Here is a 259,626-nt window from a genome sequence, read left to right on the forward strand (position 1 = left end):
AGAGGTCCTTCTCCATTGCTGCTCCCAGACTCTGAAACTCTCTCCCATGTGGGGCTTGGCGGGGCCCATCTTTGCTGTTCTGCAAGCAAACAAAGAACTTTCGGTTCAGGCAGGCTTTCCCTTAGTGACTGGCTGTCTGAGAGGGGTTTCTAAATGAATTGTTGTGCCTTGTTGCTTTAAAATGTTCTTTTAGAATTAATTTTATTTATCCTTTTGAATATAATATTTAATTATTTGTAAATATGTATATACTTTAAAAATATTTATATACTTTTTTCCCAAAAAAGTTTTAAACACTTTAAAATATTGTATTTTTAATTATGCAAGCTGCCCTCGTCCTTTTAAAGGGGAAGGATGGAGCAAAACTATTTTATATTTCATTGCTTTAAAAATATAGATCTGAATGTGACACAAAACACAAATAAGTGACTTAACACAACATTAAAAATGAACATGTGAATACACAGAGGATTATTAGTAAGAAATTGGTGTAATGATATGCCTAGATTTAAGAATACAACTGAGCACAGAAAGACAATCAGACCAATCAAAATGATGAAGACATTCTGTCCAATGATTCAGCTTTAGAAAAACCTATGGAACAGGACAATAGCTATAGCATTTTTACATCCCAAAAATGGCCTCATAATTTGTGGAAAAATTATTTTCACAAATGCAAAAACTCTTATCAGGTACAACAGCTAGAATTTGAAGGCAAAGAAAAAGAAATAAGACCTTTCCCAAAATCCCTCATGGGGGGGGAGCAATGATTTCTCCCCTCTAGTACAGACTTACTGATAATCCCCAGAAATGACACAGAAAACTAATAAACAGAACTATTCATGAAATTTGAGAAATCCACATGAAATATTGCTTTTTAAAACTGCTAGGCTTTGTCTCAAATGGCCAAGTTGTTCAATGAGCGTCCTATTAGAGATGAGCATGAACAGAAAAAATGGCAATTCATTGTGATTCATCAAGGTTGACGAATCATGAATCATGAATTCACGATTTTTCCCACAAATCAGTGAATCAATTTGTCAATGCATCTTTACTTTAAACACCCTTTTAAATGCCCTCCAGACATATAACGACACCAAAATCGCAGAGAAGCTTCTCTTAACTCTCCTCTACAAGCCCTCTCAGTTTATTGAAGTTTGGGTTTCTGATGTCCAAGTAATAAACTCACAAAGAGTCACCCTCAGGAAAGTTCTCCACAGGAACCAGGAGGCACCAAACTGCAGAGAAGCTTTACTAGACTCTCCTCTACAATCCCGCCAAGTTTTGTGAATATTGGGTCTTGAACATCTGAGTTATACAGCCACAAATTGGGTCCCCTGGGAAAGTGCCCTTTAGCAGCTGGCTTATGGCAGTGCTGGAATTTTCCCCAAGCCATCTGCTGAAGGGCACTTTCCTGGAGGGACCCAATTTGTGGGTGTATAACTCAGATGTCTGAAATCCAGTCTTCACCAAACTTGGAAGGATTGTAGGAGAAGCTTATATTTGGTTTGGGTGTCTCTAAGTACCTGGGGGGGACTTTCCTGGGGGGGCATCTTTGTGGGTGTATATTTCAGGCATCCAAAACTCAAATTTCACCAAGCTTGTAGAGCTTGTAGAGAAGAGTCAGGAGAAGCTTCTCTGCAATTTGGGTGTCCGTAGGTGCCTGGAGGGACCATTTTATTGCCAAACTGATCGACAAATCAGAAATCACTAAAAATTCAGCAATTCATATTCATCGGGCCTTTTGCTTCTGATGAATATAAATTGACAAATTAGAATTTTTAAATTAATTTTGCAATTCGGTTTTACATTTGTGCCCATCTCTACTTGTTATAGAGAAACCACAGAATGCTGTTAAAAAGAAAGTATCCCATGTCTTCAGGATCAATCTTAGACAATCCTGAATAAGAAAAGTAGGAATACTGGCTGCTCAGAAACTTGTACTAATTAGGGTGGGTTGGCTGATAATTGTAGATTTCTCTGTCTTAGAAATTGCTTTTATAATTTTGATACTTCCATGTGTGACAGAATCACTCTGAGAAGCAGGTTTCCTCTGACTATACTATTTCAGTTTACCTTCCTCATTCAACCAATGCTGCTACAAGTGCTGACCAGGAAAGAAGCAATGACAATAGCTGATGGCAAGTAATTAATAGTAGAAATTCATCCTCCTCCTCAATATACACCATGTATGGTTGTGCCCTAACAACCGGAGACCTGTGCTGCCAAAAACTGCAAGCTGATGAACTATGGTTTGTAGAATAAAGCGAGCAAAGATCAACATACTGTACTTCAAATACTTTTGCTGGATACAACCACAATATCAAATTGACCCCCCCCATCCCTCTAAATAAGCTACTGTGTTCATACAACCCCAGCCAGCTTCCTAACTGTTATTTCAACACCATTGCATGAGACAAGCTGAAGATAAAGTTATCGGCACGTACAACTAAGAGCTTCCTCAGGATAGTCATCAGATCCTGAAAGAGATGATAAAAATGTTGTCTTCCTGCCAGACGTTGCTCTACCAAGTTGCTGCAAGGGTTGGATTAATAGGACTGGTTTCTTAGCAGAGCTGGAGAGACGTCTGGCTTCCTTATTTTCAGCCTCAATTCAATTGGATGCCAGCATATCTTGAGTTTTACCAAGTGTAATGTAGGCCACCAGACACATACTTTGCCAGGGACTTTAGAAATGAAAGGAAATATGAGAAAAGGTACAAATAAATGGAAAATGGAAGGATGAAATCTCAATGGTTCCACAAAAATAAAAAAAAATAAGATTTTGTTTGACTCAACATGTTTCAAAACAAATTCCTTCAACAGGGTTTAAGACGTTCATCAATGTACTCTAAATTAAATAGGTTTGAGTGGAATAAAAAACACAGTCTTTGTTCTCTCCAGATCAGACCAACAGCTCTTAGAACTCTCCAAGCCTAGCAGGCACAAATCCTGCTGACACATATCATGGCCTAGAACAGTGGTTCTTAACCTTTGTTACTCGGATGCTTTTGAACTGCAACTCCCAGAAACCCCAGTCAGGACAGCTGGTGGTGAAGGCTTCTGGGAATTGCAGTCCAAAACTCCTGAGTAACCCAAGGTTAAGAACCACTGGGCTAGAAGAACTTGATGGCCACCTGGTTTATACAACTTTCAAGTAGACAAGAAGGCAAGTGGCAACACCTGAGAGGAGTCTTTTTTTAAAAAAACACCTCTTTCTTGACTACTATACCATAGAAATGGGCTGTATTTGTCTTGCTGAGCCACAAATTGTTTAAAGTTCTATGTAATCCTAGTGATGAAACCAGGGATGTGCCATGTCTTCAGAAAAATGTATAAAATAAGCCTAATCAAGAATATCTGTGTATTTCCAGGGTGACCATGGAATGCAGCAAATAACCCAGCCGTTAACATGGTAGGGCAGTACACTGAAGGATCATGCATGTTAAATCCAGCAAGAATGATGAAACAGAATAAGCTTTTAATCCAAGAAATGAATATTCCTTGTCTTTTTTGCTGTGAAGATATTGACTAAAATCCTTAGTGTAGTGAATCACACTAGATTGTCGTGTTTAGTCTAGTAAATCTCATTAGAGTAGCCCATTGAATCAATGAGGATTTGCTGAATCGTTTCCTCCATAAATCCCATTGATACAAATGAGCCTACTCCAACTTCAACTTATTTTAGCATAGTAAGTTGCACTTACATTATAGCTGCATGGAACATTCTACAAGGCAATTCTAAAAATGGAGACAGTTCAAACAAAAAATGGCAACTTGGAAACTGGGTTTCAAACCAGCACCAAATTGACATGATAGGACCAAGTTTGCTAATTCTCAAGGGGAGAACTTTTAAACTCTTTTCTGGCCAAACAGGCATTGGTGTTGACAAAAGAATCCTGTGCCTGGTTGTAAAGATATTTTGAAAATAATACAGAACAAATATTCAGAAGCTCACTAATTTAAGCTGTGAAATTACTGTTTTTGCTTTGTGGATGGTCTCATTCAATATTACCACAGCTCTGGTGCCTACTGTATATCTTATCATATTTTTAGTCTTTCCACCCATCTTGTCCCTATACAATTGTCTGGCAATTAAGGGGGGGGCACTCCAGAGATGTTATGTGCTAACAAGTCACTTCTGATGTCTAGTGACTCTGAGTCAATGACCTCCAAAATGTCATTTCTTTAACAGGGGAAGTGTAACTCCATCCAGCACATGTTGCACCCCTGTTCCCACATCTCCCTTCGAATTGACCAGGAGCACCCCTGTCTTGTCTGGATAAAGTTTCAATTTGTTTGCCCTCATCCAGCCTATTACTGACACCAGCCACTGGTTTAGAACCAGGTTTTCTTGGATTTCAATGGAAAGGAATGGTAGAGTTGGATGTCATCAACATACTGCTGACACCAAACCCCCAAATTCCAAACAACTTCTCCCAGCAGTTTCATGAATATGTTAAATAGCATAAGGTACAAAACAAAACCCTGAGGGATACCATAGGCCATAAGCCAGGATGTCAGTCAGGACTCCCCTAGTACCTGAGTTCTCCACTTCAGGAAGGATTGCAGCCACTATAAAATAATGCCTCCAAGCCCCATCCCAGATAAATGGCCCAGAAGGATACAATGGTCAATGATATTAAAAGCCACTGAGCTGTTGAGGAGAACCAACAAGGGCACACACCCCTTACTGGTTCCTGGTGTCGGTAATCCACCAAAGGTGTCTCCATCCCATAGCCAGGCCTGGACCCAGACTGAAATGGATCTAAATATGATACCAGCAAGGATCCATAGACTATTTTTACCTTCAAGCATGCAATAGTAATGGGCAATTGTGCAGACCATTATTCTTCTGCGAGCCATCTGTCATACTCCATGGCATCATTCAGTTAAGAATACAGCGGCGTGCCTGGTCACATGCCTGGCCACTCAAGGTCCAGCTCTCCTTGCCTTGGAAGATTTTGTGGGATACAACCAAGTCAAGGAGCTAATGCCTCTTTAAATACGGGGTGACCAGGGGTTGCAGGTGACTCCTTGCACTATTCAATGAGGCCACCACCAGTCTAGGGACCACCTATCCCACTTCAATCGAGAAGTGACATTGGTGACAGAAGCATCCTTCATCAGGCTTTGTCAGTTTGAGCAAGTCCTTCAGGTATAGGAGATGAAGGCAACCCCAGCAAGGAAGCTGTTATTGAGCCCAGGACACACCAGTCATCGTTAAATCCTTGGAACCTCCTTAGAGACTGAGCTGAATCACCCTCAGCACTGGAAGCAAGAGAGTGAAAGACTTACTCATGTGGGTGACAGGAAGCACCTGTAAGGATGTACTCCAAAGACTGTGGTTGTGGTGGTCTAAGAGGTTAAGGAGCAGCACAGAAGTGACTGCAGTTCCACACAATGCAATAAATGTGTGTGTGTCAAGTGTCCCAAGTCTTTATGTCAGCCCCAATCAGGCCATTTGACTCCTCCCTGCCCATGGAAGACCTAGGCGCACACATGCTTCAATAGGATGTGTGCCTTTGGATGAGAATGTTCCCTCTAAAGGTATTTGCAGCCAGCACATGTGGAGGACATTAGGAAAGATTGTTCCAGATGGTGCTATCAGTCTATACTGAAATCTGAGATTTTTCCCTTAGGTTTTACACTTGTACCATATTGTAGTATGTTCTGGAAATTGTTTCACCGCCTATTTTGGTTTATTATTTATGTCTGAGATAGTTTATTGTTTGTATTATTATATAATGTAATTTGTTGTATATGGTGCAGAGTAGCAATTTGATAGATCAGCAAAATGAATGAATGAATGAATGAATGAATGAATGAATGAATCAATCAATCAATCAATCAATCAATCAATCAATCAATATTTCACATGGATTCATTTTGTACCCCAATTAAAACCTGTACGACAACAAAATTATTTCAGTGAACAGAATTTTCCTTACTTAGTAGTAATTAGCAGCAGCAACATCAAAATCTGCTCCATGACAAATTAAGTCTGTAGTTGTTTCTCACAATAAAGGAAAGCTAACACTCTCAAAAGGTGGGACACTGGGCAGAATACAGAATGGATCACAGAATGAATTTATAGAAGAAAGTGGGGAACAAGGGGAAGAAAGTAAAAGGGGATGGCATAAACTTTAATAGCCCACTTTTAAGTCTGAGGTATTTGAAAGAGAAAAATTCCTGCTTCTTGCCTCTTGCCTGAACTCTAGCTTCTGACCAACCTTTTTCAGAGCTTGCACACAAGAAGATCAAGTTAGAAGAACAGGGAGAGCAATTTCTATTCACAACTCTTGAACAATTGAGTTGAATAATTTTCTCCTGGAATCCAGCTATGGTCTTTCAACATCTGTTTGTCAACAAAATGTAGTGTGACTTGGTAAGGTAACCTCAACATTATTGGCTTGTCAGGAGAGAGGTCCAGAGGCTTGCTCACTTAAGATTTCTCCAGTCAGGCTCTTATAGTTTTCTTCTCATACAAATGGCACAGAACTAAGCTTAAATTATATAAACTAATTATAGTGTAATGGGGCAGTTGTGGCAAACATTTCTTTTCCTGACATTTACCCTCTGTATTTTAATAGACTCAATACCACATTAATCATTATCTGGAGTTGTTCTTTCTGTGACTAATTCCTCCTTCTGAGCACCCACCTCCATCTTAAGGTACAGATCAGACAAAGAGGATAATTGCAGGTACATAGCACTGGCAGAATAACAGAACAGCTCCCAGACCTTTTCTTTTTGGTGTAACAAGAGCCTTTCCAGACATTCATATCTCTTTGGCTTGGTTAAAGGGTAGCAGGCATATTTCTGCAGATTGTTTTTTCAGCATACCTTTTGCATCATTGTTTAAGAGTGAAGTCAGATGGCTTCAAAGGTGTTCACTTGATCACAGCAGAAAATGTTGCTTAAATGGGACCAATCTCCCCAAAAGTGATTTTTCTGTCTGTTGGAAATCATTCCAGTCCGGTCCCCAAAAGTGGAGACCCACCAAAAAGTTTCAGCTTGGGCACCAGTTGGGGTCAAGTTGGAACATATTTCCCTGCATCTTGTCTGATTACCAGGAAGCAGATCACAGGGGACTGCTGCACAAGCAGTCCAAGATTCTACTCAGTATAAATGTAAACAAAGTCAAATCTCCAGGAAGTAATATACAAGACCACAAAAGCAATTTGCCAATATGCCCAGTATAATTGAGGCTTTTATAAACAGAGGTCTCTAAAAACTGGGGGGGGGGGGAGGATTCATTTTCAATGTTTTGGAGAAGGCTAGCTTTCATCAGTGGAACATGGCAATTTGAGCAACTTCCTTATTCACCATAAGAAAAAAATATCTTATTTTCCAGCTTTGGAAAGACGTTTCACCTACACCTCACTAACATGCTAGTCCTTATTTCTATTGACAGTTGTTTGAAAAGTTTTCCAATATTAACACTAAATTCAGTAAAAAGGAATGAAATGTACTCAAATGTGAAATTGTTGTTGTTGTTTAGTCATCAAGACATGTGCGACTCTGTGACCCCATAGATCAGAGCACGCCAGGCCCTCCTGTCTTCCACTGCCTCCCAGAGTTGGGTCAAATTCATACTGGTAGCTTGGATGACACTGTCCAACCATCTCGTCCTCTGTCATCCCCTTCTCCTCTTGCCCTCACTCTTTTCCAACATCAGGGTCTTTTCCAGGTAGTCTTCTCTTCTCATGAGATGCCCAAAGTCATCTGTGAAATATATCAACAAAATTAAATGCTAGAAACATATTTTTTAAAAAAAAAGATATAAAAGCAAAATAAAAGCAAAGGTCATCATGTCCAAAAGAACAAAACACAAAAGCCATAAACAGGTATCACATTTATTAGAACCAGCTAATTGAGGCTGGTACTACACACTCAAATACCACAGGATTTACTCCAGTTATACAATGGATTAATATGATTATTTAACTGATCACATGACACAAAGGCCAGCTTTAATAGGTCCAGTCCTTTTTGCTCCCAAGGCAGAGTTTTTTTCTTTCTTTTGGTGGCTTCTACATTTTTCAACCCAGAACAATTCAAATGGACTTTTCTCTGTGTTAGTAGCTTTGTTCTGCAAAAGAATATGTCTGTGAGTGTTGTTCTGGTGATGTATTTATTTATTTTATTTATCTAAAATATTTTTACCCCACCTTTCTCCTTAAGAACGACCGAAAGTGGCTTACATCATTAAAATTCAGTATTTCAAGCTAAAACAATAAGTACACAATTACTGTGGTGCCTCGCTTGACAACGTTAATTCGTTCCAGCAAAATCGCTCTAGAGTGAAAACGTCGTAAAGCGAAATAAAAAAGCCCATTGAAATGCATTGAAAACCATTCAGTGCATTCCAATGGGCTGAATAACTCACCATCCAGTGAAGATCCTCCATGGGACGGCCATTTTCGGTGCCTGTAAAGTGAGGAATCTGTCCAAAAACACAGCAGGGAGCCATTTTGAGCAGCTGGTGGCCATTTTGAAAACCTGATGATCAGCTGACAGAATCTGTTCCCGAAGCAGGGAACCGATCGTCGCAAAGCAAAAAAACTCCATTAAAACATTGTTTTGCAATTGCAATTGCGATTGCAAAAACATTGTCGTGAAGTGGATTTGTCGTTATATGGGGTAAGCATTAAGAGGGGCATGACTGTATTAAAAAGAGTCAGACAAATGCCACATAAAAAGATGGTAAACAGAAGCAACATCAAAACACATTCAAAGCAGTAAGGCACAACACTGGAGGTGTCAATGGAGAGTAACTGCAGTAACTCCAGACAGTTTTCCCAGTGGTTTCATGTAGATGTTAAATAACATAGGAGACAAAACAGAACCCTGAGAAATCCCTCAGGCCAGCGACCAGGGTGTGGAACAAGAGTCCCTCAGCACCACCTTCTGAGTTCTCTCCTCCATTCCAGAGTTATTGGTCGAAAGAATAGCACAGCCAATGGTATTGAATGCCACTGAGAGGTCCCGCAGAACCAATAGGTTCCTGGCACAGGTTGACCACCAAGGCGACCAAAGCAGTCTCAGTCCCATAACCAGACCTGAAGCCAGATTGAAATGAATCTAGGTAATCCTTCTCATCAAGGAACCCCTGAAGCTGAGAAGCCATGACCCCCTCCAGCACTTTCCAAAGAATGGGATACTAGAGACTGGTTGATAATTATTCAATATTATGGGATCTAAGGAGAGCTCTTCCAACAACGGCCTTTCTATTGTCTTCTTTAAGCATGCTGGGATCCTACCGTTACAATGAGGCATTCGCCACTCCTACTGATTCCACCAGTCTCTTTCTGGCAACTTTTATAAGCTAGGAAGGGCAAGGATCCTGCAAAGATGTGATAGCCTTCACCTCTCCAAAATGTCCACATCATCCAGTTGCAGAAACTGAAATATTCCATCAGCACAGGGCAAACAGGGCCCATGGGTACATTCACAGGACCTGTATCAACAACAGCATCCAAGTCAGAGTGGATCTGAGCAATTTTACCTGCAAAGTATCATGCAAAGTCTTCACAGGGAGCTAGAGTATGGTCTGCATTCTCTGCCTTCAGGCTATGATGTAATAGGTCCTTGACCATTCAAAAGAGCTCAGCTGGGTGCCTCTATGCCATGGTAGAACAGAAAAATACCTTCTTTGCTGCTGGCATTGTCATAGAATAGGCCTCCCAATGGGCCTTATCCTGTGCTCACTCAGATTCATTCTGCGTTTTCCACCATTGTCATTCTAGTCTACATCACACACTTTTTTTTCATTATCACCAGCTCCCCAGTAAACCAGGCACCCAGTTTGTTTCTATTTTGTGGGAGATATTTAAGAGCAATCATGTCAATGGCTTTTGCCATGTCTTCATCCCAGAGATCAATAAGGGCTTCTACAGAATCACTTGCCATGGTGATAGGAAACTCCACAGAAGCCATCAGGAAACCCTTTGGATCCATCGCCTTCAGTGGCAGACCATATTTTTAGGGTGCCCTACCCCTGCATAAACCTCTGTGCTGCAAGGTCGGAAGACCAGCAGTTGTAAGATCGAATCCACGCGACGGAATGAGCTCCCATCGCTTGTCCCAGCTCCTGCCAACCTAGCAGTTGTGAGTTGTGAGTAGATAAATAGGTACCACCATGGTGGGAAGGTAACGGCATTCCATGTCTAGTTGCACTGGCCACGTGACCATAGAAACTGTCTACAGACAAACGCTGGCTCTACGGTTTGGCAACGGAGATGAGCACTGCCCCCTAGAGTTGGACACAGCTGGACTAAATGTCAAGGGGAACCTTTACCTTTACCTTACCCCTGCAAAGGCTCTGAGGTCCAATGAGTCTGAACCCCACCAGGCAATGGTCTGTCCATGACAGTGGAGCTGCAGAGAGTTCCTCCACACCCAGATCACCAGGATCTACCCCAGTACAGAAAACCAGGTCTAAAGTGTGCCCTGCGACATGGGTGGGAGCAGATATCATTTGGGAGAGACTCATGATCATCACGTTGGTCATGAAGTCTTGAGCCACTCCTGCCCAAACTATCTCAGCATGGACATTGAATTTCCCCAGAACAACATGTTGAGGGGCAGCTGGGGTGTGATTTTAGCCACTATGGGTACATCTACCCTAACATCTATCCCCTAAGTGTCCCAGAGGTTTTTTTAAAAAAGTAATACATTAGTTTAGCACTGTTGTCACATTGATATAGAAGTTTAGTGCTATAGCACCTTGACATAGGGGGAAAAAAAAGATTAGCCCAAAGTCTCATATTCCAAATCCATCCTTTTTCCTCTCCAAGAGACCCTTCTGATTTTAAAAAGACAAATCCTTCCACTTTCCCCAATGGAGAAAGGAAAGACCAACCCCTCCCCCACACACAGAGTGCTTTGGCAAAGCAATTTTCCCCTTGCTTCCTGCCTCACAAGACAGGATGAGAAGTAAAACACCTTTCCTAGGGAGAGTTCCTGTTTATTTCTTTTTACAGCTTAATTAGCTATCCAGCCAACAAGGCAAAATGAGGAAGTAGTCACTGAGGATGGAAAGCCTTCTTAAGGCAGTAGTTATAGTTAAGTAGTTCTTTGGGGTTCACTGAGCAAAGCAGCCTCTGAGATACAACCAGCCTCCAAGGTCCTCACACAGAAGGAAAACACTAGGCAACAGCTTCTTCCTTAAAGCTTATATATATTACATATGTACAATCTTCAGAAAATACTCCAACAGCATGTCCTCTAGCAACTCTACAACTCTCCACAACACATGTGTGTTCCTATGTACACTATATAGTACATATGATCAATCAGGTAACATTACCTCATCTAGGTGATCTCATAATAATTGCATCAGCATTTCTGCCTAGTCAGCATGAATCAGCTTTATATACAACTGTACTATATGGCTGATTAACAATTTTCTTTATACATTCAGTTTAAGATGTTGCTTACTTCTATTACAATCCTTGTAATTTCCTGAGACTTATACACCATGTCACCTACAGCCACTTCAAATGGAATTTCAATTAGAAGGATTCCCCCCCTCTTCCTATGTGAATCCTTATATCAAAGAGAACTGCACGCTCCAGTGCAAATTCATACAGTGAGGAAATATAGATTAATTCACATTTTTCTTGCTGTGTAGCTTCCTGATTTTCCAAAAAGTCTTCTTCAGTATAGGTTGTATGAAAAAGGGGAATATGGTAGGAGAAGAAGTACAGAGGCCTAATTGAGCCAGATATTGTAGCCATGAGATCTGCAATTTAGTTCAGATCCAAAAGGCACGCTAAAACTGATGATAATCTTAGCAAAACAACAACAACAACAACAACAACAACAACAACAACAACAACAACAACAACAACAACAACAACAACAACAACAACAACAACAACAACAACAACAACAACAACAACAACAACTAAGTACCATCCCTGACTTGGGCAAAAGACACAGATTCCAAGACATTGTAGACAAGAAGCAATAGTAACATAGTCCTTATATAAGCAAAGTTGGAGATTAAATGTTTGGTTGTGCAGTAGTAGGAAAGTCAAGTGATGCTATATTGTGAAATTATATAGCAGTTGAAAGAGTACAGTAATTCATAAGAAGATGGCTGGAGAAGAATTTATCCAAAGATACAACCTGAAGGAAAAAAGAGGGGTGAGGAGGGGAGATGATTTCCCAAGTTGCCAAAAATAGGAAGAAAATATATTCGTCTCTAGGAAATATGTTCTAAATAGAGATGGGAACAAATCAGAAAAATGGTGATTCGTTTTGATTCATGATTCATCAAGGTTTACATTTTTTTTTCTGATGAATCGATGAATTGATTTGTCAATTTGTTTTTATTTAAAACTCTATAACCCACCCACCCCACCCCCAGGACCCAGAGACACCAAAATTTCAGGGAAGCTGATGGAAAGAGTAGAAAACTGCTCTTTTGTAAGCAGTAGGCATAATTTCAGAAACATGGAGGTTTAGCTGAAGACACAAGACAACCTCCTATTGGGACACAAGGTCTACAGAAAACTCACCTAAACAGACCAGTAGCTACACAAAAACTCCCGCCACCACCTACAACGAAAAAAGCATAATCAAAACACTGGTAGACCATGTGAATCAGAATTGTGGAGCTCAATTTCTCAGCACCAAACTGACCAATCTGAATTGGGCCCTACAGGCAAATGGCTATTCCAAGAATGAAATCACAAGAGCCATTAAACTGAGAAAACAACATCAAACTGATGAAGAAAAACAGCCACCCACAAATGAAGTATTTTTGCCGTACATCAAAGGGGTCACGAACCGCATGGGGAAACTTTTGAAAAAACACAACCTACAAACAGTATTCAGGCCCCCCACAAAAATATAACAAATGTTACGGTCAGCAAAGGACAAAAGGGAATCCCTTGCCACTGCAGGAGTATACCAGATACCTTGCAGTTGTGCCCACGTATATATTGGGACCACAAAACACAGCATCCACACCAAAATCAAAGAACATGAAAGACACTGCAAACTAAAACAACCAGAAAAATCAGCAGTAGCTGAACATGCTCTGAAACAAGCTGGACATGAAATCCTATTTCAAAAGACAGAAGTACTGGACAACACCAGCAATCATTATGTTAGACTACATAGGGAAGCCATTGAAATCCACAAACATCAGCACAGCTTCAACAAAAAAGAAGAAAGTCTAAAACTCAACAAAGCCTGGCTCCTAGCACTGAAAAATACAGCCTGTAAAAAGGTCAACAAACTCTATTCAGCCACAAAAGACTAGCTAACAACACCCATCAATCACAGTGACAGATCATCTCAATAACAAAAAACAACAACACCTTGATCACCATAATCACCCAATCTCCTGAAAAGGTCAAAAAGCTGATCCCACAGCTACAAATTCTCAACTATCCCACACACTATCCCACACACTATACAGACAGAGTTCTAACTCCTGTCCTCTGAAGATGCCGGCCACAGAGACTGGCAAAGCGTTAGGAAGAGAAACCTCTAAAACATGGCCAAACAGCCCGAAAAACCTATAACAACCAACCTAAAAGAGTCAATTCACATTTGCCACAAAGTTTCATGATTCTTAATGCATGTTTTGTTTGACAGGTAAGTATCTTAAGGTGTAGGCTGTTTCCATAATACAGTGGGGTCTTGACTTGAGAACTTAATCTGTATTGGAAGGCGGTTCTCAAGTCAAAAAGTCTGTAAGTCAAGTCTCCATTGACCTACAGTGCATTGAAAACCGATTAATCCTGTAACAGGCCGTTTTTGTTCCATTTTGGTTTTTTTCTGGTCTGTAAGTCAAATCTCAGTCTGCAAGTCAAACCTAAATTTTGCGGCCAGAGAAGTCTGTAACTCAAAAAGTCTGTAAGTCAAGCCGTCTGTAAGTCAAGGGTCCACTGTACAAGACAAAAATCTCATAACATAACAAACTTGTTTGTGTTTTTGTCAGGTTTTGGTGTAACTGAACCTTTTTGACAAATAGGACAAGGAATCCATATTTGCATGCATTCAAGGCATTTTCATCACAAACTCTCCCACTGCCTGAGGCAAGAAGAGAGGCATCACCACTGACTCCACTCTCTGCCACCACGACCCACTCTCTGTTCTCATGTTGCCCTGCTGATGCTGCACAGGAACACTTACAGGGGAAAGGAGGAGGAGGAATAAGAGTAGAGTGGCAGATTGTTTTGGATCACCACTAGCTGCCTGGTTACCTTTGTAGTGTGGCTTCTGCGTGCCCCATTTTTTTACCTAAGACCTGGGTTTTTGGGGACAAGGCAAATAATGGGCTGCACAGCCTCTGTGCTCTGAAGGTGATCAGACAGCCAGATGTGATTTAAAACAACCTGCTGCTGCCTCTACTGCCACTGTTGTACTCTTCTTCCCCTCCCTTTCTCCCTTCCCATGGGCATGGGTGATGGGGGACCAAGTGGCAGTGAGCATCTGGCAGCAGCCCTGCTCTAAGCACTCCACCACTTGAGGTGATTGTTTCACTAATGGCCAGACCAGCTCTGATTCAAGACCAGACTTCTTCATGGCCACTTCTAGGCTATGAACTCTCTTCTAAGTGATGCTAGATTGACCACCTAGTCATTCAGCCAACAGCAAATATCTTTCTATTTCGGTAGGTCTTCTGCAACTGATTGGTTTTTGAGGTGAATTTTAACAAACTAGTACTGTGCTTTTGTGAAACAGAAGAGAAGACTGCTGATGCATTTTAAAATTGCCTTTTTAATCAATGAGTTTTAAATTCATAATTTTACCCTAATCCACTCAAATAAGAAAAGTCACTTGTATGAAGTGACTTCTAGGGTATTTCCTGACCTCATAGGAATTTCAGTGTATTGAGGCTTGGCAGAAAGGATAGGCTTAGGGTTAGCCCTCATCTGGACAGATGGGACAGTTTCCCACAATCTCCCCCCACCGCCACAAAATTCATGTAGAATAAGACCTAGCTGGAACATCTTATTCATATGGCAACATATGAAGAGTTAAAAAGAATATTTTCATGTTTCAGTCATCTGCTGCATACCGATTTTCAGATTTTCTGCAGATTAAAAAACAGCTCAGACAAACATCGGGCCCAACCAGACAAACTCTTGTTTTGAATCAACAGAAGTTGAAACTGTGGTCTCTTTCCTCTATTAATCCAGATTTACTCACATCAAAATTCCATATCTGTAGTCAGGTTTCTTTCAGTGTGATTCAAATACAGAGTTTCCATACCAGAAGACATCTCTTTTCTTCCCTCCCCTTTTCACCTCTTCACCTCTCATAACCATCCTATTCTCCTTCCTCTCTCCTCACCCTCCTCTTTTTCCACCCCTTGATGCTGCTTGATTTGGTTGTGATTTCCAATTTGTGAAGAACAAGCCCTTCCTTTCTTCCTAATACAGAGAAAGGAAATCTGCAGGATTGGAAGGAGAGCTTAAAACTATTCTCTCTCTTTTTGGGGGGGGGGAACAGCATGCTATATTGACTGTGTCAGTTATGAAGCAGGGAGTGAGAGGCAGCTGTGCAGGGGAACAAAAAATGTCCCCTCCTCTCCCCCATTTAGAAATTCAGTCAGAGACATGCTGAGAAGGATGCTCTCACAACTGACATCACAGCTGATATGAGGAAGAATTCAAATTGTGCTTTCCTCCCCATAACACCCACACTTGTTTGAGAGGAAGGAACAGACAGGGATAACAGATCTGGAAAAACACCAGCTGCAATAAAACAGCCAGTGCCCCAAGGCAAAATAACCCCTGAAATTAAAGGTAAATAGAAGAGATTCAAGAATCCACTAACACCACAGATGTGGATCTGTTAAACCAATCTGAATCAATGAGCAACTGAGCTCCCTCTTAAACTGAAGCAAATAGGACATGTGGATAGGAGTGTCTCAACAAATCAAAAGACTTTGCCATTAAGGTACTTTCTCCCTGCAAGCAATGTGCTGTGGTGTTGTCTCCATTTGTTCTGGGTCAATCTGGTATTTTTATTGCAGAATTCAATAAATTGTCCCAGCATTTGTGTCCACACATAAGGAGTGTATTTGTTCCAGAAGGTACTGGGATGCACTGGATCATTCCAGTACCACACATCTGATATTGCTCTCTGATGTCTCACCCTCAACACAGATTATTCTTCCCTTTTTCCTATCTTGTATACTCTCTATATATCTGTTTCACTCTTTCCTCCCTCCTCTCCTTATTTTACCTGTCCACAAAGTAAGGAGGAGTGGAAATTGACCTGTAGATAAATGTTCATAAAGGAACTTTATTAAATTACACATACCCACAAAATGCACAGAGCAGCACAGAACAGTGCACTACTTGAGTCCTCAGGGTCAGATTCTACACTGGAGCGAGAGGGAAGCAAAACAAAAAGAAACAACCATCCAGGGGTAGTGGAGGAAAAAAAAACACAAGGGTTGTGGTCAGTGGTGGGATTCAGCAGGCCAACAAACGGTTCTGCAGAACCAATAATACATTAGCTACCAGTTCTGTAGAACTGGTGAGAACCTGCTGAATCCCACCACTGGTTGTGGTGTTTTGTTTTGTTTGTCTTACTTTGATTCAGTCTACACTAGTTTCTTCTAGTTTCGGCCCTGCATTGTGTGGACACTGGGAGGCAGCTTCAGTGTCATGGATACAAGGAAAGTTGAACAAATGTTCGGTGTGGATGGGCTTGTAGTGTATTGGAATAAAAATGCCTCGTTCCTTTTTGGTGTAAGCATTATATTAATAATTATATTAATACAATAAGCATTATATTAATAATTATATTAATAATTATAATTAATGTAAGCATTATGAGCCGTACCCAGTGTGGTATAGTGGAGAGAGTAATGGACTAGGACGCAGGAGACCTAAGCTCAATTCCCTGGCTCTGCAATAGAAATTCACTGCTGGAGTGGAACTGGTAAAATCTCTCCTTACATATCCCACTTACCTTGAAAACTCTATTAGGGTTCCTGTAAGTCAGTTCTGATTTGATGGCACCTAACAATAATGCTAAGCAGCAGAAATGGCATATTCTGGTTATCAATAGATTAGCCTTATTCAGGTGGAAAGTGAAATTCTCAGCAGGGCTGGAAATTCAGATTCACTAATCTCATCCCTAATTGTGTTTTAACATGTTTTTTGTATTGTATTTTGTATTTCTTTAGCTGTTTCTGGTTTTTCAATCTACATCTGCTTTAATTTTTTCTCTAAGCCTTCTTGAACCCCAATTCTGGGAAAAGGTGCATCTGAAACAAAACAAGCATTAAAACAATATTAATGCCTTCTCCTCCAGCTTCTAACATTAATGCTCATATACTGGCATGGCTTATAGCACTGGACTCTGGGAAATGTAATTTGTAGCACTAACATGCTGGGCCACCTACCATCTTTCCAAAGCCTGGGAACAACAGATGAGAAAAAGCAACCCTACAGTAGTACCTTCCCATGAAACTATTAGCATTGACCAAATACTAACCCAAATTGCACTTTTTTATTATAAAAAATGCCTCACTTTTTCAATGAACTTGAGATCTCCTTCAGACTTTTTACTGTTTTTCATCCATGCTCTGCAGCAAAAGGCTTATGACTAATAATAGCTTTGACAGATCATACAAAAGCTGGAAATGATGGGAACTGTGCTACCTCATAGGTCATAGTCCAGGAAGCTCCCAAGCGTTGTGGTCAAGGGAGCCTTATAAACCTTGGGTCTCCTGTACTTGGGGTTGTGCATGGTGATGGAGCAAGGTTAGGGCTTAGCCATTCCCTAATCACATAGATAAGAGCTTATAGATAGAATATAATGCCACTGTTCCTGTATTTCAGCTAATTTGTGAGTGAAGGATTTTCTGAATTCCACAAAAAGCTTACTTGAACTGTGCCTCACAGGCTACATTAGGTGGGGTTCGACAAAATGTATGGTTTTTCCTGTAGTGATGTCTAGAAGTGAGAGCTGGACCATAAAGAATGCTGACCGCCGAAGAATTGATGCCTTTGAATCGTGGTGCTGGAGGAAGCTCTTGAGAGTCCCCTGGACTGCAAAGAAAACAAACCTATCCATTCTAAAGGAAATCAACCCTGAGTGCTCTCTGGAAGGACAGATCCTAAAGATGAGGCTCCAATACTTTGGCCATCTCATGAGAAGAGAAGACTCCCTGGAAAAGATCTTGATAGTGGGAAAGTGTGAAGGCAAGAGGAGACGGGGATGACAGAGGATGAGATGACTGGACAGTGTCATCGAATTTACCAACATGAAATTGACAGACCTCCGGGAGGCAGTGGAAGACAGGAGGGCCTGGCGTGCTCTGGTCCATGGGGTCATGAAGAGTCGGACACGACTAAACGACTAAACAACAACAACTATAAGATTATGCAAGGACTTTGAATAAGGTATTTATTTATTTATTTATTTATTTATTTATTTATTTATTTATTTATTTATTTATTTATTTATTTATTTATTTAACTTATATGCCACCCACACTGGGCGGCTGACAACAATTTAAATACAGTAAAATGATAAAAAGATAAAACAATTAAAATACAATTAAAAATACAGTACTCTAAAAATTGCCACCAGGACCCACAGTTCATTTTATTTCAGTTAAAAACCTTCTGGAACAGGAAGGTTTTGATCTGGCGCCAAAACGTCATCAATGTCAGCTCCAGATGAATCTGACTTGGGATGGTGTTCCATAGTATGGGGGCAGCTGCCGAAAAGGCCCTTTGTCTACTAGCCATCCCTCTTACTTCCTTGAGGGTTGGCTCTTTCAGGAAGCCCCCCCTGGCTAGATCTTAATTGCTGGGTAGGTTCATATGGAAGGAGGTGGTCCTTCAGGTATCCAGGGCCCAAGCCTTTTAGGGCTTTATACGTCAAAACAAGCACTTTGAATTGGGCCCAGGCAGCAAGTGGTAGCCAATGTAATTTAAACAGAATTGGCCTGATGCGTTCCCTAGCAGCCCCACCACTCACCAGCTGTACTGCTCAAGTCTGAACCAGTTGCAGCCACCAGACCATCTTCAAAGGCAGCCCTACATACAGCGCATTGCAGCAATCTATACAGGATGCTACCAGTGCATGCGTAACTGTCACAAGACTCTGCTCATTCAGATGGGGCCGTAGCTGGTATAATTTGTGCAGGTAAAGGAAGGTGCCCCTGGCCACCAAGTCCACCTGGGCTTCAAGAGTTAGACTGGGGTCCAGGAGCACCCCCAGGCTGCGGACCCTGTCCCTTAGGGGGAGTGCAACCCCATTCAGGGCAGGGAAATGGCCCTCCAGCCTGTCTGGCGAAGCACCGACTAACAGCATTTCCATCTTGTCTGGATTGAGTTTCAATTTATTAACCCTCATCCAGTCCATTATCAGGTCCAGACACGCGTTCAGCACAAAAACCACCTTATCTGGATTAGTGGAAAATGAGAGGTAGAATTGAGTGTTGTCAGCATATTGCTGACTCCTCAGCCGAAACCTCCTGATGACCTCTCCCAGTGGTTTCATGTACATGTTAAACAGCATTGGGGACAGTATCGAGCCCTGAGGAACCCCATGACATAAATGGCATGTGGCAGAGCAACTGTTCCCCAGCACCACCTTCTGGACACGGTCAGCCAGGAAAGAGTGGAACCACCATAAAGCAGTGCCCCTGACTCCCAACCCAGCTAGCCTATCCAGAAGGACACCATGGTCGATGGTTTTGAAAGTCACTGAGAGGTACAGGACTATCAACAGGATCACACTCCCCCTTTCTCTCTCCCAACAAAAGTCATTGTATAGGGCAACCAAGGCAGTCTCCGTACCAAAACTCAGCCTGAAACCCAATTGAAATGGATCTGGAAAATCTGTTTCATCCAGCAGCACGGGGAGTTGCTCAGTCACAACCTGCTCCACCCCTTGCCCAAATAAGGGAGGTTTGCTACTGATCGGTAGTTAACCACTAACATTGGGTCCAGGTTAGGCTTTTTAAGGAGTGGCCAAATTACTGCCTCTTTCAAGGTGGTAGAGACCTCTCTCTCTCTCTCTCTCTCTCTCTCTCAAAGAGGCATTCACGGCCTCCTGGACCCAGGTGCGACCTGCCCCGGCAGATCTTCCAATTAGCCAAAATGATCAAGGTTTGAGCGGAGTGGTGGTAGAATGGACAGATGCAAGCACTCTGTCTACATCCTCAGATCTCAACAATTGAAACTCATCCATTAATACTTGACCTAAGCACAGCACACTGGACGCTGTTACATACAGCACTGATGTTACCTGTCTGTCATGGGTTTGGAGGGAAAGTTCCATCCTATGGGGAGTGGAAGGCGGGACATCAGGAGGAGGGGCTGTACTGTATATATATGTGGAGCTTGTGTGAAGGAGAAGGAGAGCTGGAGAAGCTGGGGGAGAAGAGCTGAGAGAAGAAGCTTGAGTGGGAGTCTGTGTGTCAGACAGGGTACTACTGTGTGTCAGTCAGTACCAACCTGATAGGTTCAGGTGTCTGTATGGTTAGCCAGAACTGATAGGTTCAGGGTCTGTGCTTCAAGTTAAGTGTTCTGTGTGAACCAAACTGTGTGTATGCATGAGTGAGACTAAGCCACGTTACTGTATCTTATTCACTTGATCATTTTATTTTCCCTGTGTGTTATGTAAATAAACCTTGTTCTTTTATTTGTTTAAAAATCCATCCCTGGTCTGTGTGACTCCTTACAGGGAATGGTTGGTGGCAGCTTAGTGAAACTGTGGCATATCCCAGTAGGGCTGGGTTTGTCACATTGATTGGTGTCCAGCGTGTGGGATACGACTGGTCCAGTTGTCCAGTGGTCCAGCAAAGCCTTGGCAAGAGTGCCCAGAGCAAGGGGGGTCTAGTCAGGGACAATCTGAGAGCACGTAGGTAATCTTCTAGGTGTACCTCATGGGGAGGTGCGCTAGTAGAAGAACGTGTAACCTCAGATTGGGGACTAGATTAGGGAGCTCTGAGGCAGCCTGTTTTGGCGGGAAAAAAGCTGAGGCAAAACTGTGTAGTAGCAGTGATCTAGCCTGCCTGCTGCGAGGCCTAGCAGAGGGGGGTAGACTCTGGCTCGCAACTGTTGCAAGTTAGTGCTGAAGAACAGCAGTAATCTATAGAAAGCTGGTTCTGAGGCAAAAGAAAGAAAAAAAAGTGGTCGCTTTATTTTGAGGCTTGACTTTTGAAAGCAGCCTGTTCTGGGGGGGGGATTATGCCCTTGACTCGAAGCCAAATGGCAGAAATGGGTGAAGTGAAAGACCCCCAGGTTGACCAAGGTTCTGAGGATGAATTTGGCTCAGTGCAAGGTGACAGCACGGGAGAACAGAACCCAGAACTCAGGAAATTGCTCATAGCCCAACAGCATGAACTGAGGGTGAGGGAAATGGAGGAAAGGGAAAGAGAGAAACAAAGGCAATTTGAAATAGAGAAAATGGAAAGAGAAGAAAGAATGGAGAGGGAGAGAGAGAAAATTGCTCTGGAAAAAGAAAGAATGGCGTTTGAGTTAAGAAAATTGGAACTGATGAATCAGAACAATAATAACAATAGAGATTCTGAGGGGGGCCAATTGTCTAAGACTGACCTGAAGAAATTCCCTGTATACCACAAGGGAGATTGCCCTGAGGTGTTCTTTTCCTTAGTGGAAAGAGCGTTTGTGGACTTCTCAGTAAGGGAAACTGAGAAGATGACCATCATGCGATCTTTAATCAGTGGCAGCCTGGCAGAAGTCTATGCAGAGATGCCACAGGAACTGATGAAAGATTTTGCAGAGTTTAAAAAACTGGTGTTTGCCAGACATGGGATAAATGCGGAACAGCTGAGGCAAAGATTCAGGTCAATCACCAAGAAACCAGAGCAGACTTTTACCCAAGTGGGGGCCCAATTGGTGAGGCTGCTAGAGAAATGGCTATCTCAGGAGGGGACAGAGACCTTTCAGCAGCTCAAAGACTTGATAGCGCTGGAACAGTTCTATTCAGTCCTGCATGGGGAACTGAAATTCCAGGTGAGGGAAAGGAAACCTAGATCTGTGGCCGAAGCGGCAGAGATCGCAGATTTTATTTCCCAAATAAGAAAGCCCTTGGGTGAGGGGAAATCGATGGGGAAACCTAAAGAAACCTACAGCAAGTACTCTCAGGGACCAGGGAAAAGCCAGCAAGGGGGAGGGGCCCATGGTGAAGGGAAGCCCTCAGACATGAAACCAAGACCTCAGATTTTGGAGGGAAAACCAAAACAAGATGAGAAAGACTCAAAATATAGCAGAAAATGTTATTTCTGTCAGGGAAAGGGCCATCTAATCTCGGAGTGTGAGAAATTAAAGCGGCTAAAAGGAATTGTGCCTCAGGATTCGAGTGGAACCAAGCCAAAAGCTGTGTTCTGTGTCCAGAAAGAGCAAAGCCCCTTGTCACTGAGGGAGCCTGTTGCCATGGCTACTCAATCTGGAACAGTTACATCTGCTGATCAGGCTGAGGAAAATGGTCCTCTTGTGGAGGTCAAGCGCTGCTTGCTCGTGAGAACAGATTCTCAGTTGTTTGAAACAGCAGGGGTGGACGTAGGAATACTTGACCATCAGTATCGGGGGTTGAGGGACACTTGTTCCCAGGTGACCCTGTGCCATCCAGATATTATTCCTAGGGAATATATAATCCCAAATGAGAGCATGAAGGTGGCAGGGATTGAGGGGCAGGTGATCTCACTGCCAGTAGCGGAGGTACCTGTGAACTTTCAAGGCTGGAGGGGAGTTTGGCGGCTAGCGATTTCATCGACTCTGCCAGCAGCCGTGCTCGTGGGAAATGACCTGGCTGAACATGTGAAACGGGTGCTAGTGATTACACGTTCACAAGCCACCACGGGGACAGTTCAGGGGGGTAATGATGAGCCAGAGACGGAAGCAGAGGGGAGTTCAGAAGCTGTGGTGGAAACCTTAACCATAGACAGCCGATTTGGCCAAGAGCAAAAGGCAGACGCCACTCTCCAAAAGTGTTTTGAACAGGTGACAGACGCCCAGCTAACACCTGAAACCCCAGTGAGATTTCTAGAGAAAAAGGGGATTTTATATAGAGAGACCCTGAGGAATATCTCAAAAGGGGGAGATGGGATCCGAAGTCAGCTAGTGGTACCTGAAAAGTATCGCCCCATGATCTTACAAAGGGGGCACTCTGACATGTTTGCTGCGCACTTAGGGGTGAACAAAACACAGCAGAGAATCACACAGAATTTTTACTGGCCTGAAATAGGGAAGCAGATCAAAGAATTCTGTAAACAATGTGATGTGTGTCAAAGGCAGGGGAATAACCGCGACAGGACCAAAGCAAAGTTGTGCCCTTTGCCTGTGATTGACACTCCGTTCAAATGCATAGGGGTGGATATTGTGGGACCTTTGCCCAAGGCCACAAAGAGGGGGAACAGGTTCATTCTCACCATTGTGGACCATGCCACGAGGTACCCTGAAGCCATTCCCTTGACTAACATTGAAACTAACACAGTGGCAGATGCCTTGGTGGGGTATATGTCCAGGATGGGATTTGCCTCAGAAATAATCACAGATTTGGGCGCATCGTTCACATCGAAGCTCATGAAACGGTTATGGCAAATCTGTGGAATTAAGCACAAGGAAACCACTGCCTATCACCCTGAAAGTAATGGGTTAACTGAGAAGTTCAATGGGACTCTAATGCGCATGATTAGGGCTTACTTGGCAGAGAATCCAAACAATTGGGACCAGAAGCTGCAATCCCTTTTGTTTGCTTATCGATCAGTGCCACAAGCCAGTACCGGGTTCAGTCCGTTTGAACTTTTATTTGGGAGAAGGGTGAAAGGGCCCCTTGATCTGATCAAACAAAATTGGGAGCAGATCACCCAGGATGACCCACAAGACGTTGTGACATACATAGACACCTTGATGAATGACCTAAAGAGAAACCTAGAACTGGCAGCAGAAAACCTGCAAGCTCAGAAGGTCAGACAGAAAACATGGTATGACCACAAAGCTAGAGAGAGGCACTTTGACCCAGGGGAGGAAGTGCTTTGGCTTAGGCCCTGCAGAGAGAACAAACTGCAGCTCAAATGGGCAGGACCATATAGGGTCATTTCCAAGATGTCAGACCTGAACTACCTTATAGAGCAGGAGGAGGGTGGTTCATGTGAATGCCCTAAAACCCTACTACAGAGGGGAACAGAGGGTTTTATTTGTGATAAAAGCAGCTGAGAGTGAGGAAGCTGAATTACCCTTCTGGGAGGGTAGAGGGGAAGTAAAATACAACCCAGAGGAGGTAAAGATCAGTCCTGCACTCACCCAAGACCAGCAGCAAGAACTAAAAATGCTGCTCATTAAATATCAACAGGTGTTTTCCAACAAGCCGGGGATAGTGAAGGGAGTGATGCATCGGATCCACACAGGGGATGCACCCCCGCAGGCAGTATCCCCATACCGAGTGACGGGACCCTATAGGGACAAGGTGCGGAAGGAGCTGGACGAGATGCTTAGGGAGAACATAATCGTCCCCTCTTCTAGTCCTTGGTCCTCTCCGATAGTCCTAGTGGACAAGCCTGATGGGAGCATTAGGTTTTGTGTAGATTACAGGAAATTAAACCGCGTAACCACTCCTGATGCCTACCCAATGCCCAGGCTAGACAACCTGATTGAAACCATAGGGGGTTGTCGGTTCATCTCATCATTGGACCTGGTAAAGGGATATTGGCAATTAAGAATTGATCCCAGGGATCAAGAAAAGACCGCCTTTTGCAGCCCTTTTGGTCTCTATGAGTTTCGAGTCCTGAGCTTTGGTCTCAGAAATGCACCAGCCACATTCCAAAGGCTGATGGACCAGACCTTGGCAGGGCTCAGTGACTTTACTGTGGCCTACATTGACGACATAGGGATCTTCAGTAATACCTGGGAAGATCACCTGAAACACCTGGAGTTAGTGCTGCAGAGGTTAAGTGCAGCAGGGCTAACAGTAAAGGCGAGCAAGTGTCAGCTGGGTAGCCCAGAAATAAAATACTTGGGTCACATAGTAGGGGGAGGAGTGATAAAACCCCTCAAGGCCAAGATAGAAGCAGTTCGTGATTGGCCCAGACCCAACACCAAGAAAAAAGTCAAATCATTTCTTGGGTTGGTGGGCTACTACAGAAAGTTCATCCCGAGGTTTAGCGAGATTGCGGCTCCGCTGACCGATCTGACGAGGAAGAAGACTGATGACCGCATCCCGTGGACCAGCGACTGTGAGGAGGCGTTCCAGAGGTTGAAGCAGGCGCTCATCAACTATCCAGTGCTGCGTGCTCCAGACTTCGACCGGGAGTTCATCATCTACACCGATGCGTCTAACAACGGGGTAGGAGCAGTTCTTTGCCAGGAGGATGAGAATGGTGACCAGCATCCAGTGTCCTACCTGAGTAGGAAACTCCAGAAAGGTGAGAGACATTTGGCAACCGTGGAGAAGGAGTGCCTGGCCATAGTCTACGCGATCCAGAAGGCCAAGCCTTACATCTGGGGAAGACATTTTACTCTGTGCACTGACCATTCACCACTGCAATGGTTAAAGACAATGAAAACCCACAATAGTAAACTTATGAGGTGGGCTTTAAACCTGCAAGACTATGACTTTGAAGTGAAGGTGGTCAGAGGGTCAGTGAACTGTGTTGCTGACGCCTTGTCAAGAAGACCTGAAGAATGAAGACGGCGAAAGAAACATGGACTATGTATATATTTTGATGACAAAAAGTCAAATGTGTCTGTTTATTAAACATGTTGGTTTGTATGAATAAAGGTAACTTGATGTATTGTTAATGGTAAATGTTTAAATGCCTAATAGAGTGTAAGTATAAGTAAGTATGGTATTGTATGTTATTATATGACTGTTTTTGTTTGTTTTGGGTCCAGGTTGTTTTTTGGTGAAAAGCACCTTAGCTTTCCCCCTACAAAACAACTTATAAAGAGGGGAGGTGTTACATACAGCACTGATGTTACCTGTCTGTCATGGGTTTGGAGGGAAAGTTCCATCCTATGGGGAGTGGAAGGCGGGACATCAGGAGGAGGGGCTGTACTGTATATATATGTGGAGCTTGTGTGAAGGAGAAGGAGAGCTGGAGAAGCTGGGGGAGAAGAGCTGAGAGAAGAAGCTTGAGTGGGAGTCTGTGTGTCAGACAGGGTACTACTGTGTGTCAGTCAGTACCAACCTGATAGGTTCAGGTGTCTGTATGGTTAGCCAGAACTGATAGGTTCAGGGTCTGTGCTTCAAGTTAAGTGTTCTGTGTGAACCAAACTGTGTGTATGCATGAGTGAGACTAAGCCACGTTACTGTATCTTATTCACTTGATCATTTTATTTTCCCTGTGTGTTATGTAAATAAACCTTGTTCTTTTATTTGTTTAAAAATCCATCCCTGGTCTGTGTGACTCCTTACAGGGAATGGTTGGTGGCAGCTTAGTGAAACTGTGGCATATCCCAGTAGGGCTGGGTTTGTCACATTGATTGGTGTCCAGCGTGTGGGATACGACTGGTCCAGTTGTCCAGTGGTCCAGCAAAGCCTTGGCAAGAGTGCCCAGAGCAAGGGGGGTCTAGTCAGGGACAATCTGAGAGCACGTAGGTAATCTTCTAGGTGTACCTCACGGGGAGGTGCGCTAGTAGAAGAACGTGTAACCTCAGATTGGGGACTAGATTAGGGAGCTCTGAGGCAGCCTGTTTTGGCGGGAAAAAAGCTGAGGCAAAACTGTGTAGTAGCAGTGATCTAGCCTGCCTGCTGCGAGGCCTAGCAGAGGGGGGTAGACTCTGGCTCGCAACTGTTGCAAGTTAGTGCTGAAGAACAGCAGTAATCTATAGAAAGCTGGTTCTGAGGCAAAAGAAAGAAAAAAAAAGTGGTCGCTTTATTTTGAGGCTTGACTTTTGAAAGCAGCCTGTTCTGGGGGGGGGATTATGCCCTTGACTCAAAGCCAAATGGCAGAAATGGGTGAAGTGAAAGACCCCCAGGTTGACCAAGGTTCTGAGGATGAATTTGGCTCAGTGCAAGGTGACAGCACGGGAGAACAGAACCCAGAACTCAGGAAATTGCTCATAGCCCAACAGCATGAACTGAGGGTGAGGGAAATGGAGGAAAGGGAAAGAGAGAAACAAAGGCAATTTGAAATAGAGAAAATGGAAAGAGAAGAAAGAATGGAGAGGGAGAGAGAGAAAATTGCTCTGGAAAAAGAAAGAATGGCGTTTGAGTTAAGAAAATTGGAACTGATGAATCAGAACAATAATAACAATAGAGATTCTGAGGGGGGCCAATTGTCTAAGACTGACCTGAAGAAATTCCCTGTATACCACAAGGGAGATTGCCCTGAGGTGTTCTTTTCCTTAGTGGAAAGAGCGTTTGTGGACTTCTCAGTAAGGGAAACTGAGAAGATGACCATCATGCGATCTTTAATCAGTGGCAGCCTGGCAGAAGTCTATGCAGAGATGCCACAGGAACTGATGAAAGATTTTGCAGAGTTTAAAAAACTGGTGTTTGCCAGACATGGGATAAATGCGGAACAGCTGAGGCAAAGATTCAGGTCAATCACCAAGAAACCAGAGCAGACTTTTACCCAAGTGGGGGCCCAATTGGTGAGGCTGCTAGAGAAATGGCTATCTCAGGAGGGGACAGAGACCTTTCAGCAGCTCAAAGACTTGATAGCGCTGGAACAGTTCTATTCAGTCCTGCATGGGGAACTGAAATTCCAGGTGAGGGAAAGGAAACCTAGATCTGTGGCCGAAGCGGCAGAGATCGCAGATTTTATTTCCCAAATAAGAAAGCCCTTGGGTGAGGGGAAATCGATGGGGAAACCTAAAGAAACCTACAGCAAGTACTCTCAGGGACCAGGGAAAAGCCAGCAAGGGGGAGGGGCCCATGGTGAAGGGAAGCCCTCAGACATGAAACCAAGACCTCAGATTTTGGAGGGAAAACCAAAACAAGATGAGAAAGACTCAAAATATAGCAGAAAATGTTATTTCTGTCAGGGAAAGGGCCATCTAATCTCGGAGTGTGAGAAATTAAAGCGGCTAAAAGGAATTGTGCCTCAGGATTCGAGTGGAACCAAGCCAAAAGCTGTGTTCTGTGTCCAGAAAGAGCAAAGCCCCTTGTCACTGAGGGAGCCTGTTGCCATGGCTACTCAATCTGGAACAGTTACATCTGCTGATCAGGCTGAGGAAAATGGTCCTCTTGTGGAGGTCAAGCGCTGCTTGCTCGTGAGAACAGATTCTCAGTTGTTTGAAACAGCAGGGGTGGACGTAGGAATACTTGACCATCAGTATCGGGGGTTGAGGGACACTTGTTCCCAGGTGACCCTGTGCCATCCAGATATTATTCCTAGGGAATATATAATCCCAAATGAGAGCATGAAGGTGGCAGGGATTGAGGGGCAGGTGATCTCACTGCCAGTAGCGGAGGTACCTGTGAACTTTCAAGGCTGGAGGGGAGTTTGGCGGCTAGCGATTTCATCGACTCTGCCAGCAGCCGTGCTCGTGGGAAATGACCTGGCTGAACATGTGAAACGGGTGCTAGTGATTACACGTTCACAAGCCACCACGGGGACAGTTCAGGGGGGTAATGATGAGCCAGAGACGGAAGCAGAGGGGAGTTCAGAAGCTGTGGTGGAAACCTTAACCATAGACAGCCGATTTGGCCAAGAGCAAAAGGCAGACGCCACTCTCCAAAAGTGTTTTGAACAGGTGACAGACGCCCAGCTAACACCTGAAACCCCAGTGAGATTTCTAGAGAAAAAGGGGATTTTATATAGAGAGACCCTGAGGAATATCTCAAAAGGGGGAGATGGGATCCGAAGTCAGCTAGTGGTACCTGAAAAGTATCGCCCCATGATCTTACAAAGGGGGCACTCTGACATGTTTGCTGCGCACTTAGGGGTGAACAAAACACAGCAGAGAATCACACAGAATTTTTACTGGCCTGAAATAGGGAAGCAGATCAAAGAATTCTGTAAACAATGTGATGTGTGTCAAAGGCAGGGGAATAACCGCGACAGGACCAAAGCAAAGTTGTGCCCTTTGCCTGTGATTGACACTCCGTTCAAATGCATAGGGGTGGATATTGTGGGACCTTTGCCCAAGGCCACAAAGAGGGGGAACAGGTTCATTCTCACCATTGTGGACCATGCCACGAGGTACCCTGAAGCCATTCCCTTGACTAACATTGAAACTAACACAGTGGCAGATGCCTTGGTGGGGTATATGTCCAGGATGGGATTTGCCTCAGAAATAATCACAGATTTGGGCGCATCGTTCACATCGAAGCTCATGAAACGGTTATGGCAAATCTGTGGAATTAAGCACAAGGAAACCACTGCCTATCACCCTGAAAGTAATGGGTTAACTGAGAAGTTCAATGGGACTCTAATGCGCATGATTAGGGCTTACTTGGCAGAGAATCCAAACAATTGGGACCAGAAGCTGCAATCCCTTTTGTTTGCTTATCGATCAGTGCCACAAGCCAGTACCGGGTTCAGTCCGTTTGAACTTTTATTTGGGAGAAGGGTGAAAGGGCCCCTTGATCTGATCAAACAAAATTGGGAGCAGATCACCCAGGATGACCCACAAGACGTTGTGACATACATAGACACCTTGATGAATGACCTAAAGAGAAACCTAGAACTGGCAGCAGAAAACCTGCAAGCTCAGAAGGTCAGACAGAAAACATGGTATGACCACAAAGCTAGAGAGAGGCACTTTGACCCAGGGGAGGAAGTGCTTTGGCTTAGGCCCTGCAGAGAGAACAAACTGCAGCTCAAATGGGCAGGACCATATAGGGTCATTTCCAAGATGTCAGACCTGAACTACCTTATAGAGCAGGAGGAGAACCAAGCAAGGAGGGTGGTTCATGTGAATGCCCTAAAACCCTACTACAGAGGGGAACAGAGGGTTTTATTTGCGATAAAAGCAGCTGAGAGTGAGGAAGCTGAATTACCCTTCTGGGAGGGTAGAGGGGAAGTAAAATACAACCCAGAGGAGGTAAAGATCAGTCCTGCACTCACCCAAGACCAGCAGCAAGAACTAAAAATGCTGCTCATTAAATATCAACAGGTGTTTTCCAACAAGCCGGGGATAGTGAAGGGAGTGATGCATCGGATCCACACAGGGGATGCACCCCCGCAGGCAGTATCCCCATACCGAGTGACGGGACCCTATAGGGACAAGGTGCGGAAGGAGCTGGACGAGATGCATAGGGAGAACATAATCGTCCCCTCTTCTAGTCCTTGGTCCTCTCCGATAGTCCTAGTGGACAAGCCTGATGGGAGCATTAGGTTTTGTGTAGATTACAGGAAATTAAACCGCGTAACCACTCCTGATGCCTACCCAATGCCCAGGCTAGACAACCTGATTGAAACCATAGGGGGTTGTCGGTTCATCTCATCATTGGACCTGGTAAAGGGATATTGGCAATTAAGAATTGATCCCAGGGATCAAGAAAAGACCGCCTTTTGCAGCCCTTTTGGTCTCTATGAGTTTCGAGTCCTGAGCTTTGGTCTCAGAAATGCACCAGCCACATTCCAAAGGCTGATGGACCAGACCTTGGCAGGGCTCAGTGACTTTACTGTGGCCTACATTGACGACATAGGGATCTTCAGTAATACCTGGGAAGATCACCTGAAACACCTGGAGTTAGTGCTGCAGAGGTTAAGTGCAGCAGGGCTAACAGTAAAGGCGAGCAAGTGTCAGCTGGGTAGCCCAGAAATAAAATACTTGGGTCACATAGTAGGGGGAGGAGTGATAAAACCCCTCAAGGCCAAGATAGAAGCAGTTCGTGATTGGCCCAGACCCAACACCAAGAAAAAAGTCAAATCATTTCTTGGGTTGGTGGGCTACTACAGAAAGTTCATCCCGAGGTTTAGCGAGATTGCGGCTCCGCTGACCGATCTGACGAGGAAGAAGACTGATGACCGCATCCCGTGGACCAGCGACTGTGAGGAGGCGTTCCAGAGGTTGAAGCAGGCGCTCATCAACTATCCAGTGCTGCGTGCTCCAGACTTCGACCGGGAGTTCATCATCTACACCGATGCGTCTAACAACGGGGTAGGAGCAGTTCTTTGCCAGGAGGATGAGAATGGTGACCAGCATCCAGTGTCCTACCTGAGTAGGAAACTCCAGAAAGGTGAGAGACATTTGGCAACCGTGGAGAAGGAGTGCCTGGCCATAGTCTACGCGATCCAGAAGGCCAAGCCTTACATCTGGGGAAGACATTTTACTCTGTGCACTGACCATTCACCACTGCAATGGTTAAAGACAATGAAAACCCACAATAGTAAACTTATGAGGTGGGCTTTAAACCTGCAAGACTATGACTTTGAAGTGAAGGTGGTCAGAGGGTCAGTGAACTGTGTTGCTGACGCCTTGTCAAGAAGACCTGAAGAATGAAGACGGCGAAAGAAACATGGACTATATATATATTTTGATGACAAAAAGTCAAATGTGTCTGTTTATTAAACATGTTGGTTTGTATGAATAAAGGTAACTTGATGTATTGTTAATGGTAAATGTTTAAATGCCTAATAGAGTGTAAGTATAAGTAAGTATGGTATTGTATGTTATTATATGACTGTTTTTGTTTGTTTTGGGTCCAGGTTGTTTTTTGGTGAAAAGCACCTTAGCTTTCCCCCTACAAAACAACTTATAAAGAGGGGAGGTGTTACATACAGCACTGATGTTACCTGTCTGTCATGGGTTTGGAGGGAAAGTTCCATCCTATGGGGAGTGGAAGGCGGGACATCAGGAGGAGGGGCTGTACTGTATATATATGTGGAGCTTGTGTGAAGGAGAAGGAGAGCTGGAGAAGCTGGGGGAGAAGAGCTGAGAGAAGAAGCTTGAGTGGGAGTCTGTGTGTCAGACAGGGTACTACTGTGTGTCAGTCAGTACCAACCTGATAGGTTCAGGTGTCTGTATGGTTAGCCAGAACTGATAGGTTCAGGGTCTGTGCTTCAAGTTAAGTGTTCTGTGTGAACCAAACTGTGTGTATGCATGAGTGAGACTAAGCCACGTTACTGTATCTTATTCACTTGATCATTTTATTTTCCCTGTGTGTTATGTAAATAAACCTTGTTCTTTTATTTGTTTAAAAATCCATCCCTGGTCTGTGTGACTACTTACAGGGAATGGTTGGTGGCAGCTTAGTGAAACTGTGGCATATCCCAGTAGGGCTGGGTTTGTCACAGACGCATCCTCTGATTCTGCAATAATGGTGGAGTCCAACCCACTGAGAATCAGAGTGATTTTTCTCTCAAAATGAATGGCAAATTCATCACAGTGAGCTGATGTGCGGTCTGGGACCTCCACTAGATTTCTCAGTTGAAGAAGATCCTGGACCACCCAAAACAGCTCTGCTGGACAACATTCTGAGAAAGCAATACGGATGGCGAAATATTGCCATTTCACCAGCTATATTGCCATGAAATAGGCATGATAATGGACTCTAAGTCGTTTTCGATCAGATTCCCAGCAGGATTTTCTCCACATATGCTCCAGCCATTTCCCCTCGCTACATTGCCCTAGTTCAAATGTATACCAAGGAGCTGTCCGGACTCTGCATACAGGGAGAGGGCGCTTCGGCGCAATCGTGTCAATCGCCTGGGTGACTCCATAGGGTGACCTGAGCTTCGACAGGAGCACTGACCATATCAGACGGATAATCCCCCAGAGCATTCAGAAAACCATCCAGATCCATTAGTCTCCAGGGGCGGATCATCTTAATAGATCCCCCACCCTTGCAGAGGGGAAAAGAAGCTAATAGACTAAACTTGACCAGGAAGTGGTCTGACCATGATAATGGGGTCACAACCAGCCCCTCCACATCCAGACCACCATCTTCCAGTCCCATTGAGAAAACCAGGCCCAAGGTATGGCCCTTCTCATGTGTTGGGCCAATGACATAATGAGACAGCCCCATGATTGTCATGGCGGCCATGAAGTCCTGAGCTGCCTCAGTCAAGGCAGCCTCGGCATGGATGTTGAGGTCCCCCAGCACCAACAGCCTGGGAGTCCTCAACACCAGGTCCGGGACTACCTTCGTCAGCTCAGGCAGGGAGACTGTTGGTATGCAGCAGGGTGGGTGGTACACCAACAGAATCCCCAATCTGTCTCATAAGCCCAACATACAATACAGGCCCTCAAGACCTCCTATCGCTTTGATAGGAAGCCTGGTCAAGGAGATAGAACTCCTATAGACTATAGTAACTCCCTCTCCCTGACCCTCTGAGCGACACTGGTGCTGGACTGAGTACCCAGATGGACACAGTTGGGAGAAAAACTCTGAGAAGCTACTGGCAAAGAGGGATGGACGCCGGACATCCTAAATCACTTCCATGAGGAGTGTGAGGGCACTTAATTTTTTGTTGAATCTAATACATTTCTAAGATATCTTTCCTAAGTTCTGTTAATTGAGTTTGCTTATCATTCCTTGTTTTAAGAAAACTATGAATTTCTGTCCCCTGAGATTAAAGTTTCAAGCCTTCATCAATAAGGGCCTTTAAAATTGCAAGTAGAGAATCAAAATAGAACAGATTGACCTCAAATCCTGTTGCTTCTGAAACCTTGAATCAAGCTTTGGAAAATCTTTAACTTCTCTATCCTGTTTGAGAATTCTAGTAGCTCTGCTTCAAAAATATACGGTTTCCAAGTTTTGACTTGAACCTCCACTTGTATTTCCATCCCTTCATCCTTCCTCCTCCACAACAAAAAGCACAGGAATTCTGGATAAGGGAAAGTCTCCCAGCAGGGCATTTTGATGAGGAGCTGAGTATCTGACCCATAATTCTGTTATGCTCTAGAAAACTCAATTTTATTTTAAGCCTGCTCCTCACTCCATATGGATCTGGGGGAAAAATCAAGATTGTGTTTCTCCAAATGTTAACTACAGCCAAGTGGAAATAAAAGGGCACTTCGGAGAGCATTTGTTGGGGGAAATTCATGACTTACTTTATTGTTGATTTGACCACTTTGGTTATTCAGTCTCCACCAATATAAACATAAATACAAACAACAATATATAAATGAGCAAAGCACCAGCTTAACAAACACAATGCTAGCAGATTAAAAGTATGAATACAAACATGCACACTCACCAAATGCTGGGTTAAAACCTACAAATGAGTTTAAATGCACAAACACTTTGCACACACAGGGAAATTCATGACAGCAGGGGCAGAAAATTTATGTAATAGAATATGTGAAAAAATGCCTTGTCCCATATTACTAAAAGAACTCTCAGTCACCAGCAAAATTGATTTGCAGCATATTTATATCAGTTACCACACCAGACATGTTCTTCTGAATCTGCTATCACTCCAGGGTATATGTGTGTATCCTTCTTTCCTTCTTTTAGAAAGGCAGGTTCCTAAATTTCCATTGCCAACTCACTGTTTCTTGTAAATACTCTCCATCCCATCCACCCCAATATTCAACTTAATTCTTCCTTTCTTCCTACGTGTGAGTCCCATTTCCTAGCTGGCAAAGCATGAACGATTGAGTCACATCTTCTGAAAGTTGTTGACAAGTCTCTTCATAGTGTTGTCTTCCTGAGACTGTTTAAACCAATTCTTCAGTATCCTCTTTTATTACCTATGTTTCTCACTTAATATGAAGCTATCAGCTCTGAACATTCTTCATGTTACTATAATGTGGTAACAAGACCTGAACTTGCATAATTTTGCAGTTTTCCTCAGAAGATTCCAAATTGCTTTACTTCAAATGACTAAGCACATTTCAAAACGTCTGGGAGTGTCATTCCACTTCCTATCACAACAGAATTCACAATCTCTGTTTACTTCAGAGGCAGAGCTCAGAGTGTTACATTTTAAAAGAAACTTGTTTTGCCCAGGATCTTCCAGATGGGGCCTTTATTCTAACTCTTATGAGTTCTACACCAATCATACTGGATTCCCCCCCCCCAATATTCAATCAATATCTTTCCTATTTAACTTCATACTGTTTTTGCCTCACCTTCCCAAACCTTTCTCATCATACCGAAGTGCTTAGTCTAATTTTTAGTTCTGTTTTGCTCTTACTCATTATTTTCCATTTTCATTATTTGAATTGCATAGCTAAATTTTTGTCTTGCCATTATCAACCTGCTACCAACAGAAAAATGGTAAAGTCTTCTTTGCTAATTGGCAAAAACCAAAAAAAGTCTTCTTTTCTAATTGTCAAAGATGATGGCGTAAAGCCTAAAAATCCCTGTCAACATGTATCTAAAGATGCCATTGAATGTCTGTAGGCAGCAACGTTCGAAATTAACTACTAGATGTTACATATTATAGCTAAGTAACTTAGTTGTTACTCATTATATAAAAAATAACTTTGTAGCTATTAGTTGCACTGGTTTTTGCCCCAAAGCAAGTTATTACAGGTAACAATGTTATGTTTAACTGACTACTTTAAAGTTATACTCAGAGGACTTCAAAGTTTTACCTTTGTTTAGTTCTGAGGGTGCTAGGGGCTTTTCCTCTGTATTCAGGCTTCTTGTAACTCTTTTGGAAGTCATACAGCCCCAATGATAAGGAAATATCATGACCAGGCAGAAAGCATGAAGACTCATGGAACAGTCAAAACCTGGCAGGGTGAAGGAAGCCCCTGGGGTCTCCTCCAGTAAGTACAGAGAGAAAGCAGGAGACCTGTTTTTTTTTTAACTGTACTTTATTCGGAGGCACCAGACATCTCTTCTGTCACCTGATTCCCTCAGCCAGAAATATTTTGTTTTTCGCAGGATTTGAGGTGGCATGTGAGTGTTCCATTTTCTCAGGCAGAACCTGTGGTTGTGCAGGGAATTAAAAGCCACTGGCTGATCTACAGGATTGTTGTTGTTATGTGACATCAAGTTGAAACTGACTTATAGCAAACTTTACAGGGCTTTCAAGGTAGGTATGGCATAAAGAGTGGTTTTACCACTTCCACTTCCACTGTGAGTTTCCATGTCTGAGCAGAGAATCAAATCCTCTTCTCCAGAGTCCTAATCTATCAATTTGTCCACTACACCACACTGGGTACCTGCATCCAATTCTATGCATGAGAACCAAACTATATTGGGTCTTCCCGAATCAGTACATGACATAGGATCATAGAATAATGGAGTTGGAAGAGGCCTATAAGGCCATTGAGTCCAACCCCCTGCTCAATGCAGGAAACCCCCCCCCCCAAATTTTGACAGACAGTTGTCCAATTCTCTTTTAAACGCCTTCATCATTGGAGCCTTCACCATCTCCCCAGGTAATTTGTTCCATTGTTGTACTGTTCTGACAGTCAGGTTTTTTTTTACAGATGTTCAGCCAAAATCTAGTTTCCTGTAACTTGAACCCATTATTATATGTCCTGATCAATGTTCTCTCTAATTTCCACCTCCCCACACAAGACTCCACCCCACCCATCCCACAGAGTCCCATCACAACCAGAACCAAAGGGGCTGGAAACAATCACTGTGGGTGCACAGCTATCATATCTCCCCTCAGTCTTCTTTTCTCAAAGCTAAACATCTTTCCATCTTTCCTCATAGGGCTTGGTTTCCAGTCCCCTGATCATCCTTTTTGCCCTCCTCTGAACTTCTTCTAATTTGTTGGCATCCTTCTTCAGGTGTGGTGTCCAGAACTAAACACACTACTCTAGATTAGTCTTAACCAATGCTGAGTAGAGGGGGACTAGTACTTCATGAGAGTTGGAGACTACACTTCTATACTTCTATTAATGTAGTCTATAATAACATTTGTCCTTTTTCTTTTTCTTTTTTCTTTATTTTTTTGCAGCCATATTGAACTGTTGGTGCATATTCAGCTTGTGATCTACAATAATTCCAAGATCCTTCTTACATGTAATATTACTGAACCAGGTATCCCCCGTCTTCTAACTATGCATTTGTTCCCCCCACCCACCCAGATTTAAAACTTTGCAGCATGTATCCCTGTTGGATTTAATTCTGTTGTTTTAGCCCAGTGTTCAAGCCTATCAAGATATTTTTGAATTCTGTCTCTATCTTCTAGGGCAGTGGTCCCCAACCTTGGAACAAAATACACATATGGCTGGTCAAAATGCTTGGAAAATATATACACTTTAAACCAGATCTTATTAGGCATTTTACCAGAGGACTTTAATAGACCAAATGTACAGTATATCTAACACTGCATGTTTTGACTGCAGCTAGGATTATATTTGCACAATACTGGAAAAATGAAGAAGTACCAACAGAAGAAAAGATAACCAAAATTTTTTTAGAGTGCACAGAAATGGACAGACTTACAATGAGGATGAAGGAGAAATAAGATTCAGAATACTTCAAAACATGGAATTTGTTCTATAAATGGCTAGAAGAATAGAGAAGGGATTAAGGTACCAGAACAGAATAACATAATTATAAGCAAAACCCATGTAACATGGTGTTTATTAAGCACAAAGCAAATGTAGTAGTAATAGAAAACTAATAAAGTGTGTGTGTGTGTGTGTGTGTGTGTATCAGGGGTCTCAGTTTGTGGCCCTCACCTTACCTGCCCCCCCAAAGCGCCCACACATTCTCTGCTGTCAAGAGTAAAAAAAAAGCCTTGCCTCGCTCGCCGGCTCTCTCCCAAGACAGCACCTTTTGCACCCTCCATCCAGAACTGCAGCCTGCCAGCCAGCCCACCTGTCTGTCGGCTAAGGAAACTCCTGGGCGGCTTCCTCGGGCTCTTGCTCCGCTTGGCGGAAAATCTGATGCGGCCCAGCCTCACCCAGACTCTGCCTCTAGTGGCCCCCAGATAAATTGAGTTGAAAACCCCTGATATATATATTTCAGACCCGGTTAATATATATCAGACCCCAGTTATATATATATATAAAGACCCAGTTAAGTGAAGCCCTGCCCTCCACCATTGTGCAGTATTGTGCAGCAACCAGAAGAAGATGACACGACTGTATTTGAATAAATGTTGATTGTTGTACATGAAAAAAACATCCCCTGAAAATAAGCCCTAATGCGTTTTTTCGAGCAAAAGTTAATATAAGACTCTGTCTTATTTTTGAGGAAACACGATATATATATTCAAATACAGTCACTGGGGCTCATTTTTGGGGTAGGAGCATCCTGAAAAATCATACTAGGACTTATTTTCAGGTTAGGTCCTATTCTTACTATATCTACAAGACCCAAGGCTGAGCCCTGTGGTACTCCATTTGTTATCTTCTCCCAGTTTGAGAAAGAGCTATTGATAAGCATTCTCTATGATTCCGTAGCCAACTCTGTATCCATCTGACAGTTGTTCTATCCAGCCCATGCCTAGTTTGCTAATTAGAATATCATGAGAGACTTTGGAAAAAGCTCTGATTAACTCAAGATATATTACAGTACATCTGTAGCATGTCGAGATACAATCCTGTCTACTCCACTAGTACTTAACATTTCCTTGGAGGGTAACTATCATCATCATCATCTTGGAACTGCAGAGTTGGAAGGGACCCTATGAGTTATTTTCTATCATTTGGGAAAAAGCACAGTAAAGCAAGAATTGAGCACTTCTGCCATTTCTTTGTTGTCTGTTATCATTTTTCTATCTCCTTTGAGTAGGTGAGCTATTTTTTCTCTCTGCCTTTTGCTATACATGCACCTGAATAATGCTTTTCTGTTGCTTTAAGCACCTCTTGCTAACCTCAGCTCATTTTCAGCTTTTTCCTTTCTAAAGCTATATCTGCAATCCTTTGCTATCTGTCTGTACTATTTCTTTGTGTCCCGATCTTCCTTCCACTTCCTATATATGTCCCTTTTTTGTGTTTTCAGGTACTCTCTGAGCTGTCTTACACTGTTTTTTCTTGTTGTAATTGTTCATACTTATGTCTTTAGAATTTCCTCGTTTAGAAACTTCCACCCATCTTGGACTCCCTTTCTTGTTAGGATTTCCTGCCATGGGACCTTACTTATCATTGCCCTGAGTTTATTAAACTTAGCTTTCCTAAAATCCAGCATATATGTGTGGCTACAGTCTGTTTTTATTTTGTTTGAAATTAAGAACTCTGATAGAACATGGTCACTTTCATTGCAGAGTTCCCCTACTGCCACTTCATCTACCAAGTAATCTTTATTGGTTAGAATCAAGTTGAGGATAGCAGCTCCTCTAGTTTCTTCCTCCACTTTTTGTAGGAGAAAATATCTGCCACACAAGCCAGGAATTTGTTGGAAGGGGCATATTTGACAGAATTTGTCTATCAACATGAGTCAGGATAATGGAAATATCTGATTACTACCATATGGTGTCTCTTTGAAATCCTTGCAGTTTGTTTTTCAAAAGTTTCACCATCTTTTTCTTGATTGGACAGTTGGTGGTAGTCTCTAGCTACCACATTTCTTTTTTTTTAACCTCAAATATATTGATCCAATTAATATTATTCAGTTGTTGTATTTTGGTCATGTATTCCAGTCATGTTTCAGTTATCTCTATGAAGTTGTATTTACTCCAGTTCTAAAATGTCCAGTTCCTCCTGTTTGTTTCCCGTCCTCCTGGCATTTGTATATAAGCACCATGATTGTTTGATTTGTGGCCTGCTTTTCCTCATACATTTTTATGTAGACTATTACTGGGCCCCATAATAAGTGCTTGCTCTGTTCCTTATATATGTGCATATTCCTTCATTTGTCTTTACCTTCGAGTTTACATCTCTGTGAGACAGAGGTTACACAGCCACAGGGAGCAGAGCGTGGGCCATCCTGTACCATGGAAGAACTCACAAAGACACACTTTGGAGAAGGGCCTGGAAAATATAACCTTAGAAAAAGAAGAACAAAAAAGCCTAGGAACAGAACAGCCAATAGAAAGAGACTGGAGGGCAGGAAAAGAAGATTAAAAGGGGGAAGCAATGGGTGGGAAGCAGTTGTTGGAGACAGAAGGTGAGGAGACCTGTTGTTGGGGGATGGAGAAGGATGAAAAATATAGAGACAAGGAAGGGTGAGTTGCGCTAGTCCAGGACAGGGGAGCAGGGGGAGCTGAGTTCCCAGGGAATTTGTGGAGGAGGCAAGTGTATAGAAAGCCTCCCTATTGGTGCCAGACAGAGGGGAGAGAGAGAGAGAGAGAGAGAGAGAGAGAAGGAAGCAAAAGAAAGCTCAGAAAGAAAGGGAGGCCCAGAACCAGGAAAATTGATAATGGTCAAAATCCCCTGGGAAGTCCCTTCTTTCCCAGTTTATGACCAACCCTGTAACAGAATGTGTGGGAAACCCAAATAGGCTGGATCTTTCATCCACACTCAAAATGAGGGGACGTACACATGCTGGGAGGTTGAGCCAGTGGCCAGCCTGGAGACATAAACAGTTGGAGTTGACTCTTTCACCTGTAGTGAAGGACTTGTTGATGTTTTAGGAAAAGTTATCCCTAATGCCTTCTGAAGCAAGAGACGGGGTTGAGTACTGGAACAGACTCAGTTGGATTGTCTGAAAGTAAACATGATTTATTTTTAAACAACCAGGAGTACCCACATCATCTGTGGTGGAAAGGGCAGGAGGTGAGGCGCTAATGGCTGGCTCAAGTCACAGTCTCCTTCCCTCTCTTCCAATTCAGAAATGCAGTTATACTTCCAACACTTGTACTTCTCTGAATTTTGCAATTCAGAGTTTGGGCTAAGCCTGGAAGATTCAATTTACATGGATTTAGAAACTTGGTGATATCCAGGAGTGCTTGGAGGTGTACAACTACTATCTGTTCAGGCACCTTGTCCAGAGAATAATTTTCTAACGCCTTCCTGGTCAAACAAGCATTCATGCTGGGAAAGGGATTCTGTGTCTGATTGTAAAATATTTAATATTATATTTTTAAAAAGAATAAAGAACAAGCATTCAGAAGCTCACTCACTTAAGCTGTGAAATTACTGGGTCTTTTGTTTGTTTGTTTTGTGGCTGGGGGTGGTCTTACTTGATGAGCTTTGGTGCTCATATCCTGTCTTAGTTTCAACCATTCCACCTATCTTGTCACTATACAAATGTCTGATAATTAAGAAAAAACCTTCAAAGATGTTCTGTTCCATCAAGTAACTTCTGATGTGTGGTAACTAGATGTCCAAAATGTCATATCATTAACAGCTCTGCTCAGATCTTGCAAACCAACAGTATCTCATGTTAGGTTGTTCTCTCTTTCTACTGTCCCCACCCCTGCAATGTTATCTTTGACAGAAGAAAGACAGAAGATAGAGGGAGATATGGTGCTGGCACAGTGCCTACTTGTGTTAGGAAAACAGTGAACAGATGTTCACTGTTCTGGCACTGTGACCAATTGCCAATATCAAGGTAGGCAGCCTAGCTGGCCCTCTACTCTGAACCTTGTCCTTTTGAGCGCCAGGTCTGTATCCAACAAATCCCAGCTTATTTAAGATCTTATTCTGGAGGAAGATGCAGACCTGGCGTGCATAACCGAGACCTGGATGGGTGGGGAAGGAGGGGTTCCTCTGACCCTTCTCTGTCCTCCAGGTTATGCAGTCCAGTACCAGGGCAGACTGGAGGGGAGGGGGGAGTTGCCATTTTCTATAGAAAGTCTCTAGAGGTTACTAGGCGCTCCTCGGTCGTGAGGCCAGGTTTGGAGGCCCTTCGTGTGCGGATTGGGGCCAGGGATGGTATTGGGATTTTGCTGGGCTACTGCGCTCCCTGTGACTCAGCCACCTCCCTACCAGAGCTGGTGGACTTCGTCTCTGCAGCATCCTTGGAGTCCCCAAGACTTTTGGTCCTGGGTGACTTCAACATCCATGCGGAAGCGGAGGTATCTGGTCCAGCTCTTGAGTTCTTGGAAACCATGGCTTCCTTGAACTTATCCCAACATGTCAACGGCCCCACGCACATGGGTGGCCATATGCTCAACCTGGTTTTCTCCACCGAGTGTAGTGAGCATGGTCCGATGGTGACTGACCTCGTGTCAGTCCCCTTGTCATGGTCAGACCACCACCTAATAAAAATAAAATGTAACCTCGCAATGGCGCTCTCTCCTCGTAGGCAGCATGGACCTATTTTGATGGTCCACCCCTGAAGGTTACTGGATCCAATGGGTTTCCAGGATACCATGAGAGGGATTCCAGCAGAACTGTCTGGTGCTCCTGTCGAAGCTCTGGTCGATGGCTGGTTCTCCGCCGCTACTAGGGCCATAGACAGGATTGCTCCCAAACGCCCTCTCAGAAGCAGAGCTCGGCCAGGACCCTGGTATAATCAGGATCTACGAGCAATGAAGCGAATAAGGAGACGGCTAGAGTGCATTTAGAGAAAGAAACCGACGGATCATAATAAGATTGCTGTCAGGATCGCAACTAACCATTACCTAGATAAGGTAAAGGCTGCTAGAAGATCTTACATCGCTGACCGGATAAGCAAAGCTTCCAACCAGCAGGCGGAACTTTTCCGTATAGTTCACGATCTATCCAGAATTGGTCTGGGTGAAGGGCCTCCCACTAGCATCTCACCTGACCAATTTGCAGCATTTTTAAAATCCAAAGTGGAGGCCATCCGCCGTGACCTTTCTCCTTTTTTAAATACAATGGATCGAGCAGAAATGTCCAGCGCTCCACCTTGCCCGGTAATTCTTGACTCCTTTCAGCCTGTAACACCAGATCTCGTGGGCAAGGGGCTTGATCACTGTTGGTTCACCACCTTTTCTCTCGACCCTTGTCCAGCCTGGCTAATCAAAGCATCCAGGCCCATAACAACTGAATGAGCCACTGCAATAATTAATGGGTCACTTCAGGAGGGCAAGGTACCCCTTGCCCTCAAGGAGACACTCATTATGCCCATTAGGAAGAAACCAAATTTGGCGACGGCCGACATTGGCAATTATAGGCCCATCGCCAATGTTTCTTTCCTTAGCAAAGTGGTTGAGAGGGTGGTGGCAGATCAGCTTCAGGCGCTCTTGGACAAAACCAACACCCTGGACCTGTTCCAGTCAGGCTTCAGGCTGTGCTACGGTACAGAGATGGCACTGGTCACACTGATGGATGACCTGTTGAGGGAGGCCGATGGCGGCAATATGTCCTTGTTGGTCCTCCGCGACATCTCGGCGGCCTTTGATACCGTCGACCACGGTATCCTCCTGGGGTGGCTCTCTGAGTTGGGAATTGGTGGCCTGGTGCTTGCCTGGCTCCGTTCCTTCTTGGAGGACCGTCCCCAGAGAGTTCAGCTTGGAGAGAGTGTCTCGGTCCCGTGGAGTCTCAACTGCGGGGTTCCACAGGGATCAATCATCTCTCCAATGCTGTTTAACATCTATATGAGGCTGCTAGGTGGGGTCGTCAGGGGGTGTGGGGCATTGTGTCACCAGTATGCTGATGCCACACAGCTCTACATCTCCTTTTCATCTACCTCAGTGGATGCCATCCTATCCCTTCAGCGCTGCCTGGAGACTGTTGGAATGGATGCAGTCGAATGGGATAAGGCTGAATCCGGAAAAGACAGAGTTCTTGAGGGTGTGCGGTCCTTCCATCAGTGGTATAGGTAACTCCCTTTCTTTTGGGGGGACGACCCTTGCCGCAAAGAGTGAGGTCCTCAGCTGGGGGGGTACATCTGGACCCAGCGCTTACCATGGAAACCCAGGTGGCGTTCGTGGTCCGTTCCACCTATTTTCATCTATGGCGGATTGTCCAGCTGTGACCCTATCTTGATGGGGGGGGGCACTACTTTAGTCCACGCGCTCGTAATCTCGAGATTAGATCATTGTAATGCACTCTATGTGGAGCTACCTTTGAGGCTAATGTGAAAACTTCAGATGGTCCAGAATGCAGCAGCCAGGCTTCTTAGTGGGGTGAGAAAACACCAACATATCTCCCCCACTCTGGCTGCTCTGCACTGGTTGCCCATCCGTTTCCGCGTTGACTTCAAAGTGTTAATGATTACATATAAAGCCCTAAACGGTTTGGGACCTCACTATCTGGCAGATCGTCTTCTCCCATCCAGATCTACCCGAATCACTCGACATAGCCAGCAGGGACGGCTGAGGGGTCTGACGTCGAGGGAGGCCTGGAAGGAAAAAACAAGAAATGGGGCCTTCTTGGCGGTGGCCCCTCAGCTGCGGAACACCCTCCCTACTGAAATTCGGCTGGCACCCTCGTTGGGCATCTTCAAAAGCCAGTTGAAAACTTGGCTATTCAAGCAGGCCTTCCCTTCAGTCAGTTAAGTGACTCTTTTTTTTTCTTTTTTGATTTATGCCACCTGGAATTAACTATTTATCTTAAATTAACTGTTAAATATTTTATATTGTTTTTAGTATATGTTGTGAGCTGCCCAGAGTAGACTATGTCTAGATGGGCGGCATATAAATGCAAATAAATAAATAAAAATAAATAGATCTTTTCCAGTAAGTTATGCAAACCAACAGTATCTCAAGTTAGTTTGTTCTCTCTTTCTACTGTCCCCACCCCTGCAATGTTGTCTTTTCCAGTAAGTTCTGCTCAGATGCAGATTTCAAACTAAGAGCAATGGCTTGCTTTACTGATACAATTTGTCTCATGTTAAACATTCTTCTATTCCTACTGACCTCCCGTTTTCCCAGCAATATTGTCTTTTCTGGTCAGTTCTGTATTTTCTTATGGGCGTGGTAAGATAGCCTCAGTTTACTCAGTTTCACTCTAGTGAGAATTCAGGCTTGACTTGATTGAGCACCCAGATTTCTGCTTTTCTGGATGGCTTTTATATTTGTACAGCTCTCCTCCAACAACTCATTCCTGCATTCTGTGGAGTGAGCATAACAACATTCATGTACCCAAGAGGTTAAGGATTGTGTATGTTTCTCCATTGTATGTGTTGCACTCACTCACACTTATGCATCACTATTTCATTTAAGTCCAAAGCAGCCCTTCAAAATATTTTGGTTTAGAGAGTCTACAGCCATATCCTAGCTGTTCTTGCTTCTGTCATTTTCCAGCAACCAAGGTACAGATCAAGTGCTCATCTTCTGAAATCTTCTCACATGGGGTACATCAAGGAATTTGTGTGTAGTGTATCTATACTTAAACTTCCCTTTTAAAAAGCCAGGAAAGTCAGAGTCCACATTTAATCTGCAATAAATATATGTATGCTCTTAAGTATATATTAAAAAGTTGGGATCTTTTTTGTCCTTTGAAGATCTGACTTTCCTGGCTTTTTAAAAGGGAAGTTTAAGTGTAGATACACTACACACAAATTCCTTGATGTACCCCACGTTGGCTTAGACCAAACAGGTATCTAGCGTAGCGATGTTTCCACCCCTGACCACGGCAGAAACTTTTGCAAACGGGGCATAAAAGCAGCCCTCCGCCATCTGGCACCTCCAGGTGAACTATCGCTGAAAATGGAGTCTCCATTTAACTATCTCCTTGAGAGAGCCGTTTTCCTCAAACCTCCCCAAGGAAGAGCTGCACGGCGCTTTTCATCCCTTGACAGGTGTGTGTATGTGTGTGGGGGGGGGAAGGTATCTCTCTCCAGGTGTGGCCCGGCCCAGGCGAGGCTTGCTCTGACAGCGCAAGGGGGTGTTGCCTTCAGCATCTGACGGGCTCGGCGAGGAGTCTCCCGCGCGCTCTCCCTCCTGCCCACGAATGAAAAAGCGTCGCGCGCCCAGGCGCCGGGGCGAGATGCCCGCTGGAGCTGCCGCCCGCTGGCCGCGATGTTGCACTGGAATGAGGAAGTGGAGTGGAGAGGGGAGGGACTGAGAGCGGAGCTGCCTCCTGCCCTTTCTGCCGCCCTGCTTGGGCGAGGAGCGGCGGCGGCACAGGCACATGGAGCTAGTGCTGGCGAGGTCTGGGCGAGTTGTCGGCAGCCAGCTCCGGCCAGAGCAGGTACCGTATTTGCGCCCCAGAGTGCGCGCGTCGAAATTTTGCTTTCCCTTTGGTTTGGCATTTCGGACTGGCGCCGGCCGCTGTTTTTCTCTCTTTCTCTCACAACACCTGTTTGAGCTCTTGGCCAGCGAACTTTCTGGACGGGAAGCAAAAGTTTTGGTAAGAAGTGAGAGGAAGGCGGAGAGTAGCTTACCAAGAAGTTCTCGCGCTCGGAGCAAGTGGCAAGGAGTTCCTTCTTCTGTCCCGAGTTCTCCTCTATTATGTCACAGCTCATCGCGAATAAATGCTACGTTGAATTCGATTTAGTTTACAGTCGGAAACTACAAAATATTTGCATATAAAAAAGGGGGGGACGTTAGTAACTTTTAAAAGGATGGACTGGCTAAATGTAGGAGTTGGCTTTTCTGCTTTGGGAGGAAGGCGCTTGCACTTTTTTTGAAAAAACAATAATAATAGCAAAGTGATCTATTTCTGTCTGTCAACAAGAGATGAAGAGTTTGGGTTACTGATTTTAATTTCTAAAGTGATAATCTCAGCAAAGGGGCTATTTCAGTGTGTAAAAATCTAAACTTGAAGGGAAAACTACAAAAAAACTAAGTCAAAAGAAAAAGATATGATAAGCAGGCAATAAGTTTCAGAAGCCCTTGAGGAAAAATGCAGGTTTTTTTAATTGTTATGTAAACGCTAAAACTATTTCGTTATAAGTTTTTCAGAAATTATGGCTACATATGCCTACGAAAAGTGGTAAACATTACAAATCATCTTATCATTGTTCACAAATGGATGAAAAGAAGATAATGGATATTTTGTAAGGGGATGTTCATTCAGAGATCCAAAGAAGGTAATTGAAGGCTAATTCAAACCCAAGAGATGAGCCATGTTAGCTGTATCATGGCTAACATTCCAAATGGTAGCCGCTGGAAGCAAACTCAGCAATGTCCTGTGAAAGCCTAAACACATGCTTAGTCTTAGATGATGTAGGCAAGAGCCTATTTTATCAGATGCAGCTTAAACTATGGAAGCATTTCTCACAAGTAAACTCATATCCACAGACCATGTTCACTAAAATGCAGATTTATGCAATTTACACTGAAATCTTATTTATGTCTATTCAGTCCCATCGACTTAAATAAAGTTTGTTTTGCTTGTGAAAGGATGTAAGACAGCAATCATAAACAATCTTTATAGTTATGTATTAAAGAGTGGTGTTAAAGGGGTTGTAAAAAATAATTCAAGACTTACTGAAGCTAGTAGAACATTAGATATTAGAATGTGTGTTACCAGAAAATTGACATGCAAAAGAAGTTACGATTAAACATTTTCAGCAGGTATTTCAGAGTGAGTTTCCTTCATGTTCATGAAGAAAGAGTTTATATTTTTAATATTCTATATACTATTTTAATTTCTTGTTACTGGATTTTGAAGGAAAAAATGATAAGCTTCTGTGTTTTTGAATAAATACTCATGCTGTAGGCAGCATTTTAAACAAACAATTAGCACTGGGTTTTGATTATTGTATTAACAGTTTAGTTTAAGGGCCAAATTGTTGTTTCATGACGAAACTGTCATTTGGCTAATAGGTTGTCTAATAAACATTTTTGAAAACCAATATGATCTGTGAATTTTAAAAGGCAGACTGGATTGAATGTAGTTAGAAAAAGTGCTTTTAAAAAGTTTCTTAGAAGTTTATTTCTCGTCAATACTACGTTACTTATACTTTTGCAGATAATTTTTATCAGTAGAAAGTATGTGCACTTATAAAAATTGGAGTGGCTAACAATAGCAGTGTTTTAAAATTGTATGAACCACTGGAGCAATAAGAAAATTGGTTCTAAAGCTAAAACCAGACACATTTTTAAAAAGTAATATTATTGTACCAAAAATGTATTTGCTTTGTGCTACATAATGTAGGGCTCCAGATTATTTCTGATAAGTGTATATCAAGAAGTAAAAAAGAAAGAATGAGGAGGTCTACAGTGCTTGTCAAAAAGATAGGCAGCAAAAGATAGGTGTTGTTAGTTGCACGGTATGAAGCCAAAGCTAAACATTTTTAGGAAATTTAAAACTATATCATTTCCTACATTTATTGGCATATATAGCACATCCTCCAGTCAGGAAAAAAATGTGTTTTAGGGCAGGCATATTAGCGATTAGGATGTTTGAGAACATGAGCTTTTTTGCACAATGGAAATGTATATTTTATAACGTATCCAGGTATAGTGTAGTCAAAGTGAACAATTTAAATGATGCTTGAGTTCCTCCTTGAAATTACCTTCATGTAAAACTGCAGTCCTGAGCAAATATGGTTAGAGGTGAAAGGGATTATTTTCATTATGTATGAAAAAAATCCACAGCATCCAGGTTGTAGAATGGTTTTAGAAGTGTGTTTCAAATTATCAAAGTCGCAAAAATAGGTTGCACCCTACCTTCAGTTTAGGTTATTGGGCTGGGTGCACTACAAGTTTCCTCTTTCTGAAGAAGTGGAATTCTTTATGCAAAGCATTGAAACTAGGTTGAAGTGACTGATTTAACTCTGTTTCCTCAGATGTTCTTGCCAGACAAGTAAATTTGTTCCATTTTGTCCACTTACATTTTATATATTAATAATTAAATGAAAGAAACCATAGACCTGTATTTAATGGGGGAGGGAGATTAGGGTTGGTCTTCCGGGATGCAACATGGTCTGTTTCATAATGGGCAAAGTTTTTGCACTGGATTTAAAGACATCTGAGAAAAAAACTTCAGCGCTCCCTAGTACTTTTAAGGTCAGATTCCTGTCTTTAAGCAGAATCAGTTGTTTTATACTTAAGAGCATACATATATTTATTGCAGATTAAATGTGGACTCAAAATATAAAAAGTTATTTTCCAGGTCTAAGGGGTAGATCTTTTTATCAAAAAAAATCTTTTTATGATAATGTGTTTGATTATCCATGAGTAGAAAAAGCTCTCCAAAGAAACACTATGTTCCATGTTACTGTGGGTGGCTAAGGGATGCCATAAGCCTGCTGGCAGATGTTTGTACCTTCTTTGCAGTTAAAGAGCTACATCCAGTTTTAATACCAGCTAGAGTAGATCCTTTGAAATGGATGGGACTCGATACACATATAATGTAGGCCCCATCCCTTTCAGTGGGTTTAGCTGGGACTAAAGTTGTATTTATCACCATGAAACATTTCATATTAAATGTAGGTTGAATATTGATTTGGCTTGATTACTGAGACTATTGTTATTTTAATTTTTAATAAAAAGTTGTGTTCTCATCCAAATATTTCACATTCAGTCTTTTTAATATTTTAAAATTTAATGTATACTGTTAAGATTTTCAGCCCACCCATACCCATATTAGGAAGGGCAGCTTTCAGGTCTACTTGAAAATGTAGCATACAGATTAAAGGAAGGAGCAAATTTGGCAATCTACATGTTTGCCATGGAGGGCATACTTGTCAGTTTCTATGTCCAAAGTTTTATGATTCTAATTATCTGGCACATTGATGCTATGCCACTGTAGTGCTATATATCTGATCTTTCATTGATATGGTTAAACCTTTTTAGGGTTCTCATCTACTAGAATAGTTGTAAGCACTCATAGTTTTTTTGTTTTAAGGGTCCTGCATCGACGTTTTTGCATTATGTAGGTTGGCTTATATGTATTTGGTTGGTTGAATGTAAGTGATGATCAACTGAGTATTATTCTCGTAGGTAAAAACAAAATAAAATATATAGAAGTATACAAATGTGGTGACACCATAGAGACAGTTATATTTTAATGTGAGCTTTCGTGGACAAGCCCACTTCCTCAGACATATATCTGAGGAAGTGGACTTATCCAAAAAAGTTCACATTGGAATATAAGTCTCTAAGGTGCCACCATGTTTTTCTTTTTTATTTGTTCTCTTACTTATATATATTATTTTTATTTTGTTTTTACCTAGGAGAATAGTACTCAGTTAATCACAATCTACATTCAACCAACCAAATACATTTAAATAAACCTGCATAATGCAAAAACGTCAACACGGGTCCCTTTTAAAAATAAACTATGAGTGCTTAGTATTTATAATATTTACCATTCATAGTTAAAATGGACTATCTTTAATATTTATTTTTTCATTCACTCTTATTGTAATGGAGCAGAAAAAAAAAAGAAATGTGCCTTTAAATCTCAGTTGTGTGAATTTAAATATCCTCCCAATCAAATTGTTTAAAGTTTGCCCACCTAAATATTTATTATTTGTGCACCTTAATACCAGGATGTTTCCTTAAAGTTAGCTACTTTTAAAATAGAGATATTTGTTTGAGGCTCTGACAAAAAAGATTTTCTGAATTTTGTCCAAGTTTGTCAAAGAGTGCTATTATTTTTAGGAGGCCCAATGTGGAAACCCCTAAGTAAAGTTTTGCAGATTGTCTAATTAAGTAAGTAGAACAGAAGATGGATTAACCGTTTCTGAGTTGGTTTGGTTCCTTTCAAAATCACAGGGTTCCATTTCCCCCAAGGAAATACGTTTGGAACGCTGGCACCAAGACTGCAATAGCAGAGAGGTACTACCGAGCATGTTTCATATGCTGTCTTCAATTGTATGGTGGCTTTGACAACCATGGGATCCTACAGAGTTTTCACATGTCCTTAATATGCCATTTCTGAACATCAGGATAAGGACATGCATCAACTCCTTTCCTTTTTATTAACATTCACTGTTGGGTTTTTAAAAATTAATTTTCAAAACCCAGTTTTAATTTTCAAAATCCAATTATTCATTCATTAATTAAAAATTAATTTAGCTGAGACTATTTGCATACCAACAACTTTCCTGAAATTTATAGTAAGCAGAAAACCCATGATTCTGGATTCTGCAAGGAAAAAACACAACAGGATGCATGTGGAGGCATGCCTTTTTGTACCCTGAGAAACACAAGCGATTTACTTTAACCAGTCTCCGGTTTTATTAGCCAGGAATTGTGATGACCCTTTAGGGTACGAAGGGTAGAAAACTACAAAATATTTCCTTTCTGACATTTTCTTCATTCATGGTATTTGTGCAGAGAGCTCAGAGAAACTTTTTTGCTTGACAACAATCCTGTAAAGTGGAGAGTAAACTGATTTCGTGTGAGTAGCTCAAGATCACTTGTAAAAGAGTAAGAACAGCTCACCTGTAAGAAAGGCACATCTAGTTAGCATGTGTGTTTCCAGCAGTGGTTTGGCAGATGCCTGTCGGAAGCTTAAAATATTTCCCAGCTTGAATCAGAGCCCAGGTAGTGCCTTCTTATGAGGCCAATGCCTAAAAAAAGGTCTTTTCTACAACCTAGGTTCTTAACGTGGGCGATAATGCCCCCCAGGGGGCGATTTCATTTTTCATGGGGGCGGTAGAACGAAAAGGGGCGGCGTGGGGGCGCTGGAGCAGAAGGGAGCGGTAGGGGGGCGCTGGAGCAAGCCAAACCTGTGAAGATGGCTGCAGCCTTTTTACATTGTGCATGAATATATATTTTCCTCCAATTTTAATTTAGTTTCAGACTTTTTGTCTTGAAATTTTTAGTTCCTGAATTTGTTTTTATGCCCTTTTTATATTTCTTTTTGTGTCTTAAAATTCACTTGCAACTAAATCATTAAATGTTACTTTTTGGGGGGCATTTCATTTTCTTGGAATTTAATTTTGTTTTCAGGGGTCATTGGATTTAAGTGTCTTAAATAAATAAATAAATAAATAAATAAATAAATAAATAAATAAATAAATAAATAAATAAGATAAATAAATAAGATAACATCACCGCGGGGAGGGGGGCGATGATAACTTCCTCAATGGCTCAAGGGGGCGTTTCTTTCAAAAAGGTTAAGAACCACTGTTCTACAACATTCAGACATCACTTGAAGCCATCGTAACTCACTTCTTCACACTGTCACCTGAAGCAAATTGTTCATCATGTCGTACAGCTTTGCTTGTGTATATGTATTATGTACCATCAAATTCCTTGTGACTTACGATGACTTTAGAAAGGTATTGACAGCTGCAAGGAGTGGTTAACGATTGCAACTTTTCCCAGTAAGTTCCCCTGGTCAAGCTGGGATTTGAATCCAGATCTCCAAAGTCATAATCTACCACTCTATCCACTATACTGGACAGGCTCCCCAAAGTCTTTCACAGTAAAGAGGTTGAAGAGTTTTTGCTTGTGTGGGACTGAATCAATGGAGAGAACCCATTGTCTGCATCACTCAGCTTTGCTAAGTTTAGTATGTGACCTCAGCTAAAAAGCAATTGCTGATCAACGAGGAGAATAGATGTGATTGAAAAAAGAATATCAGAATACCCTTGCACATGCATTTGTGCATTCTCTCCAAATGGTTTTTAAAAAGAGAGGTAGAGAAACCCACCAGACAGGATCATTTTGGCTGTAGCAACTGAAAGTATTTTTTTCAACAAAATGGTTTAAATTGCCTCCTCTTTGTTATATAGAGGTATTATTTCTGTTTGCTTTTGGTCTCATTGTGAATTACCATTTTTTCATTAATACAATGTATGTCCTATTCTGGAAAACAGGTTGAAAATCCCAAGCACTCGTTGCCATCTATCCCAAGGCAGGTGCCCATAACTGTATAGACTCACTTTTCACAAGTTCAGGGATTGCTTGTCTCAAACGGATGATTTCAGTCTGCAGAGGAAAGCATAGGCCTCATTAAAGGCAAGCAAACCACCCAGATTTCTCTTGTTATGATGAGATGCTACAAACCTTCCTAAACTGTGTCTCAGCTTAGTGCATAAAGCAGCTTCTTTTGAGGCTTCCTCAGCCCAGCTATTCAGGCTACATGCGCATTTAAGGAATGTGATATTTGTAAGACATACCACACAGTAGTGATTGTTGCTTAGATGTGCCCAAGGAAGCCAATATGAAAATGGTATTCTTTGGCTGGTCAGCCCCATTCATTAATTGTCAAAATGAAAAAAGCTGTGTTAGATCAGATCTAGTAAGCTGTTCCCCCATTCCTGATCCCTGTGATCAGTCTGAGAGTCCTGAGTTAGGTGGCAACACGCAGGCAAGAGTAACTGTCATTGTTGAGTAATTAGAGTAACTCTCCTTTGTATCATGAAGACCATCTATCAACATCGTGTTCAATGTACGTATGCTTGGGCTATAGGACCTAGGATGTTCCCTAAAACTGCTGGGAGGAGGAAACGGGCAAAAAGCTTATTCCTCCATTTCTGAAATTGTAACGTACAACTACTATTCAGAGAAATCTCTACCCTTAGGTGAAAAATACAGATTCCTGGGTCAGTGGGAAGCAGATGTACAGAGAAACTACATAAACATTGCAATTTTTCAATAATACAATAGAGATAATTTTAGATGATGAATAGGTTTAAAAGCCAGTAGAAGTCAAATTGATCAGTTTTATTTGGAGGTAAAGATGAACTGGAGTTTAGAAGAGTTACTGTTTGTTTGTTTGTTCATTTGTTCATTAATGGGGGAGGCAGTCTCCAATTCTGAGTCAAAAATAGCTTTTCTAACCCATAGGAAGAACCAATGGACAACAAAGTCACAACTTCATATAAAAATCCTTTTCCCTCTAGAATAGAATTCCACTGCCAAATGGCCAAATTTAATGTTCTCTAGTGTTTTGGAAGCTTTCAAATTCTCTAGAGCAGTAGTTCCCAACCTTGGATCCCAGATGTTCTTGGACCAAAACTCCCGGACATCTTCCTCACTAGCTGTGCTGTCCAGGATTTCTGGGAGATGCAGTCCAAGAACATCTGGGGACCTGAGGTTGGGAACAACTACTCTAGAGGTCTTCATTATACAAGATAGGAAATAAAAGCTATGGATAATGTTGAAACAGAATCCCCTCTGCAGATAATGATTCCAAAAAAACCCCCCTGAATTTACCATTAAAGCACCAGGCAGAGCCTAAGATACATGCTTGTGGCCTCTTCCTGTCTTAAATCTGGACTCCACCACTGCAACATCAGCTCAGCCCAGATTTCCTCTTTGCTTGCTATTTTTGCATGGGTAGCTCATGACCAGGGTAGCGAGCATCCCCTCTTAAATTTGGGGGTAATATGCCCCTCCATTTTATCTTTTGAAGAGTGGTGAAAATGACAAGGTTTGTATCATACTGTCTGATCTCTGAATTGGCTTAATTATGGCAGTGCCCTAATACAGATTTTTGTTTTGGTGCGTGCTCTTTTAGTTTTAAAGATATCACATAAACAAACTATACTGTGTTGGTCCACATGCAAACATTCAAGATCCAAATCAGGAAATATGTGTACGATTCTGCACTGTGCGATAGATGGTTGTACAGTTTTAGCCTGTTTTCCTTCTGGGTCATCTATTGGAGATTCTTAACTGCCGCATGCGATCAGCTCTTTACAAACTTTGTGTGGAGGCAGATTCTGTTCACTTGTGCTTTTAATCTGAGTGGTTTGAGCTTTTAAAATGGTAGTGATATTTGTAGTATCTCTTCAAGATCAGCCACTTGGTTGGGTTTTAATCTAAATACAAGTAGCTCTAACTTTTTGCCACTTGAACAGAAGTGAATAGGGCAGTAGAAGTGGAAGAGAAATTATGTGCAGCAGACCAAATATAGCAAGCAAAAGTTTAAGTAGCTTACGTTAGGGGAGGTGGGAATAAAAATGACAGTGGCTTTTGCCTTCCCACATCAATAGTGAATCCATTAACTTGAGTGGAAAAAGAAAAGTGACCGTGGCAGCCATTCTAGACATACCTGGAAGTGAGCTCCATTGAAAACAAGGAGACTGACTTTTGGGCAGAAACATCCAGAGGTGTGCTGTAATTGAAGTGGTGAAAAGGACTGTCTGTGTAACGCTGGGTCAGAGACAACTGCATTAATCATTTTAACCCACCCCACTGAAATTAATGGGATGTCACTCGTTTAAAACTAGAGTCGGCAAACATAGTAGAAGTGCTGTCAGATACTGAAGTAAGAAAACGGAAACAAGTTTAAGATTAGGATTCCTTTTGCCTGCTTGAGGTGAAAAAATGTATCTAGGATTTCAAGTTGATAGATTCCTTTTTTTATTTAAAATGTTTCAAACAGCTCTGAAGATATTAGGAAGCAGTGTCAGAACTACCGAAAACATCCAACAACTGAACAGATTAAACAGACTGGATTTTTGTGCTTATTACATTTTGTGTGTTGCATTTTGCATGCTCTGGCAAAATATTGGTTTTTATTTGTAATTCAGTTTTGGCTTATTTTAGGGTAGCACATTATGTACAAGCAGGTGGATATCCCGGTTCACTTAATATCTTGTTTCCCTCGGTCATAGTTTATTAAGGCTTTATTTAAGGATAACAAAATGCAGAATAGAATGGAGTACTTCAGTTCATTGCATAAAAGAGGAAAATTTGGCAGATACAGATTATTATAACGGTGTGAGAAAAGCTGCATTTACAGAAACTCCATCTTCTGTTGACTGTTCAAGATATATGGACCCTAACTGTGTTTGCATTGGTCACCTGTTTTTTTTCTCTCAGGTCAAAATAAATCAGAAATTTTGGGCACTCCGTGGGCTTAATAAAATACTTTCCTGATTCCAGATCTTTGCAATGTAAAAAAAAAATTACAAAATGAACAGGAAGTTGAATGTTGAGAAGATTGTCAAGGTTGCAAAGTTGTCCAGAGACGGCCATGGCTAAACTCATTAGTTTCATTGTGTTTAAGCACAGTTAGTTCTCCACACAAAAATGTTTTTTTAAATATAATTTCATATGATTTCTAGTATTTCCCAAATATGGATATTTTTGTCTACTACTCTGAACACAGATGTATAAAATCAAAGAGAATTTTAAAAATTGCAAAAAGAAGATGAACCCTTTATTATCACATATTGTTAGTGTTATGTGCCATCAAGTCATCTCCAACTAATAGTGACCCTATGAATGAGTGGTTTCCAAAATATCCTGTCCTCAACTGCCTCAGCTGTAGTTAACTAAAACCTGTGGCTTCCTTTAGTGAGTCAGGTCATCTTGTGTTTGGTCTTCCTCTTTTCCTTCTGCCTTCTACCTTTCCCCGCATTATTGTATTTTCCAGAGAATCCTGCCTTCTCATGATATGCCCAAAATATTACGTATATTGGTGTAAATCAAGTTAAACAGAAGGAGAGTCTGGTATACATTTTTACAAGCAGTAATCATTTGTTTACAACAGATCATTTTGTTGGATTTTGTGGAAATCTTTGTTTCAGTTCACTGCATGCATGAGATTGTGGTTTCTATTCAGAACCAATATTTCACATTTAAATTCCTTTCTTTTCTTTAACCGAAGATCAAGACACTTTGAATGTGCAGGCCATTCCTGCTAACGTTTCCTTCAAAGCAACTTCCTCTGAATTCAATAGGATTTATTCCAGAACATTGTACATTATCCTCATGGTGATTTGTATGAAATGTTGCCTACATGCTTTTAATTTGAACCATTTATTCCAATAACTAGCTAGCATAAAAAACAGAAAAAAACAGTATTTTTTCTATAGAAAAGTTTCAAATAGGTGCTAAGAGGGAAAAGGAGGAAATTATCTTAATTATAAACTTTTTTCTTACACATCTCAGTACTCGTAAGGAGGAAAAACTTAACTGGAAATGAGAGAAAGCCTGGTATGTTTCTTAGTTTTTGTTGCTAGAAGAGGCTTTTTTGTTAGTTATTATTTGTAGTGTGCTGCAGAGGAAATTAAAAATAGAATTAAAATGGTTCTAAAGTCGAATCTTTCATAGGGATTGAGAGGTCTACTTTATTAAATTCCAGTAATAAAGTTAATTATCAGCTGCTGGTAGATATTGAACACTTTTAATTAAAATTGGTATGCAGTTTTGGGCAATGATTTTCAACACATACATCCAGAAGATACTACATTTTTAGTCTAGTGAAAACTCTGGTCTGAGAAATTCTAATTGTTGGGCAGTCTAAGCAAACAATGAAGTCAATGAGTCAATCCATCAACCAGTTATTTTTTAAAAAGAAAGTATATAAGAAATGCCTTGCAGGGTCAAGGTGTGGATGTGCCCACTCTGTCTTTCTGTAGTAAACCATAGTCATTCAGATTGTTTCTGAAAACTCGGAGCAAGGAATGATGGTAACAGGCCAGATACGGGGGTGGGGAAGATTAGCAGTAGTATTTAAAATGCATGGGCATAGTGCCTTTGCAATGGTAGATTCATTTCCCTCATGGATTTTTCTGAATCCATTTAAAACCATTTAAGCTTGTTGCTGTTACTACATCTAATAATAGAATACTATAATGTTAATAATGTGATGCATGGAATAAGTATCTTATGCATATCCTGATGTCACTATTATTAATTTAACTGTATGACCATATGTTTTAATGACCCTTTGATCAGATAGGGCACAAGAGGAGAGGCTCCTTGTTTGCCTTGAGGCTCACAACTACCTGATAAAAGTAACCTAAAGTCAAGTCCAAAATTCTACAGTTGAAAAACAGGGCAAAATTTGATTTCTTCTGAAATCATATAAATAAAACTGCAGGCTACCAGGTGTGTGTTAAATACACATTTTCCCACTGGGAGTCCTGCTTTTTCCTGATGGCATATGTCTAAAATATGTGATTGTTAAGCATACAGTTAACATATGCTGTTGAGACACTAGAAATGGAGAATGGGTTGCAAGCATCTTTGGGGTTGGCAGTGTCTACAGATCATGGCTGAAGGGACAAGCACAGGAATGTGAACTCTGTGAATTGAACACAGTCTCTCTACAGTCCTTTCTCGACCATAAATCCTCTTTTGCACAAAATCACAGAGCTGATCAAAATTGATGACTTAAAAAAAAACTTTAAAATCTCATTTTTAAAACTTTAAACCTGATTATAACGTTTCTTAAACTGATTTCTAAGTTTTTCAAATGTTCATATCCCTTTGAAATTTTTTAAAATGTAATTTAAAATACTTTACAGCTCAAAAATCCCATTATGGGATAGAAATTATAAATTCTGATCTCATATTGTGAGACAATGCAGTTATATCTTATAAGAAATTTATACAGGGCCTAGCACTTCTAAGTTTTCAGAGTAGCAGAACTTCAGAGTCCAAATTCCTGCCAGAACAAAACAAGCCACAGCTAAGGGCATGTCTAGAGAGGCATTTGTTTTGTGTGTAGCTGAGACAGATTGGTCAAACTCTTTTTTTTCCCTTTGGTGTTCACATGAGGAGCAGACCAATTTGCCCCCAGGTCACCCCGACCCACACTTTTTTGGCTCAAATGCAGTATGAATTTTTATCACAAGGAGAACCTTAAAGAAGCAAGGTCAGATACAAATGCTTTCTGGACTGCTGCATGACAAAGCAGTAAACCTGGCCTTAGTCTTACACTCTGCCTTTTGTAAGATCCACATGTTTCCAAACACACTCCTCTCAGTTCCACTCAAAATTTATACGCAATGCTCCAAATTTATTTTACTTTAGCATAGGAAGTTGCAACTAGAATAAGCCCATTGGAATCAATGGAGGTTATGGAGCAGTTAGCTTATCATATCCCCATGGTTTCAGTGGGCCTATTGCAAAATCATTTACTGTGCGAAGCAGCAGGATTTGAGCCAATATGTTTCTTGAAGAAAAAAAAAACACCTTGGACATACTTTGTCATCCTACAGCCCAAGGTAAGCCCCATTTTGAAGTCCCATACTTTTGGTGGGAAACATAAATGTACTTGAATCAAAAGGCATTTTTTTTAAAAAAGGACTTTTTTAATATAAGTTGGATCAGAGTCATAATAAATGATGGAATTGTACTGAAAATATGTTGGGGTTTCTGTTCCATGCAATGGAATATTATTTCCCACAAATTGCTGGCCTGGAAAAACCAACTGCCAATGCAGAGTGTGGACCAGAAATGAACTATGTTGCTTTATCACATAGGTTCTTAACCTGTGGTCCACAGACCCCTGTGATCCACAGGGAATCTGCAAAGGGTTGAAGAAAGGTTTTGATCTTTTGCAGTTAAAATAGAAAGCAAGCAAGCAAGCAAGCAAGAATGAATGGAAGCAAGAAAGAAACAACACCTTTCTTGTCTGCGTAAAACTAGTGTAAAACCTGCAGCCTCCATTAAAAACAATAAAAAGTAAAAATCAGTTATGAAAATAACTGTTTGATAGCAAATAACTGTTTGATATTTTTGCACACAGTGAGACCATGCAAGTGAATGACACTGAGTGGCTGAGAGACAACATGTGATATTTCTTGCTACTGTGCAGAGTAGCAAGGGTTTCAAAGTGCAGAAGCCGCGGGAAGTGAGACTCGGAGTCAGTCGGTGTCAGTGTGAATGAGTGTTCAGATGGACTTCATGACTGTGTTTCTTCTGCAGTTTTTGCTAATAAAACTGTTTGGTTATTGTCAGGTAAAGTGACTTTTCAATATCATCACTGTGAATTTCGTAACAATACATTTTAGCTGAGCCTCCAAATGGATCGCTAGCTGAATTTGAAATGTTGAAGAACTGACACTGTTGATGAAGGTGCATCCTTTTCAAATCAAAATGAAGTTTCCTCTAGTCATCTTAAAAAGTGTTGCCATTATACCTAGGAATATCTGTCAATGAGACCCTTCACAAGAAAATTTAAATCAATATTTGATGCATTTTAGGGTTTTAAATTTTGAGTTAAGTCTTGGTGGTCCAAAGCAACAAAGTACAGTATATTTAAAGAGGGTTTGTAGTAAAGGTGAAGAACCTCTGCTTTATCTAATTACTATGTAGGGCCAGCAAGGCTGAGCAAGGGAGGCACCTCACTCCTAAATTTCACTTGGCTCTCCTCACTCACAAGCTATTTTTGCTCTGTGTGATTAAAATATTTCACACAAAGAGACAATTTGGTAGTATATATTCAGGCTCATCTCTACAGCTTTGCGTGGGTTGATACCACATAGAACTGTTTAAGCACAGATTTTACTGTGATTTCTATCGATATATTCTCATGAAAAATTAGAATTTTTTAAAGAAATGGATCAAAAAATCTTTCAGAAGTTTTTACTTAATTATTGTATTAACCACAAAGCATTTGTTACCCTCAAAATCCCTTAAAAACTATCTTATCTTCTGGATCTTTATTTCCTTTGCTGTAGTTGATTAGTATTAATCTGAAAGTTTTAGATGGGAGAGGAACTCTGGTACTAATGTGCCTTGGACATCAGCTGACTTCAAAAACTACAGTGTTCAAAATTTAAAGGAAACTTTAGAAATGATCTCCTGCTGGATTTAGGAGGAATCTTTTGTTTGTTTGTTTAACTGGAATAATGCTAAATAGAAAACTATGAACTGGAAAAACCTCTTCTTGTCTGAACTCTGCCACTTTTACAAAGTGAGACAAAGTAACAAATAAACAAAACAAAGCTATCTTGTAGAGATTGTTTTTAAAAATATGGAGACATGGAGGGGGATTTACACTAAATCACAGTTGGTACCAGTTTAAGCCTTGCATCATTTGAATGGTGGGAAAACGCAGGTATCATCAGAACATCTGAAGTGCATCAAATACTAGCATAGGTTCCCAAACGTTTTTGCCCCATACACCACTTGCCGACTTATATGTTTTCCGTAGACCCCCTGCCCCCTGCAAAGCTTTGATACAAGTCTAAACTTACACCCCCATTTTTTCTCTCTCTGACGTGGCCCCCCTGCAAGTTGAAATCGACCCCTGGGGGTCCATATAGACCACTTTGGGATCCTATGAGAGGAACTCCTAGCCAGCAGAAAGGCAAAACAAGCCATTGTAGCAATTAAAGTTGCAGAAGGGGTTTTCCACCATAGTAGGGTGAACTGGTGAGGATCTGGGCCTAAAACATTTTTTTTGTCATAAATTTCCATAACAATGGTCAGAAAGACAGGTTAATATGCACAAACAAAATCTCTGTTCATGCATCCTGCTCTGACAGAAAGGGAAGAGATGTGTAGGCTAGACAGTAAAGAAGTTTAGCCTAAACACTTCTAAGCTCTAATTTTAAGGAACCCCAAGTTTCAGTTTAACACACATGTTTAGCTCTCCTGTCCAGATCATCTAGACATACCCAGTGGCATGTCAGCTACTTGTCTGACAGCACGCTCTTCATGATATCCATATGAGCACAGCAGCAACCATGTGGGCAAATTCAGTCATATGGCTTTTTTCCTGCACTTGGCTGGCCCTACCTATAAGCAGAATGAGGTAATACCTTGATTCCCATATACTTCGGGGAGAAAGGCCATAATGATTCTCCTTCCCAAACAGCATTTAAAAAACTATGTCTTTGTATCTCATAAGGAGAATCTGGGCATGCTTCTTTACACTATTAAGGATCTGGTTAGTGATGATGATGGAGGAGGAGGAGGAGGACGATCTAGGGGCCTCGTGGAAACAAAAAGCTCAACTTTGTTATTCAACTTTTATTAGGACCAAAACAAAAAATTGTATTTGACAGTAGATTACTAGTGAATTTCCAGCAGCTTTTGTTCTCCATCTGTGACCTGAGAATCTAAGGGAATGAAAGGGATTATAATTATATTATAATTGCTCACATATTAAGAAAAAAAAGTTAATCTAAATGGGTGAAATTAGTGGGAATATTTTGCACATGCAATTATAAATGCTTGAGGAAGTTGAACTTGCATCAGGAGGAAGTGTGAACTACAGTGCTGAGACTTGGGTAGCTGGCGTCCAGTTGCATTACAAAGTCTTCTTAAAATTCCCAGTGAGGTTAAAGTTAATAGATATTTCACCACTGTAAAATTGTTAGGTATGAGATAACTTTGCCAGGTCTTCTAAGGTCAGACTTTGAGGGTTCAGGAACACGTAATGCTAAATGCAGTTTAGCACTGAAGGGGAGCTCAAAAGAGTTTTGATTTGCAAGGAGGAGACATTTAACTTTGCTCCCCAATAGCCATAAGGATGATTGACTATGCCCCCAGCAGCATTACAAGGAGCAAAAGCAAAATATTCTCGCTGATGCCAGTGGGAGATGATTATGATGATTTTAGGTTATGCTGGCAGCAATTTTTAATCAGTAATACTACTGGGGACGTAGAGTGTAAGAAAGTGACTTACACTCTGGCTGGTCTGCTCACTGCTGCTTCCTGTTACTGCTCTGTTAAGGAATAAAGCATCATTTTCTTCTTAGGCACTGGGGTGCTGTTCTCACCTCCCATCTTGCTACTTTTTTTTCCTCCTTGGAAATAAAGTAACCCACAACAGGGAGGAGGCAGAGATGAAAGACCCACGGCTGGCCAGCTGCAGCATGGAGAATTAGACTTTTTTAAACTTGTCTTTTTCTCCCACCCCTTTTTATTTCTATGCACCCTTAGCTAAATTCTGAGATGTGGCAACACTAGTGTGAAACAGTGGCACCAAGACCTTAAGGACTGAGACAGAAAAAAAATTGCTTTTGAAGGACAAGTTTTTAGCTACCTACATTAAGACAGATGTGTATATTTCAGAAGGAAATTGCGTTCTTCCTTTTTTCCAAGCAAAGGTGACTAAAACAGATGACAGATAGAGTGAGCCTTTCAGGCAATAATACAAACCACTTCCTTCTTCCCTCTTCTGAAATATGTGTTTATTAACAAACTCACGTATGTATGTGTTTGTGGCTGGATATCTCGGTGAATAGAGTTTGGGAGGTTGATTCCTCGCTGTGCCTTGCAAGAGAAGAGGCACGCTACACAAGCCCTTAAGACAGGGGTTCCCAGCCTTGGATCTCCAGGTGTTCTTGGACTACAACTCCCAGAAATGGTGAAGGCTTCTGGGAGTTTTGATCCAAGAACATTTGGGGACCCAAGGTTGGCAACCATTGCTCTAGAAGAAAGAGGAGATAAGCTGTTTTTGAGTTCTCTATACCAAGAAAACATTGAGAAGGATCCCCAGGAGCTGGAGTCAGCTTGATGGCATGTACTTTTTATTAATACAGCTCATTTTTTTAAAAAAAAAAATTAGAGCTGCCAAATAGTTGTTGAACTGCCCAGATATGCCTGGTATCTAAAGATTCAATTTATTGAAGAAGAGAGAAAAGAACATGCACCCTGAAATGGATCATCTATGCTGGAGCCAGACCAAATTGTGCCAGCAGGGGCAAGAAAGTAGAGGGAAGCCATAGGAGAAAAATCACTCCTGCTTCTAAAGAAGGGTATTTCTGTATGGTACTTGCATGAATGATTCATTTATTTATCATTTAATGCTTCTTGAAACAAATAGTTCAGAAGCACCCTTCAGCCTCACAGCAGATGTTCAGGCTAAGAACCAGCAAGCCAACAGCACTTAATAGGGGAGCAGGAATTGAATATTTGATTCTCATATCCAGAGAAATAAGCCCACACCAGACTTATTTATTTGCAGTAGTTCTACAACTGCATAAAGTTAAGCTGTGGGAAGGAGGTCTCCTCCTGCATGAAGGCAGCGGGAGGCCTCTGTCACTAAATGAAGGTCTGCAAGTTAGTTTTTCTTGAAGAGAGGGTACCCGAGTTGCCAGCACCGTGCTGAGAGGGTGTGCTGAGAATACCTGCTCTAGCAAAGCATTTGTTATCCACAGAGCCAGCAGATGTCCACCCCAGACTCGGGAGACCCCGGACCTCTAGTCTTACTGTCCAAGGAAAGACTTTGCCTTTTCTTTCTACTTCACTAACCCCGGACATGCTTCTCCCTGGTGTTTGTGGTCACTTTGCAGCTCTCTTCTTTGGAACATTATGTGTTGCAACAGAAGGGCAAGCAGCTTCCCAGTATTTGTTACAAATCTGTGGAGCCAGGCCATCTGTTAGCAAAACAGGAAGGCCCGGGTTCCCTTTCTCTCCAGGGCTTGGTTTGCTATTTTGGGGAGCGCCTCTTCTCCCCATGTAGAAGAAAGCTGATGTGGTTTGAAGCAACGTACTGCCGAGCATGCGAAGGCCAAAAGACTGAAGCTGCTGTTTTGCCCATCTGCCACTGCTTGAGGTGTATTCATTATTAATGGAGGTAGTGGCGGTTGCTGTTCAGATATGCAGGCCTGCCTGGGTAAATGAGACATTCTTCAGCAAATTGCTTCGTTTTTTGATTGCTGATTGTACGCGTGTCACCAAGCTGACTCAAGGTTCATCGATGCATGCTCAGTAAATTAGAAAGAACATAACTATGGATCAGCCAAGAGAATGAATTCTTTGCCTACAATGACCCAGGGCCATTTAATTTTCTGCTTAATTTTGTTGCAGTCAGTTTGCATTTTGGGTTATTATGCAGTAGGAAATTAACAATAAATAACAAATTTGGTCCTCCTGTGCTTGTAATGATATTTTTATAAATCTTTGTAATGCTCTTTTTAAAAGGATCAAGGTCTGTGCCAGCCTGATACCCCCACAAGTATGCAGGATGGGAAAGAAAGGGGGGAAAATACATTAGTCCTGCCAGATAATCTCATAGTTAAATAGGAAATATATTTTTCCCTTTCTCCCTCTCTTCTGTCTCCCTCTCCCCCCCCCCCCCCCAGTTTCTTCTGTGATTTTGTGCTTCACATTAAACTTAAGGCTTTTCTTTTTCTCTTTCTTTCAGACAACTTGAGGAAAATGGAAACAGATGGGACTCAAGATATGTCCCAAGTTTCAGGTGAGAGCACCGAAGAACATGATTTAGGAAGAGTCAGAAGCCTCTCTGGCCTGAAATCCAATTGATTCCCTATGAAAACACAGTGTTGTTATTGCCAATACTTTGGGTATTTTGTATTGCCAGACTGGAAATCAGATATAATTAATGTTTATTACTTCTATCAAACCCAGTAGTGCATGGATTCTTTTTAAGCAAAAGAAAAGAGGCAGAGAAGAAGGATTGGGGAAGAGATCAGTTGCTCCTCTGTTCATCTTCCTTGCTCTTTCAACCCATCAGTAGTTGGGGGACATTTTGATTCATGGCTAGATTTACATATATATTTTTTCAGATCCCCAAAATTACAAAACATAGCATGTATAAATTGGTTTGAGAAGAAGGATATGCTTTGTTTTTAAAAGAACTTACCTGCTGAATTATTGTTATTTCTTAAGGCTCCTGTGATCTTAAGGTCAAAATCTAAGCTATATTGCTTAGGTACCCCTCCAGGTTCAGGTCTTAACTTTTCCTGGAAACAGTTGTGAAGATAATGTTGTTGTTTAAATTTATATACCACCCTGTAGCGCTAGAGCACTCTCTGAGTGGTTTGCAACATAATTATACAAGGAACACTTTGCCCTCCAGTGAGTTGGGTACTCATTTTACTGATCTTGGAAGGATGGAAGGCTGAGTCGGGTGTGAACCAGCTACCTGAATCTGTTGGGATTCAACTCAAGTCATGAGCAGAGATTGCCTATAGTACTGACTATAGTTTAACCACTGCAGTACAGGTCTCTGTATCTGTCTTGGTACTTGACTATGCAGGTTTCTGTGTGTCAAAACAGAATTAGCCCCTTTGGGCTTCAAACATGTTTTTGAGACCTGGAAGCTTTATTATATTCCCAGTATACCTGCAATATATGCGTCTGAGGATTTGGAGGGTTAGCAGGCAGATAGAACCTGTGGAAGATAGGCCAGTTTAGCCAGCGATGTCTCTCAATCTAGTGCAGATGACAAATTCAAGGACTTCTTCATGCTTCTGTAAGAACAAATGTGAAGTGCAGCAACCTGATCTTGGAAGTGCCAACAAGTATATGTGAGCTTCTCAGAAGATGTCCCCATGTGAGCCCCACCCCACGCCCTAGATATTTTTGAAGACTTCTCATGTGACATGGGATGGTATCTGGATATCTGGGAGCTCCACAGGACAAAGCCACCACCACACTCTTATTTGTTGATTGTAAATTACAGATTGAAGAAGGATGGATGTTTGAAGTAACAGGCTAAACAGTGAACAGAGTGAGACCTCCTAAGCTGCCTTGTTAAACTTGTAACAACAAATATAATCTAACCACCAATCACAGCTAATTTGTTTCAAAATCTTGTTCATTTGAAGTAGATTTGCTTTAGGAGTTTGCATATAGAGCTGTTCACAATGTTTATTTTTAAAAAGAATCCACATACAATTCTTTCTTCATTTGGTAAAGCTTATTTATTTATTTATTTATTTATTTATTTATTTATTTATTTATTTATTTATTTATTTATTTATTTATTTATTTATTTATTTATCTGCATAGTTGTACCACTTACTAAAATATCCCCCAAATAATGTATATACAAAATATAATATAAACATTTCTTTCTTTCTTTCTTTCTTTCTTTCTTTCTTTCTTTCTTTCTGAGCATTGTGCAGTTAAAATTATGGATATATATGAAATGTGGGTAAAATTAAAAACAAATTAGAATGTTAATTAGACTTTTTAAAAACCAAAAACAAACTATTTCAATAGAATTATCTCAGCCATTTGTTAAATATTCTTTCTATTTTCATATTTAGAGCTTGAGATGTGTGCAAAAAACCATAAAATCACGAGTAGAGTATGTAATACAATATTAAAGATAAAACCATAGAACAGCAAGATAAGCAAGCTTACAAGGCAAAGGAGGCTTATGTAAAGGGAGGATGATCTAGATGGTGGATGCTGTTATGGAGGATGTCCAGTTTTGTGAAGGTACATGACAACTCTGCATCAATAGTGAAACAGCCAATGAGACCTTTTAGAAAATCCGAGTTCAAATAGAGGAAGGTGGTCTGTTAGGTTTCTTGTCCACAAATTATTTAGGCCTTCATATGCCAGCAAAATAATTTTCTTCCTTTGAAAAATACGGGAATAACACGATCTGCCCATTTTTCTAAATGTCAGTATGTACATTCACAAATCTATGTACCCATTATTAAATTCCTGCCTGTGGAATCGTCCAAAACTTACCCATGGCTCCATTTCTATAATTTGGGCATGGCTCCGTTTTTATAATTTGGGCTTGCACAATCTGCAGTTGCAACCATTATGAACTAATGGAGTGTACCAATATGTTTGGGACAACACCAAGACCAAATAACCATCTGTTTTTTCTGTTTGACTGAGAATGTGAAACATACTGTGCGGCCACCTGCTCAACTAGCTACACAATATGTAACAAAATGAACTGCATTCACCTTGTTCCATGCATTGTGTAGACCTATCTTAAGTTGCATGTAGAGCGAAAAAGACAGAGATCTTTGAAGTTAAAGTTGAAGTTCTGCATCTTCTTTGTGAGTGGCAGATCTTGCTAAAACCAAGCAAAGGAGATGTGGCATCATTTTTGCTGTATTTCCTTTTTCTGTGGTTTCTGTAGAGACACCTGCATGAGAAGGAGAAAGTGGGGATTAGGGTGGGGTGAGAAATAGGTTATGAAGGGCTCCAGCATGCTGGATATTAAGAAAGGAAGAACTTTCTTTGCACTTTCCATAGTACTGGAGACACACTCAGGCACCTGTAATAGTCCCATCTCTCCCCTCTAACAATGAATCCCTTTGTAACAAGCATCTCCATGAAGATAAACCAGTTATAGCAATAATTAGATCCATTCATAGAGCAAGAGCCTTACAGATGTGTTGGTCTATAGCCCTGCCCCCAAATCCTTTCCAGTGACCAAATTGGCTGGGATCTGAATTATGAGAACTGAATTCCAAACAATTGGAGGCCCGATGTTTCTTCATCTTTCTCAGAAAAAGTATTTCAACAATCAGTGAGCGTCTAGTGTTGAAAAAAAAAAGTCCTCGTTCCTGAAACAAGAGGATACACAAAATGGCTGTTTGGTAACCAGAAAAGAATTGGTGTTGTAAAATAGGGGGCACAGTGGAGGGTTTGGGTCTAAATGAATATATGGCTAGATGAATGCAAGTTGCTGGCAACAGAGGTTCTTATATACTGTAGAATAAAAACAAATAGCCAGGATTGAAAAAGTAAAGATGCAGCAAGAGCATGTGTGAGGATTATGGATGATGTCTATTAAGGGTTAAACTAGACAGTATAGTTCATATGCCACTAGAAGCAGAGCTTCTTAAGAATTAAAGAGAGTGGCTTCACCTAGTGCTAGTTTTTCTAACATTACTCTACATAGCAAATGAACCTGCTTTTGTTCTGTGTTCAGGAGATAAACATGCTTGATTTGCAAATTAGATTTGCTCAGGCATGGAGCTTGAAAGGCATCGCATACTTGCAAGAAAAACATGCTATGAATTTACTGGAAAGCTGTGGCCCATTGTGATCCAAAACTGTAGGGTAGCCATGGGTGGAAAAGGAAGGAATAAGTAATCATCTATATTCCATTTTCAACAAGACCCCAGCACAGAGCTTGAAAAGAAGTAGCTGTAGATAACGAGCTATTTGCAGTTAAGTCCTCTTTCAGTAATCAAGATACAGCTAAGTCACATCATGATTGTGACTTGACAAGAGTTCTCTAATTTTTATTCTTATTTGCAATATGACTGCAAATTTTAAATTATTTTCACTGTTAAGGAGCATTGTGTGGTGGAGGAACAACGTAACATGGTATGAGTGCTGCATTTGGATGTTTCTACTTAGAAAACCTTTTGTAAAGCATCTGTTTTGAGAATGACAATTAAACAACTACTTTTTTAAAAAAATCACAATTGTATTGGTAGCTAACGAAAGGTGGTATCAGGATTGTAACTATAATAAATTCCTTTTTAAAACTAACTTACCAAGTTCCTCCTCAGACCTGAAAAACTTGATTTTTATGTTGTTTGGGGGCATAGATAAATGTTATTTAAAAAGCCAGGTTTCACCAAATACTGGAAAAAAGAGGAGATTCCAACAACCCAGGAGTTAATAGAAAATTTTTTTGAGGCAACAGAGATGGATATTTTAACTGAAGCGTTAAAAGACAAAGAAACTGCTGAGTTTAGAAAAAAGTGGGAACCTTTGTATAGTTGGATGTGAAATGAGAACATGAATGAGTTAAAATTATGAGAAAGAAAATCTAAGATATAATTTTACATGGTAAAGACTTAGAAAAATATGGTAAGGTGTGAAGTAAGCTTAGTAAGAAAACAGCAACAAATATAATAATGATATATACTGTCCTCTATCACATTCTGTATTTTTAATTTACCCCAGTACCCTGATCCAAATCCCCTTCCCTACGATCTTCTCTTACATAATTGAAAATTAATAATAATAATAATAATAATAATAATAATAATAATAATAATAATAATAATAATAATAATAATAATGATAATAATAATAATAATAATAATAATAATAATAATACAGCCAGGTTTGGGAATCCTTGGCTCACAATATGCAATGAGGATAGAAATGGTTGCAGGGGAGATGGCACAGGTTAGGGGTGCCTTATCAGCTCCCTTTTTATTTGTAGTAGTTTTTTTTTCTTCAAATGGCTTTTCATCTGCTCGGGGAATAACAGTTGTCAGAAAACCAAGGGGTGCATGGGGGAGGTGTTAGGCATTCTTCCTTTCTGCCCACTGTTTCCCCCAGATTTCCCTCATCTCTGTTCACATACTTCTACCAATGTAAGTCATGTGCACTTTCATGTTTCACTGATTTATTTCACACACACACACACACACACACACACACCCCACACACACACACACACCACACACACAACACACACACACACACACACACACACACACACACACACACACACACACACACACACACACACACCATAAGATCCACCTCTGCCTGAAGTCTATGTTAAATAAGTTAACTCTCTGACCAGGTTAAAAAAAATTACCTCTTCCACCTGGATGTAACCACAAGGGGAAATGGATCAGGGAAGAGAGAAATGGCCCTTCCTTAATTTGAGAATAGGATGGGTGGGGTTAACTTAGCTGCTCCATTTAGTTCTCCATCCCCGTGTCTGCATTCTCTCTCTTCCCGTAGCTGAAGCCTAAAAGGATTTTTTGTCTTTCTTCCTCATGTGGTCTTTCTTCCGATGGTACATGTGGCCCAGGTTTCTCATAGAAAATGAAACTGCCATGGCCCCAGTTCCTCTTCCATTTCTTAGGCAGCATAAAGGGGCGTAACTTATAGCCAGCTGCCTTTTACCTTCCCTGAATCCCTTGTGTGAGGGAAGGAGAAAAGAGAGAAGATCCCATTCTGGAACCTGTGAGAGAGGCATGCATGTGAAGTACATTAATCAGGAAGAATAGGGCTATCGTTTTGCATTTTAGTAGTGAGAGGAGGACACTGGGAGGGATTCATACTAAAGTTCTGCTCTTAGGTACATTCAAGGTAAAGTTGCAGAACAAACCAATGAAAGCAGCTTCCATACATTTTCAGTACATTCTCTGTGGTGGTTTAGTTTTACTTAATGAGCACTATAGTGATGTGATGAACAAAGGCGATTCATTCCATTATCCCTTACCATCATTTTTTTCCATTTACTTTTAAAATGTATGCTAGTCCTTTAACCTCATTTAAGTTGGGAATGCTTATAGGCAGAAATGAAGACCAACTTGCAGATAAACTTGTACTATATTTTCCGTGTATAAGACCACTTTTGGCTAAAATCTTTAAACTAAAAATTGAGGATTGTCTTATACACGGAAGTAAGCTGAGGAGAAAAAAACAAGTGGAGAGGAAAGCAGGGATCAAAGTGATCCTGCAGGGCTTTGATCCCTGCTTCCCCCCCACTTGCTAAGCCTTAACAAAAGGAAAGCAGGGATCAAAGTGCTGCAGGATCGCTTTGATCCCTGCTTTCCCCTCTGCTTGCTAAGTCCCATTGGGCTTAGCAAAAGGAAGGGGGAAGGATCAAAGCAATCCCGTGGCTGTATAAGGGGGAAAGGGATCAAAATGATTGTGCAGTTGTGGAATTGCTTTGATCCCTTTCCCCCTCCTTTTGCTAAGCCACGCGGGGCTTAGCACAAAAGGAGAAAGCAGAGATCAAAGCCATCCTGCAGCACTTTGATCCTTTTTACCCTACATTTGCTAAGCCCCACTTAGATTTCTTAATTTTGGGTTAGAAAAGTGAGGGGGAGCATCTTATACATGGGGGCATCTTGTACATGGAAAAATATGATATTTTGTATCTCTGTGGCTGTTTAATCCTAAATGCATAATAGATAACAGGAATGGGGAGGACAGCAGATGTATGGAGGAAAACAAGTGGGTGGAGACTAACCTCTCCCACTGAACCACAGTTCTTCTCTTTCCAATAGGGCATTGATAGAATTGGTGCAATGTGTAAAACAGCTAACTGCTGCGCACATGCATTGCATCTCATTGAGAAACGGGCAGATAATCTGTCCATGATGAGACAGCTGTCCACATTTTCTGATCACTGTGTTACATTTCAGTACGACTGGACATGGATGATCATATCATATAATAATAAACATAGAGCTGCAGAGCTGAAAGGGCCCTTATGGTCAGCAAAGCATTAAGGTATCAGCTATGAACAGGAGAGAATCAATTCCTGACTAAAGGCAAATTCAGATTCAGGCTCACTTCAGGCAGCAGAAAAACAATCCAGGTTATGTAAATGAGCTCAGAATGGCACATCTGTTCCCACTTCTTGGAATATGTCCACTACAATGTTAGCTCCTAAAGGAACTCCCTAAGCTGCATGATTGACTCCAGCTTCACACTTCTGTCCCTCTCTGAAAGCAATATTTTATGAAGCAAGTCATTACCATGCTAAACTTGAGATGCAGCAGCACTGACATGTATTTAACTGAACCGTGTATGATTCCAGTGCTGAAAGCCCTGAGAACACAGATGATATTATCTGACTTGTGCAGCAAGTGTTTTTCTTCAGTTTCTTTCCATTCTTTCCCCTTTTTAATAGACTCTTTTCTAGTAAAACAAAACCCATGCAGCTGTATTGCAGTAAAAACCTCTCTCACTCACACACTACATAGACACCTCTTCTTAGTTGCCTTTGGGATAGTCTGGATCAGGATAGCTAAGGTTCTATAGGTAAGACCCAATTATTCTTCTGCTGTCCCAGACAGATCCTGCCCTCTGTTTTGTCTCTACTTCACCAGTCCCCTGGCAGCTCCCATCATTACATGGCTCAGTGGTAAGCTAAATGTGGATTTGAACCCAGGTCTCCTGGATCCTTGTTCAACCCCTGCCCCAAATGGAAATGGTTGCATATTGTTTGCCAGATAGTTATATTTGTCAAGTTGTTTCTGACTTGCAGAATTTTTAAATATCTCGCATACTTCAAGAACCCATTAAGTCAGAAGCACCCTGAGAACTAGAACTGGGCACGAACTACCAGTCTCGTGGTTTGTGCCAGTTCGTTTGTCAGTCGAACAGGTGTTTGATATTTCAAACCCCTGCCTCCTCTGGTGGGCACCCACTCAGAGGCAGTGGTCCAACTTCTCTGTTCCACTTCCTCTCAGTGCTGCCTCTGAGTGGGCAGCTGCCAGAGGAGGCAGGGCTTTGAAGCGCCAAGTACCTGTTCAGCCAATAAATGAACAGGCATAAACCACCAAACCTTTGGCTTGTGATCATCTCTGTCAGAACACATAAAAATGGTTTTCTTGTTTGTACAGCTGTGAATACCTGCCACAAAGTGAGGTGGGAAGCTGAAGAGCTGAACAGAAATTTCCTTAGGTTTTCCCTCTCAGCTGACATGACTCAAACATCCCAAATGTTTACTGCTCTGTTAGTAAGACAGAAAGAATGATTGAAAGGATGGCTAAGAAGTCATTTTAGGTTGATAGTGGTTGAAATCCTGTAGTAGCAGTAGTAGTAGTTTCTACTATATACCTCCCCATAGTGCTTAATGTAATAATTTTCAACTAGAGTAGACCCATTTGAATCAATGGAACTTACAAAGTAGTTGTCTCTCCAAATACCCACCGGTTTGACGGGCCTACACTATTTATTTATTTATTTATTTATTTATTTATTTATTTATTTATTTATTTATTTATTTATTTATTTATTTATTTGATTTGATTTTTATCCTGTCCTTCTAGATATATGTCTACTCAGGGCGGCTCACAATAAAATTATTCATAAAAACAATTAAAACAACTATTTATATTGACAATATTAGTATTAAGATGGAAAATATGAAACAAAAGATTGGGTAGAAAGTAAAAGTCAAGAGGGAAGGCCTGCCTAAAGAGCCAAGTCTTTAATTGGCTCTTAAAAACACCCAGCGAGGCTGCCAGGCAGATCTGTGATGGCAGGCTATTCCAAAGTCGAGGGGCCACTGCTGAGAAGGCCCGGTTTCTTGTTCTTTCTTTCCGGGCCTCTCTCAGTGTTAGGCCCCTCAGACGTCTTTCCTGGCTATAATGAGTGACTCAAGTGGATCTAGGTGGGAGAAGGCGTTCTGCTAGGTATCGAGGTCCTAAACCGTTTAGGGCTTTATATGTTATCATTAACACTTTCAAATCAATGCAGAAATGAATGGGCAGCCAATGCAAGGCAGCCAGAGTGGGAGAGATATGCTGGTGTTTTCTCGTTCCACTAAGTAGTCTGGCTGCCGCATTCTGCACCATCTGAAGCTTCCGCATCAGTCTGAAAGTTAGCCCCACGTAGAGCGCATTACAGTGATCTAAACTCGAGATTACAAGCACATGGACCAGGGTGGTGAGGGCCCCGCCATCAAGATAGGGACGCAACTGGGTAATCCACCACAAATGGCAATAGGCAGAACGGACCACTGATGCCACCTGGGTTTCCATGGTAAACACTGGGTCTAGATGTATTCCCAAGCTGCGAACCTCACTCTTCGTGGTGAGAGTCACCCCTCCAAAAGAGAGGGAGTTTACCAAGCCGCCGATGGAGAGGCCACCGACCCTCAGGACCTCCGTCTTGTCCGGGTTCAGCCTCAACCCATTCTCCTGTATCCATTGCAGTACAGCCTCCAGAGAGCGCTGAAGGGACAGAACAGCATCCACTGAAGTAGGTGGAAAGGAGATTTAGAGCTGCGTGTCATCACACGATGCCCCACACCCCCTAATGACCCCACCCAGCGGCCTCATATAGATATTAAACAGCATTGGGGAGATGATCGAGCCCTGGAGGACCCCACAATTGAGGCTCCATGGGGCCAAAACCCTCTCCCCAAGGTGAACTCTCTGAAGGCGGTCCTCCAAGAAGGATCAGAGTCAGGCAAGCGCCTGGCCACCGATTCCCAACTTGGAGTGCCTCCCCAGGAGGATACTGTGGTCGACAGTATCAAAGGTGGCTGAGATATCGAGGAGGACCAACAAGGACATTTTTCCCGTCAGCCTCCCTCAATATGTCATCCAACAGTGCGGCCAGTGCCGTTTCTGTGCCATGGTGTGGCCTGAAGCCTGACTGAAACGGATCCAGGGCATTGGTTATGACTTAGTATCCTAAGCAGCCACTATCAACTTGAATTAACCAGTACCAGTCCTTTCAATCATTCAGTCATATGCTCATTCTTATTAACAGAGCATTAAAACATTTGAGATGCCTGAGTCTTGTCAGCTAAGAGGGAAGATTGGCAGGGTTTGGCAGTGGTGGGGATAGTAACTCCCAGAAATCTTGCCTCAAAGTATTGTTCAAGAAAGGAGTTGTCCAAATTAAATTAACTTTACAGATTATTTAAAGCATTTATTTTGTGTTAGTCCTTACTGAGGAGGGGGGAAAAGCATTTATTTTGTTTTAGCCCTATTGAGGAGCAAAAATGTATTTTGGATTGAGAATTTTAACTGGCATGTAAATATTTTGAACCAATATTCACTTCATTTTGCAATTGCATACTCTAGCTCCAGTTAATATTCTGGACATGCCTCTTAGAAATTAAATGGAGAATGGCTATTTCCCCTCATCTTTCCACTTTGAAAATCATCTGCTAGAAAATGTTAGCGTGATTACCTATCTATAAAATTGCCACGCAGTAGTGAACTTATCAAGGTATAACAACACAGATGAAGTTAAGGCATGAAATATGAAATATCATGCTTTAGAGAGAAACCAACATGTATCCCTTTGAATTATTTTCTCAAAAGAAAAGTTGTGCTGAGAGGTGAAGAAACAAACCCTGTTTATCTGGCAAGATATGTTGAGATAGAGTTTCAGAAAACCCAGCAGTTCAAAACTGTTTTTTACCTTTGGCGTGGGGACTAGTTCATTCAAGTAATATGCACAGTTTCCATGGAATATGCAGTTAGAGACTGTTTATTTCCTCTGTAGCTGTTATCGTTTATATTCTGCAAAGAACTATAGATAAACATTTAGCAAACTGCTTTTTTGACCCATCATATGAACTGGCTGGAATTCCATGATGGAAAATGTAACCTCCTTCCTTGGTGCTTTTAAATCAAGATACTCCACTATCTCATCTTTTTTTTTCAATGGAAGAGAAGTAGGTCCATAAACATAGAACAACAGAATAGTTATTAATTGGAGAATTAATTAGCTATTTATAGGAAACAGTGTGTGAGCAAAATAACTATTTATGAAGAGCTTTCAAATTTCCAGTAGTGTGAATCTTCCTGCACTGTGAATAGAACACAACTCTTCAGCAAGCTGAACCCACACTACGATAGATAGTTGCCCTTTCAGTTGAAATCAATATGGAAGGTTAGTTGCTGGATCATAGTAAATGCCTATCTAGTCCATAATAGCCAACCATACACTGCGGTGGTTAAGCAAGAATATAGGGGAATGTATATATTAACACCCACCCAGCGCTTGGTCTCTACCAACTAACATTCAAAGGCCTACCAATGAAGTTGGTTCTAACTCTTTCTGTTGAATGCAAAACCAATGTCAAATTCCTCTTCATTGCTGTTGGATGAGCACAAGAGAAAGACTGAGGTAATATTAGGTACCCTTTATTTCAGTCCAGTGTTTCCTATTTAGAAAAGAATTGCTGGCTCAGAAGCTAACATTATGGTTCATTATGTTTGGTTACGATGAGATTATCCACATGATATTTGGAAACAAAATAAGGGATGACAGATGTCTTTCTTGACTTTCTGTTGCTACTCCCTTTATTATCAGGGAAAGAAAGTCCTGCAGGAAGTGACATCCCAGATGATGCTGATGAGCCCATGCCTGTGCCAGAAGATCTTTCAGCCAGCACAGGAGGACAGCAGAATTCCAGAAATGAGAGAATATTAGGTAAGAGTGTTTACATGGGTAGTCAACTGCCATGTACTCCTGATATGCTTAAAAGATACCCGACAGCCTGACATCTTGGCCTCAGTTCTTATGAAGGATTTCTTGTTTTGATGCTTTTGGGTGCTAATGATTACAAAGCATATTGCTTTGTAATCATTTTAAGGTTCAGTGTGTGAGATTCCATGGAAGCTTTCCTCCTTCTCATTCTGCACTAACATGGTTTCATGATATAGAGATAAATGTGTGAATCTACATATGGGGAATGCCTGGGAGACACTGGTGCTTTCAGACAAGGCTTTTATTTTTAGTCCTGCTTCATTCTTGATTTTTATGAGGAGTTCAGGCTGTGTCATCTTGCTTTCCATACTGTATTTTCCTACCACTTCTGTTTTCAAGTTGCTAAAACAAAAAACAGGTTAAGGAAGGAAGAGGAAATGGGGACATGATTCCTTTTGATCAGTAGCAGTACGAAACTTCGAACTGGAAAGACTCAGTATGTAACATGTTTTCCTCCTTTCCTTTAGATTTCCTAGATTTAGGAAATTCTTAATCTTTAATAGGACAACACTGCTCGAAAGCTTGAATAGTAATTGTGTGGAATAAGCTAACCACAAGGCCCATTATTCAAATGTTGGTTGTCCATAATTCCCAATCATTAAAGCTCTGGTTTTCATATGATGGTATGAAACTCACAGTTAGTCATGTTGTAATCCAGGGTGGGTTGTTTTTCTATTGTGTTCACGCTGTATAAAACCACACACACACACACACACCACAGAGAGAGAGAGAGAGAGGAGTAAGACAGACATTTAAATTATAGCTTATGTTAGACATTGGTGTTAAAGGTGGTTCCGAGGCCTGTGCATATGGGAGACTACTGATGTAAATCCATACTGTAGGTTGATGTCTGTACCATGTAATTTGCAAATATGTTCTTTGGAGTAAGGAGAGCTTCTCTATAAATACAAGAGTGCTTAAGAAGAGGTTTGTGAGGATTCTCCAGCAATATTTGTCAGAAATAAGGACAGAATTAGATTCAGGAAAAGTTCAGAGGAGGGCAACAAGCATGGTCAGGGGGCTGGAAACCAAGCCGTATAAGGAAAAACTGAAAGAACTGGGCATGTTTAGCCTTGAGAAAAGAAGACAGAAGGGTGATATGATAACACTTCTCAAATACTTGCAAGGCTATCATACAGATGAGGGGCAGGATCTGTTCATGGTCATCCCAGAGTGCAGGACATGCAACAGTGGGCTCAAGTTACAGGAAGCCAGACTTTGATTGAATATCAACAAAAACGTCCTAACAGTTAAGTAGTAAGGCAATGGAATCAATTGCCTTGAGAGGTGGTGAGTGCTACAACGTTGGAGGCATTCAAGAAAAAAAAATTAGACAACCACTGGCAGAAATCCTTTGATTTGTATTCCTGTATTGAGCAGGGTATTGGACATGATGGCCTTATAGGCTCCTTCCAACTTATTATTATTATTATTATTATTATTATTATTATTATTATTATTATTATTATTATTATTATTATTATTATTATTATTATTATTATTATTATTATTATTATTATTATTATTATTATTATTATTATTATTATTATTATTATTATTATTATTAATAGGCCTACCCCCCAGTCAATTAAGTCATTTTTCTTTTCTCTTTCTCTATCTTTTTTTCCTTTCTTTCCTTTTTTTGTATACCACCATCTTGGAAACCTTTTGTTTAGAACTAATTAGTATAAATGCGCCTCGTGGCGCAGTGGTTAAAACGCTGTACTAAAAAACTGTGCTCACGACCTGGGGTTCAAATCCCAGGTAGCCGGCTCAAGGTTGACTCAGCCTTCCATCCTTCCGAGGTCGGTAAAATGAGTACCCAGCTTGCTGGGGGGGCAATGTGTAGCCTGTATAATTAAAAATTGTAAACCGCCCGGAGAGTGCTTGTAGCGCTATGGGGTGGTATATAAGTCCAATAAATAAATAAATAAATTTATATGTTTTTTAACTTGTTTTAACTGATGTAAGCCGCCCCGAGTAGACATTGTCTAGAGGGGCGGGGTAAAAATCGAATAAATAAATAAATAAATAAATAAATAAATAAATAAATAAATAAATAAATAAATAAATAAATTTTATTATTATTATTATTATTATTATTATTATTATTATTATTATTATTATTATTATTATTATTATTATTATTATTATTATTATTATTATTATTATTATTATTATTATTATTATTATTATTATTAATTTGATTTATACCCCGCCTATCTGGACCGATGGACCACTCCAGGCGGCTAAACTTCACTATTCTATGATCCTATGATCATTGATTCTTAAATGGGTGAGCCTGAAGGATGTGCTTTAAATCAGTGAACCTTACAAATGCTTAGGTTTGGTCTGACTTTGTGCACAGGAGCAGTAAGTGATCTCTTAAATGGCTTCTGTAATAATCATCCATACCAGAGATAGTAAATCTCTGTACACTAGTTGTTTGGGGACATGAATGAAAGAGTACTGTTGCCCTTGTGGTTTGCTTGTGAGCTTGCCGGTGAGATGTCTGGTTGGCCACTCAGGGAAACAGAGTAAAGGCTAGTGAGGCCTTTTGTTTGATCCACTATAGCTCTTCATAGTTTTTTTTTCTGTTTATTTTCAACATACATTATTCTAGAAAGTCAAAACTGGGTATAGATAAAACTGTGGCAGTAAAAATGGCGTGTGTATGGGTTAAGAGTAGATATGAGTTTAGAGGTTTGTGTGGATTTGTACACCCAGCACCACAGGTATTCTCTTCTCTACCACACCAGCCAATGGCCCATTCACCAGTTGGAGTGTGCTCCTCTCCACCTCCTCTTCGCCTGTTTGACCAGTCCCTGGCAGGAGCATGGCTTTACCTGTCCTGCCTTCTTGTGGTCAATCAGCCAAGGAGACTGTTCAAACAACTGAAGAGGAGGAGGAGTGGGGGATACAGTCAGGGAGATGGGGGAAGGGAATGTGCGGCACTGTGGTGCCATACATACGAATGGCATGGCCATACCCATCTCTAGTTAAACGTCTAAATCTTGTTTGACAGGCAACTTCTTTGGCCACATTCATGTAGAATTTTGTGAGAACAAGTACCCTCTATTGAGCCAATGGGATTCCCTCCTCTGCATCTAAGTGCTTCATCTACTATATTTCTATGCTCAGCTTTAATTCCTGAGTTTGGCTATTGAGTGGGTCACAGAGAAGGGAATAACGGATGGGGAAAATAAGGACAATGTCTAGCAGGGCAGAGAATTCACAGTTTTTCTGTTAAATAATATGCTCCTTTCCCAGGAAAAATAGTGAGTACCCTTCAGATCATTTGGCACACATGTAAGCCATTGCTCAATGCTGCAGTCATCAGGTGATAAACATTCATATGTGAAGAAAAACACTGCTGGAATCTGCTCTCTAGAAATCTAGAAATGTTTGCTTGGGTAAGGCACTCCCATAATGCTCCATCACCACAGAATGCTGGGACAGGATTTTCTTCTTTACTCTGTGTATGTGTGTGCTAATTGACTGTTGTGGTCTCTTTCCAGTTTATGATTCTGTTTATTCTAAGCTAAATAACAATGCAAATTAGGTAAGTCTCCCATATCATGGTACTGGCAGCACAGTTATGAGGAAACATTCTTACATGGCAGATGGATGAAGCCCTGTCACTATATTATTATCAGCATCGCCATAGTCCCTCCCCTCCTTTGCTTCTTCCCTCACTGTCTGAGTGCTGAGTGGGTTTGTATATAGCAAGGTTCATAAATTCCTTGATCAGTGGGGCATGCTGCTGTTAGATCTCTGATCTGTGTTTGGAATAGAGATTCTCTCAGGTTCTGTGAATAAAGTTGGTGTTACCAACTGTAAGGATTGGGTCTTGGATAGTGTGATGTCACAAACAGAGCCAGAACCATCCTTGGCAGGTAAGGCTGCCCGTATCAGATGGCAGGTGTTGAGTATTGTGCAAAGACGGCCATTTGTTTAGTATTTAGTTTATAGGTAAAAGTAAAGATTCCCCTTGACATTTAGTCCAGTCGTGTCCGACTCTAGGGCATAGTGCTCATCCCCGTTTCCAAGCCATAGAGCCAGAGTTTGTCCAAAGACAGTTTCCATGGTCACGTGGCCAGCGCAACTAGACATGGAACGCTGTTACCTTCCCACCGTGGTGGTACAGTGGGGTCTCTACTTAAGAACTTAATCCGTATTGGAAGGTGGTTCTCAAGTTGAAAAGTTCTTATGTTGAATCTGCATTTCCCATAGGAATGCATTGAAAACCATTTAATCCGTATCTGCTCTTTTCCGTCCATAGAAACTACAGTGGAACCTCTACTTAAGAACTTAATCCGTTTTGGAATGGTGTTTTTAAGTTGAAACGTTCTTAAGTTGAAGCAAAATTTCCCATAGGAATGGACTGAAAACCAATTAATCCGTTCTGGCTGTTTTTTTGTTATGTAGAGGTGCGTTCGTACATTGAAGCATTAGTTCCCATAGGAACTAATGCAAAGCTGGTTAATACGTACTCTACCACTAGGGGGAGAATTTTTTTTTAACCTAAGATGACCTAAGGTTAAAAAAAGAGCAGGAAAGGTTTTTTTTTCCTGTTCTTATCTTGGATTTCTGTTCTCAAGTGGAAGCAAAATTTAGCAAATGGAGCTGTTCTTAAGTTGGATTGTTCTTAAGTAGGGACGTTCTTAAGTAGAGACCCCACTGTACCTATTTATCTACTCACATTTTTACATGCTTTCGAACTGCTAGGTTGGCAGGAGCTGGGACAAGCGATGGGTGCTCACTCTGTCATGTGGATTCCATCTTACGATTGCTGGTCATCTGACCCTGCAGCACAGAGGCTTCTGCGGTTTAACCCGCAGTGCCACCATGTCCCCTATTTAGTTTATAATTAGTAAATTATAATTTATTTTATAAATTATTATAATTTATAAATAATTTATAAATTTACAAATACAGTAATTTATAATAATTATGTTATAATTTAGTTTCTACGTTATTATAATTTATAATTTAAATTATAATTTAGACCATTTCGTTTATAATTTTATTTTTAACCACCATAGAAGGCAGCATTTGGATTTTCTGAAACAACTTTAACCAGCTCTAGTTTTTGTCGGAAGAGAGAGTGTTTGGTTTTAAAAGGTACTTCAGTAAGGAAGACTTACTGGTTCCTTGTGAGAAATTACATTATAAAAAGAGGTAGGTGAAATATAGATGATATCTTATGTATTTTTCTTATAAAAGTTAAACAATAACCAAATTGCTCTTCAGCACATCCTGAATCAAATTTGGAAGTGCTAGCCAGAGCTACTTGAACCAGTTGTTTTAGGACCTAGATGTGGCCTGTTGATTACAAATTGGCAATTTTTGGTGTAATGTATTATTTCCATGATCTATTGAAAAATAAACAACAGAAGCGGTATGTGTCATTTATTGCACCAGAAGTGTGGACTAAGTACATTTGTTTTTTTTTAATTATACCAAAGAGAGAGTTATAAGGAAGATGAACAGAAATAGCATGGGGCAATCTGAGTAGTAAGCTGAGTTGTGTTTCAGGAACTACCGTGTTTCCCCAAAAATAAGACAGGGTCTTATATTAATTTTTGCTCCAAAAATGCATTCGGGCTTATTTTCAGGGGATATTTTTTTTCATGTACAAAAATCTACATTTATTTAAATACAGTCATGTCCTCTTCTGGTTGCTGCCCAAGGGTGGAGGGCAGGGTTTCACTGAACTGGGGCTTATTTTTGGGGTAGGGCATACAGTGGGGTCTCTACTTAAGAACTTAATCCGTATTGGAAGGTGATTCTCAAGTTGAAAAGTTCTTATGTTGAATCTGCATTTCCCATAGGAATGCATTGAAAACCATTTAATCCGTATCTGCTCTTTTCCGTCCATAGACACTACAGTGGAACCTCTACTTAAGAACTTAATCCGTTTTGGAATGGTGTTCTTAAGTTGAAACGTTCTTAAGTTGAAGCAAAATTTCCCATAGGAATGGACTGAAAACCAATTAATCCGTTCTGGCTGTTTTTTTGTTATGTAGAGGTGTGTTCGTACATTGAAGCATTAGTTCCCATAGGAACTAATGCAAAGCTGGTTAATACGTACTCTACCACTAGGGGGAGAATTTTTTTTAAACTAAGATGACCTAAGGTTAAAAAAAGAGCAGGAAAGGTTTTTTTTTCCTGTTCTTATCTTGGATTTCTGTTCTCAAGTAGAAGCAAAATTTAGCAAATGGAGCTGTTCTTAAGTTGGATTGTTCTTAAGTAGGGACGTTCTTAAGTAGAGACCCCACTGTATATTGTGAGCATCCTGAAAAATCATACTACAGATTATTTTCAGGTTAGTTCTTATTTTCAGGGAAACAAGGTACTGTATGATTAGGAGTTACAATAGCTATATGCAGCTTTCTGTTTCAGCATCATTATGACACTAAATCCCATGTTTGCAAGCAGTGCATCCATGGCATCTTTGTTTTCAAAGTAGCTTAGGGACTTCCTAGAAGCATCTAGTTGCCTATTTTGGGAAACAGATTCCTAGACTGGATTGACCTCTGTCTTGATCCACTTGTTTTATTATTTTCTTAAGAGTTTTCGTGCATGTTCTGGTGGTCACCCGCAGAATATTTAAATGCAGCAACCTGTCACATAGTTCAGTCATTTAGACAGTGGTTCTTAACCTTGGGTTACTCGGGTGTTTTTGAACTGCAACTCCCAGAAACCCCAGCTAACACAGCTGGTGGTGAAGGCTTCCGGGAATTGCAGTCCAAAAACACCCGAGTAACCCAAGGTTAAGAACCACTGATTTAGGATATTCTGATTTGCAGGAGTTAATTTAAAAAACAAAAACATAACAGAGTGATGGGACCAAGGTTTAGGATTCTTAGTTACATCCTGGCTGGATTACTAACTATAACATGCTTTATGTGGGGCTGCGTTTAGAAAGTGTTCGGAAACAACAGTGAGTCCAAAATGCTGCATTCAAATTGGGGCTGGTCTCAGTGATCACATAACTCCCCCGTTATAGCAATTCCACTGGCTGTTGCTCTGGTTTGAGGCACACTACAATGTGCTGTTTTTAACCTAAAAAGCCCTAAATAGCATGGTTTTAAGCTATTTCAAGGATTGTGTCTCCAATTATGTGCCTGCTCATAATCCGGGAATGCCTTTCTCTTGGTCCCACCACCATCACAGGTGCTTTTGATGGAGACAGGGAGAGAGGCTTTTCTGTCCCTGCTTCCAGACTCTGGAAATCCCTCCCACAGGAGGCCAGGCTGGTCCAATCTTTGCTGTTCATCCAGAAGCAGGCAAAGGCCTTTCTCTTCAGACAGGCTTTCCCTGTTTGACAGAGTATTTTTAAATGGGTTGTTGTGCTTTATTGCTTTTAAAATGAGTTTCAGTGCTGATTTTGCTTACTATTTGAAATTTTATATTTGTTTAATTCTTTTAAAATCTTTGTATACTTACTGTTTTTAGCTTTTAAATATTGTCATTTTAATTATATAGGCCACCTTAAGGAGAAAGGTGGGGTAAAATATTTTTAAATAAATAAATAGGTCCAACTGATTCTATCAGGGAGAGAACTAAGTGCTATATTAGTTCTCCCACTGAAATCAACAGGATGTAAAAGGCATTTGACATTGGTGCTTGACTTTGACTGGATGATACCCAAATATCTTCAAAATAAAAAGAATTTAGGGATATGGGTCCTGCTTCTGAAGGGGCACTTCTTTTTGCTCCTTGTTTTTCTAGAGCACCAAATATGGGGCCTGCTTACATGTGTGTGTCATAGGATGTCATGAGAGCTAAGTGGAACCTCCATTTTTAAAAAAGTAGCATGGTGAGCTACATGGATCACGCTGTCTCCTTCGAGGCAAATCTAACATTTGTAGTGCAATTTGGTTCTCTATCATTTTCTGAAGTACAGTTCAACACTTTTAGATGAGAGAAGACCCTTAAAGTAGGGCTGCCTTGTGCATAAGGAGAAGCATAAAGAAAAATTCTCTGTAAAGCAGCGGAACAGAAGGCAAAGCTGCTTAAAGAAGAAGAAGAAGAAGAAGAAGAAGAAGAAGAAGAAGAAGAAGAAGAAGAAGAAGAAGAAGAAGAAGAAGAAGAAGAAGAAGAAGAAGAAGAAGAAAGAGGAAGTGCTCCACCCCAGGTTAAGAAAAACAGTCAATCCACTTTTTGGTGACAGGATGTTGTTGCTCTAGTAGCTTCAGACTCAGTGAAAGTATTAACTGCTCTGAACTGTTTACCAGCTGATAGAACTAGGGAGCTGCTTTCTAATGGCTAACCTGTAATGTGTTTGCTTTTTGAAATACAACAGAGCCCACCAATACTGTACCACATCAAAATGAGGATGAGAGGGATCTTTTGAAATAGATGCTTTCACGCATCAGAAAGTCCCTGTCTGGAAATGGGGGCATGCCAAGAATAGTAGTGTAGCCTTGTTTTCTGTCTCATCAGTTAGTTGCCTTTGGGGTGGGAATTTTCCAGGAGGGTCTACCTTAGCTCTTTTGATTTTGCATTCTTGTTCTGTACTAGCCCATCCCAAAGTGAGCTATACCATGTGTCTTTTTTTTTATGAACATGCTAATCTGTTTTACAGCTTGGAGTGTTCTTTGAATGATAAAATAAAAAAACAGGGACGGGAGTCAAAGCCTTGGTAATGAGAAGCTTATTAGAATATTTGTGTTGGTGCAAAATGACAAAGCTGCAGGCCAGTTTGAAGTACCAAGTACCTCATAAATGATGAAACTCACTAAATTTGAATATCAGAATTTATTCCACAAGTTTATTATTATATACAGTATATTGCACCCTTGATGCGCACAGCACATTGCAGCATATGCACTGTCTGCCCCAGAGGCATTACAATTAAGATGTGAACATTGAGGAAAAATTGGGGAGGCTGTTGAGAGGAGCAAAAGAAAGTGAGCATATGCAATTCAGCTGTAGATAGGCCTTGTTGCATTTAGGAGACAAATGAGAATGGTTTCTCAAATTCTCACTAGTTGGTGACAAGTAATTCTTTAGTATGTTGGCTCTTTAGTAAGCCTGTACATGTCTAATCTAAGGCAGACCATGTTGCAATACTGTACTCAAGAATTCCCACTCAGACTCAAACTAGATGGCAAAACATATTGTATCACAAGAACAAGAGTTTCATTAAGAAGTTAAAAGACATCACTTTATTTTGTAAGCTGCCCCGAGCAGACGCTGTCTGGGGGGGGGGGGGGTATAAATCGAATGAATAAAATAAATAAAATAAATAAAATTCATCCTAGCACAAACTTTCCTCCGTGTTCTCTCTCTCTCTCTCTCTCTCTCTCTCTCTCTCTCTCTCTCTCTCTCTCTCTCTCTCTCTCTGTGTGTGTGTGTGTGTGTGTGTGTGTGTGTGACTGGGCATTAGGAAGTAAATAGTGGCTAAATTTGCAAGTCTGATTGCTTAGGTATGGAGCTTTGAAGAACTTGAGGCCTGGAGGAAAAAATGTAGTAGGAAAGATATCTTTAGTTACTGAGCTTAGCAACAGGAAAGTGAGTAGAGCAGGGATGTTGAACCTGCAGTTCATGAAATGCTAGGAGGTCAGCGAATAGGCTACAAGAGGATAAATGAACAGAATGCAATAAAGGAGATTTTTCCTTTGGTTTCCTTCCTGTTACTTTGCAAACTCACATGGGGGAGGGGGAATCTTTTCTGCTTTTATGTTATTAATGTATTATTACAGTCTGTCCAAGGTGTAGGTTGGCATGGAATGATACTGAACATGGTCAGGCAGTATATATTTGTTATCATTTGCATATTAGGACACCTTTAAAAAGTTCCTATAGATGTGAATGAAAGAAAATATAACTTGCCCTTATGATCAAAAGAAAGAGATTCATTGCCAGATTCTCAAGGGGGTCTCTGACCCACAAAAGTTTAAAAATTATTGGGACAGAGTTTTAATCCAGCTTCTACATATGTGTGCTTGAATTTCAGCCTTACATATTTGGTATTGCAAAACAGGGTGATATTTTGAAAACAAATCCCCACCCTAATATTCGTTATGTACACAGAACAGAGTAGCCAGAGTAGCACTGCAGGCTATGAAGAGGTTTGCCGACTATTATCATTCATCATGTGGAAAGAAAGACACATTTTAGCCATATGTGGTAGGGAGAGAGTAGAAGAGGGCTTTGGCAAAATTGAGGACGGGAACATATGCTTAGTTGTGCGGCTTTTCTTCAGTTCGGATAGTGAGCCTGCTGATCTTATCTGCGGTGGGAGGAAGTCATCTTTATCTTAGAAGCACATCTCTCCCGTTCTGATAAGTCCCTCTTTAGTTGAGGAGTTATAATTATCTGGTGGGATCTCTGGCTCAGCAGCTGGGTATACAGGGCCGTTAACATGTAGAGCCTAGTTTTATCTTGGCAGGATCCTCTGAAGAATAACACATTGTATAATCCTAGCATCTTTAAGGAGACTTGGGAGGGTAGTAAAGCCCTTTACAAACTTGTCAACTTCTGTTGCAATTTATTGAAGAGAAAATTTTCATCATTTAAAAGCATCCTGTGTTTGCAACACCTCTATTTTGTATGGACATGAACTTCCTGTATGAAAGCAAGGTTTACATGGCAGTGAATCTTGAAACAAACAAAGAAGCTTTGGGTGGCAGTGTGTTTCTGACGGTGTGGACAAGAGAGACATTTGAAAGAAGAAAACCTTTACAAAATGATACTAAAGATACAGTGGTGCCCCGCATAGCGACAATAATTCATTCCGAAAAAATCGTCACTATGTGGATTCGTCGCTATGCAGGGCAAAAAAGCCCATAGGAACACATTAAAACACATTTAATGCGTTCCTATGGGCAAAAAACTCACCGTTCTGTGAAAATCCTCCATACGGCCACCATTTTCGCTGCCCGGTAAGCGAGGAAAGGGCGCAAGAACAATGCAGGTGGCCATTTTCTTTACCCAGCAGCGCTCGTTAAGCAAGGCACCACTGTAGTACTGCTAAGACTACAGCCAGAAGACACCTGTATGCTACAGGGAGTTTTAGTAGGTACAGGCTTCTTCTGAACTGGGTGTGTGTGGGATGGGATACTTTGAATCTCCTGCATTTTAAAAAAAATCCCATGTAATCCAGAGGTGGTAGATTTTGAGCAGGACCTTTCTTAACCCTTTTTCCGCTGCCATTTCCCAATCTGATCTTCCCACCAAACCCAAAACAGATGTTACTTTTGCCATAAGAAACTGCAGCCTTGCTTTCTCCTAGCAGAACCACCACACTGCATCTGTACATTCTTGCAACAATGCTTCCACCCAAGTAATCACATCAGTTTTGCTCTGGTCTAAGCAGCACCTTGCCCTGAAAGAAGACGACCTTAAGTTCTAGGGCATGAGGTAGAAAATTCAAGACTGTGGATCTTTTTCCTCTTCAAGGCTGCCAGCTTCTCCTACCATAGCAGAGAGAACAAAATGAAGCCCATGAAAATGAATTGAGATTGAGAAAATGTGTAGCAGCTTTAGATAATTCCTTATTATATTGCTATCCTTTTCTTTCCATATATGATGGCCTCCCTGCTTCTTCAAAGCACTTTATGTATGTTAGTCATACTTAAAGCAACAGCGCAGTGCTGGCCATATTATCATGATAGTGAACAAAAGGGTTGCAAATGTTTTTTTTTTCTAGTCCTGTTTTTTCTGCCTCTATGCCTGGTAGGCAGAAATTTTGCCATCAGTTCTCCTCTTATTAAGAAAACCTTCAAGTGCTTAATTATACTGTGGGCTTGTCCAGACTGGCCCTTTTGAGTGTGGGGTGGATTGAGCTACAAAGAGACTATTGAGGTTGGGGGAAGGGGTGATGTACCATTTGGCATGCTCCTCCCGTCCAACCAGCAAACGTAAATGACAACTTGTAGTCTGATCAGCTGTCAATTAAGTGCTTCCCTGATCATCTGTGGAGGCTCGGAGGAACTGATTTTTCTTTCCATCACTGGCTCTGTCGCTGCTGTTCTGTTTTCTGCTTTCCCCCTCTCTGCATCCTTTCCCTCTCTCTTCCCCTCTCCTTTCTCTTTCACTCTCTCCTTGCAGCCACAATGACAGCTGGAAGGCTGCTGGAGACTGCTATCTCCCAGCAAAATAACTAGTGTGCCCAAAAGAATGCACGTCCTACCATTGGGCCAGAAAGGTGTGTGACAGCTCTTAAATGGGGAAGATGGATCATTTTACATAGAAACACCTGCAGATGAGTTCTTCTTTTTAAATCCAAACTAGAGATGGGGATGAATATAAAAATGGATCGGCTTTTTCGAGGAAAAACAGCTGATCAGGGGCCGGTAGGCACAATGGTGTATTTTGTTTTTGTTTTTTAATAGGAAAGGATGATAGATATCTGTCACAGTGCAAGCTTTTCTCACCACCCTTAGCTTGCGAAGTAGCTTTCTTTGTTTTGTGATTGGCCATCATCACACAATCACAGGCTTTACTAGCCTGACTGTGTAGGCATGAATTCTGGAAGTCATGATTCAAGGGGGAAAAACATTATTGTAGTCAAAGTGCTGTATTAAATGTAACTTTCTGAGGAATCTATAGAGTGTCACAGAATGCCTAGTCATCAGTCTCCCACAAACCAATGGATATTGTCAAAGCCCCAGTGTGGTCCAGAGCACAGAGCCAGATGGACAATAGAAAAGGTTCTAACAGAACAAATAGATTCATACGACGTGAGCCCTGAACTCCTAAGAAACCAACTCTTCCTGTATAAATGCGGTTTTCGCTATGTGAAATTTATTCTTCCTCCCTTTTTCTAACATTTTCAGAAACTTACGCATTTCCTGAGAACAGAGTGATCCACTCATTTTGGGCTGTGGCTTTGCTTGGGTTATGTTTTTCATGTTGAGGTGCTGGATGGGAGAGATTGGCAGATAGATTTGGAGAGAGCTCTAGCAAATAACACACATATACATCAGCAGCAGTTGCAGAAGGTGTTCAGAGGTTTGCCACAATACCAACTGTGGTGCTGTAGAGACCCTGTACATTTGTTTGATGAGATCACTAGTGAGAAAAAATTCTTCCCCCTACATCTTGTTTTTCTGGAGCATCACTCACTAATATAGAAAAAGTTACATCAAGCAAAAGGTCATCTATGCTGTTATTTACCCCTGTGTGTTATGGGCCAGTTCATGCACTTATGATTCATGGGTCCTGTTCACCCAAAGGCTGGGGAGGGGAGGAATCACATGTGGAGGATACAGAGAAAGAGGATTTTAATGGCCATGAAAGCTAAATGGATCTTCATATCACACATCGGCATCTGTAGATGAAGAAGGTAGGCCGTTTCCAGATAAAAGGGATTAAAAGCCATGAGAGCAGAACTTGGAAATTTTAATTTTTGGCAAGTGGTCATGTCGGCTACAGGATTCCAGGAGTAATTTTTCTGAGTTATGCAAGACAATATATGAATAGCCAAGAGGAACAACAGCTGAGGAGGGGCAAATGCAGTCAAGCCCTACTTAAGATACTTGACCAAACCTTGATTTGTGGGCTTATTACTACCTGCTGTTTAGGGGAGAGCTGACCAAACTCAATGGAGCAGTAGTTTCACTGGTATAAGGCAGCATGGTAGCTTTTGTTTACTCCTTAAGTACTGAAAAAGAAGGGAAGAAAAAAAAACATTTATGCCTTGGTCATGGCCTTTTTAAAAAAATGAATTAGTCAGGCTTTTCTAGATGTCTGCATCAGAGCAATGTCCAAAATACGGTGAAATCTTTCAGAGGAAGAAAGCTGTTGGTATTGGTTATTTTAGGGGATGCAGCTGGGAGTGGTGGGGCAGCTGCAGGCCAACTGAGGAAATGTGTATGGAGCCTGAACCAGATGCTCCCGTGTCTTATAATATCTCCTAGTAGGGTAACATGAACACATAAACTACCTGGGTAGGTGTCAGTGAAAAGCTCTTTTGAGTAGGCGCTCTCTGAACTCTTGCCATTGTGAAGTTGCCTGCCTACAAACCAAACTGTTGAGGCCCTATGTGCAGGAAGGGGCCTCACCAGTATTCGTACGTACATTTCTGCTTTCACCTCAATGCCTCTGCATGGTTCACAGTTGACAGTGTGAATCGTCTTGCGTGAAAAGTACTGTGGAACATGAACATCCACTTTGCTATAGTTAATCTATAAGTGGCTGGTTCACTTTTCTGCAGGGCAGTAAGTGGGAGGCATACTTGTATGAGCAGGTTGTAAAGCAAAGTAGTTTGTGGTAAAAAAAAGAGTTCCCTCTTTTCCTAGGTATGGATCTAAGTAAATCATGGAGTTAAGGGGCAACTAAGGCTAGAACTGCCCTTTTGAATTAAAGCATAGAAAATATATTTGCTTTGGGTTAGGTGCAAACAGGCATGACCCTGCTTGTGACACGTGCCCGAGTTGCAGCATTTTTTTCTTTGTTTGAATCTGATGTCACTATCAGATCACACTGTCACTATGGGCATTTCAGGAGCTGAATATAATGTCACCTCACATTATGTGAATGTCATGCCCTGCTCCTGCCTTCCCCGTTGTTTTATTTTCAAAAAAGAATGTTTATGCACATCTTCAGATATGCAATTTTAATTGCAGGTTAAAGAAAAGAAATTGTACATCCACATGTGTGAACAGAGGCATAAAGGGTGGGGGGAATCAAAGTCAAGGGAGGACTGTGGGAAGGTGGGAAGGGGGCCAGCAGACAACTGGCCTGTAACTAGTGTATCTGTAAGTACTGGAGCAGAAACATATAGGACTGAGCATCATTTTGAACTGTAGTAGGGATTGGCATCATGTGCCACTTCAGGAGTCATTGTGGCTTCAATCTGGCTGTCCTGGAGCGTGTGGTTTCAGCCTAAGATAAAGAGACATATTTCATAGCTTGAAGGAGGACTGCATCTAGATGTGTTCTAGGCATATTGTCTAGTTTGACCCTTAGCCAGTTATTCAGCCCCTTCTTTGAGTTATCCACAAAATGGATTTGGAGCTCAACTGTACCAAATGACAGGGAGTCATAAAGAGATGGTTCAGATTTATTAAATTTGTACAAGTTGCTGCCTAGTCCTTTTGTGTCTGTTGTTGAACAAAGCACATAAAACATCTTATTGAGGTTGGTAGACAGTGAGGCTTATTCAGAGATTCCTTACAACAAGCTCTTGGGTCAGGCCTAAAATATTTGTTCTTCCTTTTCCACTATTTTAAAGTGGGTCATAGGAATTGCTTAGCAAAAGACCCCCTCCTACTAAATGCAGATTTTACTTTGATTGAACACAATGCATAATGTCTCGTGGGATCCATCTTCTCCACAATCGACTTCCATCCACTGCTAGCACTAGTGCAGAGTGTCCAATTAACCTTCAACAGGTCCCTGTGCACATTCACATGTTACACTTTTCAACCACCTAACTGAGGCAGCACTTACAATGTTCCTGAGATGGTGAGCTTTAGATGTATCATCCTGGATGCATGAGTTCACTGAGGTTTTTCATAACCTTTCTGTTCATTTGTGTGTAACAGGCAGTCAAAGTGCCCTTGTGCATAGTCATCTGTGGCAAAAGGACCCCATTGCCTAATCTGAATGGAAAATTTAAAGAGTAGCATTGCCTTCCTTATTTACCTTTTCCCATTCTTGCTCTCCTTTCTTGTTGAGCAATTGCTGTTGTCCGTTCAGTTTTCTCTTTAGAGCAGCTCATTATACCAGCTAGCTACCACCATCTCATTTTGCAATGATTTTTCATACTGGATGTGTGGGAAACATGGGTTCCTCGGATGATTATCAGAGCTTCCTGACGGGTGGTGACAGAGAGATTTCTCTGAAAGACAGCTTATCCTCCATTTCTAATCATCCCTCATGATTCCGTGAGAGTATGAGGTTGTTTCCAAGCATGTGGACTTGACATGACTGTGAAGGAACATGTATGACTGGAGGTTATGCTTTAGAAATTTAGAGAAACAGTGGTTCAGAAGTTTGTTTGCTTGTTTGCTTGCTTGTTTGTTTGTTTGATAGGCTGCCTTTCTCCTGAGAAGGCAACCTAAGCATGGCAGTATCTAAGAAAATGGGACATGTTCCTAGGGTTGAAAAACATAATGCTAAGATATAAGAGGGGTAGGGAAGGATTGTACTGATATCCAGAACTTTTGTACAGGACCTTGTAGTTAAAGTACATTGTAACATGGAAGTCTTGATTCAAAGCAGAGGAGGCATGATTTTTCTGCTGGCTTGGTGGTTGTTTTCCTTCTCAGCTAAGACACTAAGTACAATTCCTGGCCTGAGCTTCCCTTTCTGTCACTTCTCCATAACTCTTTACTTTTCAGTTGGGCTTTCGGCTGCCTGCTGCTTCCTCTTTTTCCTGCATCCCTATATTTCATTATTTGCAGCTTCCTCCTCACCACATAATTTTTTTTTTCAACTGCATGAGGAGGATGTGGAAACTCAGTTACATTATGAGCAGCAAAGTGAGAGATAAGTTGGCTTCCAACATCTCTGGCAGCGGCTGCTACTGAGTAAAATGCTGCATAAAGAAAGAGCATAATCTACTGCAAAAGCTTACTGGGCATGAGTAGGAACTTCAGCAACTAGGGAAGCAGGAAAATGAAGCCTAGCCTTTAATTCTCAGGCCTTGCCAGAAGACTTGAGAGATTCCCATGTCTAGTATCTCTAAGTCAGTGTGCTTGGTTGTTTTCAGCTCGGATAGCTCCATATCATTTCCCCTGCCTTTCCCAGTGCTTAAGTCAGTAGATAGGAGCAGACAGCTGAAAGTGCGTTGAGTTGATCCGCCCATCTCAGCCCAAAGTTCATCCTCCTCTCTGTAGAACATTTCCAGTAACCTGTAGAGCAAGTCAAAGCCTAAGGTGCTTGGACATTACTATTTCCACTGGACAGTTCTACCCATGAAGAGACCCTCCAAGGCAGCTCTTTAGATGCTATTTGAAAGAGCTAGGGCTGTCTTAACCAGGAGACATGTGAGGAAACACCCAGCATGTTATTTCTCCTGGAAACTGGAGTGCTTATCCATGAGAACATTCTGCTGCTTTTTGTTTTCATCTGCAGAAAACAGCTGAAGAACATTCTGGGAAGAGGAGATATAGTGTCTTTCTCTTTTTTTTGCTAGTATAGAAGTCCATTTTGCAAACAATATACCTGCTGCAGTTTTTTAAGTTCTTGTATTCATGCTGGTAGGAAAGATTAGGAAAAGGAGGGAAATGTGGGGAATTGGAGAAAGCAGTCACATGCCCAGAACTGTTGTGTCTGTGGATGGAACCGGAGAGGAACAGTCGATGGAGGTTTCCTGTCAAACCAGACAGGGGGAAGCTGCAATGTGCTGCCTCAGCTATATCGTTCCAGTTCCCTGGAGAACTTAAGGGTTCTTCACCTTTCACCTCAGAACAACTTTTTTTAGCTCCCAGAGTTTCATTGCTCACTCTAGAAATATCTTTCCACACAAATTTAGATTTACTAAAACAAATATTCAGAATTCATATGTTTTATTAGTAGTCAGCTGCTGCCTGCATGATTTCTACAACAAGTGGGAAGGAAGTATAAAATGAAGTAACGCAAAAGAGCAAGGTAGGCCACACATTAGTTATCTGTAGGATGGAATTGTGCAGAGAGCATCATGAAAACAGATTCACCACCACCACAGCTACCTCAGCTTTCTTCTCACATAAGGATGTGATCCAAAGGACTGCAATATAGGGATAGCAACTTCCGCTACACTCCTTTCTTGAGCTGAGTGGAGATGATGGGACTAAGAAGGATGCAGGGATGGGATTGCCACATGATGGTCATCTGGATCCACTGATGTATCTATTCATTGAGACAGGGATACATGGTCTCATCCCATAGGTAGGATGTCATAAGCCAATTGCAGTAGGGTCAATTGAATACATTCTATATTGCAAATTTGGGTTCACTGAATGTACATAAGTCTTAGTAGATGTTTAAGCTTCTTGAAATGATTGCTTTTTTTTAAAAAAAATATATGTTTTGGGGGTCTTATTCGAGTACCTCCTTATGAATCTCTTTGTTTTGTCATCTTATTTTGATTAAACGATGCCAATGGAAAGATGATGTCAATATGACAAACTTAAACTGGTCAGTCCCATAAGCCAGTCATCTCTGAGTGTGGGGTGCAGGAAATATGCATGCATGTCTGTGCACACACGCACATATTTACCATAGTGTGAACTGCTGAAGAATTTCATGCCAAGCCCAGGGTGCAAGCCAACAGGATTTCTTATATCTAGCGCCATTGAAATAAGCTACACGGAAGACTAAAATTGCTCCTGTACAACTCTAATCCATTTTGTGGAGGAGAAAATCTAAATGGATTGTGTTCCTGCTGTTTGTCTACATTGTTTTCGCATAATATTAACTGCTTACTCTGAATTTGTCATTAACACCAGAATTTAGGTGTTGGAAGACTGTGATTATAATTTCAGCTCTTCCAGCCCAATCAAGTAAAAGGCCCTTTTCTATCTTCCAGGTAGTTTGTCTTGTGTGGTTAAGGTTTCCAAACATGTACTGAGAAAGGAACCACCAAGTTCTGGCAGTGGGTGGGGCACGTTTCCCTGGTTGTTCAGCAGGAGATAACTTATCTATGGGAGACGGCTTTGCAGAAATCATTTACTTGGAAGTCTAACTCCCAAGGCAGAAGAGGAATTAAAATGAGAAAGCTGTTTGGTTCTTTAACTTGTAGGGGGGGAAATGGTAGGAAGATTAACCAGAATTTTGTTGTTATCCTTTAAAACAAGCTCCTTGCATACACAGAGTCTCTAGTCTGGAAACTTATCTGCATATCTGCATCACAAACTTAAATAGTCTTTTTCCCCTCTCTTGATATTTCCTGGCAACTGTGGAGAATAAAGCATCAGGCGGATAATTCTTTGTACCACTATGAAACTACTCTTTGTAACAGGTGGGAAATCCCAGTTAAACTGCAATTAAAGTGATCTACGTTTGTATGGTAGATATGCCTCCTTGGGTCCTTTTTAAGGAGAAAGGTGGGATAAATAAATAAATGCATTCTATGTACTGTATTGCTCCTGCACTGGCTGTAAGTGCTGAGTGCTAGTTATGCATGTTTAAATGGGTTTAATAATAACCTTTATTGTCAATGCACAACATGTGTGCAGTCAAATTGAATGAGCCTCCACTGGTACAACCACACAAAGCACAAAACACAGAATACATTCAGACACAGAATACATCTCCAACCTTATAAACAAATCACTTTTACACACACACACACACACACACACACACACACACACACACACACACACACACACACACACACACACACACACACACACACACACACACACACACACAAATATGCATGTATATATTATTCCACCGGTATGTACATATTGCATGTTACACTGGCACTGTAAGTCTGTTATATTAAGTCTAGTCATGGTATTATGTGACATTTAGAAGTCTGACAGCCCATAAGACTTTTCCATAAGACTCTTAGGAAATGGAGTCTGTTGGACCTTCCTGACCACCTGGAACGTGTTACTTTTCCAGGTGAGATCCTGGTTGAGGTGCACTCCCAGAAATTTGAAGAAGGAAACCCTCTCCACACTGCCCCCCCTTGATATAGAGGGGTGGTGGTTCCTATCTCTGTTTCCAGAAGTCCAACACTATCTCCTTAGTCTTGCTGGTATTTAGGTGCCGATTGTTTTCTAAGCACCATGTAGCTAGCTTCAGGATTTCTCTCTTGTACACTGTTTCATCCCCACCTGTGATAAGACCCAGCACAGTGGTATTGTCTGCAAACTTTATTATCATGCTAGATGGGTCTGAAGGTAGGCAGTCATATATGTACAGCGAGTACAGGTAGGGACTAAGCACACAGCCCTGAGGGGAGCCTGGGCTGAGCTTCAGGGAGAAGGATGTAAAGGACCCAGCCCTTATTGTTTGTGGGCAGTCTGTCAGGAAGCCTCTAATCCAGTCTCAGTTGAGGGAAGGAAAATTTAAATCAGTCAGCTACTCAAAGAGGATGCCTGGCAGAATGGTGTTGAAGGCCGAGCTGTAGTCTATGCAAAGCATCCTGACATAGTTCCTAGGTGTCTCCAGGTGTCTCAATGCCGTGTGTAGGACCATCGCTATGGCATCGCCTGCTGACCTGTTTCCTCTGTAGGCGAATTGGTATTCGTCAAAATTTGATGGAAGGCATGACCTGAGGTGTTGGAGAACCAGTTTCTCAAAGCACTTCATCACTACAGATGTCAATGTGATGAGTCTATAATCGTTCAGGCCATTTATGGCCATTTTCTTTGGAACCGGGATGATGGTGGCTATTTTCAAACATGGTAGTACACTGGCTGTTTGCAGGGAGATGTTGAAAATCCTTGTTAGGACCCTTGTTAGTTGGTCAGAGCAGGTTTTTATCACTTTCTCCAGCACTCCATCTGGACTTGTGGCTTTGTTAGGATTCACGGCCTTCAATGCAGCTTTCACCTGATATTCATGCAGAATGAGTGGCTGGAGGTTGGAGGGCTGGCAGGCTGGTGCTACAGGGTCAGGTCTCTTCACCTCATAGCAGGCGAGTGTGCATGCTAAAAGCACATTTCTGTCCTTTAAAACAACATACCTATACCATTATTGTCATGTGACCCCCAAAAGAGTTTTGTTGTTCTTTGTTTTTAAATTAAACACTCTCAAGTAGAGTTTTCAAACTCTGGTGAAAAGATTTCCCACATTAAAACCAAAAACAATTGGGAAGGAAAGAATTCTTGTTAAATTCCTCATTGTGAAATATAGAGGCTGCCTGGAGAGAGACCTAGACAAGGAATTCAAGCCCCATGAGATTCCTTGCCTGCATTCTTACTGAAACCTGAAATTGTGTTCTTGTACAGAGTCTGCATGCACCAAGGATTGCTTTGATACAAAGGGCTTGCTTGTCTACTGTACATTTTCTTCTGTATTTCATCTCTCTGTGTAGGGCACTTGTGTCTTTCATTGAAACAGTGTCTTTTACTGTTTGTTGACTTGTGCTGCTGGACACCTTACAACCTATTGTCCTGTTTGCCTTCTTTATTACAGCTGCATATGGGGCTGAAGGCTTTAGGGATTTTCACGCCATAATCCCCAAATCATTTTCTCGTAAGTATATGGTACATGTGTCACTGGTATATGACCAAGCTTGTCCATCTTGTATGTACTTCTGATTCCTGTCACTCATGTGTTTTTATTTGTTTGTGTTTTCTTGTACTTGTTGTACTTGAATGGGCTTGTATTTATTTCACCTCCTATTGTTCTTTTGGCAACTTGCATATATGTTTAGTGTCACATGTGGGTACATCTGTCCAACAGAAAACTCTCTTGTCTAGTAGTGTTGGCTCATGAGTGTCTGGAAATATTCTCATACAACGAAACCATCAATTATGAACAATCAATGCCTATAGATAGTTAGCAACATGAATTCACAGAACCATGCACAATTATGATTAAGTACTTTTACTTCCCACGGGGATGAATGTAAGAAATGTTTCATTTTCTTCCAGTCCAATATGGAAATGCTTAGCTGTGACTGGATTGTGGCCTAAGTGTCTTCATCTAGGTTTCTTAGCTTAATGCAATCAAAGAACATTTTTTGGTTGCTTGGTTGACAGGTTGTTGATTTTTTTAATTTCTTATTTTGATTTTAGAATAAACAATTAAGAAGAAAATTGGTTCAGCTATGACATGCAGTGTTCCCAGATGCTTGTGCATAGTTGAGACTCTTCTCCACTTTTCTTTTTAACTAGCTTAACCCATTCCCAAGGCAACTGTGTTTAAACTAAGCAGGTCTGTATCTGATCAGCTACTTGGAGATTTTTGTCTCCCATTTTCAGTTTGAAGGAAGAAAGGCAATTACATTTAATAAATGAAATTAAATAAATGCATTCAATGCATTCAAACTACTTCTTAAACAGCAGTAGTGGCTTCCCATACTGCTTCAGTAAATTTGAACCTGAATGTGTGTGTGTGTGATCAGTGCGTATGCGTATGCGAAGGAATTAGTTCCCCACTAAGATTAAGCACGGATTAGTGTGGTTATGTAGATGGTAGCTGTTGTCCTTTTTTAAAAAAAGTGCCTTTTTCCCAAATCAGAGTGATGCTATTTTAAAATTTACTACAGAGTTGGATTAATCTAGGATCAGTAAAGAGCAGTTCTGTACATGCTTCTTCAAAAGAAAGTTTTATAGCATTGAATGGTGTTTATTCTCCCCTACATCCTAGTCTTCATCTGGAAATTAAAGAAGATGGCAAATTAGAGCAATGAGCAAATATTTTTGTTCCCTTCCAAATGGATGTGGTAGACTGAAGTTTAGATTGTTGTGATTTACCCGTACAATTGATTTCACTTGTTGTTTAGTCCTTTAGTCATGTCTGACTCTTCGTGACCCCATGGACCAGAGCACACCAGGTCCCCCTGTCCTCCACTGCCTCCCAGATTTGGGTCAAATTCATGTTGGTAGCTTCAATGACACTGTCCAACCATCTCATCCTCTGTCGTCCCCTTCTCCTCTTGCCCTCACACTTTCCTAACATCAGGGTCTTTTTCCAGGAAGTCTTCTCTTCTCATGAGATGGCCAAAGTATTGGAGCCTCCGCTTCAGGATCTGTCCTTCCAGTGAACACTCAAAATGGATAGGTTTGCTCTCATTGCAATCTAGGGGACTCTCAAGAATCTCCTCCAGCACCACAATTCAAAAGCATCAATTCTTTGGTGGTCCGCTTTCTTTATGGTCCAGATCTCACTTCCATACATCACTACAGGAAAAACCATAGCTTTGACTATTCGGACTTTTGTTGGCAAGGTGATGTCTCTGCTTTTTAAGATGCTGTCGAGGTTTGTCATCACTTTCCTCCCAAGAAGCAGATGTCTTTTAATTTTGTGGCTGCTGGCACCATCTACAGTGATCATGGAGCCCAAGAAAGTAAAATCAATCACTGCCTCCATATCTTCCCCTTCTATTTGCCAGGAGGTGATGGGACCAGTGGCCATGATCTTAGTTTTTTTGATGTTGAGCTTCAGACCATTTTTTGCGCTCTCCTCTTTCACCCTCATTAAGAGGTTCTTTAAGTCCTCACTTTCTGCCCTCAGAGTGGTATCATCTGCATATCTGAAGTTGTTGATATTTCTTCCGGCAATCTTAATTCCGGTTTGGGATTCCTCCAGTCTGGCTTTTCGCATGATGTATTCTGCATATAAATTAAATAACCCAGGGGACAGTATACAGCCTTGTTGTACACCTTTCCCAATTTTGAACCAATCAGTTGTTCCATATCCAGTTCTAACTGTTGCTTCCTGTCCCACATATAGGTTTCTCAGTAGATAGATGAGGTGGTGAGGCACTCCCATATCTTTAAGAACTTGACATCGTTTGATGTGGTCCACACAGTCAAAGGCTTTTTGCATAGTCAATGAAGCAGAAGTAGATGTTTTTTTTTGAACTCTCTGGCTTTCTCCATAATCCAGCGCATGTTAGCAATTTGGTCTCGAATTCCTCTGCCCCTTTGAAATCCATCTTGTACTTCTGGGAGTTCTCAGTCCACATACAGTGGTGCCTTGCATTATGATGTTAATTCGTTCCAGTGAAATCACTGTAGAATGAAAACATCGTAAAGCAAAATTAAAAAGCCCATGGAAACACATTAAAACCTGTTTAATGCTTTCCGATGGGCTTAAAACTCACCGTCCAGCGAAGATCCTCCATACGGCGGCCATTTTCGCTTCCTGTCTTGCAAGGAATCCATCCCTAAACACAGCGGGGAGCCATTTTATTTACCCGGTGGCCATTTTGAAACCACCGATCAGCTGTTGGAAAATCGTTGTTTTGCGAAGAATCAGTTCCCGAAGCAGGGAACCCGATCATCGCAAAGCGAAATTCCCCCATAGGAAACATCGTTTTGCGATCGCATGCGATTTTGTCATTAAACGAAGCTATCGTAATGCGAGGCATCACTGTACTGCTGAAGCCTACCTTGTAGGATTTTGAGCATAACCTTGCTAGTGTGTGAAATGCGTGCAATTGTACGGTAGTTGGAGCATTCTTTGGCACTGCCTTTCTTAGGGATTGGGATGTAGACTGATCTTTTCCAGTCCTCTGGCCACTGCTGAGTTTTCCAAACTTGCTGGCATATTGAGTGTAGCACCTTAACAGTGTTATATTTTAAGATTTTAAATAGTTCAACTGGAATGCCATCACCTCCACTGGCCTTGTTATTAACCATGCTTTCTAAGGCCCACTTGACTTCACTCTCCAGGATGTCTGACTCAAGGTCAGCAACCACACTATCTGGGTTGTCCAAGACATCCAGATCTTTCTGGTATAATTCCTCTGTGTATTCTTGCCACCTCTTCTTGATGTCTTCTGCTTCTGTGAGGTCCCTCGCATTTTTGTCCTTTATCATGTCCATCTTTGCACAAAATGTTCCTTTAATATCTCCAATTTTCCTGAACACATCTCTGATTTTTCCCTTTTCCATTCTTTTCCTCTATTTCTTTGCATTGTTCATTTAAGAAGGTCCTCTTGTCTTTCCTTGCTATTCTTTGGAAGTCTAAATTCAATTTTTTGTAACTTTCCCTATCTCCCTTGCACAACCTACAAACATTATTCAAGCCCACCACAAATATACAACAAATGTTACGGTCAGCAAAGGACAGAAGGGACCCCTTACCACTGCAGGAGTATACCGGATACCTTGCAGTTGTGCATAGATATATATTGGAACCACAAAACGCAGCATTCACACCAGAATCAAAGAACATGAGAGACACTGCAGACTAAAACAACCAGAAAAATCAGCAGTAGCTGAACATGCCCTAAAACAAGCTGGGCATGAAATTCTATTTGAAAATAGTGAAGTACTGGACAACACCAGCAATCTGTATATTAGACTGCACAGGGAAGCCATTGAAATCCATAAACATAAACAGAACTTCAACAGAAAGGAAGAAGGCCTGAAACTACACATGGCCTGGCTTCCAATTCTGAAAAATACAGCCTGCAAAAGGTCAATGAACTCTACCCAGCCACAAGGGCCAGGAGGCCAGGGATCACTGCACAAAAAAAAGACCAGCTAATGACACCCATCAATCACAGTGACAGATAATCTCCCCCCTTATCACAACAAAAACATCCTGATCGCCTTATCTCCTGAAAAAAGACAAAAGCTGTTCCCAGAGCCATAAATACTCAACTATCCAACAAACAGCAACAGAGCATGCACAGAGTTCCTACTCCAATCCTCTGAAGATGCCGGCCACAGAGACTGGTGAAACGTCAGGAAGAACAACCTTCAGAACACGGCCAAAGAGCCCGAAAAACCCACAACAACCATCCCTTGCATTTTGTTTCCCTTCTCTTCTCTGCTATTTGTAAGGCCTCATTGGACAGCCACTTTGCTTTCTTGCATTTCCTATTCTTTGGGATGGTTTTTGTTGTTGCCTCCTGTACAATGCTACGAGTCTCTATCCAAAGTTCTTCAGGCACTCTGTCCACCAAGTCTAGTTCCTTAAATCTGTTCTTCACTTCCACTGTGTATTCATAAGGGTTTTGGTTTAGATTATACAGTGGGGTCTTGACTTGAGAACTTAATCCGTATTGGAAGGCGGTTCTCAAGTCCAAAAGTTTGCAGGTCAAATCTGCATTTCCCATAGGAATGCATTGAGAACCATTTGATCCGTATCTGCTCTTTTCCGTCCATAGAAACTAATGGGAAGCTGCTATTCCGCCTTTGACCACTAGAGGGGGATATTTTGTTTCTTTTTTTCTTAGGTCAAGAAAGGTTCAGGGAAGGCAGGGAAAATACAGTCAAGGCAGTACAGTACCAGGCAGTCTGAAGACTGTCTCCCAATCCACTCTCTAAACGCTGGGAGGAGTGAGGAAGCAGACAGGCACCCTTTTCACTGGCCAACAGTTAACTGAAAGTTCAAATTTTTGCACTTTCCCTGCCTCCCACGTAGGTTTTTTTCAGTTTGTAACTCAAATCTATGTACTGTATGTAAGTCAAGTCAATATTTTCCTATGAGAGTGGTTTGTAAGTCAAAATGTTCTTAACTCGGGCCGTTCTTAAGTCAAGACCCCACTGTACCTGACTAGCCCAGTGATTTTTCCTACTTTCTTCAGTTTAAGCTTGAATTTTGCTATGAGAAGCTGATGTTCAGAGCCACAATCAGCTCCAGGTCTTGTTTTTGCTGACTGTATACAGCTTCTCCATCTTTGGCTGCAGAGAATATAATCAATCTGATTTCGGTATTGCCCATCTGGTGATGTCCATATGTAGAGTCGCCTCTTGTGTTGTTGGAAAAGAGTATATGCTCTAAGCCAGAGCCCACACCCCATCCAAAGTCTGATCAGATATTTAAAAAAGAAAAAAATACAATTTACTTTCATGTTTCAACATATATTTCAAATTTTGATTTTTGTTTCTGTTTTTTAAGTTTCTCTGGCCTTGATAAAATGATATACATCAGGGGTCACAGAACCTATAGGCTTTTTTCCTTCTCAAATTCCTTCTTGTTCCTGAGGGAGAGAGGTAGGATAACAAATGAACCATAAAATGTTTGATTCCTTTTCTATCACGATATGAATAGTGGAATTTCAGGGAGAGTGTGTTTGGGGTCTCTCAAACATGACGAGAAGAACAGAGAGGATATAACTTTATCCACTGTTAAACAGGAGGGGAGGAATTTGTTCTGTAATCGCTATAAGGTCATTCTTATGTCACACGTTTCATCACTCCCCACATCATATTCTTATTTTTAACCTTCACATTGTAATCACAAAAAAGTGCCTGTACCATGTCTGTGTGTGCATACATGCACATTTATGTATAAACCTTGTAGATCTTTTGCAAATAGATTGTATTAAAATATTAGATGTGAAAAAAACATTTTATTTCAGTTTGGAAGCCACAATAGTGTTGTAGAAGGAATAACAACCGACAGCAGAACAGTATGACATAGCTTGTGCCTTGCAAATACAGAATATCAAGTTTTTTTCTGATAATTAAAAAGAAAAAAGGTTCTGAACGTAGAAAGTTAGTTAGCATGTCAGAAAGAAAGGGACTAGCATCGTTTCTTTTGTTCAAAAAGTAAGATCATTCCAATATGTGTTCAATGAGGCCTCGTCTCTGAAGTGCATTTGCCCAACAAGAGTTGAACCACATGCTTCTCCTGACCATGTAGATTGGTTTTGCCTGATGTAGTTATTGTAACTGACTGCAAATCATTTATCCTGTTCATTCTGTGAATTTCCACATCCGTAATGCATGTGCATAAAGATAATAATCACCTATCAGGAGCAGTTATTATATTGTATGTAACAAAATGCTTTACTTCTAGTGTATTCAAATTTGTGAGATAAAACATTTCCATTTATGACTTTTGACTTGTAACACCTTTTCTGTGTGCACAATTAAAGTCTTCACAATTGCTTGTGCACTGAAAAGAGAAAGGGACAGAAGGACCAAAAACCCCAAAACACCATTTTGGAATCAGTCCTCTTATGCCAGATCTCCACAGCCTTTGACACCCCACCTCTTGCTGAATCTTCAGTTATGTGTGGTTCCAATGACATTACGATTTTGTTGTCTGCCCTGAACTACTGAAACAGGCTAGGCTGTATCAAGCTCTTGGCAGGCCACAATTCATGGTAGATGAGCTGTGATGGGTCAGGATGCATATGCTTTTTAAAATCCTGTCACATTACTGAGAAGCTATACTGGCTGTGCATTAAAGAAACCTTAAAGCCTGCCAGGTACCTGCCACCCTCACAGTTTTGCAGCTAATATTAATTTGGGACTTACTAAAAATGGCGTTCCCTAGTCATGCTGGCCACGTGACAACGGAAACTGTCTTCGGACAAGCGCTGGCTCTATGGCTTGAAAAACGGGATGAGCACCGCCCCCTAGAGTCGGACACGACTGGACAAAAAAAAATGTCAGAGGGAACCTTTACTTTTACCTAATAATGATACGAAACTTATAAAGATCCACATGTGAATAAGCTTAAGCTTATTATGGGCTCATGCTTCCTCTCAAGCTCTATTACATTTAGCATTTCTAGTACCGTCAGATATAATTAAACAATGAATTTCACATACAGCCTTCCAAGGCAACAGAGCTCAAGTTCATTGTTACCCAGCAGTTGGGAATCATGTTCAAAACTTCTTATCCTGGCAAGCTCTCTGTATGAGCTAGAATTTCTTAAATACCAAATAATCTATACTCCTGACCATTATAAAACCTCACCATCAGCCCTTCCAGAAGGGAAATACCTGCATATTCTCTCATGCCTGCCCTTACCAATCAGGCATAGTTTAAACATTTGAATATGTGTGTATTGCCCGCAATACAAGGATATTCAGTCACTATATAATAACCCAGTTTTTTTAAAAAAAATTCAAAGCAGCTCTGATAAATTTTATAGTTCCCATCTCCTTTCAGATTCTTCAACAAAGCCTTAAAGGTGGCAAAATTTTGCATGCTGCCATGTTCTGAAGGGAAGCAGTTTAGTTGAATTTTGTCACTGATAAAGTTAACAACATCAGATGTTTAACCTGCAGTATAGTTACAGACCCTTTTCTGTATGTATGTATCTTAGTTTTTTTCTTGAACTGCCAATCACATCCATCTTTCCTATCCTTTTAGTAGCTAATCTATTATTATTATCATAAAACTGGTTGATTGATATCCTTGTAATAATATTGCGTACTTGCACTTGAAAGAATTGCATTGCATGGACAGAAATGTAAGTAAAATAGTCATTTGACACTCAAGTGTACTGTAAATTCTGCTGGAAAATGCTTTCCTATGTGTTTTTTTTTTAAAAAAAATTCGCCACAATGTTTTGGATTGTTTAAAACCACTGAGTGGCATCCTTCTATTGTTTCTTTCAGCCAGTAATATTAAAATAGAGACACAAAGTGATGAAGAGAATGGGCGTGCCTGTGAAATGAATGGGGAAGAATGTGCAGAGGATTTACGAATGCTTGATGCCTCTCGAGAAAAAATGAATGGCTCACACAATGGCAGCAAAGCCATGTCAGGAGTTGGAGGCATTCGACTCCCTAACGGAAAACTAAAGTGTGATGTCTGTGGGATAATTTGCATCGGTCCCAATGTTCTTATGGTTCACAAGAGAAGTCATACTGGTAAGGCCTAGCAGAGTTTTTTTTTCCTTTAGCCATTGAAAAGGCTGGCACATCATAGGTGATATTTTTGTAATTCTTGTGGATACGTGTTCTCTAATGTGTAGAATATCTCAAGTATTTACAGTTTCTTCATCTCACACGAGGAGGGGGGGCTTCCTCTCAAGATTAAAACCTTTTGATTCCATAAAATTATGAGTCAGTCAAGAGAGGGAGAAATGAGAGTAGCTTCCAGCTTCCATACACAGATTTGCTTGTTGAATCAGAAGCATGTGTATGTGTGTGCACACATGCGCACTAACAGGACAAAGATGTTTATTATAATTTCAGCACAATCTGGAAAAAAAGCATTTTTAGAGGTCCCTAGTCACATCAAATATTCCACTCATGGGGTAAACTATAATCCAAAAAAACCAAAATTCAGACTGTGTGTACACTTTCAGTAGGAAGTCATATTGTTTACATATAGATAAGACATAGATACTTTTTAATTATTCTGCCAATGTCATTTTATTAAAAACCTCTGTTTCTTTATCTTCCATGCTATTCTACTTTTCAGTCATATTCCAAAAGCTATATAAAATTAACTTTATTTCATTTGCACAGACTTTGCTGTCAGTGTTTTCATTTCTTCTTCATTGAAAAAGAACAACAGTGATTCTCAATTTTTATTATTTTGAAAATAAATGTCCTTTTGTGAGCTCCATAGTACAGACAGGCAATCCACATTATCCTAATTATTTATAGATGAACTGAAGTGGGATACTTTAGTTAATAAATACTTAGGAAAACCTCTATGGTCCTGCTGAAATCAGTGTTACTCTGATAATAGATTACTAAATATCAAAAATTCTGAACTTTTTATTTTATTCCTCTCTCTTTTTGTTTCCTTTTCATGAAATCAACAGAAATGTTGTCAATTTAGTGAACCAAAAGTAAAGGTAAAGGTAAAGGTTCCCCTTGACAATTTTTGTCCAGTCGTGTTCAACTCTAGGGGGCGGTGTTCATCCCTATCTCCAAGCCATAGAGCCAGCGTTTTTTCCTAAGGCAATCTTCCGTGGTCACATGGCCAGTGCGACTTAGACACGGAACGCTGTTACCTTCCCACCGAAGTGGTCCCTATTTATCTACTTGCATTTTGCATGCTTTCGAACCGCTAGGTTGGCGGGAGCTGGGACAAGAGATGGGAGCTCACTCCGTCGCGTGGATTCGATCTTACGACTGCTTGGTCTTCTGACCCTGCAGCACAGGCTTCTGCGGTTTAGCCCACAACGCCACCACATCCCTTGCACTACACAAAATGAAATGGACATTTTGTATGTAATTGGCAAGTTCGCGTATATCCTTTAACAAGTATTCTTAAATAAAAAGTTCACTTAAATCATAAATATTTCAAACATATGCAGCATGAGTGAATCATACCAGGAATGGTTATGAAAAAAAGTATCCTAAAAAAAGCAGCAGCATTCTGCTAAGACTTGTGGAAACTCTTGATAGTGTCACAGCAAAAGCCATATTAGACTGTCCTAAAGACAAAGAACACATGGGTTATCACAGCCATTATGCATAGTAACATAAGTTTCAGGAGGGTTTGCCAATGATTTTTCTTTGTGCATATTTTTGAAGTATTGTACCTTTATTTTGAGAGATGAAGTATTTTTCTTTTTCTTTTAGAGCAAATTAGCCCCCTTGTGCAAAATGAGGCATGATATGACATTTGCAATGAGGCGATCAGATGAAAGAGAACTTCCCAAAACAGACATATCTTTAAAATATATAGGATGTATAGAAAAGCTAATTGATTGACATTGACATCAAGAGAATAGTTTCTGAAATTGTCAGTTTTTACTACGTAATGAAAAGACTGATATATCGTCAGAAAATTGAAGATACATTGGGAAAATTTGGAAAGAAACTATGTATTCCAGAAATAAACACAAATAAAATGTCACTTTTTAAAAATTCTAATAGCAAGTTGTTTTGTAAAACAATGAAAGGAACTGGATGGGTGATATATGAGCTTAGGAGCAATTACTAAACAATTTTTCAGTACTAGGTGAAAACTTTTTAAATTCTGCATTAAAATAATTTAATAAAAGTAAATAAAATTATTTTTTATATTTTTTCCTGAAAGAATGGCAAAGGAATAGCATTTTTGCTAAATGTGTAAGCAGAAGAATATATGCACTGGTTAATATTCCTGCTAAAATCTAATAATCCCAATGCATTTTAAAAACTTAATATTTATAGTAGATGATAACAGCACACTATAAAGAAAAATCGCAGCTAGATAATTCATCCAGTTATTGTCAGACTTAATAACAAAAACTTTAGGAAAGCCTGGTGTGAAGGGTTTGCCTAATTTCTTGTTCTCTTTCAAAGTATACAGTGGTAACCCGCTTGACGACGATAATGCATTCCAGCAAAATTGCTATACAGCGAAATCGTCATCAAGCAAAAAAACAACAACATTGGAATGCATTGAAAATTGGTCAATATGTTCCAATGGGGGAAATACCTGATCGTCCTGCAAAGATCCTCCATAGGGCGGCCATTTTACAATGCCTGTAAAGCATAGGTCAGCAAAACAGCGGAGAGCCATTTTGCGAACCGCCAATCATCTGTTTTTAGATCATCGTTAAGCGAAAAATGGGTTCCCAAAGCAGGGAACTGATTGTTGTGAAGCAAAAAAAAACAACAACATTGAATCATCATTTTGCGATCGCTATAGCGATAGCAAAAAACTCATTGTTAAGCGATTTTGTTGTCAAGCGGGGTAATCGTCAAGCAGGGCACCACTGTATGCATCTATCTACAGTCATGGCCAAAAATATTGGCACCCTTGCAGTTCTGTCAGAAAATGCAGCCCTTTTCTCAGAAAATTGTTGCAGTTGAAAATGTTTTGGTAATCATATGTTCGTTTCTTTGGTTTGCATTGGAACAACTAAAAAAAAGAGAAGAAAAGTCAAATCTGATACAATCCCACACAGAAACCCAAAAATGCACTGCCCAAAATTATTGGCATCCTTAACTAGATGTTTTGTAGCACCCCCTCTGGAAAATTTAACTGAAATCCATCGCTCCCTGTAATGGTGAATGAGTTTCTTACACCTCTCTACTGGAATTTTAGACCACTATTCTTTTGCAAACTGCTCCAAGGCCTTCAGATTTAAAGGATGCCTTCTCCCAACTGATGTTTTGAGATCTCTCCACAAGTATTCTATGGGATTCAGATCTGGACTCATTCCTGGCCATTTGAGAACTCATCAGCACTTTGTTTGTAACTATTTCTGAGAGCTTTTTCAAGTGTGTTTCGGGTCATTGTCCTGCTGGAAGACCCATGACCTCTGGTGGAGACGCAGCTTTCTGACCCAGGCCATCATGTTGTGCACCAAAATTCATTGGTAATCATCAGATTTCATGATACCGTTCACACAGTCAGGGCATCCAGTGCCAGAAGCAGCAAAGCAACCCCAAAACATCTTTGAACCTCCACCATGTTTAACCGTAGGAACTGTGTTCTTTTCTTTGAATGCCTCATTTCTTTTTCTGTAAATAGTGCCATGATGTCCTTGACCAAAAAGCTCTACTTTTCTCTCATCTGTTCACAGTACATTCTCCCAGAAGGATTGTGGTTTTGTCACATAGGTTTTGGAATACTCCAGTCTTGCTTTTTTATGGCTTTGAGTCAGCAGTGGTGTCCTCCTGAGTCTCCTACCATAGCATCCATCTTCATTCAGATGGTGATAGATAGTGCAAGCTGACACTGTTGTACCCTGTGTCTTCAGATCAGGTTGAATTTGTTGGGAAGTTAATCTGGCTTCTGTATCCACCATTTAAACAACTCTTTGTTGTAATTTTTTGATAATTTTGCTCTTCCGTCCACATCCAGGGAGGTTAGCTACAGTGCCATGGGCTGTAAACCTCTTGATGATATTTCACACAGTGGGCACCTGGAGAGGACTTGTATCCTTGAGATTATTGATGTTTTTCCACAATTTTTTGTCTCAAATTCACAGACAACTCTTTACACTTCATTCTTTTCTCCATGCTCAATGTCATACACAACGCAAAGGTTGAGTCAACTTTTATCCATCTTTACTGGTTGCAAGTGTGATTACTATATTGCCCACACCTTTTAATTGTGACAGGTGTGTCTAAATACAAATTAAAGGAGTATCACATGCTGGTTTGTGTGTGTGTGTGTTTTGTTCCAATGCAAACCAAAAAAAATGAATGTGCAGTTGGAAGGATGAGCGGGGCCATTGCTGCCAGTGGACATGTGAGTGGATGGTCCGGCCCCAGGAGCCAGACCCTTGTTAAGCCCAGGGGGATATTCGTATTCGTATATGAATACCCCCATCTCTACCCCTAACCCATGCCTCCCTCCCTCCCTCTCTCCTTCCTTCCCTCTGCTAGCAAAGACTGGGTGTACCCACTGCTGCCCCTGTACTGAGCCTCACAGGTCAAGCATGCTTCTTCAAGGTGGTGCCTTGATCCTGGCCACTCTTCCTTCTCCATTTCCCTCCATTCCTCTCCTGGCAAAGACCAGGCATTACCCACCCACCCATAGGGCGGGCATACGTCTTTGAGGCAGCACCTTGATCCTAGCCCTTCCTCCACTGGGAAAGGCTGGGTGTACCTGCCACCGCCTCGCACTGAGCCCTGCATTGTGGGCATGCTTCTTTGAGGTGGAGCCTTGGTCCTGGCCACACCCTCTTCTCCATTTTTCATTAGTGGGATTCACATTCACACATGCAATACTGATAAGGAACATTCCGATACATCAATGGAACAAAATAGTACAACTCTCCTGGCAAGAGGGAAATAATCCACAGTTACACTGCTGGCCAGGAAAATGAGACAATAACGGCCATGCATCGTGTGACCAGAAATTTATACAATGATCTAACTGGAGTATAACTAGGGAATATTTGCCTTGTGTGATCAGTGAAAAAAGACATTCCACTAACTGTCAATTTCTTCTTGCCAGCCAATTACAATTCTTTTATGTTGGCTTCTTTGCCTACCTGCCCACCCCTTTCATGACATAAAAAAAATCTGTTGCTAGTTCTAGGTTTTGTGTACTCTTGGCAAAACACACCATATGGTCCACCTCTCTCTTCCCACTGTTCCCCTTGCCCAGTTGCCTGTCCTTTTTTTCCGGACCTAATTTGCTTCTCTCCCCAAAGGGAAAAAGAAAGGCAGAGAAAGGATGCTGCCACAGTTTTTCCTCAGTCTGGCCACAGTTCACATGCAGTGGGGTGGCAAACGTGAGGTGCAGCAGGGCCCTGAGATTCGGCAATTTGTTCTCTTCAAAGGTATCAGTGATGCTGACTCTTGGTGCTAGTGTTCAGTCATGCACACAGTTCACATGGAGACATATTTCCCTCTTTTCATTTATACAACTCATGCCAGTACATTTCACAATCATGCTAGAAAGAGAGACTAGGAATAAGCCCAGCTCTTTCTAAATGAATGGAATGGAAGGAGAGAGTATCTGTAACACACACACACACCCAGTTCTTAGCAGCACTCTGAAAACTGGCAGTAGAAAATCATTCAGTATTGGTGGTACTTTAGTATATGTCTCATGAAGGTATTAGGCTTACAAAACTGGGCCTCTAATTCTTGTAAATCCTGCATATCACATAGACTGTTGTTCTGTTAAATACAAATTTGATAAAGTAATAAAGCTGTAGCATAGCAAGTGCCAAACGCAATGAATGACTGCCCTCAGTTAAAAGACATAAGTATGGTTAATAGACATGTCTGCCAGGTGTAGATATGCAAAATTAGTATAGGATATATTTCATTAAAAGCAAAGTTCTAAAACTAACTGGACTGTCTGATACTTTGTCTCGCTCTTAAAGAACAGAATTCAATTCACACTACTGACTGATGTTCACAGCTAGTCTTCTAAACGTTTTCAAACACGCTGCTGTTACTCTGAGTAATAGCATAATCCAATGATGTGCCTTTTCCCGGAAGTCCCATAGAGCACAGGTGTCCTGCTTTGAAATCAGGTGCTTAACTCATGTCTGGCTTCTGTGCACGTCAGTCAGGAATGCATTGAACAATGAATACTAGTGGACATGGTCCAGCTGCTCCCATCTGAAACAACAGACAAATGAAGGAGGCACCACTGAAATGGCTTCTCACCACTTATGCCTGTCTATTCTTGAGCTATAGAAACATACTTGAAATTGACCTTTTGGGATGACTGAGAAAACTATGAATTCCAAATGTTTTACAAAGTACGTAATTCCCACTTCCAAAACAGTAAGCAAACCAAAACGCACTTGCATTCACAATTGTGCATGCATTAATTTTTTTTTGCAATGCAGTACAAATGCATATAAAAAGGGTCCATGTAGACAAAGTGCAGACAGAAATGCCTATATTCCTGAAAATTACATAAAAATGCATTATAAAAAGGTAAATTGCTTGCAAAATGACATACATTAGGATAACTGTTCACTGAAGCGTCCATTGACATGTACACTAGAAAGTGAATCTGAGAATGTGTTTGATTTTTTCTTCAGATTTTTAAAAAATAAGGATGGGAAAAATAAGCTCAGAAATATGAGAAACTCTTCTTGCTGTACTTGCATGAAAATTTTAGCTGAATGAAAAATGTATATTTCTTTATTTAATTTCGGACTAGGGATGGCCTGCTGCTCATGGTGTACTCTTTAAAACTTCTCTTTAAAAATGACAAAGCTGACAAGGACAAACTAGCAACAGGTTGTCCCATTATTTCATCAGACCTCCTGGGCTTTCCTGTCCCCTGCCTATTGCAGCAAATAGCATCTTAATTCTGCTGCACTGTACGTTGTGGAAGGGACTAATATACGAATAGGTGCAGAGAAATCACAACTGCATTGTCATCTTACAGCCATGTGGCTTATAAGTGGAAACAGAACATATTTGAGCTGCAACTTAGTGTTCCTAATTTCAGCTGAAAAGCCCTGCATAATTTACTCTCCTCATTGCCTTTTACTATTACCCTATAATGAAACTATATGGAATCCAATTCAGGTTGAGGGAGAGAGTACTGTGAAACATTGCATGTTTATGATGAGTTTCTGAGAACCTTTAACTGTAAAATGATTAGTAAATGTTAGAAAGAAATGAATAGAATTTCTATTCATTTCTATTCTATTCAACAGAATCCTGTTGTGGATTTACACCATTGTAAGTGTTGTGTAAATCACAGCAGTGAGTTGTGGTTAATTAACAGCCTGCTCACATTCCTTGTCATGTACGTAACTGATGCACAAATACGTGAACAGGAACTTATTAGTTGGTGGCAGTTCATTGCCACAATGTACACAACTACAAGTCCACCGATGTAAAATAGGATTCTGGCCAATATTTTGGCCAAACAATTTGCTAAATTTCATTTTGCCTATTTCTTTGTGTAATAATTCATTTTATCCCTTGATGATACTTAAAAAAAACACCCCTCTTTCTTTGTTATATTTCTAAGGCACAGATTTATCCAATCATTTAAAAAATTTCTGTTAACTTTTTCTATTTTTCTTTCACTTTTGAAAGTTCATTATCTCTTTTCTCTCTTTCATGCCTTTAATATATGTATCTACGTTCACTAATTTAACATATTCTGGGAACTCCTATGTCCATATATTAGCCAGACCTCACCAGTTTCTCAAAGTCAAAGCAATAACATATGCATACATAGTAATCTTGAGTACATCATACTCTGTCTTTGTTTCCTTGATTACAGTTTTTTCTAATTGCAAAAGCAAATGCTTCTAAACAAAATACAGACAACAATGTCAGTAGCAGACACATTTGCCTGCTCTTTCATTTGCTGAAAATATTTTGATAACTCGTCACTGGCTATTGTTTTACTTTTGTATGTTTGATATATAGCTTTGTTACAACATATAAAATTGTTTCCAAACTTGAAAGATTTTTGTACTTGAAAAAGAAAGTCTGTTCAATATTGTCAAATGCTTTAACTAAAGGTACTTAAGGAGCCTCGTGGCGCAGTGGTTAAAACGCTGTACTGCAGCTAAAACTGTGCTCACGACCTGGGGTTCAAATCCCAGGTAGCCGGCTCAAGGTTGACTCAGCCTTCCATCCTTCCGAGGTCGGTAAAATGAGTACCCAGCTTGCTGGGGGGGCAATGTATAGCCTGTAGAATTAAAATTGTAAACCGCCCGGAGAGTGCTTGTAGCGCTATGGGGCGGTATATAAGTCCAATAAATAAATAAATAAATAAATAAATAAATAAATAAATAAATAAATAAATAAATAAATAAATACAGCTAGGAACATACTATATTTGTTGTCGTTATAACATTTGCAGTACGTTTCTACTACCTGGGCTCTTGCAGTTTCCTTTAAAGTTTTAAAAAGTGCGGCATGAAATAGTTCATCTTTGTAGACATCATTCATTGCAATTTTAGCATTGGCTTGCTAAGCTTTTTCACTAGAATTGCAAACGGATTTCTTTTGCCCCTTTCTCCTGTTCAGCATGTGTCTTTGCTCTTTCAGAATGACAGTTCTTGGTTAAACAGCTATTCCCTTTGCTCATTACTGCTCAAAGGACAGCTTTCTAAGGTGTCTCTGGAGAAGCAAGGAGTTTGAATTTGGGGACACTTTCAGATATATGAAAGATATATTCACTTTCCTTGAGAATTGTAGCTCACAGTTTTATTAAATCAAGCTGGGATTTGTACTAAATGTAGGGCTACAACTAAGCCCTAACAGCGCAGTCAGCAATAATTTACTTAGTTTTTGTTGTATTTTCTATATTTTTTTTCGTAGACCTACTCCTGTAGCTTTGATTGCAGCCAGAGTTGTAAGTATTTAGCTAGTGAAGCTTTTCCTGATTGGGAGACAGGTAGTGAAGAAACTCTTCTTTAGGGGTAGGTGCTTTTACCCAGAACTGACACAATTATTTCATTCATTACTGAGAATCTAGATGATAATCAAACTGTTGCATTACTGCGTAAGTGGCAGAAATATCTTGTGTTCCCACCTCTAATGAACCCCCTTTACAACATTTTTTCCACAAGTGGCAATGAAAAAAATTTCCTCCCACGTACCTCACCCCTCTCAGTTAGCAGGAAGTCTCCAAATGCACAGTGCACTGGTCAGAGTCTGAGTAAAGTACTCTTTCAGATAACAGCTATTAGAAGCCCTTCATCTGAATGGCCACCAGATACATTGTATGTGGAGCTCTGGGAGTGGTTCAAAGAGTACCTTTTTTGCAAGCTCAGGAACTGACAAGAATGACACCATGGCAAAGCAAAAACTGGTCAACTGTGAGAGAGTGAGGTTTATAGTTCAGCAAAAGAGAGGTTAAATGCTTGGTAAAACAGCAAGGCAGGTAGGGAAGGAGCTTGATGATCTTGGCCATGAAATGAGTTGTGTGGTGATTGGCTAGGGAAGCAGCCAATTAAGTTTTATTTTGAGATGTTTGATCAGGCAGGTCTAACTTCTCTGTGTCCCTTGGGCTGAGGAGAAGTCCTAGAAGGGGCTCAGAATACTTTTGAGAGTATACTTCAGGGGACAGGAGTGAGAACTCTCTCTGTGCTCTGCCTGCCCGATCCAGACAGCCCGAAAAACCTACAACAACCAAAAGCAGGCAGCCTTTCTGGAAAAGACTGGCTTTTTAGTGAACAATTGATTTGTCAAAAGTTCCATTGGGTCACTTCTGACTTTGAAAAAAGGTATGAGGATCACAGCATATATTCTGTCCCATTTCTATTGCAGTGTTATCTTCACAAAACCCCTAACATATAGGTTAGGCTCTGATACAGATTGCAATGGTGTGAAGGTACTATGTCAGAGTATACATTCCTGGTGAAAGACCTGTACAATTATAATTGTTGGTTATATATATATATATATATATATATATAGATAGAGATAGATAGATAGATAGATAGATAGATAGATAGATAGATAGATAGATAGATAGATAGATAGATAGATAGATAGATAGATAGATAGATAGATAGATAGATAGATAGATAGATAGATAGATAGATAGATAGATAGATAGATATTTTCAATAATTTTTTTACAAGTAAAACAAACAACAAAAACAAGTAGGTTAGACTGAGAGACACAAGGCTTCAAATTACCCTTTCCAGTCAAGAAGGGTTTGCAACTGGGTTTTCCATCTCTACACCAAATACTGTGACCCTTGTAGCACACTGGGCCTCATGATGAAACTACCTCATTTTATCAGGATTAGAATTCACAGCTTTTCAGCTATTCTATAACTGCTGTGTCATGAATTAGATAATTAAGATTATAGAAAAAGGGAATGATGACCCTAATTGGTTCTTGTAAAATGTTTAGATTGAATTCTTTATTTGAGAGGGGGGGGAAAAGCATGTTTCTTCTTTTCATCTCAAGCATAAGAGAAACTATTAGTTTAGTAAGGCCAACATGTCTAATGTGGGGCAGCAAATAGTGTTAGAAGCTTCACTTCAGTGTCAGAAGACAGTTGTTGAATAGCAGTTGGCAGTGGTTTGAGAGGATTGTTCTTAATTTTTCTCCACTCCACACACTTTTTGGAGACGTTCTGAAGAGTCTTAATAGAAAACATAAAGTAGGAATAGCAAAATAGAAAACATAAAGTAGGGATACCACAGGCTACATATAGCCCTCCAAGGTTTTTTCAGGAGTTCCTACAACATTTATTCTTTCTAAATTTATTCTATTTTATTTCTCATTGTGACATTTTTGTATAAAGGAGGGCCATTTCCAGCCTTCTTTAGACCTTCCATCTTTGTGCAGGAGCAACTAGAGGAGCAAGGGGAACGTCCTTAGTAGGGAAAGCAGCCTTTTTTTCCTACATTACTGGAGAGCTATGTTCTATGTATAATGAAGGAGGGAGAAGAGAGGGTTCACTGCAGCCTTAGAGCAACCCTTCCAAAAACACAGGAGCACTTGTAAAAAGAAGAAAAAAGGACTTATGTTATCCTATTGACAGTTTTCCTTTTTAAAAATTCATATTAGGTATTGGATATTCATATCCCTGGGGATACAGATACAAATCACAGCATCACAGGTGCCACAAAGTCCTGTTCCCTCCTCCCAGAACTGGCTGGTCCACCTACTAGTCACCATGCAGTGCTGGGGTCCTTTGTCGTCAATGTCACACTACTCCAACAAGGAGCTCCCCACCTCCCTGCATAGCTGAGTGAATACGCTCACCAGCTGAGCAAGGAAACTCTGTCCCACCGTCGTGGTCAACTGCACAGGGAGGCAAAGAATTGCCATCCGGCTCCTTCCCAAATGGGTGCAATGATGACGATGAAGGACCCCAGCACCGCTGGGATTCAAATATGAATGGCTCATATTTAATTGGTACAGTAATTATGTAAAGATTGGATTGATTCATCACTAAAGAAGAACATAGATGGATGCTGAAAATTAAGGGTGTACATTATTGTTATTCAAAAATACCAGGCACAGTCAATCAAAATTATGAAAACATTGACTGATATTACATAACAGATAATGATGATGATGATGATTACAAAATACCAGGCACAGTCAATCAAAGTTAGAAAAACATTGGCTGGTATTTTATAACAGATTAAAGTTTTAACCAAAAACCTAAGTATCTGTTAAATATTGATGCAGTATGTATGCTGTTCCTAACATTGCCATTTTTGTAGCTCTGATTGTGTGATTTCTCAGATCTGCAACTACTTATAGTACTGTGTGAATAATAATAATAATAATAATAATAATAATAATAACAATAATAACAATAATAACAATAATAATAATAATAATAATAATAATAATAATAATAATAATAATAATAATAATAATAATAATAATAATAATAATAATAATAATAATAATAATAATAATAATAATAATACCCTGCCTTTGTCCTTAAAAGGAGGCGTTAGGATGCAAATACTAAAAAGTATCATATACTGTATTTTTCGCTCCATAAGACGCACCTTTCCATAAGATGCACCAATTTTTTAGGAGAAGAAAACAGGAAAATATAATCTGTTTTCTTCACTCCATAAGATGCACAGACTTTCCACCCCTGTGTTTTGTGGGGGAAAAGTGCGTCTTATGGTGCGAAAAATACGGTAAATACCATGCTAAAAAAACACAAACAACACCAAAACACATTCAAAACAGTAAGGTGCAACAATCCATTTAAAAATCCCACTCAGGCAGCCAGTCACTCAGGGAAAGCTTGCCTGAAGAAAAAAGCCTTTGTCTGCATGCAGAAGGACAGCAAAGATGGGTCCAGCCTGGCCTCCTGTGGAAAGGAGTTCCAAAGTCTGGGACCAGACACTTTTGTTTTGAAGGTTGTTTTAACTCTTGTTTCCACCCTGTGACCCCAACTGCTGCATTGCCTTTGTTAGCTGTGGTATAGCAGCAATCTGGGCAGGGTTGGTGCTGCCATTGTTGTTGTTTTTTCTGCAGCAATGGCTGGAGGTCCTGTGGTGGAGCATAGGGGGTGCACTCCTGTTCTAACCAAAATAGGCTACTTTCCTCAAAGGGCAACCATAATAATAAAATCACTACATTTATACATTTCTAGTATTGCTGGTGAGGATAAGTAATGTCTGTTAATGTACCCCAATTACTCTGGACCGCAGAGAGAGAGAGAGAGAGAAAGAGAGAGAGAGAGAGAAGCGAAACCAACCCAGAAAGCAACTCCTATGCATTATGCCCCCCCCCACTTCTTTACAGGAAATAGCAGTTTGCTTTGCTCTGTCTTAACTTCTCAGGTTTTAGTTCTCCCACCCCACCCACCCCCTCGCTTTTCTCTGTCTCTTTCCTGATTTGGCTGCTTAGGGACAGCCAGGTAATGGAGAAGAAATTGAAAGGGAAAATACAGGGAAAATGTAAATGAAAAGAAGTTATTATAACTGTTATAATGAAGTGCCTTTCATTTAAATATAAGAATGTAACGCTGAAATGAACTTGTGATCCTGAAATGCATTTTTAATGAGTTTCCTTTTTATTTTGCTGCTTCAGTGGCATATTTTAAAGACCCTTTGAAAAAAGCCACATTAAAAAACCCCACCAAATGCCACAACATGCAAAATTGGATATTGGTTTATTCCAAAACTGCTGATCAGGAAGAGTGGCTCTTCAACACAAAATGTTGCAGTCACTTTATTTAAATGAGTTTGAATTTGCATTGTGATGTGCCATTCTGATTTAGAAAAAAAAATTAGATTTTCAGATCAAATTGACCCAGCCAGTGAAGCGTTAAGGAACTGGCAGGTTTAGTCTGAAAGGCTCATGTTATATCAAACCTGCAGCCGGTGGAAGTCATAGAGCGCCAGTTGGAAAACAACTTTCTCACTGAAATCTTCCTCCTGTTACGATGTAAGAGTTTTGTTCTCACATATTTTTCCCTCTCATTCTCCCTGTAGGCGAACGCCCCTTCCAGTGTAATCAGTGTGGGGCATCCTTTACTCAAAAAGGCAACCTTCTCCGTCACATAAAGTTACACTCTGGCGAAAAGCCGTTCAAGTGCCACTTGTGTAACTATGCTTGTCGCCGTAGAGATGCACTTACAGGCCACCTGAGGACCCATTCTGGTAGGTGTCCACATTAGAATATTGTAGAAAAGGTTTACTTGCTGCATGGCCAGACCAGAAACCAAAGACCTATTGGGAGTTTTAGGTGTCTGAAACTATTATGCTTAGTTTGGATTCCAAGGTAGACTTGAACAACCTGAGAGGCATGACACTGATAACAGCTCACCAGCCATATAAGGCTGAGAAATGAGCTGTGTTCTGCCCAGTGGGTTTCGCAGGCTTGATTTACAGTTAGAAGGGCATCATAAAACTGTACATAAGAATTAAGTTATTCAAGACCTGCTTAATATATTCATGATCTTAAGTAGCACGGAGCAGAAGAGATGATGATGAGTTCTGAAGAACTATTGAAAACAGGGGAAATCATCCTCATTAGTGAATTATAAGGAAGAACTTATGATGCATAGTTTCAGAAGCAAATTCTGTAGTTGAACACCAGTAAAGACTTGATCTGAATTTAAGTTATGAAACAGGCTATATGTGAACCATTCATATGTACACCTAACTGAAAGATGTTTTAGGTTTTCCTGTTAGATAGGAGCTAGCAATGAAAGTCCTAAATTGATACGCCTTCTCGTGCTTAATAAGAAAGTACAAAAAAGATTATAATCTTGGAAGGAATTTGTGCACATGGGAACCTAATTATTGCACATTCCTGTACATGCACAAAATTTCAAAACTCTACCAATTGTTTCATGAACTATTAAAAACAGAAGCATACAATAGTTTGTGCCTTAGTATTTAGCCTATGCTTTTGTTCTTTATCTGTATGTGTATATTTCTGTACTTAGCTTCAAAAAAGGAAAATAAACTTGACAGGCTATTTTGCCAGGAGAAAAAACATTTGTTTCAGTCTCTCACTCAAGATATCTTGTAGGAGACTGAAAATCCTTGAAAGTCTGACCAAAAAAAAAAAAAAAAAGATAACTTCTTCAAATCTGTGGTACAGGCCACTGTTGTGTACCATCAAGTAATGTGAAATGTTTAAGGAGTGGTTTTACCAGTGCATCCCTGCACAAGTGAGTTTCCATTTCCGAGTAGGAATTTGGAACCAAGTCCCTTGAATCCTAGACTGACAATCTATGTACTACCTCACCGACCTTTTTGTAGCTGCAAGTATTTCTGGAAACTTGAGTTTGGCAAATTTAATAGCAGAAGCTCCCTCACTGTTGGAAATCCATGTAAAGATGTTAGATTAAAGCCATTGTTTGTCCCAGATACAATAAAAACATTGAAACAAATGGTGATTGTTAGTCACCACTTATTTGTTGTTGATTTCATTAGCTCTACTTTAGTAGAGACCAAAACTTGTTTTAACCTATTATTCTACTGTGAAGATTGTGGAATTGAGTCAGGAAAATTATTACTTTTCAAGCAGTATAGGAAATCTACTAGATTTAGGTGTGCATCCTTTTCTTTTTTCTTTCTTTGCTTTCATTTTTTTTCATTTTCTTCTTTTATATATATATATATTAGACCTAGTCTTTGTACCCAGAGTGAAGAATATTCTCTTGTGTCGGTATTACTTTGTCTATCGTTAATAGCCAAAACCACCGTTCCTGGAAGCTATAAGAGAAGACAGTAATTAATCTGATGTAGAATGGAAATGTTCCTTACAATAAATAGCTGAAATAGAGACACCAAGAATATAAGGAAGTTTGTCCATCATCTGTTTCCAAATGGATGGTTGATTCTAGGTGTTTGCATTTGCTTTACTCCGTTATTTGATTCAGTTGTTATACAGATTACGTTGCCCCAGGTGTTATTAGCTTAAACAGCAATTTCCATTTCCACCCCCTGCAGTTGGCAAGCCCCACAAATGTGGATATTGTGGTCGGAGCTATAAGCAGCGCAGCTCTTTGGAAGAACACAAGGAGCGCTGCCACAACTATTTGCAAACCATGAATCTCGCAGGCGGCCTCTATCCCGGTAAGATGCTAAGCAGATAGGCAACATAAAGTGTTTTCCTGTAACTTCTCTCACTGCAAAATGCCATTACAAGCAGAGCTGGCACAACACTGTATGCAAGTGGCTATTTGGGGAACCATTATTGTAGACCACTGAGATGCATGCCAAAGACATTATTTGCAGTGTCACGCAGAGAAAGCCTGGAATTGATCTTTACATCATTGCTTAATTGGAGGGATAGGAAGGACTGGCAGATATTATACCAGAGGGTTGAGTGTTTGGTCATATTTTTTGCTCTTAAGTTTTCTGACTGTGTATTTTGTTCGGAGCAGTGCTGCAAGGGTTTCCTCTTTGCCTTGACCCTTCTCCTTTTTAATCAGTAGATCTCTTAGGGCTCGATCAAACCTGCCAAAAGAACCCCAGTTCTGGCTGTTACTTGAATCATTTCAAAATTTTCTTTCATATGACACACAGCTAACATTAATTCATTTGCCCCAGCAATCGGTTTATTTCCTCCTTGCTGCGAGGGTAGTTTTAAAATGTACCATCCATCCATCCATCCATCCATCCATCCATCCATCCATCCATCCATCCATCCATCCATCCATTCATTCATTCATTCAAAATATTTTACCCTGTCTTTCTCTTTAAAAAGGACCGAAGGCAGTTTGAAAGACAATATTTAAAGATGAAAACAATGAGTATACAAAGATAGTTTACATCATTAAAACACAACATTTAAAGCTAAGAACAATGAATTTAAAGAGGCAGTTTAAATCATTAAAAGACAATATTAAAATTAAAACAATAAGTATGCAAATATTAAAAAGGAACAAACAATGCCACTCTGAGAGATGGTTAACACAAGTAGTACTGAAGACCAATTAAAGAGCAGTAATATGTAACAATCCATCTAAAAGTCACTCACGTAGCCAGCCACTGAGAGAAAGCTTATTCGAAGAGAAAGGTCTTTGCTTCCCCGCAGAAGGTGAGTCTGGCCTTCTGTGGCAGTGAGTTCCAAAGTTTGCAAGCAGCAACATAGAAGGCCCTCTCCTGTTTCTCCATCAGATGCACCTGTGATCATGTATCACAGGAAGAAAAACAGGAAGAAGTTAAGGATCTCCTCTTCTCTGACTCTAGCCTTCTCCTCAAAAGGCATTTTATAAGACACAAATGGGAAAAATCATGGAGCAAAAAGTGAAGTAAAGAGTATGCATTATATATATACACATGCACTGAAGGCAAGGATTAAGACGAAGCCCCTCTGTGCTTCTGATACTGGTCTTTTCTTTATGGAGCATATAATTCATTCTTGTTTATGAGCAGCAAAGACATGAGCTATGATCCAAAGTTCTATGTTGCTGTAAAATGAGTATACAAGTCTGGTGTCAATGTACTAAGGTTACCACATTGCCTTGAGCTCTAGGTAATAGTGCCTGAATGTAGCTGTCCAAGATGTAGAAAAGTCAGCAGGACAGCTCCAGCTTCCACAGATTTTTATGGGTGCCCAGGTCAATTCATGCCCACACACATACATCTACACGCAGGGACAGACAGAGTCAGGAAGTAGTTTGGAACTTAAGAACTGATCCACACTTCCAAGATAATAATGTGGTGGAAATGCTGCAGGCTGCATAATGCAAATGAGTAAGAAGACTAGACTGCATCATGTTCTTTGTAATGTTCTGGGTACAGGGAAGTTTCTTTGTGATCCTTTTGCAGAGGAGAAAGTAAAGATGCCATTTAAAGGCATGTTTTGTATTATACAACCCGGTTCTTTGAGAGCACAGATCTAAAACTATATCCACACTTCTTGCAGCATTTAACCTCTTTCGGTCAAAGATGCAAATTGTATACATGCAGCAAACTGCATGTAAAATGGGCTGTACATATCACTGTCAGTTCAGGAAAATGCAATGAAGTGGAACTGGGATTTAAGGTTATAATTTGTGTGATCAGCTACATTCCCTGCACACCTTTTTGATCCTGGCAGTACCTATTACACAGCTTGTCAAGAGAAAGTTGCTAATACCACCTCTCTGGGCAATGCCTGGGTAGGTTTTTGTCTTGCTTTTAATATTACCAGATAATATCAATCATATGTATATAATAATGATTCTGAAAAGCAACCAGGAGGCTTTTGACAGACAAGGATGTTCAAGATGTGGTACCCCTTCCCCTTTTTCTGACTATGTAGGGAATGACTTAATAGGGCATGGGAGATGGACAGATTATACTTTCTGAATTAAATCATCACTAGTATTGCAGATGATACTGACAAGCTTTAGGAGCCTTGGAAATGTAATGGTTGTTGTCTTCTCGTGGGAGACATTGTGGGGTAGGAATCCGTCTTCTCTGACCTTGTTGTATAGGTTTACTTAGGCATCTGTCCCACTGCATTAAGTAGGGTCTTTTCTTTGGTTGTGTGTTAAGGATTGCAAATTATCTTTTCTTCTGGAAAAAAAAAAACTCAGTTGTTTCAAAACCATTTGGTTTCTGTCTGTGCTACAAACAGCTAATTGTTTGATGCCAGTTGATGTGTCATGGCTAGAAATGGGGACAAACCAGGAAAATGGCAGTTCATGACGGTTTGTCGTTATTCATGAACTATTAACAATAAGGTTTCAGACAAAACAAAGTGCGGTGGTGCCTCGCTTAATGATTACCTCGTTAAACGATGAATCCGCTTTACGATGAAGTTTTTATGATCGCTATTGCGATCGCAAAACAATGTTCCTATGGGGGAAATTCACTTGACGATGATCGGTTCCCTGCTTCGGGAACTGATTTTTCGCTAGACAACGATTATAAAACAGCTGATCGGCGGCTCTAAAAATGGCCGCCCGCTGTGCAAAATGGCTCCCTGCTGTTTTTAGCATGGATTCCTCGCTTTACAGGCACTGGAAAATGGCTGCCCTATGGAGGATCTTTGCAAAACGAGCAGGTATTCTGCCCATTGGAACACATTGAAGGGTTTTCAATGCATTTCAATGGGTTTTTAAAATTCGCTTGACGACAATTTCGCTTAACAGCGATTTGAACAGAACGGATTATCGTTGTCAAGCGAGGCACCACTGTGTTTTGTGGTTCATTCCATTCAAGACTTCTGGGAGCAGTGGAATGGCCTCCATGTGAGTTCAAGATGCCAGTGAGTCTTCAGCTGACTCTCCTTTCCACCTTCTCCAAGTCTGGGGAAGACTAAATTTGGAACATCTTAGTTATTATAGCCTCTCGAAGCAGGTCCTCTGCTAAAGAGTTGGGTAGCTAAAGAGCACTTTCCTGGGACACCTGCTTGGGGGTGGGGGGCTATAACTTGGCTGTCCCAAATCCAAACTTCACCAAATTTGAAGGGCATGAGGAGGAGAGTCAGCCCAATGGCCAATCTATGTTTAATGAAGATTGGATTTCAGATGTCCAAATCATAGCCCATTTTCAAATCGCCACATTGATAATAGTTTAGAATTTTGTTTTGTTTTGGAGAGGCATGTTTCCCCAAAGTGAACCACAAAACAGCTTGCTTTGTGTGGTTTGTGCTTCATGGTTTGTTTTGTGCTCATCTATAATTATGAGGGACGTGGTGGCGCTGTAGGCTAAACTGCAGAAGCCTGTGCTGCAGGGTCAGAAGACCAGCAGTCGTAAGATCGAATCCACACGACGCAGTGAGCTCCCGTTGCTTGTTCCAGCTCCCGCCAACCTAGTGGTTCGAAAGCATGCAAATGCAAGTAGATAAATAGGGACCACCTTGGTGGGAAGGTAACAGCGTTCCGTGTCTAAGTCGCACTGGCCATGTGACCACGGAAGATTGTCTTTCAGACAAAACGCTGGCTCTATGGCTTGGAAATGGGGATGAGCACCGCCCCCTAGAGTCGAACACAACTGGACAAAAATTGTCAAGGGGAACCTTTACCTTTACCTATAGTTATGGCCTTGTGTAAATTGTAGTTGCATATTTTGGTTAGTCCAACGCAGTTCATTGCAAAGAAGAACTGATCTATGAATATAATTCTGCTATCTATTTGTTTAAGATATTTCTATTCCATGATTTTGTTGAATTGTGTACCAAAGGACTTACAAGATTAGAAGTTTCAGCATCACTATAAAAACACATTATAAATAAAAGTCACAAAACCATAAAAACAGTTTAAACAGTAAGCAAGAATAAACTGTAACTGAGAAGCTGTTCAAAAAAAAGATCTTTGCTTGGCTATCAAAGCACAATAAGATGGTTGTCAAGCCAACTTCCACAACTGGCCTTGACATGTCCTATGTTCAATATGTTCACTCTGGATGCTTCCAAAAACTGTTTTCAGTTAAATCCAAGATTTCATGAGGGCCTCAGAAAATATTACCTTCCATTTGTAACCTTCACATTGCCTGTTTTGTCACCACATACAAAAAGTCACTTAAAGAGGAAAGGCTGAATAAATACACAACGTCCTTTGGCTGGTAGCAGTTGGAGCTGCTCATATGGAAACATCTTCTGTTTCACTCAGATCACTTTTTACTGTAAACCTTTCCTGAGATTCAAACACTCATCCGGTTCCACCACCAAATATACGTTAATGAGAAAGAAAGATACCATTTTCTAACCTTCCCTGTGAATCCTGAGATAAGTCAAGCAATGATGTCATTTCACCACCCACAGCTAGGAGTTGTGCTATGACTACCTAGTTCTTGGCCCACCTTGGCCAAAATAATCAGCTCACAAGTATTCTGCACAGTAGGCCCAAAGCGGAGCATATAATGGTTGTCTATATTTATTGAAATCATAGAAAGAACTGTTGGACAGATATGCCAAGATGCCAGGCCTCTTGCAGAAAGAGACCTCATATATTATTTTTATCTTATTCTTTCCATGTCATTTGAAGGAGAGGGATCTTGATTTTCACGGCAAGGGTACAAAAATATTCTAAGCGTTTTGGATGGGGAGGAAGAAACTTACTGCAGCAGGAAAACATGGCTCAATACCTCCTTGTTTATTTGAGATGTTTTGGTCCCGGGGAAGAAAAGTAAATTTCTGTCATTCTTCTAAGCAATCACCTCCCCCCCACCTCCCATGGTGGTTAAACAGTCTGTGTCACTTCATTTCATGGGCATTCAAAGCATGAGGGTAGCTGTCTAGAGGAGCTACAGAGGGCAGGTTTAGGGAAGGAGGAGTCACCACAGGCCAGATTCTCACTTATCTTCTGTTCAGTACAGAGGGTTATACTGTTGTTTCATTGCAGTTGTATATGAGTGCATTTGCCCATGCTTCCCCCACAGATACGTATAATTTTCATCAACCTCTTTTCATTTCATCTGTTATACAAATTCAAACTTTTTAAACTTTTGACTTTTAAAAATACCTCAGTATTTCTACATAGGCACTGGGTTTCCATGTGTAATAGTGTTCTTGTACAATTTGGGGGATTGGGTTCAGCACACATCCTTTTATAAGGATGATGGGATGAAGAGAGTTATTCTCCCCATTTAGCATGCAGTATATGTCTTGCTGTGGAAAAAATGATTATTTTCTGATGAGCTTTGGTTTTTAAGTTCAGCCATAACAACTCAGAAAGTCACCACCATCATAAGATCTCTTGTGGCTTTCTCTAGGGGAGGGCAAGTCTTCCTCAGACATATTTGTGAGGCTTTTCTGTTGTTGTTGTTGTTGTTGTTGTTGTTGTTGTTGTTGTTGTTGTTGTTGTTGTTGTTGTTGTTGTTGTTGTTGTTGTTGTTGTTGTTGTTTTACAACAAAAAGAAGCATTGGTTAAATTGCAGAGCATCGGACCATACCCTTGATACCTTTTCCACTGAGATCTCTAGGCTTTATTTACCTAATGAACTAGGACCTCTGTAGGTGTCTTCTTTCTAATAAAATTCTGGTCTCATTACCTGCTTTGTATATAGGCTTTTTAGCTAGAGAGTAGTTTAGAGAGGGAGAGGGAGAGATTGATACGATAAATACAGATTTGTATATGTCTCCATTTGAGTCATACTGTCTGATGCCCTTTAAGAGAGTTATAGACTGGATATCCCAAGCTTCTTTTCTCTTTTCACTGTTTTAGATTGTAGTGAGGAGAAAGGCGAGGACAAATATTTTAAATAAATACATAAATAATAAGTGCATGTTATATACTATATCTTGACAAATTCTGGAAGTACGTGTCTCTAAGGCATCGGGTTTTCTTTTACTTTTTTTTCCAGTCATGAAAGAGGAAACCAGCCAGGGGGAAATGGCTGAAGACCTGTGCAAGGTGGGGTCAGAACGATCCCTTATGCTGGACAGACTAGCAAGTAACGTCGCCAAACGTAAGAGTTCTCTGCCTCAGAAATTTGTTGGTAAGAGTTAAATGTTTGCTGCCACCTTTACATGGTTGGGTTTTTCCATGTTTTCATCTCTCCGTTTTCCATTGTGCACAAGAGCATATTGCAAATTTGGGACTGTTATCCACCACCACCCTCTTCCTATTTCCCCGTTCCTCAGCAGAGCTGAGAGTAATTCATATGGGAATCCTGGCTGGCCTCTAATGTAGGCATTGATCAAGTACCTCTAGGTTCAGCAGTGCTACTACCTCTGATACTCTTAGATCACTTGCAAAATTATTCACTCTTCCTCTATCAGCAAATTTTCCATTTTCCGCCCTTAGAGAACTTTTAATGGCATAGTGCCTCTTTTCTTTGGCTCATCACTGTCAGAAATGTCTGCTAAAAGAAAACTAAAGGGGAGGGGGGATAGTTACATGTTACATGTTTGCCACTAGGCATACAAATTACATTAATTTTCATAAGCATATTTATTCTTATAATGTCCCTTAGAAAACAAAATTAACAGAGTGGAATTTGTTTCACCCAGCTGCTCTCCTGGGTATTTTCATCATGGCAGACTTCAGAACTGGGGGCCTCCTGTCCATTAAAGTATTAATTTTATGTTTTTGTATCTGGTGTTAAACAGGGACTAGAGATTGGGCTTGTGTATTGTCCAACTCAATGCCTATGAGTCTGCCTATCTAAGCTAATCACTTTTGGGGGGGGGGGGGGAGGAAAGGTCAAGTTTCATGCTGAGCTGCCCAATAAGATGTGTCTCAGGACTTCACAGATTCCCTGGCCACCGAGGTAGTATACCAAAGTATCCCAGGTGCCGAACACTTTTATGATGTACGTTTACCCTTTTGATATAGTTCATTACTTTTTGAAATTATGACTAGCTGTACTCTGTGGCAGTAAGGATGGCAAAGAAGATGCTCTTTACAATCTCTATTGCATGTTAACCGTGTCATCCATTGCTGCTATTTGGAGTAATGAAGTTCCTTCTAGAACAAAATAAGTTGTACCTTTGATAGCATGCTCTGAGAAATTTTTACAACCTGAGGTGAAATCACCAGAATTTAACGTGACTTTGGTGGCATGTTTACTGCATTACCTCTTATTCCAGTAGCAGAGGTATTCTGAGCACTATCTAGACTAGTTGTATTTAAATGAGTTTCAGTGGTGGAGGATGGAGAATGCAGATAGGGTGTTTGAGTGAGTTAGACCAACCCTTCCTTCCTTCCTTCCTTCCTTCCTTCCTTCCTTCCTTCCTTCCTTCCTTCCTTCCTTCTTCCTAATTTCAATTATATTTGACATTTCTACCAATTTAGGGACCCAAGATGGCTTATGAATTAATTTTAAAAAACAGTTACAACTAAAATCACAAAAAGCTGCAGTGTTGAAATTTGATTGTATGCAATAATATTAAAATCATTTAAAACACATCAAAAAAGAAAAATGTTAATGCATTAACGACCAAAAGTTCTGTTCTTAGCAGCCCATTCTGCAGCATGCCTGAAGAGAAAGATATTTGCCTACTCGCAGAAGGATAGGAGGAAGAGGCCAACCCAGCCTCCTGAAAGAAGGAGTTCCATAGCTTAGAGCTTGCCATAAAAAAGTCCCCCTCTCATGTCCTTGCTAGACATGCCTGCAAGAGTAGTGAGAGTCAGAGAAAGGCTTCCCCTGAAGATCTAAAATCCAGCAAGACTCAGTCACTGCCTGCCTGAAGAGAAGATAGATTCAAGAGGTTATACACTATAACTTAAGAGAAGGAGGGGAACCATCCTTTCCCTGTCTGTCTCTCACTTTCTTTCTCTCTTTCAAGGACTACATTGAACTCTGGGCATGAGGGCAAACCCACATTTCATGCTCTCACTTCCTTACCTTCATGGTAAGAAATCCTGTTAATTGCTAGATGAGTAGCATTTCCCATCAGAGTGTGATGTAAGAAGATACCATATTGAAAATACAGTTTAGCGAGAGCCAGACTACAAAAGGTGGGGTGGGGGGTTTATCAGAATGACATTGAGGTAGCCCACACTTCTTTTCCATCCAGCCTCAATTCCGCTTTTCCCACACATCAAAGTCTTTCTGCCATTCAGGTTATTTTTGACTCGCTTGTATTTTTGGAAGATCTTAATGTTTCATTACAGTTCAGTGTAATCCATGCTTAATTTCTGGAAAAGAAGTTTCAATTCTTCAAAAACCCTCCAATTTATAAATGTGGGATTTTGTGCCTCTGTATCCACAATTCAAAATGCCAGGAAATGATACAATATTGCTGCATAATATCATGCCCATGTTGCTAGAAAGAAAAGGATGCCAGGCTTTCCACAGCAACAGGGAGCCTGAATGTTGCCAACATTAATGGGAGCAGTCAAGATGGTCTACAGCAGGGGTCCCCAACCCCTGGTCCGTGGCCCGGTGCTGGTCCGTGGGCTTCCTGGAACTGGGCTGTGGAGACAGATCTCCGTCCCCCCCCCCGCATGCACCATGGTGGGCGTGTTTGCCCTTGTGGGTTGGGTGTGTCGTGCTTGCTGGTGAGTGTGACACACCCCTCTGTGAGCTCGACACGCCCCTCCGCAAGCATGACACACCCACCCATGAGTGTGCCATGCCCCTCCACGAGCACAACATGCCCACCCTCAAGTGTGGGGGTGCCCCTGCCCCCCAGTGCACGGAGGTCGCACTCCCAACCGGTCTGTGGTCCCAAAAAGGTTGGGGACCGCTGGTCTACAGGATGCCCTCTTCTGCTCAGGACCATTCACAAAGAACCACCAAGAAGGAGAAAATCACAGACTGTGACTCCTTTTTTTTCATAAGTCAACCACCTCTCACCCAAACACAAAAAAACTGCCATAGATGTTCTTAGACAAGTGTCAATATTGTGCTGCCATATCAGGCTATTTCCTGGCATTTTTAGTCATGGATACAAAAAGTATAATATCCCACATATATAAATTGGATATGTTTTGAAGAATTGAATTCCCTGGCTTTTTAAAACAGGAGTTTAAATATACATATGCTACATGCAAATTCAATCAGAAGTTTCCCTCACGTAGAATTGCCTAGTGCTACAGGATCCTAGAAGATGAATACATGATCTGTACTGTGGTTGCTGGAGGAGGGAAGAACCAGAAATGGTTGGGATATGGCTGCAGTCCCTCTGTGCCAAAATATTTTGAAGGTCCATTTTGGATTTCATGAGAAGCAAAAGTATAAGTAAGTGGAACACATGCAACAGAGAAATATACACATCTTTTAATCACTCAAGTAAATTAAAGTTGCTATGCCTGCTCCACAGTATGCAGACTAGAAAGCTATCTCTCAACTTCCACATCTTTTCTTTGGAGTAGGAAACCTAAGGGAAAAAAATCTATAGAGGACCAAAAGCTCTGTGAACATGTTGTGTACATATTTTCCAAAAGGTGACCCGTTGCCTTTTGAAATTAAAAAAAGAGCAGGCTAAGAGTTAGCAAAGACTGACACTGGAAACCAAGATCAAAATTCTCCAATCTATAGAAAAGAAAGACAGTAAAAAAGACAAGGACAAAGATCAACTTATTTAAAGTGTGATGTTGGACAAAATCCTTACAGATACCACAGACATCCAGAAAGGCAGAGAAGAGGGTACTCAGTCACATCAAGGCTGAACTTCCACTAGAGCAAATATGCATAAATGAAGGCTATCCTACGATACACATATAATGATAATACAGAACTGACCAGAAAAGATATTATTGCAAGGAAAGGGGGCGGGGGAGTAGTAGGAAGAGAGGAAGACCTAAAATGAGACAGATTGTCTTAATAAAGGAAGCCATGGTTGTTAGTTTGCAAGATCTGAGCATAGCATCCTGGAAAAGACAATTTTGCTGTGGGGGGGCAGTAGGAAGAGAAAACAACATAACATGAGATGCTATTGGTCTGCAAGATTTGTGCAGAGCTATTAATGATATGACATTTGGGAGGTAGTTTACTCATTTATTCACCACACATTGGAAGTGACTTGATGGCACATAAAATCACTGGAGTTTCTTTTTTATTGCCAGATAATTGTGTAGTGACATGGCAGGTGGAATGGTTGAAACTCACAAGATACAGGCACCAAAGCTGTGCTAGCATCAAGTAAGACCATCCCCAGCCACAAAGCAAAAAGCTGTAATTTCACAGATTAGATGAGTGAGCTTGTGAATATTTTGTTCTCTACTCTTTTTCTTTTTGATACCTTTTAAAATATTTTTACAACCAGACACAGAATTCCTATTTGGCTAGGAAGGAGTTGAAAAATTCTCTTCCTTACCATCAGGTGATTGAGTCCTGGCTGTCAGGGTTAAAAATTCAATTGCCCTAGACCTGGAGTTTATTTCTTCTTTGAATCCTTGTGTCAGGAGCCTGGTCTCAGAAATCCTGAGAGAATGTTTACTGAAAGCAGTTAGGTCTGGCACAAATGTAAGTGCTCTGTGGTTTTGTAATGCAGAAATACTTTGAATATGCCTTACAAAATTGTATGGTAATTCTCTGGAGATACAGTGGGGTCTCTACTTAAGAACTTAATCCGTATTGGAAGGTGGTTCTCAAGTTGAAAAGTTCTTATGTTGAATCTGCATTTCCCATAGGAATGCATTGAAAACCATTTAATCCGTATCTGCTCTTTTCCGTCCATAGAAACTACAGTGGAACCTCTGCTTAAGAATCTAATCCATTTTGGAATGGTGTTCTTAAGTTGAAACGTTCTTAAGTTGAAGCAAAATTTCCCATAGGAATGGACTGAAAACCGATTAATCCGTTCTGGCTGTTTTTTTGTTATGTAGAGGTGCGTTCGTACATTGAAGCATTAGTTCCCATAGGAACTAATGCAAAGCTGGTTAATACGTACTCTACCACTAGGGGCAGATTTTTTTTTAACCTAAGATGACCTAAGGTTAAAAAAAGAGCAGAAAAGGTTTTTTTCCTGTTCTTATCTTGGATTTCTGTTCTCAAGTAGAAGCAAAATTTAGCAAATTGAACTGTTCTTAAGTTGGATTGTTCTTAAGTAGGGACGTTCTTAAGTAGAGACCCCACTGTATGTGGCAGAATGTCCCTTCCTTGAGAACTGCACTCGGTTACCTTCTATAACAAAAGTCTGGTTTTTTGCTCTTTAATGAAACCCTGGCTTTTGACCTCCAATTTTCCTGAGTTCTCCAAATATATCCCTTGCCCATGAAGCTCAATAATGTATCTACTTTGTAAAGGTCTTGCTGGGTAACCTATTCCACACATGAGTAGTGTGATAAGAAATCACTGTTTCTCCCCTTTTAAAGGCCTTTTTTGAGGAAAATATTTTAGCCTATGCAGCCTGGATTCTTTCCAAATAAAAAAAGCAGGTGGGACCAACCACTCTCTTTCAAGATAAGCAAGATTGGCCCTTTCAATTTCTATGAGCTATTTAAAATCTGGGAATGTTTAGCATTGCCTGTTTCTGAATGGAGGAAACAGTTATACATTTAAAAAATTATTAACTCAAACATCCTTTGCCCAAAGTTCCCCATATTTGGCATAGTGCAAGAGTAGACTATTTGCTACAACTGTACTAAATGTGAAGTCCAGTTTAAAAGTTATAATTTATTGTTTAGGCTGCCCCCATTTCTAGAATTTCCTTGTAGAATGTTGATTTGTTCTGCCAGCAAAATATCATTGCTCTGCTGCAGCAATAATGCAGAAACTCCAAATCTGAAACATCACTGCCTAATGCCTGGCATGGGTGAAAAGTGGTTTTAATGGGAAGTCAACAGCCGAGAAACAGATCTGGAAGTGAAGTTTATAAGTAAAGTTTAATCTGGTTCTAGCACCCTGTCTCTTTGGGGACAGGATTGGACAGACAATAGATATGTTAGGCTAAGACAAAAAGAAAAGTCTGATGTCCTCCATGAAACCATCTTAATCTATGACTTTCATGCACCATGTTTTCTAAGTAAAGGCTGGATTGTCACTAATCCTCTACTGGGAGGGAGAGTGTATAAAAGAACTCTCTCAGCTCTGCTCCCCTCTTCTCTTTGTAGAATCAGCAAACAATGTTAGGGTTCAGTCCCAGTGGCAACTTGAACAGATTCCTGTTCCAGCTTTTTATATCGGGTTCAAGAAACATGGTATATAAATCGGTAGCCGCATTCACTTTGACTGAAATAAATTCAGTGTATTTCTGGTAATTTCAGTGGCTACACTGATGAAATCAACTAATTTCCTTTCTGTTTTAGGTGCATGCTTTTCACAGACTTTTTGCCTTTTTTAGAAAAAAAAGTGGTGCAGCAATAAATTGATGGCTGCATTCATCTGAAAAAATGTTTGTTATGACAGTGCACTAAGCGATGCATTGCTAAACATTTCTATAAGAAAATTTTAAAAATAGGTGAGGTAAAAGAGCAGTGCTAGTGCCACTGACATTCAGCATTAGCACAAAGTAAATCAAGAGCACCATCCACAGCCACCAAAGTGAAATGAATTAAATAATTTGCTTTGCAGTCCAAATAAATTGATTACACTGGTGCATCGTGTAATTCAGATTTTATAAATTGATCTAAACAACACTTAAATTGATTTAACTGTGGTTCTTATTGTCAATAGAACTGCACCCTTAGTTTCTTAATCAAGTAAGATGATTTATGCTCATGCCCATCAACCAAACAGTCTGCCTAAAAGGGTGAAAAAAGCCCTCACTTCTCCAAAACACATACACACACATACACATTGCAAAACTGGAAGAAGGAGCTGTTGTATAATTGAAATATTTGAGAAATTAGTAAAATGTGGATTTCAAAATAACTTACTAAAACTGAACTTCTAGAACTTTAATACGAATCAGACAAGTTTACCATCAAAATCCATACATTTCCAAAATTTATGTTACAGTTCACACAAAAAATGCACACAAACAGGTAATCATTCTAGACAATGTACACAAAATGTAGTTTTAAAAACAAATAATATAAAATATATTATTCACTGGGGCACTTCTTTTAAAATTGGTATTTTAAAATGCATACATTTTTAAATGCATAAAATATAAACAGATTTCCATGTAGATTGCAAAAAATGTTCATAATTAATGAGGAATCAAAGTGAACTACGCATAGCTTGGAGAAAATAAGATCAAAACAAAATCAGGCTTTACATTGCATATATTCCTTCTGAAGCACATAACTGAATTCACAATCACTGCCTATATTAGCTAGATCTAGACTTGATCTTGTTACCTTTTTGAAAAATGACTCAAAATTATAAAGTTTGGATTGCAGAATTACACAGGAAAGTTCAACTGCCCTAGACCACATACTGCTTTCTGCAGTTCATTTCAAATGCCAGTTTACAGGACTGGAGATTCACCCTCAAACTGATGTTTGAATCTTGAATATCTGATGTAGGACTTTCAAAAAAGGCTTCTTAATTTGGAATAAAATTGTTAATTGTTACTTGTGGTATGAAATCAGCATTTTGTGGTCTCAGTGTAACAGTTCCATGTCATTTGTCATATGAATGAAATATTTATTTAATTTGCTTGATCACATTCCATGTACAGTGGGGTCTTGACTTGAGAACTTAATCCGTATTGGAAGGCGGTTCTCAAGTCAAAAAGTTCTCAGGTCAAATCTGCATTTCCCATAGGAATGCATTGAAAACCATTTGATCCGTATCTGCTCTTTTCCGACCATAGAAACTAATGGGAAGCTGCTATTCTGCCTTCGACCACTAGAGGGGGATATTTTGTTTCTTTTTTTCTTAGGTCAAGAAAGGTTCAGAGAAGGCAGGGAAAATACAGTCCAGGCAGTACAGTACCAGGCAGTCCGAAGACTGTCTCCCAATCCACTCTCTAAACGCTGGGAGGAGTGAGGAAGCAGACAGGCACCCTTTTCACTGGCCAACAGTTAACTGAAAGTTCAAATTTTGCACTTTCTCTGCCTCCCACGTGGTTTTTTTTAGTTCTTAACTCAAATCTAAGTATGTAAGTCAAGTCAATATTTTCCTATGAGAGTGGTTCTTAAGTCAAAATGTTCTTAACTCGAGCCGTTCTTAAGTCAAGACCCCACTGTAGTGATGCTGCTCCAATTATTAACTCATACAGTGGTGCCTCTCATAGCAAGGTTAATCCATTCCGGATTAACCTTCGCTATAGCGAAACATCGCTAAACGGAATTTTAAAAAGCCATAGAAACGCATTGAACTTTGTTCAATGCGTTCCTATGGCTTTAAAACTCACCGTTAAGCGATGTTCCTCCATAGCGCCGCCATTTTCGCGCCCTCGGTAAGCGAGGGCAGGGCAAGAAAATACGGCGCGGACCTTCCGGCGGCCATTTTGGAACCGCCGATCAGCTGTTCTCCCCCGCTTCGTTATGCGATATTCGCTAAGCGAATCGCTTAGCGAATATCGCAAAGCGAAAAAACGCCATGGGGCCATTGCTGAGCGAATGCTCCAGCGATGGCCCAGAGCCCCTCGTTAAGCGATTTCATTGCTCAGCGAGGTGCTCGTTAAGCGAGGCACCGCTGTATTACAAAATATTTTTACTTAGATATTCTGTCATATAAGAACATAGATGACAGCCCTAGTAACTGAGAGCCATCAATACAATTATAGATTCCTATATAGATTTATCTTGTGCTGCCTCTGGTTCAGATTTTTTGATGGAGAGAATTGTAACTTTCATCCTAATATTTCACTGTTTTGGATTGCAGGTGAGAAATGTGTACCTGATGTTCCTTATGATGGTGCCAACAGCTATGAGAAGGAAAATGATATGATGCAGACTCATGTCATAGACCAGGCGATTAACAATGCCATCAGCTACTTAGGGGCAGAATCATTGCGCCCCTTGGTGCAGACTCCACCAAGTAGCTCTGAAGTAGCACCTGTGATCAGCCCAATGTATCAGCTTCACAAGCCCCTTGGGGACAATCATGTTCGATCCAATCATGCCGCTCAGGACAGTGCAGTTGAAAACTTGCTGCTACTTTCCAAAGCCAAGTCTATCTCTTCAGAAAGGGACCCTTCCCCCAGCAACAGCTGCCAGGACTCCACCGATACAGAGAGCAATAATGAGGAACGCAGCGGCTTGATTTATCTAACAAATCACATAGCACCTCATGCAAGGAATGGCCTTTCTATAAAGGAAGAACACAAGCAATATGATGTCCTGAGGGCAAACAGTGACAACTCCCAAGATGCTTTCAAAGTAATCAATGGCAATGGGGAGCAAGTGAAAGTTTACAGATGTGAACATTGTAGAGTCATGTTCTTAGATCATGTGATGTACACCATTCACATGGGCTGCCATGGCTTCCGTGATCCTTTTGAGTGTAACATGTGTGGCTACCGCAGCCAGGACAGGTATGAGTTCTCTTCTCACATAACACGAGGAGAACATCGGTTCCACATGGCTTAAAACTCTTGCTGTACAGAAGATGTCCTTACAACTGGATCTCCATGAACAGTCACAACAGAATAATACAAGACAAACGACTACATAACAGCATCCAGTAAAAACAAACATCAGAAAGCCTGGTCACCAGAAAAAAATTGCCATGTCTTGTAGCATGACACATAATTCAGTTTTATACTATTAACATTGATGTTTTTATTGCACACATAAGTAATCAAGAAAGTTAGTATAGTTATTAGGAGCTTTTGTAGCAGATAGAAGAAATCTTTTCCTGCTTGTAATTATTTCCTGCCCCCTAAAAAACAAAGAAACCCTGTTCCTCCTATTTTCTTTCCATTCAAGGCACACAAACTAGAAAAATAGAATTAATTTTAACTATTTTTTGTTGATACCCTAAAAATACACTTTTTATATCAAAGATAATTTCTCACTTTCTGTAATGTTTTAATGAATTTACTAACTGATAGCAATAACTCACATGTAGAATAGGCTAAAAGAATCTTAGATAAATCTTCTGGTAATCTTAACCATATTAAGTCCCCTCCTGGCCACAGCTTGCTTGAGTTAAGCAGTCTGAAAGGCAGGAACACCCTTACCAGAGTTGGAACTGAGCAGAATCAGAAGATTCCAAACTAGTGTTACCCATGACAACAATATGGGTAGCATGGCTGCCATTTTGTTTTTTACGGATTCATGGATAAGTGTGATTCAGAAGATCCTGAGAAATTAATCTGGGTTACTTTATTTGCTCTAGTTAACTTGTAGAAGTGTGGAGTGTTTTGGTCAAATTTAAATCCAAACCATGAAAGTCAAAACTGCAAGGACTTAGGACTCCGGTTCAATAAAAACATAACCTAATGTAAACTGAATAATTTCATGTCCCTGGGAAGCTCAATTTAGAGAAGCTGAGGGAAGACCTACATAGGGCCAAGGTACTGCACACGCAGAGCAGAGCTGTGTGCTTTTTTTGTTAGTAGCACCCTATGCATCATCTCAAAACTATTGTTTAACTTCCTCCAGGTTTATAAAGCAACTTGCAATATTGTAAAAGGAAGAGTGGGATCTAGTCTACAACAAATGTGTGCTCTTAAAACTCCAACAGCATAGCTGTATGATCAATACGTTGTGGGCTAGAACTGTTTGGTTTAACTCATTGTGGAGCTCTACTTCACTCAAGAATGCTGCTGCACATTATCTCTAGTTTAATACTTGTGAGTTGAATAAAACTGCATAAAATAAGACAAATATGGTATATACATTTGCAAAGAGATCAGCTGTCCTGTTCTGTCTCAGCATGTTAGCAAAATTAATTCCCTCATAGTCTCCCATCCAAGTACTGACAAGGTCCAACTCTACTTAGCTTTTGAAATCAGATGAGATCATATATGCTCAAGGAGATATGGTGACATTCCTAAAGATCAGTCTAGTGCATGGTTTGTAAATATTCTACCTGCATCAGACCTCTAATAATAATAATGTGCTCTCAGGTCAATTCTGACTTATGGTGACCCTTTCCAGGGTCTTCTAGGTAGAAAGTACTCAGATGTGGTTTACTGTACCCTTCTTCTAAGGTATCCTGGGTCTAAACAGCTTACCTAAACCACCTGTATTTTTTAAAAATCCTTTTCATTTTTAAAATGCAGCAAATATTTGAAAGAGGAGGAGGAGAAAGTTTGCCTGAAGCAAATCTGAAAAATCCACGCTTTGCCTACTTTGCATTAGGACGTGCATCTTCTGCATATAGAAACAGTTCTCCCACGATTGCTTCAGTTTTACTACACAGTGGCTAATGACCATCTGCTTCCTAGAAGTGTGTTGAACAGGGAACCAGAGCAGTGTCTGATCTCTGACATGTACACATCTGTGAAACACATTTTATCAAACATGTTTTTTGCCATGTTCACATACACTCCATTTTTAGGTAGACACTTACAAAAGGTATGTGTTTAAAAATGTAATAGGTGGAGAGAGAAAAATATAATATTGGATACTACAGAAGAACCACAGGATTTTGCAAAGCCATAATGGGGTAGACCTTCCAATTCCTTATTTGAAAGCTGTGGACCAAAACCTTTTTAATATCAGCATTCAATCTGACCATATTAACTCAAAAACCGGTCGTTTCTAAATTTATAATTTCTGGCTTTGTTAGTTGTTGCTGAAATTTCCCTGCTGCTACTCCACATGTTCCTTAGGCACTCTAGTGCAGCGATCCTCAACCTTTTTGGGACCACAGACCAGCTGAGCCTCTGAGGAAGACAGGGCACCCCCATACTCGCGCGGAGCACTCTTGGGCGTGCATGTGTGAAGCAGTGGGGAGTGCAAATGCCCACCAACATGAGCGCTCCCCCACCCCTTTGCACATGCGCAGGAGCGCCTCCCCACCCACGTGCCTGCCCACCCCTTTGTGCGAGTGCTCAGGTGCATGGGTGAAGGGGTGGGGGAGTGCTCATGTTGGCACTGGCACGCGCATGCAAAGCAGCTGTGGGGAGGGGAGTGCGTGCAGGGGGCAGGAGGTCTGTCTCTGCGGCCCGGTTCAGCTCAGGCCATGGACCGGACTGGGCCGGGGACCGGGGGTTGACGACCTCTGCTCTAGTGGACTGCACCAAAAAAGACCTTCTCTATTTTTCAAGGATTGCTCCATTTCAGTGGAGAAAACTGATCCATATTCACATTCCCAAAGGGGGGGAGGGGCTCTTCCTCCTGTGTTAAAATGATATGCAAATGTTGTATACAAAAGACCTTTATGTGGAGTTGCCGTGGTGTGCTGGATAATCTAGATGCAAGTTCAGGTAATTTCTGATGTCTAAAATATACCAGTGTGTGTGCATAAAGGTCTGTGTTTGTATGTATTGTAGCTATACTTGTATAGATATCAACTAACACATTACCAGCATGGGTGTGTTTTTTGGTTCTTGGTTTTCCTATTTATGTTGTAATTGAGTACATTGATACTGAAAACACACACAGTTCAGTGAGACAGCAAGCAGATTGGTAAACTACATGGTATCGGACGTCATAGCTCATTGCTTGAACTCTCCTATCTGCCTCTCCTCCTCACATTACCATGAATGAGTCTTGTTTATTTGAAAATATAGAATAACTGGATAATCTTTTTTAAAATGTATGGTTTTGAAAATCAGCTTTGTTCTGGATTATTTATACACTGAAAAGAGTCAGCTAGATGGATTCCATTACATTGATGCTTGTTATTCTAAAATGTCCCACATTTGTAAATAGGAATAGATAAAGAAATGCTTTCCAAAATTCACACTCCATTCCTGTTTTGGCACTTCCTTTTTATACTTGTACTTAACACATTTTGCTGTGATTTTATACTGTAATCCCAGTTATCTTTTCAGATCAATGTATTTAAAACAAAATGAAGCAGATTTCATAAAAAAAATTAAGAATGTGAGTAGAATTTTGTCTGAGAGCGTAAACCTCCTTTTGCAAGCAGCTACGTGGAATTTCTGTTACAATGAATAGAATATGTGAACAGTTTGGGGATTCTCGTTCACTGTTTCTGGGTTAATGTAATGTACATATGTGTGGGAGAGACAAGGGCAGTATTCAGTAGAAATGACTAAAACACAGTAAGGCCATAGTAATCTCTCAAAGGAACAATGGTCACTTCCTCCAACCTTGTTTCTCTTTCATGCTGATTTTCCCTAAGGAAAAACTGAAATGGAAATTCGGCATGATGCTTAAAATAGCACTGTTTTATCCAAGAATGCCCAAGAAAAATTAATCAAGTATCTGACTAAGGATAGTTGGGAGTTCAGTTCCCCACTGTACCTCCTGGGAGAAAAGCCAGCCTGTGTAGTCATGGACAAGCTGTGGAGTCCCAGGGAGCCCCCAGAAGAAGGGAACAGTAAACTATTTCTAGGTATCCACTACCTAGAAAACTCCGGAAAGGATCGCCATAAGCCATAAATAACTTGATGGCACATTACTATTATTAATCAAATATTACTTCTACTTAGCAGTAGTCTTGCAAGATTCATTATAAGCATCTTCTTTGTGACTCTGACTTGTTTCTGTCACTTCCTGTTGAGCTCAGAGCAGAATTCTTTATCAGTGTTCTCCAGCGTTTCTTTCTTTTGCATATAGCCATTCTCCTTTCTTTTTCCTCTTTTTTTTAATGAAATAGCACTACAGTATTTTGCCATAGAAGCAAAATGAGCCCTCTGTCTAAATCATTGGTTCTTAACCTTGGGTTACTCAGGAGTTTTGGACTGCAACTCCCAGAAGCCTTCACCACCAGCTGTGCTGGCTGGGGTTTCTGGGAATTGCAGTTCAAAAACATCCGAGTAACAAAGGTCAAGAACCACTGGTCTAAATGAAAGTGACACTAGGGACAATTAAATGTAGGCACACAAGGCAAGGAAAATAATGCCACTGCACTGCTTAAAAAGGAGCAGTATAAGAGACATTGCTTGCCCAGCCCAGAATAAGAGTTGAGACACAGGAGTTGGATAAAACTAGGGCCACAACTTTATTAAACTATTTAAACATTGATTTCCCCTTACCGCAAGAGGGCTTACTGTAGTGCGAAAAAACTTCATGCAAGGCTCTAAGAGACAGTGGTGTTTGGTCCATTTCATACCCCTGGTCCATGCCCCAGTACCGGTCCATGGCCTGAGCTGGACTGGGCCGCCAAGACAGACCTCCCGCCTCCCCCTGCACGCACTCACCCCCATACAGCCTGTTTATGCCTGCGCACGTGTTCCAATGTGCCCTTACGAGCGCCGCACCGCCGTTTGTGCATGTGCTCGAGGGAGAGCACACCTGCACAAGTGCCACACTACCATTTCCACATGTGCACACACATGCAAGAGAGAGCACTCATTCGCGCATGCTCATGGGCACGGGGGATGCCCCTCCTTCCCCAGCTGGTCCACGGGGTTAAAAAGGTTGGGGACCCCTGCTCTAGACCTTCCAATAAGAAATAAAAAGCAAAAGCAAAAAAAGAGGTGTTGCAGCATTTTTAAGACTAGATATCAGCATTGATCATATTACTGCTTACAGTTAGTCTTTAAAGTGCCACCGTGCCTTTTTTCCTCTTTGTTTTGTGCTTCTTGTTAAAATGTTTGTACATATTTACACGGCTACAATTCCAAAAATTCGTCTATCTCAAATATCAGTGTAATGGGACTGACCCTCCTTGAGATGGCAAGTAAATAATGTAGCCACAGGACCCTTAGGTTTTACCCTTTTGTGTCATATTAGCATAACTTTAGAACATGAAGGAAATAATTTTTCAGACGCCAGATTGTTATCTCTCTCTCTCTTTTTATTTTTATTTATTTATTTATTTATTTTTGACACAGGATTTTGGCTTTTTTGTTTTACAGTTTGAACATATACAACCAGAAGTAAATACCACTCATGTTGCTGCCAAATAATTATGGATAGGATGCCCATAAACCTGGAAAGGAGATTTTATTTTGGATGCCTACATTTAGCCAGAGCATAATAGCATATAGAAAAGCAAGCTATAAGATTTGCAGTGAAATGTATAACTATCCTATAGGCATGACCATGAGTTTTTCTTGGATAATGTGATAAGGGGTACTGCCATGGTGAGCTCTTCCACTACAAGGGCCCAGTCTGTGATTTATTCACATTCTTGCAGAAATTATGCCAAGTTTAAAGTCAATTCAATTCCAAGGTATTACTGGTTTATGTTCAGCGCTCACAGCACTGTCCTTTCTCTAACTTCACTGTTTCTAATATGTTTGGTTAACAAATCAAAGATACTACATATGCTTTCCACTGTTTGACTTTTTCAAAGATCCTGGAATAAGATTTCATGTTTCTATTATGTGACTGCGCACAAGAGTGTCTTTTGGTTGACTCCAGAAAATCATGTTTCTTGTACATCTTATTCTTACCTAATAGTCCTGTTCTATACAATATAGTATAATACTATAAGTCCATAGCAACTACGGGGACAGAATGCAGGAGCTTAGCAAGATACATAAAATATTGACATCCAAGAAATAACATGGCTTGATTTCCAGTGTGTCTTTCTGAGGCTCAGGCATACCTGAATATTCATTAACACTTTATGACCTTCCACTGAGTTGTGATGGTTCAGAAGGGGGCTGGGAGTTTTGCATATTCTCCAAGACACTTTCCTGTTGTAAATGTACACATTTCTTTATTTTGTATCATTTGTAGACCACCTTTCTCCAAATTAGAAAATATGCCTTTGCACATATCAAATAATGAATGTACAGGGAAAACATCCGTCCATGTTTTCTGAAGCCCAGATTACCTAATCTCTGCACCAACTGATCTCACAACAGTTATGTCTTTTTGTTTATATAGCTCTTATGTACTCCACATATACTAGAATTTATACATAAAATAAATAACTCTTTACATGAGATGTCACGTTTTAACACAGGAAATGCAAACAGACCTTTTTTTAGAATACTTTCTCTTATGAATTCTTGAGGCCCAGTTACACCAACATGGATAGAGATGAATGTACAAATGCAGGCCTCTGTTCAGAAGAGATAACAAACCAGAAGAATACATGGATGGATTCATGTCACACCTACATTACAAGGCATACCCAGGTTGAGAAACTTGACATTCCATAGATTTTGTGCTGCCCCCAGTCTATAAAATGTACCTTCTGAAGGAAGGATAGATGAGGTGAGAGAGGGACTGAGCTGTTGTTCATAAGAAACATAAAAATATATTTTAGAAGATTGCCTAAGACTGGGTTACTGTTTTCTGATTCTCACAGAAGTCCTCCTAAACTAAGGGAGGTTTCCTAGTTTTTATCTCTCTCAGACACGCGCAAAGCACATGGAGAGCAGAGGTAGCTGCCAATATAGTCCCTTCAGCAGACATCAACCAACGCCTTCCTGTCCCTTGGGAGAAAAGTAAAGGCTTTGGTTTGCAAGCAATTCAGAAAGAAAAAAAACCCACATCTACACCTTGCAGCAGATAGCAGGCCTTGGGCTGGTTGGGTGAGGAAGTTAATCAGCACTGCACAGACTGTTCGGGATGAGGCCAAACAGATGGTTAGTCTCTGAAATGGCAAAACGGGAAGCAGATGTAGCCACTGCTTCTCCCCATGCATAACTGGGAACCAACCAATTGGGGAGAAAATTTGCATAACAGGGATAATTTGGTATCAAAACTGTACTCTTGAAGTGGTCTGCATGGATCTGGGTGCAGTCGACTGTTTTCACTTCTTGTTTCCAAGTCTCTCAAGTCTGGCCAGATTGAATTTTTATTTTCAGTCTTCTCTCCCTCAAACAACTAGTTTAGGGATTCTTGCACTGCATATGAACTGCCCACCCTAGGAGAACCAGTGAACCATGTCAGAACCAGATAAACTAAAGTTCAGAATGGCAGCTTGGGGACCGTTTCCCCCTCTTCCCATGTTTAACAGAAGAGGAGGGAGAAGGAGATGAAGCAGGGAAGGCCACACAGCACACATTAAGGCAAAAATATCAAGCCTTACTGAAATTGTGCCTGTTCAGAGTTCTAGTGAGGATATACAGCCTCACAGAAAACAGACTCCTCAAAATAAGCCTCAAACACCATTGAAGCACTCACAAAGGGGAGTGCTTTTTAAGCATTCTATGGCTTCAAAAGGGAACACACTTTCTACTAATCCTCTACACCCAAGGTTTCTAAAGATGCCCCATTTTGTTCTAGAAATTGTTTAAAGCAAGACTCTGATACAGAAAACTGAAAGGGCTCTGTGGCTGTGATAAATTGTGTTAGTCCCTTACATGAAACGCACTAATTCAGCTTATAACTTGCAGTAATTGTAAAGCCATTGCACTGATGTTTGAAGACAGTGATTTCCAACCTTGGGTAACCCAGGTGTTCTTGCACTAAAAAGTCCCAGAAGCCTTCATCATTAGCTGTGCTTGCCAGGGTTTCTGGGAGTTTCTGGGCTACCCAAGGCTGGGAACCATTGTTCTAAGACATAGCTAAGGGCTCTGTGACCATTCTGATGTCGGACTCCAACTTCCATCTTCAGGAGTCTAGCAGGGAAGGGTGACTCCAAAGAAAATCAGAAAAATGGGGATGAGGTATGGCCCTTGTACAGTAACTACAGTAGTTAAAAAGCTATCAACCCTAGTGACGATCGGGATATTTCAGTTCCCAGTTTTCTTCAACAATCTAGGTAGCATGAAATTTATGATGACTCCTGTGTTTCCTTCAGCATCCTTCTGCAGCCTTCTTGAAGTGACCATGTTCCAGTCAGATATCTAGCTGTTAATGCTGTGCTCAGTGCCATCCCAGCCTTGACCTAAAATTACAAGTTACACCACAATGGAATTACCTCCTGTAACAGTACTTAAAGTAACCTTTGCAGTGGGCTGAACCTTTGCAAGAATTACATTGTGGCAAAAATACTTCATCATCTACAGGAAAGAGCAGTAAGCATGACCATGGCAGTTTTCTGAGGGGAAGACCATACTGACTGTTGAGATGCAGATACAGAAGCCATAATGAATATATGGATGGCCACATTTCCACTGGCAGTAGAAATATAGCACAAGTTGGGTACAGTTCTGCTTGAATAATGTTGGCGTCTTTCCAAACAGAACAAGAAGAAACTGAAACACAGGTGCCCATGTCACGTTGGCGGAACTATTTCAAAGCAAGACAAAGCGAAGCAAGGTGTGTGACTTCAAGGAGCATTCTCACTGTTATCCATAGCACGTGTGTTTTGAAATACCTAAGAAATTCCACACAACCATGTGTACCTCATGAACTCTGCCTCTCATGACTAGGGTTGCATTAAAAAAAAAAATAGCTTGGCTGTGCTATCTTTAACAGCACCTGAAATGCAGATATATGGTAAATTAAGCATTTTGTGGCATGAAGCAGTTTTACAAAATCTTGTTGGTGTTAAGGATACATCAATAGAGGGTTTTGTTTTGTTTTGTTAAACGAATAACCCTATTCTTGACGTATTAGTTCTTGTGCTATATTTTACAGACACTTACTAGAAAGAAACATTTTAGAATCCAATCAACTGATTCTACAGAATCTTAAATGGCAATAGTACTTTTAAGTGAAGTGGAGGATGATCTGTTAGCAATCTGCCACTGAACTAACTACCAATGCTCAGAGTTCCTTGAGAAAGAAGGAAATGACTGTGAAGAGAATTCATTCTATGATTGCAAAGGTGACTTGAAAGAATAATTTTCTCTAAAAATACCTATAACTCAGTAACACCACTAATGGTTAATTAACTAGTGGCGGTTCTTAAAGCAAGCTATCTCAAATGCTTATATAGAAAGAGAGAGAGAGAGAGACTATAAGACTTCTGTTAGGTTTTATGGCCTGGCTCTCAAATGACTGAGCAGTAGTTCTGATGCCTATTCAAAGCAGAAGAAATGTACTGGAAGTATAGAGAATGCAAGGGAAATACACAACAGCAGAAAATTGAGTGGAAAATTAACATCTCACATGAGGCAACAGTGGCCTTATAATGCCTCGTCTCACGGCAAAGTGCCTCTTTCTACCACAATCCACTGAGCTCAAGAGAAGGCACCATGCTTAACATTGAAAAGATATTCTATCTAAACAAGTGTATTCTTGAAGTGACACGGAGGCCCCCACTAGGACACAAGTGGCAGATTTGGAACTTTTTCACCTGGAGAAATGCCCACGTGGTTCCGTTTTTGGACCTGCTGCCTAGCATACCGCCATTGCAAGCTTTTAACTAGATTCAAGAACAGGTCTTAGTCTGGAACACATTCATTTTGAATTGTGTTGATTCTTATACTAAATAAGAAATTGAAGAAATGAATTTTGAAATAAAGTAATTCCTATTTCTGATAATGTTGTTTTCAGCTTCTTGTGCTATAAAAATACAGGTTACCATTTGTTCTGAAAAACAAACCACTTTCAGTACTGCTGCCTTTTTTTAACTGAACTCTGGAAACTAATTTGCAAAACACTATTCAAGCTCTGATCTTTACCCTTTAAAAAAAAAAGCAATATTCCAGTGAAGGCTGGGGATTGTACTAGGGATGTGTTTTAGATTTGAATTTATTTAGAATGCCAAGCAAAGCAGGTATATTTGTCAGTTTCTAAACCAATCCAGAGAGAAATGAGGAAGCCTAGAACACCACTCGGCTTGTACTGAGGTTGTTCTAAGCACTGAATATCACTTCAGAAATTTAAAAGGCTGATTTTTCAACAAAAAAACTCTTGTAGCCAGCAAGTCTCACGTAGAAAATGAAAACAGTGTTTCAACAGAACAAAGCAGTCCAAAGCCAAAAGAGACTGATAGCTGAAAATATGAAGCTCTCTTGACAACCCTAATCATAGAACCTTTGTGGTCTGAGGTGGGGCTCAGATAGACCAGATAAATTCCCCTTTATCCATGATTGGTAGCCATTTTGCATCTTAGGAGGGTAAAGGAAGAGTGAGAATTTGTCAGAGATTGTTCTTCACGTGCTTTCATTTCCAGCAAGGTTGGTGGGCCCAGGGAAACTTTTTTTTTATTCTTTTCTTCCATGCATCTGCAAATCTTATTTGGCATTTCATTTTAGAATCCAATCAACTGAATCTCTCTGTGTGTGAACGTTTTGAGTCTTTTGCACTGGATTTGAGTGGGACCTGTCACGTTTACATTAGAAATAGGACCTAAACTATATCCCCACCGACTCCTGGCTTTGTAATTTGTTACAAAGCACATATATGCTTGTTTCTGGCTTTTATTTTTGTAGTACTTAGAATGTTTCTATTTTTGCTGTGTATGCCTCTGTTCCAGATGGGACAGGTTGTAGACTTTATGCAGACGACAACAATTAGGTATTCTACCCACTGCAGCAGCCAAGCTACTAATGGGGGTAGTATTCTTTCTCTTTTCAACAAATATTTTTGTTGAGTAAATATTCCAACATGTAACACTGCTATAAGTAAACATTTGTTGAACAAGTAACATTTTACTAATGTTGTATATATATTACAATGAAATGATGTAACTCATTTTCTAATGTGTGAATTCTTGTTTGCTTTAAAACAAAAGGGACACAGTAGTACAATAGCCTCAGTTTTAGAAATCTAGATATCCACCAACATTTTATCTGCTCACAAAACTCTTTTGTGACATTATCTAGTTTATGTATTTTCCACTTATTCTCAAACTCCATAACTGCAGATCTTAGTCTTGAAACAAGCCAGGATATTAAACTGTAGTTGGAATTTATTTTAATATCCTGGCTTGTTCCAAAGTGATAGTTGTAGTTCCACTGTTAAAAATGGAAAATGAATGTTTTATTAGCAACTTCCTAACTTGATTACTTTCACAAAGGAGTCCTGGGCACACTCATCCATATCTTGGCTTACGAAACTGGGTTAAAGTAGCCTAAAAGGAGACACTGACACACAGCATGTCTTTTCTTTTATTTATTTCTCTAAGGGTATTGGTCAAGATAAAACAAAAAACAAAAGGTCAGAAACAGATCAAGTGCATGTTGCTATTTAATGGAATTGGGTTGGAGGTGGGAATAACTCCAAAGCAAAAGATTTGGTAAACTGACTGGCTTGCCACAGAAAAATACATGTTGAAAAGGAAATTTGTACAAAATGTCAACAGGAAAAAAAACAACAACCCTGGAGATAAGCTGTGGGGAAGGGGTGGGATTTCCAAAAAAAGAGGAAAAAAACAGGGAAAGAATTGCAACACTCTGCTTGTCAAGTTCTGCAGGATTTGGAGAAGAAAGAGACGGAAAGACAAAATAACGTAATAGCTTTCCCTCTGCTTCTGCTTCTCCTAAAGAAACTGCTTGCCTAATTTCCTTTGCAATTAAAGAAAGGTTCCTTTTTAAAACCATGATTTCTACACACTTACAGTGACATGCATATTTTGGAAGCATGCCTGGTTTGGAATAAATACACTAAATATCAGGTATTTTCATATCTGTCTCTTTACTAGGCGACATGCAGTTTGAACAGCTACTTTATACTGTAAACATTTACTGTAATCAATATTGTCAAAATTAACAGCAAATTATTTTTGTGGGCAAGGTTTGTGCATGTGTGTCAATGTCCAGAGAAATGTGACAAAAAACTTGGATGGCTCAGTTTCTCTAGGACACTGTGAGGCCTGACTGGATGGTGGGAGAATACCATGTTCCCAGGATCCTTGAAAGCTTGGCTGAAGGGTGATTGGGCAAGAAAGATTAAAATTCAACCAATCAGAAGAGGAAATGGTTGTTTGAAACCTTTGCAAATCAGGGAGACCAGAGGGAGGGGGGTCTTCAAGCTGGTCTGTCAGGAAAGCATATAAATCCCAGCTTCTCTCCAGTCTTCCTATGGACTCCAGCTACCCACCCGCCCTTTTTAATGAGTGCATATTGTTTATATAATTGTATAAGGTTTAGCAAGATTGCAAGAAAGGGTGTGGGGCAAATGGTTTGGATTAGGCCTGTAAATGTGGATGCTATGAGGGAGATAGACATTTGCCCTATCCCTGGTTTAGGAACCCCTCCAAAGAGGATCAAGGTTTGGGGTGCGTGGCTTGGAACGGCCATCATAGTCCCACACCACAGTGGGTACCATTGGGTTCTCTTAGTGGCCCTGCATCTAGAACTTTGGTTGCCAATCTTTGGTTACTCACCAAGTATGTGGTATTGGGTGCATTGACTGTCAGGTGATCCACTCCTCATGCTGTGCCAACAGTATTTTGTTGTAACTGTTAGAAGCTCTGGCCTTTTCACTTGTCCATACTTTACCTTCAATAAGTTTTTTAATGATGGCAAAGGTGTGTCAAGGCACACCAGGGACTCTCTAGCCTAGATCCACAACATTATTTGTATTTTAAAAAAGTGTGTTTCCCTGGTCTGCATCAAACAAAATTACTCAAAACAGTTTACATCATCTCAAAACTCTAAGATACACTTTAAGCAACAACAAATATCCATTATTTAGAACCAATTATTTCAAAGATGGTGAACATCTAGCCCTCCAGACATTGTTGGGTGGTAATTCCCATCACTTTTTGCCATATTAGGTATGAAGGCTGGTAAGAATTGGAAGAGAAATATACATTCTGCAGTCCTGGAATTGATTGGAAATTTAGGATTTGAATTGGAATTGAATTTGTTGTTAACATTTGCAGAAATTTAGGATACTATGAGTATTCTACTGCTATGGTGTTATCAGGAAAAGTGGCTTTCTTTCTTTCTTTCTTTCTTTCTTTCTTTCTTTCTTTCTTTCTTTCTTTCTTTCTTTCTTTCTTTCTTTCTTTCTTTCTTTCTTTCTTTCTTTCTTCAGCAATGTTAGATGCTATGAGATCCAAAACTGGTAGGGACAAGTTGGAGAGAGTGAAACTGTACCATGTTAGAAATGTTTCTTGCAAAGACAGGCAACAACATACCATCAGTGCAGGCCACTAATTACTTTTTCAAGACTCTACCAGGAACACAGTTCCAATACCTTCTAGTTCTTTAGCAGAGTATTTTAGCAGGCCCTGCTTTCTCCTTCAGTTGAAGATCTCACTACAGAAGATGATGACTCAGTAGCCAGAAGAATTGCTCCCTTCAGTGGCAACAGGAATATAAGTGTGAATATAGATGAAAAGGACACTGTGGATGTCCTTGAGATTACCTCTGGAACATAAACAACTTCCTTTGCATGTCTTATTGCAGAGGCTGTCATAACAAAGGTGATAATGTTGCTGTGGAAAAACCATAACCCCACTGAATGAATGTTTTGGTTCTGAAATACAGTACTAAGACCAAAAAGGCTATGGCAGTCCAGATTTTTCCTTCTTGCCTTTTTCTTTCATATACTTTTCAAAAATGTAAGTTCACGCCGCCCTTTGACATGTTACAATCCTCGGATGACCTGTTATTAAAAAAAAGAACAAAAAACAGGAACACTGTTGAGTAAGTCTTTTCCTGTGAATCCGCATGTGGCTGATTTTGTACAGCTTTTAACCAATACTCCCTTCCTACCCATCAGTCAAACAATTTTCTCCTAGGCTTAGTTATGCAAAGACTTTCTCCCTCTGCAGTAGCTCCTGGATTCAGTAACACTATACTACTTCAGAATGTTAACCAAGTAAGTGTCTGTAACCTCATATAAAGGTTAAATTTTTGTGTTTAAATTTCAAAATACATGAAAATGCATTCACCAGTTCAAACTTCTGTGTTGACCTTTGTAGCTCTGAAAGGTCCAAATGATTGTACAAGGTGTCTGCAGACCTGCCAGCTCACCAGAAGAAAAATAAAAATGGTTAGCTGTTCTCCTATGTAACAGGTATATGCACAGCATTCCACTATTCTGCATACAATAACCTCCCCAATGAGACATAGCTGCAAAACAAACCACATGGTGCATTTGCACCCCTTGTTTACCAGCCTCTAAGAAAGAAATGTTTTGCTATGCTTTGTAGAGCTTCTCTCTGCAGTGCAATCTGCTCAAATTTAATTTCAAAGACATTATTCCTGACAATACCCTGAGGTCAACATCTGAGGCTCTCTTCTGTGTACCCTCTTCAAGACACCCGGAATGTAGTGTGAAGGAGACAACACTCTCAAATGCAGCTCTGTGCACTGAATGTAGGCACCCTTCAGTCTCGAAAGACTATGGTAGCGTGCTCTGTATGGAGGACTTGGAACAGCGTCTAGTGTGGCGGAGGAGGCCAATTCGAGAGTTACAATCTCTTCCACACTGAAGACAAATCCAATCTGTCCCCTGTCCAGCTCCCTGGTTTTGCTTCCTTTGTGACTTCCTCTTTGCCTCGGCCTGCTGGACAAGGGTCTCTTCAAATTGGGAGAGGCCGTGATGTACCGCCTGCCTCCAGGCTGAACGATCAGATGTCAGAGTTTCCCATCTGTTGAGGTCTATTCCTAAGGCCTTCAGATCCCGCTTGCAGATATCGTTGTATCGCAGCTGTGGTCTCCCTCTGGGGCGATTTCCCTGCACTAATTCTCCATATAGGAGATCCTTTGGAATCCGACCATCAGCCATTCTCACAACGTGCCCAAGCCAGCGTAGACGTCGCTGTTTCAGTAATGTATGCATGCTGAAAATTCCAGCTCATTCTAAGACTACTCTATTTGGAACTCTGTCCTGCCAGGTGATACCAAAAATCCGTCATAGGCAACGCATATGGAACGTGTTCAGCTTCCTCTCCTGCCGTGCACAAAGGGTCCATGACTCACTGCAGTACAGGAGTGTGCTCAGGACACAGGCTCTATAGACCTGGATCTTGGTATGTGTTGTCAGTTTCTTATTGAGCCATACTCTCTTTGTGAGTCTAGAGAACACTCTCAAATGCACTCTGTGCACTGAAGGGTCTTTCCGTTAAGGACCACCAAGCCCCAATTATTATCATTTGTTCAATGTCAGGTTAAGATATTTCACCACACCTGGGCATTTCATGGGATACAGATGGTTGGTTTTGTAAAGATCAGCTGATTTTCCTTCTGATTTGCTGCTGTGGGTATGGGGAGAGGGAGGGAGGTATTGTTCTATAAACATTTTTAAAATTCTTGATTTTAAGTTTTGTTTATTATAATATATATGTAGGTGCCTCGAGTCTTTTCTAGAAGGGAGCATTTTAAAAGTGAATTCCTTGGATTATGAAGACAGTCAAATCAGTTAAGATGATGTTTCTGGTGTCACGTATTTGTTTCCACTCTGTAGGGATCATTTCTATTGTTATAGCAAAGATGTCTAGTTATTGGAGTCTTGGAGCAGATAAAGTATTATTCGTTGTCAAGGCAAGGGAGCACATACATCTGACACTTAACCTCCCCTCATGTCAACAGATATTTGTACATTCAGTTTGAAGGTTGAAGGGATGCTGGAGAGCACATTCAGGGCATGTCCAGATGGTGGGAAATGGAGCCGTCTGGTTCACCCTTAAAAGATTCTTAACTTTAGTGAATTTATTTTATCTCACACTTGAGCAATCCTTCTGTTCACACTTATTAATGTTTCTTCTCCCATCCTCTCCATTCAGGTCTTTAGACTGTTCCAATTTGTTCCCCTTTCATTTAATGACATTCTCTTTCCTACACCCTTCCCTGCCTTTCCTCCAGCCACAGTGGGCCACAGTGATTTTTCCCTTTGTTGTTGTTGTTGTTGTTGTTGTTGTTGTTGTTGTTGTTGTTGTTGTTGTTGTTGTTGTTGTTGTTGTTGTTGTTGTTGTTGTTGTTGTTGTTGTTGTTGTTTTTAAATAAAGTGAGATAGTGCAACAGCAATGCATCTACCTAACATGGTACACATAATAGTGCCAATGTATCTCATTTATCTAGAATAGTGTTGCATTAACAGGAAAATACATTTTAAACATTTTTAAATGGTAGAGTAGATGAAAATAGAGTAGGGGGATTCTCTGTCATCTGCTTCAGTGTCACGACCCACTAAATATATCACAGCGTTGCCACCCCATATAACACTGCCTACAACTCTATTCGAGTGCAAACTAACCATCCGCACTGACTATAGCACAAGATAATCAAGAGCACTCTGAATCATGCCAAAACCCCCAAAACCTGTAGCCCTAGCGCTGTGCCAAAAAGGTGTGGCACGGCTCTAAAAAGAGGTGGAATAGATTGCTCTGAATCAAAATACATATAGACACTATAATTTGTTTTGAACCAAATAGCACCAAAAGTGAGATATATGCCCATTTGGATGTGCCTTCATTAGAACACACCTAAAATGCTCCTTACAAGCACCATTTTAGACTGTAAAGCTAAATCCTGAAAATGATATCCCACTGGGCATCTCCACATCCTCATCACAGTTACAGCCTTACCCGCTTTCAAGCTATAGCATCTGAATATCTGATTATTCAGTTATCACTTCACAACCAGAAGCCAGTCTGTACTTTCATGGTTTGTAAGACATGGATTTCCTTTCACATTAGAAGGAATGATAACTGCCAGATAGAAAGAGCTCAGAAGTGTTGCATCAGCTTCTGTAGCTAAAGACTCACTTTTAAATTTTCTGGGATGGCTCTTTGTTTGTGCAGGTGTTCGAGGGAACATAACTATTCTCCCTCCCCCCTCCCTCCACCTGTATCTATTTTGAGTTTCGAAAACGGAAAATATAAAATCACGTGTTTCCCCTTTTAGGCAGTTTGAATATATGTAAAAGCATTTATTTGAGAAAACACCTCCACCTGCTGGCCGACTGTTCAGAACACTTACAGTGATGCTTAAATACGACGAATGTCTGATACAAAACAATATTTAACTTATATGCCACCCACTCTACCCAAAGGTCTCTGGGCGGCTTACAACAATTAAAATGCAATTAAAATACAATAAAAGATAAAATGATTAAAATGCAATTAAAATAGATGCTCTAAAAATTGCCAAGAGGACCCACAGTTGATGTCATTTCAATTAAAAGCCTTCTGGAACAGGAAGGTTTTGACCTGGCACCGAAATGTCATCAGCGTCGGCGCCAGATGAATCTCATTTGGGAGGGCATTCCATAGTCTGGGGGTAGCTGCTGAAAAAGCCCTTTGTCTACAAGCCGTCCCTCTTACCTCCTTGAGGGACGGCTCTTTCAAAAGGGCCCCCTGGCTATAAATATGTATGAATTTCTACCTGAAGACTAAAAAAAAAAAAGGGGGGGGAATTACTTATAGGAAAATACTTCCTGCATGCCAGGTCTAATGGCTACCATCAGCACACTAGGACACCTGGTTCAAATCCCTGCTCAGCCATAGAAATTGGGGGTGGGCAGCAATGGTAAAGCCATTCCTTAAATATCTCACACTTATTGAAGCCCTTCTAGGGTTTCCATAAGTCAGATGCATTATGACAGCACATAACAAACAAACCTATTATTCAAAAGGCACATCAGGCAATGAAAAGGAAGAAGATGAGAATAATCTTCTTGTCCAAGTAGGAGTCTGAAAATCAAATTGTTTTGAAATTGAGCCCCAAACACTAGTCTGATGAACCAGAAAATACCGGGATCTTTCCCAGAAGTGTGGCATATGAACAGACTGTGTGTTGTCTTCCAATAAATGGAGAAGCAGGTAGTTCAAATGGGAGAAAATGGCAAAGACTAAATTTCAATTGTCTAAGCTTCATTTACTACAATTTTTAATAGAAAATAAGAATGTATAGTTAGTACACTAAATCTCTAGCTCATGGACTGGTGCACTATTTCTAATCACAGTGAAAGAGACAGAGAAGACAGAAACCAGGGCATGAGTGTTTGTCATGTAAGAAGTGGGAAAGAATCCAGGTGAAAAATAATGCAGGACATAAGAGTTTGTAGACAGGGAAGTGGTGCTTGGATATGGTGGGACACCCAAGGAGCCAAACAGATGGATTTTTAGCAATTTCAAGAAAAAGTGAAATAAAAAGTGCTAAAGTGAGTATTACTAACAAGGAACAGGCTTAAGATCCAAACAGTTAAGGCTGATCTTGGAGCTACGCAAAGGGGTGAAAAGGCATCTCAATTGGTTCCAAAGATGCAAGAGAAATTGAGCATTAGATGGCCACAATGCATAGTACAACAACAACAAAAAAGATGAATAGTTTAGCAGGATGTAGAATCTTTGGCCTGCAGTCAGGATGGGGTAGAACAAAAAGGATCAGAAGCTAGGCACTGCGAAATGAAAGAGAATCTCAATGAGAATTCTGACTGTCAGGAATGAGATCATGGAGCATTACATGAACCATGTATCCTGGAAATAATTATCCAGACCTACGGTATATGGGACAAAAGGAGATATATATTTTTTTACTCCAAACCCCAGAATTCTCCATTCTGAAAATTCTGCCTTCCAGACTACATGTAAATGGTGCTCACCAGGAGATAGGGTAGACCAAAAGAATTAATGACCTAGGATAGGCCAACCTCTGGCTCTAGCTTTGGGTTCATTTGTTTCAGCCAAAACACAAACAAAATTAACACAAAAACAAGAATATCATAGTATCACAGATAATTATCATAAATCAAAAATTCTATGCATATGAGCTTTTATGGATTACACTCTGTTTCTTTAGATACATCACAGATAAAATAGAGTGCTTTGGGTGATGGTTTTCTAAGTTTAGACATTCCACCTCAGTAAGAGAATTCATATCGAAAGGTACGGTCTAAACTCTGACTCTAAAAAATGTAGCCTCTTGGTAAGTCAGATATGGAGATGAGGGGAGCCAAAATGAATATTGTTTCTACAACTACAACTAAACAAATTCCTTATCTAAATATTTAAGCTTCCTTCAAAACTTGTCCATACCGTCTTTTAGTTTTCACACAGGCTGGTTTTTTTTTTTTTTACTAGAATGGTGACCATTACTGTCTCTATCAATTTCTATGTCATGATTGCTGCAAGTTTCAAAATGTGCCACTGTAATTTAGCTAACTTAGACATGGGAAATGCAGGGAGAAAATGAAAATATTTTTATCGGCCTTAATTGTCAATGAATCTTCACCTTTCAAATTGCAGAAATTGTTTACTACATTTGGGAGAAATGTGAAGGGGACGGAAGAGCACTTAATGTTACTGAACCATGTAGGAAAAGGGGGTTCTGCATTTCTTCTCACTAAGTTCAACCAGCCAACCAACCAACCAACCAAACAACCAACAAACAAACAAACAAACAAACAAACAAACAAACAAATTTTGCATCCACTGAACATATCCATTAAAGTGGATTTATCTGCATCATTTGCTTTAAATTGCAATCATGCCCTGCTTTGTTGCAATTGTCTGTATTTTTTGAAATTACATTCTTTCTCACTTGGGAGAGCATTTTAATAGAACATTGGGGAATACATATCAATCAACTATCCCCATTCTCTTCAATGGATCCAGTTCTGGTAGCTCACAGTTTCTATAATACGGTGCAATAAATATAATACTGCATGCATACTAATGAAAGAAAAATAATAATCACAGAACACAATTTCATTCTAACCATAACCTTTTAAAAAAAAACTTTGTGTGCAAAATATCTATACCCTCTCACACAATACTACAACCAGGGGACATCCACTCAAACTGAGTGTTGAAATAGTGAGAAGAGACAAAAGAAAATATTTCTTTACCCAGAGTGTTGTTAGTCTGTGGAACACCTTGCCACAGGATGTGGTGATGACATCTGGCCTAGATGTTTATAAAAGGGGATTGGACAGATTCCTGGAGGAAAAGTCCATCACAGGTTACAAGCCATGATGGGGAAGTATAATCTCCAGGCTTAAAAGGAAGTTACTTCCAAATGCCAGATGCAGGGGAGGGGTATCAGGAGACCGTTATCTAGTTGTCTCGTGTGCTCCAAGAGGCATCTGGTGGGGCCACTGTGAGATACAGGAAGTTGGACTAGATGGGCTCTCGACCTGATCCAGCAGGGCTCTTCTTATGTCATTATATTAATTGTTTGTAATAGGGAAAATTGGATATTGAGGTTCCTGTATCAAGGGAGATGCATAGCAATTGAGAGAAAGCAGTTTCCCTACCCATATTTTCTCTCTCCCCCTCTTTTGGTTTTTTGTTTGTTTGTTTGTTTGTTTTGTGCTTCTGGTCTGATACACTGGTTCTCAGCACCAACAAGAATGAGCCTCCTTAGAAGGCATAGCCAGAGGCAGAGTTCTTCCTTCTTTGGCCAGATGTAAATCATATTTTGCCATGCCTTCGTTGGAGGAGAGCAGGGAAGCCTTGTGTCCTCCATTATGCCTATGAGAATACTCACATCTAAAACATGATAGACAATAGCAAAGTATTAATAGCAAAATATTTTGTATCTTAATGTATACAACTAAATATTAAATAAGGTGAGAAGGCTAACATACCGTATGTTCACTCTTATTTTCTTTTGTCTGACAAGGATTGGTGTTTTTGTTTCAATGGTTTTTCTTCATTTGATGGGACTTATTTGTTATACCTGTGACTGCTGCTGACCCATATTTGTTGTTGTTTAGTCATTAAGTCGTGTCTGACTCTTCGTGACCCCAAGGACCAGAGCATGCCAGGCCCTCCTGTCTTCCACTGCCTCCCAGAGTTGGGTCAAATTCATGTTGGTAGCTTCAATGACACTGTCCAACTATCTCATCCTTTGTTGTCCCCTTCTCCCCCTGCCTTCACACTTTCCTAACATCAGCATCTTTTCCAGGGAGTCTTCTCTTCTCATGAGATCGCCAAAGTATTGGAGCCTCAGCTTCAGGATCTGTCCTTCCAGTGAGCACTCAGGGTTAATTTCCTTAAGAATGGATAGGTTTGTTCTCTTTGCAGTCCAACTTATGCAATGGCATCTCAAGTGAGAGCCACCTGGCATCCTCACTAGCATTTAGATGCATGACCACGTTCTCCTTTTAGCACTCATTCAGTCTTTTATTTTTGTGTTTCGTTTAATGTTAAAAATTTCCTTGCTATGTAGCTCTTAATCTTTTAATATCTTAACAGTTTAACATCTTGATTCCATTCTGCCTGAATTGTTGCCCCCAAAAACTTTGTTATAAACATTTTAAACATACAAAACATAACATTATCTATTCATTAATAATATGAACAAATAAACATCAATAAATCAAATTAGTAATTGGGGAAAGAACAAGGCAAAAAACTGACTAATAAGTAAAGAATAAATGTTGAGAGCACATTTTCATCAATCTCTGATATACACAGAAGGCAGATCACTGACAGAGAAAAGGTTCACTGTTGTGTTGTTACCAGGAGGGACCCTTTTGGGTGTGGCACAGACAACATGGCCTTCACAGAATGTCAGTGGGGTCTAATGATCAGAAAAGGCTACATAACCTAGACTTAATTTGCTTTATACTGTTTGAACAGAACTGGAAAAGGCACAATCTTTGAGAAAAGAAATTTTGAGGAAAATATTAATTAATTGAAATTATTACTTATTTTTAGAGCAATGTTGTTTTATATAAGGAATGTCCTGTTTGTTTGTTTGTTTTTCATTGTTAAGCTAGCACACATTTCCCTTTCTGTATAGCCATTGTATTAAAAATAAAACCAGAAGATATATTGCTATTTTCTTCACAGGACACATCAAATGAGCTGTTTTTCTTTTGTCAAGATTTCCTATTTCTGGAACGGAAATCATCTGAATGGAAATTGATTAATTTTGACCACAACTAAAATTCCTTGTGGGTGTCAGAGAAATCTTTCATGCTGATTATTTCTAAACACTGGTGTCACACAAAAAGTAACATTATAAATGGAACTTGTAAGTGAAGATAAAGCAGAAAATGCAACTCCTGCTTTGGTCGAGAAAAGCATACCACTTTGATGAACTTTCAAAGCTAAGAGTCCTGCTTTGTGTATTTGGTCTCTGACTGGTGCAATTTGATGAGCCAGATCCAAGGGGAGATTGCCCCCTCACCACTGCAGGTGGGGACTTGGAAAGATCTGTAGAAACAAACAAAAAGTTTGTAACCTCTTTCTCAAAGCTTACATCTGCTTGTGTCATCAGAGAGCTCAATAAGTTTTTGCCAGCCTGCCTCATCTCTTGCACACACTTCAATTCCACCACCTTGTCAGAGTGGATTGTCACTTGTCACTGTCATTTCACTGACATCTTGCCAAAATTAAAATGTTTTCAGTGTACTTGTTTACGCTGGTCTCTGCACTGTCAGAGTCAATGACTGCAGAGTATTTTTCTGCGTGTGTTTTTGAACAGGTTGGCAGCTCAAACCTGGGAGATCTGTAAATGTGCTCATGCATACAGAATGTGTAAAACCTGTGCACAATATGCATATGCCTTCTGTCCTGAGTATAGGTGCCAGAGGTAACCACAAAGTAATTCTTCTGCCACTCACTCAAGTGAATGTCACTGGGGTTGGTGGTCGGTGTAATCTACTGGACCAAGTAATAATCTGGTGATGAAAAGAAGAGTACTTATATCTAACATCATTTCAAAAGAAGGAGCCAGAGTACAGTACTTTATTGTTGATTGCCTCTTATTGACCACCATGACGCCATCACATACTGCACAAATATTTCCAATGGCCAGGAAAATAATTTCCCATTTCTTAACCCAATCAGTAACCTATAATTAAAATGAAGGCATGAAAGTCTGCTTTCACCCATGGCAAACACAACATGTTGTGCATATTTTTTCATTCCCCATGTGTTCAGGCACACCTTTTTAACTGCTTTCCAGGCAAGTAGCTTGCATGTTTTTTCTCTCTCTTGGAGGAAAACTCACTTGTGCTGCGAAATCTGGGCTGCGAGTACTGCTCTGTTGCTGGCAGGAAAACATATGTGGGAATACATACTCTGACACATGAGAAAAAGGAGCTGAGGAATAGTATTCTCAGCCCTTATCTTCTGAGCTGTCTGGGCACAACCTGGTTTCTAGATACCAATTTAAAAGTTCGTCAATTCAATACTCTTGAATTTATCCAAGGATTAAAATATATTGGCCCAAATCCACTTACTTGTCTTGCTGGCAAAACTTAAGCAACATAACTCTTAGAGGCATATTGCCCTAAATTAAGAAATCACTATAGACATTATCATTTGCATATTGAGTTGTATTCCTCAGCATGCAGTGGATAATATCTACAGTAGTATCTTAACTTGGGACAATTTGCCTCCTAAAGTTCTGCCATGTGCATTGCTATGCAAGATGATTTGGGCCATTATGTAGTTATTGGCCAGCATCCTTTTGCATGTCCATCAGCACCAGTTACATTACCAGCTGTGGCACATTGCTGTTAATTAAAGAGTTTGTTTTTCAGTTTTGAGGTGTACACAACTTAGTATCATTGTACACAAGTCACACGAATTGGAAGAAGAAGAAAAGAAAAGTGTTCTGCTTACACTGATCAACCACAACATTAAAACCATCTGCCTAATACCATGTAAGTTCCCCTTATGCTACCAAAACAGCTCCAATGTGTTGAGGCATGGACTCCACAAGACCTCTGAACATGTCATGTGGTATCTTGCACCAAGATATTAGCAGTAGATCCTTTAAGTCCTGCAAGTTGTAAAGTGGGGCCTCCATGGATCAGATCTGGTGTTTCAGCACATCCCATAGATGCACAATCAGATTTATATCTGGGAAATGTGGAGGCCAAGGCAACACACTGAGCTCTTTGTCTTGTTCCTCAAACTATTCCTGAACAATTTTTGCAGTGTGGCAGGCTGCATTATCCTGCTAAAAGAGGACACTGCCATCAGGGAACACCATTGCCATGAAGGGGTGTATATGATCTGCAGCAACCTCTAGGTAGGTGGTATGTGTCAAAGTAACATCCACATAAATGCCAGGACTCAAGGTTCGTCATCAGAACATTGCCTAGATCATAACACTGCCTCTGTGGGCCTGCCTTGTTCCCATAGTGCATCCTTCTGCCGTCTCTTCCCCAGGTAAACAATGCACATGCATCCAGCCATCCACCTAATCTAAAAGGAAATGTGATTCAGCAGACCAGGTAACTCTCTTCCATTGCTCCATGGTCCAGTTTTGATGCTCACAACCCCTTTGTAGGCACTTCAGGCAGTGAACATGGGTCATTATGGGCACGCTGACCAGACTGCGGCTACACAGCCCCATACATAGCAAACTGAAACCTTTCTATCATGGTCAGCATTATGTTTTTCAGCAATTTGAGCTACAGTAGCTCTTCTGTGTGATCGGACCAGATAACCACCTTTGAACTGCAGAGCTGAAAGGGATCCAATGGATCATTGAGTCCAGCCCCTGTCAAGGAAGCACAGTTGGGGACTGAACTCCCAACCTCTGGCTCTGCAGCCAGAGACCTAAGCCACTGAGCTATCCAGCAGTGATTCATAGGCTAATCTTCACTCCTCACATGCATCAATGAACCTTGAGTGCCCACAGCCCTGATGCCAGTTTACCTGTTGTAACTTCCTTGCACCACTTTTGTTAGGTACTAGCCACTGCATACTATGAACACCCCACAAGACTTGCCATTTTGAAGATATTCCCACCCAGTCATCTAGCCATCACTATTTGCCCCTTGTCCCTGGGTCAAAGTCACCCAGATCTTTTTGTTTCCCCATGTTTCCTGCTTCCAACACATGAAATCCAAGAACTGTTGTTCACTTGCTGACTAATTTATCCCACTTCTTGACTGCTGCCATTGTAATGATATAATCAATTCTATTCACCTCACCAATGTCAGAGGTTTTAATATTGTGGCTGATCAGTGTACAGTATATACCATCCCATAGGCAGTTTAAGATTTTATTATGCAGGCTACACATTGCCCTTTGCCCACGTGAGCTGAGTATCCAGTTTACAAATACCAACATTGGAAGGTTGGAAGGCTGAGTCAACCTTCAGCCAACTACCTGAATCTGCTGGGATCAAAAACAGTACTGCAGTTTAACCACCATGCCATGAGCCTCAGGAGAACTGTTTAATTAGTAGTCATCTGCCATGTCTGATGATATAAGTCCCATTGCACGCTCTTCCTCTTCATGTGTTTAATGCATTGCTAACTCCATGCTTCATATCAATTTCTGATTCTGATAAATTCTTCACATTTTGCTTTCAGTTCTCAAATGGCTTCAGACAAACTATTGCAGAGTGCTGCCCTACTAGTCAGGGTTGACCCTACTACTAGACTCAATAAGGTGGGCCTCAGATGGCAAAGTACAAGGGCAGATAAATCCATTGCTTCCCTGTCACCATCGTCAGGTCTCCTGCTCTGAGTGTAGAGAGTGAAGAAAAAAAGTAGTGGGGGCTGTGGTGACAGCACTAGAGACTGCTATAAGAAGGAGAATCAGTTGCATGTCTTCCAGAAGTCATTTCTATGAAGAACCATCTATTTCTGGAGTACCTGGGTCCAAAGTTCCCCATAAGAGATGAGGGGGTTGGCCACAGAAATAGCCTGTGCCAGGATTTCTCTGGTCCTTCCTTCCATTGCACCTTTACTCAGAGAACTTTAACAGCTAGCATTCATGTGATTGCTAGCTCTAATCCCCCACAAACATACACATTTTTTCCAGCAATATTGTCCTTCCTGGTTAGTTCTGCATTCTCATTATATGTATGTGGTAGGATAGCCTCAGTTTATGCATTTTTGCTCTAATGAGAGTTCAGGCTTGACCGCAGTCAGTACCCACTTTTCTTCCTTTCTGGCTGTCTGTGGTATCTGTAAGGCTCTCCTCCAACACCACATTTCAAATGAGTTGATTTTTTGCCCCTGTCTCTCCTCATTGTCTTTCTTTAAAATAGTATGGATGATTTTGACCTTCGTTTCCAGTGACAACCTTTGCTAATTCTCAATTCTTTTCTTTCAAATGGTGAGGGGGCATCCTGAGAAAACATGCAGGCAATATGTATGTCAAGCATTTCATTAAGCCCAAAACAGCCCTTTAAAATATTTTGGCACAGAGGAACTCGAGCCATATCCAAGCTTCTTTGTGGTTCTGCATTCCCCCAGCATCCATAGTACATATCATGTACTTATCTTCTGGGGTCTTCTACTACTGAGCAATTCTACGTGAGGGAAGTTGCTCTTGGAACTTTTGTATAGAGTACATATACCAAAATCTCAATTCTTCAAAAAGTCCTCTGGTTTATGAATGTGGGATATCATGCTTCTGTATCCATGACTTAGAATACTAAGAAATGGCTTGATGTCACTACACAATATTTTGCCCATGTTGCCAGCAGGAAAAAGGATGCCAGACTTTACAGAGCAAAGAGCAGCCTGAATCCTGATGACACTCATGTCAGATGTCAAATTGGTCTATAGCATTCCCAATTGTGCTAACTACTATTCACACAGTCACTAAGCAAGGGAAAATCCCAGGCCCTGACTCCTTTTTTCATCACTTAACCACTTTTCACTCAAACACATGCAATTATCAGGGCTGTTTTTCAACAGTAAATTCATTGGGGATTGATAATCCAATACCTTCTGGGTCCACAGACATGTTCTCGAAAACACACGGTTAATCTAAAAGACTAATTTCCTCTAGGCATTTAGATTACTTTTTGGCTTCAACCAATTGAAGTATGTACAGTATTTACTTGTGCTCCAAATTGTGAGCAATTGACAGAGTAGAGTTTAGGCCAACCTAGTCTGAAGGAAATGCTGTTCACAGCTTTTTGGTTGACAAAAATTATTTGTATTATTAGAAATAATAATACTTAATAATACCTCATACCTAAGGACCATTTAATTTAAGAACACTTGTATAATCCCACCTTATTATTTGAAAAGTAACACTTTATTTGTGTGTGTGTGTGTGTAAATAACTCCCTTAATAAACTTGTTACACTCATCTTATCTCTAGTGATGATGTCAGTCCAAAGTCTATGCTGTAGGAATCATGTCAGTTGGTTTCTAAAAGGAACAATGTGTTGATTAGTGATGGTAGTTGCCAAAAGTTTCATAGCTGGGAGAGCCCCGTGGCAGGGAATTCCATGAATCAAAGTCTCCAGATCTCGATAATAGAAACACAGGTGGCAAACTAACATTTTTTTTTCATATTTAGTAACAGTAGTGAGATTGCTTGCATGGATTATGTAGGATTTTGCACAAATAGTCTCTCAACCAATTACTGACAAGTGTATTAGAATCCATTTTTGAGTCTCTTGGTAAACTTGTTATACTTAATAAAAGTTTGTTGTTTAAAATGGCCAGAAAAACTCTTTACAGCATACTGAAGGAAAGAATGGGACCTTAAACAATGAAAAAACTTATAGAGCTGCTACATCAATTTCAATGCAGTCATGTGTGCAACCATAATTTTTTTTATAGAAAGGCACAGTGGATCTTAGCTCACTGATTAACCAGATAGACAATATACAGTAGATTTATGAATGAACTGGGATATCTGGGAAAATATGCTGATTAATAGTTTTTCTTCATGCTATATGCATTTTTCTTTTTTAGCAGGTTAAAATAGCATAAACATGTTCGAGTAGCAGTTTTAAATATCCACTAAACTATGTTAAATGTAAAAACTTTTAGTACCTCAAATCACTCTTCATACGGCTGTTATCTGGCTTTTTCCCCCCTGAGGACTACTGTTCAGAAACACAACAGGTGCTTGAATAAGAAATGATGGCAACACATAGGTGGCGATAACCCAAACAGGAAATCTAATTCTCCCCATCCCTGCTATGATACTGAGGGGAAAAAATCATCCACCCTGTCTGAGATGTATATAATTAACAATTATGTGCTGTCATGTAATTCCAACATATGGCTACCCTTGCCAGGGTTTTTCTAGGCATAAAGTACCCGGAAGCAATTTACCAGTTCGTCTTCTTATGGGTGAGCTCTGGGATTGTGTAGCCTGCCCAGGCCAGCTGTTTTTCCCAGGAGGCACAGCAGGGAATCAGATTCCCAGCCTCTGGCTCCACAGCCATGTACTCCAATTCACTGAGCTACCAGGCAGTAAGTACAGTAATAGGGATGGCACGAATATTTCTGGCAAAATTTTCTATCAAGATCTTAGCCTAGTCAGTCCCCCCCCCAAAAAAAAGGATTGCTGTGGGAAAGAGAAAACACTCGCCCTGTAATTTGTGCTTTCCACACATTCTTAATTTAAAGAAAAACATTTATTTCACTACAAGCAATATATTTAACATCACATGAAACTATGCCCCCAAAATTGTGGGAAGCAGAGTGACATTTAATTATAGCATTCACCGCACCAAACAAGCCAGATTCAGGTACACAGAGCACACACACAACTTTCAGAAGTTCACATTGCCATGTTACAAAATATAATCCACGATAAAGAATCTAAAGGTATTGGATTTTCCGGCTCTGTGTGTGTGTGTGTGTGTGTGTGTGCGCGCGCGCATGCATGCACCTGTGCATGTGTGTGCGTCCGTGTGTACAGAAACAGAAAAGGATTGTAAAGAAGTTTTAAATCTTTTTAGATGTTATCTCAGTTATGATCAAAGGAAATCTTCGTAATGATTATGCCGTCACTTTTATTGTAACTGAAACTCTGTTGCTACATTAATAAAGCAAAATAAATCAGACAAGACCTCAACGATCGTTTACGATTTGTCCTGGGTTTAAAGGAATCCTAGCCAGAGAAAACCTGTACAAAATAGCTGCTTTTTTCATGTTATGAGCATTTATAAATTACTAAATGAGACTACCATCAGTGAAATAAGAATCCTAAGAAATCAGCAGCTCAGATATTGTACAAATGCTACAGTCTTTATTGTGGATTATATTTTACAAGATAGAATATAGTTTCTATTCTAACATTCCTTCAACAAGCTAAAGATGGAATACTTACTTTCCCCCTCTGTACCTCACCCTTTTACATTCATGACAGTGCTGTTAGAGAAATCGTGACTGACAATATATATATTTTTTGTTCACCACGCATTTTTGTTCACCACGCATACACACATCAGTGATACACGGACACACACAGACACACACACACACACACACCACAAAATGGTTCCTAGAGCAGTGATAAGCCAGTTTCATGTGCAACAGAAACACTGGACTTATTTGTGCATTCAAAAGGATGAACTCCATTGTCTCCCGAAGGGGAAAGTGCTCTGCACAAACTCAGATATATTCTATATTTTTCCCCTCTAAGAGGCAAAGGCACTCTACAAACAATGAAATAAACATAAATAAATTTTGAAAACTGCCAAGCAACCCTGAACATAAATCTTTAATAACACTCAAGCATCTGGAAATGGGAATTGGACTGTAATATAAATTTATGATTTTTCTTTGATACAAATTTCCTCTGAGTTTGAATATTTGGGGTAAGCCATAATTGTTGAATGTACATTTTGCCATGCAGAAAATCAAAGGGACAGCAACAGTGCCCTGTAATAATTTTGGTCATAACAGCTTAAAGCAAAGTCTCCATTATCACATGTATTCCTTGGTCTAACCAGAGTTTTGTTCTCACTGCAGTGGTAACTACGTTATTGGGCTGTCGAATATCCAAATCCAGACAGGGTGCCACAAGGACTCTTATTTGCACAAGGAAAATGTGTGACTAAATCAGACTGTCAGTTTCAGCTAGAGCAGAGTAGAATTAAGTCAATGAGAGTTACAGTGTATAGATGTTGACTTACTAAGTCCCTGTTTATTCGATCAGTCTACTCTCGGGAATAACAATTGGAATTATCCCTAAATATTAAAGAGAGAAATTCTAGTTAAGCCTTATCCCTGACATCTGGTTTCTATATAGAAAACTAGTCCGTATGACACAGCATTCAAAAAACCTCTGTCTGCAGTTTGAAATGATGCTGTCAGTACATAAGAAAAAGTAGCTCAGTTTCCTGAAAGACACTCCTGAAGATTCCCATTCTATGTGGGCAGCACTGAGTCCTGGAGAGATATGCATCTATCCAGATCATGAATTATGAATCAACATTTCACTGTACAAAATAGAGTACATCTGATAATCTAGCAATGGGAATTTAGATCAAACCTTGTAACATTAAGGATATGGTCCAAGGCACAGGTACTTCAGTGAAAGTTACGTATATAAACATGCTCCTCAATAATGTAATTACAATCAGGCTGTTACAATATCTAAATTGTAATTACTATTTTCATAATTCCAGCTTCACGTGTGGCATCAATAGCTTGTCCTAATTACTATATGGCCATTTCAACAAGGAAAGCTGTCACAGGACAAGATTATGTAATTTCCTCTCAAATGGCCATTTTTATTTGGCCTTCTTTTCTAGGTACAATATAATCCAAAAAGATTAGTTGACCCCAGAATGTTCCAAAGATACCTACTCTGTAATTTCCATCTCATTTCCATTTAGTTATGAAATAATGGAATTTGAAAATGTAAAGTGGATTGAGACTTCAGAAAATAATTAAGAATGCTTTACTAGAGAAGCAAAAAATATAGTTTTCTTAATCATCATTAGTCTCTAGAATCAACAGAGGAAATATCACTATTGGCAATATGATGACGTATAATGTATTTTGTTCTTATTAATAACACCTTGTAAAAATTTCTCAGAATGTTTGCTAACGAGCAGTGTTTATTTACTTTCTTCAAGTTAAGATTTGTTTTGTCTGGTGATGGCCATTAACTTAGGTGGGCTAAAGAAAACCTTGAGAAAATTAAGTGAGTTGGGTTGATTCGTGAAGACGTTGTATATGATTGTTAAATGAAACTGCCATGTTATCTCTAGAACATCACTGCGTACCAGATGCTAGGACTGACTGAGAGCTATCAAAAGCATCTGGTTGGCTGCTCTTAGAGAAAGCCATATTGTAAGAGTCTTGGCCTGTTCTAGGCAGGAACTACACATTTCAGATAGCCTACAGTAAGTTTTACTATGGGTTATCTGAAAAAAGGTGTGACATTTCTTTCACATGTCCTGATTTAATGTGAATCCTTGCATTAAGACAGGCTATGGAACAGTCTCCAGCCCCCACACATTGGTGAGCACTGGGAAGTTTCTGGATGCTATGAAAACCACCAGGGTTGGGGCAGCCTCACCTGCTTGCCATTGAGGGGGAAAGGAGCTACAGGAGTTGCCTCCCTGACAAAAACACCCTCACCAGCCAGCTGTAAAGCCTCCATGACACTGGATGGGCAGTGATGCTGTCTTGTATGAGAGGAAACTTCAATGGTTCCAATTTTTGCCACATTACAAGCCCTGACCCTAGAGCTGTCAAAAGCCACCCAGCACTATCCGTCTGGAACAGGAGCCCCAGTGCAGTTTAAAAATAGCAGCAATGCATACTTTTCAAAACTGCATCAGGGCATTGTGTGAAATGACCAAAGTCACATGAAGTGAGTTCAGTCCTTTCTGAAAATGTAGTTGTGGCCCCAGCAAAGCACAAATAATTACCTATATACCATTTTTGTTACAGCTTTAGAAGTATTTGGGTAGCGTATGTTGTTGATGATAAATTTGCAAAAATATCAGGGATGCCACAAGACACAATATTACTACAATTTGCCTGTTGCCTTTGCTTCAATCTTCAGGTAAATTAAGTCTTCTGCTGTTAGCCATTACTATTGCAGTTTCTGTGATTGCAAAAGTTCATTTGCTAACATTGTGATGTGCTTCCAAGCAAACTGGATATGGGTGGACTCCACGGTGCGGGCACAAATAGCGAAACGCAGCACAAATTTTCCTCTCATGTCACATGGAACAAGATGAATCTTCCTTGCACTGTTTATGCTTTTAAGAAGTGCTTCATTGAGTTCATTACTGCCCTAGAACGAGAAACATGCAAGCAGAGCTGTTAAGATAATACATGCATTTGTATTAGAACCTACTGTAGAACCTCTGCTAGCAAGCGTTTCAGTGAATGAAGGTGTAGATAATCCAGTGAACAAAAATGTGGTTAATCTACACAATGGGCAAGGATGGCTATACACTGTTAAATATACTAGGTATCATCATATACTGTGTATTTATGCAAGAGGTTCAAGTCCCTTTTCTTTAAAAGGAATACTGGGTTCTGTTGACAGCATTATTACATTTTCAAAATATAGAAAATAACCACAACAAAAGTTTGTCAACATGTTTTCTAGCTTGTACAATTGTATATGAATGCAATTAAGCCTGGATTTTAAATTTTGGGCATAACTACATGTTGGAGGGAAATTGTGTGGAATTTGCAGTGACTACTGTCACTGTGCATGATGCAAACTCTACTGTGATTTAAACATTGAGTCAATGTTCACTTTTCAAACTGTATTAGGACTTCCATTCCAACTGGCCAGTGCTGAGAGGCTTCAAGCTACTGACAACACTGGGACTGGAAACCAGAGTCCTTGCCCGTTCAACATGCAGCAGAAATGAAGCTACTGGAGCTGCCCCTTTGGCAACAACAGTGTTGCTGCCTGGCCAGTTTGTGGAGGGCTCCTGGCTACCTCAGCACTGGCCAGCTGGCAGTATTGTTCTTGCTCTCGCTGGGGTGGAGAGCAAACCCCCGCAGCTCCATTTTCACCAAGAGTCAAGCAAGCAAGGTATTTCCACTGCTGCCCTGACCTCCTAGCACTCGCTGGCTGGCAACACAGGATGTGTGTTGTAAGTAGGCTCATGGCTGTTTGCAAAGAACCTGCAGTTAAAAGCTTTATTGTGGATTATGGCAGATGGGCCGTTCTTGACTTTGTGGTGCATCTGTTTTTCTCCCATGCTGCCATTACCACCCCCCCAAACACACACATACACAATTATTTTGTCCAGTCATTTATTCCTATGAGTCAAATGTCAATATGCACTGTGACATATGTATCTGTTCACTGACGCAGGATAGTAGGCAAATCAAAGGCTCTGAAGGAACTGATGATTTGCTTGGAACATTGCTACTGAAAAACAACTAATTTCAATGCTACTCCCATCTGAGGTAGGATAGCCTCAAAATAAGTCAGTTGTTGTTTGCATTGAAAGGACTTGAGGACTATTAGCAGAGCACACTGGCTAAGGACCCCCCCCCTCCAGCTAGGTTGCTGCTGATGAAAATGCTGAATTGGGTTTTCCTTGTTTGGTAAATAAATAAAAAACATGAATGAATGTTTCCGTAAGAAAGGGTTTCCTCCCCTCATCTTTCTATAGATTAGTGACAGCTGTTAGCTACTGCTCTGAGTGTAGTGGAAGAGCATTTCTGATGAACTAAAGCACAGCAACACAAGAACTGTCATATTGGATCTGACCACTGGCCCAGTACTCTTTGTTTCCTCCCAGAGGAAAGTTCTTCCTAACCTAAAGGGCTGATTGGTTTATACTGCTTTGTAGACATTGGCTTGTATCCTGTTGGGAATCTTAACAAAATTAGACCTAATAGGATTTATAAAACCCTTGACCCACCAATTCAGCAACTGAGACTTCCAGTTAGGTTTAGTCCATTGTATTCACGTATCTTAACGACAAATGCACTGTCATCAGATTGGGTGGTTTATTAGAGTAGAACAAGTTACAAAGGACATAGGATAGCCCCCAAAATGGCCTGTCAAATCCCTCCTAATCTAACTTTAAGTTTCAAGTATCTAAGTTTCAATGCCATGACACTATTATTTTCCCCATGCCACCCAAGTGCCAGCAAATGCACATACAGGGGTGGGGAAATGTACCGTACCATAGGATCCTTCCTAGAAATTAGGAAGAAGGAAAATGCACATAGAAGTGGTACTACAGCTTTTGGCATCAGCCCTTTATTAATTGTGCTGTTCCACATTTGCAATCTACATAATTTATTATGTGGAGGATTTTATTTCTTTTTTAAGATTTAACTGTATCTATTTTTAAGTAATAAAAAATCTCTTTTCCTTGAAATTAGATGGAAAACCTAAAAGGGAAGAGGACCTGGATGATGCCAGAAAGAGAAATGGCAGCTTTGCTTGGTAATGAAGAGCAGTCAAAGGTTAATTTTCTCAATTTCTTTGCTTTTTGTAAACTATTTTCACCTTGCTTAATCACCTCTCTTAAATCTTTGCATATCACTTCAGGCATCTGTTCAAGCAAGCGGTAAGGTAATGATAGCCTAATATCACACAATATAATCTCTCCAAATGTCAAAGCCAGCAATGTGGAGGGTTAATGTGGTTAAGGGTTAATTTTTGTCCTCCTTGTCAGATGATCAGTATTAAGAAAGCTGATGATTTTTTTATGGGAGTTGAAAGAATGGTATTAAAACTAGCAGATTCAACCACTGTCTGCTATTTATTTCCCAAAGCAAGATGATAATTTTTGAGGCTTACATGGGTGTTTAACTCACTGTTTGGTCTGCTGCATGGAGGGAGTGGTTCACTCCTAAAAATGGTGATCAGACAATGTCTTTGCTGGGGAGAACCAGGTTGCCCCAGAGCAGTCCTATCCACACATTTCTGAGCCCCTGTCAGAGGCTTCTATTCTGGGGTTATAGGTAGGATCAGTCTATTTTGATCCATTTCTAGTGCATGTAATCACTGGATATGGACCAAAATTATCCTCTCTCAAATTTGCCAATATTGTGAAGTGGCTTAATTAGGCAGCCATTTCATGATGTTGGCACATTAATCACTTATTTAGCTCTGTGGAGGGCAGCAAATTTTCACTGCATCATTAAAAAAAAGAAAATAAAATTCCTCCTGAAACTTTTATGTGCTTTCATTTAAATGTCTGGTTGAGAACCTGGCCAATTTGGTTGCAGTGAACATTCATTCCCCATATAAACATATAAAAAACTATTTTGACTACCTTTGCCCTTCCATGGAGACAAGGGAGTGATTAATTTGCTAATATCTTTAACAACATTGGGAAAAGGTACAGACCAAATACGGTCATTTGAGGTCTATATGCCATTTGGATGTGAGGATAACTCCAGATGGCATACCGAACCCCCTAGTGATCCTATTTAGCCCAATCCAGTGTCAATAAGTCACTTCACAATATTGGCAAATTAAAGGAAGCTCACTTTTGGTCCCTTTCTAGCAATCACACACAGAGGAAACGGACCAAAATGAAGTGATCCTGTCCAAACCAAAAAAAGCAGAAGCTCCTAACAGAGGCTCAGGAAGGTGCAGGTAGGACCGCCCCAGAACCAGGCTGGTTTGCTTTACCAAAGGCATCATCTGATCACTGTCTTTGAAGCAAACCATCCCATCCCTGCAGTGGACCAACAGAAGGCTAAATGCCCATGCAGTCAGCCTCTTAGTTCTTGTCACTAGGATTAATTTCATGTGATTATTAGATGCTACAAATGCTCAAAATGTTGCTAACACATTTCACCTTAAAAAGGTTATGTAATGTATGATTAAACTGCAAAGATCAGTTAAGGAGAAACAAGCAAAATAAACTTCATTGTAGGAATGCCATCTAAGGGTTTGACTATATTGACAAATAATTCAGGAAATATTTCAGGATTGAGATGGTCTGGATTTGTATTATTTTCTCTTGAATATATGATATAAAAGTCAGCATGAATCAGACCAAAGTTTGTGCCCTCTAATTTTTATTTATTTATTTATTTATTTATTTATTTATTTATTTATTTATTTATTTATTTATTTATTTATTTATTTATTTATTTATTTATTTATTATTCTGCCAGAGCTTCCACTTTCTTGGAATGAAATGCATTTTCTTCACTTCAGATGGTGTTATTGCTCAAGCCAATGTGGAGGGGTTTGTAGCCATTCTATCTGAAGCCATTAGAGACAGCTATAGCAGTGAAAGAGGCAGGGCAGTGGAGAAACTGGCTGCTGTTTGAATCCTCTCCTTCCCACACCAGGTGCCTGGGCTTGCTTTGATCTGCTTTCATGTTCCCTCATCTTCCTTTTCTATTTAGTTTCTTTATCTGCAGTATTTCTTTTTTCTCCTTTTAAAGACTTGTTAATCTTGTGGTAGGGCAGGTAAGTGACCAAAAGGGGGCAGTGAGGATTTAGCAGACAGAGGCGGAGGAAGTTTTAAGGTATCTCTGTTGTAACTGTGTCTCTTGTGAATCTGGACAATCAGAAAGTGGTCTCCTTTCTCTGTCATATGAACTGATCTGGGAAAACCTGACTCCATTGGTGTGAGTTCACAATGCATCCATTCACATTTTTCCTGCTTTGTAGTCACATCCAGATAGGAAAGTTACTGAGTGCACTTCTATACTTGCTATATAGCTGGGATAGACCATTGGAGGAGATCTGACCTAAGAAGGGAAGGGAAGTCATTCCTGAGAGTTATTCATATACATCACTGAGGGAACAAAACAGATCAACAAGAAGGGAACACTTTCTGCCTACACCAGTGCAGCCCCTCGTAGGCACCTGATTCATAGTTCCAGAACCAGGCCAACTTTCCTGAAGTATAGCAACCACGATTCTGAGCTGAATTTTGAGATTTCTGTTCCACCAACACCTGCAAGTTATTTCAAGGGAAGCAAAAAGGATTTTGAAAAGCCTAGCAAAGTTTTCAATTATGCTGTTGGGGAAAGAAAAAGTAAGGTAAGAATAAGTCTAGGGCAGGAGTGGGGGAGGAAAGGGAAGAAAGTTCTAGCCACATGGAAAGTATCCCAAACCCTCTAAATATTGGATTAATGACCAAATACCAATATGAATTCATTGAACTGAGTTATCTTTACATTCTGCTAACACATCAATATATATTTTTGTTGTCGGACAACTAGATACTAGGAAATATTTATAATCAAGCATCAGTTTTTAAAAAGTCAGACTTTCCCATAATTTAGTATCAAATATTGGCCATAATAAAAGGTTGTAAAGTACAACAAATAATATGTGAATTGAAAATAACTGCTTACCTTTAGTCGGAAGCAAACCAGTCCTAGTATGACATCAGCACAGATTTCAAATCTGTCATCCTGAAGCACTAGGTCCTTAAACTCATGTGCTAACTTGACATGCTAAAAGTACAAAGAGAAGCTGTGTAATATATGGAATCAAAGTTCACCCAAAAAACATAAACAAATTGCTGGAAGAAAAGACTACCTGCTGCCTTGAAGTCTTATTGCCATCCTGTGCTAACATCAATGTAGCAGTTGTAGAAGGGGTAGCTGTGTTAGTCTTTAAGGTGCCGCCACATTTTTATCAATGTAGCAGCAGCTCATCTAACAGACAAATAGCTAATGTGGTGGTCTAGAACAGTGGTTCTTAACGTGGGCAATAATGCCCCCCAGGGGGCGATTTCATTTTTCAGGGGGGCGGTGGAACGAAAAAGGGCGGTGTGGGGGCGCTGGAGCAGAAGGGGGCGGTAGGGGGGTGCTGGAGCAAGCCAAACCTGTGAAGATGGCTGCAGCCTTTTTACAGTGTGCATGAATATGTTTTCCTCCAATCTTAATTTAGTTTCAGACTTTTTGTCTTGAAATTTTTAGTTCCTGCATTTGTTTTTATGCCCTTTTTATATTTCTTTTTGCGTCCTAAAATTCACTTGCAAATAAATCAGTAAATGTTACTTCATTTTCTTGGAATTTAATTTTGTTTTCAGGGGTCATTGGATTTAAGTGTCTTAAATGAATAAATGAATAAATGAATAAATGAATAAATGAATAAATGAATAAATAAATAAATAAATAAATAAATAAATAAATAAATAAATAAATAAATAAATAAATAAATAAATAAATCATCACTGTGGGGAGGGGGGCAATGATAACTTCCTCAGTGGCTCAAGGGGGCGTTTCTTTCAAAAAGGTTAAGAACCACTGGTCTAGAACCACAAGGCTCACCTACATATATTTTCTTGCCTACATATGAACCTACATAAGTTTTTTTGCTCACAAAAATTGTTATTAGTCACTTGCTCACATTTTCTGGTAACGGTAAAGTGTGGTACATCAACACCTTCACATGCAAAAAGAATTAATTCCTTTTTATGTTCACTTGAAAGTGATTTTTGCTCTATATGTTCAACCAGGCAACTGACTAGCAATATATCCTCTCTCCGTTCTTATTCCATAAAAGAATCCTAAAATTCTGTTTCCATTCTGACAGGAAAAATACACTCACATATCATTTGATCTCAATAATTCCCAAACATTGTGATCCTTTGAGTATTAAAAATACTGTTTTATTTAAAAGGTTGGATAATTAGTTTTAGGTTGCTGAGCTAGAGACTAGGTGTTGATCATGAAAGCAATGTCACTGGTGGATCTTCTTGTTCAGGCATTTTGCAGTCTTGGATTATGTTCACACACCATGCTTTCAAGCTAAACTGATGGGGAGCCATGTTCATGAACCATGAGATTGACTGGACGCCTCTTTCCATGTTTAGACAAATGTGCTCCTTCTGGCAGTACTTACAAGCAAGAAATTCATTATAATACTCTACAGAAAATGCCACATGGCCTTTAGGCTTGGGGTATGCCATGATAATCGAGAGGCTTACATTTAATATATGACTTTGGTTAAAAAAGTGAATGCCTCCATCCACATTAGCCTGTCATTAAGACCATCTTCTTCAGTGAAGGCCCTGCATGACTCCTAAAGTGAGATGTAGTGCCCTATGGGGCATTTTCAGGATGAGGAACAATGTTCACTGTGTTTGCAAGTAGGTATATTGATGTGTGCATGTATGAGTGCGTATTACCCAGTGTTATTACCCAATGAAAAGCATCCAGGCAATCAGGGGCACAAATGCTAGAAATTACTTTAACAGTTTGAGTATGTGTCCCCAGTGTACATTTCTGGCACACGTCCCCTATGTGCTTTCCTGGAACCAGTTTATTCTACAAGGAAAGCAGCTCTGATAGTCTCCATATCAAAGAAAGAATAAATAATTTACAATTTGTCAGAAAACTGTGTATGCTAAGAAAAATAGCTATAGATACTGTTGCTTTCAATCTGTTTTACAGAACACCTTAGCATTCACTGCAAGAAGATTAATAATGGCCAGCTCACTGCTCTCAGGACAGCTTGCCCACCAGGACAGATCGTCTCTTTTAAAAAATGTAGGACATCCTCAAAGACAATTTCTAGGGGTCCACAAAAGTGAGGATCACTTAAAAGCTTTTGTAACATATTTTGCAGCTTATTTATTGCACATTTAAGAGGCACTAGACACCCTCTGAGTTTATGTTGGCTATGTGATACATTAGAGATATTGGAAAAATTTAAGGAGAGGAAACCTCCACTCATACTTTGACCAGCATGGCTGTAATCCTATAGCCAGTCATGAAAAGAGTGGTTTTACATAAGATGATGTCTATGTTCAAGTGATCTGATTGGAAATTGGCAAGAACTGAATGTAAACAGAGAAAATGGGCATGGTTCCATGGCAGACAGATCAAAGTAGAGAGGATTCCAAGAACTTAGAAGCTTTGAAGACAACCATTTGAGGCATCAAGGGTCACGTGATATTAATATCAAAACGCATGGAAGGTATGAAATAAACTGTATTATACCATAACACAGTAAATATATTATGCATATTTAACATGGTTGTTAGTATATATCCAGTAGGATAAATCTTGAAGCTCAGTTCTAAGACAGTATGACAACATTGTTCCATGACCAGAATGCTACTGTTGATTTGGGTGTGCATAAATTAAGTAGAGCTTACGTCATAGTGGTGAATTGCTTAAGTCCCAGCAGCAGGTTGCTGCTAATTAATGAAATGCCAGTCATATTTCTGTTACATAACTGGGTGCACAACCTGGAAGCCACTGTTAAGACTTAAAAGCAATTTCACTTACACATGTATAAATCATCAATAGGATTTTGGCCAGCAGTTAATTTCACTTTTTTCCCAATAACTTATTTTTGCTCTTGAAATTAATTTACTTGGAAAATCCCACATCACTGCTTAAAACCTCTAATTGCCAGTGCTAAGTATTTCTGTTCCAATTACTGTTGTCCTACATTTAAAACTTCAAAAAAAAAAAAAAAACAGATGCAATGCTTGAATTTTCTTCTAAAGAAATTGTAGTAGCTGTTCTAGTTTTAATTGTAATTATTTATAATGGCTTGTAGTCGTTTAAAATTGTAATGAGCAGTAATTAATAAAGCCACTGGAGGGCACTAAGGTCTTTGGGTTTTTCAGTGTTGTAAAGACTTAGGTGATGCCGTATCTATAACAAGACATTTTATAGCTCAATCTTGTTCATACTGATTTAAAGAAAAATTAGTTCCTCACATGTTTATTACAGTGGTGCCTCGCATTACGACGTTAATTCGTTCCAGCGAAATTGCTATAGAACGAAAATGTCGTAATGCGAAATTTAAAAGCCCATAGAAACGCATTAAAACCCGATTAATGCATTCCTAGGGGCTTGAAACTCACCGTCCAGCGAAGATCCTCCATAGCGTGGCCATTTTCGCTGCCTGTGCAGCAAGGAATCCATCCCAGAAAAGAGCGGGGAGCCATGTTTTTTTACCTGGTGGCCATTTTGAAACCGCCGATCAGCTGGCCCGAAATCGTCGCTTTGCAATGATCGGTTCCCGAAGCAGGGAAACAATCATCGCAAAGTGAAATTCCCCCATAGGAAACATCATTTTGCGATTGCAAAACCTTCAACCTAAAGCGATTTCATCATAAAACAGAGCGCTCGTAATGCAAGGCACCACTGTACTTCCAAGTAAGTATATACATTGAAAAATTGCATTTTAAAAACTAATTACAACGATTATTTTCTGAAAATCAAATCTTACTACAAAAGTGCTTGTTGTGTGAGACACTTTACATGCTATAATCAACCTTTAATCTCTACAATAGAATAAGGATGTAATCAGATGGCTGGAAAATTGTATGTCCACAAAGGGTCACTTCAGCAGAAGTGTTCTCTCTTAAAATGACCCCTTCCACCTGCCAGGGAACTGCTCTGGCTGGGTCCCAAGTAGTAGCCCTACAGATGGACTAAAAAGATTCACCTTGGTCACATATCATGATCAGGCTGGTATGCAGTGCCAACAGTGGTCCAAAATGTGACTGATTTCTCCATGTTCAAGTTCAAGTTTATTGTATTAGCTAAAAGCCATCACAATTGTTTAAAATACATATAATCAGACTCTAACACAACTACCCTCCCAAGGTTTTTGTTATACTGCTGCTGTTGCAAAGAAAGATTTTTAGAGGCCACAAAAAGATTTTGTGCAGGGGGGTAATTGGCTATGTTAGAGAAATGTTTTTAAATGAATGTAGACACCATTTTCTATCTATGAATAAAATGCCTCATGTCCATAGTGCAATACTTGCCTGTTTGGCATAATTCAGGATATTTCCCCAAAAGATAAACACTCACTTGAGAAAATAGTATTAAGTAAATGTTTAAACATTTAGGGTGAAAGCCCTATTTGCATCAGCAGTCAGTAAAATCACACATGCTTTTCCTGTTTCCAAACCCAACTCACCCTATAAACTGAGCCTAATGTGTCAGTGATGTATATATAACCATAAGATATAATATACATAAAACCAAAAGCCCATAATCTTTATACAGAAGAATTTGGAGGGGTAAAGAAAGACTAGAAAATGGGTTGATAAACATTAGGTTCATTCTTGGGTGATTTACATCATATATTCTTTCCTATGTGCATGGGATATGCTGTCAAGTTAATTCTGACCTATGATGACTCTAGCAGAGTTCCTGATGTATGTGAGCTTTTTAAGGGGTGGTTTTGCCAGGGCCACCTCCCTATAAGTGTTCATGGCTGAATGCGGAGTTAGTGAATCGTGTTTCCCTGAAAATAAGACAGGATCTTATATTAACTTTTTGCTCCAAAAAACACATTAGGGCTTATTTTCAGGGGATGTTCTCTTTTTTTCATGTACAACATTCTAAATTTATTCAAATACAGTCATGTCATCTTCTTCTGGTTACTGCACAACGGTGGAGAGTGGGGTTTCACTTAACTGGGGCTTATTTTGGGGGTAGGGCTTATATTACGAGCATCCTGAAAAATCATACTAGGGCTTATTTTCAGGTTAGGTCTTATTTTAGGGGAAACAGGGTAATTGCAGGTCTCCTTCCAACACTTTGTCTACTACATTACACTGGTTCCAACTTGTAGGGATGAGGCGAGATGGAGATGCAGTAGCAGATACCATGAATGCATGCAAATACATGCAATTTTCATAGTAGAACAGTCTTCTACATAATGTGCACTGCCTTGAGGCAACTGGACTCATACTAGTGGGCAATAAATGTAACAAACAAATAAGTAAGACAAAGTAGGGGATATTTGTATCCCAACTTCCAATAATGCTTCTTGAAAGACTACTTAGAGATAACTAAATCAGAAACTAAAGAAGAAGAAAAAGAACAATGAAGCCTTAGTCCCAAAGTAGAGTTTATCCAAGGATGTTTACCCTATTACAAAGCAAACACTATGGGATAAACAATCTTTATTCAAATATGAGCCTTCCACACCAAGGTTTTATTGTGCTTCAACTACCTTAAATCCTACCTTCAGTTCAGAATGAAGAAATTATGGCAGCATGATCAAAATATGGACTAGAAATAAAGAGAGTAAAAACTACAAATCCTCTCTACCTTTGCCTTCTGTTGCAGGAAATATCAAGTGGAAGAATTAACTACCAAAGGAAAATACTAATACTGTAATGGAAGCAGCTGTGATCAGTTTTTTCGTGAGCTTCCAGTGAACCACTCAGCAATGCAATATATGTCCATAATGCAGAAGGAAAGCCCAGAAAGCTCAATGGAATGTTGTCATTTTCCTTTTCTAGTCTGTCAAAAAACAACAGGTAAGTAGCATCACAAAAAGAACTCTCAAGAAATAACTTCCATCTTTCCACTTAAGAAAGCAGAAAGCTGTCTTGTAGAATCTTCTCCCTCCCCGTCTTTCAGGTCAACATTCTAAGAATAGAAGACATGGGCTGAAATTCTATCGCAGCAGGGAACTACACCCAGACAGTCTGCATTGTGTGCCTATGCAACCGATTGAGTGACTAGTTACACAACTACATCTGAAGAACAGTTTGCTAGATAGGGTTCCTCCTTGTTGTGAATTTTGCAACCACTTGTGCAACTTTGAGTTATGCAGGCATAGCTACGCAACATGATTTTGGTCATAACCATCCACATCAATAGATTCATATTAAAAAGTATGTAAGTTAGAGAAAGGGGGGGGGGAGCTCTTTCTGGGTACCATTCTACTACAGATACAGAAATTTCCCACAATATTCAGGAAAGTGTGGGTATTAGTTTGTGAACTGATTTAAAAGGTTTGAATTAAATATGCTCTCACAAAGGGCAGTCAAATGTCTCTTTCATCTCATTGTGCTCCCTAAGTATTCAGTGGTAAAATAAAACACATTTACCTTCCGAATGTGTTCTTGTAGTCCTTTCACACCATACATTCGAAATACAAACCACAGTTTCAAGGAACGGAATCGTCGGCCCAGAGGGATCTGCCAGTGCTGCAGTTAAGACCATGACATGTTACTTTTGATACAGTGAGGAATTTGAATCAAGAAAAGAAACTGCTTATTATATTCAGGCTTTTCAGCAACCATGAGGATTGTGTCTATTTTTTAGAAAATACTGAATGAATAAATGTGTTCACTTCTGTATTTCTTTGGATAGAGATATGTGGCTAATGCACATGGCTGAAAATTAATATTTTGCTTTTTAAACAGACAACTGAATTATTCTGATAAAAATGAAAACAGAAATAAAAAGAGATATCCGTACTAATGTTCTGGTTTGATCATGTCTTCTACTTACCCTGTAATCTGTTATAAGTCCTGTGCATAAAGAAGGGAAAAAAGATAATGTAAAAACAGGTAAAGACACATTCACTAATGATATACTACATAGAACAGTTCAATCCTTGAAACATTTCAGTTGACAGAAAGCTGAATTTAGCTGAATGGGCTTCCAGTCAGAAAATGGCCTTTCACAATAACAAATCTTGGAAATATCCAGGTTGATGCTGTGCTAAATGTTGAAAAATTTCTACTATTTACAATATTGAAATGCTTTCTGTATTGGAAATTCTGTGCATTTTTGTTTGCGCCTGCTGTATGTGATGATCAATGCCTCGGATACATTTGCTGACTGGTAGAATGGAAGAACTAAGTTGTAGCTTTCTCTAAGCATAAATATCACTATGTGTTCACACAGAATAAAAGATGCACATCTGTTCCATGTGTGTTGAAGACAGGTATTTTCCATGCAAAATACTGCACTTCACTTAAGTTTGTTACAAGATAATGTAGACCTACTTTTCCACTTTCTGGAAATCCTGAACTTTCTAGCCCATTGATTATTTCTCCCCTTTATTTAAGAACTATAGTTAGTTATGTGCTGTCAAGTCAGAACCAACTTATAGCAACCCTACTAGGGCTTTCAAGATAAATGAGGTAATTTTAAGCAGTGGCTTTACCAGATCCACTCCCCCAGTGAGTTTTCATGAGTGAGCAGGGAATTAAGCAAAGGTCTCCAGAATCCTGGCCCATCACGCTATCCACTATATACTGGATACCAAGAAGTAGAGATCCTACTTGCAAAAAGTTTCCATTACAAAGCAATGTTTTTGCAAGAAGGGTTCAGTTATGGAATTTACATGAAACATGGGGCTAACCAACATTGTATCATTTATATCTCAAGAAAGAGTGGCATTTGTTTTCCTTGATACCCACTACGTGACATAATTAAAGAGCCAGTTCTGACAATCCATATGTCACATTCACTGAGAGAGCTAAGGAGAGGAGATCCTATGGTGTGTCTACCACCCTGCTGCTACTACTTCAGGTGTTTTCCTCCAAATTGATCAATCAATCAATCGATTTGGATGAAAACACCTAAAGTTTTCAATTGATTGATTCATGGAACGATAGACAGATCAATTAATCAATTAATTATTTAATCAAATTTTATCTTTACCCTGCCTAACTAGTGACAGAGCCACTACTCTGGGTGAAAAAGTACAGAACACACACACACCTGCAAAAATTAATTATTGTAAGCCGCCCAGAGACCTCTGGGTAGAGTGGGCGGCATATAAAGTAAATAAATAAATAAATAAATAAATAAATAAATCACATAAACAGCAGGCAAGGAACAAAATAACCAAAAATAAAATAACTAATAAAGAATAGTAACTATAAAATAGTTATAAATATCAAATACAATATTATTAGGTGGCAAAAACAGAACAAGTTCATAAGTACAAAAAAGTCCAACGATTCAAGTGAGATTACTCTAGAGTAAGGCCATAAAAGGTTTGTGAAAACAGCCAGGTTTTAATTTGTCTCCTAAAACCAAGGAGAGATGGGCTAAGCATACCTCAGGTGGGAGCAAGTGGGATGGGTAGACATTTTGAGAGAGAGGCTTTCAGACAGGTGGAAAGATCCCAAACCATTGAGGGCGTTAAATGTTAATAGAAGCACCATATTCTAAAGTATGCTGGGCTAATCTAGCTGTAGTGAAGTTTCTCATGAATATTGTCAGAAGCATAACATCCTATAAACTGCTATAGAATAGCTTACAGCTATAAACTGTTAGCTAAATGCAACTGCTTGCCAAAACAACTAAACCACTGAATAAATTGTCAAACTGTAAGTCAACACATACTTACATTCGACTGATTCAGTGGCCAAAATCATACTGCAAAATATTGCACACGTAAGGGCAATCACACAAGTGATTATATTTTTCCAGTCATCTGTCATGAGACCAGGTACATAACCAAATGTGCAACAAGTTGTGCAATGTGGACATGCCAGAATACAAGTGACAACAGCAAGATTGTGCACACTGCTTGCATGATTTCCAGTTGTTTGTTGTTGTTTTTGTTCCTGCTGCTGTTGTTATGTGTTGTCAAGTCACTTCTGACTCATGGCAACCCTACGAATAAACAATCTCCAAAATATCCTGTCCTGAATAGCCCTGATCAGCTCTTGGAAACTCAAGCCTGTGGTTTCCTTTATGGAATAAATCAATCTCATATTTAGTCTTCCTCTTTTCCTGCTTTTCCCAGCATTCTCCGTCTTTTGCAGAGAATTTTACCTTCCCATGATGTGCCCAAAGTATGACAGCCACAGTTTCAGCTTGATTTGCTCTGGGACCCACTTGTTTATCTTTCTGACAGTCCAGGGTATCTGCAAAACTCTCCCCCGGCACCATATTTCAAATGAACCAATTTTTTCCTGTTAGCTTTCTTTACTGCCCTGCTTTCATACCAGTGCATGGTGATCAGGAATACCAGAGTGTGGATAATCTTGGGCTTAGTCTCCAGTGATACATCCTTACACTTGATGATGTTTTCTAATTCCTTCATTGCTGCTCTTACAAGTCTCAGCCTTTTTCTGATTTCTTGGCTTCACTCTCCATTTCAACTGAGATTGAATCAAGGTACAGTGGGGTCTTGACTTGAGAACTTAATCCGTATTGGAAGGCGGTTCTCAAGTCAAAAAGTTCTCAGGTCAAATCTGCATTTTCCATAGGAATGCATTGAAAACCATTTGATCCGTATCTGCTCTTTTCCGTCCATAGAAACTAATGGGAAGCTGCTATTCCACCTTCGGCCACTAGAGGGGGATATTTTGTTTCTTTTTTTCTTAGGTCAAGAAAGGTTCAGGGAAGGCAGGGAAAATACAGTCCAGGCAGTACAGTACCAGGCAGTCCGAAGACTGTCTCCCAATCCACAGGCACCCTTTTCACTGGCCAACAGTTAACTGAAAGTTCAAATTTTGCACTTTCCCTGCCTCCCACGTGGATTTTTTCAGTTCTTAACTCAAATCTAAGTACTTAAGTCAAGTCAATATTTTCCTATGAGAGCGGTTCTTAAGTCAAAATGTTCTTAACTCAAGCCGTTCTTAAGTCAAGACCCCACTGTATACAAAATCTTCCACCAATTCAGTTTCTTCATTGTCAGTGTTAAAGTTGTGTAGTTCTTCTGTAGTCATACTCTTAATGTTCAACTGCAGTGCCATATTTGCATGTTGTTGCACTTTCACTAAGTCATTTCAAGTCATGCCTGGCTGACAAATTTATCATCCAAAAGGTGGAGGAGGGAACTAGAGGGTCAGCCATACTGGACAATACTTACTAATAGGGAGGAAAAAGTCAAGGGAGTGGAAACTGTAGGAACTTTACAAGAAAGTAACCATATTAGAATTCACCATGATGCATGCAAGGGTAACTGTAGCAAGTCAGACTAACGTTCTAGATTTTAAGAGAGCTGACTTTAACAAACTAACAGATGTAACAGGAAGGATTCCATGGATGGAAATCCTAAAACAGTTCGGGATGCTTGGGAATCCCTGAAAGGCAAGATAATAAAGGCCCAAACAAAAACAATACCACAGAGAAATAACAAGAGACATCTGACAACACCGGCATGGATGCACACAGAGCTCTTTGACAAGCTAAGGGAGATATATATATAAATATAAACCAAAAAAGGGGGCTCATAACTAGAACAGAATACCAGCAAACAGATCGAATCTGCAAAGATGGAGAGGAAGTTAAGGCTCAGAATAAGCTAAGACTTGCAACAAATGCCAAAAATAACCCAAAAAAGTTTCTTTCAACATGTAAGGAGCAAGAGGAACGTCAAGGAAATGGTTGGTCCACTAGTGGGAGAAGATGACAAGAGGGTGACAGGCAACAGGGAGAAAGTAGAACTACTTAATTCTCTTTCTGTATCTGTATTTACCCAAAAGGGAAAATTGGTCCACCCTCTCAAAAGCAGCAATGTGGGAGACAGGAGAGGGGAGCAGGTCAAAATAGGTAAGGAGCTGGTAAGAGAACACCTAGCTGCTTTGAATGAGTTCAAGTCTCATGGACTGGATGGTTTACATCCCAGGGTGCTGAAAGAACTGGCAGATGTGATCTTGGAACCACTGAATGAAATCTTTGAGAGACCCTGGAGCATGGGCAAACTGCCCGAAGACTGGAAAAAAGCTGATGTGGTTCCAGTCTTCCTAAAGGGAAAAAAAATGGATCCAGGAAACTACAGACCAATCAGGTTGACATCAGTACCTAGGAAAATCCTGGAAAAAATAATCAAGCAGATTGGGGAGCACCTAGAAAAATAACAAGGTCATTACTAGAAGCCAGCATAGGTTTGTTAACAACAGGTCATGCCAAACAAATCTTCACTGATAAAGTGACTAAATTAGTGGACCAAGGAAACACAGTGGATATAATATACTTAGACTTCAGTAAAATATTTGATAAGGCAGACCACAACCTATTTCTGTGTAAGATAGACAGCACAACTACCATATGGATTTGCAGCTGGCTGACCAACTGCACTCAATGTGTGGTCCTCAATGGAACCACATCTACATGGAGGGAAGCCTGCTGTGGGGTCCCTCAAGGTTCTGTCTTGAGCCCAGTGCTCTTCCACATCTTCATAAGTGACCTGGATGAGGGGATTGAAGGAGCATTCATCAAATTTGCTGATGACACAAAGCTGGGGGGGAATTGCTAATACTTTAGAAGATAGACTCAACATTCAGAAGGATCTAGACATACTTAACCATTGGGCCCTATCCAATAAGATGCAGTTCAGTGGCAGGAAAAGTAAGGTCCTGCACTTAGGCAGGAGAACCCAGATGCACAGGTACATTATGGGTGCTACCTGGCTCAACAGTAGGACCAGTGAGAGGGATTTAGGTGTCCTGGTGGACCACCACCAAAGGATGAGTCAGCAGTGTGCTGCAGCTGCCAAGAAAGCCAACAGTCCTAGGCTGCATCAACAGGGGGATAGCATCAAGATCATGGGAAGTGATAGTACCACTCTGTACCGCCGAGGTGAGGCCACACTTGGAGTGCTGTGTCCAGTTCTGGTCACCACAATACAAAAAAAGATGCTGAGGTCCTGGAAGTGGTGCAAAGAAGAGCAACAAAGATGATAAAGGGACTGGAGTCTAAATTCTATGAAGAACGACTAAAAGAACTACGGTAGGTATTTTTAGTTTAACAAAGAGAAGACTGAGGAGAGACATGATAGCAGTCTCCCAATATCTGAAGGGTTGCCACAGGGAAGAAGGCATCGATTTATTCTCCATTGTGCCTGAGGGTAGGCCAACAAGCAATGGGTAGAAACTCATCAGAGGGAGATCCAACCTGGAAATAAGGAGGAATTTCCTGACGGTGAGAACCATTAAGCAGTGGAACAGCTTGCCTCCCGATGTTGTGGGTGCCCATTGTTGGAGGTTTTCAAGAGAAGATCAGACAGCCATCTGTCCTGGATGTTACGAGGTCTGGGATGGTATGAGGTCTCCTGCCTTGGGGGGGGGTGGACTAGAAGAGCCCCAAGGTCCCTTCCAACCCTATGATGATTCTATGATAAGTCATTGCTGCTTTTTGCCACTCATTGCATATCTTTAATTATATATGATTTACAGTATTCCTCATCTGAATCTAGTCTGGCTTTCTGTATAATATGATTTGTGTACAACTGAACAGGTATGGAGATAAAATGCACCCTTGTCTAACACCCTTGCCTATAGAAAATCATTCTGTCTCTCCCTGTTGTGGTCTAATGATAGCTTCAAGTGCTGAGACACATCCATTTCTTTCATAAGAACACATAACTTCTCATGATTTATACAGTTAAGGGCTTTGCTGTATATAAAGCATAGACTGATCTTCTACTGAAACTCTTTGGTGTGCTCCAGTAGCTAGTGGATATATGCAATATGATCTGGAGTACCTCTTCCTTTTCAGAATCCAGCTTGAACCTCAGGCATTTCTCACTCCGTATAAAGTAAAAACCTTAAGCATCACTTTGCTTGCAGGAAAAATAAAAGCAATGATCCTATAAATAATGCACTCCTTGGCACCTCCTTCCTCAAAGATTGGAATGAAAATTGAACATTTCCAGTCTGTAAACTATTGTTTTGTTTTCCATATTTTTTGGCATCTTGTTTGAATTTTGACAGATTCAGTTTCTGTAGCTTGAAATGTCAATGATTTTACTTGTAACAGCAAGATATCGTTAATTTTTTTCCATGCTCAACCTAGGGTTCTTCCAGGCAGAACATTTGTCCCATCTTAAAGATCAGCTTCTGCACTAGTCTTCCCAAGAATGCCACGGCATCCAGATAAGTCTTTGTATCTCATTTTGTACCTTTAAAAAAAATTGATTTCTTACACTTCTTTTCTGTCCCAAACTTTTTGGTCTATTTTTTTGCACTTTTTTCTTCCAGGATGGAGTCTAGCATTAAGCATGTCCCATGTGTCTTCCAATATTCCCAGTCCAAAATTTGCCTTATTCCTCCCCACAACACACACACATTTTTTAAAAAAGAACCCTAGGTCTACAGCTATTCTACTCTGCCTCAGTGTCACAAAATTCAATAACATCCTTTGCTGTCTGAGAATCTACTTTGTGGCCAAGAAGAGAGAACTGGCAGAGCCACAATATTTCCTTCAAATCATACCCAGTTCACACCCTGGAATAATTAACCAAAACCAACAATCTAACTCATGGCAACAAGTCTCTTCCAAAATCACACATTCAATGTAAGTGATGAAAAGGAAGTCAATCTTGTCTCTCTCCTTAGTATTGCTTGTTGTTGAACTGAATTGTTATGCCCCTTGCCCATGAGTAGGGGAAGTAGAAAAATATGTTTGGAAATGAATAGCTGTCCAACCACTCCCATTCTACCTCAAACCAAGCAGATTGATGACATTCTTGTGGCGCACTATGCCTACATTCCTTTACATGTTTCTTTAGGCACTGTGGGCTAAACCGCAGAAGCCTGTGCTGCAGGGTCAGAAGACCAAGCAGTCATAAGATCGAATCCACGCAACGGAGTGAGCGCCCATCACTTGTCCCAGCTCCCGCCAACCTAGCGGTTCGAAAGCATGCAAATGCGAGTAGATTAATAGGGACCACCTCGGTGGGAAGGTATCAGTGTTCCGTGTCTAAGTCACACTGGCCATATGACCACGGAAGATTGTCTTTGGACAAAATGCTGGCTCTATGGCTTGGAAACGGGGATGAGCACCGCCCCCTAGAGTCGAACACGACTGGACAAAAATTGTCAAGGGAAACCTTTACCTTTACCATGTTTCCTGATCTGTTATCTCTAGCTGACTTCCAAGTATTCTGCTAATTGCCATTGTCCCAGAACTCTACTGCTCAATCAGGCCTTTCATTATCAAACAAAACACTCCCAAACCAACTGAAAGTCACTAGTCCTATAGAGGTGTTTTAAAAACTTCACAACCAAAAGGAATGTGATGTTTTTAATTCATTATTTTCTCTCAGCTTTAATTTGTTTCTTTTATCCACAAATAATATTTCTCTTTGTACTAAGAAATCTGTATTTTATTTTTCTTCATTTATCAGTATTGATTTGTCACAACCTCAAGCACATAATACATGGGAAAATCATATCCAGTGGATCTATATTTCAGGTATTCTACAATTAACCCATATGTTTTAGGCATTTCTTTGAAATCTCTAGGTAATAAAGATACTCTTCAGTTCTCCAGATGCAAACAACTTTTTGAAATTTGTTATTAGGTATGGGGATATATCCATGGAGAAATATCTGGGCAGAATGAGAGAATATAAACCTATAAGGAAATCTGAACTTTTCCGCTGTCATATTAATTTTGCAATGCTAGGCACTTGCAATGGATAACTAGCAGGTGGGAGCTAGATAGATTCGCCTAGGGCTGTTTGCTGGGGAGAATATGACAGCCTAGGAGAGTTAAGCACTCTGCCTTCCAGTAGTGATCCTACAATTGCCTGTCATTTTATTTCCATTATCTTGGCACATATGGGGTTTGGACTACACATTTATGAAAATAATACATTGGTCTATCACTGCATAGATAATACTCCCATTTATCTATTTCTTAAAAATCTCTCAGGGGGTTAGCGGAAGCAAATTTGTAAAGAACTGAAATGATAAATACCTCAATAAAATAAACAGAGTTCAGTAGTTTGGAAGTGAACCAGAACCCAAAATGAGTAGCTGAAAAGCATACTTCCCTGTTTTGCTGGTAATGTTGATTTACTGCTTGCAGGGCAGGAGCAAAAAATTAAGGCAACTGGTGATGGGTAACTAATTTCATGTTGTCATCATGGCAATGTGTCTAATGATCCACTAGTAACCTCTTGGAAGCAAGCTGCACAATGTAATGCAATCAGCTATTAATCCTTGTCACCATGATTACAAGCCTTAGTCTTACATCTCTGTGTAGTCCGGATGGACTTAATTAAGGCTGCATATGTGGTATTTAGAATACGTATAAAGTGACATCCTTCCATCGCTGCCACAAAGCCAAACGCAATCCATGATGTGAAAATACAAATTGACATAAAATCATGGTATGAGACAAAATATGGATTTTTCTTTTCCTTGAGCACAGTTAATTGCTAGACAATTATGAAACTACATGGTACATCAGGCTGACGGGGGGGAAAACACCCATTTTCATTTACATTCTATAAAGAGGAATCATTTCCAAGCACAAACTTTGCCAATAATGACCTCCAAATTATTTAGTACCTGCTTTAGGGTTCCTGCTGGTGTTTTATGTTTCTCTTTTTTCAATAAAGAGTACATATTTTTCAGTGCAAATACAATTACCACTGAAGAGTCTAGGATCATTTCATTGTTGCAACACCATGAAGAGCTTTGCAGGGTCAGAAGACTGCTGGATATTTAAAAGTTGCTTTATTTTTTTTATTAAACCGATTAATAAATCAGTTTATTAATCCACCTGGCTTGTTTTGTTATATTTAGTTAGTTAGTTAGTTATTTAGTTATTTAGTTATTTACAGTTGTGACAAACCCAGACCTACTGGGATATGCCACAGTTTCACTAAGCTGCCACCAACCATTCCCTATAAGAAGTCACACAGACCAGGGATGGATTTTTAACAAATAAAAGAACAAGGTTTATTAAACAACACACAGGAAAAATAAAATGATCAGGTGAATAAGATACAGTAACGTGGCTTAGTCTCAATCATACATACACACAGTTTGGTTCACACAGAACCCTTAACTTGAAGCACAGACCCTGAACCTATCAGTTCTGGCTAACCATACAGACACCTGAACCTATCAGGTTGGTACTGACTGACACACAGTAGTACCCTGTCTGACACACAGACTCCCACTCAAGCTTCTTCTCTCAGCTCTTCTCCAGCTCCCCTTCAGCTCTCCACACACGCTCCACATATATATACAGTACAGCCCCTCCTCCTGATGTCCCGCCTTCCACTCCCCATAGGCTGGAACTTTCCCTCCAAACCCATGACAGACAGGTAACATCAGTGCTGTATGTAACACCTCCCCTCTTTATAAGTTGTTTTGTAGGGGGAAAGCTAAGGTGCTTTTCACCAAAAAACAACCTGGTTAAAACACACAAAAACAGTTATACATACAATATCATACTTACTTATACTTACACTCTAAGTTAAACATTTACCATTTACAATACATCAAGTTACCTTTATTCATACAAACCAACATGTTTAATAAACAGACACATTTGACTTTTTGTCATCAAAATATATACATAGTCCATGTTTCTTTCGCCGTCTTCATTCTTCAGGTCTTCTTGACAAGGCGTCAGCAACACAGTTCACTGACCCTCTGACCACCTTCACTTCAAAGTCATAGTCTTGCAGATTTAAAGCCCACCTCATAAGTTTACTATTGTGGGTTTTCATTGTCTTTAACCATTGCAGTGGTGAATGGTCAGTGCACAGAATAAAATGTCTTCCCCAGATGTAAGGCTTGGCCTTCTGGATCGCGTAGACTATGGCCAGGCACTCCTTCTCCACGGTTGCCAGATGTCTCTCACCTTTCTGGAGTTTCCTACTCAGGTAGGACACTGGATGCTGGTCACCATTCTCATCCTCCTGGCAAAGAAGTGCTCCTACCCCGCTGTTAGACGCATCGGTGTAGATGATGAACTCCCGGTCGAAGTCAGGAGCACGCAGCACTGGATACTGGACGAGCGCCTCCTTCAACCTCTGGAACGCCGCCTCACAGTCGCTGGTCCACGGGATGCGGTCATCAGTCTTCTTCCTCGTCAGATCGGTCAGCGGAGCTGCAATCTCGCTAAACCTCGGGATGAACTTTCTGTAGTAGCCCACCAACCCAAGAAATGATTTGACTTTTTTCTTGGTGTTGGGTCTGGGCCAATCACGAACTGCTTCTATCTTGGCCTCGAGGGGTTTTATCACTCCTCCCCCTACTATGTGACCCAAGTATTTTATTTCTGGGCTACCCAGCTGCAGTTTGTTCTCTTTGCAGAGCCTAGGCCAAAGCACTTCCTCCCCTGGGTTAAAGTGCCTCTCCCTGCCTTCCTGGTCATCCCAAGCTTTCTTTCTGACCTTTTGAGCTTGCAGGGTCTCTGCTGCTAGCTCTAGGTTTCTCTTTAGGTCATTCCTCAGGGTGTCTATGTATGTCACAACGTCTTGTGGGTCATCCTGGGTGATCTGCTCCCAATTTTGTTTGATCAAATCAAGGGGCCCTTTCACCCTTCTCCCAAATAAAAGTTCAAACGGACTGAACCCGGTACTGGCTTGTGGCACTGATCGATAAGCAAACAAAAGGGATTGCAGCTTCTGGTCCCAATTGTTTGGATTCTCTGCCAAGTAAGCCCTAATCATGCGCATTAGAGTCCCATTGAACTTCTCAGTTAACCCATTACTTTCAGGGTGATAGGCAGTGGTTTCCTTGTGCTTAATTCCACAGATTTGCCATAACCGTTTCATGAGCTTCGATGTGAACGATGCGCCCAAATCTGTGATTATTTCTGAGGCAAATCCCATCCTGGACATATACCCCACCAAGGCATCTGCCACTGTGTTAGTTTCAATGTTAGTCAAGGGAATGGCTTCAGGGTACCTCGTGGCATGGTCCACAATGGTGAGAATGAACCTGTTCCCCCTCTTTGTGGCCTTGGGCAAAGGTCCCACAATATCCACCCCTATGCATTTGAACGGAGTGTCAATCACAGGCAAAGGGCACAACTTTGCTTTGGTCCTGTCGTGGCTATTCCCCTGCCTTTGACACACATCACATTGTTTACAGAACTCCCTGATCTGCTTCCCTATGTCAGGCCAGTAAAAATTCTGTGTGATTCTCTGCTGTGTTTTGTTCACCCCTAAGTGCGCAGCAAACATGTCAGAGTGCCCCCTTTGTAAGATCATGGGGCGATACTTTTCAGGTACCACTAGCTGACTTCGGATCCCATCTCCCCCTTTTGAGATATTCCTCAGGGTCTCTCTATATAAAATCCCCTTTTTCTCTAGAAATCTCACTGGGGTTTCAGGTGTTAGCTGGGCGTCTGTCACCTGTTCAAAACACTTTTGGAGAGTGGCGTCTGCCTTCTGCTCCTGGCCAAATCGGCTGTCTGTGGTTAAGGTTTCCACCACAGCCTCTGAACTCCCCCCACCTGCCTCCGTCTCGGGCTCATCATTACCCCCCTGAACTGTCCCCGTGGTGGCTTGTGAACGTGTAATCACTAGCACCCGATTCACATGTTCAGCCAGGTCATTTCCCACGAGCACGGCTGCTGGCAGAGTCGATGAAATCGCTAGCCGCCAAACTCCCCTCCAGCCTTGAAAGTTCATAGGTACCTCAGCTACTGGCAGCGAGATCACCTGTCCCTCAATCCCTGCCACCTTTATGCTCTCATTCGGGATTATATATTCCCTAGGAATAATATCTGGATGGCACAGGGTCACCTGGGAACAAGTGTCCCTCAGCCCCCGATACTGATGGTCAAGTATTCCTACGTCCACCCCTGCTGTTTCAAACAACTGAGAATCTGTTCTCACCAGTAAGCAGCGCCTGACCTCCACAAGAGGACCATTTTCCTCAGCCTGATCAGCAGATGTCACTGTTCCAGATTGAGTAGCCATGGCAACAGGCTCCCTCAGTGACAAGGAGCTTTGCTCTTTCTGGACACAGTACACAGCTTTTGGCTTGGTTCCACTCAAATCCTGAGGCACAATTCCTTTTAGCTGCTTTAATTTCTCACACTCTGAGATTAGATGGCCCTTTCCCTGACAGAAATAACATTTTCTGCTATATTTTGAGTCTTTCTCATCTTGTTTTGGTTTTCCCTCCAAAATCTGAGGTCTTGGTTTCATGTCTGAGGGCTTCCCTTCACCATGGGTCCCTCCCCCTTGCTGGTTTCTTCCTGGTCCCTGGGAGTACTTGCTGTAGGTTTCTTTGGGTTTACCTATCGATTTCCCCTCACCCAAGGGCTTTCTTATTTGGGAAATAAAATCTGCGATCTCGGCTGCTTCTGCCACAGATTTCGGTTTCCTTTCCCTCACCTGGAATTTCAGTTCCCCATGCAGGACTGAATAGAACTGTTCCAGCGCTATCAAGTCTTTGAGCTGCTGAAAGGTCTCTGTCCCCTCCTGAGATAGCCATTTCTCTAGCAGCCTCACCAGTTGGGCCCCCACTTGGGTAAAAGTCTGCTCTGGTTTCTTGGTGATTGACCTGAATCTTTGCCTCAGCTGTTCCGCATTTATCCCATGTCTGGCAAACACCAGTTTTTTAAACTCTGCAAAATCTTTCATCAGTTCCTGTGGCATCTCTGCATAGACTTCTGCCAGGCTGCCACTGATTAAAGATCGCATAATGGTCATCTTCTCAGTTTCCCTTACTGAGAAGTCCACAAACGCTCTTTCCACGAGGGAAAAGAACACCTCAGGACAATCTCCCTTGTGGTACACAGGGAATTTCTTCAGGTCAGCTTTAGACAATTGGCCTCCCTCAGAATCCCTATTGTTATTATTGTTCTGATTCATCAGTTCCAATTTTCTTAACTCAAACGCCATTTTCTCTCTCTGCAATTCCAATTCAAATTGTCTTTGCCTCTCCCTTTCCCTTTCCTGTTTCTCTTCCTTTTCCATTTCAAATTGCCTTTCCCTTTCCTCCCTTCTTTCTCTCTCTAATCTTTCTTCTCTTTCCAATTGCCTCATCCTCAGTTCATGCTGTTGGGCTATGAGCAGTTTCCTGAGTTCTGGGTCCTGTTCTCCCGTGCTGTCACCCTGCACTGAGCCAAATTCATCCTCAGAACCTTGGTCTACCTGGGGGTCTTTCACTTCACCCATTTCTGCCATTTGGCTTCGAGTCAAGGGCATAATCCCCCCCCAGCACAGGCTGCTTTCAAAAGTCAAGCCTCAAAATAAAGTGACCACTTTTTTTTTCTTTTGCCTCAGAACCAGCCTTCTCTATAGATTGCTGCTGTTCTTCAGCACTAACTTGCAACAGTTGCGAGCCAGAGTCTACCCCCCTCTGCTAGGCCTCGCAGCAGGCAGGCTAGATCACTGCTACTACACAGTTTTGCCTCAGCTTTTTTCCCGCCAAAACAGGCTGCCTCAGAGCTCCCTAATCTAGTCCCCAATCTGAGGTTACACGTTCTTCTACTAGCGCACCTCCCCGTGAGGTACACCTAGAAGATTACCTACGTGCTCTCAGATTGTCCCTGACTAGACCCCCCTTGCTCTGGGCACACTTGCCAAGGCTTTGCTGTACCACTGGACAACTGGACCAGTCGTATCCCACACGCTGAACACCAATCAATGTGACAAACCCAGACCTACTGGGATATGCCACAGTTTCACTAAGCTGCCACCAACCATTCCCTATAAGAAGTCACACAGACCAGGGATGGATTTTTAACAAATAAAAGAACAAGGTTTATTAAACAACACACAGGAAAAATAAAATGATCAGGTGAATAAGATACAGTAACGTGGCTTAGTCTCAATCATACATACACACAGTTTGGTTCACACAGAACCCTTAACTTGAAGCACAGACCCTGAACCTATCAGTTCTGGCTAACCATACAGACACCTGAACCTATCAGGTTGGTACTGACTGACACACAGTAGTACCCTGTCTGACACACAGACTCCCACTCAAGCTTCTTCTCTCAGCTCTTCTCCAGCTCCCCTTCAGCTCTCCACACACGCTCCACATATATATACAGTACAGCCCCTCCTCCTGATGTCCCGCCTTCCACTCCCCATAGGCTGGAACTTTCCCTCCAAACCCATGACAGACAGGTAACATCAGTGCTGTATGTAACAACAGTATTTTTAGCCGTGCCATTACCAGTGGTCTCTGGGCGGCGTACAACAATATTAAAACTTCAAAAACATTAAAATAGACATTATTATAAATATATCCTATATTAAAACAATTATTAAAACATTAGTATTAATAGGTCCTGCTGCTCATGTGGCCAGCTAAAGTATATGTAGAGGAACATCTGAGTAAAAAACACTGTACATACTAAAATACAGAAACACTGCCCAAGGAATTTGTAATCTAAATTTAAACAATGTGAGGAGGGGAAAGGCATAAGAATAGATAAGATTTTAAATGTTAGCAAATGTAGCTACACATAATTGCATGAGATCTACACCACCATGTCTGTTATGGTCTATGAAGGACTACTTTATTTTGAAAACAGCAGTACAAATAATATAAACTCCCAACAGCTTATAATAAAGATTTAAAACACAGTTTTATTCCAACAAAGTGAGAGAATGATAGTCACTACAAGAGGATAAACCAAACTGAATTTGCCAGAGGGGACACACTACATTGTTTTTATTAGTTACAGACATTCAACATTTTACTTGTGTCAGATCAAGGCTAGGCAATGAGTGGCCTGCAAGCTGTCGGTGCTTAGAGGCACTTCCACCTCCCCTAAGGATTCCATTCCTATTTGCTACAGCCAGTGTGCCCCTTGAACATGGTGCACAGGCACAAAAAAGGTCACTGTGACGTTTGCCCCTCATGGCCCCTGTGTCTCCCCAGAACACAGAGCACAGGAAGGCAAACCAAAAAAACCCACCTTTTCACACCCTGCCACCAGTTGATTTCTTTATCAACATACTTTACTTAGGAAAGACAAAGGTGCATTCATCACTGTCTTTTGAATAAAACAGGTTTATTGATTACAGATGTTTCTATAATAATTCTTAAGTATCTTCTTCACATTCATAAAGCATCAATAACAATCTTCTATATTACCTTACAGGTTACTATTCACTCCTCAGACTAATCACTCCTCAGATCTCCCAACAAACCCTCTCTCCCTTCAAACTCAGATCCAGATTGTAAACTCTACTCTCCCTTCTCCTCTCAGGCTCCACCTCTCTCTCTCTCTCTCTCTCTCTCTCTCAGCTCCCCCTCTCCACCACATCAGCATAAAACATGAATAATGCATAACCTGTTCAGCCTAAGAAGGGTGAACGCCACCATCACACGTTACGTTTTAAAAGTTTATATTAACCAGGAAGTGCCTTGTTTGTCTCCCAGACACTCTCAGGAAGCAGCATGTAGCTCCTGAAAATGCCATGCAATTCTCACATTATATGTGTGAAATCAACAGTTGTGAAAATCTTACATGCTTTAAACATCAAGTATCAGTGGGATGGAACTCAAACTATTGTACTTGCTATTTATACTTAGCTTAGCTTTAATTGCTCAGTTTTTTTCCTGTCTCTAACCTTAGGATAGCCTCTTCTTGATTGTTTATAATCCTTTGTTCGCTGTTTGCTATCTTCTTCCCTGGACATCCTTTAAGGGGAAAGCATGAAGTCCTGTGCTAAGCAAGAAAATCAGTTTTTATTCTTCTGAGTGTAGCTACAAGCTGATAACCGTGAAAAAATTTCACTTTTTCTTCTAAAGATATATCCAGAAAGGTGACTTTGTACTACAGAAAGGACTAGAGCTTGTATATATCCAGGGAGGGCTGGTGAGGCAGGACTAAATTTCTCAACGTTTTTCTTGCTAACTAAAAGGAAAAACTAATTTCCTAATATAAAATCTATGTTATCAATTCCCCAATAAACATTTTAAAATATGAAAATTAGTGTTTTTTTTTTACCATGTCAATGAATTTTAATAGATTAGTGGGAGTGGTGGAGTTGCAGCCTCCGTACATAGTAGGGATAGAAATACCACCAGTGCAGTCACCAGTAGTTGTCTGCCTCTCTGTTAGATTGACAAGAAATCAAGGGAGGAAAAGTTAAAAATTAACTTCCTGTTTATTTTACTTAATAAAATAAGCAAAAGAGGTAGACTTATTACCAGACATTAGAGCATATACTCCAAGCCAAATTCTGTCCCTACTGTCAAAATCTCTTCTTGCAAGATTTTCTCCCCAGATTTGTTTACAGTATTTGGTTTCACGAATGACTCAATTTTTAAAGTTATCCCTCTCGAGGCAGTTCCTAACAGATTAAAACAATCTCTAAAAACCTACTTCAGATCGTAAGTAGAGAAGTTCATGAATTAAAAAACAAGAATTGACAAATTCATTCAAAAATGCAGATTCATCCATTTGTATTTGACAGAGAGGACTACCCTGACAAATACAAACTAACAATTCTTTTAGCATTTTTAATTTGTTAATTCATCTTAGTCTGTCTCCGTGCTGTTTCAGCCCCCCTCTGCCACTCCAGGAAATCAGTGTGCCTGCCTCTCTCCCACATACACTATCAAGGTCCACCACACTGCCTCTCTTCTCCCAGTCTGTGCCACCCAGGGATACAAAACCACCTCTCTGGCTGCAGGCTTTGACTCCTAGGCCCACCAGATCACCTCTCTCTGCAAGCAATCACTGCCATCCAGGCACACAAAACTACCTCTCTGTCAGCAATCTGTGCTACCCAGGGCCACAAGCCTACCTCTATTCCAGCTGCCTCTAAAACAGTAGGCAAACCGAACTACCTCTATGCCAGACACTTCTGAAACAGGGGGTTAAACCAAACTATGTCTTCCAGCCCCCTCTGAAACTGGGAGCAAACCAAACTACCTCTATGCCAGACATTTCTGAAACAGGGGGTTAAACCAAACTATGTCTTCCAGCCCCCTCTGAAACTGGGAGCAAACCAAACTACCTCTATGCCAGACACTTCTGAAACAGGGGGTTAAACCAAACTATGTCTTCCAGCCCCCTCTGAAACTAGGAGCAAACCAAACTACCTCTGTTCCTATGTGACCATCCTCCAGATCCCCCGCCTCCTTTTTCACTCGTTCTTCCCACAGAGGACAACGGCATGTCCTCTTGTAATAACAGAAAATATTTTATTTCTAACAACTTCACAGCAACCAGTTCTTTGTATGAAGGGTCCACTTTCTTCAGTCACCTCAACAGTATTAACTCTTCCAGTCAACAAGGCTTCCGTACAACTGGCTTGGAGTAGAACTGGGATTTTGACATTCCCACTTTAACTCCAGATCCGGCTTTTCTAGCTCAACTTTGATATCTAGGGCTGATGGGGGTGGTAGACACCCCCCCAAAGGGTTCCTATACTAGCTGGCCTGGGGAGGTTGTACTCTGGGTTGGAATGGACTTATCCCAGGTGATCTCCCAGGGTGCTCTTGACATGCTTTATTTTCTTTATTGCAGGCCTCTTTTGCCTACGACTCACATTTCTTCTTATGTCTCTCCTGTTCTTCAGTTTCTTCCCTGTAAGGGGGTTTCTTATAGGGTTGGCTCCTCCACTCCTGCTCTGCGACATCCCTGGGCATCTTGACTTTGATCCATTCACCCATCCAGATATCTTCCTTTACAATCACCGCCCAGTCACCCTCTAACACCCCCAAGGCCACATGTGTTGATTTCTGCCATTATGCCACCGGGGGAAGAAAGAAGCTTACCTCAATTTCCCTGCCAGTCACCCCACTAACACAGGAGGAGAACAAACCTGCCTTACTTCATGCACATGTCAAGGGACGCAAGGAGTGCAAACCTCCATGACAGCTATCTCCACAAAGTCAGGCAGAAATGGCCTGTCATCAGCACCTGAAACACCCCCAAAGGGCCACATCTTGGTTCCATGTGGCTGCTTTGTGCTGTTTTGCCCATGAGATTCAGCTCATGCCTGTCTATGCCTGCCAATATGTCACCTCTGTGACTCGGAGGAAAATGCCAATACATGGCTGTAGCGTTCACCCCTTGTTATGCAAAATAGGTCATGTTTCTAGCTGCCTAGAGTGGTCGCAATGACCAGATAGGTGGGGTATAAATAGAATAAATAAATGAATAAATATGTATTATTCATGTCTATGCAAATGTGGTGGAGAGGCAGAGCCGAGAGAGAGGTTAAAAGGCGGGGCCTGAGAGGAGCAGTTAGTCAGTCAAGAGTCAGGAGAGAGAGAGAGAGAGAGAGAGAGAGAGAGAGAGAGAGAGAGAGAGAGAGAGTGAGTGAGTGAGTGAGTGAGTGAGTGAGTGAGTGAGTGAGTGAGTGAGTTAGTTAGTTAGTTAGTTAGTTAGTTAGTTTAGTTAGTTAGTTAGTTAGTTTAGTTAGTTAGTTAGTTAGTCAGAGTCAGAGGCAAAAGAGATATTAATAGAGCTAAGCTGGTTAAGATAAATAGATAGAGAAGGTGGTAATTAATTATATGTCATGAATAAAGTATGTATAGAGAGACCTGTGAATGATTTGCTTGTGTACAATGAACAACTGAAGAACATTTGTGATTATTATTAACTTTGCTACACTTCAATGAATAAGTTCTGTTTGCATTCACATGTAGTATCTGATCAAACGTCTTTAATATTATGGATGGAGGTATATCCACTGGTGGCAGTGAGGGAAACAAAGACTGGAACCTTTGTGAGTGCACAAAAAGTATGTGCTTCATAGAGGTGAACGTCACAATGGCACTATGCCACTTCTGCATATCAGAGGAAAATGCCTATGCCAGGCTGTCATTACATCACCGGTGTCTCTGCAACCTCAGTCACTTTCCTGGGGGTATCTACTTTGTGGGTGTATAACTTGGATGTCAAAAATGTGGCTAACCAAACTTGCAAGGCTTGTAGAGGAGAGTCAGGTAAAGCTTCTCAGTTATTTTGATGCCTCAGGTGCTGGGGGGGGGATTTTATAGGGCTTTAAAAGGAAAATGAATCAACAAATTGATTCATTGATTTGTTGGGAAAAAAAATTGTACATTCATTATTTGTAATTCATCGACCTTGATGAATCATGAATCAAAATTAGTCACTGTTTTACTGATTCATGCCCATTTCTAAGGCATTAGAGATCCACTTCCTTAGAGAAAAAGAGTGCACAGGGGAGGGGATCAAATATGAAGATTTGTTTTGTTTTTATATAACTCAGAGCATACATGCAAAAATCTGAGAAAACACTTGTCAATTAGTAGCAAGAAGATGCCTCCAGTTATGCCATTTACTTTCAGGGGAGTAATGAAGTAACAGGGCTTTGGCCATATTGCTATTAGAGAGTGAAAGGGGAGTGTATTAGAACTGTGATTCATATGCTACATCTCACATCAACTGATTCGTCTCCTAACCAAGACTGGACTTGTCTTTGGAGTTGAAGAAGCTTTTTTTTTTTACTTCCAAAAATCACTTCACAAATGTTTTAACTTTTACTTGATTTATGCACAGAAATATGTTTGTAAAATACACACTAACTGTATAATAAATGTAGTGACAGACATTCTGATTTACTTCCCCTTCATAGATAAACGGGATTAGTAAATTCAATCATGCATATATCCTTAGCCTCAGTCCACCTTCATTGGCTCCCCGTCAGTTTCAGTGCTCAATTCAAGGTGATATTTGTTACCTATAAAGCCCATCAGGTGCCCATTCTGCCTGCTCCTCTCCATCCATAAAGCTAAAAGCAACCACACCAGGGAAAGCCAAAAAGGTGTTAACAAGGCCTTTTTGATGCTGACCCCAGTGTCTGGAACAAGTAACCAACTGAAATACACTAGTATTTTTCATCGCGTCTTTTTCATCTCAGGGTCACAAGATTTGTAAAACTGATAAAATCAAATGGAAATTATAATAATGGAGATTGACCAAATATAAATCTGCAAATCTCTAGAGTCATAAAGACTGTGAGTACAGTAGAATTTTCTATTTAAAAACTTTTGCTAGGGCCTTAGAATGTGCTAACTCTGCTGGTACGGATATTTAGAGAAAGGGAGAAAAGGAAAACAACTGAAAGAGTTATAAATATGTGCAATAGGACACAGACACATAGGGCATTCATCACATCATCACAGTGCTGCTTTGGGCACCAGAAAGCAAAGAACAACCAACATCATAGATTTTCCTCCATAGACTTTAATTGCTTTGGCTGGGGTGAACATTTAGAATTATTTTGTGTGTGTATTTAATAATATGCTTAGAGGCTAAGAAAATTATTTTCTTAAATATATTTTTAGTTTTATCATTTTTGGTATTTTAATAAGTCATTTGAAGTACAGCTAAATATTACATAAAGTTACTTTTTTTTTCACCAATGTGTTCTAGAGATCTTTTTTCAGCCTTTTAGGCTATAAGCTCTTGCATTTTTAGAATGTAACTTCAACCATTCTTTTTGATCTTTTATTATAATTTTTTTCTTGTGTTGTGGATGGAATTCTGACCAATATTTTCCTACAATATAACTGCAGTTTTCATACTATATTAAGTATTTATGCCTAGAAGTTTCATCATAGCTGTAAGACTGTCTTCAGTATATTTTGACTTGTAACTTTCTGAAATATTTTGTGCATATAGAACATTGAAGCAATGCAGAGAAATAAATTATGTAGAATTAGACAAGCTGATATTGACTGAAATTATTGAAAGAGTGAAAATATTTGATACTCAGATGAATATTTATATAATTGTCAATGTCTCTGGGTTCATTCTGGACTTAACCCTTTATTGGGATAAATGCCAGCTGTAATTAATATATGTTTTTTATTTTTTTCTTCAGGAGGTCTATGACATTTTGTAGGACTCCTGGTGTATGTGTGTCATGCATCAGTTCTCTGGTCTGTCAGATTAGCTTCGGGCAAAAAGAGTGAAGGGTAAATTACAGGGTAAGAATCAATAATTATATTTTGGAAAGCTGAGCATTTTGGCCTTAAATCTGTGTTACAGGCTTGTGTTTTTTAAAAACATTTTCACTAATGACTTGTTAAGAGGAAATGGACCATCAAATCTGCACAAGTGAGTTATTAAAGACCACTACTTTATGACTCATTTAGGACCTCCTGTCAAGAGAACAGTAAAATCTTTGGTCAGCACTCAAACCAAGCCAACATTTTTTAGATTTTTGGTTAACTGAACTGAAGTTGACTGTTTTGGATTTTCCATGGTCTACTTCATTTCCACTAGAAGTTGCAGCAGAGCAGCCTTTATTTTTACTGCATGAGATTACAGCAATGATCTTGTGCTGACAGAGTAAATCAGCATTCTACAAGGCAATTCCAAAATGGGGACAGCTCAAATAAAACCTATAACTTTTAAAATAGGCCTCAGATCAGCGCCAACTTTCGCGTAGTTACAGCAGGCAGTCTGCTCTTGCTCTGTGCCAAATTTGGGGAAGATTGAGAAAGGATCTTTGAAACCCCCCCATAGAGAAATAGAGGACCCTAAATCTCCCCAAATTTAAAACAAATTACATCATTTGAAAATATCATTCTTGCTTATTTGAAAGAGAATGGGTGGCCCTACATGCTCTTTTTTTTAAATCTGGAAAAAAATCCAGGCTGTAAGGGTTGAAATATTCATCCTCCAAAAAGGTCTTTCAAAAGGCAAAAACAGCCACTTTGTTTTAAACCTGAGTGTATGTGGTATAGGGCTGAGACTTCTTTTCTAATAGACATGGCTGGGTGTCCATTGCACCAGGATGCATGGGCCAGAAGCACTCCAAATTCCTGGAAAATCCTTGGGGATTAACAATCCAAGAGTTTCCAGCTGTACAAACATGTACTTGAGTGCATAGGCAGTTAATCTGAAGAAACATTTCTTCTAGGAATTTTGATTACTCCAGAGAACTTGTTGAAAAACAGCCATGATAATTGCTTTGTGTTTGGATGAGAAGTGGCTAATTGATTAAAAAGGAGTCCATTTCTGGGATTTCCCCCTGCTTGGCTTCTCTTTGTGAATGTTAGTGAGCACAAGAAGGTATCCTGTACACCATCTTAACTTCTGACATGGGTATTACCAACATTCAGACTGCCCTTTGCTATGTAAAGTTGGACATCCTTTTATCTGTTGGCAATGGTAGCACAATATTGTGCAACAACGCTGAGCCATCTCTTGGCATTTAGAATTGTAGATACATAAGCAGAATATCCCACTTTCATAAAATGGAGGGGTTTTGAAGAATTGAATATCAGGCAGCTCCACCAGATGGCAGAGCACCAGGTCTTCTGGGCGGCTGCTGCTGTGCACAAGGTTCCTCAGTTGGCTAGTTCCCAAACAGAAAACTTTGAGGGGTCTTTCCTCTAAGCTAAGCATTGAAGACAAGGAGCTCCATGAGATCCTTTGCAAGAACTCTCTGCAATCTGCACAGTGACTAATCTGACAGGTGCTCAGATCTGTCTTCAGGCTCAAGCATTGAGCTTGGATGATTCTAGAAGCATGTTGGATGTCTTACTGCTAGCTTTGTGTGAAAATCAATGAAGCACATGGAAATCTTTCCTGAAGGAAGATTGATTGTGTTCAGAGAAAGGGAAATAATAGAAACAGCATGGATAGTGTTAGAGATCATGTTGGCCCTCATTGCTGCTCTGGTCATTCTTCCTTATCCAGCAAATGGAGCTTGTTGCTGTAGGTGTCCATGAATGGGAGCAAGGAACTCTCCCATGCAATGCTAAATATTTTCATTCTTTTACAATAATGCTAACACAGTACAGCCCCACAACTTTTCACCATCTGCTGGGAATATCAGAGGGGAAAATTCCAGTCTTCTATTTCTTCCTGAAACAGCAATGGAACTGAACAGGGACTAGTGGGTCCAGTCAGTTTCTCTGTTAGACAAGAGTCTTTTGCATAGGTGCAAAAACACACACACACACACACAAAACCACACACACAAAACCACAAAAAACCCTACCATAATTGAAACAAAAAGCCCTCTTTTTCTGAGGGACCAATAGCTAAAGCCCTTAACAGCTGGGATCAAGAGCACTTCCCCTCTATGAAGAACTTATTGCCTGCTTCATAAGTTCTTCAGATAACTCTCACATCTTTTTTTTCTTTTTCTAAGAAAGCTATTATATTTTATTACTATCAGTTTATCATTTTGGAGGCATAAGAGTTATACATGGATTTTGAACTATACAGGGTCTGACACCCCTAATCCCAATGTGGTTAAAGAGATACATGTACATTGAAACAGGCAAGAATTGTTTTCATCCTAGGAACTAAATATATCATCATTAAAAGGCACCTTACCAGATTCCTGGTGGTCATGCTTCAGATAAACAGGATCTATTTTAAAGGCACATATTAAATCGGATCGCTTCTTTACCCTGCAGAAACATTGAAGACAAATGACCTGTTAGCATGTTGTCTTAAACTGAAGCTATTTCAAAAGTGGTGATTCAATGGATAGCTATTCTTTTGAGAATGAAATAAAGAAAATCACAGTTGAAACACTGTGATTAAAATTAGAGGGACAAGGTTCACTCACTTCTTCAATCAAATAGAATAGCAGATTAATAAACTACAAAATTTAGATTGTGAATAAAATTTGCTCAGTTGATTTATAGAGCTTCAAAAAGAAAGATCCATCTTTGTGTGAATCCTCTAGACATAGTAATTTATTTCTGTCACAAATCTGGTGATTGTCAAATTTAACCAACTTAAGCCTGATTTTTCACATTATTTTTTAACTCAAAGCAAGATGTACTTTGCTAGCTTTGTTCTTAAAGTTGTTTCTGGAAAGATAATACCTTGATAATATGTTGGCGCGTAACATGTAAACAGCACCTATATAATTTACAAGCTGTCTTTAGCAAGATACTGTACAATGACAGAACTGCCAGTTTCTCTACTTACCACATAACAGAACAGTCAAAGTTCACAAGGAGCCATTTGTGTGGGTTAAAGTTAAATGAATCTGCAAACTGAAAAGATCAATAAACAATTAGAGACAAATTTACAACAGGCAGATTAGCATTATAAAATGACAGCCCTGGAAGATAGCTGTATGCATATCATGATACCGTTGATTAAATATGGGAAATATTGAAAAACCCAACTTAACCAGAGAGTTTGTTTACTTGCTTACTTAGTGGGTTAGGTAAACATGTTTTCATTCTTTTTAAAATTTATTTAACATTGCATTGAACTGTCACAAAATAGTCACAGAAAGAAAGAAAGAAAGAAAGAAAGAAAGAAAGAAAGAAAGAAAGAAAGAAAGAAAGAAAGAAAGAAAGAAAGAAAGAAAGAAAGTTTTTTTTTTGTCACCAGATAGATTCTGGTGTCCAAATGGCATATTGAACTCAAATAATCCTCCACCTCTTTCTATTTTCAATTTTACACTTCCCCACTCCTCTGCAGAGGGGCAGGGGAAATGAAATTATTATTTGTGCATGTACTAGACCATAGCTGATGTACTGAATAGCTTAGATTAAATTTTTAAAAAGGATTATTTGCCTTGTGTGTAGCACTGATCAAGGAATTAGTCCATTCTAGTGATTATGTCATATGGCCACTGGAAACAAGAATGACCCAATCCATCCCCACAGCAAACAGTGGGACCAATGCCCATGTGAATGAGCCCAGAGCCTACAGTTTGCCCTGAGCAGCAAACCACCCAACCAACAAAGTCACAACTCTGTTTTTCTCCAACAAAAAAAGCATTTTCTGATGTCAAAAAGTACTGGAAGCACTGGCTATTTTGCAGCTTCATCATATGATGTAGTTTGATTTGGATAAAAGATTCAGAGTTTGGAATGAGTGTCTCTGCCTATGTACAACCCATTTCTGCCAGGTCTTTTATCTTTTAATCATCATCATCATCATCATCATCATCATCATCATCATCTTAGAACTGCAGAGTGGGAAGTGATCCTATGGATCATAGAGTCTAGCGCCTGTCAAGAAGGCAGAGTGAGGAATTGTTCACCGCAGGCCAAAGCTGCTCAGTTCTCCGTCGCAATCCTCTTCTTTTATTATAGAATACACTAGTAATAGTAGCTAAGTTAACAAATAAAGATAAAAACAAATAAAGATAAATGCAGAACAGCTTAGGGTCTACTGGAAGCAGACTATTTTTGTTTTGTCTTTTGTGAAAAGTCACAGACCAACCCTAAGGAGGGGGCCATCCCTTATGACTAGAGGCAGAAAATCTATTCAGACTTGTTGAATGGTTGCTATCCTGCAAGATGCTATGCCACACTGCAAGTGATGATTCATTTCCTTCAACAGCCAATAAAACCTACACAGGAAATTGCAGCAAGCTTTGTTTGCTGATAAAAATACGAAAGAGTGATGTTGTGCTAGATAGAGCTTTTATTCTTTTTCTTCATTAGCTCATATGCACTGACATTATTTAGTTATTGGCCTCCACCGAGCAGTAATATTCTCTTTATTCTACAGACATAGATGATGGGTTGATCTGACAGCCTGGAGGAAGACACAGGAAATTGAAGTACCTGTATCTAAAAGATCACATTCAGAGCAGGTCAGCATTGGGGGAAAGGGGGGGGTTGTATGAATAAACCAGTGCACATCGCATTTTCAATAGAATACCACTCTGTGGTTGTGTGTCCTTTATGATGATGATATTTGCCATCAAGTTGATTCTGACTTATAATTCCCTAGGCATATTGTGCCTAGAAGTGGTTTACCACACCCTCGTTCAGCTGGCACTCTGGGACTGTGCAGCTTGCCCACAACTGCACAGATGGCAACTGCATATGCTCTGTGTGATTTTGGCTTTCCCCTTTCCTGGGAGACACAGTCAACTCCCACATCCTGGCTTTGCAGCCTGGCACTTCAACCCACTGAGCTAGATCAACTCTTTCCAATCCAGCCTTTTTGTATCCTTAAGCATGAATTTAAAAATGCATATTCCTCCATGATCCTGGCAAAGACACTGGTCACTAATGAACTTTTTAATTTGAAGTAATATATGTGTCTTGCTCCTTTCCTACCAGAGGTTGAATTCTGTTATGGTCATAATAATTTTCAATATGGAAGCTCTAAAGTTTAAACTATGACATTCAGCTAGATAATAGGCAATATTAGCATTTCTGGCAATATTCCCCCTTTCCCCGTGTTAAGGAGAAGGACTATTGCTGACAGCCCTGCCCTTTGTGTGCCCAGTCTCCCACTATTTGTGAGATCAATCTCACGGCCAACTGTGTGAGAGCAGTCATGCACCAGGGAGCTTGAAAGAGAGAGTATATGTTTACAGGATCACCCTAAAGTTCTAAATAGGATACTGGCCATTATCTATGTTTATGTCCAAGCAGAAAAGCAACATTTCTTCTCTGTTTATTGTGGCTTTGTACTGTTTTGTTTTTCTCTGAGCAGAGGGTGTTATAGAGCAGGGGTCTCCAACCTTTTTCACCATGTGGACTGGCTGGGGAAGGTAGGATACCCCCTGTGCTCATGTGCCTGTGCAAACGAATGCCTGTGCGAACGAGCACCAGCACATGTTTGCAAACGGTGGTGCGGCACTCATGTGGGTGCACTGGAGCATGCATAGATGTGCAAATCAGCTGTGCGGGAGTGAAAGCTTGTGCGGGGGGAGGTCTGTCTCCGCGGTCCGGTTCAGTTCAGGCCACAGCCTGGCATGGGCCATGGACTGGGGGTTGGAGACCTCTGGTATAAAGGATATTCCAGCATTAATTCATGGAATGGCCCACCATAGTTCTTGACTATTCTTGTGCCAAAGTATTGTATACATTGCCATCTTTCACATTTGTGATTGAAAGCTAAGAGTCATCAGATAGTGAAAACAGCAAAAAGGCAGGAAAAGTACACAGAACTGAGTTTCAGAGATCACACGGATTCACCATCCACAATCAAGATTCTGTCCCAAATAAGCCAGCATGTGTATAACCAAAATAAACAGGCCTGAGCATATGCAAGAGCAATATTTATAGTCAGCTCACATTATCTAAGCTTCTCTTTCCTCACCTCCTTTTGGAGTTTATGTGCAGTCATTTCATTCAGTTTTCAAACCCCCCCAGAGGCCTGACAGGACAAGTGCACCCGATGAAGGTATGCTTTTGCCTCGCCATTATGTATAGACTGGATTAGGAGGGAGAAATTGTTGTTAAACCAAGTCTATTTTTAGGTGTTATTAAGGAAGAGAGGAAAACGTCAGCAGCTTATGCCATACCACTCAACTCCACTATACCAGGGGAAACACCTGTACATAGAATCACATAACAGTAGAGCTGGAAGAGATCCTATGGACTGTCGTGTTCGCTTCCCTCCCAATGCAAGGAATTCATACTTAAAGCATTCCTCACAGTTGTCCATCCAAGTTCTGCTTTAAAATCACCAATGAAGGAGATAGTACCACTGTCTGAGACAGTCAATTCCATTGTTGAATGCCTCTCATTGTTAGGAAGTTCTTTCTAATATTTAGTTGAAAACTCTTCATAAATTTAATTCATTATTTCTCGCCCTATCCTCTTGAGCTGTAAAGAAACAGGCACACTCCATCTTCCATGTGACAGCCCTTCAAATACTTGAAGATGACTATCAAATTGCCTCTCAACCTTCTCTTTTCCAGGCTGAACATATCAAGCTCTCTCAACCTTTGGTCATAAGGCTTGGCTTCCAAATGTCTTACCATTCTGGTTGCCCTCCTCTGAATGTTTCAGCTTCTCAGTATTCTTATTAGAACTGGACACATTACTCTAGCTAAAGTCAGACCAAAGCAATATACAATAGTACTTTTACTTCTCTTGATCTGGAGACTATACCTTTGTTGATACACCCTAGTATAGCATTTTTATGACTACAAGACTCACAACAATGGTCAACAGCTAAAAATTTTTAGGTGGAGTTCATCTAGCATTCTCAGGATTGTCACTTACCTCCACCCCATTGAGAAGGTAACGGAATTCAGGACAGATGAATGCACTCCCAGCATAGGCTGCATCAATATGCATCCAAATATTCTCCTGATTACCTACAAAGAGAAAAACCATATAAACAAGAAAGTTTTTATCTCTGACTTAGTGGGTGGGATTCGGTAGCAGTCGGTGTAATGTCTTTTAAAAAAGATATGTGCAAGTCAACTAAATTTCTGAAATCTCCTAAAACAGTGGAGTGTTGATTCTGAAGTCTAACCAAAGGATTAATGATTTCGTGTCCAATATGCACTTTGCCTTCTATTAAGACAAACAGCTCCTCAAGTTGCAGTTTCAAAGACAAAAGCCATTATGGGGGGAAATATTATGTGGCTTAAACTAGCAGCCATTTTGTACACAAGGACTTTCCTCCACCCAGCCTGACAGGCTTCAGGTGGGAACATGTTTACAGGCAGGCTAGGGCAGAGGCAGCTCAACACAAAGATTAGAGCTCCTAAAACTTGGCAATGCCCCTTGTAGTACTTGCCTCTAACCCAGGCATAAGAAATTATAGGAAGAAAACAGCCCTACGTTACTCCATTTTTCTGACTTTACTTTTTGTTAGTCTTTTTCCCTTGCTGATGGAAAAAATGACTAATAAAGTTAGAGTACATAGAGGAGAAATAAGCCATAGTAAATTCACGGAAAACTGGAAGCCATTATTAAAATATGCCGATAAAACAGACTTTGAGACATGTGGTTTGAAAAGAGACTTAGATTGTTGGTCAATATTTCTTTAAAAGGTGATGGGGAAAGGTATATATGTGATTTGGAGAACAGTGGGGAATAGTTTTGTATTTAATAGTTGTAATATGGTCGATTGTCTTTTCATTCTTTAGAAATAAACAAATTTTTTAAAAAATTGTTAGTCTTCGATCAGCTTTGAAGGCCTTGATGTACAAACACGATCTCTGGTAGAGATGGGGACGAATTCGTCCTACTTTGTGATCCGTCGAAGTGAAGCTTCCCCTCACAAACCGATAAAGTGTGGATTTATTCGTCAATTCATGGGAGGGGGGGTTAGATAGCCAGAGACTGTCTAAAAAAAAAAACACCTGACACCCCCGCGGCGGCTGCCGACTCGCAACTCGGAACCCACCCACCCCTCCCTTTTTTCTGGGGAAAAAGGCTTTTTTTTAATAGGGATTCAGACTTGAACTTGGGACTCAGACCCAAAGGCTTGCCAGCATTCCTGCCAGCATCTAAAAGCAAGAAGTACATATGCTGGTCAATCTATGCGCAAAGGCAGGAATCATTCTTTCTATCTCTTTTATTGCTAGTAACTACAGAATATCATTATACCCGGCGTGTTGTAGTGGATAGAATGACAGATTAAGACTCAGGAGGCCTGGGTTCAAATCCCCACTCAGTCATGGAAGCTCATTGGGAGTTGTGAAACTATAAAAGTCACTTGTTAAATATCTCACTTATCTTGAGAGCCCTATTAGGGTCACTTCATGTCACATAGCAACAGCAGCAGCAACAACCATGCTGGTTTTAACAGTAGAGCTGGGGGTTTTTTTTAAAAAAAAACCTAGACATGTTGTCACAACAGTGTTTAGCTACACGGTAGAAGCAGATTATCCTATTTTTCCTACCAGGACGTTTTCCTGTACAAGCCTTTTTCAGAGTATTTAATGATGTATTACAAGGTGAAATACCTTGGGAATTAAAAGACAGGTTGTGTATGACAGGTAAGCAATGGAGTTTCAGCTTTGAGATGAAACAAACACTTGTTCACTTACAGATTGGACCCAGTTCTAGTAGCTTGTCAAAGGAGCAGCAGGTTGTGGTTCCAAGCGTTGCACAAAACTGCAGAATGCAACACAAAATAAAAAATAAAGATATCAGTGAAGCCACAGATATAAATCCGCATGCTCTTGGACAACACAGGATTAGCTACAGAGGCCAGAAAGAGTTTATGAAGAAATCTAGAATTGATGCTAAGGGGAGAGAGGGAAGGAGATTGAGAGGAGGTACGAAAATGTTTTCAGTCAAAAGTGGCCTGCATTGGCTCCAGAAGCATGGTCGCAACAGATGCAGCTCAGTTTTGCAAAATATAAGATTCGTTTCTGAGCTACTGCAGTAGTGAAATTATTATCTAGGATTTCAGGATCTAAAAGACAAGAATGAAGAATTTGAGGCCCTTCACGTGTCTCTGAATGTCTCCCATTGTCTCCTGCCATTAATCATGCTTGGTGACACTCAGGGGAGTTAGGGCTATAGGAACATTTAGTTACTGCACATTCCTCTTTGTTGACCTGTTAGATCAAATCTAATAAGCCACTGATTAAAACTGTAGCCCACTGAACATGGCAACCTATTTTTATTGAATCCTTTTTAAAAACTGTATTAAATGAAAACATATTGTAAGAAACCAAAGAACAACAAACAAATAAACAAATAAAATACAATAATTACAAACACAAAAATTGAAACAGAGTGCTCCCCACCGCACCGGGACGAATAGAGGGCTAGACCTTTTCCTTTATTTCAAGGATCCCCCTTCCAAAATTGCAACGTTTCTTGCAATGGTGCTCTTCCGTTCCCCTTTATTAATGCATAATCAATAAAATCTCCTCAAATTTCTGCAAAAGTATGCCTTTTAAGCACTCCTTTTTAAAAAACTTGAATATTACATGTTGATTTGTCATTAATAGCTATATTCCATACCTCTGTATACCTTTGAAAATTATGTTTTATTTTCCAATTCTTGGCTATAATTAATCTAGCAGCTGTGACTAAATTAGAAATTAATTCTATAGTTGCCCAATTATATTCCACTGTATCAAATATTGACAGAAGTGCTATTTTAAGACATAGTTCTACATTTTGTTTGGTTATTTCTCTTACTTCTCCAAATACCATTTGCCAAAATTTCATCACACTGTCGCATTCCCACCACATATGAAAACATGTGCCAGTTTTCTGGTATTTTTAAAATAGTACACCATAAAAATCTTCAATTTCTCATACCTTATATAATAATTAATTATATAGTTAGTTATAAGTCTTTCTAGTACTTCCCCTGGTTCTTTTCACCACCTTAAAGTAACATATGCTCCATATAGGCTTCTGAAATAAAAGATCAATTTAAGATTTTTTCAAAGTAGGAGCAGGGATGTTTCAGAGTTATTCCTTTTGCATCCATTGCTGCGCTCCTAGACACTGTCAATTAGTCTTTGGAATGAAAAGTTTCAGTCTTTTTCAGAGTTTTGAAGGCACATCCCCTTACATCTTTAGCCTTCCTGCTGATCTCTTACAGAATAGGATTTGCAGCTTTCTGAAGTGCTTCAAAAACTACTTTCTTTGAGCAGAGATGACAATGCAAAAAAAAAAAAAGTGGTCCATATCATGCCATTTTCAATCCTTTTGACAAGTATTACTATCTAGAGATAGAGTATAGAGAAGAACTTTGGAGAGTGCAACAAATATATTGGTTTCAATTGGTTTCAAAGATTACATTGTAAATATGCCCATTCATTCCAAACTTGAACTTGTTTCCAGGCATGTTCCAAATCTAACAGCAGCATTGTGTAATAGCCCAGTCTGAGAGCTGGACTAGATAATGGGAGACACAGACAAAAAGCTCCCCTGGTGGGCTTAGGCAAGTTGTTGTCTTGCAAGATTGTTTTGCAGATGAAAATGAAGGAAGAGAACCACTTATGCTGTCAACAGCTGAGCATGGAGACTCTTAATCTGGCTTCCTCACTGGAGTGGTCGGCTACATGGGGAGTCGTGGAAGTACCGGCCAAACTACTTCCGCGATTGGCACAATGTCGGTGACAACAGATGTGCCCACTGCGCAGCAACTAGTGAGTGTACTGTCTGGTTCGGGGGGGGGGCGAATGCAGCTCCATGGCATCTGCAGTGTCGCACTTTGTATTTGTATCCCCAGGGATACGAATATGAAGTGCCCAAGTCTAGATCCTTGGAATGAAGGCAGGATAGAATCACTATGGAAAGAAAACAAATTACATCATGTGAGGTTTGTGTAGCTTGCTGTAGTTAATTGATGAGGTACTGGAGCACCTGATTGATCATCCATCTAATTACATAACTGAGATGTGCCCTGGCACCTCATCAGCCACAATTAGCTGATTCTGACCATTGAATTAAAATTGAAAGAAGGTTCCAATCTTTGGCCATTCTTTATCCACTAATGTGTAAATCCATGTGTACATGTTCATATAAAACTTTGCATATTTACTACTAGTGTAAGAATAGTTTTGAAAGTTCTGTTAATATCAATGGTTTTCTTTAGGCGATGACTTTTCAGAAAATGACAAATATGTATAGGAAGAAGAATAGATTTCCTTTGAGAAATGGCACGTTATGTTTAATTGCTGATATTTATTCAGATATGAATATTCTGCCTTTCAAACATAATTTCAAAAGTAGCCCATTAGCTTTTTTAAAAGCTAGTTCTTTTTTAAAAAAAGGCTAAGATACCAATGACGCTAAAAGGATATTGAAATGCAAATGGCAAAAAAGACTTTAAACAGCTGCAAAGATCAAATCAAAAGGTAAATCAAAGATTATGTTTTTTATGCACCACAGCCATACAGCTTAGAAACTGCTCAGTAAAAGTAACATACATTTGCAGTCTTCAATTGTCAGGTAATAAGACAAACAAATATATACCCCACAAGGAAAGCCTACAATAAGAACCTTTTTAATTAAAACTGTGCACACAGTTTTACTTTAGCTCTTTCCGAATGACTACACAATGACTAAGCTTATTAACTGTAACCAGGATGTGTCAGAGGTTGGAAAGAGGCATAGGCAAACACTGATTTTGGTGGAGGAGGGGAGAAATATCCATATTAAAGGGACAGCATCTTGGTGTCAGTGTCCTATTAGAGTTAAATATAGTTCATCACAAGCCCAAATACTCTACTCAGTTTTACACTGCTCTAAAAAGGCATGTTCACATGTGATGAAGCTCAGCTGTATTTCATTGTCCTGAATGTTTTTTTTTCTGGGAGCACAAGCGGCTCCAAAGGTCCTTGTATCAATTCCCAAACACCACTTAAGCTAACAGCATCTGTTGTCCCCGGGGGGGGGGTGTCTTGGGCTGCGTCACTGTAACCCAATTTGTAATCCATAATACAACAGTGTAATCACATTTGGAGGAGGGATAGCTTGCCTCTTGCAACCAGACCTGACAGCTTAGAAACACCCCTAGGCTTGATCCTTTTCAGATGGCACTGTAAAATATAGCACTGGTGTCCCCATTGTGTATACAGAACACTTAACTGTTTATGTCAGTCAGAACTTGGCTGACCACACAATTTGAAGCACAAACTCGTTAGCTTACATTTTGTAGTGAGAGGATTCTAAAGCTCTGTGTGTGTATGTGTGTGTGTGTGTGTGTGTGTGTGTGTGTGTGTGTGTGTGTGTGTGTGTGTGTGTGTGTGTGTGTGTGTGAGAGAGAGAGAGAGAGAGAGAGAGAGAGAGAGAGAGAGAGAGAGAATTACTGCAGAAAACTACAAATACATATTCTTTAAGGGTCCCATCATATCTTAAAGATATTTGTTTTGCCATATATATTTTCGTGGGCCAAACAACAGTTCTTGACAACCTGTCAAATGCCCTTTACATCTTAAGATAGTTATGCTTCTAATTGTAAAACTGCTATCTTGCCTGGTTTGATCCTGAGTCAATAGTGACTATGCATGACAAACTAGGACTCTGGAAAACAGGATTTATTTTCTCTCTCCCCCCTCCCCTTGACCATGGGGGAGTGGAACTGGTAAAACCACTCCTTAAATAATCCACTTGCCTTGAAGTTGCTAGAAATTGGTTCCGATTTGACAGCACAGAACACACCCATAGTCACTTTTGACTCAGGCCCAAAGGAGTGGTTTTTCCAGTTCCACTCCCCCATGGTCAAGGGGGGAATCAAATCCTGTTTTCCAGAGTCCTAGTTTGTCACTCTGTCCACTACACCACACTGGGAATCTGAGTGCACTACTTGCCCACAAAACATTTTGGTAAAACCAATGGGTATGAGTCAAGTTTCAGTGCATGCAGCTGGATTACTGAAAGCAGTCTCCTTTCCCTTTCCTGTCTCCTGTTCCATGTGGAACTCCTTTCTATCCCCCCCCCCAAAAGACTCCAGAGAACCCTGCTAAATGTGTGGGTGGACAACAAATGATAAATCAAGACAAGGTTGCTTCATTTTAAATTGTTCTGTAGACAAGATATCAGAAGGTGTAAACTGCATGGTGAGCTACATCTGCTGAAGTGCCCTCTTCTTTACTGCTACTAAAGATATCAGAGTCCCATCCTCTGTTGCATTTGGCCACCTGAGCTCAATGGAGTAGGCTGCAGCAAGTGGGAAGGTGAGGATCTCTCTAAATGAAATTAAGACATCTTCTCTGTGCGGAACTTGATCTGTTCCACCTTTGGGAACCCTCTCCTTCACTGTCTACCCCATTCACTAAGACACCCTGACCTTCTAGAAGCATCTTCACAGACTACTTTGGAGCAGCTTCCCCCCCCCCAAAGAAATGGCGAGACAGCATGGAAGAACAAACCATATTCAGGACCCTCAATAAAGAACATGGAGGAGCTTAATTCCAAGAAGTGGGAAGCTCTATCTCCATGAAAAAGCATGAGGCAAGACTGCTTCCTAGCCCAAGAGTCTGCCAGTGGTTGGGAACATGAGCAAATATGATAAACTAACAGAAGTGTTTCCTTAAAACAGATTAAACCCTTTTCCCCCACAAGGTCACATGGAATGATATCATTCTACATCTGAGGTGCCATGCTGCTCCAGAGGAAGCTTCAGTTGCAGAAAAGGTAAAGCTGCTAGAGTGGAAACATTTTCTATGGGTTCAAGCCCTTGTCACCACCTTCCTTGACCCACTAGTCCCAGCTCCTTTGCAGTCCTGTTGTGCTTAAGTGCCTTGTGACTCTGGATTGTCATTACCTAAAACACCTTCATCTTTGACTGGTTGAAACTGCCATACTAAGCATCTGCCTGGAATAGAACAGAGGGTGGAAAAGTCTGTCGTGACACAAAAGGCACAGGGAAATCTGCTTTCACCAGCCTTGCTGCTTGCACTTAAATCTGGCACCAACCCAATAGGTCCATCTGTAAGGGGCCACCCAACTCTCAGTTCTTGTTCTGCAAAAGACTAAGACCAATTCAGAGCAATCATGAATGTGTTTCTCCATGCCAGCAAAACTGCTGTCATGCAGCTGATCACACAAGCAGTTGCAGGACAGATCTGGCAGCCAGTGTGAAACCAAGCATGCAAAGAGGAGCTTGTCAGCACGAGGAAAACTCTTATGCAAATGCATAATTCAGCTGGGTACTGGGCTAAGGCCAAAACTGTAAATATGACAATCATTAACCATGGAAGATAGCATAACACATTTCCTTAACTTATTTGCAGAGCAGTTCTATACATCTCTATACATCTCATTCAATAAAGAATTAACTCACATGAAATACATCCATGATTGCAGTCCTCATTTATATGCTCATTTTAATTTTTAAAACATCAACTGCTTTGTATGCATACAGGCACCAGAAACGTATTTATCTCTTCTTGAGCAATTGGGTACAAGACTGCCTATATCTTCTTCTGTTTCCTCAAGAATAAGAGTGAGGGGGCTTAAGGGCAGTTGGCTCCTTACAGTTCCAGTCACTGCCCTTCACAACTAACCTACAGGTGGCATTGCAGCTCCCCACACACTTTGTGCAATTAAGAGTTTAAGCCTTTCGGTACACTTTGCCCGCATGACGGGAACACCAGCCATTTGTGCAGTGTTGTCCCCACCCAACTTCAGTAATCTTGCCCAGTGCCCAACCATTCTTAAAAAGAAAAAAATAAGAGTAGATGTGGTTTGATCATGCTATGGCCCTGTCTTCATTCACTGAATATTTTGAGCTCTATTATTGTTCCATTATTAATTTTCCTTTCTTATACTTGCAAAAAAATACTAAGAAGAAAAGACCAAACAACAAATTGTCTTCTAGCTACTAGCTAATAAAATCTTCATCTCAAAGTGTCTGAAAAGAAGCCACTGGCAATGGTGTGGCTAAAAAATATTGTAAATAAATAAATAAATAAATAAATAAATAAATAAATAAATAAATAAATAAATAAATAAATAAAAAAAATGTTTTTTGCAGTTGCGCTAGAAAACTATAAACATCCCAAGCAGCACCTGACTAAAATGTTGACAAGTTGGCCTGTGTAGTGTTTCTGCCCTCCATCCTCCATTTTTCTATTCATCTACAAAGGGCTTGATTGCTATTTTGTTCTTTTCTCCTTTAACAGATTTTGTGGTAAGAAAGAAAGCAGTGAAAGCAACAGACAAACCTGGAAAGATTACAGCTAAATGATGCCTGTGACTAGAACCTCCCTAAAAATGCACGAACAAAATGTAGGGACTGCCCGTTGAAAAAGAAGAAATGAATATTACAGCTGCAGATCATGTTGGTGTGGAAGGCACAGAACAACAGACTCGTTAGAAAGATGATCAGTTCAGGTTGTGTGTTTTTAATTGACCAAAAGAACCATTTCTTAAAATGGAAATGTTAATACTTACAAAGAATGGGATGAGACCAGCAGCTTTATCTTCATTTAGAACTTTCTTTAGGGCTGATCCACAAACAACAAATGTGTCATCTGTGGGGATCTGCTTAATTTTCACTCCAGCAATCACGCTATCCTTTTCCACTGATGAATGAGCCTGCCATGAAATGGTACAAAATGTCAAAAGGAAACAGAATTTAAACCGGAAATATTTTTGTTAGGATTACTACCAAATACTGTAGATATGCAAAGATATTGTTTGATACTACACGTTTTGACAGCAGCTCGGTTATTATGGGCACAGGTTTGGAAAGAGGAAAATCCACCAAATGATGATATGATCATAAAAAAAATTAGAAAGTGAAGAAATGGATAAATTAAGTAAGAGGCTAAAGGGACAAGAAGAATCATCTTTATATTTAAGCTGGAATTTATTTTATAATTTTTGTTTATTTGTTAAGTCGTGTCCAACTCTTCATGACCCCATGGACCAGGCACGCCAGGTCCTCCTGTCTTCCACTGCTTCCCGGAGTTGCGTCAAATTCATGTTGGTAGCTTCAGTGACACTATCCAACAATATCATCCTCTGTCATCCCCTTCTCCTCTTGCCTTCACACTTTCCCATCTTCAGGGTCTTTTCCAGGGAGTCTTCTCTTCTCATGAGATGGCCAAAGTATTGGAGCCTCAGCTTCAGGATCTGTCCTTCCAGTGAGCACTCAAGGTTAATTTCTTTCAAAATGGGTAGGTTTGAACTCTTTGCACTCCAGGGGATTTCTCAAGAGTCTTCTCCAGCACCACAATTCAAAAGCATCAATTCTTCAGTGGTCAGCCTTCTTTATGGTCCAGCTCTCACTTCCATACACCACTACTAGAAAACCATAGCTTTGACCATGAGGACTTTGTCAGCAATTATTGTCTCTGCTTTTTAAGATGCTGTCTAGGTTTGTCATCGCTTTCCTCCCAAGAAGCAGGTGTCTTTTAATTTTGTGGCTGCTGTCTCCATCTGCAGTGATCACGGAGCCCAATAAAGTATAATCTGTCACTGCCTCCATATCTTTCCCTTCTATTTGCCAGGAGGTGATGGGACCAGTGGCCATGATCTTAGTTTTTTTGATGTTGAGCTTCAGACCATTTTTTGCACTCCCCTCTTTCACCCTCATTAAAGAACCTCTTAAAGTCCTCCTCACTTTCTGACAACAGAGTGGTATCATCTGCATATCTGAGGTTGTTGATATTTCTTCTAGAAATCTTAATTACGGCTTGGGATTCATCCAGTCCGTCCTTTCGCATGATGTATTCTGCATATAACTTAAATAAGCAGGGAGACAATATACAGCCTTGTCTTACTCCTTTCCCAATTTTGAACCAATCAGTTGTTCCATATCCAGTTCTAACTGTTGCTTCCTGTCCCACGTACAGGTTTCTCAGGAGATAGATAAGGTGGTCAGGCACTCCCATTTCTTTAAGAACTTGACAGAGTTTGCTGTGGTCCACACAGTCAAAGGCTTTTCCATAGTCAATGAAGCAGAAGTAGATGTTTTTCTGGAACTCTCTGGCTTTCTCCATAATCCAGCGCATGTTAGCAATTTGGTCTCTAATTCCTTTGCCCCTATGAAATCCAGCTTGTACTTCTGGGAGTTCTCGGTCCACATTCTGCTGAAGCCTACCTTGAAGGATTTTGAGCATAACCTTGCTAGCATGTGAAATGAGTGCAATTGTACAGTAGTTGGAGCATTCTTTGGCACTGCCCTTCTTTGGGATAGGGATATAGACTGATCTTTTCCAATCCTCTGGCCACGGCTGAGTTTTCCAAACTTCCTGGCATATTGAATGTAGCACCTTAACAGGGTCATCTTTTAAGATTTTAAATAGTTCAACTTGAATGCCATCACTTCCACTGGCCTTGTTGTTAGCCGAGCCTTCTAAGCCCCAATTGACTTCACTCTCCAGGATGTCTGGATCAAGGTCAGCAACCACATTATCTGGGTTGTCCGGGATATCCAATCTTTCTGGTATAATTCCTCTGTGTATTCTTGCCACCCCTACTTGATGTCTTCTGCTTCTGTTAGGTCCCTACCATTTTTGTCCTTTATCATGTCCATCTTTGCACAAAATGTTCCTCTAATATCTCCAATTTTCCTGAACAGATCTCTGATTTTCCTTTTTTATTATTTTCCTCTATTTCTTTGCATTGTTCATTTAAGAAGGCCCTCTTGTCTCTCCTTGCTATTCTTTGGACGTCTAAATTCAGTTTTCTGCAACTTTCCCTATCTCCCTTGCATTTTGTTTCCCTTCTCCTCTCTGCTATTTCTAAGGCCTCGTTGGACAGCCACTTTGTTTTCTTACATTTCCTTATTTTTGGGATGGTTTTTGTTGCTGCCTCCTGTACAATGTTACAAGCCTCTATCCAAAGTTCTTCAGGCACTCTGTCCACCAAATCTAGTTCCTTAAATCTGTTCTTCACTTCCACTGTGTATTCATAAGCGATGTGGTTTAGATTATACCTGACTAGCCCAGTGTTTTTTCCTACTCTCTTCAGTTTAAGCTTGAATTTTGCTATGAGAAGCTGATGATCAGAGCCGCAATCAGCTCCAGGTCTTATTTTTGCCGACTCTATAGAGTTTCTCCATCTTTGGCTGCAGAAAATATAATCAATCTGGTTTCGATATTGCCCATCTGGTGATTTCCATGTATAGAGTTGCCTCTTGTGTTGTTGGAAAAGAATGTTTGTGATGACCACCTTGTTCTCTTGACAAAACTCTATTAGCCGTTGCCCTGCTTCATTTTGAACTCCCAAGCCAAACTTTCCTGTTGTTCCTTTTATCTCTTGACTCCTGACTGTAGCATTCCAATCCCCTAGAATGAGAAGAACATTTTTCTTTGGTGTCAGTTCTAGAAGATGTTGTAAATCTTCATAAACCTGGTCAATTTCAGTCTCCTCAGCATTGGTTGTTGTTGCATAAACTTGGATTACTGTGATGTTGAAAGGTCTGCCTTGGATTCGTATTGACATTATTCTATCATTTTTGAGATTATATCCCATTACAGCTTTCCCCACTCTTTTGTTGACTATGAGGGCTACTCCATTCCTTCTACGGGATTCTTGCCCACAATACTAGATATGATAATCATCTGAATTGAATTCACCCATTCCTGTCCATTTCATTCATGCCCAGGATGTCAATGTTTATTGTTTTCATCTCCTGTTTGACCACATCCAGCTTCCCAAGGTTCATAGATCTTACATTCCAGGTTCCTATTTTTCTTTGCAGTATTTTTCTTTGCAGCATCAGACTTTCCTTTCACTTCCAGGCATGTCCACCGCTGAGCGTCCTTTCGGCTTTGGCCCAGCCACTTAATTAGCTATGGAGCTACTTGTACTTGTCCTCCGCACTTCCTCAGTAACATGTTGGATGCCTTCCGACCTGAGGGGCCCATCTTCTAGCGTCATATCTTTTAGCCTTTTGTTTCTGATCATTGGGCAATCTTGGCAAAGATACTGGACTGGCTTGCCAATTCCTACTCCAGGTGGATTGCGTTTAATCGGAACTCTCCACTATGACCTGTCCGTCTTGGGTGTCCCTGCATGGCATAGCCCATAGCTTCCCTGAGTTACTCAAGCCCCTTCGCCACGACAAGGCAACAATCCGTGAAGGGGGCCAAGGACCTAGAGAAACCAAATTCACAAGAAAGCTTTTCCTGACTCTTTTCTACAAGCCATGCAAGTTTGGTGAAGTTTGGATTTCAGTCATCTGAGTAATACATTAACAAGTTGGTTCACACCAGGATGCATGTAGATGTACACTTCCTTATTATAATGATCCTACAACAATTACCTTTGGCGGGAAAGAAGGAAACAGTACAGTGTGCCTGGATTCTTTGCCATTTCTTATCCTAGCAACATGCCCACTTGCTCACTCTCTTGTGAAAATTCAAGATTATCCTTAGGTTTGACTTTCTGAGTCATTCCATTGTGAACTGAGGAACTAGCCAAACAGAAACTAAGGGAAGAGTGAGCATGAGCTCTAACAGGTGCTTTAAAAGGTCAGAAATGTCTTAAGGCAAATCCTTGTGCACTGAGAATGAGAGAGAGAGAGAGAGAGAGAAACACATGACCTTCGTGGAGGGTTTTCATTCCTCCTTGTGGATCAGACATTTACAATCCAAAGTGAGAAGGGGCAGCAAGGAGAGATGGAGAGAATTGAGTCAGAGGCATGTGGCTGTAACTGTACAGCAGGAGTTCAAAGTCTCCAAAGAAGAGAAGAAAAATTGCTCACATAAGTGTACAATTCCTTTGATCTTAAACTCTCCTCCCTCTTTTCTCACACCCCATGCTTTTTCATGTGTATGCTGGCTTATTTAGCCAAAATAAATGCATTGGGAAAGCATTTTTTTTGGCTTGGTGACAGAAAAAAAATCTTTCTTTCTTTCTTTCTTTCTTTCTTTCTTTCTTTCTTTCTTTCTTTCTTTCTTTCTTTCTTTCTTTTAGTGAAAGAAGTGCACACATTTATCCATGTTGTAATATTTATTTGCACTGATTGAACTGGAGTGCCTTCTGGAATAAATTTATTATCTGACAAACACAGATAGAGGAGATGAATGTGACAAATAAATTATCGTTTACAGGGTCTCTTATATTATATTTTCTTCTGCTGGTTTATAAGATTTTGTCTTGGAGCCCGCATTCAGTCTTTGCCTCGATATGTTGCTAATGGCAACAATTCATTCCACATCTAACACACAGTGATAGGTTCACTTCACATGCAAACAGATCAAGCCTGATAAATGTTGCCAGCTGAATCATGGTCAAGATGTTCTTTATAATTTTGAGATTTAGGATAAAGGAAAGAATCCCATAATGCTTGGACTAATAATGCCACTTGCTATTTAAGATGTGCTTATGATTTAAAACAAGACCTTTTAAAAACAAATAATAAAGGGAAGAGTACAGAACTGACCCTAATATTATAGTTTTTAAAATTCGAAATAGCAAAGAAAAGAAATAGTTCTCTGACATTTAGAAACGAAAATGTCATATTGGTTTTTTCTGGTAGCAGGGTCAATGTTTTCTTTCATTTAAGTTCAAACTTTCTCTGGTCTTAGGCAGAGCATCTCCCCACTGGGAACAGCTGGTAGATAGCTGCTAAATATTAGTCTCATTGAAAAAAAAAGAGATTGTTTGGGGACAAACATAAAAGCATTTTACAGTAATTGTTTCTGGACAGCCAGGGATGATCTGAAGATTAGTCACCTCCCTGGTTGGTCCTAAGAAGGTTTATCTTATCTGGAATAACATTTGAATACACTTGACTCTTTACTCAAACAAATGAACACATTCAGGTTATTGCTTTAGCACAGAAGCCTTTGAGGATGTCATAAGGAAAAACGCAACATGATACAAGGAAGGAAATTTGAATTAAACTTCTGTTCAGATCTAACAAATACATCATACATATTTAAACATAAAAATTAATACAGCTAGTAAACTTAATTATGAAAGAGTAAATCAATGACAAAGGACCCTTAGTAGCCATAATTAAACTGCTAGTTTGGTTAATGACAGAGGATGCAGACTTCATTTTTATAAGAATTGAAATAAATGGTTGTTGTGTTTTTTTCAGGCTCTTTGGCCATGTTCTGAAGGTTGTTCTTCCTAACGTTTCACCAGTCTCTGTGGCTGGCATCTTCAGAGGACAGCACTCTGTCCTCTGAAGATGCCGGCCACAGAGACTGGCGAAACGTTAGGAAGAACAACCTTCAGAACATGGCCAAAGAGCCTGAAAAACCCACAACAACCATTAGATCCCAGCCGTGAAAGCTTTCGCGAATACATTAAATTGAAATAAACCTTGCCATTTGAAGTGTGACAAACTTTTTTGTCCATGTAACATCCTAAGTTTCTCTTGGTCAGATTTTTCAGAAAATTGTCCCCAAATAGATCTCAGTTTCTCTGCTGTGAACATGGAATAATAAAGAATGACTTGTACCAAATTATCAATTTATTTTTAATCTCAGGAACAAACATGTTGATTATATAGAATTCCTTTGAATCTGCCTTCTGAGACAGCAAGTGGCAAAATATCTAGACATTAATTATAGTGAAGACTTTTCTGTGATCAAAGCTCATGAGATCAGCAAAATAAGGTGGAATGGTCAAAGGTGGAGAGATCTTTTTGTAAAGGGGTGCAGTTCTTGAGATGCCTAATAAATCTGCATCTGTTTGAACACTGAGATCTAATAGTCTTTGCTTTAACGTAAGTTTTGCTGTAGAGAAATCAGGGTGCCTAACATACTCTTCTGTTTAGCAACCAGATTCAGTACAAAGGTTTTCCATGAACCAAGTTTCATCTACCTGTATGATAATGTTAAAAAGTCTTAAGGAGCACAGAATAGAATTTTCAACCAATAGTTATTTGCTGCTTTAACAGCTAAGGTAATTACTGGTTTAAATGACAGCTACCGTTTGACTGGAGCTGTAGGAGTTAAAGGGGGCAATGCCAGCAGTAGCTGGGCAAACGTATTTCGAATTACTTCTAATGGATGTAAAGTCACAAATCCTCAAATTTCAGCTCCATACAATAGCCGAGGGAGTAATTTTGTTTTGAAAATTTCACAAATGGATGGAAGCCAATATCATCCTCTAGGTCTGTAAAATAAAATAAAAAAGTATGGCAAACATGGCCTTTTCAAATTTTGGCTCAGCGAACTCAGTCTGAGACGCCCAAGACCTTACTGGGGGAATATCACTCCTAAGTACTTGAAATGAGATGGCTCTTCTAATATCCTCCCATCCATTGTTCATTCATGACGGTTATATCTTCTGTTAGACCATAATTTTGGTTTTCTCATAATTCTCATAAGAAGATTCTTCTTATAGTAAATGCTGAATTGTTTCAGCAATCTTCTGAGACATATTTCAGTATGGAAACCAAGCCTTATGGGGAAAGACTGAAAGAACTGGGCCTGTTGATCTTTGAAAAAAGATTGAGGGGAGATATGATAGCACTTTTCAAAAACTTGAAAGGCCGTCATACAGAGAAGGAGCAATCATCCCAAAGTACAGGGCATGTAACAATGGGTTCAAGTTACAAGAAGCCAGATTTCGGTTGAATATCAGGAAAAACTTCTTAATTGTTAGAGCGGTGCGACAGTGTAACCAATTACCTCAAGAGGTGGTGGGTGCTCCAACACTGGAGGCATTCAAGAGAAACTTAGACAACCACCTGGCAGATATTCTTTGATTTGCATTCCTGCGCTGAGCAGGGGGTTGGACTTCATGGCCTCATAGGCCCCTTCCATCTTCATGATTCTATGATTCTATGAGATATTAGCAAAGTGTCATCTGAATAAAGTAGTATTGAAATGACTTTTCCACCCACTCTCACTGGGAAGAATTGTGATCCTGTTAACTGGTCAACCATATCATTTATATGTTAAAAAAAAAGTAATGGGCCAGGATATAACCTTGGCATATCCCTTTGGATGTTTTATCTGCATTAGACAATTGGCCTGAAATGCCACCTTTGACTTTTAAAGACGTATTAATGTGCAGATCTATAATTCTCTCTAGCAATATGAAGTTTATATTAAGATTTATCAGTTTTTCCCAAAGGTAATTTCTTGGAATAGAGTCAAACTTTGTTTTAAGATTGCTAAAAGCTCCAAATAATTGCCTCAGTAATCCTTCAGTGTGCAGTGGTGCCCCGCATGACGACGATAATCCGTTCCAGGAAAATCACTGTTAAGCGAAATCGTCATCATGCGAAAAAGAATTCCCCATTGGAATGCATTGAAACCCATTTAATGCATTCCAATGGGGAAATTACCTTGTCGTCCAGTGAAGATCACCCATAGGGGAAGCCATTTTCTGAGTGCCGATCAGCTGTTAAAATGGCTGCCCTGTGAAGCATAGGTCCAGAAAGCACAGGGCAGCCATTTTGTGGAGCCGGAAAATCGTCATTTTGCGAACAAACAGTTCGCGAAGCAAGAACCTAATCGATGTCCAGTGAAAAAAAACCCATAGGAAACATCATTTTGCGATCACTATAGCGATCGCAAAAAGTCATCGTAATGCAATTTCGTCATTCTGCTGGGTCATCGTCATGTGGGGCACCACTGTATTTGCTAATTAGATATTGTAACAGAAAGACATGGTGCAAAGTAGAATGCTAGTCAGTTGTTCAGGGGCTAACAGATTGTTTTCAGTTGCTCATCCTTCCAATTTCTGGAGGAGATATCTTGCATAGAGTTTACCTACATCAAGCTACATCTGACTTTGAGGCATCCTTTAATTTTAAAAAAAGTCTGAGATGTAATCTATTGTTTTTATTGAGTTCTGAGACGATTGTTTACAGAACAAAGGCTACACAATTCCAGTGCAAGTAAAGTTAATTTATTATCATAAGGGGGAAAGGTCAGAAAGACAACAATATCTTCACATTCTAAGAAACACATGTACTTCTGAAATTGTGGAGAATGAATTGACACAGAGAAAGCTCAAGAATCAAATTCGAGGAAAAATAGACAGATGACTGATGGTGACGGAGGTCTTCAGTTGTTGTTTGCCCTAAACTAACTTTTAATTATGCTTGCCATGATAGGATTTTTGAGTTATGTGAGACGTCTAAGGATCAATTTACCAGTGCCACTCCCTAGTACATTTTTATGGCCTAGCTTGGATTTTAACTTCAGTCTCCTGAGTCCCAGCCTGACACTGTGTTCACTATGAAACAGAAAGCAGTGTGAAAACTTTTTTGATTGGGGTGGCAGGGGAGCAGCCAGAAGGCTCTGATCCTCCTCAGCTTGAAACCAGGTTTCTTCCCATTATTGCCCCTTTGCAGCCATTCTCTCCCCAATAAGTGTTGTTGAGAAAAACATCAAGTCAAAACAGCAGTCAAGGGGGCAAACAGCCCCAGATCCTGAATACAAATTGGGAGCATATTGCGGATTAGGAGTGCGCAGCTGCTTTTTCTTTAGAATAGAAACAACCAACTTTTTAAAAGCATGCCATCATGTGGACTCTGGCTCTTAAAGATATGCCTCCTTGGGAGCACCTTGGAGAGCAAAGGGTTGGATGAAAGGCACATTGTTACCAAGCCTAAGTCTGTGTTTTATGCATTTTATACACCATAGTTTCCACAGAGCTAGCTGCATCAAAATAACAAGCAGACATGTGACACCTTTAAGGCTAACAGGATTCTTCTAAGATAAGCTTTTCTAAAAGCTCACACTCTGGTGTCTAGCAGTACTCACCTGGTCAGAGGTATAAGCCACCAGCCGGTCGATAATGTCCCCCTGAGTCAGGTTTTTGTTCTCTGACTGGGCTCGGTGGATGGCTTTCATTCGAGCTGCGAGCATTGCAACCAACGTTGCCTCACTGGCAGTGCCCTGGGGTGTAGAAGAAGAAGAAGAAGAAGAAGAGAGAGAGAGAGAGAGAGTCAGTCAGGGCACTCCAACCGAAAATGGTCCCTGTGGCAGAATGCCCATGTCACTCCTGTCCATCATATAGAGCTCAAGTGCAGGAGCCTATGATAGGACAGGAGGGGCGGAGTCAGAGTGACAGAGAGTTAGAGAGACAGAGAAGAGAGGGAATGGAAGTGGGAGAGTTAGGACCTCGAATTGAGAGAGTTAAGACAGAGATTGGAAAGTTGGAGTGTTATAGAGAATAGGAAAGAGTTAAAAGGAATAGAGAATAAATAGATGATTAAAGAATATTGTTAAAGAGGTTACATACTGTATAAGTAAACGTGTAATCAAATCCAATTTAATGAACAATCCTCAGCAACTGTGATTTACATACCAACTAAAAGATCAATAAACCTGTTATACTGGCAGCATGTGTCTGAGATATATTTGGTATACTGTGGACTAGATCCACTGGTGGCAGCGTAAACAGAGGCAATGCATCCTGAGGGTGGACCTGTGTTTGGGGGGAACAAACAAGGGACATTAGGGGGACGTGACAGTCCCTAATAGGAGGCAAATCCCAGGTAGGGAGAATGTGGTATGATAGCATGGTTTTCCGTACAGGGAAGGAGGAGGTGTAACAAGATAAGCAGGTACTCCTTGTGTTCTGACATAATCACAGCAAGCTGAGTGGCCAGGCAGGGAGGCAGTTTTATTCTGTTTAGGGGCCCAATCCAGGTGATATTAAATATTTGTAAGCCTCTTTTATTTAAAAGGACAGGTTAAGCTCCTTACCTAAGTATCTGCCACTGAAAATATGTGTGTGTTTGTTGTGACTCCCAAGTCTCATACAGTACTTTCTAATGGGTCTTCACAGATTTGGCCCTGAAGACTTGTGTATATGGCTGGAGTACATAAAAATAAAATGGAATGGGGCGGGCGAATAAAGTGTCTATCTTACAAGATCAGCTGATAAACTTATGGCTCTCATACTAAATAAGATTATTCTTCTGCTTGTTTTGTCACTGCCAGGAAATGGTGGTTTCCATGGTAAGCAGGCTCAAGAGGTGGCAGAACTATTGGTAAGAAGTGCCACTTATGTCACCAGAGCCCTGAAGCCAAAATTTTCTTTCATCTTTGATTTTTTTCAAGTGTCAGCCTCTGAGGCAAGAAGAATAGGCTACAGATTGATTTGGCCTTTCAGGGTAATTAGGCCCCCATTTCCAGAAGTCAACACAATAATATTCATCTGGCTTTAGAGCCTGAAATGACTGACACTCTAATATGAAGCACACCTTGGTCATGTCATTTCTTGTTTTCCTTATTGTTTTTATGAGCACAAGGGGGAAGGACCAGCAGCACAAATTGCCTCATTTTCAGCTGCAGCAGCGACTCTCACCATTGATCAGTGTCTTCCAAAATTATAGGCAATCAAGAGCTGCCAACTTAAAACTGAAGCATCTCCAATTTGCAAACAGACATGAATTCTTCATTGCTGCCAGAACTAAATATGGGTGACTACAAGATTAAGTAAAATGACACTTTTATAACACAAACAAAAGCAGGTCACAGATGTAAGAGCGTGTGAGGGGTTTAGAAAGGATCATTCAAGATGTAAAACTATGTGGGTAGTGGTCAAAATCTGGCAAGAAGTCTCAATAATATTCACTCATTATGATGCAATATTGCCTCTGGAAATCAACTAGCAACAGAAGAGTACAAAGATAAAAGACAACCTTATTTCTCAAAGTCAGAGGGTGGGAACCTAAAATATTTGGATATCTGGATGAGACAAAAGTGAGCTCTATTTAAGCAGGAAATTACACTGGTAAGGGTTTCACCTATGTGTAAAATGAATTTGAATAACTAAGAGTTCCAGGGCTGTTTCACACTTCCATAATATCTTGATCACTCAAACATCAACTGATTATTTGTATATATCTTGGCTTGTTGTAGATGCAACACTACAGGTAGAATATTACTATGATTTCAACACAATCATTTTCAACGGAGCCACTTCACACACTCAGCAGCTACCAATAAGTTGCACAGTAGCTTAGCACAGAAAAATCAAACAGTACCAGTACAGTCTATCAGATTCAATATAAAAAGCAGATGTCACAATAAGGGACAATCTGAAAATCATATGACTCTCATGGTCTATGCTAAACAGAATGTTTAGCACTTACAAATATCATTAGATATGGGAAGCAGTATAAAACTGATTAATTACCAGCAATACTAACACACAAACCATGTTTGGGATTTCAAACATATAGCAACCATGTTTTACAACAGCTTGACTGCTTTAATTTTCTGTTAATTTTCTTTCTTCTCCAGGTACTTTGGGCTCTGAAGGCAGAACAATTACCAATTTGTTGCTGTTATCCCAAGCAACAGCACAAACCAAGCTGCGATTTCTGACTCTGTTTCTTTTCTCTATTTGATGAGGTTGACATGATTCACTAACATAACACATAAGATGTCTATTTTAACACTTATTTCAATTGTTTGAATTTTTTGTTCAGCTGGCATATAAACCATTTGTAATAGTGTGTAGTTGGACAATCAGGTCTCAAGTTCATACCACAGTTCACATGATATAGTTCTACTATAACAAATGGAAGAGATCTCAGCAAAACATGCAGGACTAAGTAGAGGAGCCTTTCCTCCACAAATGCTACTTTGAAATTGACTATGACCAACTGGACCATCAGCTTGGCTACACATATGTTGTCTTCTTGAAAGTATGAGCTTTTCATGTCCCATTTTTTAGTTAAGTGCCATAAACACACATTTCTTGAAAGATTGTGAAACCATTAAAGAGGGGCCTATAACAAAATATTGTAGCATAGAGTTCTTGTCTTCAGAATGCTCCATCATTTCCTACACAGTTTCCTATTTCTTGACCAACAGTCAACTACCCTTCCTTGTCCACTGAGCATGAGCCACATTGGGTTGAACTTGTTTGGAGGCCTCCTCCTTGAGGCTGCCTCATTTATTTTATGGATTTCTGTAAATTGTTACCTTGTGTCTCCCTCTTGTAAGTGAGCAATGCTGTTTTGGCTGCTTAAGTTAAGTATTTGGAGAACTGAATTAGAAACTGGGTGAATGATTATGATATAGTTACATTTTTAAACATATATATTAGTATATATATTATATATTCTGTCTCATTTAGACAGGACATATAACTAACAATAACTAAGCCTACAAACATTCCAGATTACCTGGATCACCCCACCTCCTTCTCCTTCCTTCTCAGCCAAAAATTGTGGAGGCAAATTGATCATCTTTCCTAGCCAATCCAGCATGACTGTCTCCAGTTCTGTACAAACTGGGCTTGAAGCCTAGAATGGAGAAACATAGGAAAAAGGGAATTTAAAGATGTCTGGCTCCTCTTAAATGTGCATGTACTCTAGATACAATGAGGCATGGAAGGGGCTGCAGCTCATTCATGCCTACTGTATGTAGAATGTCATCTGTAAGCCAGTAAGAATAGATAACTTTTCAGCCACAAAATCAGGGGAAATTAATCACCCATTTGACAACCTGCATATGATATTTCACATGTCTATATGTGTTGGGGGGTTAGAAGTATGTGTGCATGTGTATTCAGGAGTCTAAAAGTCATTCTCATATTGTGCTCCATATTATGCCCAGCCACAGACAAATGCGCGAAACTATTTTGAGATCTCACCCTTAACAGAGCAATATTTGTTCACAAGAAAGATCCTGCAGCTTCAAAGGTAGACACGAGATTGCCACTTTCCACTAAATAGACATGAAATTGTCACCAGAATCTGGCAAGGCATTCAGATAAACCACATGGATCTGTTTGTTCCCCATTTGTAAAACATGGCTTTGGGGTGGGGCATTGTGCACCTCCAACTAACACCAGTTCTAAAGGGTGGGATAAAACTGGTAGGTTTTGGACATAGGAATAATTTTATTTTTTTAAAAACACATTGGACATAGTACTAATAAACATTTAGGAAAGTTTGTAACATATATATACAAGGCTTAGTTACTCTACATTTAAGAGAAACCTATTGCTTTAGCTGGGACTAAAGTTGGATTTAGCCCACAGACCTCAATGCTCCCTTACGTTCATAGTTAGGAGGGCTTCCAGAATGCAGGACACGTAATAATGGGCTAAAGTTACAGGAAACCAGATTTAGGCTGAATATCAGGGAAAACGTCTTAACTATTGGAGCAGTGATGAGCACTCCAACGCTGGAGGCATTTTCAAAAGAAAACTGAGCAACCATCTCACGTCTGCTTTGAGTTGGATTCCTGCCTTGAGCAGGGAGTTGGACTCAGTGGCCTTATAGGCCCTTTTTCCTGATCACTGACCATAATAAATTATTATTACTTATAAGTCCTTTCTAACTTCATTATTTTATGATTATAGGATTCTAAGATTAGTGCTGTATGTGTCTTCAAGTTGGAACCAACATATACTGTAGCTACCCTAAAGGGATTTTCAAGATGTAAGATATTTAAAGAGTGGTTTTACCAGTTCCACCCTCCAGTGAGTTTACATGACCAAGCAGGGAAAGGAGGGGTTCTCATATCTAACATTTACTTGATGGAATCATCTGATTGTCCACCATAAACTTACCCAAGAAAACCCAATACATCCAATTGCTCCAGACAGCATGTCAGCCAGAAGTGCTGGATAAGAGTTTGCAGTAGGGAAATAGGCAAAGAAGTAAGGACTGTGCCAGTGAGTCACCTGTTGAAAATAGAAGCAAGCATTGACCAGTATGAGAAGAATTCCATAAACAGGAGCTGAGAAGTCAAAGTGATAGGACAAATTGCTTAACTATAGATTAATATGAAGACTCCTGAGCATGAGTAGAAAGTGCATGTGGAACCACAGTGAAAGGTTCAGTCAAATATAAATCCAAACTTTCTCAGCTGTAATATATTATTTTACAATCTGGAAACAACAGGAGGGCCCTTGTAGCATCCTAACTACAACATTTATTCAACATATTATCAAAGCAGACATGGACATGTATGAGGAAAGTGAGGGGCTGTCAGCCTCCAATGAATCATAGTTCCCCAGTTCCTAGTTTTAATTTCTTTTTAGTGAAAGCAAACCTCTAGTCCCTGTAGAAACCAAACCGGAGGCAGAATATGCAACTGTTATTCTGCCTATTTATTTTGCAAACATCTAATCTACTCCTGCTATGTTTTTAGTCAATTAAAATCTAACTATGTTTTTATTTAGAATTCTTGTGTTTTCTCCACAGAACTATGAGCATTCAAAAATACCCTGCCAGTTCATGCATGCAAAATTCATCACTACTATACCTCTATTGCTGGAGGGAGAGCTGTGTCTGACGTACTGTTAGCTATACAAAATATTCCAGTGTTGTTACACCATTTTGAATGGGTGGGTGTAGAGCAGGGGTCCTCAAACTTTTTAAACAGGGGACCAGTTCAGCATCCCTCAGACTGTTGGGGGGCCGGACTATAGTTTGAAAAAAATTATGAAACAAGCTCCTAAGGACAGATCCCTTCCTCCCCCATGAACCCACCCCTGCCCCGACACCTAGCCAGGAAAGCCACACTTGCCCCATTTCATGGCGGGAAGCAGGAAAGGTGGCTTTCAGGAACCATTTGAAATCCCGCTATTCCAACATTTTCCCATATATCCACTACTTAGATATTATTACCCCAGGCATAATTATCTTTTCAACATCTTTAAGGATGTCTTCATATCTCTCAGGTTCCTCAGGAGCAGAATCAGGGATAAGAGGCCTCAGGTATCCAGGCTCCACATCAGGGTAGACCTGTCTGTTCTCTATCTTCTCAAGGTAGTCTGCAACATAGTCCACCATCTCCTTCCCTCTTCTTCGGAATTCTGTGGCATCCATATCAAGAATTTAATACAACCTAAAAGGGTTAAATTGGCAGTTTTTTTTAAAAAATGCACTACTGAAATTGTCTACTTTCCTTATAAATGAAGCATTCAAGGAAACAAGCTATAATTTTGCAAGTGGGATCAGAAAGTCATCATCACCCTGATGCTGGAGAATTATAAGTTGGGTTGGGTTGGGTTGGGTTGGGTGGTTGGTTGGTTATCTGCCCATCTAGTAACAGAGCACCACTATGAGGGACAAACAAAAATAAAGAGAATGGATTAAAAAAACTCATCTACAACATAATCCGCAATTAATAAAAACCAACTTAAAGAATTTCTAAGGCAATGGCAAACAAAATTGACATTGAAACACATGGGTCTATGAGAGTATCACAAGTGGAGTATGTTAAATACTGGTGGGCTCAAAATATAGGACATAGCATTGATATTGATCAATGATTGCAAATATGGCAAAATAATATAAAGCTCACAAAATCAGTTAATTTCAAGGAGAATATTTACAAGATGTTTTATAGGTGGCATATGACTCTGGAAAAATTGACAAAGATTTATACAGATGTGTCAAATGTTTGTTAGAAGTGTGAAGCACATGAGGGAAGCTTTCACCATATGTGGTGGACTTGCAGAGTAGCGAAACAATACTGGATAGGAGTACATACTCTGTTACAAAAAATATTGCTTTGTAAGGTTCCACTAACCCCAGAACTCTTTCTACTGGGTACTATACCAGACAATATAGATAAGACAAAGAACTACTTAGTTATATATATAGTCACTGCAGCCAGAATTCTTTATGCTAAGAATAGGAAGAAACCGGTGATACCGAAACAAGAGGAACTTATTGAGAAGATACGGGAAGCGGCAAAAATGGATATCTTATCAGAAGTGTTGAAAGATTGTCCAATACAAAAGGCAATGGAACGATGTGATTTATTATATAAATGGCTTGAGTCACCAGATAGTACTTGAATAACATAGATTTAAACTAGGATGTAAATGTAAGTTAAAACCTGGAGGGCAATCAAATAGCAGAAAAGCAAAAAGTCGAGTAGATATTGAATCATGTATAGATTGGATGTCAGTATATTTTGTGTTTCTCCTCCTCCACCTCCTTTTTCTTTCCTCCTATATTCCCCTTTACCCTCTGTATCCCTTACTTTGTCTCAAGTTATTAATTAAAAAAACAAGAAGTGGAGGATGTTACCAAAGGCCTCTATGAAAAGCTCAGCTTTCACACCTTTCCTGAAAGTCAGAAAGGAGCCAGCCTAGTGTGCATTCCATAGCATTGCCATCACTGATGGTAAAGCCTGGTTCCTGGCATTTTCTTGGTATCTCTAGGGGTGACCACTTGCAACTGCAAAGCCTGGATAGACCAGATGGCCTGGGTGGACAATCGTAATGAGAGACATGTCACAAAAGGGTGACTACTGGATCTTCTGTATCCCAAGAACAATATTAAACAGCAAAGGACCTCACAAGACACATTAATAAATGTACTGTAAAATGAATATACAGTACTTTATTACCTGTTGATGACAATTCTAAATAAAGGGGTTTCATACATTCAGCATATTCATACCACATACATACTCACCAAAGAGAGAAGAATTCTTTATTTGCATTGTCCAAGTTCCAAAAAAATACTTAGTTCCAAAAGCCTTTTGGTCTCAGCAGACTGCCCGGACCCTCTATTTATATTCTTTTTAGGCAGGTTGCTAGCTGGGCATGCGCATTAGATGTTTCTTTGTTTCCCCCTAGATATATGGCCCTTATCACTTATTACGAAGTATGGAATGTTTAATATGTCTTCCATCACTTAGTGGACAGCTGTGGAATCTGCTTTGCTCAGGAAGATCCTCATACCAGGGTCTTCTTAATCCCCTTTGACCTACTCCCAGCAGCAGATGTTTTTTGTCAACTTAATTCAAAACGTTCACAGTTCAAAAGTTGAATTTCTCACAATGAGGGTTTCTAGCTAGAAGTACAAAGTCCCATAGTTCCTCTGGTTCTGTTGGTTCTCCATCTCTGTGTCCTAACTCTCTCTCTCTCTGGTTCTTCACCTTATTCCAGGCCAAACATGCACACACCTTACAGATACTCTGACAGGTAGTTGTCATATGGCTGTTGCCCTTACAAGAAAATTACTTTGAACAGACTAATCTGCTCTCCTATAAATTCCAATATGTACTTGTTTTTCATTACGAGGTTTCTATCCAAAGCAATGGTGTCATTTACAAAGGTGAGGAAACTTACAATGTTAGCTGGTTCATTCAGTAGCAACAGAAACAAAAGGAAGAACAGAAATACTGTGCCATCTTTAAGACTAAAGAATTTTTTTCAGTGTGAGTTTTCATGGATTATAAACTACTTCAGACACCTGTGCATTGTAATTAATACTGACACATTTGTTTCAATTTGAATTTTCTTTTCTTTTTTTTTCTGAAACAGGTTAACATGGCTTCCTTTCTGAAACTGGTTCATACAAATCACACGTGCATAGCAACTGACAAGGTTAATTTTACAATTTTTTCAGTAATCAATGTCATATGGCTGCCAACCATGTGGACAGCGTACTTACTGTCAAATGTCAAAAAAGACCTTGTCTTTCATTCACCTAGGTGATAGCCAGGACGTACAGGTTCATGTTCTGACTGTGGGCCGTATAGGACTCATCTATCTCATTTGTTGCCCATATAATAAAATTTGTATTTATAAATCCTGTGAATCTCTTAAAATCAGGATAAAACAGCCGTTGTGCAATTTAAGACATCAAATGATTGCTCTTCTGGTAAAATATTTTGTCATCAAGCAACATAAATTCAAGTTTGCTTTTCTTCCCTGCTTTAAAGAATGGGGTACTACAACAGAAGACGATTGCGCAAAGGAAAACTCTTTTCTACCTTTTCAGTACCTTGCCCCTTTGATTCAGAATGAGGACTGTGGCGATCTCCTCTGAAGTCCCTATTCCCCCAGGCCTTCACGAGGTTCTCGCTCTTCTTCTTTCTTCGCTGTCACCAGGTATTGCTGCTTTAATACTATTTAATCATGGAGGTAAAGGTAAAGTTTCCCCTTGACGATTTTTGTCCAGTCGTGTTCGACTCTAGGGGGCGGTGCTCATCCCCGTTTCCAAGCCATAGAGCCAGCGTTTTGTCCAAAGACAATCTTCCGTGTTCACATGGCAGTGCAACTTAGACATGGAACGCTGTTACCATCCCACCGAGGTGGTCCCTATTTATCTACTTGCATTTGCATGCTTTTGAACCGCTAGGTTGGCGGGAGAATCATGGAGACATGTGTGCTTTTAAAACTTAAGTCATTTATTAGATCAGGGAAGTTAATATATGATTAATATTCAATAGGTAAATCACAGGTTGCTAATCACTAGTATTTGAATCAAAACTGCTATAACTTTGAACTTCTTTTAACTCTCTATTACATTCATCGTCCTTACAGATCTCTAACCAACTCTCAATTCACTTTTAAGTTTCACACAGTCTATCTCTCACCAAATCTCTCTCTCAGACTCCATCCACCAGCCTTTATATCTAGACCCCGCCCCCTGGCTCCGCCTTCCATCCAGTCATTGGCTCCTTCTTCACTGTTCTACTGTGACAGACAGGTGAGGGCAGGGCTGTTCGCTACAAGGACTTCTTTTTTCTGTTATTTGGGGTTTTTAGTTTCCCGGTACACAACTTATTTTGTATCCTGGGAATGACAATAAGAACATATTTAGAGATGGACTGTTTCATGTCCATGAGTCTCTGGTAGCACTGCAGTCTGTCATTTTAATTCATAAGAAGAGTACTCTGTTGTTCTCATCTCTCTCAGGGTGTGACTACACAGCAGAAAACATGTGAATGGATCTACAGTGAAGTCACACCCAGGAAGTCAGGTTTTGCGGGGGGGGGTGTCACTTCAGCTGACCACACAAAAGTCAGGAGGAAAATAGGAAGAAAACAGCAATCTGGCTCATTTGCAGTTTGTGAAGGCAGTCCTGCAGATTCGCAAGAGGCAGGGCTACATCAGAACTACCTCAACAAGTTGCCCAAGCTTAAAGAGCTATTGTAACAAAAATTTTCTCCCTACTGTCTCCTGGCTCCTGGCTCTTTTTTCACCTTTGGTCTTCAGCTTCATAGCACACCAGCACTTACTCTAAGCCCATTTGGGGGAGGATACATGGTTTTGAAACAAGGGGTGTTCACCTGAGGGGAATTGACACCCCCACAAATGCCTTTTGCTTCCTCTCTATGTATATCAAACTAGGAAGCTGGGAGAGCCAGCTTCTTGTTGTCCATTCACCATCAGCTTGAGCAATCACACTGCCTGAATCAGTGGAAATGCATTTAATTGGGCCAAAAAAAGAAGCCCCAGGAGTGGAGTAAAAAAAAGAAGGATATGGGTAGGGAGGGGGAGTCTGGGTTGATTCACATTAACTTGCACTTCATGCAATCAACACAAAATTATACGAATCAGACCACCCCAGTCCTTGAGCATTTCCTGCATTATTTGTCAATATAGCCAGAATTTTAGTTCTGTTTTTGAGGGAGTTGCCTGTAATTTCTCAATAACTGTAGTATTAGCATCTTCTGTTGCGCTCCTGCACAAGAGTTTCTTTGTTGCATATGCTGAGAGAATGCTTGAGAGAATCCTGGTTGCCAGCAGCTGGCAAGCGCTGTCTTTAGATTGAAGATTTAGTTAACATGGTTTAATTTTCATCAAGTTAGTTTCTTCTGTTTTCTGACTCTATGCAGTTGACTCAAGAGGATCTCTTTGCTATCTGAGTGGAAAACGAATATTCTAACTGCGAATTGTGTTCAATGCTTAATATATATTGTATTTGTCCATTTTAAATTCAGCATTTTCACCAGTTTATTAGCAGCTTTTTAAAATACTGTCATTTGTATCTTAATAATTGATAAAACTGTTGTAGATTTTACAACTGTAAATCTATGTTTTTCACAGAACAACAAACTGCCTGGATTTTATATATATAAATTGTTGTTGTCTCCTGTTTCTTTCTGCTGTAAAATTCATAAAGGATATTCTCTCCAAAATGCATCAGCTCTTTGAAAACGTAATAAAATGTATACTTCAAGCACTGGATTGTTTTGTTCCTTGTTTTCTGCCATCTTGGTGCTGTAGCTTTCCCTTTTTAGTTACCACCTCTTCAAATCCAAAGAAATTTTCAGGATACAGCCCAGCACTAAAGAAATGAAACCAGAAGTGTAGAAGTTGAAGAGGCAAATACTAGCAGAAAAATGGGAATATTTGTGAGAAATTTAATACTGAATACATTGTCGGAATGATAAGAGAAATGTTTTATAGCAAATTTTTTCTAAATAATAATATAATAATAAGCATCATGGTGTGGCAAAAGTTTCAGATCATGATTCTGGAGTTCTTCTAAATCCAAAAGTGAGTCCAAGCCTTGACCCAGTTCTAGATGGTAATTATGTATGACTAGTTGCACTACCTCATAAGAAGGGCTTTTCCAATGTATGATACAAACATTAACCCAACAGATAGCAAAAAAAAATGCTTATAGGAGACATCCACAGTCAGAAGCGAAGTTGGATGCATTAGCTAAATTAGCTGCATCCAATTTATGTCTGTGGATGCTAATCCAGCAAATAATACCTGCACTGAAACCTATTTCAGAGGTTTATCTGGATTAACATTTAATGTATTTTCAGGTCAAACTAGATGCTGCTGATTGTGTCAGAGTAATTAATATGCAAGTTTTCAAAGAAGTGAAACTGATTACATAATCAGCAGAGCAAGATAGTCCCTTTTTGACACCAAAAAATTAAAATTAAAATCTCGGATTATAGTGTATGCCAAATTGTTTAATTTTCTCTTCCCATGCCTCTGCTGAATCCCCTAACACAATATAGCTATTTACATTGTACAAATGTAATTTCAGCATGGCTTTGATTAGGTCCTTTGTGATATTCTTCTGGCCAAGGTGGTAAAAATGTGAGCTTGATGGTATTACTGCTAAGTGGCATGGCCATACCCAAAGAGTGCTTGCCAATGTTTCCTCATCATCTTCAAGAGAATTGACTAGTGGGGACCCAGTATTACTCAGCATTTCGATAAATGACAGGGATGGAGGGATAGAGGCGATGCGCATTAAATTCACAGATGGCACCAAACTGGGAAGGGTGGCTATGAATGCAGAAGATAAAAACTAGGATTCAAGAAGACTTTAACAACCTGGAGAACTGGAAAACAAACAAAATTAGTTTCCACAGGGGGAAATGTAAAGTTCCACATTAAGACAGGAAAAATCACAGGCACAAATGTAGGATGGGCAACAGCTGACATGACAGTAGTACATGTAAAAAATATCTAGGAGAAACCACAAGCTATACATGAGTGAGCACTGAGATGTGACAGCAGAAAAAGGTGATGCAATAGCCATCTGCATCAACAGAAGTATAGTGTCTAGATCAAGGGTAATAATAGTACCAATTTATTCTGCTTTGTTTAGGCCCCACCTGGAATAGTGTGCTCAGTTCTGGACATCACAATTTAAGAACTATATAAAGAAGCTAGAATGTGTCCATTCTAGGATGGCCAGCATGAAAAAGGGTTTGGAAACCCTTATGAGGAGCAGTTAAGTGAGGTAGGTATATTTAGTCTTGTGGAGAGAATAATGAGCTGTGAAATGAAATATAAATATTTGAAGGGCTGTCACACAGAAGATGGAATGGTGCTTGTTTTCTCTATGGAAGAACCAGAAACAATAGATTTAAATTACAGGAAATGAGATTTCAGTTCAACATTAGGAAAAATTTCCTAACCATGAGGTCACTTTGAAGATAGAATGGACTACTTTGTAAGGTGATGGATTCACCACCACTGGAAGTGCTTAATGAGAGCTTGGAAGTCCACCTGTCATGGATGCTTTAGGTAAAATTTCCTGCTTTGGCAAGTGGCTGCTGCAGTCCCTTCCACCCTAGTTGTCTATGATTCTGTCATTCTAGGGTAGGTGTGGAGATGCTGGGAAACTTTATATGAAATGTGTAATCACAGAAATCCCTTTCCTTTAATGTCACTACGGCACTGCACCAACAAAGACTTGGATAACATCTGAATAGGCTGAGCAACTGACTAAGATTAAAAACATGTAATCTAATTGACCTTCTTGCACAGATTGGAGGAAAGGAGGGCATAAATTTTACTAGTATATAATAATAGATATATGAAGGCCTATAGAATCAAACATGAATATTCTGATCAATCGTTCATCTTTCTGCCGCTTTGCTTCAGATACCAGCTGGAAGCCTAAATTAAATATTTCTTGAGTGAAGTCCTCTGAGAATCAAGTCTGAAAAGCTGTCTCCTTTGAAGTTAAAAGTTTGGGCACAAACACAAGCAATGAACCTCAGAATCATAGCAATTGTACCATCACTGTGGATCTCCGAGATCTGAATAAGGTACTTGTTCCTTTTCATCCACTCACTCCCGTACTACAAAAGGAATGGATGTTTCTAGGACATTCATTCTCAAAGCTGTTTATATCCTCATATTCCATTAATCTTTCTAAGGCCATCTTCTGCAACTAGAATTACTCGTGAATATACTTTTCACATTTAATGCACTCTGTTAAGAATTAAGTAAATAAAGCACAGGATACAACTTGTAAAAGTTAATCAAAGTTAAAATCCCTATTGTTTTGAAAACAACAGAGATAATATCCTTTCAAGAACCACTTAAAAGGATGCAACTGATTATACAGAAAGTCTAATCATTAGAGACTTGCAGAAAAATATGAACTTTTGTTTAAATTAGGTATATGGATGGTTAACTAAAGCCATAAAGCAGAAGTCTTATACATGGGGTAAATACAACTTGTTAGATAACTGGCCTCAGAGACAATGAAATGTGGAACTCTGATTAATTTTAACATCAAAGAAAATACAGTTCAATTCATAGTTGAGTCCCCTATGTTTAAAATTCAATTTTTGTAGCATGACGGTTGTTTGTGAGGTCATTTATTTCTTAGCTCTTTCTTACCAACAGCAAATGTTACGCACATTTAATAACATTTGAACTATTAATGTACTCCCTAAAACTAGGCAAAAATATGAATTATTGGAAAGTTGAGACAAAGTAACAGTTTGTAGGTAGGTATATAAACCAGGGTGGCTATAGTACTTTTGACACAGCTGAGGTAATAGAGGAGACATAATATCTGACACCTAAAGAGAGATTTGTCTGGAAAATGACATTATTTACTATGCACAAGAATAGTAAATTTCAAGTCAATGCACAACCTTTGGCTTGTGTATGCCTTAAACTACTACTGCTACTACCACCATCACTACTAATGCTGAGTGATATTTTATACTTTCATCTTGTTTTGAGCTGTTTCCTTCAATGGCAAATGTGCTTTATGCAAGTTCCTATAGAATGGATCCTTTCTGATATTGTTAGGATCATGTTTCATTACAAGGAATGAAGTACAAAAATATGCTATTATTTTAACCACTTCCTTGACCATCTATCCCTGCTGAAGCCAGATAAACAGTTTCACTTACTTTTTATATAGATAGCACATGTACTCATTTGAAACTTGTATTTTGCTTTGCATAATACATTTGTTCGCAAAAGCAGTGCCTTTCATGTCACATACACAAGATCATCATATTTCTTGTTTATTTCGTTGCACTAGGCACCCTATAACATATGTATGCATGCTGAAATATCCAAACTCCAAAACAATTCAGTTAAGAAAATAACAAAATTAATTGTTGCACCTATTGCAAAAACATTGGAACCCACTGAAAATTTTGATAAAGTTTAAACCCATTGTACAATAATTGTTGCTCTAATATAAAATTTCTATAATCATTGAGCTTACGAAGTCAAGACTTACTGTGGGGGAGATGGCTCTCTCTTTCTTCTGTCTGCTTGCTTTGTGACAGTTACAAAGAAAAGGATGCAGTTGCCCACTTATATCTACAGTATTCACTTCCAAAGAACCAATCAGAGGACAATGCTTTGCCTTTTAACATTCCACACGTCACACTCTTCCTGCCCTCTGTCATTCATTCACACAGATCACAGGCACTATTGCCAACATCACAAACAATGCTAATAACACAGCTGAAAATTAGCTTTCTGCTAAATGCAGTAGACCACACATCATTAGTCTTTCATTACCATGTAATCTTCTAAAACAAATTTTATTTACATTCACTCACACCACTGTTATTGAAGCAGGTGTTTGCCACAAAGTGACAGAGTTTTATTTGAGCATGTGAGGAGTATACGTCTGCAAGCTTTGTTGGGCACATATCAAGCAAAGGCTATCTGTTTGCAAAGGATTAACGTGCTGTAAACTTTATGAGAGTGGCTTTCTTTTTATATGTCAAATCAATACATGCAGAAAATATCGAACAGAAACAAACAAACCACAAGAAACCAGATCAGATTCTACATTTCCCATTTAAATCATTTTTGAAATGCATTGTGAATGTATTTTCTCTGCTGTAGCATTTCAAATTCCAGTTACCTTTTCTTTATCTCTGTTGTACAGAGGAGCCAGTGGAGTGAGTAAATAATGCCTAAAGCAATTAATTCAAGGTCTACTTAGAAAGATTATTAGTCGTTACCTCAAGAGGTACTTTGGCCTGAAAAAACTGCTACCTCTGCAAAAGTTGTCATGAAGAGATAATGTAGTAGACCAGCAGTTCTTAACCTTTTCTTTACCACAGATCTGCTTTAAATACCCTTTGTTGCCACAGATGACCAAGACTTAACTCAAGATTCAAAACCCTAAAGTGCATCAAATATTTATTTAAAGTTTCTCCTAAAGGGTCTTCAAATTTGGAGAGAAAGGAGAAATAAGTTAATCTGTTAATGCACACATTCCTATTATAATATTTTTTTATTGAAATGATACCATACAAATTAAGAAGAAGAAGAAGAAGCCTCCAAAAACCGATGGGGACATCAGGTAGAGAAGGTGTCAGAAAATGAGGAAGTCAAGATTTTGTGGGATTTCCAGATCCAAATGATAACCTTAAACATAACACACCAGACATAATAGTAATAGAATGAAGAAAAGTTTGGACCATTGACATTGCAATTCCAGGAGATGCCAGAGTTGAAGCTAAAGAATTTGAAAAATGACCAAAATAGTTGCAGATTCCAGAAATAACATCAACAGAGCTACAAAAATAGCAATATTAAGAACAGCATATATACTACGTTGATATTGAACAGATACTCAGATTTTTGGTTAAAACTTGTATCTGTTATGTAATACTAGTCAATGTTTGGACAATTTTGATTGACTGTTTATAATACTAATACTAATACTAATACTAATACTAATACTAATACTAATACTAATACTAATACTAATACTAATACTAATACTAATACTAATACTAATACTAATACAGCAGCAGTAGTAATAGTAGTAGTAGTAGTAGTAGTAGTAGTAGTTGTTATGCCTTTCATGGGCACAGGCCTTGTTGAGGTGGAGGGGCTCGTGTGCTTCAGTGAAGTTGAGAGCTATGCTAAATGTTTTCCAAAGCCAGACAGGTCTCAGCTGAGAAGCCAGACCAACTGTGTCCACCAATGATCAATTATGATGAGAGAAAATAAACAGAAATCCATACCGGATTGGTCTTCGCCTGGGTCAACAAGGACTGCATCAGATGCTATAGCCCCTGGGCATCTGGTGACAAATGGGTTACAGGACCCAGGAGACCCTCTTGAGGAACCAGGACAGACTGCTGCAAAGCTACTGGAACAATGTAAATGCAAAACTTGGACTCTCGCTGAAAATCGAGAAATCATGAAATGTTATTACGAGCCAAATCCATCAGCCTGTGGTTTTCAAAAAAAGAAAAAGAAAAAAATAATGATGGAAATTTGGAAAAAGAAACACCCAAATAGTGACATAACTGAACAACAATTAATGGACCAAAGAAGGTTTATCATCTGGAGTAAAGTGTTTTCAGAATTGGAATTGCAAGAACTAGAAAAGGTGGCAAAAGCAACACAGGACAATGACCATCATAGGGAAGACAAATGGAGAGTAGAAATAGACACAATACCGGAAGAAAACATATCAATAAAGGAACAACTTAGGGAATAACCCAGAAATTATGAATTGACAGAACAGCAAACATCACTGAGAGAAAAAATAGTAACCCACATTAGCCAGAACAGAGAAAGACAAAGTCTCCCCAATTTGCACCAATTACAAAGTAAACCAGTAAAAGATCTACTGAATGATGCAAATGTTGTCATCAGAAGATTCCTGACCAGCACACCGAAAGGAAACAAACCAGCTCATGCATTGCACAGCTACCATATTTACCATAGAATTTGGTTATAAACCCCAGAAAACTCATGACACCCCAAAATGGAAAATTTGGCTGCAAAGAAAAATGAACAAATTATGTGCAGACATCAGCAACTTAAAGCACTAAAAAGATTAAATGAAAAATTAAAAGCCAGACTATGCAAAATATATGACCTAGAAAGGAAAACTATTTGGGAAACTATGGAAGAATTAAAAGAGCAGGTAACAGCTACAGCAAAGAAAATTGAAATATATGATGGGCACTTGAAACAATACAGAGAAAACACGCAATTTCGAAATAACCAACGATTATTCTATACGTCACTAGGAGAACAGAGCAAAAGAAATTAGGCTCCTGTAAAGATGAGGCTCTAAAATTTTGGAAAGAAATGTGGGAAAGCGCAACCACATTTCCTTGATTTTCTTTACAAATGCCTTTAATCCACAAATGCCTTGTGAATTAAAGACATTTGTAAAGAAACTCAAGGAAAACAAATTGATGATATTGTAATAACAACTGAAATGATTAAGAGACAAGTAAAGGATGTGAAAAATTGGAATGCACCTGGTCCAGATGAGCTGCATGGATTTCGGTTAAAGTATCTAACAAGTTGGTTGTTGTGGGTTTTTCGGGTTCTTTGGCCGTGTTCTGAAGGTTGTTCTTCCTGACGTTTTGCCAGTCTCTGTGGCCGGCATCTTCAGAGCATGGACAGAGTTCCTACTCTAGTCCTCTGAAGATGCCGGCCACAGAGACTGGTGAAATGTCAGGAAGAACAACCTTCAGAACATGGCCAAAGAATCCGAAAAACCCACAACAACCATCAGATCCCGGCCGTGAAAGCCTTCGAGAATACATATCTAACGACTCTCCATCAATATATAGCAGTGCAATTTAACCACTTACTTCAAAATTCTACAACTGAAGACTGGATGACAACAGGCCACACATTTCTGATAATAAAAGATCATCCAAAGGGCAATGAACCCAGTAATGATCAACCAATTACATGCCTTTCAACAATGTTCAAGTTCTTCACGGAAGTACAGTGGTGCCTCGCTTAACGAGCGCACCGTTTAATGAAGAATCCGTATAGCGGTCCCTTTTTGGGGATCGCTATACGGATCAGCCCCAATCGCCGCACTCGCTTTGCGATGATTGGGGCGTCCGGCGGCCATTTTGGAGCCGCCGAACAGCTGATCGGCGGCTCCAAAGTGGCCGCCGCATGACCCGAAATGCCCCCCCGCAGCGTTTTCGCGACCTCTGTAAGCAAGGGGAGGGCGCGAAAACACCGATAGGGGCCATTTTGGGTCATCCGGCAGCCATTTTGGAGCCGCCGATCAGCTGATCGGCGGCTCCAAAATGGCCACCGGACCCGAAAACATTGCTGGAGGGGTAAGTTTGGACGCTTATTGGAACGCATTAAACTAAGTTTAATGCGTTCCAATAGGCTTTCCTTACCCGCACAGCGATGTTTTCGTATAGCGAAGGTTAATCCGGAACGGATTAACCTCGCTATACGGGGCACCACTGTACTTGCAAGATCTATATATAAACACTTGACTGAAAACTCCCTATATCCAACTGAACAGAAAGGAAACTTTAAAAAGTCAAGAGGCACAAAAGATCAGCTGCTTATTGATAAAATGATACTGAAGAATGCAAAAAGATGAAACCCAAACCTTAAGGTGGCCTGGATAGATTATAAAAAGGCATTTGATTTATTGCCACACAGCTGGATTAACACTTGCCTAAAAGTGTTTGGGATTAGTAAAAACATTCAGAGGTTTTTCCTCATGGAGAAGCAATTTCACCTCAGCAATTGTTTGCCAGATTTATCCCAGATTTATCCCAGTTGGAAAAATGAAAAACCATCTTAATGAACAATGGTGAAGAAACTGGGCAAATTAACATCGAAATAGGAATATTTCAAGGGGATTTTTTGTCACCATTGTTGTTTAATATCTCACTAATCCCCATGTCAATAATCTTAAATAAAATTGGATTGGGCTTCCATATTTCAAAACAAGCAGGAAAAATCAATTATCTTTTTTACATGGATGACCTAAAACTATATGCAAAAGGTTCCACAGAGATAGAATCTGCTAAACACAGTGCAAATATTTAGTGAAGATACAGTGGACCCTCGACTTACAGACGGCTCCACTTACAGACTTTTTGAGTTACAGACTTCTCCAGCCACCAAATTTAGGTTCAACTTGCAGCCGGAGAATCGACCTACAGACCAGGAAAAAACCCAAAATGGAACAAAAATGTCCGGTTACGGATTAATTGGTTTTCAATGCATTGTAGGTCAATGGAGCCTTGACCTACAGACTTTTCGACCTGCATCCACCGTTCCAATACGGATTAATTCTGTAAGTCAAGGGTCCACTGTATCCATATGAAATTTGGAATTGACAAACATGCAGTTCTATCTATAAGATCTATTGGCAAGATCCAAAAACTAGACAGAATAGAGTTTTTAAAATGGCAATATTGTAAAATCACTCTCAAGTGATGAAAATTATAAATACCTTGGAATATTAGAAGCAGACAACATTGTGCACACAAAAGTTATAGAACTGACAGAAAGATAATATATCAAAAGACTGCAGAAAATCTTAAAGTCAAAATTAAATGGGGGAAATACAATCTTCAAATGAGGCCCCCACTGCATTTTCATTGTTACATCCAGTTGCCGTCTCTCTCTCTTTTTTTTTTTTTACCATTTTCTTACTTTCCCAAAGCTCATGATCCTTACTTTTGAAAAATAATAAACAATGCTCTTTGTGGCATGTTCTTTATGTTCCGTATCGAGATGTCTTCACAATTTTGATTTCCTCACCGGAAAATATCTTGTAATACAACACACACTGGTAGTTGCTTATCTTTGTACACCTGTACATGTGAAGCCAAATGACAGATATTCCTAGCTATAACAGCAGCACTTTTTATGACTGGAAGAAGCTCCATTTTACTTTGAAGAGGATGCACCCTCATCAACAAAATCAGTTCTTTTACGTTTCAAATTCAGCTCGCGATCCATTTTGAGGCTCTGTCAAATTTATTGTTACGAAATTCGCTGTGATAATATTGTAAAGTCACCTTATCCGACAATAACCAAATGATTTTATTAGCAGAACGTGATGATGAAGTCCATCCAAATACTCACTCACACTGACACTGACTTCAACTCTCTCTTCTCACCACTTCTGATTGTCCGCATAGTAGCAAGAAATGTTGTGTGCTGTATCTCAGTCACTCAGAGTCATTCACTTCTATGCTCTCATTTTGTGTCAAAATATCAAACACTTATTTGCTATCAAACAGTTCTTTTCATAACCAATTTTTACTTTTGTTTGTTTTTAATGGCAGCAGTAGGTTGAAAAGTCAGTTTTACATAAACAAGCAAGGGAGATTAAGATTTTGTTCTCTGTTTCCTTTTCTTCCTTTCTTCCTTTCTTCCTTTCTTCCTTTCTTCCTTCCTTCCTTCCTTAAGGGACGTGGTGGCGCTGTGGGCTAAACCGCAGAAGCCTGTGCTGCAGGGTCAGAAGACCAAACAGTCGTAAGATCGAATCCACGCAACGGAGTGAGCGCCCGTTGCTTGTCCCAGCTCCCGCCAACCTAGCGGTTCGAAAGTATGCAAATGCAAGTAGATAAATAGGGACCACCTCGGTGGGAAGGTAACAGCGTTCCGTGTCTAAGTCGCACTGGCCATGTGACCACGGAAGATTGTCTTCGGACAAAACGCTGGCTCTATGGCTTGGAAACGGGGATGAGCACCGCCCCCTAGAGTCGAACAAGACTGGACAAAAATTGTCAAGGGGAACCTTTACCTTTACCTTCCTTCCTTCCTTTTTCATTCATTCATTCATTCATTCATTCATTCATTCTTTCTTTCTTTCTTTCTTTCTTTCTTTCTTTCTTTCTTTCTTTCTTTCACTCTATTTTAGAATGACCATAACATTTCTTCAAGTCTTTATGGACCTCCTGTGAAGATATTGCACGACCTCCATGGTCTGTGGACCACAGGTTAAGAGCAGCATTTGTAGATAGTATGTTGGACTTCAGAGGCTAAGATAAGATTTTTAAGTGTACACCTCAATTTCCTTTTGGAGTGTTAAATTCACTGTGGCATTATCAGCTCTACAGGAACTGCCACATCTGCCCACCATACCCTCAATAGGTGCCTAGGTTGCCTAGACAGGGTTCTTACTAGTAAGAAGTCTTGAAATGGTAGCTGCGGTTGTTAGAAATCCAATACCTTTTTAGACATGCCTCCCCCCAATGTTAACCCTCTATCAATGATACATAAATTAACAAGAATAACCAAAAGTCACCATAAAAAGTCTTGGGCACCAGATTATATGGGAATCCAGAGTCTGTGGAAATCCAGCCTATGTGACAGTCTCAGAATCAGTCTGTGGGAATCCAGAGTGCGGCAAACCAGATTGTGGGAGCTCAGATTGTTATGGTGGCTCAAGCTAAATAAAAATCCACAGAAAGGTAAAAAGCCCACAGAGAAATAAAGTACTGTATACAGAAAACTAAATATCCAGAACAAGTCCTAGATTTTTGTTGTTGTTCTTGTTTAGTCGGTAAGTCTTCGTGACCCCATGGACCAGAGCACGCCAGGCCCTCCTGTCTTCCACTGCCTTCCAGAGTTTGGTCAAATTCATGTTGGTAGCTTCAATGACACTATCCACCCATCTCATCGTCTGTCATCCCCTTCTCCTCTTGCCTTCACACTTTCCCAACTTCAGGGTCTTTTCCAGGGAGTCTTCTCTTCTCATGAGATGGCCAAAGTATTGGAGCCTCAGCTTCAGGATCTGTCCTTCTAGTGAGCACTCAGGGTTGATTTCCTTCAGAATGGATAGGTTTGTTCTCCTTGCAATCCAGGGGATTCTCAAGAGCCTCCTCCAGCACCACAATTCAAAAGCAACAGTTCTTCGGCGGCCAGCTTTCTTTATGGTCTAGCTCTTACTTTCATACATCACGACTGGAAAAACCATAGCTTTGACTATGTGGACCTTTGTTGGCAAGATGATGTCTCTGCTTTTTAAGATGCTGTCTAGGTTTTTCATCACTTTTCTTCCAAGAAACAGGCGTCTTTTAATTTCATGGATGTTGTCACCATCTGAAGTGATCATGGAGTCCAAAAAGGTAAAATCTGTCACTGCCTCCATATCGTCCCCTTCTATTTGCCAGGAGGTGATGGGACCAGTGGCCGTGATCTTAGTTTTTTTGATGTTCAGCTTCAGACCATTTTTGGTGCTCTTTTACCCTCATTAAGAGGTTTTTTAAATTCCTCCTCACTTTCTGCCATCAGAGTGGCATCAACCTGCATATCTGAGCTTGTTGATATTTCTTCCAGCAATCTTATTTCTGGTTTGGGATTCCTCCAGTCCAGCCTTTCGCATGATATATTCTGCATATAAGTTAAATAAGCAGGGGGACAATATAAAGCCATGTCATACTCCTTTCCCAATTTTGAACCAATCAGTTGTTCTTTAAGAACTTGCCATAGTTTGCTGTGGTCCACACAGTCAAAGGCTTTTGCATAGTTAATGAAGCAGAAGTAGATGTTTTTCTGGAACTCTCTGGCTTTCTCCATAATCCAGTGCATGTTAGCAATTTGGTCTCTAGTTCCTCTGCCCCTATGAAATCCAGTTTGTATTTCTGGGAGTTCTCAGTCCACATACTGCTGAAGACTACCTTGTAGGATTTTGAGCATAACTTTGCTAGCGTGTGAAATTAGTGCAATTGTACAGTAGTTGGAGCATTCTCTGGCACTGCCCTTCTTTGGGATTGGGATATAGACTGATCTTTTCCAATCCTCTGGCCATGGCTGCGTTTTCCAAACTTGCTGGCATATTGAGTGTAGCACCTTAACAGCATCATTTTTTAAGATTTTAAATAGTTCAACTGGAATGCCATCACCTCCACTGGCCTTGTTGTTAGTCATGCTTTCTAAGCCCCACTTGACTTCACTCTCCAAGATGTCTGGCTCAAGGTCTGCAACCACACTATCTGGGTTGTCTAGGACATCCAGATCTTTCTGGTATAATTCCTCTGTGTATTCTTGCCACCTCTTCTTGATGTCTTCTGCTTTTGTGAGGTCCCTACCATTTTTGTCCTTTATCATGTCCATCTTTGCACAAAACGTTCTTTTAATATGTCCAATTTCCTTGAACAGATCTCTTATTTTTCCCTTTCTATTATTTTCCTCTATTTCTTTGGACTGTTCATTGAAGAAGGCCCTCTTGTCTCTCCTTACTATTTTTTGGAAGTCTGCATTCAGTTTTCTGTAACTTTTCCTATCTCCCTTGCATTTTGTTTCCCTTCTCTTCTCTGCTATTTGTAAGGTCTCGTTGGACAGCCACTTTTCTTTCTTGCATTTCCTTTTCTTTGGGATGGGTTTTGTTGCTGCCTCCTGTACAATGTTACGAGCCTCTATCCAAAGTTCTTCACGCACTCTGTCCACCAAATCTAGTTCCTTAAATCTGTTCTTCACTTCCACTGTGTATTCATAAGGGATTTGGTTTAGATTATACCTGACTAGCCCAGTAGTTTTTCCTACTTTCTTCAGTTTAAGCTCGAGTTTTGTTATAAGAAGCTAATGATCAGGGCCACAATCAGCTCCAAGTCTTGTTTTTGCTGACTGTCTAGAGCAGTGATGTCCAGCCTTGGTCCTCCAGATGTTCTTTGACTTCAACTCCCAGAAATCCTGGCCAGCAGAGGTGGTGGTGCAGGCTTCTGGGAGTTGTAGTCCAAGAACACCTGGAGGGCCAAGGTTGGACACCACTGGTCTAGAGCTTCTCCATCTTTGTATGCAGAGAATATAAACAATCTGATTTCGGTATTGCCCATCTGGCAATGTCCATGTGTAAAGTCACCTCTTACTCTGTTGGAAAAGAATGTTTGTGACGACCAGCTTGTTCTCTTGACAAAATCTATTAGCCTTTGCCCTGCTTTATTTTGAACTCTAAGACCAAACTTACCTGTTGCTCCTTTTATCTCTTGACTCCCTACTTTAGCATTCCAGTCCCCTAGAATGAGAAGAACATCTTTCTTTGGTGTCAGTTCTAGAAGGTGTTGTAAATCTTCATAAACTTGTTCAATTTCAGTCTCGTCAGCATTGGTGGTTGGTGCATAAACTTGGATGACTGTGATGTTGAAAGGTCTGCCTTGGATTCGTATGGAAATCATTCTATAATTTTTGAGATTGTATCCCAGTACAGCTTTTCCCACTCTTTTGTTGACTGTGAGCGCTACTCCATTCCTTCTGTGGGATTCTTGCCCACAGTAGTAGATATGATAATTGTCTGAATTGAATTCGCTCATTCCCGTCCATTTTAGTTCACTGACACCCAGGATGTCAATGTTTATTCTTGCCACCTCCTGTTTGACCACACCCAGCTTAATCTGTACATAGAACATACCATATGGAAAGCATGACTAAATTTAGATGAAGTTGGAGTGAACATTGGTGAAAGAAACATCAGTAATTTAAAACGGTGAAAATGTTAAAACTGAAGCTGTCCTATTTTGGGCACAACCTGAGAAGGCAGGATTCTCTAGAAAAGACAATAATGCTGGGAAAGGTGGAAGGCAGAGATGAAGCTAGTCTGAGTTAAAATTCTCAGAAAAGAGTCAGTCTGAGGCCTTGATCACACAGTGATATTTAAATTGCATTTTCCTTAAGATGAATCAAATTGTACAAAGTTCATGAGTTAATACAGTTGCTGAAGTGGCTGCAGTCACCATTTGGATTAATGATTGAATGAAATCTCTAACTATTTCAATTTCTTTGTTGTCAGCATTAAAGTTGTGTAGTTCTTCTGTAGTCATGATTTTGGCATTCTTAGTTTGAACTGCAGTCATACCGTGGAACTTTCTGGGAGATCAAATAGGCCACGGTGCAAAAGACAAGCATACATGGGAACCTTTGGGGGGGGGGGTTCCTATGTGGTTCTCAAGTTTCTGGACCTGACTCTGCTGGTTTTTCTTCTACCCTCTATCAATCACTGATCAGAGATAAAGAGCTGAGAATTCCCTGCTGGAAGATGAACAGAGATTACCTTCTTTGACAAACACTGCTGTTATCTCTGATAACAGTTGTCGGAGATAACAGAATGCTTAAAGGCCTTTGCATTTTAAATAAACTACTCTTCAAATGCCTTTGCAAAGTGAGGTATATCACCTGAGTAGAAATTGAAAACCCTGAATGCAATTTTCCGCCAGCTTTCACCTACAGACAAAGAAAACTACTACAGCCAGTGCAAAGAAACAAAGGAGAATAAGGAAATGGGAGAAATAAGAGAGCTCTTCCAGAAAATTCAAGAAATCAAAGGGAAGTGCAAACCTAAATTAGGAATGTTGAATGACCAACAGGGAAACAAACACATTATCTGATCAGGAGAAAGAGAAAGTGGAAATAGTATACTGATAACCTATACAGAAGAGATAAAAGGATGATTGATTCCTTTAAAGAGGAATCCTATGATGAAGAACCTGCAGTTCTAAAATGTTAGTGAAAGCTGCTCAGGAATCATTGGGAAGAAATGAATCACCAAGGGAGATGGGATACTCACAGAACTACTTCAAGCCACAGAGACTGAATCCGATATAATTCTAACAAGAATATGCCAGCAAATATGGAAAACAAAACAATGGCTCACAGGCTGGAAACATTCCAGCTCCAAAAAAAAAAAAAAAAAAAAAAAAGGTGATGCCAAGGAGTACAGTAATTAAAGGGTCATTGCTTTAATTTCCCATGCAAGCAAAGTGATGCTCAAGCTGTTGCAACAGCACCTTATATGTTGTTACCTTATGTGACTTGATGGCACATAACAACAAGAGCAGCAGCAGCAACAGAGATCTACGTATAGGTGACCTTTGCTTATCTAAAGTTTGTTGCACTAGGATTACTACTACATAGACATGCCTAGAAGAGTGCTATACCTGGCATCTGTTGCATTAGGACTTGAGCAGGACCACTAAGAGGCTCAGTGAGGCAGCTTGCAAATTTTGAGGTGGCTCAGCCATAGATCTGGCCTCCCACTCTTAAAGGCAGTTAATACCAGGAAGCAGTGGATTTAAATTTTGGGATAAACAATGAAACAGGAAACCTCTATATAATAGAAGGGATTTTTGCAAAACTTCACTACCTACATTCCAAAATTATTTGTTATTTATTTGTTGCTGTTAAGACGTTAAGTCATGTCCGACTCTTTGTGACCCCATGAGTGACCCACAGCACACCAGGCCCTCCTGTCTTCCACTGCCTCCTGGAGTTGGGTCAAAGTCATGTCCGTAGCTTTGATGACACTGTCCAACCATCTCATCCTCTGTCGTCCCCTTCTCCTCTTGCCTTCACACTTTCCCAACATCAGGGTCTTTTCCAGGGAGTCTTCTCTTCTCATGAGATGGCCAAAGTATTGGAGTCTCAGCTTCAGGATCTGTCCTTCCAGTGAACACTCAGGGTTGATTTCCTTCAATTGTTGTTTATACTACTTACATTTTACCTGAAGCAGTTAAAATTTGAGGCCCTTTCAACTCCTTTACTGACTCTGCTGCTCTAGGGCCTACTTCTAATGCACGCATTTAACAGAGCTCTGCTGTTAATTCCTTGTGGGAAAATGTCCAGATATCTGACCCTAGACTACTTTGTTTTAGGCCAGCTAGATCTGTCTTTTTTCTCACCCCATGGCCCTTAGCCTCACCAGAATGTAGTCCTAAGACCCTGTCGAAAGTAAAAATTAGCCTACAAACCCCTCACCCCTCCCCACCATCCAGAAATCTACCATTTCTGGATGGTGTGTCCTTGTAGAGTTAAACAGCAAGGCTGCCCTACATACATGATTCAACCCAAGAATTTGTTTCTGGTCTTAGAACTGAGTGCACAGTCCTTCCCTACCCATACCTTCTAACTCACGTTTTCTTCATTTCAGCAGCTTAGTGTAGAATTTGGGAAGCTTTTTTACTTTTAAATCCCTGGTGAGACAGAAACTTTGTCTATCTGCTACCAGTCACCAAGATAAGTGGTAGCTCTGGGGCTCACCCATGTTTTAGACACGAAGCAAACATGCAGGGAGTTTTCGTGGCAGTCTCTTGTCCATAACATGGAAATGGCTTTGACAGCCATTTATGGCTGGACAAGGGGACAAATATGTTTTAAATGGAACTGTTGGAATGACCTCATGAGTCTCTTAGTCTGATTTAAGAAACCAGATGGGACTGCTTTCTCTTCCTCAATCTATTTTCAAAGGTCAAGAAGAGCCACATAAATGTCAGTAGAGAATTCCCCCAGGGCGTATGGGCAATTAAAGTCACAAATTTGTGAAGATAGCATGATCAAGCAACAGGTCACAATCAGTTTTTTCTTTTGGCCAAACATCCATATGTGCTAAGAACAGACATAAAGACACTCCTCAAAATGTGGCCAGAATGGAAGGTGCTCATTATAGCTTTTAATCTTGAAGAAATGTCAGTGAAATTCCAGTTTTAAAAATCCTTATTTCTTTAAAAAAATTTGCCCCACCTTTCTCCTAAAAAGGGACGCAAGGCAGCTTGCATCATTAAAAACACACCATTAGAAGCTAAAAACAGTAAATTATTCCAGTATTAAGGAATTAATAACATTGTATTAAAAGATTAGGAAAACCTTACAGAAAACAAATTTAAAAGCAACAAAATATATACATCCTATTTATTGTCTCCTAGACACTTCATGCTGGAAAATTTGTTGTGGTCTGGTCTGCACTTAAATCGTTCTTATTGTAAGTAAAATCTATTTAAACTCTCCCTTGAGTGATCCTTCTGTCCACACTGGAGATCATCCTCTTCTCTTGTGTTCCAGGTCCACATAGGTAAACTTGCTCTAGCAGGAACATCCTATCCCATTTACTCATGAGTAAGGAGGCAGAAGCAAGACCAGACATGAACAGCTGCAATGTGAGGAAAAGATGTCAGGGTGAATGTTGGGGGGGAGAGAAGGGAGGTAAGTGCCATTTTTCCTGCCTTTCTCCTCTGGTGGAGCTGTGTTGCCTTGTAGAGGCATAGAATCAACATAGCCCACTTCCCTGCCTTGTCTTGTGGCCACCATTCAGGAGGCTGCAATGACTTCCTTTTTTTCCTTTGTTAAATAAAACAAGTGGCATATCAAAATGGCAATGCACCCATGTAGCAATCCATTACAATTTTCCTGGGCCTCTTAGGGAAATATTTTAAAAACTCCTTCCTTCCTTCCTTTTACTGCTACAACCCACCTAAAACATTACAAGGCTGCCATCTCAGATAACACCGCCCACAGCTCCATTTGTGTGTAAGCTAACCATCTCCATAGGCTACACAACAAGCTACTTAGGATGGCACTGATTTGTACCAAAATGAATACATGCCGTAGCAGTGTGCCAGAAAAATGCACAACAGCTCTTAAAGGGACAGGATGGATCAATCTAAATGGAAACATGTAAAGAAACCATAATTTGGTTTGAATCAAACTGTGTCAACAGTGATCCATGTATCGGAGGCCAGTGTAGACGGCTTCTCAGTCACTAAGGGAAAGCCTGTCTGAAGAAAAAAGTCTTCATCTGCTCGTGGAAGGACAGCAAAGATGGGGCCAGCCTGCCTTCCATTGGGGGGAAGTACCAGAGTCTGGATGAAGTGACAGTGAAGACTCTTTCCCATGTCTCCACCAAAACATATCTCTGAGGATGGTGGGCTCAAGACAAAGGCCTCCTGGGAAGGTTCATAAATGGAGATACAGTTTTTGATACAGCTTTGGACCCAAGCTATTTCTGGCTTTATAGATTAAAACCAGCACTTTGAATTGTGCCCAGAAAAAGATCAGCAACCAGTGGAGCTGCTGTAACAGGGGTGGGGGTGTTATGTGGTAGAGTGGTAGAGTTGGGTGTCATCCACATATTGGTGACACTGAACCCCAGAACTCCAGACAACTTCTCCCTGTGGTTTCATGTAGGTGTTAAATAAAATAGGAGATAAAACAGAACCCCGAGGGACCCTGTAGGCCAGCAGCCAGGGTGTTAATCAGGATACTTCCAGCACCATCTTCTGAGTTCTCCCCCAACCGAACTGGGAAGGATCAGAGCCACTGTAAAACAGTGTCTCTGAGTCCTGCTCCAGAGAGATGGCCCAATGGTGTTGTTTTGATCATTCCAGTAGGATAATGTCAGTAAAGCACATAGTATTATTACTATCAATAAACGTTAATTCAAAGAAATTGGCATATACTGTACACTGCTCAAAGCTTACCTCAATAAATTGGAAAGTGGGGTTAATCAGTACATAACTGTAATAGAAAGTACAGGGATTCGGACAGCAAGGTGTCTTATAATTAATTAATCACACTACATCAGGCATTGGAAAAATGTATTGATATAGATAGAGGCTAATCTCAAAGTCAAGGACCTGTGTTTGGACCCTGAATTGGTTTCTGGTACTGTGAAGGAGGGCTACAGATATTTCTCCTTTCTCTGTAATAGTTGTCTATCATCTTTCTTCAAACTTGATCCAAAGGCTGTTTATGATTAGATGAAAATGGGAATAGTAGTAGTGCATCGAAAGTAGTAGTATAAAAGCAAAATAGCAGGCTGATAAAACAACAAACAAGACTTTAGTTGCCTACAAAACCTTCTGCTTGGTATGAGAATAATGATAAAGTTGGTACCCAGTTCCATAACTGGGACATCACAGCACTCTCCCTTCCCTCTGAGGAAGGAAGGAGCAGACAACCTGACAGTAGGGAGGCTAACCCTGTTTTCTTAGCAGCCAGCCAGATGCCTCCAGCAATCCCACAAAGAGGATATAGAGGCAACAACCCTTGCCTACTGCTACCACCCAGTTTCTTATATCCTTCCTGGAGACTTAGCATCAAAACAAGACAAAAAGGTTTCTCTCAGCAAGCTGCCACAATGGGATTGGAATCATAGAATAATGACATTGGAAGGGGCCTATAAGGCCATCAAATCCATCTCATTGCTCAATACAAATCAAAGATATCTGACAGGTGGTTGTCTAAATTTATCTTGAATGCCTCCAGTGTTTGACCACTTACCACCTCTTGATATAGTTGGTTCCATTGCCGTACTGCTCTTAACAGTTTGGAAGTTTTTTCTGATATTCAGGAAATATCTGAAATCTGGCTTCCTGTCACTTGAGCCTATTGTTGTGTGTCTGGGATGATTGAGAACATGTCTCCCCTCAGTCTTCTTTTCTTAAGGCTAGATAGGCCCAGTTCTTTCAGTCTTTCCTCACAGGACTTGGTTTCTCATCCCTGGTCATCCTTGTTGCTCTCCTATGAACTTGCTCAAGCTTGTTAGCATCCTTCTTGAAGTGTGGTGTCCAGAACTGTACACAGTACTCTAAATGAGGCCTAACCAATGCTGAATAGAGGGGAACTAGTACCTTGCAGGATTTGGAGATGATACTTCTGTTAATACATCCTAAATTTGCATTGGTCTTTTTTTGCATTGACATCACACTCTTGGCTCATATTCAGCTCTTGATCTACAACAATTCCAAGATCTTCTCACTCATAGTACTACTGAGTCAAGTATCCCTCATCTTGTAACTGTGCACTTGGAGTCCCCCCCTTTACACTTATCCCTGTTAAATTTAATTATGTTGTTTTCAGTCCAGTGCTCAAGCCTATGAATATAATTTTGAATTTTGTTCCTGTATTGATATTCATTATTCTACCCAATTTTGTCTCATCTGCAAATTGATAAGTATTTCTTGCACTTTCTCATCCTAGTCATGAATGAAAATGTTGAAGAGCACAGAGCCCAGGACTCAACCTTGTGGTACCCCACCTGTTACCTTTTCCTGGTTTCAGAAGGAGCCATTGAAAAGCACTCTCTGAGTAGGATTCTGTAACCAACTATGTATCCACCTGACACTTGTTTTATCCAGCCCACACCTCCTTAGCTTGCTAATCAGAATGTCATGTGGCACTTTGTCAAGGGCCTTGCTGAAGTCAAGATATATTATGTTTACAGCATTCTCACCGTCTACGAAGAAGGTTCCCCAATCAAAAAATGAGATCAGATCAGGCAGAATTTGTTCTTGATAAATCCATATTGGCTTCTAGTCATTACTGCATTGTTTTCAAGGTGCTTGCAGAGTGACTGCTTTATAATCTGCTCCAGAATTTTCCATGGGATTGATGTCAGCCTGACCCATCTGTGCTTCTCCAGTTCCTCCTTTTCATGCTTTTTGAAGATTGGGGCATTAGCTCTCATCCAATCATCTCTTGCTTCATGCTACCTCCATGATTTCAAGAAAATAATAGACAGTGTTTCTTTAACTTCTTCAGCCAGTTTCTTCAACATCCTTGGATGCAGTTCATCTGGCTCTGGGATTTGAACTCATTTAAGGTAGAAGGTACTCCTTGACTCTTAAGCTACACAGGGCCCGGGACTCAACGTTATGGTATCCCACTTGTTACCTTTTCCCAGTTTGTGAAGGAGCCATTGATAAGCATATGGTACGTCTTCATGATTTCAAGAAAATAATAGACAGTGGTTCTGTAATCTCTTCAGCCAGTTTCTTCAATATCCTTGGATACAGTTCATCCAACTCTGGGGATCTGAACTCATTTAAAGTAGTAAGGTACTCCTTGACTCTTGGTTACAGAATCCTACTTCATCAATCTCAAGTTGCAATCCTACTCCCTCTACAGTATTTGTAGTTCACATTTGCCTGGAGGAGTATAGACTGTCATTTGGGAGAAGACCTAGATAAAGTAGAAATTGAGCACTGGGTTCAAGACTGGAAATCTGCGAGGGAGCAAAGATGTGGATGGTGGACACTGAGACATAAGAAGCTGCCCTATGCCAGGTCAGACCATAGATCTGTCCATTCCAGTACAGACCACATGGAGCACTGATATCTCTCCAGTGTTTTAGACAAAAACAGATCACATAGCCCTAAACGGAGGCTCAAGGGTGCTTCCTCCTGCAAAGCATATGCACCCCACCACAGAACTATTCCCCCACCTTGTTTATACCAGTAAGAAGTAGACATCATTCACAAAAGAGCATCCTTGAGAGCAAGAAGCTGATGCCCCCAAAAAATATCATCAGAAATGTCAGCATCAAAAGGTATCAGCAACACTGTCAGAATCAAAAAATGGTGCCTTCCAGTTAAACTGCCAGGTAGCTGGTTTAATGTGTACATGCACAATTGTTGTTGCTAGCTACATTGGCCCCTGATTCAGAAAATGATGATAACCTATCCCTATTTAAGAATCACTTAAAATTGTAAATAACAGGAGAAAAGCAAAAGCAACAGAAATAGAGACAGAACCCTGAATACAGTTTTTCAGCAAATGTCATGTAGAGACAAAGACACAACAGCAACTAACACAAAGAATAAGAGAAAAACAAGAGAGAGAAAGAAAACAGATCTCTTCCAGTAAGTCCAAAAAATCAGAAGGAAATTTAAGCCAACAAGGAAACATACTATCTGACTAGGAGGAAATAAAAGGAAGATGGAAACAGTATAACTGAAGACCAGTATAGAAGAGATAAAAAGACGACAAACTTCTTTAAAGATAAATCCTATGATGAAGAACCTGAAGTTCTAGAAAGTGAAAGCTGCACTGAAAGCACTGGGAAGAAATAAATCACTAGGGATAGATGAAATACTGATGGAATTACTTCAAGCCACAGAGAATGAATTTTAAAAAATCATTACAAGATTATGCCAACAAATATGGAAAATAAAATAATGGCCCACAGACTGGAAACTTTCAAGATACACGCCAATCCCAAAAAAGGAGATGGCCAAGGTGTGCAGTACTGTAATTATAAGACCATTGCTTTAATTTCTCATGCAAGCAAAGTGATTCTCAAGGTGTTCCAAAAAAGACTTTTACCTTATATGGAGTGAGAAATGTTTGATGTTCAAACTGGATTTCAAAAAGGAAGAGGCACTCAAGATCACATTGCAAATATCTACCGGCTATCTGGAGCACACCAAAGAATTTCAGAGGAAGAGCCGTCTATGTTTTATATACTTGGTGTAGATTATGGGAAACTGTGGATTGTTCTGAAAGAAATGGATGTGCCTCAACTCTTGATTGTCCTGTGCGTAACCTTTATTGTGGACAAAAAGTGATTGTTAGGTCAGAATATGGGAAGGTAGAATGATTTCCTATAAGCTAAGACATTAGATAAGTGTACATTTAATGCCTTTATCTGTTCAATCTGTACA

The 259,626-nt window shown here is 40.3% G+C and overlaps 2 protein-coding genes across 29 annotated transcripts; one reads left to right on the forward strand and one right to left on the reverse strand.

Annotated features, from left to right (window-relative positions):
• The first annotated feature begins 45,447 nt into the window (after positions 1 to 45,447).
• Positions 45,448 to 179,021, forward strand: IKZF1 (IKAROS family zinc finger 1). 26 transcript variants are annotated; one of them, XM_020806202.3, is made up of 10 exons: positions 45,448 to 45,712; positions 64,217 to 64,270; positions 75,568 to 75,687; positions 96,784 to 96,843; positions 104,630 to 104,884; positions 118,294 to 118,461; positions 120,265 to 120,390; positions 126,556 to 126,690; positions 144,653 to 144,728; positions 149,717 to 149,888. In XM_020806202.3, the coding sequence occupies exons 1-10, from the start codon at positions 45,541 to 45,543 to the stop codon at positions 149,760 to 149,762; spliced, it is 1,212 nt and encodes a 403-aa protein (XP_020661861.3). In that variant the 5' UTR covers positions 45,448 to 45,540; the 3' UTR covers positions 149,763 to 149,888. The 26 variants fall into 26 exon arrangements, with proteins under 26 accessions (XP_020661861.3, XP_072859987.2, XP_078233727.1 ...); XM_073003886.2 differs by having other exon boundaries at positions 126,556 to 126,660; XM_078377601.1 differs by lacking the exons at positions 144,653 to 144,728; positions 149,717 to 149,888 and adding exons at positions 170,262 to 170,345; positions 178,914 to 179,021 and having other exon boundaries at positions 45,449 to 45,712.
• Positions 164,528 to 241,049, reverse strand: DDC (dopa decarboxylase). 3 transcript variants are annotated; one of them, XM_073003887.2, is made up of 14 exons: positions 240,942 to 241,049; positions 231,849 to 232,068; positions 230,786 to 230,899; positions 229,392 to 229,511; positions 226,009 to 226,143; positions 216,770 to 216,913; positions 209,947 to 210,013; positions 208,166 to 208,260; positions 204,162 to 204,229; positions 203,556 to 203,632; positions 180,090 to 180,109; positions 179,684 to 179,782; positions 173,211 to 173,312; positions 164,528 to 168,192 (listed from the first exon to the last, which is right to left on the reverse strand). In XM_073003887.2, exons 2-14 carry the CDS (start codon positions 232,047 to 232,049, stop codon positions 167,989 to 167,991), a joined length of 1,446 nt encoding a protein of 481 aa, XP_072859988.2. In that variant the 5' UTR covers positions 232,050 to 232,068; positions 240,942 to 241,049; the 3' UTR covers positions 164,528 to 167,988. The 3 variants fall into 3 exon arrangements, with proteins under 3 accessions (XP_072859988.2, XP_078233731.1, XP_078233730.1); XM_078377605.1 differs by lacking the exon at positions 240,942 to 241,049 and adding an exon at positions 234,958 to 235,019; XM_078377604.1 differs by lacking the exon at positions 240,942 to 241,049 and adding an exon at positions 233,652 to 233,747.
• Positions 241,050 to 259,626: the final 18,577 nt, after the last annotated feature.

This window comes from Pogona vitticeps, chromosome 6 (genome assembly GCF_051106095.1).
Source record: "Pogona vitticeps strain Pit_001003342236 chromosome 6, PviZW2.1, whole genome shotgun sequence".
In the NCBI taxonomy this organism is placed as follows: domain Eukaryota; kingdom Metazoa; phylum Chordata; class Lepidosauria; order Squamata; family Agamidae; genus Pogona; species Pogona vitticeps.

What these genes read in the sequence shown, in the direction of transcription:
- IKZF1 (XM_020806184.3), top strand. Translation starts at nt 45,541, where the DNA reads ATGTTGCACTGGAATGAGGAAGTGGAGTGGAGAGGGGAGGGACTGAGA. An exon ending in AGATATGTCCCAAGTTTCAG is followed by an intron (nt 64,271 to 75,567) that starts GTGAGAGCACCG and finishes CTTTATTATCAG; the next exon opens with GGAAAGAAAGTCCTGCAGGA. An exon ending in CAGAAATGAGAGAATATTAG is followed by an intron (nt 75,688 to 96,783) that starts GTAAGAGTGTTT and finishes TCTTTATTACAG; the next exon opens with CTGCATATGGGGCTGAAGGC.
- DDC (XM_073003887.2), bottom strand. Translation starts at nt 232,049, where the DNA reads ATGGATGCCACAGAATTCCGAAGAAGAGGGAAGGAGATGGTGGACTAT. An exon ending in AAGGAGGTGGGGTGATCCAG is followed by an intron (nt 226,144 to 229,391) that starts GTAATCTGGAAT and finishes TCTACACCCCAG; the next exon opens with GGCACTGCCAGTGAGGCAAC. An exon ending in TGGTTTGCTTCCGACTAAAG is followed by an intron (nt 168,193 to 173,210) that starts GTAAGCAGTTAT and finishes TTCTCGTTCTAG; the next exon opens with GGCAGTAATGAACTCAATGA.